The sequence below is a fragment of the Leguminivora glycinivorella genome, chromosome 12, assembly GCF_023078275.1.
Source record: "Leguminivora glycinivorella isolate SPB_JAAS2020 chromosome 12, LegGlyc_1.1, whole genome shotgun sequence".
Classification (NCBI taxonomy): Eukaryota; Metazoa; Arthropoda; class Insecta; order Lepidoptera; family Tortricidae; genus Leguminivora; species Leguminivora glycinivorella.
Window position 1 is genome coordinate 17,086,072 of NC_062982.1, and position 229,416 is coordinate 17,315,487.

Below are 229,416 nucleotides of genomic sequence, written 5' to 3' on the forward strand. Positions count from 1 at the left end.
AATAATCTATGTCGGACCGTTTAGCTTTTTTGGTTAATTGTTACCAATCTTGATTATCACACCTTTTTTTGCGCCACAATGAAAAAGGCCGTTTTTGTAAATTTTTGATTGGCTCTAGAGTTTTTAAAAAGCAGAATATCAAAAAATCAAAACGGTCCGACACAGATAAAAATAATAACAATCTGTGTTGAAAAAATCATTGCTCTATCTTCAAAAACCAGGAGGAAATAGTCGAGAGTTATGTAGGTACCCTCCATTCAACTTCAAATTCCATATAAAATGGAGGGTTAACGTTGGTGCAAGTGGCCCTAGAGTCCAAAAAAGCGATTCGAATATAATTATATACTTAAACAAATACAATATAATTTATACTTAAACAAATACACCGGGACTTAAGAGGTTAAAAAACAAGTTTGAATGGAATTTAGTGACACGGTCTTCTTGACTTATTTTTTAAATGCATAACAAGATAAAACTGTACGAAAACCTGACGGACAGAATTATAGGTAAGTACTGCTGGAAACTTGTTTTTTGACCGAGTCAATTTATCTGAACTAAAAATGACGTTACGCATTTATACGGTTTAAGTAATAAGAATATTGAGGTGCGTTGAAAAACAAGTTCCATACCAATTGAATATAAAATTAAATGAAACTTATAATTATAATTACACAGAAAGCAGCTTACGCTGAGATATGCTTTTTTTAAAAGCAGTAAAATAAACCAGTGAAAACCACTTAGTTCATTTAAACAATCATTAGTATCGGTTTGATTGTTCAAATTTTAAACAAAATTACCAACTGATTATGTGAAACTCTCCTAACTTGGTGGATACCATGCGTATGCCCACAATAATTTCCATGTAACAAACATATTTGCAGAAAACTACAATGATCGCAATATTGAAAATGCGATAATAACTGAAGGGAAAATAGAAAAAAAAAGAGGCAGAGAGAAAAAAAAACTGAGGTGAGAGTTTTAAGACCTACGGGCCGATTTTTGAGTCTCACGCGTTCAAATTCAGAAAATTGTCACTGCAAAAAATAATAAGCAAGTCAGCGTTTTCAACCGGTATTTTAGTGACAAAATCGCCCTCCGTAAGAGATAATGTTAAAGTAGTTCAGTATCAGGAATTCAGGAACACAAAAGCAGCTGAGAGAAGGGGATGGAGAACACTCCACGGAAAATTAAAATTTTGAAAAAACCCCCGACCGCGACATAGTGGACCGATTTTCATGAAACATGGCTAAGAACACTCCCGACTAACTCAGCTTTCAGACAAAAAAAACTAAATCTAAATCGGTTCATCCGTTCGGGAGCTACGATGCCACAGACAGACACACACACAGACAGACAGACAAACAGACAGACAGACACGTCAAACTTATAACACCCCTTCGTTTTTGCGTCGGGGGTTAAAAAGAGACAGGCTTATGGGAATGATGAACGGATAGCAGTCGGACATGAGAAAGCATTTGGCCTTTATTCGCTACGTGCACGACTCGTGCTGCCCTTATTATGTGGGCTTTTCCATGTTAAATTTTATGTCAAATTAGTGCCAACGGCTGCAAGCATAAATGTTGGACATGTCCATAAAATTACGTGTATTTGTGAAATTTAACGCCAGTCTGTCACAAACGATGCCAATTAGATAAAATTGACACTATTTCACAATACCTAACATTTTGGAACATATTTCGAGATTCATGCAATAGTCAATACAGTCATTCATTTTAATTACCTAAGAAAAAGAACTAAAGATAACGTAATTCAAGTAAAGACGTCAGAATTAGTATATACCACTACGCGTGTAAGTAGCAACCAAGACGTGCAAATTATAAAGTCTGTTTATAGGATATAAAAAGTTAGCAGGATACTTTTTGTTAACCTGTCTTTAGAACTTTGAAATTTGGCAAATAAAACCGTCTTAAAGTGCAAGTCTCACTATGACATAATTCTACAGTGGCCTAGGGTTCCAATTGGTTGACTGTACAGGACAAAATGTTAATACGCGAAGTTCCGTAAAAAAAATTACAGACCCCTCAGTGGGATACTTTCAGAAATCTCACTACTTTTATTCATTTTTTTCTATTTTTTACACGCCTTTTATAGATAAAACTCATGTGAATACAGTCTTTATTATATATTTCATCATCTTGAGCTGTACCTACTGTATTCCATCGGCTTCTAGAAAAGAATTTTATTATTGACCGATTTATTATCTTATAATCTTAGTCGATTATCACATTCTAGTTTAATAATGCTGATGTTCACTGATTATCTTATTATGATAAATAATGAGTATAAAAGCAACACAGATGTTACAGGTATTACGTTTTATCTTCAGACTCTTCATTCAGTGTCCAAAATGAAGCCTATTGTGTTACTTCTAGTCATCGGTGTGTATACCTTGTGATGTTATTATTTTCGTAAGAATATAAATAAATAACGGTAGTAATATGTACCATGAAATAATAAAGTATAGTGTTTATATTGTTGTAATTAAATAAATGAACATTTTGCACTCGATGGTTACAGTTACCCTCTACATCAGTCTTAAAATCCTTGCCTTCTCATAATGGGTAACGCGTTTATGACACCACAGAAAACAGAAAATGCAAGCGGTCGAGTCACTTGTACTCGACGTATTTCAAATTGAAATAAAAACAATTAATAATTAATACGACCTTGCGTAAACTAAGTCTTTTAATTTTGTATTTAAATTGTCCATAACAATTATGCTTAATAATTAATTATATTGACATCTTTGCAGCGCACTTCACATCCGGGATACTCTTTACAATTAAGCCTCAGAATGTAGAAAACCATTTGGACGTTGCCAGGAGCTCGGAGAATCTCTATTTTCTATTCACAAGGTCAGTTTATTATACACACATAAAAAGAACAATAATTATTGTATTATAGAATACTATCCTGAGAGAAGCGAATGATATACATATTACCTACTAGCGTGGGATCTTGAGCAATGAATTAAACTGCCTCTATTATTATAATAGTTGAAACGGGAACGAAAATTTCAAAATCTATAACATCTTCATTGACTTATTTTCAGACTGAACCCCACAACAGGCCAACAGCTTACCATGGACAAGGATTCCATCCTGGCCTCAAACTTCAATCCTAGCCAGCCAACGGTGGTCGTCTGCCACGGATACACCCAGAGTTTAAACAGCCAGATCAACCAGCTCATCCGAGACGGTATTGTGTTTTCCTTTCTTTATCTATAAGATCATACATCATACAATGATAGACGATTAAGCAGTCAGTTACATACGACGAAAATTTTTGTGTACCAACGAGATAAAGAGGAGACGGATATGTCATTAATAAATATTCCTTCATTTTATTTTACCAAGTTGTGTGATTCTTCTATCCAACGGAACTGGAAAGTAGCAAATTTGATAAGCGCTTTTTGATGAAAGTAACGCTTTCCTTAATGAATCAGCTTATCGTTCTCGAAAATGTATTTGTTATCCTTATATTATTGTTTATGCAATTCACGTTGTACAACCCACGTTGTTGTATAACCCACATATCTATTAAATGCTTCCATTAAAATTATATCACCATTTCAGCTTATCTCCAAATCGGTGACTTCAACGTCATCATCCTGGATTGGAGCCACTCAGCTCAAGGCATCTACACGAGCGCGATTGCCTCCGTCCCCTCAGTAGGCCAAGCCCTTGGTTCAATGCTTCTGTTCATCCATGCCGTGACTGGGACTCCTCTGGAGACCATACACGTGGTCGGCTTTAGCCTTGGAGCTCATGTTGCTGGCACCGCTGGACGAACTACGGGCAGCAGAGTTGGACGGGTTACAGGTTAGTTCTTGCCTTTCGCCTTCTTGAATTGTTTCTTCAGTATTAAACATACTGATATGTAAATTATGTACCTAACTTCTTCCTCCACCTTGCGTCGTAGTCCTAAATACTGACAATCATTTCCTTCTGTTTCTGACGGCGATGTAAAGAGCCATGTGATGTAAAGAATCATCGGATTTGTGATGTTGTCAATGAAAGCAGGCTAATCTAAAATTACCTCTATTTTCACAGGATTAGACCCCGTCAGCCCAATCTGGCTCATAAACAGGAATCGCATTGCCTCCACCGACGGCATCTACGTCGAATGCATCCACACTTACGGCAACAACGGGGGTGTGGCCTGGGGAGATGTTGACTTCTACGTCAACGGTGGCGGCTCCCAACCCGGCTGCGTTCTCTCCACCTGCAGTCACAACAGATCTTATCAGATCTTTGCCGCGACTGTCAAGTATGACCACTTGGTCGGAAAACAGTGCGGTAGCCAGGATGATGTTGTGGTCGGAGTTTGCTCCGGTCCTGAACTACCTTTGGGTAATGGTGCCGTCCAAAAGTCTGGGTAGGTGAAAGATCAATTTTTTTTAAATATTATTTTCTTTTTTTTTTGGTGTTAGCTTAGTAGATTTTATTAATAAAATTGACCTGACTTTACCTAGTAGTTCACAGCTGATTTTTAGGTCATTCTATTTACTGATAATATTTGGCATGATAACATCTTTCTAACATGTTTTTAATAGAATAAACAGGTTTACTAATTACTCGCATGGCCTGATAAATTGTTTTGAAATATGTTATTTAAATTCAAGATAATCTTATTTATTATTATCAATTCATATCAAACGACTTCCGAGTATATTTAATCGGTTATTAATAAATTTGTGTAATTTTTTTTTCAGATCTGGATTATATTACGTCAGCACTGGGCGAAGCTATCCATATTGATTAGACAAAAAATATGTGGCTTATCACGGAAAAGTTCCTAAGCTTCCAACAAAAAATAGATGAAATGGTCCTTATTACGTCATTTCTTCCCTGAAATGTATTTTGAATACGCTTACTTATACATTGTGAATTTTAAGTATTTAGTATTAGTTGCATTCCTTTGAAAATAAGAAAGAGATAATAAATTGATATTGAACTACGGCTTTGTTTACCTAATCTCTTCATTCTCTTCAATTAAACGCAAAAACAATCCACATGCCATAATATGAATGCGTGGAATTTTATAGTTCACTTAATATGATCTTTGTCTGACTGTCAGTTGTTTATTCTATGCGTTTGAATGAACTAAAGGCACTCATAATGTATGTATGTATATCCAATATCTTAGGTATCCGTAGGATACACTAGACGCGACTTATTTAATTTTTTTTTTTATGTGCGACGTAGCGTCGTTGGCAAACAAGCATACGGTCCGTTTGATGGAAAGCGGTCAACGTAACCTATGAACGCCTGCAACTCAAGGAGTATCACATGCGCGTTGCCAACCCATTAGAAGCTTGTACGCTCCCTTTTGCTGTATTAAGTACACAGCAGAAAAGAGTGTACAAGTTCCAAGGAGGGTTCGGGTTGCCGGAGACTCAAAGGACAATAGACGGAACAAATTAGTTCCGTAGATCCTTCCGTCACCAGCACTCCGCACCCTCGTTAAGCTCTGGCAGCCTTACACACACACAACACTATGAGTAGGGTCTAGTACTATTTGGCTGTGGTCTTCTGTAAGGCGGAGGTACTTCCCCAGTTGGGCTCTGCTCTAGATTCGAGCGAGATGATATCCGCTGTGCTGTGCCCTACCACACAAAGCGGAATATCATCGCTACCTCCTATTTTCTACTTCACCATATGTATGAATGATTCAAACAGTATATGGCCTCCTTGGAGCAGAAAATATCACTACAGTCCAACAAAAAGGGCCAGAGAAAACAACTAATTCTTCTTACCCTCCTCGGCCGGATATTACGAGTACGTTCTTCGAATTAAATTGAATTATTTCCGTCCAATAAACTTACATAGGTTAAACTTACTTAGCTATAATCAGATTGGTGTTCTACAAATGTAGTGAAAATTACAGTTATTACAGTGGACTAGATCGAAAAGTGGTATAATGCCGTCTGTTTATTTTTCGATGTTACTAGGACGCCCGCCTGATGTGTGAATTACTTAATACGAATGGTGGTTATTTTAGAAGCAATGGATTACCTGAAAGATGGTTGGTCAAATGTCGTGTCTTTGATACATTTAAATATTTTGATATAAAAACCTCCTCAGGTTTTTAGAAATGAAAAATATAGGACAATACCGACATAAGTTTTCTTTTCTAGATTTCGTAATTTGAATCGAGCTATCGCCAATCCGCCACTTAATAGACCACTGTAAGCCATTTAGTCAGTGGACCTGAAATCGATCAAGCCGTCCTCGTCAACGTCATGAATCATGATAAATAAATAAATATTATAGGACATTCTTACACAGATTGACTGAGTCCAACGGTAAGCTACCTATGTATAAAAAAACACACAACGCAAGCCCGATTTTCGACCTAAGTAGCGCTTCCCCAGCCTAGTGCCAGGGTCCGCTTTCGGACTCAATTTTCTCCGTTCCGCCGTCTCCGTCGTTTGTCTAGGGAGCCCATTACATTAAGTAAGTACATACACATCGGATTTGTCTTTTTTGACCAAACACTCCAAAGCTCTCAAGATAATCGCTACATCGGACGTCTAACCCACTCGTCTCATTCCTTGAAATAACAATCAATAATCTCGTCTTCCGATAGCCATATATTATCATGTCTGAATAGAATCGCATTATTATGCAGACTCTGGTTGGCATTAATGAACCGGCATACGTTTTCCGGCAACCGGTCCGTATATTGTCGTCATATTTGGGTCGATCGTAACAGACGATGGACGCAGACAGAACCCTGTGCATCCGTTTGTCGAAGGGATTGTTTCCATAGGATCATACGACACGATATTAAATTTATGTGAGGTAACATCATACATAATAACAAAATACATAAAATTTCAAGTAACGGTATGAAAGAAAGAATGCGTTAGACATTTTATTAATTACGTCATTACGTTTAGATTAAAATAATCAATGTTTCAATGACAGGGGCATTTCAAAAATGCACGCTTAGAGAAACTAATAGTTATACACAGAGTAAAAAAAAACGAAGAGCACCTATGGCACGTTAACAATTTTATATAAATTATCAACATGATAAATAACATATTAGTCATTCCATTCTGAGATTTCTGAGCAATGTTAACTGTAGTGTAGCCAGTGTAGATAAGCTACAAGAAATTTATTGTTTTTATCATTTAGTCTGTAAGTGTCCCACTGCTGGGCAAAGGCCCTCCCCTCTTTTCCTCCACTCGACCCTATCGATTGCACTTTCCCACCAATTCGGATAAAAAAATTCCAAGTCGCCATATCAATTATCCATTTTAATTGATTGATGAATGGAAACAGATCCCACTCCGAGTATTTAAGTAGTGGATCATTGCCATTCACCAGCGGATTGTATCTCGGACATTGCATAACAACAAAAATATTTCGCTTGTTTTGCTTCCGATCGCTCCGTTCGATTGCACCTTTCATCTTCGCAAAACCACCACGTCTTGGACTTTCATCACGCACAATTGAGCACAAACGTTACACATTTGACAGGTTTTGTTATATTGGCCGAGCTGTACTTACATCACACAAGCCTTTACAGGAAATGGTGATAAAAATGCTGATGGCATTTAGGTTATGCTAAAGTTAATTGTTTTTGTTTTTCGGCTGGTTCTTGTTAAATCTTAATTACTGAATCTTGGTTGATGACAACCAAAGCACGACCATTTATAACAGCTAAAATATATCTAATTCTTCATATATCTTTGAAATTCCAAACGTTGCTATCCATAGCGTTATTTTATAGAAAAATACACATAATAAACTATTTAAATCCCATTGAATTCATCAATAAATAAATATTATTGGAAAATTACATGACATTATCTTAAAGTCGGTGTCCAACTATTAAAAGTTACAAACATATTAATAGAAGGTTTAAACATAAATTAAGATTTAGATGGTGATATAATAAAATTTTAAGAAATTTTATAACGTTACCGACCTGTTTTCGGTGTTTATGCCCACAAGATAATTTTCTTTTTTTTCTGGAAAAAGTCCTTTCTTTGGAAAAATGTTTTATTCTAAGTACATTTAACGCACATTTCAAAAGAACAGACGGGCATACAAAACTACAAATTGTTCCATCTTTGCTGTTTAAAATTAAAAAGGAGATGAAAACCATAATACTTAATATGTATAATACTTTTATTATAAATATGTAGATTAGGTATGGTAAGAAGTGCAATAAGTAATAACTATGTACCTATAATAGAAAAAGTGAAGTAAAATCGTAAACAAATATTGTCATGAAACGAAAGCGTACGAAATTGCTTATGAATGGAAGAATAGGCAAGAAAGTCGATCAATGAGAAAATATAAACTTTATAACGATCACGAAATTGGATAAAGTATTCAAACGAGATTCTTACGTAGGTTGGTTTATTGTTGTTAATTTTGAACGGTACACGACAAAAAATATAATTGTCAACAGATTAGCTAACATAGCCGATAGTCTGATAGATTACTGCATGGTTACAGCTAAAATGCCGAACAGTAGACAAGTAGACAAGATAAGATATAATTTTGACCTGGCTGGAACGGGAAACTCCTAAAAGTAGGAAAGAAGCTTCAAAAATATGTGTGTATATTATGTTGACAAAATATCTAGAAATAGGAGCGCCGCGTAGCAGGGCTCCATCAACTCAAGGAATGACACAACCTTCAAATCTAGGGTGAACAGGCATCTTCTGGGCGAGCTCACTCCATCGTAAGCCACGCTTTGCCTTTAGCTAGTCTGTGGTCAAGAGTAAGCCCATTAATTTAAAAAAAAGTTTTTTTTTTAATACTACGTCGGTGGCTAACAAGCATACGGCCCGCCTGATGTAAAGCGGTCACCGTAACCTATGGACGCCTGCAACTCAAACAGTGTCACATGCGCGTTGCCACCCTATTAGAAACTTGTACATTCCCTTTTGCTGTGTTAAGTACGCAGCAAAAAGGAGTGCACATAAGGAGGGTTCGGGTTGCCGACGACTCAAAGGACAATAGACGGAACAAGTTAGTTCCGTAAATCCTCCCGTCATCAGCACACCGCACCCTCGTTGAGCTCTGGCAGCCTTTCTCACCGGCAGGAACACAACACTATGAGTAGGGTCTAGTGCTATTTGGCTGCGGTCTTCTGTAAGACGAAGGTACTACCCCAGCAGGCCTAGCACATGATGGCCGCGGGAGTATGTCGCCGCGAGATGGACTACCTGTCCTTATGTCATTAATACAATTAGACAAAGACGTGTCATCTATCTCGCGGCGACATACTCCCGCGGCCATCATGTGCTAGGCCTACAGTTGGACTCTGCTCTAGATTCGAGCGAGACGATATCCGCTGTGCTGTGCCCTACCACACAAAGCGGAATATCATTCGCTATGCCCTACCTCCTACAAAGATTTCCACGTTTTACGATGTAGATCTACCAACGACGGGTCTAGCCTAGTTGCTAGTGAAGGTTCACTGCCTGCTAATCCGAGGGTCTTGTAATCGAATCCCCGTAAGGGAACCCACAACATAAGCCTTCTTGAGCTTATCTACCTAATCTTACGATCGGCTACCGCCGCCGACACAATAACGCTTAATATGAAGGCTAACTAGTCAATCTGATTTTAAGTATGATAAGTATTTCAATCGATTTGATTATGACCCGAGCAACAACGATATTATATCATACTGATGTCTGCGACTTTAATATGCAGGTACAGTCATCCAATTGCCACTGTAGAACTATGTCATAGTGACGTTATACATCAGATTATAAGAAATTCTTACAGCTTGTCATTTTGACATGGTTGTAGAGTGGCCTAGGGTTGACTGTACTTGCAGAAGGCGCAAAAATATCTATGGGTAGAAAAAAATACATAAATGTCAATACCAAACTGTAGGAAAACATCCGCAACTTATAATGGTTGAAATGAAAGACGTCTACGGGGATCAGTGCCCTGCTAAAACCATGATTTACAAATGGCATGGCCTCTTCAAACATGGCCGAGAGTCAATTGAAGACGACCCTCGCCCAGGACGGCCAATTGAAGCCACATCGTCGGAAATCATTCAAAAAGTTGAAAAACTCATACTAGATCACGCTCGACTCAAAAAGAAACAATTAGCTGCATTAGTTGGTGTATCAGATACAACAATTTTGAGGATCCTGCATGCAGGGCCGGATTAAGGGTAGAGCGAGTGGAGCGGCCGCTCTAGGCGCCACATGGTAAGGGGGCGCCAAAATCGAGAATGTGGATAAATCCATACAAAAAAATTATACGTTGCGTGGGCGCGCACATATCACAAAATGGCGAGAGGAGTCGGGAATGGATCCACTATTGAAAATCTAGATTTGTAATTCAGATTAAGTGGAAAGTTGCACCACATTTTCAACATAAGGGCGTTTATAAGGGCGCTGTTTCTAGGGCGCCATAACAGGAGGATTCTAGCCCTTGACGAACCACATTGTTGTGCGGCGAACGACACAGTTACGTCGCTATCCAAATGCAAAAATATGATTCTACCCGATAGTCCAAAGCGGAGTTCCTCATTAAGCCAAAGGCGCAAAACGTTTCAGAGAGGCGCAATTTTGTGAGTGGTGGTGACACAGATGGTGAGCGAACTTCAAAGCACTAAGATCACTTGGTGGCAAAATAACGAAATGGGCATCTTGACGGTGACGATCGAGTCCGCAGTTAATCTCTTATTATATTAACTCTCAACTCAAATTCCCATATTAAATAACTCATAGAATACTCTCAACTCAAATTCCCATATTAAATAACTCATAGTATTATAAAAATAATAGTGATGGCGAAATATAAGGCCTAAAAGTCGGGAACATAGGCGCCCTGTGAAGTCAAAATACCCCAAAATATGTCAGACCGCAGCTCTGCAGAACATAAAAGCTTGAAAGTTCGCGGATTCCCCACTGGCGGGTTGAGTCTTAATAAATCGAGTAAGAAAAATCGCGCTCGCTTCGCTCGCGCCTACTATTTATATGTTCTCTTTTAGTTACTTACTTAGGAAAAAATCCGAATCTACTTTCCTGACTTAGCCACTATAGTGCTCTATTTTGTTTATTATTTTACGTATTTACATATATGACATCCACGTTCAGCCACTGCATACGTAACTATACTAGGGTGCGACTACGTACTTTCGTACTCTGTATCTGTATGATGAAATCCATAAATTCTGTATTGCGTTAATCTTCAAATTACGGCATTACTATGAAAAAAATTTCGCGCTCGCTACACTCGCGATTTGTTTTCCTACATATAGTGAAACCTTACCAAGGGGCGCCGAAACTCAAACCCGCTCTACCCTGATCGAGTGCACGGGCCGGCGCTGCCTGCATGACCATCTTGGCATGACAAAAGTGAGTGCTAGGTGGGTACCAAGAATGCTCAAACCGCAGCAGATGCAACAACGAGTTGTGAGGCATGTTGCGACTACTGCTCTTAACAGGTGTGGCTTCGAATCACTGGTCCACCCACCCTACAGCCCGGATCTGGCCCCCAGCGATTATTATTTGTTCCCAAGTTTAAAAAAAGAACTGCGAGGAATAAAATTTCGTGACGATGAAGAAGTGAAGGAGGCAATTTCAGCTCATTTTGAGGGCAAAGATAAAAAATTTTTTTTTGACGGTTTACATAAATTAATTAGTCGATCTGATAAATGTATTGAGCTCGAAGGTAATTATATAGAAAAGGAAAAATACTTATGTTGTTTTATTTAATTTGCAAGTACTCCATTCCGCGAACATTTGTACCTCCCCTCGTATTTGCATCCAGACATGCAATGCAATACTGCACTGCCCTTGCTGCGATTGAGCGACTAATTTAGCTAATTAGTTATGTGTTACCCTTTGACATTATGATACATGTGCTATGTTCGGAATATTAGGATGCCTACATACGAGTAAAGGTTATTATGGTCGCGCGATAAATGATAAAACATCAGGCCATTACAAATAGTGCGATCAGAACAACAAAACATCGCAATTCATTTGTTCCACGTATTATTACAAAACTTTCTCATTTGTCGTACGACAACACATTTATAGATGTTTCTATTCTAGGAAACTTCAAATTCACGATTTTATCGTGGCACATCACATACATGGTTTAGGTTAGGTTAGAACTGTGACCACATATAAAAACGACCAGCTTACAGAGTAGGTTTAGGTTAGGTTAGAACTGTGACCACACACAAAAACGACCAGCTTACAGAGTAGGTTTAGGTTAGGTTAGAACTGTGATCACTGATCACACAGAAACTAACGGCTTACCAAGTAGGTTTAGGTTAGGTTAGAACTGCGACCTACATGACAACGAATGGCTTTTAAATTAGGTTTAGGTTAGGTTAGAACTATGACCACACACAAAAACAAATAGATTACAGAGTAGGTTTAGGTTAGGTTCGACCTGGTTAGGTTAGAACTGCGACCCTACACATCAATGAACGGTCTATACATATAGTAATTTAGGTTAGGTTAGAACTGCGACCCTACACAACAACGAACCTTTTTTAAAGTAGGTTTAGGTTAGGTTAGAACTGTGGCCAAACAAACAGTTTACAAATTGTAATATTTTAGAAAAAATCATAATTGAAATAATATTATGCGTAATGAATTGTATTTAATGTTTAACAAAATGAAATGAAAAAACACGAAATGAAATATCACGATATAAAGTATACTCGGATTAACTTATCTACGAAATAAAAGTCTACGGTTTGATTTTACTTGTGTCGATTGTTCTACGATATGAACTGTCGATGAAATGAAATTATTTGAATCGTTGTCTTTGAAATAATATTCGAACAAGTGTATGTCGGCGATTCAAGGGTAAACAACGCATTCTGCGTAGAATTCGCCGTTCTTTTTTTTAAGAAATTAAGGAAGTTGAAAGTTTGTTTGTTTGACATTGCAGACAAAAAGGGACTAAAATAAGTTTCTAAACCTGTATCAAATTTTCACTATAACTTAAAGTCGCATTCAGACAGATTGCAACCCAACTAACTACAACAAATTTAGAAACTGCACACCGAATGTCGTAGACTATAAGAGTTTTATACATACCAAAAAAAAAAGTATTTATAAAAAGTATTTTTTATACTTTTGTTTATGGTTTTATGTTGACATTTTATGTAAATAATTTGTTTCCTATTCGTTTGATTTTGTTGTCATAAATATTTTCCAGAATCCTGCTGCTTGATTTTGCTCTCCCTTTGCTATCCTTGTTTTGTCCACATTCCCGGCCACCGAGTTTGCAGTGCCGTGCAGGTTCCCACACAGGTTGTAGTTTCAATCCGTCGGGCCCTAAAGAAGCCATTGTAATATTGCACCTCAAGACAATCGCTGACATTGGAACACAAGGCGCTAACGTGACTCCACGGTGATTTATGACAAATAAGAACAAGAAGCAGGATATAAGGCATGTTCTACACTGGATTATGTACTATAGACACGGTGTTTATTTGTTTTAGGAAATTGTTAAATTATAGAAGTTGACTTTCTCTAACTGATCTCAAGTTAAACCTCGAATACCTTTCGAACATTGGATTTCACAACGTTATTAAAAGCTCTACTCTAAAAAGCAACTACTCTTTAAAGCTCTACTCGCAATAGCTAATAGACGTACAAAAATAAATCCATCAATACCCGCATAAATTAACAGTCTTAGGCTTCATATTAAAATATTCACAGGTTCGAGGAGAGTGGGGTACAGTGGATCAGGAAAGCAAGCTATTGTAAACAATATTATATAGCACGTGATGCTGAAGTCATTTCATTCATTACAGTACACTCAGCCCTAATTTAGACAAATCGAACGCGCGGTCCAGTAATACAATAATAATGCACACAATAGATTTATTTAAACTCTTTCTAACCTCGTGTGTCCTTAGTCTGGGAGCAACTGTGACCCATGAACAAATTGCCGGTGTGATTACTCAGTTAACCACTCAGTACAGCGGCGGGGACGCGGCCAGTGCCATCCCGAACGAGATTAAAAAAAAACAACGCGTTCTATCTTTGAATATTTAAAAAGTTTGTGTTGTGTTTTGTTTTTGCTGGCGATGCCGTTTTCAGTGTTCCATATTTAAATCATAAGTTCGAAGAGATATTGTTTTTGTGGCGAAACATGTTTGTATTGCGTTGTGTGAAAGTTGAATGCTGCTTTTTATAAAAGGATTACAAAATATATTTATATTCGTAAGTATACGGTTTTTTTTCAACAAACGAGAGATGCAGTCGCGATCAGTTATTATTATTTACACACTCACTCAAACAATAATGTGTATGAGAAAACGACTCTATGACCTATTATCAGCACAAAATCGTCGTAGGCGTGTAAAATACCTATATATAGGAAAACGGTATATAGGAAAATTAACGTGACTGTATTGCTTTTCTTACGCATAAGATATTCGGGTAAAATTGTCAAATCCAGACACGTCAAAACCAAAGTGTCGACCGACATTGGAGGGCTTTAGTTATTGGAGCCAATTTAGCTCCTAAGCAAAACCAAGGATCCTTGGTCCATGACATTTCTGCAAGACCTATTTTGACCTCCGTCTTATTAAGAAAAGACAGAGACAAGACGGACCTCCTTACATTGGCCACTTTCCGTTGCCCACACGAAGTAACATTTCCGCCCGGTACCCTATGCGAATTATAAAGTTCCATTTTAAACCTTACTACTGAAGATTTAAGGAATATAAGGCGTTGATATTATTGTTTTGAATTTAAAGAAAGGAAGTAGATTTTTTTATGGAAATTTCGACAGATGTTCCGAATAACCGTTGGTGGTAAGTGGCTACTGGTGTCCTTTGTTGTGTCATGCTCATGCGGCAGTTTTTTTTTTTAATTATAAATGGGGCTTACACTTGGCCACAGACTAGCCAAAGGCAAAGACGTGGCCTACGATGGAGTGAGCTCGCCCAGAAGATGCCTGTTCACTCTTGATTTGAAGGTTGCCGAGTTATATGAGCTCGGAAATATAGCCGCCAGCCAGGAATCCCACTCCTTGGCAGTGCGCATAAGAGAAGTTCGCAGTTGTTTACTCGTATTTACACGTCGGAGGTGATTCGGGAATGATATCGCCATTATGGGACTATCATCCACCGATATTATTATAATATTGCTCATAATATTATTGTGATCTATATCAGTAACTGTATCATGTAACATAACGTAACATCTAATGTAAGGTACAGCGGGGCAAATCCCGACTGGGGGACAAATGTAACTGGTTCAATTTTTCCATGTTTTACAATGTTTTCATTATTCAATAGAGTGTCCACCGGTTACATATGGTAAGCGTGTTTAGTAGATACAGTCATGTAGAACTCAACATGATCAACATCATAGTGTAATAGTGGAAAAAATAGATCAGTTACAATTGCCCCCCAGTCAAGGTTTGCCCCGCTGTACCTTACATTATTCAGATGTTATGTTATGATACTTATGAGACAGTTACTGATATAATGTAATGTATAATGTAATAAATATAATGTAATGTAATGTAAATGTAAAAACCTACGAATTTCGTTTCTTGAGCCTTTACCCTTATAAATAGGTAGATTGTGTCATAATCATAAGGGAGCAAAATAACATATTTACGGCGAGGGCGTACTATCAGCTGCAAAAGTGGATGGCGAATTTATCAATGAATTCATTCATAATTTTCCATGCACTTTTGCAGCTGATAGTACATTGAATCCTAAACGAAGCAAAGGATTCTACAATTGAATGTCAGCTTTGCCGGGTATTCTAGAACTGAATTCTGAGCTTAGTGAGGGATCAAAATTTTAACGCCCAAGATGCAAACTATTTGAGAACTAAACTATCGGGATCGTTGATTATGATGCAAAACTACATGCGGAGAACATATTAAGTTAAATAGGATAGTTTTTAAAATGCTTTCAAAAACAAAAATAATCTGAGTCCATACCCAGGACATTCTTTGTACCCATGTACAAATTATGTTTGAAAGACATTTTAATTTTGAAATCCGCGTGTTCATCCCCAGATAAATGACCTTAACACAGGATGGGTCTGTGGCAAAGAAGAGGCATCCTAGTAAGCTGGCTAGTAGTTCACATTTTATGCGGGACAGCTGATGTTGAGAGCAGTCTGCCCGTAGACCTCACGCCAGATGAGAAAGGTAACATTGCAATCATTAAAGAAATCAAAGAATCATTAAAGAATAACGAAGAAGGTTAGATAAGTTCAAGTTCGAGAGAAAGATTAACAGCTTTTTATCAGCGCAATTCGAATTTTAAGACACGTCTATCAGAAACTTCAAATTTAACACTTGACATATCCGATTCTTATCGTATCTAGAGCTAATCATGACGTGGCTTGACACTGTCTTGTGTGACGTGTTGAACTCTGTTCGAATCACGCTGTATTGAGCCCGTAATTATAAACAGCAATTTTCAAACTTTAAATTCTAAGCTAATTTAAAAATTTCACCCATAACACATTTTATCCAACCAACAGTTCTACCACCAACAACGCTAGCATTAACTCCAACAGCCGTCAGCGCCTCCACATACAACATGTCCACCTCGACATACGCGACCATCATACCGCCCATACCGCCGAGCGACCGCGACCGTTTCCTGACGTTTGCCGAATCGGGACACCACAGGACCTTCATGTTTGCGGAGAATAACACCTTTATACAGCTGGACGGGGATATTATACAGAGGTTTCAGTTGAGGTAAGAAACGTATAATTGAACATAAGTAAATATAAAGTCGATAGGACTTGGAACTTGTTTGACTTAGGGCCAGTTGCATCAACCACATTTGACAGACACATCATCGTCATCCAGCAGACGTCAAGGGAACTTTCCATACAATAAAATTTAACGGGTGCTTTAACGGCGACAGACGGTTTGGCGCAACTGACCCTTACTCGAGTAACTCGTAGATACTTATTACGGGTCAAAATTGATATAAGTCTTTATGGAAGACGAAAGACTAATGGCATCAAGCTAATCTAATTTTGAATACCGATGAAAACCGTTGGCACAACAATAGCCCAGTGCGTACACATACAACATATCAACCTCCACAAATCCACCGGTTTGCGGAGAACAATACATTTATACAGCTGGATGGGGATATAATACAGAGGTTTCAGTAAAGGTAAGAAACATAAAAGGAATAACTAAATAACATTAAAAGAAAGACTAAATCTAGGAAACCTTGCGGGGTACTGACAAACGTTTACCTTTCCAGTTTCCATGTAAATAAAACTTCCTTTTTGACTTGATTGACCTCAAAACAAGTGTAAATTTTTATGGCAGACGAAAGACAATAATGACTACTGATGACGTCCAGCTAATCTGGCCATGAAATCTGAAATTGGAACTAGATTCAACCCATGGCATTTGAATTTTCTAAACTTGGTTTTGATGAGAATTTAAAGAAAAGTAACTATGAAAGCTTTTGACTAAAATTTTTGAAAATTATGAATAAGGTTTATGTTGTGTTCGATTTTTCAGATTGTGCAGAGAGATATCGTTCAAGTTTCGCACGAGGCTTCCTCATGGTCTCCTAGTTTACCACAATGTCAAGAATCCTGTGTTCAAAATGCAGCCATACGCATTGTATGTTATTGTGGAGAAAGGAGAACTTAAAGGTATGTTGTTGTGCACTTGTGCCTAAAATGATCCTGAATAAAATTTTGGCGGAGTGAGTATCAGCAAATAAAACAAAGGGTCAGTAAACTAAGGTGCAGGTGTCTCTGCCCAAAAAACATTAAGACAAGCTTTTAAATTCCTCCTGTCCACCGGTCCAGGCTCGGGAAGCATCAGCTCTGCTCTGTCTTCGAACGTTAACCTCCAAATCTGAGGACCCATTCCAGAAAAGAAGCCGGCTTGTGGTTCCGTGCAATCATGTCAATGGAAGGGGTCCTCAGTAATTTTATAAAATTAAAATCATGATTATGCGATTAATTCGCGATTTAAAAATTAGAATGTGGCGCATTGGCCCTGAAGAATTTGAAAACCACCCGTCTACATCCTTTCCAATATGCAAAGTGTCGGCTGACAGCTCGGCCCACAGATACGTGACGAGATGCATTCGCCTATAGACAACAACTTTAACTTCTGTCTTAAAGAGGGTAATAAAATATTTCCAAAAAGGAACGAAAACTAACAATACAATAATAAATTGAGTTTTATTTTTAATAAATGAAAATTCAAAAGGGATTTTGGAAGGAAATAAATTAACGACGATCGACACGCCATCTTTTGTCATTCTAGCTAACAGCAAACTGGGTTATCAATACAATCCTGCCGATAGATGGCTCTGCCTGTACGAAACCAATAGTTACTTGAGTATAATATCAGCTAAATAAAAATATACCTACGAGGTTTGAAAAAATATTGTTACAGTACTCCCCTCCCCAGAGAAATTTTGACGCAGGCAAAATTTTGAGCTGGTCCCCAGCTCCAAACTACAGGAAATATGGGTAATATAACAGCTACAACTCGAAATCTATAATCGATAACAAAAAAACCATCCAAATCGAACCCACGCACTAAACCAGATAAGAATAGCCCCTTTTTTTTTAGGCAAATTACTACATTACGTCGCATCGTCTATATTTCTTGGCGGCACAGCGAGCTATACCAGACAGCGGGCTGTACGTCCAAGCGATATAACGGAAGACGGCTTATAGCTAAATGAAATTTCCCTAACAAATATCGGTGACAGCTAAGAATACAAAGAACAGACAATAACACCAGAACAACGAAGCGTATATACCGGCTGCGTCTATGTACGACACAAGACGGAACGTTTCGACACAACATTAGACATAAGTACAAGGGTTGACTGTACAGACCGCGTCTCAGGCGACGCAAGTCTGTCGGTCCGACAACACAAAAGAACGCCAACGTTCACGCATATGATTTAAGTCATATCGCAAAGCATCAACAAGGGTACAACACTGCTATTAAGAATTCTCCGTTTAAATCCGCAAGAATCCGACCAGCCAGTGAAGCTGAAATGCTGGTTTAAAACGCCAGCACCCAGAAAACTACGTGAAGAGAACTTTTAAATCGTCCACTCACCACCAAACATCGAAAAGGTAATACTTGTGTACGGACGTATTAGTACCATCCGGACACAATGTACTTAACTCCCACTTCCAACACATAAAAAAAAACGCCTACTATACATCAAAACAAAAAAAACTACCTATCACCGATAACTGCTAATAAATGAATACCTACTCCTTAAACGTAACAACAATATGGAAAAACTCTTGTTAAATCTAACCCACCGGAAAGTAGGTAATAAAGATAACGCCTCGTAAACAACTTAGATCACGAACACTTTCACAACAAAATATTTATTCTAAAGTATTTTCAACCACAAAGGAAACCCACGAAAAATATTAAATGTGCACGCTGGACTAATTTAAATAATAAAAGGTCCAAACAATCACCCAATTATTTAAATATAAAAGTTAGGTTAAATTATTATTATTAATTTTTTTCTAATCACCCTGTATGCTCTTTACATGTTTAACTTTATGTAGTAAAACTCAATTAAAATACCTACATAAATATTTGTACTAAATTTACAACACCAACTTCAATATCGTTAAGGTAGGAAGAATAAAATAGGTAATTTAGAAAAACAAGACACCAATTATTACGACTGGCTGTAGGTACTTTAAATTACTTCAACTATTATCATTAGGTAAGAACTATGAACAATTAAAATTAACCACCTTCTAGAAAAATATGTAGTCTAGTTAAATACAATATAAAATAAAGTTAATTTGCTAGTCACACCTTTCACATCAAAATGTAAAAAAAAATCCTGATTTACGAATTACAAAATGCAGTAGGTACCAAGCGTTTGGTACTATTCAGAATTAAATACAAGCAAATTTTTCTTACTTTTCACTAATATAAAGAGACAAAATGGTTTTGTAGGTAGATATAGTACTGTTGGCAATGAATAAAAATAACCAGATTTGGTACCCACCAACTAACAAGAGGTAATAATTATCTATTTATATGGTACTATACATTTAACACACAAAGAAAGTAATACGGAAACCTTTCCTTTATTTTTAGTAAGGAATTGATTTTGCCAACAATCTTAGGTAGGTATGTAAATAATCACCAATACTATGTTTAAGAAAATTTATAAATAGGTACCTACGCAACCAACGGTCTTCCAGTCTGAACTCTCTAAAGCCACACGTAGGGCTGCCACTGTTACAATTTTGGGGATTACCTAAGGGTAAATAAAGTAAACTAGGTATTTATATAGAAAATAACTTTTTAATTAACTTACTTTTTGAAAATAATTTCGAAAGTAATAATACACTACTTAGTAACGCCTAACTGGTAGGCAATGAAACTACCCTTATTATAAATTATATCGCTAGCTCAGTCTATTTACTTAAAAAAAAAACAAATACCTAAAATTCCCAACTAACAAAAATTAGTCTTATAGTGGCTTATAATGCCAAAAATAGTACTCTTATAATAACCTTGTAAACCCTTTACAAGAGGGCATTTGGGCACACCTTATAAGGCCAAAAACCTTATATCCCCCTTGTAGTTGCTATATTATTAGCTTTCTTATCTTGTACGTGCTTTATTATGGCATGCAATAAGAAAGTTAACCTTATAATGGCAAGAAAAGTGCTTTTAAAAGGCTAATGTACTAATAAGAATCATATTTAAAGCTTTAATAAAGGCAATTATACTTGTAAGAATCATATTCAAAGTTTTAATAAGGGCAATAGCTCTTGTACACGTTTTGTGATCATCAGGTATAAGGGAGTAAAACTCATAACGGCGAAACAGGATGCTGTTTTAAAAGTTTATTGTGCTTTTCGTAGTGATTTATGTGTACATCATCATCAAGTCACCCATTTTGCAAGTTAGTAAACGGTAAGTTAACTTTTACATATTACAATTATTTGCTTATTTATTATGAAAACTGTGTGGGAATCCAATTTCATGGTGAAATGTGATATAAAATGTGTTGTATTATTAATGCGCCCTTGTATTTCAACGGTTTTGTACTAAAAATGCGGTTAATTAATTTTGACATGTCTTGAGCAAGGCTGTTATAAGAGTAAAAGCAGTAAGCACATCATTTACAAATACTCTATAAGAGGAAAAACTTTATAATAGCCACCGGTGTTACTTATGATTCGCCATTTTATATATCTTTAGGGTTCCTTCTCACAATTAGTGAAATCCCGAACCTTACCATCTAGTTAAATATTTGTAACGGATACCAGTTAAAAATTCATAACGTTATCGTTAGAGAGCAGATTTCAGGTAGCGATTTAAATATTAATATGAATATGACTCGCATACAATATTTATTATTTTTTCTACACACGAAAAAATGTATGGGAACATAAAAGTAAAACCCTTTTTGGATGCTTTTGTGAATATTGGGCAAAAATTATAATGATAATAAATATTGATATACAATATTTATTTATACTTATTTCTTTAATATTTCTTCTGCGCATTGCACAGTAAAAACTTCTATTATGGCTCAAAGAATATAAAAATGAAAATAATTCGCTTCTTATATATATTTAAATTGAAAGTCCATTATTTAGAATAAAATACTTTTTTTTAAATGTAGTTTGTTGAAAAAATAACATTAGTTTAATCTAATTATTCAGTGAAGTTTGTGGTGTGCGATGTAGGTTATATTAATAAATTATAAACCACATGACATGTATTTAAAAAATTGCAATAGTCATATCCATATTAATATTTAAATCGCTACTTGAAATCCGCTGTCTAGTTATCATGTACTTGGCGCAAACCTTTGAAATTGCATTTTTGTTCGAAAGACCGTTCTTTTTAAACCGGTATTTTGGGGAACGCTTTGATAAAGGTTTGGTTCGATTAACCGGCATAGAACAAAATAAAACCGTGGAGTCCGCAGCATGTCAGGTAATACTGATATTTTCAATATTTCATTAGGAAGTTATACCTAGAATTTTCAATTTAAAACAAACTTGTGCTTCGGAATATTTAATCTTCTGGTGCCTTATTTTATTACTTCCTATTGATTTATTGTAAATGCTGAGTCAAATACTCTATTTGATATTTATTATTATCGTTATTGTTACAGAATCTGTGGATGAGATACATAGTCAGCCGTTTTTAGTGACGTGAAGATGACAACTCTTCTCCTCCTCTTAGTAAGTAAGTGCTATTGAAAACCACAGACGATTTCAGTACCGCCATCACAATGGACTTTGTGTCGATAACTATAAACAGCCTAGCCTAAGACTTCAAATTTTTTTTTTTTATTACAGATGAACTACAAAACGGCACATATTCTGATGGAGAAAATCAGTCACAATCATTACTTACACCCAAAAATAAGCCCGGAGTGGTGGATCAAAAAACATGCAAAATGGAAGAGGACGCAGGAAATAGTTTAGGTTGTAAGAAAATCACACCAAACAAAGATGGCGCTGATAATTCAAAACAAGAAAACGATAATCAATATATCTTTTGTGAATTTGATGAAGACCTCGATAAAAGAAACTACTTATTATTTTGGAAATTTACTGATAGGTTAATTACAATTTCTACCACCGTGTAGGCGCTCTGAAGAATATATTAATATTTTGAAGTATGTAGACTCATTGAAACAGCAACATCGTGAGCAATAGAACTGAAAATATTAATCTTATAAAGTTACTTGTATCGGTTTGGTTTCGTTGCACATAAATAAATATCTTAAAAACAGTGAGTTTGTCTTTATTTGTCCTCAATTTTAATCTGTCTTAGTCCCAAAAGGACTACATATAAAATCGGTTTCTTCTTAAAATAGCCGAACATTGTATTCACTTATTCAGATCGTCCAACATTCACAATGATAATCCGCAATAAAAGATTTTTTTTTTATTTCAGACCAAAGTCCATAAAGTAAGGAATACACTTTTGGAACTTATTCTAATAAAGTTAATCTTAAAAATTAATATTAGTAGGTACTGATGGATAAAAAAACTGAGTGCCTTGGTAATAGTCTCTTATACGCTCAGTTATGTATAATTGGCCACCTCCGAGTACATGCTAGTCTGGTATAACCGGTGGACACTCTATTTAATAATGTAAACATTGTAAAACATGGAAACAATGGACCAGTTACATTTGCCCTCCAGTCGAGATCTGCCCCGCGGCCCCGCTGTATATAATATACCTTAACATTTTTCACCGCAGAGCTACAGACACCCTAAATAAGAACAAAAAATATAATTATTAAGCTAAATCCAAACTCAATTCATCATTTAACGATATACCTGTATTACTGTCACTGCTGCTTGCCTGCATATTCTTATAATTATTCCATAATGGCATCCTCTACGGAACCCCTAATCGATAAGTTGGGATCAGATTGTTCACATTCGCTGGATTTTCAAAATGACGAATCAAGTCTTATAAAAACTTTTAATACGACACTTTCAAGAATAATGCCTTTATAATTATTGTATAAGAGAAAATGTATTGCTTTAATTCTTTTAAACACTTTATAAAATGCTATAATTTGTTTGCTGGATAGACGTTTTATAATATGCTCCTATGAGGCATAAAGCATCATAGTTATCTTATGCATTACTTTTATAAGAATAATTGGCTATAACAAAAGCTTTTATAGTGCTTTGAATATTATACAGCGAAAAGGCATTTTAAATGGCTTCTATAAGAATACATATTTTTAAACCCTTATTGCAGTCATATAAATTGGACTTATTAACGTTTACATGGCCAAGTTATAAGAGTAAATGTACTATTGGCCAAATCCTCTTATAATGAGCTACTATAAGAGTAAATATTTTTAAACCCTTATTGCAGTCATATAAATTGGACTTATTAACGTGTACATGGCCAAGTTATAAGAGTAAATGTACTATTGGCCAAATCCTCTTATAATGAGCTACTATAAGAGTAAATATTTTTAAACCCTTATTGCAGTCATATAAATTTGACTTATTAACGTGTACATGGCCAAATTATAAGAGTAAATGTACTATTAGGCCAAATTCTCTTATAATGAGCCACTATAAGGAACTCTGGCATAATGAATGCTATTTTAAAACTACTATGAGTGTTTAGCCCTTATAGATTGATTTTATAAGGATATTTTGTTTGTTGGGTTTAGAGCATAGGGGTGAGTCAGTAGTTCTGGTACTGGAAGACCGGGTAAAAGGTAAATTATTAATTAAAAAATTAATTTATGTTGGGCGCCTTTTTTAAACACGCCATCTTTTGTCATTCTAGCTAACAGCAAACTGGGTTACAAGCTTTTAAATTCTGTGCTTTTCCAATCTTATCCCTGTTTTAAAGGAATATCTACTAAAGTGTTGTGTGCTAAAATCAAATCTTGTTTTGCTATTATAACTAGCCTACTGGGCCTGTAACCAAGAGCACAAAACGCTCCATAGCGTAGATATTTTTGTTATCTCTCTCTATCGTTCTTCCATATTTATTGAGCCAATTGCGTCCGTTCTGCACGGAGCATCAATATTTGTGCTCATAGCTACAGACCTTGAGACGAATTTAGAAAGAAATTGTATAGCTACTTAATTTTTCCAGTGGTCCACGTATTCGGCAAACACCTGACATCGGTGACTGTAGGTCGTGCCCTGAACAGAGACCAATGGCACAGCGTGCAAGTAACAATAGACGTGCACGGTGCACGACTCATCGCCAAAGTGGACCAGATGAAGGAAGAGGTGTACCTTAAGGTAAAGGACTTGCATTTAGACAGGATGATACAGCAGAGCGGTGAGCAAAGTAAAAATCCACCAATAGAACTGCATAAACAACCGCCCCTACCTCTCCGCTGCTAAAGCTCAGCTGCTCTGTGCTAGCACTAACCTAATAGTCGTATTGGTGATTTTTGTTTCTCATACGGGAGGACAGTCAGTTTACAGGACGGTGACGACCTGTCAGAGCAAAGAGAATAGAGCATTTTATTTTATCTTTGGTTAGAGTAAAAAAGGAAAGCGCCGAATGACGGACTCTTGATGTACTACAAGTTGCGGTGCTCCATGCTCCATCCTAGATTTGGACGACAGTGGCCTTTGATGGAGATGCTATAGTTTTTCAAACTCAACTGACCTAAAATTTATGTCTTTATACCCATTTATTTTTTATTTTTCAGGGTTTAAGTTTCGACACAAATTATGGAATAACTGATAACTTGACGTCTGTTATACTAATCGGAGGTAAGTTTTTTATCACAGTACTATTTCTATGTAATTAATTTGGATTAGATAGGACAATATTTTCCTCAACGCACCGTAATAGACTTACCTATTGCTCTAAGATATCGATCGACTTACGTGATTTTATCATTATATTATTTTTCTACGAATATCAGAATTGAAGACAAGAAATTAAAATGATAGTAAGGCGGCGGAATTGAAAAAAGTCGTCTAGTTTTGAAGTTGATGTGACTGGAGAGTATACTGCTGACAAGTGATATCGTTGTGATCGGTAGACTTTACTGAGTACGAAATAATGACTTGTCGCATTCTCAGACTGTGGGGGGGTTAACTATGACGTCACAAAGATCGCGGTCCCGGGTTTCAATTTTTTGACAATTTGTCTAGAACCCCTTATCCAATTTTGAAAAATGAGGTGTCGATTGAAAGCGTATAACATGCTGATTAAGATTTCTTATATGGTAAAAGTATAGTTTTGTTAGTTATTTTTTAATTAACTATAATGCAAAAAATACTTTTTTTTTACTCTCTTTTTTGATTTTTGTGACTCAAAAAGGCAATGAAAACGGCCACTTAGCTAAAAAATATGTTATATAAATCATTTAGCTACATTATCAAGCTATCTGTTGCTTTTGAAATTTCTACGATCGGATAATAAATAAGCAAACTACAAGAACATACCTGTAGGCGAGGAGTACCGCTTGACACGCGTTCCCATACATTCGGCGTCTACCAAATTACACCTCGCGCAAAATTCGTTTCAAGCAGATACACCTCTAATCTTATTCATCGTAACCTATCAATATTGGTATCATTTGAAAGTACCTAAAATTAAAGTCCTTTAAGAAACAATGTCAACCATTTTCTTAAAATCAATAATCGCCAGTCTACGGTGGTTACAAAGAAAAAAAGCGGGGATGCAATTTGACTGGTTCCCTAGGTTTGATACCCTAGACGAGTTTAAAAGGGGAGGTAAAGGTGACATATGGGTTGTTCTCTGGCCTGAAAGCTACACAGAGGGCCAGGGGAGGAAAAACTAGGGTTTAAGTTTAGTTTTAAGTTATTTTTTCTTTTATTTGTTGATTTTATTGTGTTTAATTTTTTTGTAATTTTATCAAGAATACACGCTGGTTTCTTTTTGTGAAAATGCCCTTTTTTATGAGAAATGCGATGAATTTCATGGCATTTTCCGATAGAAACTAAAATTAACTTTCAAATAAGGCCACATAGTCATACTTTTACTTATATAATATTAAGGGTAATTGCCCCGGCGGAGTAGTGCAAGCGGGACAGCAGTGTAGCAATCCATAGACCTGACTTCACTGGTTCCTCAGTGCCACACATAGTCTTACGAGGCAGCCTGCGCACCTTGCTCTCTAATATGTGGGTCAATACTGCTTCAACGCAAACGATTGAGATGTGTGATTTTTTTGACACTGAGTGTATTTGCAGGAGCTGCATGTACTTAACAAGTGTACCCCAACAACTATTTCATATTTATAACGCATTATTAATAATAAATATGTTCTTAATCTTATCTTGACTTCTGTTGAATAATTATCTTTGGAAAAGTGGCTAAAAGTGATGATTATAATTACTGAAAACATTATAGGTAACTTCATTTTAGTGATTTAATGTGTATAACGACCGAAGTCCAATCGTTTTGATTTTAAGATTACTTTTTAATACCTACTGGGTCAAAAAACCGCACCTCTAAGTCGTTTGAGTTCAAACGGTATTACTTGGTATTACCCTTAATATTATATAAGTAAAAGTATGACTATGTGGCCTTATTTGAAAGTTAATTTTAGTCTCTATCGGAAAATGCCATGAAATTCATCACATTTCTCATAAAAAAGGAATTTTCAGCAAAAGAAACCAACGTGTATCCTTGATAAAATTACAAAAAAATTAAACACAATAAAATCAACAAATAAAAGAAAAAATAACTTAAAACTAAACTTATACCCTAGTTTTTTCTCCCCTGACCCTCTGTGTAACTTTTAGGCCAGAGAACAACCCATATGTCACCTTTACCTCCCATTTTAAACTCGTCTAGTTTTGCATACCCACTTTTTTCCTTTGTTACCACCGCTCCCGAATTTTGCGCGAGGTGTAGACGCCGAATGTATGGGAACGCGTGTCAAGCGGTACTCCCCGCCTACAGGTATCTGCTTGTAAATTATCCGATCTGTTATATATCCGGGTGCCTCAGGAGGATGGCAATTACCCTACTGCATGTAATGTTTGACCTTCAAACCAACAGAAACTGAATTATCTAACAATTTAATCTTGTTGACTTCTAATATTTGTTTAACTTTTTCATTACTTTTTGAGGAATCATCTTATTTTGTTTTAAAAGTAAATCTTGAAATACTGGAGTTGGCCTCAAAAGTGATAAACGACTCCTGACTTCTCTCCCCAACATAAGTTTGGCTGGTGACACACCAGTGGATTTATGGGGTACTACGATAGTCCGACAAAAATATACTTATGGCGTAATGGAGTGATTTTCTATCCACTATTTTGGTAATATTGGACTTAAATGATTCGTCGCCGGATGATGAGGGGGCGTAAATGAATGCTTTATTCCCCTTTTATTACAAAAATCTTTAAATGAGTTCCATTATCAGTCACCAGATGACAACCAGAAGGCGGAATAGGCCAAGCTTTTAGGTTTGTTTTTGGTGGATTGTTTCGGTAAGATATGTCAGCCTATGACCCCAAAACACACAATTCCTATCAATACTAATCTCATTTCTTTTCATGACCTTCAACTCCCAATTAACCTCAGAACTGTCCATGTACCTCCCAGCGGCCATTTTTAAATTTCTCACCAGGGCCGCATTAATAAAGAAAATGATAAAATTTAGTTATTCCGATCGTCTAGGGTATCAAACCTAGGAAACCAGTCAAATTTACATACTTACTTTTTTATTGAAAGTACCTTCAGTAACCACCGCAGACTGGCGATTATTGATTTTAAGAAAATGGTTGACATTGTTTCTTAAAGTACTTTAATTGTTCTTTCAAATGATACCAATATTGATAGGTTACGCTGAATAAGATTAGATGTATATCTGCTTGAAACGAATTTTGCGCGAGGTGTAATTTGGTAGACGCCGAATGTATGGGAACGCGTATCTTATTTTCTAACTCTAGTCAAGCGGTACTCCCCAACCTGCCTACAGGTATAAACTGCTTGTAGTTTGCTTATTTATTATCCGATCGTGGAAATTTAAAAATACCGCGCAACAGATAGCTTAATAATGTAGTTAAATGATTAAATGATATAAACATATTTTTTAGCTAAGTGGCCGTTTTCATTGCCTTTTTGAGTCACAAAAATCAAAAAATAGAGTAAAAAAAAGTATTTTTTGCTTTATTGTTAATTAAAAAATAACTAACTTAACTATACTTTTCACATATAAGAAATCTTAATCAGCATGTTATACGCTTTAAATCGACACCTCATTTTTCAAAATTGGATAAGGGGTTCTAGACAAATTGGCAAAAAATTGAAACCCGGGACCGCGATCTTTGTGACGTCATAGTTAACCCCCCCACAGTCTGAGAATGCGACAAGTCATTATTTCGTACTCAGTAAAGTCTACCGATCACAACGATACCACTTGTCAGCAGTATACTCTCCAGTCACATCAACTTTTTCCGAGACCCTCTCGCCGCTCTACTATGACAAATTAACAACAAGCCTAAATCTAAAATACGCCCTATAGGCATTACATCAAGAAGAACATAACAAAATTATTTGCACGTGATTTCAGGTCTAAGCTCCGAAGAAAAGCTCCACGGCGTCAAATACATCATAGAATCCTTCGTTGGCTGCATCAGCGACATGGTCCTAAGTTCCGGCAAGGCAGCCTCAGACCTTCTTCCGATCGTCCCGCTGATCGCAACCAAACACGAAAACGTGAAAGAGGGCTGTATAGACAAATGCAGGACGCTGGAGAACCTGTGCTTCCAGGGGTCCAGGTGTATTAATGAGTATAACGGGTATAGGTGCGACTGCTTTGGGACGAGGTATGAAGAGGATTTGTGTGACTTTTACAGTGAGTAATTTACGTTCATCAAAGTATAATCGAAATAATTCCTCATTTCTAATCGTGTTTTGTTATAAATCTAAACTTTCCTACTTGACGACACTTTTTTTTAACCTGCGGTGGAAATATGATTAATAAGCCAGAAGTTGCCACTCTTCGCAACAAAAAGTTTAAAATATCTTCCAACAACATCTGAACCTTATTTCTTTGCCATAAAGAATACGACTCACTCAAAAGTGTACATACACGATGGTGCATCAAAAACAAATCAGGAACCAGTTTATCGAAATTGTTCAAATTTGGTGATGGTGATAACACGTAACAGTTTCCGGATTATCGTAAACTATTTATAATATGTACAAAAACCGATAATTGTCCACTTTCACCGTATAATTGGGAATGTATTACGTCATAGATTGCTGCATGCTAGATCTCACATCGTCATAATAAAGTGACAATATACGCTCACCACAAATACCTATCGCCATCGGTTCTAACATTTAGATCAAAGGCAAACAGGCGACTTCTGAACGAGCTAATATTGCTGCTGAGAAATTGGGTTCAAGACCAGTGAGACCGATTTGTGAATTTCGAACGCACGAATTCGCCGTTCGAAAGTCTGTGGAAAATGACAAAATGCTATTTAATTGAAAAGGACGGCTAGTCATTTTAAATCCAGCGGTCTCGTTTTCGATTCTGTTAGTAGAATTTAAATCGTTCATAGTGGAGATAATAGAACGAAATTCACGAAATAGAATAGTCGACATTCAAAAATCGGCTTCAGTGTTATTGTGACTTTTGGGACCGGTGACATGTATCTTGATATTCTGAGCATGTTGTCTGACCGCATTGTTATTGTTATGTTCTCCGTCTAGCGGTAGCTAAACAACCAGTGATGTGTTATTACGCTTATTACGTCAACAATGACATTTCAGCTGCCACGGTGTTGACACTTCGGGGATCGAGTTACGTCTCATACAGGGTGTATGATTGGAAGGACCGAGTGCATTCCACCAACACGAGGGTCAGCTTGCATTTTAAAGTAAGTGTTACTTCGTCTAAAGCCTGGCGTCCACTAGGCTCGTCGAGTCTCTTCAATTCGCCTTCTGCATATCTTAAGAAACTGCGTCCATTAGCGACGTATCGCATCGCATTTAAATGCCTCTTCTAAATGGACGCTAGACTTACGAGTAATACTAATAACGACTCTTAGCTTTACACTTTTATGGCATTTATTTTCCGCAAATTCACTTGTCAATTCAATACGTTACAAATATTTTCATTATTTTCGGCGTTTCGCATTACCAAAGCCAGGCTATAAAATCCTTCTTTTTAACCGCCGCCCCAGATCTAAAGGAAAAGATGATTCTCAATTCGTCTGTATGTATTTTTTTTATGTTTGTTCCACGATATCTCCGTCATTATTGGGCCGATTCAAAAAAAAATCAAATGTACATATATGTATATTTGTGCGTACATATATGCATTTTTATCAGAACCCAGTTCTAATTATGGGATCCTGGAGAAATCTGGGAACTCCTCAAATCTGAAAGGTATACATATGCTGATTTTTGGGTTTTTATAAGAACAGCATGCATATACGTACGGAACAGTGACATTTGGTGCAGAGGAACTGCTGATGATGGTCAGAACGGAACTCCTCAAATCTGAACGGCACACTTATAGTGACTTTCGTATTTTTATAAGAACAGCTTGCGTTTACTTTCAGAACAGTGACATTTATTCGTTAGGAGATTTGTTCTCTTATATGCTTACATATTGAGTTTTTAAGTCATTTTGTCAAGCTCGATTTCTTATAATCTGATATCGGATTCATGAGGAATTGAGGAAACTCCTCAAACCTTAACGGTATACGTATCATTTGTGTTTCCATCAAATAATCAAAGATTTACATTAAAAGCAGTTTTAAAAAATACCTACACATTTCTATACATAATCCAACATTCGCAAGTACAGAACCCCAAAAGCGGCGGTTTTTTTTCTTAAAAATTATATTGAATAATGTCACACCAAACATATATGTAAGAAAATTAGGGAAAACTGAACACGAGTTGAAAATAAATTAGTTACACAATGGATGTAACGGCTAGGTACATAGTGTGGCAATGGTATGACTATAATGACTTACGCGAGGTTTTAAAAAAAATCTCGATATTTCGGCAAATTGTTAAATTTATAAGTTATAAGCAGGTTTTTATTATATTATAACCAGTTAGCTGTCTCTGTGCCGGGTTGTAGAAAAGTACGCAATAAATTAAAAGCCCATTTTAACATTAAATATATTTTAAATCGGATGACATCATCATGTTGATTGAGCTTGCCAGAGCAAGCTGCATAAAAGTCACGTAATGAGCCGATAATTGTTCTGGCTCTGTAATTGGACATGATCGAGAGATTGCCGAACGATATTCAGTTACATTATGACATTCATTGGGGTTAATTATGAGATAACGTATCTCGTTACATGTCTTGTTGTTACACACTTTATGTCTTGATTTTTACCACTTGGACTCCTCAAGAACGCGGCCACGGCTATTCACTTGACCGTATTCGAACTTCGTGTATTCGAATTCAAGAAACCATTTCTATGAACATCTTATTAACTTTCCAGACACGTTTCGACGACTCAGCACTTTTCTACGCCAGCGGTCAAATCGACGACAAGCGTCATTACATAGCTCTCTCAGTCCATCAAAGGAAAGTTGCCTTCCAAATAGACCTCGGAGACGGTCCCATAGATGACTACATTGGCCACAATGTCAACGACAACCATTGGCATAATTTAACAGTCACTCTCCATGAACAAACACTGGTTGTTTACTTGGATGGTGTGATAGAAACTTATGAGACACCTGGGGAAGCCAAGTTTGTGTATATTGACCCAGAAATCTACTTAGGCGGTGGACCTGATTTATATAAGATGAAAGGATTAAAATCATTCAATAACTTCGCTGGTAATCTCAAATATGTATATTACAACGACGTGTCCATACTTTACGTGCTAAAACAGAACAATCCTAAAGTGCATTACATTGGAGCTCTTGATCCCGAGTTCGAAGAAATTGATATTGAAGTGATACCAATTACTTATCCGTTTGCAACGTCGCATATTTGGTGGCCTGTGCATAATAATACGCATAGTTTTAATTTAATATTTGAGTTCAAAACGAGCAAGAACATGGCGGTTTTGGCCTATAGCGAAACCACTACTGCTTCTGGTCAGGGCTATTGGGAGGTAAGATAATATTAACCTGACGATCTTATCTTTTTAGTCACAGCATAATTATTTAATGTAGGTATCTACATCGAAAACCCTTTTGGAAAACGTAGCACATGGATTTTTTGGGTTGCTTTGGACCCTGTTGGTTCAAAGTAGCCAAATCCAAAATGATGGAATAATTTCCTTAGCTTCCAGTTTATTGGCAACATGCTGAATTCGCTTTGTAACTGAATTAGTCTATAAAACGATATTTAATATGCATGCAATGCAAACGCCAAAGTCGCCTGAGGAAATTACCGATTAATCTGTTGCTAATATCTTTTCCTAGGAGTTAAAGTTAGGACTTAGGATTCTTTTTGTTAACACATAACATTTATGCACGCCCACCATCCCCGCCCGCCTCGTCCAGCTCCCCGTCCGCATCCTCATCGGGCGACGAGTTCGCCACGGCGCCCGACACCGACGGGTCCAGCGACGAGAGCGGGCCGCCGCCGCCGCCGCCGCCACCACCTGCGCGACGAGGGCGGCCACCGCTGCCGGCACGCTTGGGGCCTGCGGGACATCCTGCCCCGCCCACGGCTCCCGCTGCCGGTGGTGTAGTGCGTCGCATGACATGGACTCGAGAAATAAACGAGAATGTCATGCGCGCCTATTACGGGGCCACAGAGGGGGGAACCCGGCTATCCGCGTACCGTTCTAGAATGCTGCCTCTGTTCCAGGCACTCGAGCCATCCACCACCGTATCGGAGCAGCGTCTATCGGATCAGGTGCGCGTCATTCAGCGGTCAAAGCGGTTGGATGACGCCACACTTGATCGGCTTCGCCAGGAGGCTCTCGCTGCTCGCGCGGACCCCGCCTCGGGGCGGGATTTGCCCGCCATGTCGCAGGACCCGGTGCCCGAACCCGACCTGGCACCGGAGGCGCCGCGGGTTGATTCCGGTAACGACGGCGGGGACTTCGCGAGTCAGAGCGTGAGTGAGCCTGCTAATGAGCAACTGAGGAGGTCTTTGGAAGAGGCGATTACGCAGTATCGCTCCACAAACAATCCTAGGCCACGATTACCACGTCTGCCCATGAATAGACGCAATCTAGCGTTAATGGGAGCCTTAAACGCTTTACTAGAGCCATTTATACGGACTAGTAAAGATCTAGATGATACACACTCGATCATGTACTGCGGAGCCATCGCGGCGTGCCGTGTTGCTCGAGTCAAGTTTCCGGACGCTGACCGTGCAACTAGGACCGTCGGAGGTGTCCCTGCATGGCAAGTACGGATCGAGCGTCGTATCAACTCATTTAGGACTCTCATTGCAAAGCTGATCTGCTTCAGAGGGGGTAATAATCGCCCCCGAGTAATGCGCTTTGTGAACCAGGCGTTCGCGGGGACGGACATCAGACCCCGCGACTATTTGGCCAATGTCACAGAGCGCATCGACTTCCTGAAGCAGAAAGTCTATGCATGGGCAAACCGTATTCGCCGCTACAGAAAGCGTGTGGACCGATTCCAGCAGAATCGTCTTTTTCAAAGCGACCAAAGGAAAGTATACCGAAGGTGGGAGGAAACCGACCCTCGTGTGTCTGACGTGCGGCTGCCGGATGCTACTGCCATGTCTGATTTCTGGCGTAGCATCTGGTCGGTGCCCGTCGAACACACGGAGGGTGAGTGGATGACCGTTGTCGAACGCGGGTGCGAGAACATCGAACCTATGGGGGCTATCACCATCAGCCCCGACGACGTAAGTTGTGCTACCCGTACGGCCCAGAACTGGAAAAGTCCTGGACCGGACGGATTGCACAACTTCTGGCTAAAATGGTTTCGATGCTCGCACTCGCGTTTGGCAACGCAATTTCAACAAGCCCTCGATCTTGGTTCTCTTCCACCTTCCCTAACAACTGGTGTTACTTTCCTGCTCTATAAGTCCGGTAGTACCACGGAAGCAAAAAACTACAGACCCATTACATGCTTGCCTACACTCTACAAGCTCCTTACATCCATTTTGAGAGCAAAAATTAACGCGCATATTGTCGCTAACAACATTCTGGCTCCCGCTCAAAATGGATGTAAGGTTGGGTCCCGTGGTACTAAAGAGCTCCTCCTCATAGACATGACCATTTGCCAACAAGTTCGGCGGAACAAGGGGGCCATCTCGGCCGCTTGGATTGACTACAAGAAGGCCTATGATTCGGTGCCTCATTCATGGCTGGGAAGGGTATTGGAGCTGTATAAACTTGATGCAGCTTTAATATCCTTCCTGACTGCATGTATGAGGCAGTGGACCACAGTCCTTCGTCAACCAGGAGGCAGGGATGACCCCCCTGGCCCGCAGGACTTCATAAGGATTGAGCGAGGAATATTCCAGGGTGACAGTTTGAGTCCATTATGGTTCTGCCTAGCTCTGAATCCCCTCAGCACGCTGCTGAAGGATTCTGGGCTAGGTTGCCGGCTTCGGAGAGAGGGTGAAGTCATCTCTCACCTTCTGTACATGGACGATCTCAAACTATTTGCACCGAACACCCAAGACCTGATGGTGCTATTGAACACCACAGAAGTTTTCAGTACCGCCATCAGAATGGAGTTTGGTGTCGATAAGTGTGCGGTTATGCATGTACAGCGGGGGGAGGTTGTAAATTCAGAAAATTTACAACTTTCTGAGACGATGTCGTTCAGATCTATCTCTGAATCAGAAACCTATAAGTACCTTGGTATGTCACAGTCGTTGGGTATTGAGGATGTTGGCATTAGACGGTCGGTGAAGGAGCGCTTTTTCAGTCGGCTCACAAAAGTCCTTAACAGTCTTTTGTCAGGAGGCAACAAAGTGCGCGCCTTTAACGCCTGGGTAATGCCTCTACTCACATACTCCTTTGGCATACTAAGGTGGACCCAGACTGAGCTGGACGCCCTGGACCGGAGGGTCCGCTCACTGCTTACCACACACCGCATGTTACACCCGCGCTCGTCTGTTATGAGATTGTACATCCCACGGAAGTGCGGAGGTCGAGGCTTCCTAAACGCCAAAAATCTCCACAACCGTGAGGTGTACAATCTCAGGAATTACTTCCTTAACAACGAGTGCGGGATGCATCGTGATGTGGTGGCAGTGGACGGAAACCTCACGCCGCTCTCCTTGGCGAAAGAGAACTGGCGCAAACCTGTGGTACTAAGTACTGCGGACCGCAGGGCGGTATGGGAGAGCAAGCAGTTACACGGGCGGTTCTACAAGGCCCTCACGGGACCCGATGTAGACCTGCTCGCATCGGTGAACTGGTTACGATTCGGGGACCTCTTCGGAGAAACCGAGGGTTTTGCCTGTGCAATTGCCGACGAAGTTATGATGACGAACAACTACCGGAAATATATCCTGAAGGACGGCACGGTCGAATTATATATTTTTAATTTTATGTTTTAGGTACGAATGGTAAAAGAAGAAATACGATTTGAGCTAGTGTCCGATGTCGGAAAAAATGTGACTGTACTGAAGTCTGTGAAATTTAATGCCAGCAATGATTGGCACACTGTCGAATTAGAATATACTAAAGGACGATTCAAACTGACTGTGGACCATAATAATAAACCAGCTCAAATGTTTGGTAAGTATCTAATTTATAAAGGAATAGAAATCCTCATCATCATCATCATATTTATTAGTAGCCCTTTACCGCCCACGTTGTGCATAGCTAATCTCATCTAGTTATGGCCCAAAATTTTCCGGATGACGTCGGACGTCGGACCCAACGAGCGAACAGATGCCAAGCAAATACTAATTAGATCCTAATTAGACAAAACTGTTGAAAGTCACAATATGTGTTCAAAACGCGAGAACGTAAAGTATTATAAACAAAACTGGCAATAATCGATCTACGTCTATCAAAATTCTTCAGAAGCAATCGAAATCGTTTCAAAATGGTATCAAGAAATGGTATAACTTCGGTTGTTTGTGAACAGGCTATTATTGTTCTAGGTTTGGACTTCAGTCTTCAAGACAAGATTGTAATCGGTAGCGGCCTGAAGTCAGCCAACTTAGGCCTCATCGGATGCATGCGGAATGTAAAAATAAATGGACTCCTCATAGAACCCAGGTTTCTTTTCAATTTATTTATTGATTGATTGATTGGTTTCATATACTTAGTGTAAATGAATCATATACTGTGTGTTCTTTACTTTAAGGTATGTGTTTAGTTATGCTTTTATTAGTTTAACTAATAACGTAGCGTAATCAAATGCTAAAAGTTTTCAAGCGCCTGTGAACATTTGAAAACTTAAACTCAAGTATGAAACACTTAAAGAACATAATAAGAAACAAGAGTTTTATTTCAAGAAACAAGAGCTTCTTGAAAACCCAATACTGCATATTAAGATTTTCAAATACCTAAATCTCGATTTTTTAACGGTCAACTGACCATATCAACTTTGCAGATACGTAATAAACACGGAGCGAGTTGTAGGCGAGGTGGCCATTGATGACTGTAGATACGTAGACCCTTGCACGAGGCCCAACACCTGTGAGCACGGCGGGATCTGCTCCATTAGAGAAGACAGGGTCATCTGCGACTGCGAGAAAACTGGTATGTTGACGACACAAATAAACATTATATCTAAAGTGGGTGAGGAGTTCTTACTAAGGACGTACCTAGAGGACGATAGAATCGTGAATCTCTGCGCGAGCTCAAGGACATGTAAACAGGGGAAAAGTTGTTCCATCGGGAAAGATGGAGCCTTCTGCAGCGACTGTGACAGATCTGGCAACTTAGCATAGTTGGCTGTATTTGAGCGAAACAGTACTAATTCACAGGACTACAGAGGAAAATAAATCAATATTCAAAATCTGAGCTGTGTGCGCGACGTATTTGCAATTCAAATACTTCGTGTGTTTCTTCGTTTTCAGAATCAGAAATTCATACAGTTTTATTATCCTTTTGATTCCAGGTTACATCGGTGTAAACTGTCACTTCGCCACATTTCGCAAGACGTGCGAAGAGCTGGCCCTCCTCGGCTACACGAGGAATGACGTGTACCTCATAGATATCGATGGCAACGGCAAGTTCCCTCCGGCACACGTCAAGTGCGAGTTCCAAATCGACGCAGACTCTTCTACAACGGTTGTGGAACACAATCTTCCTAGCCAAGTGGTATGTATTATTTAAATTAAAGGCGTACCGAGCATGGACGTTGTGCGGACTATCTGTTTAAGTGTGGATGGAGAGACTCACCAGCATGCGACTGCGGGGCACCGGTGCAGACTAAACACCACATCATGTACGACTGTCCAAAAAGAAAATTTGTTGGGGAGGCCCTAGATCTTCACTCACCTGATGCTAACGCTGCCCAATGGGTTTAACACTTAGATATTGTATTGTAATCAATGATAGTATCATAAGCGACTCAGTGCATGCCATACGAATAAATAAATAAATTAAAGGCATCCGTTTGTCAAATCCGTTTGTTGTTAAGGATGGTTCTCACTCCAAAATATTTTTACTTCGTCGACGTATGATATCGATATACGCTAATTTGGAGAGCTACTATGTCTGCCAGCTACACAGAACTTACACCCGCATAGAAATGCTTAGGTACCTAAAACCAGTAAAAACCTTGGAAGTAAATGATAGGACTAAAATGGATAGGCCAGCTTTAAAAAGCTAGGTCCCTATAAAGTAAATATTTTGGTAAATGATAGTGTCCAATTTTTGCGATGAAGATTATTGTATATTTTTCCCCTTATTCATTTTCCGATACATCAGCATGCATAAAAGTATGTTTCCAGATAAGATTTTATTGCATGTCATGAATTTGGAGAATCAAACTTAAAGTGAACTTGAAATCATATATCAGAATCCCAATTTATTTGAATAAAGAAATAATCTTATGTTAGGATATGAAATAAGTTTGTTATTTGCATTTCAGGACGTCCGATCAGCGTCAGGTCAAGATTTCAGCTTCCGAATAAAGTACCGCGAATTTACGGCTGAAATGCTTCAGGAACTGATCTCCCATTCCCTGTTTTGTCGACAATATATCAAATACGACTGCAATATGGCACCATTGGAGCTACATAGTGCTACTTGGTTCATATCGTCTTCTAATGACACGGTTGATTATTTGGGAGATGTAAAGAGGTATTTTAAATTCACTTTTTTTTTCGAGTTGTACCTATCCCTATCATCCAGCTTCTGGATGTGGGTGGGTGAGTGACGATCTAAAATTTTCAGCCTCCCATGGGTCAAAACGTAGTATGGGCGACGGGCATTCTACCTGTCCTATTATATTAGAAATTCGTTTTCTTTCAACTCCTTAATTTCTAATAGTGGCACTAAAACTTGAGCAGTTTCATGCAAGAATACAAGCGTCAGTTTACTTATGTATGTATAATATAAAAATATTTTAACCGCCTTTGCAGAGGTTACTGCTCCTGTGGCATAAACTCAACTTGCATCTTCCCAAACCAAACATGCAACTGTGATGCCAACGAGAACAAATGGCACTCTGACGAGGGAACGTTCGTGGTGCCGAACAGCTTGGGCATTACGGAGATGTTCTTCCTGCAGCAGAAGGATCTAACAGAGGAAGCCCAGGGTAGGATCACCTTGGGACCTTTGGAATGTGTAGAGACGAGTAAGGATATTCATTTATTTTCTCTCATAGTAGTTTTTCGATTACATCCTTTAGCTATTTGAGCCCTTTTCAAGTACCTAAATATACTTACATGATAGCCAGATTTATTTTCTGCTAAATGTTTCCAAGCTGCTCGCAAAAGTCTCAAACCTCTAGGACCGAGGTGATAGAAACTTTGATCAACGATCTAACGGTCCTTCCAAGTACATAAGCGGTCTCTTGTGTGATGGCCTGATGGTCCATACTAATAGTATAATTAGTTGCTTAATTTAAGGAGATCGAACCGATCTCAGATCCACGGAAGTACCTACCATCAAGGCAACTAAGGATTCTCATTTTTAATATAGGTTTTTTACTAAACTTAAACAACGTTAACATTTATTTTTACATTGCCAGATACCCAAAGATACGTAGTGACATTTACGACATCTCAGTCATACATCGAAGTACCTGGTTGGAGGAAAGGCGACATTGCCTTCAGCTTCCGCACAACTGGCACCAGCGCCATTTTGCTTTTCCAACCGCCTATCAGACCCAACTACCCATCCTTCATGGTGGCTTTAACTAGTGGTAAGTACTTTTTAAATACAAATTTAATAACATTTAGACATCCAGAATATATTTACCAAATTATTAAAAGGATCGAAGATAAATTTCTCATTGAATTACAGAACACGAGCTAACATTCAACTTCACTCTAAACACGGGTACAAATAGAAAACTGGTAATCAACTCCAAGAGGAAACTGAATGGGGGCGAATGGCACAAGATCTGGATCGACTACAACTTTTACCATGTACGGTTCATGCTGAACACCGAGTACCAGATGCTGAATTTGCTGCAGGAGGAGGAGTTTGGCCCATTTGAGGGTTCCATGTTCATTGGTGGAGCTACTGCGTAAGCCCTACATAATTACTCTTTTATATCTAAAATAGGTATTGGGAGTAACTTTATTTACCTGTGCTGGTTCAGTTGGGTCACCTAACCTTTCATCTCCATCCAATGTAAGGGACCATATTGCGCCAGGACATAACTCTGAAAAGGTATAAATCAGGTCATTTTAACTCGGTAGCTCAATATACATTCAAGTTTTACTTTCATTTATAAATGTAACAAAGTCCAGTGGTCCTACGTTTTCTCCCCCGTCAAGTTATGCCACAATGACAGCCTCCAAGTAGCGGGAATGGTAAAACAGGCCATTAATAAAGCGTATATTTTTTTACAGAGAACATTTCAAGAAATCTGCTGCCGCTGTAAGTCAAGGTCTCATAGGATGTTTCAGAGGCCTCGTTGTGAACGGTGAAATTCTAGACATTTACAGCTACATGTCCGTGCACTTGTCTGAAATCATCAAAGACTGCAAGCCGTCTTGTGTTCCAAATCCATGCCAGAATAAAGCCACTTGTAAAGAACTTTGGTCCAGTTATGAATGTATTTGCAGAAATCCTTGGGCTCATTTAGGAGCGCATTGTGAAGAAAGTAAGTTAATTAATGCTAATAGCCTTCAATTGAATATGAGTATGACGAAGCGGATGCAGATTTTCCAATAAATATTTCTCTTTTACAGACATAAACATAAAAGCTTTAACATTCCAAACAAAGGAAGCTTACTTGAAGAAGAATTATTTAGTTGATAATGCAACAGATGATGAAAAACACAGACTGAAAAAGATGATGACAGAAAATGTACTCATGAACCTAAGAACGTATGATGATAATTCTTTAGTTCTCTACGCAAACGATAATCTTAACAACTTCATCCATCTGTTTATACATAATGGAAGTGAAATCATTTATCTGTTCAATCATGAGGACGAAATAATTCAAATGAAAGTAACATATGAGAATATCAATAGAGGAGAAAGTGTTCAGATTGCTATAATAAGAACCAATCATACTACGACGTTACACGTTAATGATAAAAATACTACAATAGAAAAAGTTGCAAAGCTTTTAAGCAATTATACAAACAAACCTTGGATTAATCCTGAATTGGGTAAGACTCCAAACTTCCATCGAAAACATTTTTTACAAAAATTGTGATTAAAATGAACATTTTCTTTTCAGAGGTAATCTTACCACAGCGTCCTCCAGCCCCTCCGACCGACTATTTCCAGATGAATCTTGGAGGCTACGACAACTATTCGCTTCATTTAGCACCCCGTGCTGCTATACTGCCTCAAGGGGGATATGTGGGTTGCGTGAGAGGCTTTAAAATAGCTGATCATGTTGTGGACTTGCCTCGCAAAGCTAAAGACAATGTGGATCAAGGTAATCATAAGACAAGAACGACAGTGTCGAATAATGATTACGATCATTAAAGTTGCCCACTGGTTCACGTATTGATTAGGGTCTGAAGTAATACTTTGATTCAATAACCACACTTATATTCAACTAGCTTTTGCTCGCGGCTTCGCTCGCGTTAGAAAGAGACAAAAAGTAGCCTATGTCACTCTCCATCCCTTCAACTATATTCTCTTAAAAAATCACGTAAATTCGTTGCCCCGTTTTGCCGTGAAAGACGGACAAACAAACAGACACACACACTTTCCCATTTATAATATTAGTATGGATAATAGGAAGTTTTTAAAGTGGTTCTAAAAAACACAATAGGTACATGATCGTATGAAATCTTGCTTCCAGAGACTGAAGGAGTTCTACCTAAATGTGATATGAAATGTGACTCGGAACCTTGCAAAAATGGCGGCATATGCACAGAAGATTTCACTAACCAAGAAAGCAGCTGCAATTGCGAACTGACGAGCTATTTCGGTGAATATTGTATGGAAGAGAAAGGAGCTAATTTTAACGGCGAAAGCATATTGCAGAGAGGATTCACCCTTAAAGGACCTGTATTAAAAGTAAGTAATTGGTACTTTTAAGCACCTTAAGCAGATATTAAACTAGTAACGTTTTTTTGGTTTTTGTAATATTTTTCAGGTCAAAATAAAATTAGCTTTCTCCAGCAACGACCTTCGACAGAAAAATACTGTCCTCCTCTTAGTTCAAACAGAAAACCAGTAAGTAATACCTTTTAAGAGAACTTAAATTTCTATGTCAATAAATAAAATGTAAGTAAATTTGTAAATTATCCTTTCAGACGCAGTTACTATTTGATAATAGCAATAACGCAAGATGGCTACCTTAAATTTGAAGAAGATCGTGAAGAGGCTGCATATGGAGTTGAGGTTAAAAACCGAAATTTCTTAAATGGTAAGAATTTTTCACTTCGCGATGTATAAAGTAAACGAGAAATCAATAATATCCTATTTGAATTTCAGGTGCCAGACATACAGTATACTACACTAGAGAAGGCGATGATGCTATACTTTTGATAGATAGGATAGAAATACCTTTAGAAAAACTACCAGTCCAAGGACCATGGGAAGTTCTGGATGTCGGGTCCAATGAGGTTCAAATCGGAGGACTTAATACAAGTGATCCAAGACTTAAGATTTACAAAGGATATAATGGATGTCTTTCTAGTAAGTAACCGTTAATGAGAATAAATGAGAAATATAAAAAAAATGCGAGGCAAACACCAATAAAAGATATAACAAGCCAAGTGCACACCGCTCAAGCTCAAATGCTAGTTAAGCGTATTTAACCTTAAGTCGATTAGAAAATGATTGAATGACTTGAACCCTGGTATTCCTGCAGATATCTTCGTGGAAGTGAACGAGTACATAATGAAGCCGCTGGAGGAGTACATGATGTTTACACGTGACTCTGAAAAGGTATCTATTGAAAACCTACTTCAAAATTGAAAAATACAGTACATGTGTGACGTATCTCAATTACAAAAAGAATTCAACCTGGAAATTTTGTAACTGAAACTATTTCTTTTTTTCCGTGAAAGGAACTGATAAGAATGAGAAGTTTCGTATCATATAGGAACAATGTAAGGCAATATTACAATACAATTTTGTATGTCAGGTGAACGTGGTGAACGCTCAGGGGGTACGCAGCGCGCAGTGTTCCGCCGAGTTCGACGAAGCTTGGCCCGACCATGATCAACTGGCCTCCGCTCACAATGGGAGTTTCCTCATAGTACGGATTTATATTTCATCAACATCTCTTTCCATCTCAAATTGTATCGTGTATTACGGTTGAATCATTGGGTACTATTTCAAAGCTTAGGGTCGATTGCACTATCTGTATTGTTTTTTAAAGCATTTTATTGTATGAGAAATTCCATAGACCTCTGCTTCGTGAAGTTTCTTAACTGACACCAGTGTGTTTGTTAACACCAGTTGCATCAATCACAGTTAAGAAGTGTTGCCTTCTTAACATTTCCTTATACATGATGTTCCATGATGACCACTCAACATTTATATGACTAACAGCTACATTATTTAATTTTGGTAAATATACGTACAGAGCGGCGATAAAACCTGGGTGGAAGACCCGCCGTCCCGGACTCCCTACGACCTGCTGTACCAACAGCCTGATGCTGAGGAAGAAAACACGGACAAGTTCTTCATAGCGCTGATCGTTATTTACATACTTGGGCTCTGCTACTGCGGGTATCATGTAAGTCTGTCAGTGATGTCCTGATGCCTTTCAGCCCTTGAAGTTTTAATAATTGTTTTTCGTGGTACAATTTTGAATGTACATAATTCATTTTGAAATGCTATTTGAAGAATCGTTTACTCGTACTTATTCAGATATGTCCCTTTCTAACAAATACAAATGTCAAAATGAGATGTAAAGACAAAATTATTATAAAGGGCCCAATAATGCCAAAAGTAAAGCAACCACACTCACACTCCAAGAACGAATACCTAAACCAAATATGTTTTATTACACAGATGTGGCGAACGCACAAGGCTCATAGACTTCGTCTGGAGAAGGAAACAGATGAAAATATTATGAAAAACAAAGAAATAGCGACCAAGTTACAGGAGCCTAGCTTCGCTTTCATGCAGGTAATAAAACAGATAATTATTACAAAACTAGCTCTTGCCCGCGGCTTCGCTCGCGTTAGAAAGAGACAAAAAGTAGCCTATGTCACTCTCCATCTCTTCAATTATCTCCACTTAAAAAATCACGTCAATTCGTCGCTCCGTTTTACCGTGAAAGACGGGCAAACGAACAGACACACACACTTTCCCATTTATGATATTAGTATGGATATACATTCGTAATTCAAACTCATTACCAAACAAGGGGTAAAAATAGAGGCTTTACTTTTTTACATATTTTATGAGTAGGTACTGCAAACTGTAGGTAATCTGTATCCATGCTGATATGTATACCTAATATCCCCAGATGAAAGATGGAGATGATACAAATAAAGAAGACAATGAGAAAAAGCCAAATGGAGTGACAATAGAAATGAACCCTACAGTCATCTTAGACGTACCGGAAGACAAGCCTGTTATAAGAAGAGGTTCATTAAGATTTAGAGGTAAATATTAACATTAATTTTAATTCAATGATATTATTGATAATCGACAAGATAGGGAATTTGATTTCAAGACTCCTTTTACTATTATAATAATGTTCGTATTGTTGTAATATTTAGTTCCTTTCGGTGTATCAATTTGTATGTTTTGTAATAATTCTATAGTGTTTTATTTCTCACTTGGTATAAAATAGTACGTTAACGATACAAGTGCGTAAAAAAGGACGTTCGAAACGAGTGGCGATAAATTAAAACACGACCGAAGGGAGTCTTTTAAATCGACACGAGTTACGAACTTCCTTTTTTGCACGTGTATCGTACGACGTTTTTCAGTACAGATGAACCTCCGAAGTTTCGACCTGACATATAACGAACCACTTCTCGCACTAGTGCGTAAAAAAACACCATCTGTACATAAGTATGTAGGTAATTCACGTAAATTGGTTAAACCTACAATTTACGATAAGTAATATATATTCCAATAGTTTTCTATCCTAAACTATCAGAAGAATTTAGAACATTAATGAGATGTACCTATATTTTTAGACTTGATAGAAAAAGATGTCGCTTTTGAGCCCCTAGAAGAAAAGGACGAAACAGAAGAAAATGAAGAAGATGATGATAGTGACTATGATGAAGATGAACACTCTAAAGAGGATGATCAACTGGATGAACATGGTGAACACAAGGATACTTATGAAAACGGGACCGGTGAAAATGGTCACGGACAAGACAGGGAGGCAGATTGTGGAGAAATGGAAGAAAATGGAGAGGATGATAATTATAAAAATCATCAGGTATTTTTTATTCACGTAAACGAAAAAAAAAACATATTTTTAAAAGTATTTCCTTGGCAAACGAGGCCTGGGTGATGATAAAATTGATAAAGTATGCACCGCTTTGGACACAGGCAAAATTACTTAATATGTATGTGTGTCTTACTGAATTTCTACTGTATAAATCACTGTTGTACACCTATATCTAGAATCCACAGTAAGGTAAGGGCACACTGTAAGAGTTTTCCCCGACCATAGACCATAAGTACTTATACTCCTATTTTTAATTAGCCGGAATTATTGTAAACAAAAGTGTGGCCGGTGCTATAAAAAATTTGCACCATTCGAGGTATTAAAATTGCCGATATTTTACAGGTTTAATAAAAATCTTTACATGTTCCACTACACAAATAATGACTCTTTTTTTTAAACGATAATAAATTGAAACACTAAACATTTTGGTATATTTATTGAAATTAAAAAGCCGTTTTTGTCGGGTAGTTTGTATATTGCACTGGTATTACTGTGGAAATGTACCTGGGCGACCAAGTAGCGAGCCGCTAAACATTATTTTTAGCAACTTTTGAGACTAGGTGGCAGTGATTTTTAATTACTAATTAAAACCGTCTTCTTCAAATGCGATGGTGGTATTATGGTGGTTATAAATTAAATTATTGATTTTGTGAGTATCTGATATGACAGGACATCGTCTATTTTGGACCGATTTCTATATTGACTTGCATTGGATCATAACATAATATAACAGTCATTGTGTTCGATCGCTTCACGATTTTTTAGTATGTATTAATAGAGTGATCGTTAATAACTAGTTGAAAGTAATTTGATTTTCTCTCGGCACTTACTTTGAGAACCCCTGACTTGAGCTGCACGTGTTACTTTGACAGTGACAGCAGTTTGTTTACGTTTATTCCGTTCAATTCGTAATGGGACTATACATATTAATTTCTGAAAACATTGATTACTTCGTCTTAATGCAAATTATCTATCAACAGGTTACTATTATGATTAAGAATAATGTTGTAAGGTGCATTAGGGTAATTCCGAAAGTCGTCTAATTACGAAAGTCGCATAAAAATCTCCATTATTTCCATCATATCAAGATTGCGCTTTCGGAATTTTCCGAGCATTTCTGTCATTCGGAATTACCCTAATTCACCTTATCATTGTTTATAGTAGCTTAATAACCGAACTGTTCTTTTTTTACAGGCCCCGCAACGAATTTCCAAAGCCACCGTCCAAGGTCCACCCACCTTCACCACCCAACTACCCTACAAGATAGACGAAGACGGTTCCAACGAGCTTTTGACCTCTAGTGCTTAGAATTTGAACATTATTTTAATGTAGATAATAAAGGTTTTTTTATTGTATTTGGCTATCTTCTTCCTCCTTTAGTAATAATTTCATAAGAGCCTGGGTTGTACTTTGGCAACTATAATCTCAGTATTAAGCGTAGAAACTAAAGTTTTTAGGAAAGCGACTGCCATCTCACCTTAAACTTAGAGATCAAACTAGGCCTTATTGCGATTCCGGTTTTGGCACGCTGATTTCCTTCACCGAAAACTGCCAAATATTGAATTACCGTTAGACCACTAATGCTATTTTTTTTAAATAAATTTGGTTGTGTGCCAGCAGCGGCTGATCCATACAAGCCGATTCCCACAGGCTTGCCTAAAATTGATTACTAGTAAAGTACCTGATGTAAAAGTAGGTTTCTTTTTGCTCAGTGTTGCCTAGCAAAAATTTTCACCAGCCGCCACTGGTACCTACATAATAATTTTATCAATCGAGCACATACCAGTAGGTAGGTAGGTAGAAGAGTAGTAAGTAGTAGAGGTAAGTACTCACTGAAGTATCCATCGCAGCGTCACAGATCGTACCTTGGCCTCTTTTGCTCACTATCCCGGTTCAGTATCGTTGCTCGCCAGCTCGAGCTCACGCAGATCCGCGACCACATCAACTAGTCTTGACTAAATGGCCATCTCTCCTTGATGGGGCACAGGCTCGGCACAGGTCGTCCACAATAGCAGTGAACTTCTATCAGGTTAGGTTTGAGCTTCGCGCTTTGGTTCGCTCTAAGCTTTCCCAATAGCAGTCGCGTCTGCAATAATAGTCCGTCGCTTGGTCTACTTTTGACGGCGTCGTTTTCTTATTCTTTAGGAATTCCAGTCTAGGGCTTGCTCCGGTATCATATTCATATTATTCATATTCATTTATTCATAAAATTAACAATTTTACATGTCAAAGTTAAAGTTAAATTATCATAATTAGGGTACAATACAATATTACATTTTAAAAATAGAAAATACTCTCAAATAAATTCAATAATTAATTTAAAAAAAAGAAATAGATGTTGAACAATAATTACAAAAAAATAATAATAATAGTATGTGATCGTATTGAACATTAAATTGCATTATTATTATAATATTCTGAGATGTCATAAAAAGCATTAATAGTCAGCCATTTCCTTAATTTACTATAGAATGTGGCTTCATTTTTAATATTTTTTATGTTGTCGGGTAGTTTATTATAGATACCTGGTCCCGCAATAAGAACCGTTTTATTCGATTTCGCGAGTCGACAACATGCTGAGTGTAAGATGTTTTGATGTTTTTGTGTGATACGTGAACTTTTAAATGTCTTTATTGGAAATAGTTCAATGTTACTTCTAATATATTTAATCATGTGATACAAGTATTGAGATGTCAGTGTCATTATATTGCTGTCAATGAACAGTTGCCTAGCCGGGGTCCCGTGTGGCACGTTGGATATAATTCGCACCGCACGTTTTTGCAAAATGAATACGCGCTGCCATTCAGCAGCCGTGCCCCAGAATTCCAAACCGAAGCACATCACCGAATGGAACAGCGAGAAGTAGCTTGACCTAAGTTGTTGGTGTGGCAGGATACGTGCCAACCTACTTAACGCATAACATGCGCCAGACAATTTACCACACAAGACATCGATGTGTACGTTCCATTTCAAGGCGGCGTCCAACGTCACTCCTAGAAATTTGGTACTAGTTACCTGCGGAAGCACGGCACCGTCTACGTTAACACTAAGGGGACGCGGGGGCCTGCCCCTAGGCTTATATGCATCACTTGTGTTTTGTGTAGATTTAAAACTAAACCATTAGCGGAAAACCAATTTTGTAGCTTGAATATTTCCGACACTATAATGTTTTCGAGTGCCGGAATTGTATCAGCGGTTATGATGTCGCAGGCATCATCAGCGAAGATGTACATTTCTCCATTCACGACCTTTGGTAAATCATTTACCTGGATCAGAAAGCACAAATTCGCTAACGAAGACCCCTGTGGCACGCCAATATCAATATCTCCGCTATCGGATTTCGTTCGGCCGTTATCAATAGCAACGCATTGGCGCCGCTGCCTCAGGAAGTCCAGCATTAACTTAAGGCTTGGCCCGCGGATACCTATATGATGGAATTTTTTTTCAAGGACATCATGATTGCAAAGATCAAAAGCCCGTGTCATATCACATAATAATATTGCAACGTGACGTTGATCTTCTTTAGCTGTCATTATGTTTTTTAGGGTTTGGCGAATAACATCTAAACATGATTTATGTTTCCTGTAAGCGTACTGCCTGTCACTTAGCAAGTTAAAACTCTCCATGAAGTCTCGTAATCGGTTGGCTAAACCGTATTCAAATATTTTAGCGAGTGCTGGTATAATGCTTATAGGTCTATAACTTTGAAGGTCGTCCTTATTCCCTTTGCCTTTATTATCTTGGGATACCTACTTAATAGAACATATCTCCTTCGGGCTTCTATATAAAATCAATTTCACTCGCCTCGCACCTTTCTCAATTGTACACTGAGCTCGGTATACTATCTATGGAATGTAGAAATTTCTATCTTTTTATCTCTGATCTCCATAGGTATGACAGAAATTTCCCTACATTGACACTAGACTTTTATCAAAGAGAATATAATCACTATGTTCCATGTTCCATCACTGTCCATAGAGCGACTTTATACCTACATTCGCACCATTAAGGTTAATTACGACCAAAAATCCTGCCGCGTAAACAACCTGTAGGGTGCTGCATGTGGGTCTCAAAGGCAAAGGGTTCTGAGCAAGGGTTGTTACAAAATTCCGAATTTTCAAGATAGAAAAAATCTGAAATGATCCTCATTTTTAGGGTTCCGTAGTCAATTAGGAACCCTTATAGTTTCGCCATGTCTGTCTGTCCGTCCGTCCGTCCGTCCGCGGATAATTTCAGTGACCGGTAGCACTAGAAAGCTGAAATTTGGTACCAATGTATATCAATCACGCCGACAAAGTGGCAGTGGCGGAGCGTCGATACAACTCGATTCCCAACGGGTTCCCTAAAATTCTCTAGTATCTGTAGAAGTCCATACAAAACAGATGCCAATAACCCCTCCGGCTTTACCAACGAAAATTTTCACGCCCCGCCACTGCAAAGTGGTAAAATAAAAAGTGTTTTATTTATTTATTAGGGTACCCCCCCTTCCCCCTACACGTAAAGTGGGCAGTGATATTTTTTCAACCATAATAGTGAGTTTTTAAATTATCCGATCCGATATCGGATGTAGAACCGATATCATATTACATTAAGGACGCCATAAATCTTCCGACATCTTTATAAAGTTCCACTTTTCAGATTTTTTCATATTTTTAGGGTTCCGTACCTCAAAAATAAAAACGGAACCCTTATAGGATCACTCGTGCGTCTGTCTGTCCGCTGTCACAGCCAATTTTCTCCGAAACTACTGAACCGATTAACTTGAAATTTGGCACGCATATGTAAACCTGTGACCCCAAGACGGACATGTAATTTAAATTAAGGAAATTTAATTATAGGGTCCACTTATGGGGGGTAAAAGTGAAAATTAAAAATCAAAGTTTCTAGAACTATATTGTGTTACATATCAAATGAAAGAGGTTTTTATATGTATTTTAAAAATATTTTTTTTTATAATTTTAAGTAGGGTAATTTTCAAGGTATTTAAGAAAATGGGCAAAAAATGACTATTACCCCCTTATCTCCGAAACTAATAAGCGTATAATTTTCAAAAAAATACACGAGATAGTTTTCAATCTATAGATTACAGGAAAACATATTAGAAATCTACAGTAAAGCGTAAGACGAAATTAAAAGAAAAAAACTCAAATTACGAATTTCACTTACTGCCGCCGCTGCAAGGAGTTACCAAATCTCTTGAAATTGCGTGAGCGCTTTTGAATATTACATATAAACTCATTTCTGATTCGTTTTGTTCAAAATATCGATTATTCGCAAAAATGACTTAAGTTCCTACTAAAAAGGAGGCGCTTAAGCCCTTCTTGTAGTGTACGGAACCCTTACAACGCGAGAACAACTTGCACTTGGCTGGTTTTTTAAACTTATGGTTCAAAAGTTAGAGGGGGGACATATTTTTTTTTTACTTTAGGAGCGATTATTTCCGAAAATATGAGCATTATCAAAACATGATATGTATAGGTATGAAACCCCAATTCATTTTTTAATACCTATCCAACAATATAATTTACCTATACATATTGACTGAGTCCCACGGTAAGCTCAAGAAGGCTTGTGTTGTGGGTAGTCAGACAACGATACCTATAGGTATTCGAGTAGGTACATAACATACAAATTCTTAATGTATTACATAGAAAACATGCATCAAGTACAAAATATCCGTGCTCATCACACAAATAGGATCCCCTTACCAGTATTCGAACCTAGGACCGCGGCTTAGCAATTAGGAAGCGCCAGGCAGGGTCACTGCGTCACTGGGTCACTACGCGTAAGTGCGTTTTCACATTATCTAATCCGATATCGGATGTCGGACCGATATCCCATACATTACAGGCGCCATCTAGGAAGTATTCCATTGAAATCCTTCCGACATCCGATATCGGATCGGTTAATGTGAAAACGGACTAAAGGCCCGTCGTTGTCGTCAACAAAACTTGCCTTGCCTTTCAAAGACGTGTTTTTATTTCTCGAAGTTCTCGCCACTCTTTTCGTTTTCGATACTTGTAGTATTTTATATATATTCTATTTTCTGTAAGAAAAAACAACAAAAAACACATATTTACAGAATTTACACTTTGAAAGTCTGTTAGCAAAAAATTAATCGAAAACAAAAATAATCCGCCCCCGGGTGGGCTCGAACCACCAACCTTTCGGTTAACAGCCGAACGCGCTAGCCAATTGCGCCACGGAGGCGTTGTGAAAGGTGGCGAAATTAGTGCTCGCCTTTTATATACGTATTTATAGATGTGTTTCTGCCTTATTTTATGATGTCTGAATTATTATCATTTTAAACAAATAAAACACTTACAAAATATTCATTCAAGATGAAAAATAAACTGACGGATATAAGAAATATAGAATAAGTTCGATTATTTATTTCGACTTGTGAGTCATCGCCTTTATGTGCTGATAAGAACTAGTAGATAACAAAGGCTGGCAACATTTTAAATTCGTGACAAGTCTGAATTCTGTAGTTTTTGGTCAGTTTTGATTTCAGAAGTAGGTCGTGAAATTGTCAGGATATGGACGAAATTGAAAAAGAAAGAATAGCGGCCTTGCCATCTCAATTGCTCGTTACTACAATATGCCACCCCATGGAATATGTGAAGGTCCTCATCCAATTAGGTTACGAACCTATGCCGCCTCGACGATCGACAACATTGTTCGGCCGCCCTGCTATGATATTACCTAACGGTTTCCAATACATCAAGTATATCAAAGCTTCGGATGGATTCTTCGGTTGTTACAGAGGCTTATCGGCAAGACTACTCGGCCTCATAGCCTCAAGTCAACTAACGTCAAAGGTAATACACGCAGTCGGAATTGACCTGCCAGAAATCAATGACCCACCGAATATCGTCACAGACGATGAGCCAAAACTTGATGACTACATCAGGCTCGGACGACGAGACATGATCATGCACACCGCGTCTGTAATAGTGTCATATCCATTCCACGTTGTTTCTGTGCGAATGATGGCTTCGTTTATTGGAAAAGAAGAACATTACAGTTCATTGTTAGGCGCTATCGTGGCTATCTACAAGGACGATGGCATCCTTGGCTTTTTCCATGGAATTATACCAAAATTACTCGGGGATTTGACCTGTGTAGCAGTCACGGGAGCATTAGCTTACTATGTAAACAAATACTTTGTGAAGACGAAGGACCTACGTTACTACACAGTGCCTTTGCTCACGTTTTTGACGAGCACACTGACATACCCACTGGTTGTGGTGTCCACTTGCATGGCAGTTGCGAGCTCCAGTCTGCAGGCCGGCAACCCTCCGGCCATGCCCAAGTACCCCTCATGGCATGCATGCTGGAGGGATCTGCTAGCCAACAAGCAACAGAAGCGAGGATCGTCCCTGATCTTTAGGTACTACATAGCTCCCATTGCAGCCATGCAGTAGGCACTCTTTAAATCTAAATATATTGCATTTATCTATCTATGTTTATTTGCTAAGTGTTATTCCACAATCACCAAAGTAGAATTCAAAGTCTTGTAGAAAGATTAATGTGTACAATGAATGTGTAAATAATTTAGTGAACGGTGTATTTTGTGGATATTCTCGTTTTGCTAGATTGTTGAGTAATGGTGTGGATATATTTAAATAAATATGTTGTTTCTCAACTGTATATTATTTTTACTCGCTTTTGGGTTATAAATTTAAATAAAATTCATAGACTGATTGGAGTTATTTTATTTTAGCTAAAGTTTGAGCTTTAATGAATTCATCTACTAATTCCTTTTTCAATGTTGCAACAGCTCTTCTGTAGATAGCTGGAGAGAATTGAGCACTGCCAAGAGTTGATTCAAAGCTGATGTAATCCATCCAAACATCAACATTATCTTGTCCATGGTGGTGAACTAAATATTCATAGTACTTTCTTATTACTTTAGCACTTGGATTATCTTGGGATTTCTCTATTTCAATCATAACATACTGGACATCTTTTTGAAGAGGTGGAGTTTTGATCAGCTCATCATATAACTCCCTGGCTGCCTTTAATCCATTATGATCATACATTTTTTGCAGCAATTTTGGCTTGATTGCTAAGAGGACTGCCATTTCACAATTCTGGAATTTCTTGTGTAAAGCCATAAGCTGAAATAAAAAAGTAAATCGGTTATAGAGGATATAGAAAATTAGGTCTCAGAGATAATAATAATGCAAGCCAGCATATTTCAATACTCTTACAGTTTCTTTCTTCTCAATAATGTCCAATGCAGTATTCCATAGACAAATGGCATCATCTTGTTCCAATACTTTAGTAGCATCCTTTAGAATAGACAACAGTTTGTTTTCATTCTGTTTGCTAAGAAGAATCTTTTCTTTCCAAACACTCTTCGATCGAGGATTCCTCATGGTTGCTGCATCCAATATCTGAAATGAATTATATTTCAAAATTGATGAGACTGTACTAGTTTCAATTCTCCAAAAGAGATTTTTTTAAATTTTAAAATCATAACAGAATCCAAACTTCCACTCAGTCATCAGTGTCATACACAATATAACAAAATAATGATGTTATGTATTACAATCACAAAGTTGCATTTTTTTTTATTAGAAATATAGGTACAATTCTAATATTGCTGAATCAGAGAACTACATCTCAGGTGTTATAAATTTATAAGGAGACAGAGTTCAAATCTATACTAAAATACCATTGAAACAAGGAAAAGGCATACCTGTCCCAACTCAGCACTATTCAGCGAATCTTCCAATTTCAACAACTCTATACCAAAAGCATACATATCATCAGAGAGGAGTCCATTCTCATGGCCAAACATCCAAGCGTCTTTGATAGCAGTAACCTTTTGATTTTCGGAACATACATTTTCATTTAGACCAAGAAGTTCATGGATAAATTTACTGCATAATTTTTCATCTGGAAACTGGAAATACAATCATAATCAGTAACTATGGCGTCATAATACTAAGCATTAGGTATATCATATTTAATGAACTTTTCAGCTTGGGGTGGTGGGGATGAAGCAAAACATTTCACCTGATACCCTCAACGGATTATATGATATCCTTGTCACAAGAAGCTACTACAAGTGTGTTTCAAACCCTTTCATTTAAGGCATAAGAAATGTGTATCAGGAATCACAAAGAATTGAAGCCTATCACTTTCAAATAAAGTTCAAAATCAGGAGGAAATATATTACCGTTACAAAGACACAAAACAATTATGAGCTAATATCAACCAACTTTGTGGCATTACAATTAATGTAAGACCTACCCTTTGTAGGGCTTCCTCATATACACTTATACACCTTAGAAGATTTATGGGGAATTTTGAGTTTTCATCTACAAATTCGTCTATCTCCTCCCAGTGGCAACCCTGCAACCAAAAAAATAAAACCAAATTTAAAAACTTAGATTCCTCACTTGTACCAAAAGTAAAAAAGACTGCAACCACACTTATGCTAATTGGCGATATTCATGCTGATGTCTCTTTTATTTACCTTGGAGAGTGAGATGGCATCACACATACATATTATAATGATGACCAAACAATTAGAAAAAAAAATTAGCAGTGCTCGTAAAATACTTACTTCTAACTCTTTAGATGCAATGTAAGGCCAGACTTCCTTCTTATCATTTTGGCTCCAAATCTCTCTTTTGATTTCTTCGGTTATACTCTCAGTGTCTTGGAATTTCAGAGACAAGTCACAGAGCTTGAACAGGTAACTGACATCCCCAATACTCTTGGCACCATTTCTCCATATAACATCTGCCCTTTTGATTTGTTTTTCCTGTAACATATTGAATGTAATGTTTGTAAATTGTGCTATTTAATAAACAGTGCATTAATAACATAGCATAACTTTTGATTATAAAAAAATCTCAGCATATCCAGATGCTTCTGGGTAGTAGAAAAGTTATATTCATGTTAAGTAAATGTTCTACCCCATTGAGTCATCTATATCAATGGTTCCCAAAGTAGACTGGGCCAAGGATTCATCTAAAAATAGTGATGGCTTTGGCTCCCAGTTTTTAGCCATCTTAAAAAAGGGGGCATAAAATATTATTGGTAGTGCTCAGATTAGAAAGTAGTTTCAAGATCTATTATACAATATTTGCTTGCAATTCATAGCTTGATAAATGCTGATTGATATTGTCATTGTCACCTGCAGGCCTATGATGCTTGCAATTTTATCACTTATTTACGTGGATAAGGCAGAAGATAAGGCATTCATCATATTCTGACAAGTATGTCAGTATGAGAGTGACAGGTGTCTTATCCACATTGATAAGTGATAAAATTGCAAGCATCATATACCTGCAGACATCTGCGAAATATTTTCGTAAATCAAGATTAACCCCCTTGTTCATAAACATCCAAGAAAGATATCAAGCCGATAAAGTTCGTTTGTCCCTTTCTATCGCACTGATACAACGGAAAAGGACAAATAAAATTTTATGGGTTTGATAACTTTAGTGTATGTTTATGAATATAAGGGTAAATCTTATACAATCCATTATACAAAGCCACAGTTAAGAAATATTACCTTCTCTTCCTCATTCTCAGCTTTCAAGGCCAGAGTAACCTCAATCTTGAAGAGATCCAAATAAAGCTCACAAGCCTGCGGGTGTCTGTGTATGCCCTTCAGAAGGAAGTTCTTGGCATTGTCCAGATTATTTTGCTCCTCACTTTCCCACAGTGCTGCCATCTGCCACATCTTGGGCTTGTCACCATGCATCTGTAAGTGATATAAGAAAATACTATAAATCAAAGTAAAAAAAGTATTAATAACTATGCAGATAATGAAAATAGATGTTTATGTATATAAATACATACAATACATACAATCACGCCTGTGTCCCATGAAGGGGTAGGCAGAGCACATGAAACTACTCAGGTTTCAGTGCCACTCTTGGCAAATAAGGGGTTGAAAGAAAACGAAACTGTGACATTGCAGTGACAGGTTGCCAGCCTCTCGCCTACGCCACAATTTAACCCATATAAATAGTTGACAAAGAAATGTTAACCAGTTTGAAGGGGAATGAATGAGGTAAGTAATTAATACCAGATGCCTGTTGAGGGACCTAGTCTTCAACAGAATGACATGATACCATAATCCTCAGCATTGAGGGAATGACTGAAGGAGAAGAATTTTTAACAAGTCCACTGTGGTAGGGATTTGAAAGATCTCTAAGAGCTGCAGCAAAGGTGTTGAATGAACCACTTCAAATCCCTGTTCAAAAGGGTATAAAGAGCCACTGCAAATACCAAAGTTTAGACATCTTCCTATGTTACCTAAATTAAGTCATCCATACTAATATTACAAATGGGAAAGTGTCTGTGTCTGTTTGTTTGTCCTTCTTCTAAGGCAAAATGGACCGACGGATTGACGATTTTTTAAGTGCAGATAGTAGAAGGGATGGAGAGTGACATAGGCTACTTTTTGTCTCTTTCTATCGCGAGCGAAGCCGCGGACAAAAGCTAGTTTGGAATAATAAAGAAAGGTGCACTTTGATAATCTTCAGTGTCCGCATTAGGCCCTCTGTTTTTAGAATAGCGGAATTACCTGCAGCATCTGTCCAATAATAGCCGACACAGCATAATCAAATCCCACACTCCTACAAAATTTAATATACTGAAAATATATTTCCAAATCATTCTGGAATCTGTAAATAAACTGCTTGAATACTTTATTCACGCGCTTCGCTATGGCGTATTCCAAGTCCTTCTTTTTCTCATTCAGTTTAGTCTTCTTCCTACGGATTGCGATGTCTTCAATCAAAGCGAGTTCGTAAGCTATGTAGTGCACGTAATCATCTTTCTCTTTAACTCTGCGTTGTATTCGATATTCAAATTCCTTGCGTTTACGCGATATTTCTCTGTAAAAATTATTAAGTGCATAAATAAGAGGGACATGATTAATTGTGTTACTTTAGGTACATAAAATACATCACAAACCTTATTTCGTCTTCGTCATATAAGCCTGTCCTTCGCATCTGCTCCAGCTCATTTATCATATCCTCAATACGTTGATTGACTTGCTCCGCCATTTTTTATAGTTTTATGGAAATACAGCTTCAGAAAACTAAGAAAAACAACTTTTAACTTACGTTGTTTTAAAAACCAAACACAAGACAGCGTGATATTTTTAGGTTAGATTAATCTGTCAAATTGACGTTATTTTGACAGCCAAGTACTGGCAACACTTTTCTTGGGCTTATTCAGCGTCTCATAGACGATCGGATCCAGTCCGTCAAATTCATCGAGTTCATCACATAGATTTAGAATTATTAAACTAGATTGTTTAGTTAGGTCAAAAAGTGTGTCCACATGAGAGGTAATTGTTTGGGCTGGTGTCCCTCTCGCACTTGCTGACAATGTCAACATTAGTCAGTGACGTCATCACTGTCATAAATTGGGGATACCAGTCAATTTTCAAAGTTACTACTAAATCTACTAATACCCAATTAAAGGTATTTTTTAATTATATAAATCTTTGATTTATGGGCATTAAAATAATTACATTATAATTATTTTCAAATTTTGTGAAATATATCGAAACCCTAGTTTGAATATAACATTAAAATAAAATAAGAAGTTATAAAGTCAGGTAATATACAGATAAAAATACTACTAATATGGGAACCTCATTAACACTGGCAACACGTGCGAGAGGGACACCAGCCCAAACAATGCCCTCTCATGTGGACCGTTTTCGCTAGTCTGATACGATCGACTTTCTGTTTCAGCAATAAGGTTCAATTTCGTATGGCAAAAAATGTGATTGAGCTGTCCCCTGTAAAGGTCTTTGGTTCATCACAATACCAATTATAATAATTTATCGAGCCCTTTGCGTCAGTAGACAAAAGCGGCAAAGTTAATAATTGCTTAATTATATGATTATAATAATTGCTTAATTAAGAGGTTCCTTAATTATTATGATTTTTGGATAAAAATTCATTAATGCCAACAAAGCTTCTTCTCTGCAGATCGAATGCAGTCGCTTTCCTAATAAAAACCGGTATTAGTTGACAAGCAAATCCCAGGCGAGTCACTTACGAAGATGATGGAAAAATAATTAACACTGATAAAATGAGATATTAGCAAATACCGGTAATCTCCGTCCGTAAAAAACCCAAGCCGACATTTTGCCAGTAATCTCCGGCCTGGGTAGTTTTTTTATACTACGTCGGTGGGAAAGGGTGGGAAACAAGCATACGGTCCGCCTGATGGAAAGCGGTCACCGTAACCTATGGACGCCTGCAACTCAAGGAGTGTCACGTGCGCGTTGCCAACCCATTAGAAATAACTGAAGATTGGGTGTTTTATTTTTTGACGGCGTGGTAAACGAAAGGTTAAGGGTATATTTACAACAACCGTTTATATTTTTATTTTATAATAAAAACAAATCACTGAATACTGCTTATTTACAAAGAGGATGAACAAAGTTTGTGCATGTGGTAGTTTCATTAATATTAAATGACAAAAATAAGACAATGGAAAGGTTTAGTCACTCAGGAACTTGGTGGATCTAAATTATCTAAAATATGTCCAACTTTAGTTTTCAAACCGTCAATAAGTTTTTTTGTATTATAGAACACTTCATATTCAATGTTTTCAAACTTCATACTGAAATGGTCACTGTGGTCACTGGGTTTACTGTTATTATAAATAATTAAACGATATTTATAAATACGTTTTACAGCTAAGAGTGACTTATACAAAATTATATTATTTAATTCATACATTAATTTTCAGGCACTGAAAATGATCTGATCACCAAGGCAGTCATGTAACCCGACATGAATATTGTCATTTGTTACCATAATGTCATGCTTTTATCATAATCATTATTGATTATAATACGCAGCACACAATATATTTACATACACTCAAAACAATCGGATTTTTGCTATCTGTATAAGTTAACTTGATCATTCAGTCCTGTATTGTTTAACAATAAACTGAAATAAATGTCATATACAAAGAAAAAATGACCAAGGCCTCAGTGTCCAATGCTGGATTCGAACCAGCGTACTCCGTTATAGCCACGGATGCCTGAAGCACTCGGCCAACCGGTCACGGCGGCAAGGGTCGAAATTTTCAAGTCTAAGACACAATTACCGAAAGCTTATGGCGCCTCCAAGCTGGGGGTTGTTTAACAATGTAAGGCATCAAAATCCCTGTAGTCTACCTGGCGGTAAATCTTATAACGCCGCCTTCACAATGTTCAATAACTCCTCTTCCTTTGAAACAACTCAGCCAAGTCTTTGAGAAGGATTTGAAGCTATCTCTTTCCGCATCAGTATTTGACACTGGTGTCACGTTTATCTCCGGTATGCACCTCCCGAAGTCGATGGCTGGTAGCCAAACTTGGAAGTCGGAGTCGGGTGAGTATTTGAATATGTCTTGGCACCCTTGAAGGTTGATTTGAGGTACGGGTGGCTGTCTCTGTAGTAATTTCTTTAGTGTGATGAATGTTAACAGGTTGCTCTTTAGGGAGACGGACTGCAAATTTTTCGCGCGGCCGAGACTTCTGCAGGAATAAAAAAAATATTTTAAATTTATTGTACTTTTCTAAAATGGACAAGAAATATACTGGAGTATACAGAAATTGATAAATTGTTGAGCAAACACAATGCCCCTAATGAAGACGCCACGGGAAGGTCAAGGCCCTCTCATAGTGTCATAGGACAAGCAGTGACACTGCATAGGCTTATTTAAATGTGTGCCTAAAATAAAATAATTCAGAAAGAAAAAAAAACAAGTGTAAAAAAAAAACCTTTACAAAATACGTACCTAAATACTCTCATAAACTGCCCATCAACCAGTTTGCAATTAGACAAACTGAATCTTCTAATCTTCAATTCCTTGGCGGAATCCATAAATGAAGCTATACAACCAACCGCCTGCCCTTGAACACCAACACTGTCCAAATCTAACTCCATTAGCATATTAGGATTCAGTGTTGATACTAAACAACTGACTGTTGGTAGTTTCACATCATTATTACTGATATCTATAGCTTCTAAAGCGTTCAAATTAGCGTTGCACTCATTTATAACTCCAGCTGCGTTCTCTGTTAATCCACAACTATTTAATTTTAACGATTTCAATCTGATATGTGTCGTTAACTTTAGGATATGCTTCAAACCTTCATCGGTTATAGGGTTTCCGCTGATATCTAAGTAGTCTAATAACTGGCAGACGGGTCGCGAAGCTTTATCAAACATTTGCGTTAATAGTCTAGCTCCTTCTGCGCTGATATTATTTCTGCTAATATCTAGATGTGTGAGTTGTTTCATAGTGCACATGCAGTCGGTGAGGTATTTAACTCCATCATCTCCTAAGTTGTTGTCTGAGAGCATGATGGCGGTGATGTGTGATTGGTGCGTGAGCGCGCGGAACAGTGGTCGGATTTGTGATGGGGGTAATGTCCTTGCGCCTAGTGCAAGTCGGTGGGTTGTGTGACTCCGGCCGATGGTTTGTTGGATTTCCTCACAGGGTGCTGAAATAAATACAAATTTAAATTTAGAGCTAATGATTAGTTGATTTCACTACCAGACAAAAAATGCCGCAGTACGTCAGAAACCAGTTGTAATCTGCTGGTTGCGAAAGTGTTAATAGAAATTTGCTTGAAATAATACTTCACTAATTAATAATAATGGCTGTCAATGTGTGAAAAATGTCTATAGTTCATATCTGTTTAAAAATATTTGATTAGCATCAAAGGGAGTGGATATAGAGGATTGTTGTAGTGAAGTAAAATTTGTATTTTCATTGATTGACTTCTTTCTATTGACACAGGGTTAAAACAATTATAACCAGTTTTAACAATAAGGAACTTGACTGTACTTGAAATAAAATATTTTATACCGTGTACGAAATAAAGCACCAGATAAATATAAGAAAAACATGGATAGCAGTTATTTTTAAATCCAATTTCTATTTAATAAGTCAAGTAGAAATATATAAAGTAACTGCAATCCGGATATTCGAATATCCGAATTATTCGAATATCCGCCAAAATTTTTATCCGAAAATATTCGAATAATCCAAGTGAAATTATCCGGATAAACGGATAATTTCTATAAACATTATTTTTTATTTATAAGTAATATATTTAATAGATAGACGTCACTGAAACCAATTTCGATCAATTCTTAATACGGACAATGTTATTGCTAACAAGTTAACACCTATTTATCTTCAAAATCAAACTAATATTTACAAAACAAAGAAAGCATTCGTGGACAAGAAGTAAGCAGAATGCCTCACCCCACGGTCGTACTCAGTTCTTATCAAATATTCGATTAATTGGATGATTTAAAAACGCAGAAAAACGTTCAAGTATTATTTTTTAATATGAAAACGTTACCCCAACCTACTTTCATTACTGCTAATAGCTAACGTGAAGTTATCTGTAAAACCGTACTTAATAAGGGAGATTTATAGCTAGATTTCCTGGTCCCTTGTTTTTTTGAAATTGAAATTTAGCGCCTCACTCCGAATTTAGCTGTTATCAGTTCCATGGCAATTTAGTACGCCAGAATTCCCTCCACTTCACTAAGAAATATAAGGCATTTTCCTTTTAAGTCCTTAGTTACATTCATACACAAAAATCGGTCTAATTACTACTTATACTTTGAAATCTTAGTCGATCTACTGATCAGCTTGGAAACTAAAACCCATCAAATTGCTGCCGAGCAATTTGAGGCGTTTTAGATTTGAATATTTAAATAAGTTCGCCTTTGTACCTCCTCCTTCTTCATTTTTTTAAATTTTATGTGTTGTATATTTTATGTCGGTGGTACAATACTTATTTATCGCCTCTCCCCTTCCATTGGTACTTTGGTACCAGCCACTGTGCAACTAAGGTCTAAAATGATCCACACCTGGATAGGAAGTGTCTTCGACTAATTGGTCTTCTCTTTTTTTGGTTATTCTGTTTTGAACGAGTACCGATGCTCAGTTGCTCATTCCTGTTCTAAGACCCTAACCAGGACGCTTTTGTTTAGAGCCTACGAAAAGAGTTTTCAACTTTTTATATTAAGTATCCGATCCGGTCCAAGATGGCATCTGGTACGGGCGTAGGCATTTATGCAAATGACTAGTGACTACAGTGGTAGTATCAGCATGGGCAATTATGCCACTGTCTTTTAAGCCGAGACATACGCAATAAATACCTGTGTACATAAGAATATAGTTAGACAAACCCAAGGAAAGAATATCTATATACTCAGCGACAGTCAGGCGGCACTCAAAGCCTTCACATCGCCCAGAGGTGACTCTTGACTGGTATTAAACGGCATCCAAGCTCTTAACAAGCTTGGAAGGCAAAACAAGATGCAACTGGTATGGATACCGGGGCACGAAGGCTTCATTGGCAATGAAAATGCTGATGAACTTGCCAAGGCCAGGTCTAAAGACAACGTCACAAGGAACCATTAAAACGGCTATGAAGGACCATACAAAGGCTAATCACCAAAAAGAGATGCCCTGGTAGGTCTGAAGCATTCAAAGCTCTTTATGCGGAGGGTAGAATCTGGATGGAGCAAAAAGCTAGGAAAGCTAGGCAAAAGACAACTCCAAATTATAACGGGGGTGTTCACAGGCCATTACGGGATCAAAGGAATGTTGGCCAAGATGGGACACGCTGACTACACAGATTGTCGCATGTGCGGCGAAGAGGAAGAGACCGTCAGACATCTAATGTGTGAATGTCACGCCCTCGCCAGACAAAGAATGAAGAACTTTGGAGCAGGCTACCTATTACCAAAGGACATCAGAGAGCTACCCATGAGCCTCATCATCCGATACGTGGAGATGGTCGAGAAGCTCCTGAATAGCTGAAGGATCTTAAGATCTTAGGGGGTAATTGCACAAAAGATCCCGATGGGTCGAAGTGTATCCGGAAGGGCCCCGCAGATTTAAGATAAGATGAGTATCCGATCCGATCGAGCGAAGGACCGACTCCTATACATTCTCGAAATTATTCAAGGCGCCATCTTTGATTTTTGCCTTTGACATCCTTCCTATATCCGATATCGGAACGGATAATATGACAACGCTGTATCGCCTATAACCATCATCATATCCAATGCTGTTGTCTCACGTTCCACTCTACACAAGCCATCCTCTCTACCATCCATTTCCAAGGTAAAGGTGTTGTCAGAAAAACTTCTCGTTATACCTAACACCTAACTAATCACTACTACTAACTGTCTTATATCGACAGCTCACTATCTGTTTGCAAGATTCTAGTCATAGAACTAAAGATAGAGAGCTAGGTGTGTTTTAATTTCTACAGTTTGCTGATTTACGCAAAAAATAAATAAAAATGTAGGTAAATTTTGCATTATGGCGTTCATATACCTCAGCCGTTATCAATTCCACGCTTATACGCACCTGTAACATTAATTTTGTTCCATTTAATAAATTATCCGAAATTATCCGAATTATTCGAATATTCGAATAATAAAAATTGTATTATCCGAATTATTCGAATATTAAAAATCCGTCGGATAATGCAAACTCTATTTGCAAGGGTGGCCACCCGATAAACTCTCGAGACGACAACATCGGTGAGTTTGGCTCCCCATCAATCTCCATAATTTTATTTTCCGTTTTGTTTTATTTTATTACAATAGTTCGTTAGGAACTTCGTATCCGCAGGTCCTTCAACATTTCTGGTCCTTCGAACCGGATTCTCTTCCCTGTTCCCCTATTTTCTCCTCATACATTCATTGCGAATCGTTCTCCTCCCGCACCGTCCGTATAAATATTACCTAAATTATTCTTACTTACTCGCTCCCGCAGTTTAGGTATTTATTTATACGTGTATAACTTTATTCGTCGCTCCGCCCTTATAAATTATTTACCTAAATATATATTATTAACCGCACCCGCAATTTAGGTATACGTTTATAAGAGTTTATCCTTCATAGGAACATAAATTGATTTACCGCATATTTAACCCTTCTCATGCAATATGGCAAAAGAAACAAAAGCCGAAAGCGTTGACAGCTGGTGTTATGAAGACGAGTTGTCAATGCTTGAAGCAAAACGCAACGTCTTCTTTGAACTCGTCCAGGGTATTTATAAAAAGTCGCTAGTTGCCGATACAGATGCAGTGAGTCGCGAAAGTTTTCTTGACGCTGCTGACACTATTGACGAACTTCGGACGGAGTTCAAAGAAGTGGTAAATGAGTACAACCGCACGCTACTGAGGACTAAGACGGCTGCTGTCCCTAACTATCAGCCGCTCATAGCCTTTGAAGATTTGTACTGCCGCATCAGGAGAGTGGTCAAGCGACTGCAACCAGCCGCACCGCCGGCCTCTTCGCCGCCTTTATCGGTGGAGAGAGCTAGACCTTCTTTGCCAACGATGGAACTGGTAGCGTTTGATGGAGACATACGTAACTGGCCGCTGTTCTACGCTAGTTTTAAATCGAGAGTGCACGACAATCTGTCACTTACCGACGAGGAGAAGCTGTTTTATTTAATTGGGAAATTGTCACCAAAAGCTCAAGCCGTCTTTGCAGGTATAACTCCGAGCGCTGACAATTATCAGCTTATTCTAGATAGTCTACTTGACAGATTTCAAGATAAGCGCACTCTTGCCTCGACTTACATGGATCAAATGCTCAATTTGAAGATTAATGGTCCCGCTTCCTCGTCTAACTTCCAGACATTCATTGATAAGTTTGTGACAGCTGCGAATGCGCTTAAATCGCTTAAGCTGGATGATTTAAGCGATTTTATGCTTATGCATATAGCTTTAAAGAAGTTAGACCAGGAAACTCTTCGAGCATTTGAGATGCTGCATCGAAATACGAAGTTGCCTACATTTCGCGATCTGTCAGATTTCATGAAAGGTCAGTTTAGGATTTATCAAAACTCGCAACCATGTACCGCCGTCTCCGCCGCCGTAAATCCATCGCGCGAAAAAGGTGTTAAGTCGATTCAACCGCGTAGTGCCGCACCTAAACTACAAAGCTACGTTGCTTGCGCGAGCACTACTAAATGTATTTGTGACAATATTGTCCATGAACATTTATTCAAATGTCCTTCTTTCAACGACTTAACGTCTTCTGATCGCTTCAAACGCGCTAAAGAGCTTAAAGCATGTATTAACTGCTTAAGCATTAAACACCGCACCCGCGAGTGCAATTCCGAGGTGAAGTGTCGAGTTTGTCATCAAAAGCATCATACTCTGTTGCATTTTGACAAGAACAAGGATGAAAAAGCTACGACCTCTGATGAGTCAAATGCATCTACGAGCAACGCAGCTATTAAAACATCCTCGCCGCCGGAAGGCACGTCCTGTAACACGTCTATCGTGACGCAAGCACTTGCTGCCTCTAACAATAAAATGTCAAATCAACACTCAGCATCTTCGTGTGACACGGTTTTGCTGTCCACCGCAAAGGTCATCGTTCGCGACAGTAAGGGTGAAACGCAGGTTATCAAATGTCTGCTTGACACCGCGTCACAAAGTAACTTCATTACTGAAGAATGTTGTAGGCGCTTAGGTTTAACTTTTGATAGGAAACCAAGCTCTGTATTTGGCATTGGAAAAACCAAGAAAATTGTTAAGGGGAACGCAAACGTAAAAGTATTTTCGCGATTCGACGATAATATCAACTTCGACGTTTCGAGTTTGGTGGTCGATCGCATCACCGACGACCTGCCGTCAGTGCCCGTGGACATGTCAGCACTGACACATGTTCATGGTCTCCCTCTAGCTGACGACACGTTGGATACGCCCGTCGCCATTGATGTACTGGTGGGTGCAACTATATTTCCACATTTGCTGCTGCCGCACATCGTCAAAAGCGAAGTGGACTATATGCCACCAGCTATACAGACGGTACTGGAGTATATTTTAATGGGTTCGGTGCCTGCTTTACAGCCACCGCGTAAATATACTTCAGCTTGTTGTACTTCCGTGGATTCCATGGACCACCTCCTCAAAAAGTTCTGGGAACTTGAGGAAGTATCCGCTCCGCCCGCTCAAAGCCAGGATGACTTTGAATGCGAGGAATATTTCCGCGCCACCACTACGCGCGACGCTAGTGGTAGATATACTGTGGCATTGCCTTTCCGAGATGACGTGTTCAAGCTCGGAGAGTCGCATTCGGCTGCTAAGAGGCGCTTTCTTTGTCTTGAAAGAAAGCTAGAGTCATCGAGTGTGTTACGTGCCGCCTATGACGATATAATTCGTGAATACGTCAGTAAGGGTTATATATCGGACGTGACTAACTCTCTCAACGCGAACACCTCTTCAGCCCTCGCATACATAATTCCTCATCATGCTGTCGTGCGTGAGGATAAGACCACTACCAAAGTTCGTATGGTCCTGGACTCGAGTAGCAAGACAACTACAGGTCTGTCGCTGAATGATGTCTTGCACTCAGGGCCCAATCTTCAAGGGGATTTATTTTCAATCCTCTTGAACTTTCGCTTATTCAAAATAGCGCTTTCAGCCGATTGTCGCCAAATGTTTTTACAGATTGGTGTTCGCGAATCGGACCGCCAGTTTCAACGAATCTTATATAGATTCCGCCCGGCAGATCCCATTTCGACATACGAATTTAACCGTGTGTGTTTTGGTATGAAGTCGAGCCCATATCACGCGCTCCGCGTCGTTCGCCAGCTGATTGCAGACGACGGACATAAGTTTCCAATAGCAGCAGCGATCGTCCTGCACATACATGGATGACGTATGCTTCTGCATTATGTCAGATGATTCGCAACAGCGGGATGAATCTGTTGCTATCGCTGCGGCTAAGGAGCTTATTGACCTATTCAAATGCGGTCAATTTGATCTTGTCAAATGGACCTGCAACTCAGAGACCGTGCTACGTGAGATACCTGCTTCTCATAGGGCTTCCGTAGACTTGGAAATAGACCCAGGAGTCTCGCAAAAGGTCCTTGGCTTGTGTTGGAATAAATCTGGCGATTATTTCCATTTCAAGGTGACAGAGCCAGATCCAACGTGCACTAAAAGGACAATCTTGTCTGCAGTGGCTCGCCTATGGGATAACGTCGGCTTAGTAGCTCCAGTTGTCCTTTACGCAAAACTCCTCATACAGGAGCTTTGGTTGATCAAATGCGACTGGGATGAGACTCCCCCGACCCATATTGTAAATTTATGGGAACGATTTTGTTCTGAGTTGCCAAAATTGAATGAAATTAATATACCGCGTCATCTCGGGGTAGTACAAGGTTGTACTATAAACCTCTTAGGCTTCGGTGATGCTTCCGAGCGGGCATATGGAGGTGTAGTTTATCTTCAGGTCATAAACGGGAATGAAGTGACAGTTCGATTGGTGTGTTCCAAGTCGAAGGTCTCTCCCTTGAAGACAGTCTCTGTAGCGAGATTAGAGCTGTGTGCTGCTGTCCTCCTGGCAAAGCTCATGCGGAAGGTGCAAGATAATTTCGAGCCCCGTTACAACATTAACGAGATCTACGCCTTTACTGACTCGAAAGTTGCGCTCTGCTGGATTCAGTCATCACCACACCGCTGGCAAACATTCGTTGCCAATCGCGTTGTTAAGATAATTGAAGCTGTACCGGCCAGCTGCTTCCATCATGTGGCGGGCTTAGAAAATCCCGCGGATTGCTTGTCGCGTGGCCTGACGCCTGCTAAGCTTGTGGATCATCCTTTGTGGTTTACAGGACCGGCTTGGGCATCCAAGCATCCATCAGAATGGCCTTTAAGGGAGCTCGATCGAGAGTCCATCGGAGAAGTGCCGGAGCTTAAGCCTCTTGCACACGCTACTACTACGGATGTGTCAGAGTGTGATAAACAATGTAATAAGTTTCTATATGTGTTTGTCTATGCATGTGAGATAGGTATTCTTGCTATCTCACTCTCTCACTCTGTGTGTCATGGCGATACGATGCGCCACGTATTGTGTGTCCTAATAAGACAATAAATTTATTTTTACACTTTTACCTATATTTTTACTTAACCTTTATCTGGTTATGGGCCCAGGCACCTAACTAAATAAAGAAAAGAAAATATAGGTTAAAAGGGGGAAAACTGTAGCGCCAAAACATTTTCAAAAATACCGGTTTGCGGGGCGGCGACCATCTTGAATTTTCGCACCGGGAAGGGAATACTTGGTCGAAGTATTCGACCAAGGAAGGAGGGCCTACAGGATGGAAGAAGAGAAGATCTCTTCACAGAGTGCAGGAGCAGTAGGTACTGCAATTAAACTGGAAGGTTCCAAAAATTGGAATGTGTGGAAATTCCAAACTTCGGTGTCACTGAAAGGGCAGGGTCTGTTTAAAGTAGTAGACGGGACGACCGTGAAGCCAGAAGATGAAAAGCTACGAGCACGTTGGGAGTCGCAAGATGCGAAAGCTCAGGCGCTCATGGTGACAAGAATGACGGAAGAAGTCATGTTACACATATTGGCTTGTGAAACGTCAGCAGAAATGTGGAAAAAACTGCAGAGTGTGTATGAACAGAAGTCTGAAACTTCTATACACATAATTCAACAGCGCTTCTTCCAGTACAAATTTGAAGAGGGTGTGCAAATGGCCGTCTTTTTATCAAAAATACAGGAGATGAAGAACCAGCTGAAACAGCTTGGCGAAACCATATCTGATAAATTCGTAATAACTAAGATACTCATGTCGTTGCCTGAAGCCTATAATCATTTTGTTTCGGCATGGGAGTCTGCTCCTGAGGAGAAGCAGACGTATGATAACTTAGCGGCCAGACTTCAGATTGAAGAAGAGAGAATAAAAGAAAAAGATAAGAATTTGCCGTCGACGTCAGCTTTTGTGGCAAAGAAAGTGGAAAATAAGTCAATTAAGTGCTTTTCTTGCAACCGCGTCGGACATTACCAAAGTGAATGCAGGTACAATAAGAATGAGAATATGCATCACAAGGATAGTCGACAAGTTTTGAAATGTTATTTTTGTAATAAACCGGGACACTTAAAAAACCAGTGTCGTTTTAGAAAAAGCAAAGAAAGAAATGCTTTTGTGGTCGATAGTATGGACAGTGAAGATTACCAAACCACCAAATTCCTCGTCGACCAAGGTGCGAGCGAGCATATGTGTCGTGACATTGTACTGTTTTCGTCGTATACGCCCGTAAACGATAAATTCGTAGTTGTAGGAAACAATGCGAAAGTTAGTGTGCACGGTATAGGACAGATGGCAGTGCAAGTGTGGAACGGAACGGACTGGATCGAGACTGCCATAGAGAACGTACTTCACGTTCCGGAATTGAAAACCAACCTGTTTTCTGTTTTCTGTGCTACGTCAAAAGGTTATGTTGTTGTTACCGGCGAAAATGAAAGCAAGTTTTATAAAGATAATAAATTGATGGCTATTGCCGAAAGAAGTGGACGCATGTATTATTTTAATTTTCGGTTTTTACATACATGTACAGCCAATGTAGCTGGTTCTAAATACGCTGATTTACACGAGTGGCACGAAAAGTTAGCTCACCAAAATATGACGTATGTGAAAGATGTGCTCAAGAAATACAATATCGAAGTAAATAAAACCCAAATCGATACTTGTGAGGGCTGCTTAAAGGGCAAAATTCACCGCTTGCCCTACCCAGCAAGCGAAAATGTGAGCACAAGAACATGCGAGATCATTCACGCGGACACTTGTGGGCCAATGGAAGAACCGTCAATTGGAGGATCCAGATATTACGTAGTATTTAAAGATGACTACTCCAAGTACAGGAAAGTGTATTTCATAAAAGGCAAGGATGAGATAAAGGCGTGCGTCAAAAACTTCATTAATCAAGCAGAAACTGAAACTGGTAACAGGGTGAAGATTTTCAGAAGTGACTGTGGAACAGAATTTCTAAATAGAGATGTGAAAGAGTTCCTTTCTGCAAAGGGAATAATACACCAGACTTCGATACCATATACAGCGGAACAGAATGGCAAAATTGAAATTGAAAATCGCATTCTAGTGGAAGCTGGCAGGACAATGTTGCTATCGAAAGACTTACCAAATAGTCTGTGGGCGGAAGCTGTTAACACAGCTGCCTACGTGCTAAATAGAACCGGGAAAAGCTCAGTTCAAGGAAAGTCTCCATACGAGCTATGGACAGGCAAAAGTTTTGACATAAATCTCCTTAAGGTGTTTGGAACACCAGTGTACGCCCATATTCCGAAGGTCAAGAGACATAAGTGGGATGCTAAGGGAGAAAAAGGCTTTTTAGTTGGATATGGAGAAACCACTAAAGGGTATAGGATTTATTTTCCCGAGAAGAATGATGTTGAAACAAAAAGAGATATTGTTTTTGTGACTGAAGGCAATGTAAAGAAAAGTTTGCTTATCCCAAATAGTTCAATGATACCATGTGAAGTGCTTAGCCAAGATGATGAAGAGACTCAACTGCAGGGTCAAGATGGGACAAATGACTCCAGCTGTCAGGTACAAAATGCTGATGATACTCAAGATAGCTCAAAAAACCATTCAGACTCTATCTATGATGAGGCTGAGGACAGTTCTGTCCAGGTTGACAACTGTGATGACCACATCCAGACAAGAGAAGTTGAGGAACCTTTAGGTCGGGGAAAGCGAGTTAAGAAGCCTTCTGTCTTGTGTAATTGTAATAATGTGATGAGTGATAGTGATGAACCTAAAACTTATAGTGAGGCAATTAATAGTGCAAATGTGTCAGAGTGGAAAAGTGCAATGCAAAGGGAGCTGCAAACCCTGAAAGACAATAACACTTGGACAGTCTGTGATCAAAAGGTTAGAGACAAAGTGATTAGTAGTAAGTGGGTTTTTAAAATAAAAACAAATAATGGATCATGTCAATATAAAGCTAGATTAGTAGCTCGCGGCTTCGAACAGAATGATGATATCGATTTGAATGACATTTATGCACCAGTTGCCAAGCTCGCAACTTTCAGACTGTTCGTGGCAGCAGCCACTAAACTAGGTCTGCCGGTCCATCAAATGGATGTGACAGGGGCATTTTTGTATGGGGAAATTGAGGAAGATGTTTATATTAGATTGCCAGAGGGTGCATTTGAAGATAATAAAAATATTGTGAAATTAAACAAGTCATTGTATGGCTTAAAGAAATCACCCAAATATTGGAATAACAAATTCAATTCTGTCATGATTAAGGAAGGGTTTAAGAGATCTCAGGCTGATTGCTGTCTTTATTCCAAATGTGAAGGTCAGAAACAAATGTATTTACTGATATATGTTGATGATATTTTGATTTTTGGTACTGATGAGGAACAGGTCATGGGGTTAAAAACAGTTTTGAAAAAGGAGTTTGAAATGAAAGATTTGGACTTAGTGTCAGATTTTTTGGGAATAAATGTCAACCAAAATTTAGAGACTGGAGTTACTGAACTATGTCAAAAGAAATATCTTGAAAAAGTTTTAAAAAGGTTTAATATGTATGATTGCAAACCTGTTAGTACCCCCATGGACTATAATTTCAACACTCAAGTGCTTGAAGGTGAAAAATGTAACAGTAGTACTGTAAATATTTGCAGACAAATCATTGGGTGCTTGATGTATGCGGCTTTAGGTACTAGGCCTGATATTTGTGCTGCTATGTCTATACTAAGCAGGTACCAAGACTCGGCTAGTGAAATGTTGCTAACAGCTTTAAAAAGAGTATTGCGATACATCAAACACACATTGGGTTATAAATTGGTGTTTAAATGCAATGATGAAATGCTTGTAGGGTTTTGCGATTCAGATTGGGGAGGAGATCTTCGAGATAGAAAGTCGACAACTGGGTTTTGCTTTAGCTTTTGTAATTGTTTAATATCTTGGTGCTCGAAAAAGCAAAGCACAGTAAGCATTTCATCTACGGAGAGTGAGTATGTATCACTGACGATGGCTGGTACTGAAGCCTGCTGGCTGATTAATATCTGTCATGATCTAAATTTCAGAAATGTGTCTCCAGTTGTGATTTATTGTGACAACCAGTCTTCGATTAAAGTGGCTCATACAAACAGTGTAAAAAGATTGAAACACATTGATATTAAACACCATTTTATTAGGGAAATAATAGAAAATAATAAGGTTGTTGTTAAATATGTAAAAACGGAGGATCAGGTTGCAGACATGTTCACGAAGTGCCTGAAAAATAACATGTTGTCAAAATTTGTGAAGATGTGTGGCCTGAATACCTAATTTTGTTTTTTTTGTGCTCTTTATTTTGAGAATGTGTCAAGTTGTTAATTGCTTTTAAGTTAAAGGTATAATGGTATTGTTTTTTGTTAGTGAGTAAACATTATTACATTGAAAGGGGGTGTGATAAACAATGTAATAAGTTTCTATATGTGTTTGTCTATGCATGTGAGATAGGTATTCTTGCTATCTCACTCTCTCACTCTGTGTGTCATGGCGATACGATGCGCCACGTATTGTGTGTCCTAATAAGACAATAAATTTATTTTTACACTTTTACCTATATTTTTACTTAAGAGGGCATTCAACGAAAACGTCGTAATAATGTAAAATTGATAGTTTTAGTCGGCAAAATGCTACACTTTCCGTCATCTAAAAGACTTATTAAGTTCAGGATTCGATTAGGACATCTTCTTAACTTACATGTTGTGAGACTGGATTTTTAAAAACTAACTCACTTAATTAATTATGATTTTTTTTCTGGTGCATGTTTAGGAAAACCCGCGAAAAGTGCTGACTTAGTCCGTCTAATTTGTAAAATTTGGATAGTTTTGAATGCTTCAAGTGGTAAATTTGTATTATGTATATCCTGTACTACAATCTTTTGAGACTACTTCTTTGTTATAAGGCTTTAGAATAGAGTAAATGAGGATATGATGAATCCAATTTGTTTCAGAAATCACCTCAGATTAAGTGTCAATTTCTTCGAAAACTTACGTGTTTTTGAAGTAGTTTTAATATAAAAATAATCTGCAACGCTTACTTAAACAGATTTTATGCAAAAGTTTTCTATTAATTGCAATTTAATATTTTTGACGATTTTTTAAAAATGCCTCCTTATTACCGGTTACGCGCGCTTGCGATGTCAGTACCGCGGCAGAGCTTGTAGAGGCAGGACGTATGTTAGTCCGCTCCGCACGCGGCTCGACGATCGCGAAGTTATTTTGTCATTGTGTGCGGCACCCGCCGTGTCCAAAACCGCACTTGTGTGCGTGTTTGGATGTACTGTTGCATGTATACTGCGACCGAAAACTTTGATCCTTGGGTTGACGACTTTGGTAACTAACTAATTAACTTGACTAATATTTTTAGTAAGTATTATTTATTATTGAATATCATTTTAGGTTACTGACTCGTCTCAACAAAATCTTTGACAATAGATGGTACTCAGGATCTGATGATGAAGTCAGATGGTAGTCATGAGCTCTCATCAACCAGGTCTTGAAACCATTTCGTGTTTGGGCTCGTTTGATTTGCCTCAACAAGATCTTTGACAAGAGGTGATGGTACCCAGGATCTGATGATGAAGCCGGAAGGTAGTCATGAGTTCTCATCAACCAGGTCTTGAAACCATTTCGTGTTTGGGCTCGTTTGATTTGCCTCAACAAGATCTTTGACAAGAGGTGATGGTACCCAGGATCTGATGATGAAGCCGGAAGGTAGTCAACAGAATTCATCAACCAGGTCTTGAAACCATTCCGTGTTTGGGCTCGTTTGGTTCGTCTCAACAAGATCTTTGACAAGAGATGGTACCCAGGATCTGATGATGAAGCTGGAAGGTAGTCAAGAGAATTCATCAACCAGGTCTTGAAACCACTCCGTGTTTGGGCTCGTTTGGTTCGTCTCAACAAGATCTTTGACAAGAGATGATACCCAGGATCTGATGGTGAAGCCGGAAGGTAGTCAAGAGTATTCAACAACCAAGTCTTGAAACTCTTCTGTGTTTGGGCTTGTTTGATTCGTCTCAACAAGATCTTTGACAAGAGATGGTACCCAGGATCTGATGATGAAGCTGGAAGGTAGTCAAGAGTATTCCACGACCAGGTCTTGAAACCACTTCTTGTTTGGGTTCGTTTGATTCGTCTCAACAAGATCTTTGACAAGAGATGGTAATCACTCTTTTATACTCTGGCGCATCCACTGTCTCAGTGCGTCAACAGTCAACTAAAGCAAGTAGGCGTAGCGTAGAGTTGTATTTCCTTACAAAAAACTAATACATAGATGTGGACCTTCCTGTGCTCCATGCAATTAAAACAACATAATATTTAAAAACCGGCCGAGAGCGTGTCGGGCCACGCTCAGTGCCTGCACTGAGCGTGGCCCGACACGCTCTCAGCCGGTAGATAGCCGCTCGGGTCTTCCGTAGTTTTCCATATTTTTAAAAAAACTACAGAACCTATCAAGTTCAAAACAGTTTTCCTAGAAAGTTTATAAAGTTCTACTTTTGTGATTTTTAAATATTTTTTAAATATATTGTTAAAAAGTTAGAGGGGGAAGGGGGACACTTTTTTTCCTTTAGGAGCGATTATTCCCGAAAATATTAATATTATCAAAAAACGATTTCAGTAATTCATTTTTAAATACCTATCCAGCAATAAATCACACGTTAGGGTTGAAATGAAAAAAAAATCACGCCCTACTTTACGTGTAGGGGGTGGGTACCCTAATAAAACATTGTTTCCACTTTTTATTTTTGCACTTTGTCGGCGTGACTGATATACATATTGGTACCAAATTTCAGCTCTCTAGTTCTAACGGTCACTGAGATTATCCGCGGACGGACGGACGGACGGAGGGACAGACAGACAGACATGGCGAAACTATAAGGGTTCCTAGTTGACTACGAAACCCTAAAAACACATTTTAAATATAAAAAAAACTACTTAAAATTAAAGAAAACCGATCTTAGTTCCATTATATATACATATATATAATGATATACATATATATACATATATATATGATATATAATGATGTTTTCTAGGTACATACCTAGAAAACATCATCATCTTCCTTGTGTTATCCCGGCATTTGCCACGGCTCATGGGAGCCTGCGGTCCGCTTTGACAACTAATCCCAAGATTTGGCGTAGGCACTAGTTTATACGAAAGCGACTGCCATCAGACCTTTCAACCCAAAGGGTAAACTAGACCTTATTGGAATTAGTCCGGTTTCCTCACGATGTTTTCCTTCACCGAAAAGAACCTAGAAAACATATATCATATGCAAAATGAAATAAAACTAAGAAAACGGATTATATTCATTATACGCGAAATAATCTGATTCCATAAATTTATTTCATGAGTAACTATCGCGGTGACAGAAGACAATATTATATACACAATTTATTATATTATAAAAGGTTTTTTAAATTATTTCTTCCAAGGCTACACACGTTTTAATAGAAAAAACTGTGATAACTTTAATAATTAAACTAAAAGGTCAAGTATTTATGCACGAAATCATGTATGCAAATATGTAATTTATATGGCGGTGTTTTTACGCAAGTATCAATAATGGTTAGTCCGCAACGCTACTGACGGCGTGGCGGTACCGACCATGAATGCTATCCCTTTCGCTCTAGCCGCACGTAAGGTTGGTTCGAAGAGGATCGCACGCTATGTCTGTACCGCAGGCTACAATCGTTATGCTTCTGGTTATAGTGTGCGTCTGCACACAGGCGCACGCCAGCGCCGCCGGCGTCGAAATTCGAGCAAGCAGATTTTTTGAAAGCGCTCTTAACCTTTATCTCAGAGTCACCACTTTATTCCCTCGCGCAGCGGATATCGTCGTGGTCTCGATTACTGCGCATCGTCGTATACGTGTACCGCATCCTTAATCCGAAACCGCTCCCCACGGCCCTTACCCGATCCGACTTAGAGTTTGCTGAAGGCAAAATTCTCTCATCGTTGCAAAACGAACATTTTTGTGACGATATTGAGAAAATTAAGAGCAAGAAATATTGCTCACCTGCTTTACAAAAGCTCAAACCGTTCTTAGGCAAAGACGGTCTAATTCGTGTTGGAGGCAGGTTGACAAATACAGACTTGCAGTATTCTCAGAAGCACCCAATTGTGCTCCCGCGACGTAATCATGTAGTCAATATGATCGTTGACTACGTTCACAGAAAGCATTTGCATGCTGGTCCCGAGTCAATGATGACTATACTTAGGCTTCAGTATTGGATTCTGTCGGCTCGTCGTGTCATTCGCGACCGCATTGCCAAATGCAACACTTGTTTCAGAGCGAATCCACAATCGTCTTTTCCGCTCATGGCAGACTTACCGGGCTGTCGCGTGAATCAAGTGGATAAACCGTTTACGCATACAGGGTGTGATTATGCAGGCCCTCTGCAATATACGCCTACTCGTGGCAGAGGAGTGAAGAGTCGCAAGGCTTGGTTATGTATTTTCACTTGCCTCACTACGCGCTGTCTTCACATTGAGATAGCGACGGAATTGAGTACCGCCAACTTCATGGCTGCATTAAAGCGCTTTTTGGCACGCCGTGGTCCCGTCCAATGCATGTATTCGGACAATGGAACCAATTTCGTTGGCGCCAATTCTTATATGCGTGACCTCTACAAGTTCTTGGATGCTCATCGTCCACTTATAGAGATGGAACTAGCGGAGAACCGCATTGATTGGAAGTTCATCCCTCCTGCTTCTGCTCATTTTGGAGGCGCATGGGAGTCTATGGTGAAAATAGTAAAAAATCACCTTTTCAAGGTGATCGGTACGCAAATACTGACGTACGAAGAACTTCTAACGACGCTTGCTCAGATAGAAGCGCTCGTTAATTCCCGGCCTCTAACAGCCTTGAGCAGTGACCCCGCTGAGCCATCAGCTCTTACTCCTGCTCATTTTCTCCATACTGCTCCACTGTTGTCGTTACCTACTCCATTGGTCGAGTCAGGTAACTTACGTGAACGACATGCCCTCCTAGATAGGATAGTGCAGTCTTTCTGGCAACGATGGCGAGCAGAGTATCTGCATCAGTTGCAATCTCGAGCTAAATGGACAACGCCATCAGTTCCCATCGCAATTGGCACAGTAGTCGTCATTAAAGTAGATAATGCGCCGCCATTCTCATGGCCATTGGGTGTTGTAGACGCAGTGCATCCTTCAAAGGATGGCTCAACCCGCGTTGTTACTGTCAGGACAAGTAAAGGAAGTTTCGTCCGTCCTGTCGTGCGGTTGTGTCCTTTGCCTGACCAGTAATGGAATGGGTAGGTATTATGTTAGAATAATATTATTTTTTTCGCTATTATTTTACTCGAAGAAAAGGGTCATTATTTATTTATTTTATTTAGTACTTATTTCCTTTAAAGGAACCCTTTAAAGCCGGGGAGAAATGTTCGCGCCCTTTTCATTCATTATCATTCATATCGTCCATCCCGCTCGCTCTTCCTTATGATAGGTTCAACCTCATTTTTAATTGTCATGTCACCCGCCTCTTTGCCAAACTTCTTAAAAAATATAAAATACGTCAAGTGTCAATCCGCAAAAAGACATTCGTTGTCAATGGTGAATAAAAATATCCGCAACGAATTAAGTTATTAATTAATTATATTATAATAGAACGATTCGCGAGTGTGCAGTGCAAGGAAAGAGAGAACCAAGCTTTGCAAGGGTGGCCACCCGATAAACTCTCGAGACGACAACATCGGTGAGTTTGGCTCCCCATCAATCTCCATAATTTTATTTTCCGTTTTGTTTTATTTTATTACAATAGTTCGTTAGGAACTTCGTATCCGCAGGTCCTTCAACATCACTCAATTCGATTTCATACTAATTTCATATAGCAAGACGTTGAAATTCGTTTTGACAGTTCTTAAAAAGAAGCTGATTTGACTAGGAGGCAAGTAGCATTTGACCCATCATAGCGACATCTAACAGACCATTAACCCAAGGTATGGTATCTAAACGAGCATATTTTTTTCTCTATGATTCCGACGTATGTCTTTTTCTTTCTCTACATCCTCATGTTCATCATATTTATTTGCCTTTATAGTACTTACATATGCCTAAAGCTTCGCAGCACTCCAGATACCTCTCCTCAGCGGGTGAGGCCTTCCAGTTGGTGATGCAGGTCTTCAGCTCAGGTGAGGACAGCACCAGGCTTAGCGGGTCGTCTTCAGATAGAATAGCACCGTCTGAGGTCATGAGGCTGAACACTGGACGGACGCCGGTCAATCTAAAATGGAGATTATTAAATAGAAAAAATAAAATTTTGAAAAAACCTCCGACCGCGATAAGTGGATCGATTTACTCACTTGACTAACTCAGCTTTCAAACAAAAAAACTAAATCGAAACCGGTTCATCCGTTCGGGAGCTACGATGCCACAGACGGACAGGACAAACAAACAGACAGAGTAGACAGACACGTCAAACTTATAACACCCCGTCGTTTTTGCGCGGGGTGTTAATAAAAACAAATTTAAACAAAATTTGATACCGAGCATTTCATGAGACGTTTTTTAGAAGAAAAAAAATCGTATCGCCAGAACCGTGGCTCCTAGTCCTAGGACCTAGGTTTCAAGGACGAAATGGAAGGACACCACAAACCCCCAAAAAATGTTGTCGGTTCATGTGCAAACACCCTGTATATTCCGTTGAATTCTATACAAAATGTTTGTATCATGACTGATGACAGTGTCGTTTCAAGTAAAATCTCATTATGTGACACTTTTTTGATAGGGTCAATCCAAGCTAAGTTTGCAGCGATTTCGACAGTCTCGCCTCTGCAAGTGTTATCATCAAACTTTTGTGAAATGATGACGGTTTTGCAGGTATCTATCCTATCAACAACGTTGCAAACTTGTTACAGCTACATTGGTTTTATTTCATACATAGGTTTATTTATTTGACGTTCATCAGCGTATTGTAATATGCCTACTTGAAAAATAATACGAATTAAAGATTTTTAACCCCCAACGCAAAAACGATGTGGTGTTATAAGTTTGACGTGTCTGTCTGTCTGTCTGTGTGTGTGTCTGTCTGTGGCATCGTAGCTCCCGAACGGATGAACCGATTGATGTTTTTTTGAAAGCTGAGTTAGTTGGGAGTGTTCTTAGCCATGTTTCATGAAAATCGGTCTACTATGTCGCAGTCGGGGGTTTCTTCAATTTTTTTTGCAGTTAGGTTATTTTCTACTTACTTGTAATACCTAGTCTTCACTTCATCAACCAGCCAGCTGATTGTCTGTTTGTTAATCATGTCCAACTTCAGCGATATCAACAGCACCTTATCCTCCACTTGAACCTTTACGGCCGCCGGCGGCAGTATTTGCGTCTGCATAGTTCTTCCATTTTTATTAGACTGAACTATGTTTATAGGTTGTATAACGTTCAAAGGTTGCATCACACTAGGGTTCATATTCATCATGTTGAAACAGTCTTTTCTTGGACTGTAGTTGCTGAATTCAGCTGGTGATTGCCTTGAAAATGGACCAGATATATCGTTTTTACGCGGACTGTAGGTATTAAAGTTTTCTCCTGAGGATTTCCTACTGAACGTCCCTGTGGGCGTCAGTCTTTTGTTTCTAGAATTAAATTCACTATCGCTTCCACTATTACTTGATTGATCATCTTGTCTATTTCTTTGGAAACCAGCTCGAAGTAAAGTGCTCTGTTGCTTCCAGCGTTTTCTCATATGATCTCTAGTATCCCTAGTTTTAGACTCATTAAGTTCCCTATCTATAGCTGGCCAACTATTTCTAAACTCGGGGCATATATTTTCGTTGGAGTCTGAACTATTTTCGTTGATAGCGATTATATCGCTCATTCGCTTCTTTTGTTTTTCAGCTGATTTCCTATTGTTGATGTCTATAAGTGGTTCGATCCTGTTAATATTTTCAATACTGTCTTTGATAGAATCATAGGTGGGTTTCTTAGCAATAGTTACTGATGATAATGGGTCACTGAATTTTCTCTTCTTACTTTTATTTGTGCCCATATCGTCATCAAGCCATTCGTCGTCTACTTCATCAGGGTCTAACAAAGCTGATTTTGGAGCTTTCTTCAAATCTACCTCTGGCAAGTCTTCAGAAGTCCTTCTATGCCTTAAAGCGGATATGACTGTCCTATATTCTTTAACTCCTGATATATCCTTCTTCTTAACAGTCTGTTCATCAGACGATCCACTAGACTCATCTGAAGGAAAAGCTGGTTGATTTCTTCTGGGTGATAGATCTATATCATCATCGGAGTCATCTTGGATAACATTTCTCTTTTTGAACACAGGTGATTTTGCTACGGAGGTACTCGCTGGAGATTTGTCTATTTTTCTTCTACTTAAGTTGGTGGTTGGGGATATTTCAGCGGGGGCAGTTCTGATTTGGTTCTGGAGGCGGGTGCATATATTTTTGTATAGTTCTTCTTTTTCTTTGTTGAGGACGGTGTTGGAGCGCCACTGACGGAGCGAGTCGAGCGCTGTGTGACCGAGGTCGTTCTTGATGGAAGGAATGGCTCCTTTGTCGAGGAGGAGTAGCATCACCTCCATGTAGCCGTTGCAGGCAGCGTCGTGGAGAGGTGTTTGACCTGAAAAGTATGTATAGAATGTCTCATACACACATATAGGAGAGAACGACGTATTACTTTTTAGTTACGCACTTTATTGGGAGTTTCTGTTCGATTAAACACTGTGGGACTTAATATGTAGATCTTTGCAAGAATGTCTTATGGTATTTATTTTATTCAATATGTCTATTTAACTAAGTATTATTAGCCATTCCACACGCGTACATAGCTTTAAAAACCCCGCGACGTAAAGTAACAATAGAAAGTGCGAACGTGCATTCCGTGAGAACGCGCGCCACCCCTGAGTAGGCCGCGAACTCGCGGCCGCCAGGATGTACTTGTAGCGCGGCGATAGAATCGCGGAGTTAGCCGCCCCTGCATGAACTGAACTTATTTACACCATTGCTTAATTCTCAGTCCGCTACCTTTCCCATTAGAGCCCGCAAAGAATGTGCTCGAATAATTTGCAAGAAGATAGCATATGCGAATTACCTACAGACACACCACAGAGTATCAAAAAAAACTTTATTAAATCTTACCTTTACTCTCATTAGTCCTCTATCATTGATCACTGCTCCATGGTCGATCAGGATCTGTGCAATCTCGTAATGACCGTTAATTGCTGCTTCGTGTAATGGAGTCCATCCGGCGAAGTCTCGTACATTGACTGGGTGTTTTTGTGCTATTAGACGTTGGAGCATGAATTTGTTGCCAGCAATGCATGCCTGTGGAATATGTCATATGATGTAATTAGCATTTTTACACTAAGATACGAACAAATAGGCGGCGGATCCACTAATGCAGAACGAAACAAGATATAATTTTTACAGAAGATAATTGTAGAAGATATGTGGATAGAAAAAAATACTTTAGAAACTTATTTTTACATTTAAAACAAACACAGAATCCAAACTAATAAAGTCACCTTACTTATTTTCCATTTAAATCTAAAACGCTTTGTGTGCAACTTCGCCCGTTTATTACAGCGATAATTGCGTTTTACGAGAGGCTACCATCTTGAGAAAACGTGGAGGATGAAACAATAGATATATATTTCGTCCCCTTTTTTACAAATACTATATCATATAAAAAATATATGCTTCTAATATTTACCCGCTGCAAGAGTGACTCTCCTTTCTCGTTCACTTTGTTGACATATGCTACGCCAGTTTTCCTGGGCCGTGTTTTAGTTCCACCTGCTATCTCTTCGTTGAAGTTCTCGTCATCATCTGTAATAAAACATTGGCCATTGCGTTACATATTAAAAATACCGTCTGCCCTAAAACTAAATATCCTTCTATGAAATAAGAAAATAAGTACACCGTGCGACTTTTTTTATTTTACTGCACTCTTAATTAGAGATGTGTCAACCCGGTTTGCCAACCCGGTTCAAACCGAGTTAGGCTCAACTCGGCCCGACTCGGTTTGACAGTTCACCAAACCGGTTCCAACGAGCAGACGGAACGCAGCCGAACGAACGTACCGATCGGTCCCACATGACTCGACTCGAAAATGTTGATAACGAAACCGGCAATATCGGCATCGGAACTGCAAGCCAGCGAGTGCAAGCAGGATAGCTGTACTTTCGCGCGGAAGTGGCGCCACGGCCGCGCTCGCTTTGGTTTGAAATCAATTATAACAGATGGTGCTTTTTTTCCTAATAATAAATGGGGAAATATAACAATTTACAACTGCAATTAAATGCTCCCGCTATTCTGCCGTTGCCGCCCTTGCCGATATTCTGTGAATTCTGTCTCCATTACGAATATTTTGATGAAATGAAATGAAATATATTTATTTGCATTAATTTAGTTTTAGTTTAGCTTGTTCAAACACTACTTTAATTAAAAAAAAAAAAAAAAAAAAAAACACATTTATATAATGTGTTTCGGGCATAACTTGACTCGACTCAACCCGACCGACTTGATTCGTGTTTAATTTTGACGAATCGCTTCACACGGGCCAAACCTAACCGCTACATTAATACGCTAAGGACCGTCGTAGCAACTCGGTTTGGTCAAACCGGGTTGAAACCGGTTTACGTAGAAAATCAAACCGTTCAGCCCGGTTTGCGATATTTTCGGTTTGGCACATCTCTACTCTAAATACAACAATGAGGCGAATGTCATAAGGCGAGTCCACACTAACGGCCCAGCCACGACATTGGTCTAAGCGCGGCAGCGGCGAGCGGCAGGCATACGTGCGAATGAAAAGTCCCATCGCTGTGTCTCGCTTCAATGTATGGCCGCCGCTCGCCGCTGTCGCGCTTAGACCAATGTCGTGGCTGAGCCGTAAGGCTGGTTTTAGTGTCACGCGGGCCGACCGCGCGGAGCGATCTCCACTGGACTAATATGTGTTAGCTTCAGGGAGCGTTTTAGAGTGGCGCGGACGAGTCCGCGTCACACTAAAACTGGCCTAAGTGAGCCGAGCAGGGTCCTGCCGCGGCAAACAACCGATGTAGACATCCCTAGGCTCGGACGAGACAGCGCGCGAGTCCTCGGCCAATCGATCTGCCTCTACCGAGGCACGTACAAATACAAAGCATTTATTCATGATAAACAGTCATAAAAATAAATAAATAAATATTGGGGACATCTTACACAGATCAACTTAGCCCCAAACTAAGCAAAGCTTACAGCTTAAGCGGCTTAAGCGACGATATACATACTTAAATAGATAAATACATACTTATATATATTTACTGTTTTTTTTTTATTTAAGTTTCATGACGCATTGGATTTATCTGTAATGTCATTGAAATATGTTTTAAAATAAATAAATAAAATAAATAAATAAATAAATATATATAGAAAACGTCCATGACTCAGGAACAAATATTTGTGCTCATCACACAAATAAATGCCCTTACCGGGATTCGAACCCAGGACCGCCGCTCAGCAGGCAGGGTCACTACCGACTGAGCCAGACCGGTCGTCAAACAAATAGTAAAAAAAAAACAGTATATTGCTAACCATAAAGCCATCGCTGGTCTTCCGGCACGTATACATTAGCCGTTTGCCGCGACGTACGTATTAGCTCTATGCGCCCCTATACAGCAGGTATTGACACCAATATATGTTCACAGTAAGATTATCTATTAAAAAACCGGCCAAGAGCGTGTCGGGCCACGCTCAGTGTAGGGTTCCGTAGTTTTCCGTATTTTTCTCACAAACTACTAAACCTATCAAGTTCAAAATAATTTTCCTAGAAAGTTTTTATAAAGATCTACTATTGTGATTTTTTTCATATTTTTTGAACATAGGGTTCAAAAGTTACGCACTTTTTTTTCCTTTAGAAGCGATTATTTCTGAAAATATTAATATTATCAAAAAACGATCTTAGTAAACCCTTCTTCATTTTTAAATACCTATCCAAAAATATATCACACGTTGGGGTTGGAATGAAAAAAAATATCCGCCCCCACTTTACATGTAGGGGGGGTACCCTAATAAAACATTTTTTTCCATTTTTTATTTTTGCACTTTGTTGGCGTGATTGATATACATATTGGTACCAAATTTCAGCTTTCTAGTGCTTACGGTTACTGAGATTATCCGCGGACGGACGGACGGACGGACGGACGGACGGACGGACGGACGGACGGACAGACAGACATGGCGAAACTATAAGGGTTCCTAGTTGACTACGGAACCCTAAAAAAAGGTGACCTTATATTATTGAAACACGATTTTTAATTCTTACCAGTAATATCCTCACAGCGTATATCATGCCCAATGGTCGTCGTCATGTCATCACCGCCAGCCGAACTCTCATCCTCAGAGTTTTCCAGATTGTTAAAGTCTTCATACCCAAGGTATCTGAGTTCATCTTGCGTTTCCTCCATTTTGTCCAACTCGAAATATTCTTCTTGGTATTTAAGGAGGGATTTGAGAGCTCGGATTTCGTATTTGCGCTTATTCCATTCTTTAGCCTGAAAGAAATAATAGATTGTCATAAGGGAGTTGAATCTTGTCAAAGAGATATATTGTTAAGCATGCATGGGCACACGTCGGGCAAACAAAATAACGTCTGTGACAAAGACCACATTGCAGGCCAGCATGCACCGGGCCCAGGATAGAGTGGCGTGGAGACAACTGGTGAAGAGTGTCCACATTCGTCACGTCCCTCAGCCATTAGGATACGACAAAGAAGAAGCAGAGATCGAAAATCCTCACCAGAGCTAATTTCCTGGGCAAGATGGCAGCACATCTGTCCAGATTTCCGGATTTTAATCCTTATCCCAGGCAATCTTATGTATATTTGCATGCTAAAGAACTGGTAGTAAAAACTAAATAGCCATATAACCCTTGCACATAAATCTCAATTAATAACCTAACCACAAAATTAAAATTTTGAAAAACCCCCGACCGCCACATAGTGGACCGATTTTTATGAAACATGGCTAAGAACACTCCCGACTAACACAGCTTTCAACCAAAAAAACTAAATCGAAATCGGTTCATCCGTTCGGGGGCTACGATGCCACAGACACACACACACAGACAGACAGACACGTCAAACTTATAACACCCCAGGGGTTAAAAAGAGAACTTACAGCATTCCTAGCATTCATGCAAGCCTTCTCAATCTGGTCATAAGGTTTCTTCGCCAAGTAGCTGGTCTCAGCGATGTTGTAGAGTGTGGTGAAGGCTTCTTTAGGCTCGTCCTTTATTAGCTCGTATTCCTTCTCCAGGAACATTAGGGCGTCGTTGTACGAGCCCATGTCTTTGTATGTTTGATACAAACTGAAAATTGAAAATGTTTGTATGTATTAGTACACTTAAAGAAGTAGAAACCGGGTATCGGTATAACCTATGATCTTTGTAAGGTCAATGTGGCCAATTCCGGTATTTATTTCGTAGACAATTGATAGTTTCATTGACAAAGTAGCTTTATTTTCCTATGCTTCAAATGAAAAAATACGTGTAATAACTAATGGAGGGAGGGCATCAACTTCATTGGTCTTCAGATATGTAGATGGAATCCTAAAAGTTTCAAGTTTTTGGTTCTCAGAAATAGAGATTTGGAAAATTTCGATCCTCATACAAAAATGTTCCAAATTTTAGAATTTTACTATCACAGCAAAATTTTCAAAAAATGCATGTTAGCTTACGCCGTGTCTTGCGTGGGCGACGGTCGCGCGACCGTCGCCGTCGCGTCTCATACTTCCATATCGATAAGGTTTGATTTCGTATGCGTCGCAAGCCACAGCGTTACAAATCCTTACCTGACGTAGATAGGTATAAGCTGTCTCCCGCTTTCTCCAGCTAACTCAGCTTGTTCCAGCATCTTCAGATAGTTAGAGACGGCGTCGTCATAGCTCTGCAGGTAACAGGCCCCGTCTCCCAAGCTTTCGTAGATTTTCTTTAACTCTGCATGGTTGGTTGGGTCTATGCCGACTCTTCGGTCGTCTGCGTAGCACATTGCTGCGACTGTGGGAAGACAGTAGAAATTATACAGGGTGTATTTTGATAGCGGGTCAGTAAGGGCAGCTATGAGATTCCGTGGTCCTACGCGAAAATGGTCTTAGACCTTCCCTCGATTTCACATTGATAAGAAATGGCATTTACAGATTTTGGAAAAGGCATACAGGTTGCGAGAAAAAGGGAGGACAATTTTACATTACCGCAAGTTGAGCCCAACTATGGTAATGTCTGAAAGCTGAGTTAGTCGGGAGTGTTCTTAGCCATGTTTCATGAAAATCGGTCTACTATGTCGCGGTCGGACTTTTTTCAAATTTTTAATTTTGTGGTTAGTTTTTCAAGTCTGAGATGTGGTCATGGTCATATAAATATGCATTAAAATATGAGTTACTTACCAACTTTCAGTTTAGACTCAATATTTTCCCTCTCTTCTTCATCAGGCGTCTTCATTTTCCAGGCCTTCACAAGGACTTGTTTTGCACTCTGGTAGTCAGCTGTTTTGCACAAAACATCGGCCTTTGTTGCCAGAGTCTCACACAGCTTTTGACCCTAGAAAACAAGCAGTTATAATAATTATTATCAATGCTATCATTCGGTATGGCCCTGACGGAAGATCAGCGTTGGCCACCCAGGCTAATACCATGCTGAGTCAGGACCATCTTCATGGCAATTATGTGCACTTCATGGCAATTATGTCTACTTACCTTTTGTGATGTTATGTGTGTAAATAATTCTCTGTTGTTGATCTGTATTTGTGTGTCTTTTTTTTGTATTATTTTGCCATGAATTAAAAATATTTCTATTTCTATTATGATAAGTAAAACATATTTGCGATAATGTGGTAACGGATTGAGAATTTCACCACCCCTTCTCCTCCCATGGGTGTTGTACAAGTTAGCTATGGGATATGGGATATGATTGTGGTGTAAGTGATAGGATAAAATTTGGATTTGGGGAAATATTAGATTACAATAATCTTAAAATCCCTTGGTGGATCAGATAGATAGAGGTTACCCAAGACCAGTGTAAATGGGATGGGAAAATATGTGTCGAGCCCTACACCTCAGCAGAGGGTAACCGGATGCAAAGAAGAAGATGATACTGGCCAGTATAGTTTGAGCAGGTATAGCTGAGTTAAATTACTATTATTTTAATTTATTTATCCAAAAGCATTACATATACTAATTTTAACATCAAAACAGCGAGTGAAAACCGCTAACGGTTTATCTGCCGCCTTGTTGTTTGAATGAGTAATTAAAACTTACTGAACTTTATCTAAAAGGGGCACATAGGTACTAACCTTGTCTTGCAACCTCTTAGCAATCTCCTCAGCTTTACTAAGGCAACTCAACGAGTTTGTATAATCATTCAACTTGTTGCTATAAAGCAATGCCAAAGTAGTGTAACACTGATGCAGCACATCATATATGTCCTGGTTCACACATATGTTTATAGCCTTCTTGAGACAATCAACTGCCTTGTCATGATTTCCTAAATATTCTTGGCACACTCCGATATTCAGAAGCAGTCGCGATCTCATGTCCATTAGCTCATAGATGTTTATTTTTCCGCTTAAACTGGAACAGATAAAGAATAAGAAAGAAAGAAAAAAAATATTTTATTTGCACATTGTAATGTATGTAAAAAAATACTGTGTATTATAGTACTTATAGTGTTGCCAGATTTGTGACAGATGCTGCTGATACAGTTGAGCAATTTTGTAAACAAGTTCATTCTTGTTTGACAGTGGGTGGATCATTAGGAGTAATACATTCAGTGCCATTGACCCCACAGTCAGGTTCTTAATGTAAACAATGACAAACAGAGAACCTGACTGTGGAGTAAACAATGACAAACAGAGAACCTGACTGTGGGGTCAATGGCATTACATTAAAGCCATTATAGGATTTTGTATGTTTATTGGCTACCCTCATAGTAAGTAGCATATGCTGGTACTAAATGTTTTAACTTTTCAAATATCAGACAAATTTTTGAGTAATTACAATTTTGATTTTATTCTAATTAATCAAATTTCAAATTTGATTGACATAATCGGTTGGGAGTTGGCCGGCTGACACACCAAAGGATAATAATATTATATGGATAGTAAAAAGTTAAATACTAACATAATTATTTACATTCTTTATATTCTTAGATTAGCTTATATAGACTCATGTAATAGGCACATGGAAAGCTACTACACTACCCCTAATGGCTTTGATCTTCTTTGTGACTTTAAGTACTAAGTAGTCGGACTCGCGCACATGTAAACCTTAAAATTATTAGAATCACTTATGTATTAAAAAAATTTATGGTTCAAAATTTTTCCTTTATCTATGTATTTGCTTCGTAAGATTTAAGCATTCTGAGTAGGGACATGTAGGTTTTGACAGAAAAAAATTTGACTTAAACGTGTATCTTTTGATACTATGTAGTGATGATAAAATTTCAGCTTCACATGCGTTCCTGAGAAAAAGCTACAGACGGACACGGACCCACAAAGTAATAAGGCTTCCGATTTTCTTTGTGACTAAGAAAAAAATATACCAAAAGAAAGAGAGTTTTACAAATCTATTTACCTTTCACACAGTGCCAGGCCTTTAAGGAATGCCCTCTCAGCCGCTTTCAAAGATTCTTCCGCTTCTTTACCAGAAGTGCTCTGACCTTGCAACAGGTATATCCTGCCAAGAGTTGCCAAGGCTCTTTGCTCCTCTACTGTATTGTTGAGCTCTTTGGCTACAGCTGTGGACCACATTTTTAGTTTACTAATTACTATAAAACATCATTGGTATATTTTATATTAATTATTTTTATACAAGATTAAAGGCAATTCCAATTGCAGTCAGGATATTGGTAAACATAAAAGAAACCACTTGAGCTTAACAAGATACATAATAATACAATGATAATATGCCATAAAGTAAACATTTTGTTGCTCTCGTAATCTTACCTAAATGTCGCTTCTCATATTTCAGAGCTTTGTCAAACTCTGCAAGGAGCATGTACATTTCACCGATCATCCTGTTGCATGTGCCCCACTCCATTCGAAGGCCCAATTCCTTGCAGACCGAGGCCTCTGTTCTGTATTCATCCAACGCGTCTGCATACCTATTTTTCTTGTAGTAATACGTTGCCAAATCATTACAAGCCTCGGCATAAGCTCTTTTATTGCTGCCATTTAAAGCCTTCTTCTTCTTACGTATCAGTTCTGAAACATTTATTTACATTTTGAAAGTTCACACACAAAAGTAACCTCAGCTGTTTGGAAGTGGAAAGTGAAAACGTTTGAATGGATGCTTACTTTCTTCTGACATTATTAGTTTTTTTGCTAAGCATACTACATCAAAATATTATATTTGTCATCAATAAATTGAATATACACAATTCTTCAGCAATAAACACTAGACAAAGTTTACAAATCTGTCACAAAATTGTCAACCAGGAAAATGGCGGGCGGAATCTTAGTACGGGGTTGCCATGTACACAATAATAATAAAAAAATGTACAACCATCGACAAAAGACAAGATGTTCGTCACGTTCACTTCTCTGTTATCAAATACTATGTAAACTCTACGAGTTAATACGTGCAGCTCGGTGCCAAAGTTGGCAACAGGCACACTAGCGCTCCTAGCGGCATGAGTTGATCAAAATAGTTTAGTTTCATACAGCATAAAATTAAAAAAAATTACAAATTCTTATTTTTTTGTTTTATTCCGTCTAAAAATGTTAAAGTAGATCAAGTAATAGCATTTTCTATTTTAATTTACTCAAATAAAAGTCTGAACAACTACTTTGATCAACTCGAACCGCTAGATGGCGCTAGTAAAATTGTTGCCGCTCAATTGTATGGGAAACGTCAGAAGCTGCACGTATTAAGCTAGGAACATACTACGCGGACGTCCGTCGTAAAACGACCGCGACCGCGACCTATCAGTGTGCACGGAACAAAACATCCAGAGAGCCAGATTTCGATCGGACGTCCGTGCGCTCAAGGCCACGTCCGCGTCCGTCGACCGATAGTTTGCACGGTTATGTGTATTTCCATTGTCCAGATTCCCGTCCGCGGTCGATTTACGACGGACGTCCGCGTAGTGTGTTCCTAGCTTTAAGCTAGGAACATACTACGCGGACGTCCGTCGTAAAACGACCGCGACCGCGACCGATCAGTGTGCACGGAACAAAACATCCGGCGAGCCAGATTTCGATCGGACGTCCACCAGATTCCCGTCCGCGGTCGATTCAACGTTATACAAGTGTAAGCACGGCTTAATTGTCTATGACAAATAAAAAAAACACAATTTCGTTGTTTTTGGTCAATTCGCATTTTGTTTATGATCGTTATGTTGAGATTTGGTGTTGTTTGACTCCCATTGATTCGTATTGTTTTCATTAAAAATTGCCTTTATATTGAATTAAAGTGACTACGATTGTATAACTTGAAGACGTAAAAACCTTTAATAGACAGTATAAACCAATAAATAGCAGTGTTACATCGACGTTCGTTTGAAATCAAGATAAAAACCATCCTGCCGGCTCTGTTTTTGCGCGTAAGTAGGTACTTTGATATTTTGATAATTCAAATTGAATAAACATTTGTGACCACGTATTTCCTGGATTCCATTACCCTAGTAAGTTAAACTATTCCTTCTCATCATTTTATACTTATCAATTGAACCGACTAATCTACGAGTCGCTTGAAATTTCTTTGTTTACAGTACTTTTCAGTTCTATGAGTTAATTATTTTGTGATTCTAATAAAACAATTATTACAATTTCGGTTGAATGTATAAGTTGCCTTAAATTCATTAAAAGATGTTTGCATATTCATATAATTTATTCCGATCAGGATCTCGTGCGATGCTTCAATATGTTATAATTTTATCACTGATTCCTACCATTCCTACCATGTATGTATTCACAATAAAATTGTATCTTCTATATTTAAAATGTTTATATCCTTCATGCTCAGTTTCATTTTAAAGCAGTAAGCTACGAAAATCACTCTTGGTATAATACTTACTGCCATGGGTGCATGGGAAGATTGGGTGGGTAAGTACTTATTCATATTTAACTCTAAAATATAGGAAAATAAAAATTACTTCTGTAAGACTTAAAATCATGCTTTGATTAAATTGTCTATTTTGCGCCTATCCTTCCATACACGTAGCAGTACGTAACAGTGGCGTGGCATACGTATTGTTTGAGAATTTTGAGAAGTTTTTATTTTATTTAAATTATTCTAAGTATCAAATTTGACTACTGAGATACTAAGGTCACAAATTAGTATTTTTGCGTTCGCAGTAATATTCGTCATAATTGGCGGCCGAATTAGCAGAGTCAAATAAATTGGCGTTCGCATCCATACCATCTGATTTGATCAGGCAATTTAATCAGATTCGCGATAAATTGTTTGTTTCGCCTTTATTTTTAGAAAATTCAAAGTTTCAACTTGAAATCGCTAGGATTTATTAGGTACCTATTTATTACTATTTCCTTTACGTATATACCAACACTAAAAAAACTGTCTGGCCCCGGGTCCCCTAAAGGGCTAAATATAGCTGTACGTCCATGTCTGTCCGCATAAACTCATGTCACAATCACAACTATAAATGAAATATTAAAAATTTGAAAAAAAAAAACCGACATAGTGGACCGATTTTCATTAAACATGGCTATTTGGCTAAGAACGTCATCCTCCTTGCGGACCTTGCGTTATCCCGGCATTCGCCGCGGCTCATAGGAGCCTGGGGTCCGCTTTGGCAACTAATCCCAAGATTTGGCATAGACGCTAGTTTTACGAAAGCGACTGCCATCTTACCTGCCAACCCGACGACGGGTAACTAGGCCTTATTGGAATTAGTCCGGTTTCCTCACGATGTTTTCCTTCACCGAAAAGCGACTGGCAAATATCAAATGACATTTCACACAAAAAAAAACTAAATCTAACTCGGTTCATCCGTTTGGGAGCTACGCTGCCACAGACAGACACACACACAAACAGGCAGACACACGTGTAACTAATAACACCCCATCGTTTTTGCGTCGGGGTTTAATTAAAAATAAGATATTGAAGTTCGGTTTCCTACTATAACAATATATTGTAATAAGATATGAATTAAATTAGTTAGATACATAGTAAATTCTTCTGGTAGCTGTTCGAAATGCAGGATATACAATGACATACATTCTTATGCGTGAACTGGTAGGCCAGTAAGGCGACGACGCGGCGCCTTGGAAGGCGCCACCCTTACAATCATCCCCTTATAGGCGTGGTTAATTATACGTACATTTTGATACGTATCCTCGTCACAACAATATAACATAATCATTCGAATGTTGTAACTATTTACCAGTTTAATATTGTCACTGTAGATTTCTAGGACATTACGTCCTATGAGCCTATGACTTAAATGTTGGGACTAAAACTAGTTGATTCAGAAGCAAAATATATGACTTCCACGCGTGGTCAATTTTCTTTTTGACTAGTAGTCTAGTATACTAGGACACTGATCTTTAAACGGGGGCATGTTTCCTTGTACTTGTACGTTCGTTACGTAGTTTATGTCTACAGTCTCACTTCGTATTCTACAATAAACTCAATAACTTCCACTTTATGCAAGTAAGTTCCTACTCGCAGATGTTTCAATCTCTTTAGTCTTGAATTATTTATCTTTAGTTTTTAATTATTTTCACCGCTATTCCATTCCACTTTGCTGCAACGTGAACCAAATATGTATTTCAATTCTATTATCTAATCTCGCAACCGAAATAAACACGGAAGCGTTTGAAAATTCAACCGAACGCGATACCTGCCCGAATCGCATTTCAGAAATATAATATCGGCTTCTCTAAAAATATATCCGTTAGGAAGCGACGGCTTAAAGGCAACTTCACATGTGATTTGTCGATTCGCATTCCCCGGACGAAATTGGCCGGCGAACCGGCAAAACTGGGGCAAGAAAGCATCGAGCATTTTACCCCAGATATTCCTCAGTTCAATTACACAAAACTGCTGATTCGTCAATTAAAATAGCAGAGTCACTTTGTCGCTGTAAGTCGTGAAATTCCTCGGCGTGATGATTGTATCAATTCGAAATATGACAAGGTGATAAGTGCCCAGTATACATCATACATTGTAACTGGTGAGATGCGCGTGTTGCTCGGCCGTTAGCTTTGGTTAGTTTGGTTGCGAAATGATGCTTAAGAATTCCAGGAAACGACTATAAAACTATTCTAGTGCTTGGAGACAATCAATTAGACAGATCCGAGATTTTTAAACCGAATATACGGAATATTCTCATGCTAGGATGTCCTAACTATCAAATTATGTATTTATTGTGTCCTAGGTTCTCGGTCCCCTATTCTGTACTCAACACATATGGCAACATTGGCAACAGATCTGGTCTGGTGGCTGCAGTTTCTAACTTTTTTGATTTTATATCCTGTGTAGACGATATTTGCCAAAACCTGGTTTAAAATCCAGGGTTCGAGGATATATATCAATGGATATATATCAAGCGGTGTTCGACGATATATATCAATGGATATAAATATCCGATATTTATCATTTGTTTATAAATATTACAATACAAAAATGGTTTTAAAAAATGTGACATTGTTAAAAATATAGTTTTTTTTGGGTTTTGTTACTGTTTTTCTACTAAATTTTATGTTTTTTTAGTAGAATTTTCCTTATGTAAAGTTGTATTCATAAATAATGCAACAAAATAATACTATGCCTTCCATAAAAATGGATATATATCAAAGTTGATATATATTATAAATATCCGATGTTTTGATATTTATTATACATATCGGATATTTTCGAACCCTGTTAAAATCTAAGTCTGAACCGTTAAACAACATAATTACTTGTTTCCATGTTTTGAAATTAATAAGTTGCATCTTTTCACGTTATTCTATTAGTTGAATCCTGGCATTGCTCCGGATTTCAAAGGCAATTTACTAACCACTAATAACAATCCACGCAAAATACCGGTGCCATTGACCTGGCGTTGATGACATTCAAAGGCCTATTCTGAATTTCTGACAGTGATTTGATGATTTCTGTTTGAATTAGATATCATAACATCCATCTCCAGCCAAAATATTCGAGACAATTTAACAGGGCTGAATTTCTGCCTAGTCCCTAAAGGCCCTGGCAAAGAGGGGCCAAGTAATCGAACAATGTCTCTCCAAACCCGGCCCTGCTAACGCTGCGATTCTTTATCCGTCATTTATCCCTGCAGTATCTGTACCCAAGCGATTTCATCTGTGTCTCGGACGCCATAAAGGTGTGCACGCGCATCGTCTAAATGTTGCGTTCGGAGAACACTCGTTTCGTCCCGACTCTGAACGGTACTCCGATTCCGGTTCTAATTAAAGCTTAATGACTCACCGATCCCGTTTATTCATTTGCTTAATATTCGCATTATATCTAACTGGCCGGTGCGACGGTAGGCTTATTTGCAGAAGATTTATGTACATTTTAAACGTATTTTGAGCTAAAAAAAACTTACTTTTAAACACACACACACGCACACACATCATTTGTCACATTTAAATACGAGAAAACCATGCGGACTCTTTAAAAAAAAGTTATTCCAAGTTTTTTGACCTTCTAAAATCGCAATCAAAAGTTAAATTGAATAACGGATACTTATAACGAAATTTCATAGCAACTTTACGAATATCGATGGCATGAAATAGATTATTGAAGCAAGCAAGTTAAATAATGAAAGTTCAGTAAGTATTTCAATTTCCTATACTTCAGACCCAGTTTCAGGTTATAATGGCAAGATAAATGTCAATTTATCAGCAATCTTTGATATTAAACTAAAATAAGTCATAAATACAGAACACGTTCGCTTTATTCTCCGATGACGAGGAACGTAACATTTTTAACGGCGACTTTATGGGCGTGTTATAGGGGTAATCTTACACAACCCCGTATTACGGCGACCTAGTTTAGCCAATACTGTAATCTGAAATCAGTGCATTAATGTTTGATAATAAATTGCTGTGAACGCACGCCGGTGCTGTGTTTGTTCAATATTGTCCCGATTTAAACGGGCGCTTCGGGTTGAGTAACGATGTACCTGATTTACACACTGCTGTAGTCTGTTTATATTATTATTTAATCTGGAGACCCGTAAAAGTCGTGTTTATCAGAAAATTCGTTAAAATAAATGTTATTTAGGCTTATGTACTGTTTACATACGTATAATATACTTATTAGGTAATTACACTAATCTAGATTTTAGCAAACATTATTTAATGATTAGCCAATTTGACGTTCGTTAATTGTCACCTGACACCGACTGTGTCGCTGTTAATATCTTGGACAACAAATAACATGGCTATTGGCTACCTTACTTGACTTGTCGACCCAGAACCCAGAAGTACTGAATGTACTGATGAATTGTCATTGTCAATGTTAAGTAAGTGGCAAGTTGACAAAATATGAGCCCGATGTCAGAAAGTGACATATGAAGGCAACCCTCGCTAACATTTCGTAGTTTCGTAATATAACACATGAATTCCGCTTCCAATGTTGACAACATGTGAAATTGAAGTGAGATTTGTATGCGCCATTTCAGGCAATTTCGGAAATAAGTGATGATGAATAAGGGAACCCAGGGGTAAATGTATCTTTGGTAATTGGCGAATACGCAACGTAAGCGCCAACCACATATAGAAGTACCAAATTATACTTAATCTAGATATCATTGTGATTATTCACTACCTACTTTATTTTACTTTTACCCTACAAAATAACTTCACGCTTATTACGAATGACTTGTACATACGTGGCGTAGCTACATTACGAAAATTCAAAAGTAAATTATTCAAATGTGCGCGCTCCAATCTCAAATTCATCTTGATACCCTTCGTGGCTCTCGTTAAACATTCATCCCGTTATAGGTCGTAGGCCCAAACGAGGTGTTCGTCGCGTTTCCAGATTTAGCCCAACCCATAACGAACTATATGTGGAAGTGACGATATAGTTTGTTGAACTATGAAAGTTTGAACGATGGTAATGCTCTTAAAAGATAACGACTAAAAAGCTAATCGTTACGAACATTTTATAGATCAAAGTGGCTACCAAAAGCTGTTAACTGGTACATGATAATTAATGCGATAACGTGATTGAATAACAGTATTTGTTGACGTTACCAAAAAAGACTTTTTATTTTTAACTTTGCCACGAATAGGATCACTGAATATTTCACCTAGTCGAAACAGGGCAGAGTTTCGACCCGTTCCATTCACGAGTTTAGGCTCCTAAAATAATGGCACAGATTGGCCTCTGGAGCTGAATGGTTCTATTATAGAACTTCGTCTATTATGCAATTGGCAGACTGCAATTGGCCAGCGGTAGATGAAAATCATTATCTCTTGAAACTGATGGAGCAGAGGACGAAACTTGAATAGCGACGTCTACAGGATAATCCGTAATAAACCCATTTTAATTTAACTTGACTAACAATGAGTTGTGACACTTAATTGGAATCTTATTTCGTGTTCTTTATCTTAGATATATGAGGATCTCACTTGTAATTTAGTGACTTCACGGGAATCGCGAGCCCCATAACGCATCACTTGTCGAATCAATGGTGCGCGTGCAAAATGACGGGACGCAATAAAGTTTGTGTTAATCTCGATAAAAGAAAGCAAACATCTACTCGGAGACATATAGTCGCGTGGGCGCGACAAGTTATTGACCAACACTATCTATGTTAATCGCATATTTTCGTTTCGAAACTCGCAAATCGGGTCTTACTCGATTCGTATGTTATGCATGTAATGTACTGTTACAATCGAAATATTCCGAATCGATCGTGCACCGCTTTTTATTAACTTTACCTTTTATAGACCATATTTTTTTCTTGTTATGAGTTCGTCCTACGTATATATGGTACTGGTCCACCTACTTGGAACTCGTATTTTATTTGGCACAGTGAACTTTCTTCTGGAATATTAAATTTAGTTTCTTATCCTCGCTCCTAGTCCTCATACGCGTCACTTTGCAATTATTCATGTTAAAGTTAGTTCGCAAAGTAGTTGCCCTCGACTGCTGTCAACTGTAACTCGCGTTGCGGCCTCTGCAAACTTTCGACCTCCCTCGTATATTAATTGCGGTTGTTATTCCTTCGTTGAAGTTTCTTCAAATTGAAATATAAATTCAAATACGGGATATATTTAAGCTTTTTGATGTTTATGCGTTATTTAGTAGGGATGATTGATGTAAGAGGCCATTGGTTTGTGAACTAGGGTCGAATGTAATAATGCTAATGTATTGGCTGCTTTGATAGTTCCTGCCGCTTCATCATGTTTATTACACCATTCAATACAAATGGACTAATCTCCCCGTTTCACGGATGATGTTCACGATCAAAGGATATTGCTAAAACATTTTGTACCCGAATTCAAGAATATTTGGAAATTGAATAAGTTGTTTTGAAGTATATAACCAGCGATGCAAAACGTAAAAAGCCACAAAAACGCCGAGAACGGTCTATGACGCAAGCAATTTTAGTTGAAGATCAAAGATTAGAGTGCAATGTTCTGTAGATCCTAATACGGATGTTACCTTGTTTGGAGTCTAATAATGCCGTTAGCTCTTAAAGCGATATAAACAACTATTTTTGGAGTGTCTGTCTAGAAATATAAAACTTCTCTTGTAAACTGTATTTTTCAATGTCTTTAAAACTTTTAAAAGGCATAATTGTATCCGGTGCAAAGATACGAACTTCAATAGCGATTGTAATATAGGCAAGTAGAAGAGGTTTTTGGACGACAAGCTACTGGGTATTATATTAGTGATCCTGCAAAGCTGATGGTCCTGGGCACGTAACGTTACCCGATTATGGCTTTTAATAGGATAGGATAAGTACAGAAATCAGTTCAAGTCATCGGTGTGCGTTTCATATACGTTATACCATTCGTATATTATACATATACATCATCCACACCGAACCTTCATGAGCGTCCTCGTTTTGTCAATTAATGGAAAAAGTTACTTACAGTTTTTTTTAACGACGGGGTGTTATAAGTGTGACGTTTCTGTCTGTCTGTTTGTCTGTGTGTTTGTATGTCTGTGGCATTGCAGTCCTCCCGAACTGATGAACCGATTTAGATTTAGTTTTTTGTTTGAAAGCTGAATTAACCGGGAGTGTTCTTTATCTTAGCCTTGCTTCTTGAAAATCGGACCACTATGTCGGGGGTTTTTCAAAATTTTAATTTTGTGGTGGTTTTGTATTTGCCGTGTGTCTCAGTACTCCCAGTTTCCTTATCCTAGAATTGCGGAAGCTATTCGAGCGTCGGAATTATTAAGAGATGGCTGGAGCTTATTCCGAACAATGGTAGTATGAATGGAGAGAGGAAATCGGGCCGAACGGTCATAACGCGGAGTTTCCTTACTGCTTTACATGTAAAAAGAGCTGAATTAATTATAGAAACTGTTACACTTTTTTCTGAAGAATCAAACAACTGAGCTTTGTCCATTGCTAGTAGTCAGAATATTTGAACGTCGATATATCTTCGTACTGATATGCCTGTTATTTGCGTTGTTTATTTTCCTTATTTGTAATTGTTTCCTCTTGGTAAAAGGTACATAGTGAAGTTAATCAATATTATGTTGTCATGCGCGTTTGTTTACATTAGGTTGGCAAGTTTTCACAAAAAATTTAATCCGAAAGTCGGGGTTACGGGAACGTACATTTTTTGACCATTCAAAAAGAAGATAGATATTCATGTGCATGCTCAAAAGCTAACAGGTCTCAAAGCTAGAAATTAGACTTCCAGTAATGGTAACCAACCATCGGCGGTCTATCAGAAAACGAACACTTCATACAATCATTCTACTCAAGTGGCGTTATAGGACACGCGCTATCGCTACTTATCCAGGGAAATGCCTGGAAGCAAGAATTCGTCACTGTGCCGTACTGCCGAACTCGTATATTCAGGCAAATTTATTCCCATCACATATCGCGCGCAGGCCAGAACGCTCAACAAGACCAGTGAATGGAACGTTGACGTCTAGAAGAACTATGTGACATCAAACAGCGCATGTTATACTGGTTACCCTGAGCGTAAAGACTTGTCAGAGCCATCTAGCATCCAGAACGGAACTCCAGGTCCGATAGCGAGTGCAGATAGGATAATCCATTACAGTCTCGCCGTTAACATCGTTACGTTTCGGTTCTGCATTTGCATACAGACGACCGATGAAAATGTATTCCCATTTATGCTTAAATTAAATGCAAATTTCGTTTTCTCGTGCCGATTTTCCTATAATGCTCGTACCTACCTCATATGCACTGCTTTAGCCCTGTTCCGGTAATTCCTGAATTGAAAGGGTTAATATACTGCTGCTTTCCTGCTTCTGTTTCAAATACCTACATTTCAATATCTGTTTCAAATACAGGAAAAATAGTAAAATACGGTTGAACATTATTTATTTTAACATTTTGCTTTAATAGAATCGATAGGTAACCCAATCCAGAATTCATTCTAGGGTTTAGTTTTTGCAAAAACGACTTTCTAATAATTCCAATCCAACTTAGTTTTTTTTTTAAATAATGCAGTGTTTTGAAACTGAAAAACATTTTGACTGCGGTTTTGACAACGCTCAATATATAAACGACATTTATAGTATTTTATGCAACTGGTGGTTAAAAGAGGTCAAAAAAGGTGAGTGGCGTGGGTAACAATTTGAGGCGAAGCCGAAAATTGTTAATAAAGACGCCACGAGCATTTTTTGACTCAGTTAAACACCGTTGCATACAATACTTTTTCTACGACCAAGCACTTATTTTGAAAGAAAATTATAAATTCAACAAATACCTACTTTCAGTCATCTTAGTTATCTAGGTGGACCGCCTACCATTTTGAATATGCAGTTTGAGTGCAAACATGAAAATAAAACTGTCTATGGTATGGTTCTTTGAAGCCTGGCCACTAAGACGAATCGAGCCGAGTTGAATCGAGTTCTATACATTTGAATGCGATTCGACGCGTCGCCAATGAACGCAGCAGAAAACGAAGGAGTCTCGACTCTGCGAATTGGTTTGTTAAGTTGGTAGCAATGTATTTACTGAACTGTAAAACAGCTATATCGTGCGACTGCTACTAAATGTTTTCAGGGTATAGACTAGATAGACTTGTCCTGACATCTTTTATGTAGGGTTTTAAAGTTCTATGCACGACCTTGTAACTCACGAATAATAGAAAGAAAATTAGAAAAAAAATAGAAAGAAAAAAAATTTTAAAATCTGTGGAACAGTCCAAAAGCGTGGAAAACCAATATTAAAAAATATTACCATCTCTTCTTCATTTGCAGGTAAAAGTGAAATCAACTCATTTCACCACAAACACGTGAGCAATCGACTAATTCGCACTTTATTTTTACACAATTTCATCGTAACACGGTTCTTAAATTAAGAGTTACTTATAAAGCATAGTTCGGAAACCAGAGCGGCCCATGACTCAGAAAACTACAAAAGATAGTCTTTCGAAATCTGGGACAATACTCTGCGGAACCACAATGCAACGTCATCCTTGGCACTCCTTTTTGGGACGCCCGCTGTAATATTTCGAGTACGGTACTACCTATTTACCATTGATATGTTGCAAAACTTTGCTTACGATTAATTGAAAATAGCGGGTGGGCTGCAATTAAGCACTAAAGATGTTAATAAATTAAATACGTTTCATAAACTCTTGGAGTGTTTGTTTATAGCTTTTTAGCACATTGCGTAGGTGAAGGGACGTAGGCCGCGGTCATTAAACGGATGGGTGACCGCTTCCATGCTTTGAATATAACTTTTCATTGACCCGGTTTGTTGTCTACAACAACTAACAACGCTGGCTTTCGGGCAGTTTGAAAACTTTAAGTAGCTCAATCCAAAAAGCCTAGTTTTTCCTTCAAAGTGTAAAAGAGCAATTCTGACGTAAAATTGTTATAGCAGACGAGTGAACTTAGAACATCTTAAAGATACAACCAGGTAAATGCTAATATATTAGGATGATGTTTCATTTGCATTAACGCTAATCATAAATAATGCTCAGGCATGCAGACTAACTAACGGTAGAATATTTAACGAATTCCTCAGTTTATGACGATCGCAAACACTTTCTGTACATACAGTAGTAACATTTCCTCTCTTTATTGCATTAGGCAGCTTAGACGCCCCAAATTCTAATCATTCTTAGATTCCGTTATTTCCTGGTTAACATACACTAACATTATATACTGCTACGTTTTAATTTAATTGGAGTCATTGTCTCGCTACAGATGTTGGTTTGTATTTGGTAGCACTCGGGAAAATGGATAGAAAAACTAAATTTATTGTTAGCACGGCTACAATCCACCTGAGCACTAAATTTGGATAGAAACATGGGCGCTATCGGTACTGTCTAGACGAAATGGACATTTCTGAAATTATCTGATCCTTTATTTCTTCATAGTTGAAATATGTCATAATAAAATATTACTCAATGCCTTGATGGTTACTATGTACCTAACTCAGAGCCTAAATTATGCGATTAAGATTTGACTTAACCCCAACTTATTAGACGGCGTCTTATAGACGCACGAAGACTTTCTATGCATGTGACTTTTGTTGCATCGAATTAGCTCATTGTACGAGACCATGAGTTCGCACTCCGTTTTTTACTATACTGATGTAGTGTGCAACAAATATAAATGTGCATTAGGTAATCAACAATTATATTCCACAAAAAATGTATCTAAGCAATAGAGACCACCTATTTTACTATCTTTAGAATCCTTCGTCTGACGAGGGTGCCTGCACTGATGTATTCAAAATTTAAATTTCACCACCGGCATTTCATTTATTCCTTCTCCTCTTCACGTTGAAAGGATTAAAATTGTGGATAACTTTATTACCTATCATCTCATTGCACGTTCGCTAAGTTATTTTATCTTTTGCGGTCTAGCAATGTTTTGTTTACTGAAAATGCTTTCTTGCATTAAGCACTGTTCGCGTTGGAGGGTCTTCTATTTTGTGGCCTAAATCGCAAGTACGTACGTATAAACTTTTATGCTTTGCACCAATAAACAAGAGCCGAACAAGTCAATTCCTTTCCTACAATAAATACAAAACAAATTCGAATTTATCAATCCTCCTCGACCTCGATGGAAACATTAAGAATCAAGATACTATACAGTTCTAAAGACGTTCAGTGCAATCAGTATATCTTAACCAGGTGTTTATTATTCCAGCACCATTTGTGATGTTTCATTTATAACAATAAGAGTTTTCGCTCGATATTACGCTACGTTAAACATTTTGGCTTCCTTTCTCCGTTTACGGTATCCGCGATGGGAGATTAGAAAGTATCGAATCATCGCTCGTATGCGTCCCGTATCGTCAGCACATTCGATGCTTCTCGGGTGTCATCACTAGGGTTTGCAAAAACCGGTTAACTTAAAAAACCGGTTAATAACCGAGACTTTTCCTTCAAAACCGGTTAACCGGTTATTAACCGGTTTTGAGGATTTTTAGTAAATGGCCGTACTATGCAATAATTACCATTACCTTTAAGAATTCTGATGTTGATGATATCGTAGCAGGTATTACTTGCACGATGAAGATCATTTTTATCCAGTTTATGGAAATTTTGTAAAATGAGGAAATTGCAAAAAAAGGCTTGTGTAGTTTGAATGTGACGTCAGTTTTGTGTTTTCTAGGCATGTAGCGAAGGTCTACAGCTCCCAGAGCCCCTAGTAATACAAGCAATTGATGTAAGAAAACCAAGATCTCCATTTACCTTTCTTTTAAAAAATATAGTTTGAAATATACGGTAGACTTCGGTTACAACGACGCTCAAGGGACAGCTGATATTACGTCGTACTAACCGGATGTCGTACAAAACGAATTTCATTTCTTTTAATTAAAAATAATATCTACATCTCTATTACTAAAACATTTCAATCAATAGGTTTATTTACAGGGTATTATTATCATAGTAATACTATGATAAAAATACCTTATTTTATTGTGACTAGTTTAGTTAGAAAAAGTCATTTTTAGTACGTGTGCTTGCTCATCATTTGTAAGTAAAGCTAGTTTATACGCAATCGAAAAATACATATTGGGTTCTATTTAGCTTATAAGATTAGACCCGAGGCGAACAAATTGTTAAAATTTTAAAAGCAATACTTCAAAAAGTTACATGGCCACAATGTAATCTTGCTACTTGTTGTAGGCAAGACAGGGGGCCGTGCTCGGGTGGAAGTAGCTTTGTTTCCTCAATTTACTAGTAAAACTAAAAACGTTGTCGCTCGTCGTTGCAACCGGACTTGACGGACGGATTCTGTGTAAAATGTGTCGTAAAAAGCGGCTGGTCGTTAAAATCGGAGTCGTAATAAACGGAACGGATGTACTTTCATACTATCACATACGAAAATCAAATAAATACCTGTGCTTATGTCGTTGTAAGAGGTTAGGTCTATGCGGAGTCGTAATAAACTAACCGGACTCTACTGTATTGTATAAAATGTATAATTGAGTAGACTCGGGACTAATTTTTAAAATAAAATCATTACAGATAATAATGTTGTCAATGAAAAGTAATTAATAAATCTTTATTAATACAAAACATTAAATAATTACGTATTTTTGAACCTTTTTATGGCTAATTTTCCAAATTTTGAGAAATAAATACAGTTTCGGTTATTAACCGGTTAGAGACTATAAAAACCGGTTTTTAACAGAGGCCAAAAAGTATCGGTTAACCGGTTTTTCGGTTAACCGGTTAACCGGTTTGCACACCCTAGTCATCACTAAACACAGTATAGGGACAACGATAGTAAACTTATCTCAACAGTTAGAAAGTCAACGACTAAATGAATACACACACAACAACAACAACAACAACAACACATCAGCAACAACAACTCATCAGGCAGAAGCAAGGAGTGGGCGTACGGTGGACAGTTCTTTCGGTAGCCCCGCCCTATGAAAAAAAAGCTTGAAAAAAACCTGCAAAATTATCGCGATGGCGACAAATGTGATGCAGCGCGTACCAAAATTATTTACAATATTGTTTTTTTTTTTCATGGAAACATAAAATAAATGATAAGATCATTACATTACCAATACTGAATAGTGTATGATCAAAATTTTGTCGATTTCTCCAAATAAGCTTTTATCGAAACAGTCACTTCGGACGACTGCTAAAGTCCTTATTTAATCCAGGTCAATCCATTGTTCCTTTGTGGAGTTTGTCACTTGTTTCTTGCGCGCGGCTCTCGAATGCTTGCCTGAAGATGGACTACTATATATGCATTATAAATAAATGTACTCTGCCTTTAAACTTCACTCGATGAGGTCCGTACTCAGTACTGGGTCAACAGGTTCAACGCAGTCAAGATGTTCGCACGGGTCGCCGAATACCAATAACCTTATAGCTGCCTATTTATATGTAATGTTGCGGGTCTCGAACTTAACGACGGCTAGACTTCGCCATAATTCACGTTAAACGTTAACGTGCAGCGATAGCATTATCGCAATTTTCATGCTGTGTTTATCCAACGAACGACAGTATTGTTCACAAAATTAAACGTCAAATACAGGATTGGGATCCTGCGGATTTTACCAAGCTTTATCATTACTTTACACTCGAATAACAAGGATTAAAGTCTCCTTAATAATCAAATGAACTGATTTCAAAGTCATACTAAAAGTCATATCATATTAACGGGCCATCACTCCGAACGACGAATTGGGTGGCGTCGACACTAAGCTGAAAACTTACAATAGCTCGTAGGTATGTTATACAGTAAGTGAGCACAGTTTCAATTTCAAACTTAGTTCATTTCTTTAATCGAGTTCTAGAGTGAAAATTCTCGTTTAAGATTATCGAGTTTTATATTCAAGAGACTGTTCAAACTTAGGCATATTGATATTCTCAAAGTTTTCATATGACAAACAGAGGTTCCGTTTGAGTTGGCGCAGCCGAAGTACCAGGCTAGCATAGGTACGGCAGGTGCGGAGATTTAGCCGCGAGCGCTGCGCAGTAGGTCAACAGGTTCGCTCGAGCACCAGCGCAGAGACGCGAAGTCTCTCAACCACTTACTTAGAGCTTTCATATACTCCATGCAGCCTGACGTCACGAAAGATTGGAGGCAAGATTGATGTGGCAGGAATTAGGGCAATCCCTTCTCCCCGGGCGCAAGGCAGAGTTATATTGGGCACGAAACAAAGTGAAGATTTTCCACTCCTTTCAATTGTTTGTTTTTGTTCTCCCTAATAATAGTTATTTGGGCGCAAGGCAGAGTTATATTCGGTTCGAAACAAAGTGAAGATTTTCCACTCGTTTCCATTGTTTGTTTTTGTTCAAAAACATCAACATTTGAAACTAATAAAAGTCTATTCTGGATTTCGCTGTCTTTAACTCGGGACGAGAAAGTAAACAGTTGTTTGAGAGTTTCGGAAGTGTTAAAATAATCTCTGCAAAATTGTTATTTAATGTTTTAATTACATAAAGATTTCAGGTAAAATTTTCGTCGGAATTTATCTATTAAATGTTGGATTGGACATTTATTATTATACTTTTGGTACCATTATAAAAGGCCTTTTCTATTTATATCGTAAACAAACTCGGTAACAAGTTAACAACAATGTACAATAGCCAGCGTACAATTTGCGAAATGGGAATCCATTAAATTTCAAATCGTGCTGCTGTGCCTAAGTAGTTATTAGGCTGTCGCCGTCCAATAACGGATGTCCGATGATCTATTGTTTGTCCGTCCGTACGTCTGTGAGCTGTCTGAGAATGCCGCGTGGCTACTGTTTGTACAATGCATAGCTCGCTGCGTTATTACCATGTTTATCCTATTCAGGCTTAACCTGCAAATTCAGCATTTCCTATAAACTATCTCAGGCATATATGTCACATAAAGCGGCCAGTGTCGTCGTACTACGTGAACTTCAGCTCATTAGTATTGCGGGTACCGCGGCTTCTGTAAGTTCTGAATTCCTGATGGCGTCCTGTAAGCGAGGACTTCTACTAAAGGGGTTCTAATGATATGATTCGTTAGCGGGCGAAGAGTAACATGCAGAATTTTACTTCAATCAGAACATTCAGAACAGAATTACCGCTGTGATGTGTCGTAGAAGTAATATTTTAGTGAAAACTTATTTTTAACCGACTTCAAAGAAAAGAAGTTCTCAATTCGATCTTTGTTTGTGCTACTTATGTATGCACGTTGATTGAAATGGTAGAAGAATATACCTGCTGTAGTTTTAGGGTAAAAGCTTATTACAAACACCGTTTCTAAGTGATACTCTAGGAATCTAGAAGTAATAAACAAAGCGTTATTTATTTTTAGACTTAGTCCTCTATCTACCTTTAGCTGTGTTATTTGATGTGGCATTTATTGTGGCGTTCCAAACTACCCTAAAAGAATAAACGTGTTTCGAACATGACACTCCGAATATGGAGCATGCTAAAACGGTGACTATAGTTAATTTTGTTCAAGTCGGGTCTGCGTTCCCCGCTCGGCGTATTGATTTTTGTTATTTGCATCCCGTCTGCTCTCCTGCAGCTATTGTTGGATGGGAGTCGATTGTGGTTACTTTAAATGCTTCGCAATTTTGGACGGCATTTGGCACCAAGTACTTGCCCATGGAGTGTTTGCGCCGAGCTGCTGCAACGGGAGACATTTGTTGTGTCTAGACTCCAGACTTGCTAATTGTTAGCGTTTTTATCTTCTAGAGTACTTAATTAGAAGCTTTTATGTAATGGTTAATTTGTCTTTATGGCTCCATTTACGACCCCATTTTAGGAATAAAGTTAGTATTTGCATCGAGCATACGGTAAGTAAACTGACTAACGTATTCGACAATCCACACGCCAATGCAGTTTTAAAAGACATTTATACCGCACCGTTTTCTGCAGTGCCATGGGAAAACCTTTTACTTTCCAGTCTTTCCACTGGTGCTGGCGGCACGCGATATATTTACGTATCTATAAATCTTTCACCGGCGTCTAAATTGGTGTACAATTTTAGTAAAAATGTCAAGAGGCTGCGAATGTAAACAGAGTTGTTTATGTCGGTCGCTATTTCGAAAGCTACCTGACATGCCACTCCCAGTATTGTCTGAAAATAGTCTTTCACGTGTGTTCAGGAATTGGGTCGCTCGCTCGGGCCATAATTGTTTATCTTTGACTCGTCGCTTTGCCGCCCGTAATGTCCACAGTAAAATGGCATGCTGCTGAACTGCATTGCACAATGAAAATTTAACGTGTCGCTCTAGTTAAACAAATCGCGCGCGGTCAGAAGCACTAATTTAGAAATGGTTTATTTTGGTGTTTAAATTAACCTTATACAACTTAGTCTATAAGTAACACAATTCCAAATTTAAAAGGAATCTTAACGGCCCAGCCACGACATTGGTCTAAGCGCGGCAGCGGCGAGCGGCAGCCATACGTGCGAATGAAAAGTCCCATCGCTGTGTCTCGCTTCAATGTATGGCCGCCGCTCGCCGCTGTCGCGCTTAGACCAATGTCGTGGCTGAGCCGTTAGACGTAGTTTTTTGATTTGGGCTCCGAAGTCCTTAATATATCAGCTGAAGTAAGGACAAGATTTGAATTGATATTGAATAGAATAGATCAAAAATTAGATTTAACTTCCACATTCCAACAACACATCATAAACAAAGTATTTATACAATGAAACGTGATTCATTCTCATTAAGCCCAAACACTTCCGATTCACACCCCTTCCATAATTCGTTCAAAGCACCAACATCCATCATGACGCGTTCACTTAATCTGAATGACATAATCGTCACTACATCTGAGAGCTTTCGTCGAGTCGTCCCACGTGCTCCTTAATAGTCTAATGGTCTAATCGGCACTTTGATGGTATCTCCCGCCTTGGCAAAGTAAATTTTGTAATTACCGCTCAAGATTACCTGGTAATTTGAGGCGCGGAAGGTATCGATCATTCCACTCAGGAAACACCCTGATAGATTTATTAATCACGTAATCTACTTACTCTGGTATAGAGTGAAAGAGTTACATTGCGTTCTTTAAATATTCTACAAAATTACCCAAAAACTAAATAGTGTTCTCCAAATCAAGTCGGTAGACCGTCAAATTATGTTCGACATAAAATGATGCTCCGCAGAAAAATGTTAGACTATTATTAATGTTACTATGCAGAAATTGCTGACTTGGCTGTACCCAAAAAATAATAAATAACAATAATTTATCAAAACCAATTTTTAAATCTGTCACTCTTAAAAGGCGTGCGTTATCTGAAATTAGAATGATTTTGTTGAGTGAATTATGCTAATGAAAAATGTATAACAGACACCTATTGAAATCGTCCTTGTCAGGCGAAGTACATAGTTCAACGGTCCGTCTGCCCTTTTGCGAGTATAGGCCGTTGTCTGACTCTGTTAACTTATTTTCATCGCGAATTATTAACCTAGTGCAGTGTTGCTAGGTAAAATTTCGAAGAATTGAATCTTACTTTTAAAATTTAAGGACAGCATTTGCAAGAAACAATATTATTCTTCTACAGATATTTCTTTATTCGATTCAAGTTGTAAAATCGAATCCAACAATTCATCACATCATCATCATTTCAGCCATTAAGACGATACGATACAGGTCAATTCTCCATACAAACGCTCTCGACTATTTCCTCCCTGGTTTTTGAAGATAGAGCAATGATTTTTTTCAACACAGATTATTATTATTTTTATCTGTGTCGGACCGTTTTGATTTTTTTGCTATTTTAATTTTAAATGACGCTAGAGCCAATCAAAAATTTCTAAAAACGGCCTTTTTCAATATGGTTTATTAAAAAAAAGGAGTGATACTCAAGATCGGTAACAATTAGCCAAAAAATCTAAACGGTTCGACACAGATTATTTCATTGTTATTCAGATTCTCAAATTTCGTTCCGTTTAAATAAGTTTTGAAGGAGGAAACAGTCGAGAGCGGAACCTCGATTTCAAAGATTTTTTCGAAATATCTTTTAACTGAGTTTTCACTCCCGTAGCGTCTGAATCGGCCACTGCTGAGCATAGACCTCCCTTCGTATACGCCACTTATCCCTGTGCTAGCGTGCGCAGTTTTTCAAATGTCCAACAATTATTTTTTTTTACTCTACAAATGTATACTACAAATACCTTTTTGGTAATATTGTTAAGGGTACTAATGAATAATGATATAATCCTTATCTCCATATTTGGAACAAGAATCAATTCCATAAGTAGGTACCTACATTACATTTGTCATGTATTCTATCTTAAATTTAAACTAAAAACCATCATCTGAAACTTTTGCAGATATTTTCCTCCGCTTTTCTATACTCACACTCAACTCATTGTTAGCTGTAGAAAATCTGTAAATTACAGATTTTTCTGTGTCTGGCAACACAGATGTCGGCGACCTAGTCCTCTAAGTTAATTACTGTGTAACTCAACATGTTTGATTTCGTTATTGAAGTATTACTCGAACAACGGCCTCTTTAATGTGACATCTAATGAATGTCAAGAGAGAAGTAGAAACCTGAATCGTGAGAATTTAAAAGGAAAATTGCTGGCATCTGAGAGATTTATCTTCTCTGGAACAGTAAAAGACAACGCCTACGTTAATAACGTGGATAAGCAACGTTCCATGTCCGCAAAAAGAGGAGTTATGGAAACGACGCGTCCAGACAATGAAAATTACTTTAATTAGAAAGAAGTACACCTGGCTTAATTAGTGCCATTACTTATAAACTTCTACAGTCCAACATGGTATGGTTATGGAATAAACTGAGCATTCCCTCTAGCTAAGAGAGCAGTGCTTCGTAGCGTATCATAGTTATCATTCTTCCATATTGGTGCGACACAGACAGTCGCGTATCTTCCGCCACGGAGCGACAACGATTATAGTGTTGGCTGGTGAGTCAGGTGCAGTTTAAAACATACAGTAGGCCTAGCTCATGATGGCCGCGGGAGTATGTCGCCGCGAGATAGACTACCCGTCCTTATGTCATTAATACAGTTAGAGGAAGACGTGTCATCTATCTCGCGGCCATCATGTGCTAGGCCTACAGGTCCTAATTATTATGTCTCCCAATTTAGTATATTTTATTTTTGTATAGTTATTATTAAGTTTTATATTGTAAATATATAATTAAGTTTTTTATTGTATTTTTTTTTACCACGTCGGTGGCAAAGAGGTATACGGTTGTTATCCGAAATGAAAATTACTTTATTGCAAAAAAAAATAGTATAAATATTCCGATTACCTTCTCCACTTGCAATACTCTCAATAATGAAGACATTATACTATTTTCAGATAACGCACTGCACAATACACACAATATAGAGATTAACTGTTATTTCACGTCGTTTATTTTCAGTAATAAAATAGTTTTAACCGGTTTCATTATATTTCATCCCCTGTTTACTTTGTCTCTGAAAATTCTGAATATCATCAGACATATTTCACTGAATGTGTTATCTCAAATGCGCGAATTGTTGGTTAATTATGCTCTACTGGGCTAGGCTTTTTGGGTGGCGTGAAATGGATTAAATTGCAAATTCCATCTACTATATAAGTTACTATTTAAGGTAATCCAGCCATTTAATATAAATGGTATGACTCAGCCTGAAGAATTTCTGTTATGTCGCATTTAGTCGTCAACAGTAAAATATTCCGACTTAACCCATGAACTAAAGGTAATGTTGATGTTGCCATTCATTCAGTTTATAGTCCTTTGTATTCGGCGCTTTACTTTCCCTTCAGAACAATGTTATGCCTTAACCGAGCTTTTGCTCGTAGATATAATGTGTTAAAACGATCAATAAAATAAAGTGAGGTACTTGCATTCAACAAAATTTCCAATGTCACAACATTGATGTTGATTTTGGTAAAATTAAACGGAAATGAATAGGTCTGGTCTATTCAATCTCTTAGCCGTCCTAGATAGACACAGGCAAAGTTTTAGAAGAAAAACCTCGTATCCCCATACATATAAAAACTTGAGATCAGAGTCGCGCTGACACAAATACTGTCTAGTGTAGATATGAAAGTCGAGTTCTTTGTGCGGCATGCCAATAATGTGTATAAAAAAGTATTAACAATTTCAAATGTTAACACTCTGGCCTTTATTAAATCTTCTGTGTCATGGCATAACTTGAATTTGGAACTTATATGACTCTAGTGTTAGTTCGTTGAATAACATAATTATACTTATATTGACCGGGATATAGACCGTGATTACCTTTTTGATTACACGGAAAACCGTGATCATAATGCATGCAACTGCGTCGAAATATCGGGAGCTCGACAAAAATCAAAAAGGTAATCACGGTCCCGGCCAATATAAGTCTAATGAAAAATAAGCGCGTTACAAAACACGGAGAAACTAAAAAGCCAAAAATAATAAACCTTTGAATTCAGATTTCTTATCGTATTGCAATAATCTAAACATCCAAATTATAAACAAATGAATTATTTTTGAAGTCGGTACCAGACCTGTTTGCCCCTCCCAACCATACGCAGGCTGGCCCCGCCTTCAAAAATAATTGATTTGTTTATAATTTGGATGTTTAGATTATTGCAATACGATAAGAAATCTGAATTCAAAGGTTTATTATTTTTGGCTTTTTAGTTTCTCCGTGTTTTGTAACGCGCTTATTTTTGAAGGCGGTTTTATTTTTTGTTAAAAAGTTTATTTATTTGTTGATTTTTAGTGGTTCCTAGTGATATTATATGTATCAGTCTGAATATATCTACAGTAGTGAAAGAATTATCCTTTAACTCCTAACCATTGAGGAGTTGACCTTCCATCATCAGCTCAGCCACATAAAATTACTACCGTCAGGCGTAAATACTGGTGTACCTTTGAAAAATACACTAATAAAAACCTTACATGTGCCTATAACATTTGAAGAGTTCCCTCGATTTCTCCAAGATCCCATCATCAGACCCTGACTTGGTCCCAATGGGACCATCTCGGGGTTATACCGGTTCGATCAAAAAAAAAATTTTGATAATCGATCCACGATTCTCGGAGATATCGAGTAACATACATACAAAAAAAAAATAAACAAAAAAAAAACATTCAGTCGAATTGAGAACCTCCTCCTTTTTTGAAGTCGGTTAAAAATAACCGTGAATCATTCAAAACTCTTAACATAATTGAAACTACATTATATGATTTAATTCCTGAAGATTCATCTTCAGCATGCAAATGCTATAGTGGTCTTTAGAAGTATTTTTAGATTACATCGTCTAGCATATCTCCGCAAAATTTGCAAGCAAATCCAACATTTATGGGGAATCAAAAAATCTAAACTAATTGATGTTTAAAGCGGTTTTTTATTTTCATCTAAAATCAAGCTTTTGCATTCAAACAAGTGGAGACTTATGAGACCCAAAATCAAACACCTTATGAGTTTTTTTTTTCTAAGTAGGAGTTTACATTGTAAAACTAAGAGCGGTTACTAAAACAATTATATCTATGGCAGTAAATAATTATTGATGCCGTTTCAGTCTGTTTATTGTCGGCCGTTTTTTTTAACAAAGAATTATCATTCATTCACTCATTAGAGCAGTGTTTTTCAAACTTTTTGGTGCCACGGCCCATTATGACCTCTCAAATTTTTTCGCGACCCCCATACCTCGTTTCTAATAGTACCTATAACTTACTGCTGAAAGATGTAATAAATTTTATTACATCTTTCAGCACATCGAATCGAATCGAATTTACAAATTTTATAAATAAAAGTTGTAAATTCGATCAAATCTTCGCAAACTCGTCTATTGCGAATAGTACCTATGCGTAGATATGGGTGTACTTTATCACTTATCACTCAGGGGTGAGATGGCTTTCGAGAGGAAGGGTTTTGACACGCGTTTATAGAGCTTCAATCAGAATTATTAATGTTTTTACAATATTGTTGCTGATTATGTTACGATATTGAAAGTAGCATATCTTGCCGGTATCTTTGACCACTTAAATGTTATGATCGCAAGTCTGCAAAGAAAGGGACGAAAGCATAATTAGAGAAAAAGATAAAGTTAACGGATTTCTAGCAAAAATTGAGTTGTGGACTACATTTTTACACAGCATGCAGTTTGCGTATGCGTATGCAGTTTGATTATTTCCCTTGCATGGCTAAAATCATTCAAGAAATATCATCAGATATGGTGGAGAGCTTGCAATGTTTAAAAAACCAACTCCAAAGTTATTTCTCAACTGAAACATTCATTGGTGATGGAAAGTTGGATTTTGAATATTTTTTTTAATATTAAGTCCGTTGAGCTGGCCGATCTCAACGCCTCGGTGAAAGAAGCACCATTTCAATTGATGCGTTCTAGGTTAAAAGAATGGCTTTATTTAGTAAAAGAAGCCCTTAAAGTTTTGATCCCATTTGCTACTTCATATTTATGCGAGTTGACGTTTTCAACAAATAAACACAATTTATTTATTTATCATAAAATTAGTTTTTTAAGGTTAACCTTTTAATTTTCAAGAATTTGACTTTTTTAAGTTAAAAAAAACATATCTTAAAGCTGAACTTCGCGACCCCCTTGGATAGATGCCGCGACCCCCCTGGGGGTCGCGACCCACACTTTGAAAAACACTGCATTAGAGTTTCCTTTGTAAATTATACAAGTCCGCTAATTCGAATACCTATTTATTACGTAAAAGGCCCTGTATATTTACATTTTTACCATTTAGCTGCTTTTCCTTTAAAAGTTTCCTGCGAATTTATATGGGATTATAAATTGCTAGTCCAGAAAGTACATCAGTATAATTGGTCTCTAATTCCTTTTTCGTCTAAATGTGATAAGTTAATTAAAGAGCGATTTTACTTGACTTCTTTTAAAGGACTTGTAGAATTGATAATAATACGAAACGAACGCTTTAATAAAACCGTCACGGAGTGTTATAGCATTGTATTTTTCATTGAGTCGCTTTCTTGAATGGATGATGATGTCATGGGTGTCTATAAAAACTTTTGGCTCTGAGGTTAAGGTTAGTTAGACTTTTTGTTGTAAATGTTGAGAAATTCGGGAATTATTTCTGCCTTTTCAATCAATAGGGTACTTATTGGCGGTTATCAGTAAGGCACCATTTCCATAAAAGCTACAATGTGAAATCGATTTTATCGACAACCGACATCGACAATAGGTTTTTACCTTTTGATTGAAAACGTCAAATTTTATTATTTATAAAAAAAAAACAATGCAACACAACAAACAAACAAAACGTGTGGAATGTGGACACTTTTATTAAAAGATTAATTTATTGGCTTTTATTACAAGATTTCTCAATTGGGATTTATCCTTTGTATTGTATTGTTAAAACAGTACTAATATTTCAGTTACTTTTTAGCAGTCTTTAATTTACTCAATTGGGAAGTTATAATAATTGATGATGATGACTAATTAACGTACCTACTTAATAGGACATAATTTTGATGACAGTCAAGTTTGTTTAATAAACATCGTACTTCTTATTGTCTAGCCAAATTTACCAACATTCGGCTGTAGAATGAACCACTCATGCAAGGATATCGAGTTTAGTCATTGTCAAGGCATTCAGACCGTTATACAAGTTAGCCCACGCTTTCTGCATTTCCAATATTCCATACACTTTGACATTATCATTTTAAGCTTGCTTTTGCTGATAGTAAAACTACGCTTATATGTTTGTACTTACATATAATTCGTTTTTAGAGTCCTAAAATGTCATTAATGTTGTATCAAATAAATTGTTCCTTAACATTTTTGAAATTAAAAAAATGCTTAATATTAAAATTTTATTTCGAAAGAATTATTAGAAATTGTACATATTTTCTTTAACATGCCAATGCTAATTACATATCAAAGATTCTTCGGATTGTTTTGTTAAGGTTTCATCTTTAAGGATCTCCTAACACTTATATTATGTAAATGAAATTTAATGCTGAATGCAATGCCAAAAGTGTGTAGATATTGACCACGTAGATACTATATATGAACATGTAACTGAATGTTATATATGTATACGTATGCATATGATGTAAATATCTTGATTCACTAAACATTCCACTTGAAAGATGTTCAGGCCTAAAATCAAGTGTCTTTGTTATTGCTGTAAAGTTAATGATGTATTTATAGCTCTATGGCTCCCAAAGCAATTTCCTTTGATTAACCCCGTTCATGGTCTCCACACTAAGTGCACTATCTTGCTCTTATTATCTTAGCTCTAAGAGTGACCCAGATGCACAGATAGTACTAATATTGAATATAACCTCAAATAAATATGCTTAAACTCCATAATTTTACTCAATATGTTAATGTCAACAAACTTATGATTGACTACATGACATTTTATCATGATAACATAGTCTGTTATTTTCCCCATGAAATGCTTTTTCACCGTAATCCTGTTCAGTGTAATTTTATGTGGCATTATTATTATAAGTCACGCAGCTCTGCTGAACCAGGGAGGAGCGAGAAATTCTTCTAAGTAACGTTGTTTGCTGCTTTTGTCATGCTAAGAAATCTTATTACGGATGTCTGTCCAATTACGTCTGTTATTATCACACTGCTTCTTAGAATACATATTCCATAATTATGATAATATCGCGTCTGTTGCTGCCGCCCAGCTTTGATACCTCTATCAAATGTTCATCCAGCACCTGCCATTCACATTATAATGAAGACTCAAAATTATAATGGCGAATTCACAGCAAAAATCAATAAGCCTTCGTATGATGGACCGACGGGAAAAAAAGGAGCTGCCACACACGCCGCAGCGCAATAAATCTTCCTTACGTTTGCTTACCAAGTGTCGCCTGAAAATACAACAAGCAAATTTGTGCGAAGCCGATCGGCACGTTTGTGATCCACGGGCGTGGTCCTCGTATATTTTATTGCCTCCCTTCGGCCGTGTAAGGGATAAAACATATTACTTAACTATCGCCCAGCATGGTGCACCTTCACTATCCACTTCTCTGTAAAACATCATGTGTATTTGCTTGTCCAACTATTTAAATCGTCTAAGGGCTGCCGCCGCCTTAATAGTTTGCGTTTTTAAATATAACACAGGTTTTGGACAATAACGTTGGGGTAATAGTACATTACATCAGAGGCCGGGAAAATGAGGATTTCCGGCCAAGTGGGTATATACGGCCGAGCGAGCGTGCGAGCGAGGCCGGATAGGGATACGAGGCCGGGAATCCGTTTTCACGCCGAGGCATGTATAGTGCTTTTCTCAAACATACAATGAAATAAAAAAAAATGCTCTAAAGGACAATATTTTATAAAAAAAAGTTACTTTGCAGGCCTAGGCCTAAAAAATTATATGAAATCCCTTTACAGTCCTCTCGAGTTGTTGCGCCCAAAAAGCGATACTTCCCAGCCCATTTTAAGGAACGTAAAGACAATATTTCATTGCATGTTTGAGAAAAAGCTATCTTTAACCCGGATTACAGTAATTTATGTCTGTTCGGTTGCATCCATGTCGCGCCCTCCAACAGTTTAAAGGCAGCCGATGATACCGTTGAATGATTTATGTATGGTTGTTTATCTTCGTTCTCAGTAATTAAACTCGGGAGAGCTAATTAGATTGAGCTGATATCCTGTGCAAATGATAATTCTTCATCATTATTCGATTAATATAGATGACCCAACACTCATTTGCCAGACGATTTCCCGCTTTTGATTTTACGATGCGGTTTATGAATCAACGACAGTGCATTCATTAAAACGGGATGCATGTGTAACTGGACCGCTCGGACCGTTTCTCACATGACTAAGCTTCAAGACGATGAAACTGTGTTAAATGGTTCAAGTTTATGGTAAGTAAACCACGACGCATTATGAACGTGAGACAAGACGCAACAAATTATAAGATTTATAAGACAAGGCGAAAAGTCTCCAATAGCGTGAGACTCTGAAAGAACTTTTCTCATGAATTTTATGACACTAATAAAGTACTTACTTATTTCAAAAACAAAACTAAATAAAAATGCTGAGGTATAAAGTATACGTACTTCTTATTTTAATAGGCTTCTCTGATTTACGCAGAACATTACCGAAGCAATAAATGAGAACATTATTTAGATTCCAATTTACTTTCAACCAAGATAAAGAAATACTGAACATATACTCGTAAGTACCCAATGTTAAAGATGGCGAGATATACGCTAGCATTTCTCAACATTAAATACTTCAAGTGCTTTTGGAAAACTCGAAGTCGTAAACAGTCATAAGTACCCTTTAAGTACGCACGTATTCCGATTCACACAAATGGCTCCTAAGTGGCTCGAACCAATTTATTAGTTAACCGTATTTTATTCTTCGACAATTTCTTTCACGTATTTTACTATGGGAACCTCTTGATTAGTTTAACGTTCAGTCTACATAAGCCATCGTCTGTCGTCAACATCTCTGCGGTGTGGACTATTTTCGGAGTCTTTCCTTTCTGTCGTTTCTATTTCAATATTTGAACCAAACTTGCTATAAACATTATGTAAGACCGGAACCAAAACTGACTTGACTTTCCTGACATTGTTATTTTAGAGTTATACAGAATAAATTGTCTAACACAGGTTTCTGATATAACAAACACATTGCTATATTACCACTCATTTACCAACTATTAAGGCAAGCCTTAACAAGTCAAACACAATCTTATAAAGTTCTTCTGTTATCATGTTGTCTACTTGTTTATCATTTTAAATATGTAATCTGATGGTGGGATTAAGATCTAGCGGAGCGGCTAAGGGTTATTATTTTCGATGCTTTGACCGGCAACCGGCAACACACCAAACGGTCCCTCTTTCTCGTTACGCTATTGAAAAGATTTATTATCCTTGTCTTTTCTTCGTCTTTGTTTATTTTTGTTAGACCTTTTGTCAATACACATCTGTTTCGGTTGCTCTTCGCTGTCGGCTACTTGTGACATGTTTCTATGCCTCTTCTCATCAAACAAGCTGGAGTCATGTTGAAATACCGAATAAAATAAATAAAATCCGGTGAAATCGCTTATCGAGCTACTTTCTTTGCATAAGCCGGGTTGTAACTTGTAAGAATAATGGTCTTCTAACTGGCGTCAGTAAATTCTGATATCGTCAGCTTTGTATACATTCGTTATCATATCAGCCGCAGCAACACAAGGCTAGTTCGACGCCCCTCAGCAAGCTCGACGCGCGCCTCCTGCTGCGCTCTCCCCTCTCCTCACACCCGCGCCCCCGCCGCCTGTTTGACTGACTGACTGATGCAGTTTCCTCTCGGTCGTCGTGGAGTCCACACGTCTAATCTACGTAAAAAGCTTCACGTATCCGAGCTTTATATGTTTTATGTGTGAGGTGTCATCAGAGTTACGGCGCCGCATTGTCTTCACTTAAATCATCTAGTGCTTGTGAACCTGTGTACGGCTCCGTTGACACATATCTTATAGTGATTGAAACTGTTTGTTGTTGCAATTATATTTGAAACTAAGTTTAAGCATACTTTTTAAACACGGGATGTTTTGAAACATTAGGATCTATATCTCAAAGGTAAGTGTACAAAACAGTTAGGTACACCTAACAGTGACTTATTATTTCCATAGGTACACACACAAATTATACTTACATAGTTATTTACATGCATGCTATTTTGATTTTAGCAGTTGCGCTTTGGTAGCTAGCTGGTTCTATTACGTAGTCCTTTTAGTATTCTAAGTTATCCTTGGCATTGTAATCCATAGTTAGCTAATAAGTACAGTACAACCCAAGCAATCCTTATTTCCCAGGACAATCCAGGAAACGTCGTATAATCAACGGTAATAGAAATAAACTTGATCGTTCTGTTGATGACATAAATATTTAATTATCCCACGACGCGACACGGCAAAGGGCGAGCCCTGTGGGAGAGAGTGGGACGCCAACACCCATACAATTTCAGAGGGGTTGCCGGCATGGGGGTTTGTGTTTAGGTACTCGGGCGTTCAATTTTTCGGCTGTTTAAGGACCGACCTTATTATACAGGCGACCATTACTTGCAGGAACCGTTGATAGCTATTATTTATACCATGCTGCTACCTACTGTCTACCATAATCAGAAAGATAACAAAACGATTACATCTGTTTTTGTTTCTCCTGAATTGGTAATCCGATAAACAAGATTATTAATTGCTATACTATTACTACTAGTACTCTTATCAGATATCTTAACTACTAGACTACGGCTAGATGTCAAATAAGATAAATTAGCATTTTACTCGTACAAGTCGTTTTGCTTCAGTCTTTGAGTAATAATAATTACTCAATGGCTTCAGTTAACCAACTTCTTTACTGAGAAGATTATCGATCCTTCTTGTAGATATCGGGTAATTAATAAAAGAGATAATAATTATGGTGACATTGGTGACAATACTGACAACTTGATACAAGATAAATAATTTAAACTAGATTAGTACTCTGGTCTTCTAATACAATAGCCCAAACTCACCTAAGCCCGTACCGTACTATGAGGTATTTGAAGTTTTAGAATATGTAACTCGATAGCGAAAAGATTACGAAAAATAACATTTATTGTGTAAAAAAAATAAGTTCAAAAACTAAAACCCGACTACTATAAAATGTGCTCTTAAAAGTATGAAACAAGATAGAATTGTTTTATGAAATTATCATGCATGAAATACACAGTGTGTATTCTTTTCAATACATAAACTCAATGTTATAATAAGTTTGTAAATTTTAGAAATACTTGCAGAGATTCCGAAGATAACCGTGGTCGTTTGCCACAATTATAAACTTTAAGGTAAGTGGCATACGACCACGGCCATCTTCTGAATCTCTAACTACCTAATGATTCTCCGACAATTTTTTAGCCGATTATTGATTCGCCGACAACGATTCGCCGAATGTTATTTAGCCGAATAATCAAACTGTCGCTGTCACTTTTGGTCGAATAACGTTACGTAGAATCTTGGTTCGCATACAGTTCAGTTCGCTTCTGTGCAAATTATCCGAATTATTATATGACATTTTTCATTTAGCAAAGTAATATCTTCGTTCAGGCCACGTTTAGTCGAATAACGTTTCACATTTTATACATTGTTAAAATATTTTCGAATGAATGAATTATCGCTGTTGTAACAAAATTACGCACTTAATAGACACTTTTTTTTCTTCATCAATTTTCGGTAATAATTTCCCTATTCGACAACGACAGTCGTTACGTATTCTCTGCACTTTATTTTCTATTTTATTTGACCCTTTTACCCCTGATTATCTTCGTTCCAAATTTAAATTTATTTCTCCGCGTCCCGGCACTGATCTCCGAACCACCCGTAGTCTTAAACTTATCGTCCCCCAGCATCGCACAGGCTTCATGTCTAATTTCTTCACCGTGCAGGCGATCCGGCTGTGGAATGATCTTCCGCTCTCCATCAGACAGGCCCAGAGCAAATTGTCTTTCAAGCGCATGTTACGCAAGCACCTGTTAGAAAAAGTTCAATAGTTGTCCTCATGATGTTTCACAATGGTTATTTTATTTTATATATGTATTTTATGTATATTTATTATATTTAGCATTATTTATGTATGTATATGTAGATATAACTAGTTAGGCAAATTTAGGTATATGTATATAATTCCTTGTTATTTCACTACTTAACTGTTTTATGACCCTGCACCAACACGATCTCTCGGTTTAGCCCATGGTTGACTGGTAGAGAATGCCTGCTAGCATTAAGTCCGCCATTTGTACTTTTTTAATTGTGCAATAAAGTTTAAATAAATAAATAAATAATTTCATATACTGGCAACATTATGTTCTTGAACAGAAAAGTGTTAATTTTTGAATGGGAGAAATAAAAATTTTAAAAGTAAAAATTTGGTGAGTTGAAAACAACATTTACTAAAATTAATCCTTAGAACATGATGATTAATAATAAATGTGAGTTACTCTATAAACGACCTAACAACTACATTTTTTAATCCGAAGAACAGTTTGTACGCAAGTTCCAGCCAACTCACCAAAAAAAAAACCAAATGATCGACCTATTCTGTTTCGACCAATTATTTGTCGGCCAATTTTTACAATTACTAAATGATTATTCGACGAAAAGTAAATCGGCGTATCAAATTTCTGCTTACCGACTCCGTTTACTATGCGATATTATGCGACATGAGAATCTTCCAATAGTTATTCGGCCAAAAAAGGCGTCGGCGAATCGTTGTCGGCGTACCAAAAATCGACGTATTTTATTTCGGAATATCAATCGGGCACCCCTTTTAGTATTCTAAGTTATCCTTGGCATTGTAATCCATAGTTAGCTAATAAGTACAGTACAACCCAAGCAATCCTTATTTCCCAGGACAATCCAGGAAACGTCGTATAATCAACGGTAATAGAAATAAACTTGATCGTTCTGTTGATGACATAAATATTTAATTATCCCACGACGCGACACGGCAAAGGGCGAGCCCTGTGGGAGAGAGTGGGACGCCAACACCCATACAATTTCAGAGGGGTTGCCGGCATGGGGGTTTGTGTTTAGGTACTCGGGCGTTCAATTTTTCGGCTGTTTAAGGACCGACCTTATTATACAGGCGACCATTACTTGCAGGAACCGTTGATAGCTATTATTTATACCATGCTGCTACCTACTGTCTACCATAATCAGAAAGATAACAAAACGATTACATCTGTTTTTGTTTCTCCTGAATTGGTAATCCGATAAACAAGATTATTAATTGCTATACTATTACTACTAGTACTCTTATCAGATATCTTAACTACTAGACTACGGCTAGATGTCAAATAAGATAAATTAGCATTTTACTCGTACAAGTCGTTTTGCTTCAGTCTTTGAGTAATAATAATTACTCAATGGCTTCAGTTAACCAACTTCTTTACTGAGAAGATTATCGATCCTTCTTGTAGATATCGGGTAATTAATAAAAGAGATAATAATTATGGTGACATTGGTGACAATACTGACAACTTGATACAAGATAAATAATTTAAACTAGATTAGTACTCTGGTCTTCTAATACAATAGCCCAAACTCACCTAAGCCCGTACCGTACTATGAGGTATTTGAAGTTTTAGAATATGTAACTCGATAGCGAAAAGATTACGAAAAATAACATTTATTGTGTAAAAAAAATAAGTTCAAAAACTAAAACCCGACTACTATAAAATGTGCTCTTAAAAGTATGAAACAAGATAGAATTGTTTTATGAAATTATCATGCATGAAATACACAGTGTGTATTCTTTTCAATACATAAACTCAATGTTATAATAAGTTTGTAAATTTTAGAAATACTTGCAGAGATTCCGAAGATAACCGTGGTCGTTTGCCACAATTATAAACTTTAAGGTAAGTGGCATACGACCACGGCCATCTTCTGAATCTCTGCAAGTATTTCTAAAATTTACAAACTTATTATAACATTGAGTTTATGTATTGAAAAGAATACACACTGTGTATTTCATGCATGATAATTTCATAAAACAATTCTATCTTGTTTCATACTTTTAAGAGCACATTTTATAGTAGTCGGGTTTTAGTTTTTGAACTTATTTTTTATTTAACTTACTTTGGGGTTACTATTTTATTTATTAAGTATGAGGGCGCTGAAGGCGCCCGGCTTAGGAAAGCCTGCGTCGGGCTTCGCCCGACACCTTAAAAGGAGCCGAGGACGCCGGGCTTATTACTACGTGCGTCCGGGCTTCGCCCGACACTTTAAGTTTGAGGCGCCTTCGGCGCCCGGCTTAGACAACGTGCGTCGGGCTTCGCCCAACACTTTAAGTTAGAGGGCGCCTTCGGCGCCCGGCTTAAGACCGCGTGCATCGGGCTTCGCCCGAAACTTTAAGTTAGAGGCGCCTTCGGCGCCCGGTTTAGGACGGCGTGCGTCGGGCTTCGCCCGACACTTTAATTTAGAGGGCGCCGAGGGCGCCCGACTTAATACCGCGTGCGCGGCTTAGACCACGTGCGCCGGGCTTCGCCCGACACTTTGAGTTTGAGGGCGCCTTCGGCGCTCGGCTTAAGACCGCGTGCGTCGGGCTTCGCCCGACACTTTAAGTTAGAGGGCGCCGAAGGCGCCCGGCTTAGAACCGCGTGCGTCGGGCTTCGCCCGACACTTTAAGTTAGAGGGCGCCGAAGGCGCCCGGTTTGGGATCGCGTGCGTCGGGCTTCGCCCGACACTTTGCTTAGAGTGCGCCTTCGGCGCCCGGCTTAAGACCGCGTGCGTCGGGCTTCGCCCGACACTTTAAGTTTGAGGCGCCTTCGGCGCCCGGCTTAGGACGGCGTGCGTCGGACTTTGCCCGACACTTAAAGTTAGAGGGCGCCTTCGGCGCCCGGCTTAGGACCGCGTGCGTCGGCCTTCGCCCGACACTTTAAGTTAGAGGGCGCCTTCGGCGCCCGGTTTAGACCACGTGCGCCGGGCTTCGCCCGACACTTTAAGTTAGAGGGCGCCTTCGGCGCCCGGCTTAAGACCGCGTGCGCCGGGCTTCGCCCGACACTTTAAGTTAGAGGGCGCCTTCGGCGCCCGGCTTAAGACCGCGTGCGTCGGGCTTCGCCCGACACTTTAAGTTAGAGGGCGCCTTGGGCGCCCGGCTTAGAACCGCGTGCGTCGGGCTTCGCCCGACACTTTGTTAGAGGGCGCCTTCGGCGCCCGGCTTGGGATCGCGTGCGTCGGCCTTCGCCCGACACTTTAAGTTAGAGGGTGCCTTGGGCGCCCGGCTTAGAACCGCGTGCGTCGGGCTTCGCCCGACACTTTAAGTTAGAGGCGCCTTCGGCGCCCGGCTTGGGATCGCGTGCGTCGGGCTTCGCCCGACACTTTGTTAGAGGGCGCCTTCGGCGCCCGGCTTAGACGGCGTGCGTCGGGCTTTGCCCGACACTTTAAGCGGGCGCCTTCGGCGCCCGGCGTAGAACCGCGTGCGTCGGGCTTCGCCCGACACTTTAAGTTAGAGGGCGCCTTCGGCGCCCGGCTTGGGATCGCGTGCGTCGGGCTTCGCCCGACACTTTAAGTTAGAGGGCGCCTTCGGCGCCCGGCTTAGGACGGCGTGCGTCGGGCTTCGCCCGACACTTTAAGTTTGAGGGCGCCTTCGGCGCCCGGCTTAGGACAGCGTGCGTCGGGCTTCGCCCGACACTTTAAGTTATAGGGCGCCTTCGGCGCCCGGCTTGGGATCGCGTGCGTCGGGCTTCGCCCGACACTTCAAGTTATAGGGCGCCTTCGGCGCCCGGCTTGGGATCGCGTGCGTCGGGCTTTGCTCGACACTTTAAGTTTGAGGCGCCTTCGGCGCCCGGCTTAGGACAGCGTGCGCCGGGCTTCGCCCGACACTTTAAGTTATAGGGCGCCTTCGGCGCCCGGCTTGGGATCGCGTGCGTCGGGCTTCGCTCGACACTTTAAGTTTAGACGCCGCTTAGGACCGCGTGGGTCTTTAAGTAGGTTTAGGACCGCGTCTACGGTATGTATATACACTCTCATGAAGCATACCATATACTGAAAGAGACAGGAATAGCTGACAATCAGTATCGTGATACCGCATTTCTCTCTCTTTATGAAAATTATATTAATTTTAAATGATTAACTGGCTTTCAATAATATATTGTAGTAGTGGAAACTCATTATGCCATGCCATGATGACGTAACATCTACTACATCTAGGGTGTCCTACAATCTATGATACACGTCAGAATGTCAAAACAGTGTCAAACTACTTCTAGTTGTTATTACGACAATTTGCTGTATGAAATTGAACTTTAGGTCGAAAAAATATTGCAAGTCTTTAATAAAATAATTATATAAAGCAGCCAAATTAGTTCCTTTGGCAAAAGCCTTCGTGTGTAACCGAAGTCGGATAATGCATGGAACTATGGCATTGCGCTTGCGGATTTGCAAATAGTCAATTTTTCCGAGAAATTACTGAATTATCCGGTGTAATCAGGTAATTCTGGAAATAAAAGCTTACAATATGTACATATTTGAAATGTGCTAATTAAGCCCTTTCAAATGATATACAACATGTCATCCTAACTTCATTTTATTTTTTTGCTTCGTTACTTTATGACCTCTAGAGGGCGCCATGTTTCGTTTGCGGTGACGTTATATAGCCTATAACCAGCGGACGATTAAGACGATTCGAATGACATATCGTTTGTCAAATTCTAACGAGTACTTTAGAAGTTATGAGGGAACAGATGAACATACATACATACATACATACATAGCCACATACATACCGGTCAAAATCATAACCCTCCTTTTGCGTTGCCGTAGTCGGGTAAAAAGAACAGCGCCCTAAACGATTAATTGTAGAACCAAAAATGACATTCATTTTTCATGACGTTTACGCTAACGTATTCTAAAATTAATGTCAAAAACTTGTCTTAGATGCTTTAACCTTGCCGAGTTTTAACTTTATACCTGTAAAATGTAATGAAAAGGACTTTTGTAGACCCTCATCACTCTCATCAGGCAAGTTTCGACACCACTACACTAGTTCGGACGTGTTCAAGTTTGTTTTATGTTGGCTCACCGATATTAGGTTATTAAGTTATCAATAACATACATGTGTGAAATAAACTACTTGTGCCATACGTTATTCAACTTAACTACGCAGTTATCTAGTTGAAATACAATTTTTCACGTAGGTTATTTAATTGCTACATCCTCGTACATATTTCTTCATTCAAATTATAAAGGTTTCCCTACCATTTTTGAAAGGAAATACATATGGAGGGACAATAGATAAACCACATTAAAATCTGGTATCATCATGTGGTAAATCATTTAAATTGATGTGCATTTGCAAGCAGCATAGTTCCTAATAATTTGCGTGTACTCTGCATATCATTATCATTCTAGCTTGGTCCTGGCTTCTTGTCAGCCTAGGGTCCGCTTGGCCACTAATTTCAAGAATTTGCATATTAGGCAGTAGTTTTGGCGAAAGCATCTAAGGTTACGTTACGGCAGAGGGGAGAAAGCAAACGGCAATATCATTGCGACAGAAATAGAGTGAAGATTATCAGCCCTGTGTAAAAGTTAAAAATTTGATGGAATATAGTCGTATATCTTCAGCAACAGCTAGCGATAGGAGTGTAGGCTTGTGCCGTTTCGTTCGTTGATCGGAGCGCTCCGATCTCGTTCAATCGCTCCCACGAACTAGTTCGCTCTTTTAGGTCTTTTGCTCATTTAGTTCAGCCAGACCAGCGACCACTGCGGTCGGAATGATCAGAAAGAATGGGACAGAATAGTGTCAAAATAATACGAATAGTCCACAGACAGTAACATTCCAGGCCGAAAGGTTGTAAGTAACCGAAGTTTAATATGAAAACTTGACGTTTTTTTGTTGCTCTGCTAATTAGCTCTCGCTCTCGGTCGGCGCAATCACACGCTCGTTCTCGATCCAAACCGCTCGCGCTCGCCGATCCTATACTGAACTAAATGAGCAAAGACCGATTCTCAGAGCACGGAAAGATTCAGTTCATTTCGGTCATTGATGGGATTTTATTCCTAACAGTTCATAGTTCGTGAACGACACAAGCCTATAGGAGTGTGATATGCCGGCTAATAATAATACCTAATTTCTGGTGAATATGAAATTTATGGTGAATTTTGGGGAAAAGGGTATTTGTGATACTGCAGGCACTTCCAGACCATGGCATTTGAATATCAGAATTTCGTTTGAAATTAAGGTGCAATGAAACTAGACCGGATAAACGAATAGCTAGATTTTATCGTGTACAGCCTAACTAATCATTTTTAGGCAATTAGTACAAGATAATAAGATCGATGTTGATCATTAAAACGACAAGACCTTTATCTGGGGAATAACAAGCATTTTACATTAGTAAATATTAAATCAGATTATCTTGTCAGATATGCCTAAAGCAGCAAGTTTTAATGGACTCCGCACTACTTCCAAGAAGCTATTTGCAAGATTCATTGTGCGAATAACGATTACACTTTCAAATTTATGTCTTCCGAACAAGGCTGGGACATTACAAAGCTTAACGCCCTCACTGACAATGATGTGGGGCGAGAGAAATTTAATTTTTATCCGACACCATTTCGCGAGAACTAGATCGTTGATTCACAGCACTATCTCCATACATTTTTCTTTCCGCACAATTGTTCCCATCGCTTGTCTGTTACGAGATCACTTAAGATCCAATGTACAGGACATTGACCCATTTATCTGATTCGATTTGAGTCACTTAGCACTAACATCAATTTTCATCATCGTAAATTGCTTATTTTCAAACAACGTGTATTATAGAATGTCATATTTATGTAACAAAGAACTCTTCTTCAAACTACTTATTGTTAATTTTTATAATAGGATGAGATTACATTTGAATTTCAAATGATTTGAAATATGTTACTGTTGAGTCACACTTTCATTCTCACAAGTGAATGTTGAGACCAATTATATGATATGAACATTAATTTATGGGACTCGTTATTTGTTATGTAGTATATAGTATATCTAATGTTACTAACCTCTTTAGTTTCATTATAAAAAATGCATAGTTTTTTTTTCTCTTTATCTTACGTTGATTGGTTTATCCTGTATGATATTCTTTACTTTTTGGCCTATCAATTGCGTTAGTGGTGTACTATGTATAGTAAATAGTTTATATAAAATACATTTATATGTTGTAGCACTAATGCAGGGTCCGGTAAATAGTTGCTAATCTACGAGGGACGTTCAAAAAGTAATGAGAATGGATATGTTCCTGTATCTTGATTTAATTTTTCTTAACTTGGCCATGTAGCAGTACTCATTAAAGTGAAATTGCATAATTCAAATTTTTACTACTTTCATTTGTTTTTCTTTGATATGTAAATAATTGACACAAGGTGGGGGATGAACATTTTCAGTAAAATAAGAGCATGTTTTCATGAATATTTGACATGTCGTGAGTTCATTTCTGACCTAAATATCAAAAATAATCATACTTTAAATTAAAGCTGGGTTTATCTTTTGTTAGTAACATCAATAAAAAAAGTTCGTATAGATACATTTTCAAACGGTATGGTATCCAAAAAAACTCTAGGTGCTGTTTTGGGTCATGTTCACGATTTTTACAGATTATCACGAAAATTGAGAATATAGATTGGAAACAAAATTACGTTAGTATTAAAGAAGAACATACAATCATTTTAATATAAAAAAAATGATTAGTTACGATAATAGTCATACTTGTTATGGAGAATTTTTGGCCAAAAGCTGCACTTTTGGATGGAAGCAAGCCGCTTTGCATGGTGATAGTAGACATCATAGTAAACGATTTTTTCCGAGGATATCGAAATTTCATCCCTTAGGAAGCCGAGCGTAGCGAGGTGTTTTATGAAAATTAAAAAAATTCTATCTTATTATTGTATCGTCCGATTTTGACAAAACGTATCTCAAATGAAAGGTATTGATTTGTGTAATTAAAAAAAAATACAAAGAAAAAAATTTGAAAGAAAAGTAAGAAAAAAATAAATTTACGTCTCGCACTGAATAACTTCAAAGAATGACAGACAAAATGTACAATGTCGATATACGAGTTTTTTTTAATCGAGAACAGATAAATTTTTAGTTGAAAACTGAAGACCGCATCGAAATCAGATTAGCATTTTTTAAGATACAAGTTGCCAAAGTTGGGAAAGATCGCTTTATATGGCCACTTTGAAATTCCTTTGCCAGAAAGTCAGAAATAATATGTTTTTCTGACACAAAAAAATACATAGTAACAGTACACATCAAAATAAAATTAAAAATTCCGAGGATATTATAATTTCATCCCTTAGAACGACGAGCGTAGCGAGGTCGGTTACGAAAACCGAAAAAAAAATCTCATTTTTTTGTACGTCGTCCGATTTTGACAAAACATGTTTCATTTGAAAGGTATTGCTTTATGTAACTTAAAAAAAAATATTGAAAAAAATTGGAAAAAAAATGTAAGATTTTTTTATAAAAAAACCTTAATTTTCGTATCACTCTGAATAACCGCAAAAAACGGTAGACACGGTGTATAATTTCGATATATGATTTTTTAAAATTAAAGACAAATAAATGCATGATTATAAACTAAAAACCGAATCGAAATCGAATCAGTAGTTTTTAAGATGCAAGTTGTCAAAATTGGCTTAGTTTGTTTATATGGTCGCTTATAAATTCCTTAGCCAGAAAGTCAGAAACATTATATTTTTCTTACAGTTAAAAGTATGCATAGGTAATAGACATCATTATAAACATTTTTTTACAAGGATATAAAAATTTCATTCCTTAGAAACCCTTAGAAAGACGATCCAATAAAAAAAAACTGCCTTTTTTTTGTTTTTCGTAACAGACATCGCTACGCTCGGCTTTCCAAGGGATGAATTTTTTATATCCCCGTAAAAAATTGTTTATTATGATGTCTATTACCTATGCATACTTTTAACTGTAAGAAAAATATAATGTTTCTGACTTTCTGCCTAAGGAATTTATAAGCGACCATATAAACAAACTAAGCCAACTTTGACAACTTGCATCTTAAAAACTACTGATTCGATTTCGATTCGGTTTTTAGTTTATAATCATGCATTTATTTGTCTTTAATTTTAAAAAATCATATATCGTAATTATACACCGTGTCTACCGTTTTTTGCGGTTATTCAGAGTGATACGAAAATTAAGGTTTTTTTTAAAAAAAATCTTACATTTCTTTTCCAATTTTTTTCAATATTTTTTATTAAGTTACATAAAGCAATACCTTTCAAATGAAACATGTTTTGTCAAAATCGGACGACGTACAAAAAAATGAGATTTTTTTTTTGGGTTTCGTAACCGACCTCGCTACGCTCGTCGTTCTAAGGGATGAAATTATAATATCCTCGGAATTTTTAATTTTATTTTGATGTGTACTGTTACTATGTATTTTTCTGTGTCAGAAAAACATGTTATTTCTGACTTTCTGGCAAAGGAATTTCAAAGTGGCCATATAAAGCGATCTTTCCCAACTTTGGCAACTTGTATCTTAAAAAATGCTAATCCGATTTCAATGCGGTCTTCAGTTTTCAACTACAAATTTATCTGTCTTCGATTAAAAAAAACTCGTATATCGACATTGTACATTTTGTCTGTCATTCTTTGAAGTTATTCAGTGCGAGACGTAAATTTACTTTTTTTAATTTTTTTCTTACTTTTCTTTCAAAATTTTTTTCTTTGTATTTTTTTTAATTACACAAATTAATACCTTTCATTTGAGATACGCTTTGTCAAAATCGGACTACACAATAAAAAGATAGAATTTTTTTAATTTTCATAAAACACCTCGCTACGCTCGGCTTCCTAAGGGATGAAATTTCGATATCCTCGGAAAAAATCGTTTACTATGATGTCTACTATCACCATGCAAAGCGGCTTGCTTCCATCCAAAAGTGCAGCTTTTTTTTCATAACTAGTATGACTATAAGAACATTTTAAACAAACAAATAATAATGTTTTTGGCCTTCAAAATTACAGTCGACAGGGCCGAACCCTCAAATTGCCGAGGGTGCTGCTCAAGTTAGTGTATTTAAAGCTACAAGTGACATACCTAATATTGAAGGTAATATAAGGATTATTAATATTTTATACCCGACCTTTAAATAAAATTGTAAAATAATCGCTACTCTGAAGTATAATGAAGTGAAGTGCTTACTGACATGGTATTTAGACTATCGTTAAGATTTTAATTTTTAAAGGGGGCAAAAAAATAATAATTGAAAAAATTAAATATGTAAATAAATCACAAAAGAGTTACTTTGAATTATAAAAATATAAGGATATTCACATTCTTATGTTTTAATACTCATTATCATTACTTATTGAACGCCCCTCGTATGAAGAAATGTTGAACTGGTTTGTGTTGACGACAAATATTACGACGGCTACTTAATTTTCTAATTATTTAGTAATCAGTTAATGTTCCACTAAATTAATCGAGTTCAGCGTAACGGTTACACTTATTTCTTTTCTACATAATCGATAGAACTGAACTGACAGAAAATGTGAGAATTCCTTTTCTATCACATTCGCTCGATTATGTATTCAGGTCAACGATGTAACAAATCGCTACTTTATCCTTATGATTGATTACATCTGTTTGCTAACGTAGGTCATCTTCGTTTTTAAGAACCAATGCCTTCCTAGCATTAGCTCCAACAGATCATGTTTTATTCATAATACACATTCCTTCCTCGCTCAAATATATTAGCTATTCAAGGCATTCCTAATTACAAGTTGAAAATGAGCATCAGACAATCGGATCAAAGGCCGCTGACCTGTCTGCGTTTCCCATTGAATCGGTGTTTGTCATTAATATTTATGGGTCCTCACTCTTCTCTCCGGGAAAGACTTGAGGTTTGTTCATTTATACCTCCATCCGGTTCCTTACAGCTTGCTAATCAGGGTTAAAGTGTGGTTGGATTGGATTGCTGTTTTGGTGTCTAGATGGTTTATAAGCCGGCAATCAGTACACTGATGGTAATATAATAATTAATGTTTTAAATTTGTTTATAGCTTCTTTATCCATATTTTACTTATACAGTTAAAAAGTATTTTGTCTAAAAATGTGTGTATGGCATAGGCCTACAATTTTGTATATGTTTCTTTCTTAGCTTATTGCTTCTGGACAAACAAGTTATACAATGCTTAACATATCTATATTTTTTGTCACGTGTCCACGTGTGACTAACCTTTATTATCGATCAATATATGCATATTATCATCATTATGATAATTTTATAACCATTTGATACGGTCATCGTATCGTCGTTCAGTTCCTTGACTCTGACGGAATCTCGCTTCAAGATAGTGCAGTGTCGTGTATCGCAGTTACCGTTTCCTGCCTGTAGTGCACCAATTTCATATGGAAATGCACACTGCAACTAGATCCATTTTCACAAACTCGTACCTTAATCATCATTACCTTTACAACTGTATAACAGAAACCGTAAAGTTCAAAGTCAAACTTCGGTTCATGCTCGCCTCCATGGTTTAAAATTCCTTTGTGTTCGGTCGTAGATTCGACTCTTCCGATTTGAATCTAGCTTCCTGTTTATGGCACCCCGAAACGAAAGTCTCCTGGTTCAAGTAAATCATGTTTCGTGTCGGAATCGGTGCCGGTTTCGATATTTTACTATCTTAAAACACGGACTCCGTGCTGAAGATATTGCTCATAAAATACTAAAGCAAGGATACTGCAGTTGCAAGAAGCAAGAATCTAAAATGTTTTAGTATAATCTATAGGAATATTTTCATTTCAGTTGCCCTTGCTTATGTACAATGACATTTTAGTCGTGGATTGGATTATCTTAAAATTATATTAAAGGCCTAAAAGCAAACAAACTAAAAAATCATTGGGATTTGATTCCCAAGCCCTGCGTCGAGTTAAGAGGGCATTCAACGAAAACGTCGTAATAATGTAAAATTGTTAGTTTTAGTCGGCAAAATGCTACACTTTCCGTCATCTAAAAGACTTATTAAGTTCAGGATTCGATTAGGACATCTTCTTAACTTACATGTTGTGAGACTGGATTTTTAAAAACTAACTCACTTAATTAATTATGATTTTTTTTCTGGTGCATGTTTAGGAAAACCCGCGAAAAGTGCTGACTTAGTCCGTCTAATTTGTAAAATTTGGATAGTTTTGAATGCTTCAAGTGGTAAATTTGTATTATGTATATCCTGTACTACAATCTTCTGAGACTACTTCTTTGTTATAAGGCTTTAGAATAGAGTAAATGAGGATATGATGAATCCAATTTGTTTCAGAAATCACCTCAGAATAAGTGTCAATTTCTTCGAAAACTTACGTGTTTTTGAAGTAGTTTTAATATAAAAATAATCTGCAACGCTTACTCAAACAGATTTTATGCAAAAGTTTTCTATTAATTTCAATTTAATATTTTTGACGATTTTTTAAAAATGCCTCCTTATTACCGGTTACGCGCGCTTGCGATGTCAGTACCGCGGCAGAGCTTGTAGAGGCAGGACGTATGTTAGTCCGCTCCGCACGCGGCTCGACGATCGCGAAGTTATTTTGTCATTGTGTGCGGCACCCGCCGTGTCCAAAACCGCACTTGTGTGCGTGTTTGGCTGTACTGTTGCATGTATACTGCGACCGAAAACTTTGATCCTTGGGTTGACGACTTTGGTAACTAACTAATTAACTTGACTAATATTTTTAGTAAGTATTATTTATTATTGAATATCATTTTAGGTTACTGACTCGTCTCAACAAAATCTTTGACAATGGATGGTACTCAGGATCTGATGATGAAGTCAGATGGTAGTCATGAGTTCTCATCAACCAGGTCTTGAAACCATTTCGTGTTTGGGCTCGTTTGATTCGCCTCAACAAGATCTTTGACAAGAGGTGATGGTACCCAGGATCTGATGATGAAGCCGGAAGGTAGTCATGAGTTCTCATCAACCAGGTCTTGAAACCATTTCGTGTTTGGGCTCGTTTGATTTGCCTCAACAAGATCTTTGACAAGAGGTGATGGTACCCAGGATCTGATGATGAAGCCGGAAGGTAGTCATGAGTTCTCATCAACCAGGTCTTGAAACCATTTCGTGTTTGGGCTCGTTTGGTTCGTCTCAACAAGATCTTTGACAAGAGATGGTACCCAGGATCTGATGATGAAGCTGGAAGGTAGTCAAGAGAATTCATCAACCAGGTCTTGAAACCACTCCGTGTTTGGGCTCGTTTGGTTCGTCTCAACAAGATCTTTGATAAGAGATAGTACCCAGGATCTGATGATGAAGCTGGAAGGTAGTCAAGAGTATTCCACGACCAGGTCTTGAAACCACTTCGTGTTTGGGTTCGTTTGATTCGTCTCAACAAGATCTTTGACAAGAGATGGTAATCACTCTTTTATACTCTGGCGCATCCACTGTCTCAGTGTGTCAACAGTCAACTAAAGCAGGTAGGCGTAGCGTAGAGTTGTATTTCCTCACAAAAAACTAATACATAGATGTGGACCTTCCTGTGCTCCATGCAATTAAAACAACATAATATTTAAAAACCGGCCGAGAGCGTATCCCGGCCCGACACGCTCTCGGCCGGTAAATAGCCGCTCGGCTCTTCCATATTTTTCAAAAACTACAGAACCTATCAAGTTCAAAACAGTTTTCCTAGAAAGTTTATAAAGTTCTACTTTTGTGATTTTTAAATATTTTTTAAATAAATGGTTAAAAAGTTAGAGAGGGGACACACTTTTTTTTCCTTTAGGAGCGATTATTCCCGAAAATATTAATATTATCAAAAAACGATTTCAGTAATTCATTTTTAAATACCTATCCAACAATAAATCATACGTTAGGGTTGAAATGAAAAAAAAAATCACTCCCTACTTTACGTGTAGGGGGGGTACCCTAATAAAACATTTTTTCCACTTTTTATTTTTGCACTTTGTCGGCGTGACTGATATACATATTAAATTTTTATTTTTAACAAGCAGAAACGTCTGCTAACGATTCTAAACATTACAAGATGTAATAGTCTGTCGGTAGATGGCGCTAGACGTCACCCCAAGACGTGTGTACATAAGGAAAGGCATGGAAAGATTTGCGATGTCCGGCGCGGCTTCCGTAGCTCAATTGGTTAAGAGCCTTGCACGGATTGCAAATGATGCGGGTTCAAGTCCCGCCGGAAGCGTAAATTTTTCCATTTTTTCCTTTAATATAAAAATGTTTAGAATCGTTAGCAGACGTTTCTGCTTGTTAAAAATAAATTTAGTATGGGTTAGCACATTGTTACTGGTGAATTCTCAATATAACTTGAGACTCCAGTGCCGTTACAAGATGTAATAGTCTGTCGGTAGATGGCGCTAGACGTCACCCCAAGACGTGTGTACATAAGGAAAGGCATGGAAAGATTTGCGATGTCCGGCGCGGCTTCCGTAGCTCAATTGGTTAAGAGCCTTGCACGGATTGCAAATGATGCGGGTTCAAGTCCCGCCGGAAGCGTAAATTTTTCCATTTTTTCCTTTAATATAAAAATGATGTGTATATTGGTACCAAATTTCAGCTCTCTAGTTCTAACGGTCACTGAGATTATCCGCGGACGGACGGACGGACGGAGGGACAGACAGACAGACATGGCGAAACTATAAGGGTTCCTAGTTGACTACGAAACCCTAAAAACACATTTTAAATATATAAAAAAACTACTTAAAATTAAAGAAAACCGATCTTAGTTCCATTATATATATGTACCTAGAAAACATCATCATCTTCCTTGCGTTATCCCGGCATTTGCCACGGCTCATGGGAGCCTGCGGTCCACTTTGACAACTAATCCCAAGATTTGGCGTAGGCACTAGTTTTTACGAAAGCGACTGCCATCTGACCTTTCAACCCAAAGGGTAAACTAGACCTTATTGGAATAAGTCCGGTTTCCTCACGATGTTTTCCTTCACCGAACAGAACCTAGAAAACATATCATATACAAAATGAAATAAAACTAAGAAAACGGATTATATTCATTATACGCGATATAATCTGATTCCATAAATTTATTTCATGAGTAACTATCGCGGCGACAGAAGACAATATTATATACACAATTTATTATATTATAAAAGTTTTTTAATTTATTTCTTCCAAGGCTACACACGTTTTAATAAAAAAAACTGTGATAAGTTTAATAATTAAACTAAAAGGTCAAGTATTTATGCACGAAATCATGTATGCAAATATGTCATATATATGGTGGTGTTTTTACGCAAGTATCAATAATGGTTAGTCCGCAACGCTACTGACGGCGTGGCGGTACCGACCATGAATGCTATCCCTTTCGCTCTAGCCGCACGTAAGGTTGGTTCGAAGAGGATCGCACGCTATGTCTGTACCGCAGGCTACAATCGTTATGCTTCTGGTTATAGTGTGCGTCTGCACACAGGCGCACGCCAGCGCCGCCGGCGTCGAAATGCGAGCAAGCAGATTTTTTGAAAGCGCTCTTAACTTGCCACTAACGAACGGACGTGGGACGCGTCGCTCACTCGTTGCGAAACTTAGCTTCCACGAATACTCCTGACCCTCCGCACGCCGTTAGCATAAGTAATCTTGACACTAATACACCCAGAAACGTATACGTATGTTCCACGTAATTACCTACACGCTCTTATCCCCAGATCGAAGATACAGATGCAACAGTTCCAAACTGGTCGACGGCTTTTCGAAAGCTGTTTGTACATAGATAAGCATCTGTGGTCGTTTTTATTTCTTTTGCGACGTGCAATTGATTTATGATTGATCCAGCTGGACGGACCAATGTCACCACCTTGTCTCACCATCCCAAGGTTCGAGTTATCGGCTATTGATCTGCTGTCGTTTGGATCACATCGTTAATTCTACAATGCATTGCGCAACTTTTCTGTACCGTGATGAGGTCGACATGTGAACGTAAAAAGACGTGCGTGAGAATCCGATGTACGTTATTTGTCCTTGGTCGATTATTATTTAAGAAATCATTACGTTTATTTTATTGATAACTTGACTGACTCTAATCAGCACGTTGAAGTAAATTGAATAGGTACGAGCTATTAATGTAGACTCGGATAAAACTTTTTTTGGCTGTAATTAGAAACCTCTGCGAATCTAATGAACAAAAGTCATTAGCGACATCGCTTTAGGCACAATTTAGCAATCGTGCTAGATTCTAGTAGATCATTCTCAAGGCTATGCATCGTAAACAATTTGCTTAAGAATTCGCTAATTACAAAGACCATTCCCATATTAGCTGAATTTAATCGCCTTTGGATTCGTGTTGATGTGCATTTAATTTTAGGTCGTGATTGAGACAAACAGGAAAGGTTTTTTGTTTACGTTAACGGAAGCGCCTGTGATGAACACTGCACGAAGCAAGATTGCCTCTAAAACACTTGTTGATTGTGGCTTACTGATGACTGTCGGAACTCAAGCAATTATCCACCATGCATTTTTAGGTAAAATAAGGTGGCTTAGAGGTCATCGGAAACATTAAGTAAGTAGTAGGTAGCTATTAACCCCCTTATTCATAAACGTACTCTAAAGTTATCAAGCCGATAAAGTTCGTTTGTCCCTTTCCGACGTATTAGTGTGATAGAAAAGGACAAACGAACTTTATCGGCTTGATAACTTTAGAGTATGTTTATGAATAAGGGGGTTACTATGCAGGTTTAAAAACCTGCGTGTCAATTAGTTTTTTCACGCTACTAAAATGTTAAATAGCGGGCGCTAAAATATTTTGGGAGTTTTAATTCATCAAAACCGACCAAGGTATATTTTTTTCCCCTCACTAGCTCGTAGGCTTGTGCCGTTTCGTTCGTTGATCGGAGCGCTCCGATCTCGTTCAATCGCTCCCGTGAACTAGTTCGCTCTTTTAGGTCTTTTGCTCATTTACTCGTAGTTCAGCCAGACCAGCGATCACTGCGGTCGGAAAGATCAGAACGAATGGGACCGAATAGTGTCAAAATTATACGAATAGTCCACAGATAGTAACATTCCGGGCCGAAAGGTTGTAAGTAACCGAAGTTTAATATGAAAACTTGACTTTTTTTGTTGCTCTGCTAAGTAGCTCTCGCTCTCGGTCGGCGCAGTCACACATTCGTTCTCGATCCAAACCGCTCGCGCCCGCCGATCCTATACTGAACTAAATGAGCAAAGACCGATTCTCAGACCACGGAAAGATTCAGTTCATTTCGGTCATTGATGGGATTTTATTCCTAACAGTTCATAGTTCGTGAACGACACAAGCCTACTAGCTCGGAAACACGTGTTTTATCCTTTAATACCAGCTGGTAAAAACGCATTTTATCCACTCGTGGGTAAAGTAATTTGACCTTGAATATAGTCAAATTAACTGCTTTAAAATTGATAAAAGTAGGTAAATCTAGTAATTAAGATGATTTACCACCTGTGATGACCTGTGGAACTACTGGAAGCAGTGATAAACGCATTTTTTGCGTTGTAGTTTCCTCGCTATAGTGAGGGGAAAAGTTTTGTGTTACACACGGGTGCAATAGTACATTACTACAGAGGCCGGGACAAAGGGGATTGCCGGCCGAAGACATATAGACGGCCGAGAGAAGCGAGACCGGATAGGTCTGAGGCGGGCAACCCCATTTCCCGCCGAGGTATGTATAGTGCTTTTCTCAAACATGGTATGAAATAAATAAAGTCTACTGAAAATAGTAACTTTGGATGGCTGTATCTCCTAAACGGTGCGTCGTAGCGCAAAAATAATCGAATTTTCGTTCCCCTTTGATACCCCGTATACGCTTATAAAAAAATTTGTATGAAAACGCACCCAAAATCAAATATTGTCTAGGGCCCGTACCAGTTGCAGTCGGCACGTCTATAAAGCCCCTTATAGTTTTTTTTTTTTAATTGGCTAAATACCTGGATGTTATGTCACAATTATCTGTGTTTGGAATTTAAAAAAGAGGACTTTGCCGGCGTTGGCCTGCAAGGTTTGTATGAAATTCCATTATCTATCAATCGTCCTAGCCGCACCTGCAACGTCATACTTCGCTGCCAATTATAAGGCACATAACATCAATATTTCATACCATGTTTGAGAAAATGTATTTTACTTCTCGTGTATTGAAAAACTCGCTAAGTTCAGGATTCTATTCTCGAACCACTCGCTTCGCTCGTGGTTCAACTATAGAATCCTTTCACTTGCTCGTTTTTCAATTCCACACTCGGCGTTAAAATACAACTTTGCCCCCTTATATAACAAATAACTATTCATGGCGCTAGACGTCACCCCAAGACGTGTGTACAAAAGGAAAGGCATGGAAAGATTTGCGGAGTCCGGCGTGGCTTCCGTAGCTCAATTGGTTAAGAGCATTGCACGGATTGCAAAAAGGATGCGGGTTCAAGTCCCGCCGGAAGCGTAAAATTTTTCCATTTTTTCCTTTAATATAAAAATAACTATTAATATATTATAATTTTTTACGTCTCTGGTAAATTAAGCGTCGCGTCAGTCGCGTGGTTCCCTATAATTTGGCATGACAGTTTTTGTCCACACCGTTTTATTCGGTTACTTACGATAATGGCGCCTTAAACATACCATTTTTGTCACAAAAAACGGTAAACTGCATATACGTCAGTGATAAAAATAAGGTATTAGTGTTATTATGCTTCTGAAATCTTCAAGGTTGCCGAAAAGGCTTATTTCGCAATAACCAAGTGATATTAGATGTAAACAAGTTTTTAAAGTAACCGTGTCACGATCAAGACCCGTGGCATTTGCAGGGAGCATTTTTGCGACATTTAAAGGTTAATCGATATCAGGTCATTATTTTTTTTCGTTAAGTGTCTTGTCACTTGATACTTTTAAAAAATACTGTATATGTCACATGAATCGAATGTGTCGCCGGGCGAAAAACTGTGAAGAGGAATAAAACGTATTTCCCTCCTGAAAGTAGGCCAAACTTCTCCACGTGTCTTAGTTCTTCGAACGCTTCGTGTACATAAAATACGTATAAATAGAAATGTACCAAGTTTTGTTACACTTTGAAAGTAAGTATACTCTACCTAAATTGAATAATTGATTTAGGTACCGCCACGATTATCAATTTCAGTCGACTATTACAATCGCGAATAGTTCGAGACTTCATGTGTCCGAATACTCTGAATCTGAACACACCTTTCAGACGCAGGATAAGTACCTACATACTTATTGTACTGCTATTGAATGTAAGTATATGTAGTACTAATAAGTAATCTTTGAAAATGTACATGCCGCTAACCGCCAACGCATATAAGCGTTCATTTTCATATCCATTGTACTCACTCTCTTTCTGAATTAGCTATTAGTCCTACCATATCTGATGTTTCCTAGGACAGTTGAAACAGCTTAACGTTCAACTAGGCGTAAAGTTTTTGCTTACTATTGTCACAGTATAAGGATATATCAGTAGTTAATCTCCGGCAGCGGCGGCGCGGTCGTTACTACTGCGCAAGGTCACGCAGGGTTGTACATGTACAACGTTACTATAATCGACTTCGTACAATGTAAGTTGTTGTAAATCTAATAGGTACTATTAACTGTAAGTAGGTTTTAGTATAACAATACCACGTCATGACACCACATTAGTCAGTATTGAAGACACAAAAAATCATTATAAATATATTACTCTCATACGCGCAATAGTAGATTGTGTAACAATAATTGCAAAAGCGTTAATTTAAGTGTTCATTTTATATGTTTTCTCTAGAATACACCCAATCCATCACAATAAAAAAAAGATTCGTTTGAACTAGAAACGTAGGTACCTACTGTCCTACTCGTATTAGTAACTGTGTATGGCGCTATGCTAGTACCAACGCTCTTTCTACCTTTTTATCTAATAAAGATTCAAGTACGTATTTGTTTCTTAAATACTGACGAAATCATATTTACATAAAATGTTTGAATAGATGTTTGCACAATATTTAAGTAGGTACCAAACTTTCGAGCTAGATAGATCGCAGCATCTACCTAAATGTCGTTACAGATAAATCCTTATTGATTTTAATGTGTCATTCTAGCTTTAAATCTCACTTTTACGCCATTTACGTAAGCAATAATGTACCTAACACTGCAAATATATAACAACCACTTACTTTTCTGGGTGTCTAGGAATTCTAAAGAATGACATTTCCGCATTTTGAGAACTTTCCATACACCCATAAACACTACAGTAACGAAAATATGTCTTCGGTGCTGACGTCATTTTCTCCCGAACTCAACACGTCAACACAGCGCGCAAACGCGGCCCCGACTGTCCAGCCCAATAATCACCAGTTTCGCATGTTTTCGCCGCATGCGAGGGGAGGGAGGGGGACACACCGCGCGGCGTGAAGTTTGTAAGAAGAGTTATTACTGGTTTTATACTGTGCTATTGTCGTCTGCGTAACCGTTTACAAATGAGCATGATATGTTACTGTCACCGCTTCAACGGCTTCTAACTGCAAACCGACATAGTTCTAATATGCGCCCGTTCGATTTACACTACATACACAGCCTACACAGGAAGCTTCCTGCTTCAAGCTTTTGTAAAGAATACTTTTAATTTTAAAGTATCTAAAACTTGTAAATTTAACAATCGTCAAAAAATGTCGCTGTTCTTACCTTAATATTAAAATACTTTTAATATACTTACAATAATTAGGTACTTCTATTGACACAGGATGACGGACGTTATGGGAAGAACTGGTTTGAAACCTAAACATAACATGGAAACAGGATCAATACTAAAATAAAAGTACTCAGACTTTTAACAAATACAATAACCTAACCACAAAATTAAAATTTTGAAAAACCCCCGACCGCGACATAGTGGACCGATTTTCATGAAACATGGCTAAGAACACTCCCGACTAACTCAGCTTTCAGACAAAAAAACTAAATCAAAATCGGTTCATCCGTTCGGGAGCTACGATGCCACAGACAGACACACACACAGACAGACAAACAGACAGACAGACAGACAGACAGACAGACAGACAGACGGACAGACAGACAGACACGTCAAACTTATAACACCCCTTCGTTTTTGCGTCGGGGGTTAAAAATGATTTCAGTTCAGTACGCGAGTGTAAAGATTTCTCTATTAATCAAAACTTACTATTAGGAATCTATGACAGCCTAAATCAAGCTCACTCAAATCAGTTAGTCTTGTCTGCACAGTGATTATAGGGCACGTCCCACATATTAGGTAGGTAAAGGATATTGAGTGTAAAGGGCGTGTGCTCTAGGCGAAGTCAATTAACGCGCTGACTACACCATTAGTTAATCTGTTCTAGCGAGTCATAATCATAAACCTAGTGTATTACAGCAGATACTTCGAAAATGCGGGCTGTGGAGCTCATAAAATTGTTGTTACTACTTATAAGAGCCGTTTGAATTTGAACCCTTTTGACGAGTAAAAATAGACCTCAATTAAATTACCAATATAAACATTGTGTAATTTGTGTAGTTAATGTAGGTAGTTATCCCTTTACGAGAGTCGAGAGTACACTTTCACAAACACTGGTATTATTTGAATCAGTATGCTGCAGCAGATTAATTATGCTACTTGTATTGGTGCCATTGGTGGCTACGGCTATCTTTAGTGCCTCTTCGTCAAATTTTTAAATGTTACCTTTAACCTCTCGAATTACAAGTCTAAATTTATTACCGATTTATTCCTAACCTCCTTTCCTGCCGTCGACTTGTAAATGGCTTAGTTATGAATTCGAACAATTAGTGGTTCACCAGTGCGTGCCTTCGCCGGGGCTAAAAGCATTGACCCATCTCTATACACTCATAACTCAATATATTGCGTTCGTTCCGCTTTGCTGCGTCTACAATTTCCATATGTAATTTCAGGTTTTTTTTCATCCAATTTGCAGGATGGGTGGTTTGAATAAAGCATTATGATTGTGATAACTCTAAAAGCAGACGCCGCAGTTCAATAATTTGGCCTCTATTTTTATCAGAGGTCACAAGTTCGAACACGATATATCATGGTATGAATGGGTTCCCACAGCATCTTTGAGTAAATTGTGCTTCAATCATGAGATAAAAATCGCGTAACTTAAACTACTTATACATATATAGCACTAATTAATAACTTGTTCCTGTTACATGATAATTTTTGAATGTGTAATTATGGTTCGCCAATCTACCTATTAATTCGTGTTAGTAACGGAATTTTCTCTAGTCCAGCACACAAAAACTAAATCGGAATGGACGGATAAATGGATAGGAAATAGGAATTTATACCTAGGTATGGTCATATGGTGCCTGTTTCTGGATGAGGTATGAGGATACACCAAAAATATAGAATCGTAGCTGAAAGTGTTGAAAGTTGTATAGTTTTATCCTCTGGGTGAATTACCCGGCAAATACGTATAAAATATCTGTATCCTTATTCACCACCAAGATCGGCTTTACCACTACGCATGTGTCAATTCACGCCATCACTTCATTCTCAAATCCCTTAATCACGTCAGTTTGGAAAACGTCTATAACAGACGGAGGGCGGCGAAAGTGATCGTATGATATGAGGGTTCGATCTATTTTCAGACACATGTATGTCCGTATAACTTTAAACGTATGCATATAGAACGAGTCCTAGCTTAGTTGACGGTGATTTTGCTGCCACATATTGGGCAAGGGCTAATGTATGATTCGTCGTTAAATAAATGAAATCAAATTGTATGCCCTAATAAGTTGTCCCTCAGCACAGTATAAAACCAGTAATAACTCTTCTTACAAACTTCACGCCGCGCGGTGTGTCCCCCTCCCTCCCCTCGCATGCGGCGAAAACATGCGAAACTGGTGATTATTGGGCTGGACAGTCGGGGCCGCGTTTGCGCGCTGTGTTGACGTGTTGAGTTCGGGAGAAAATGACGTCAGCACCGAAGACATATTTTCGTTACTGTAGTGTTTATGGGTGTATGGAAAGTTCTCAAAATGCGGAAATGTCATTCTTTAGAATTCCTAGACACCCAGAAAAGTAAGTGGTTGTTATATATTTGCAGTGTTAGGTACATTATTGCTTACGTAAATGGCGTAAAAGTGAGATTTAAAGCTAGAATGACACATTAAAATCAATAAGGATTTATCTGTAACGACATTTAGGTAGATGCTGCGATCTATCTAGCTCGAAAGTTTGGTACCTACTTAAATATTGTGCAAACATCTATTCAAACATTTTATGTAAATATGATTTCGTCAGTATTTAAGAAACAAATACGTACTTGAATCTTTATTAGATAAAAAGGTAGAAAGAGCGTTGGTACTAGCATAGCGCCATACACAGTTACTAATACGAGTAGGACAGTAGGTACCTACGTTTCTAGTTCAAACGAATCTTTTTTTTATTGTGATGGATTGGGTGTATTCTAGAGAAAACATATAAAATGAACACTTAAATTAACGCTTTTGCAATTATTGTTACACAATCTACTATTGCGCGTATGAGAGTAATATATTTATAATGATTTTTTGTGTCTTCAATACTGACTAATGTGGTGTCATGACGTGGTATTGTTATACTAAAACCTACTTACAGTTAATAGTACCTATTAGATTTACAACAACTTACATTGTACGAAGTCGATTATAGTAACGTTGTACATGTACAACCCTGCGTGACCTTGCGCAGTAGTAACGACCGCGCCGCCGCTGCCGGAGATTAACTACTGATATATCCTTATACTGTGCCCTCAGCTTGGTTTGACGCTAGCTTGGCGTTGTCAACAAAACACGCTATTTCGTTTCAACCACTCGAGATAAAATTATAAAATTCAGTTGTTCGGAACTACATTCTAACGTATAACATATTATGTGCACGAACCGCGAGAACTTAATGTGTTAAACATTCCATATATTCTTGTGAATAAATGAAATCTATCTATCTATCTATTCTAACGTGTATCGTACATATATTTTTCCAAATTTCATCACAATATTTTCTCGCATCTCTTTATCGCGTCAAATTTAAAACTATAATAGCAGATAGTGGGCGGTAAAAGTCGTAGGAGGGTCCCTTATCTTTTTACAAACATAGGTATGGTTATATTTTTATTTAAACAGTAGTTGATGTAGTTTTTTAACCCCCGACGTAAAAACGAAGGGGTGTTATAAGTTTGACGTGTCTGTCTGTCTGTCTGTCTGTCTGTTTGTCTGTGTGTGTGTCTGTCTGTGGCATCGTAGCTCCCGAACGGATGAACCGATTTCGATTTAGTTTTTTTTATTTGAAAGCTGTGTTAGTCGGGAGTGTTCTTAGCTATATTTCATGAAAATCGGTCCACTAGGTCGCGGTCGGGGGTTTTTTCAAAATTTTAATTTTGTGGTTAGGTTATAACCGTTGAAGCAGCAGGGCTAGCACATAATTGGTCCGAGATAGATCCTTATGTATTAATACAATAGGCTATAGTTTCCTACTAGTCAAATCAGCTTCTTTTTAAGAACTGTCTAAATGATTTGCTAATATGGAATTTCTATTAAATACTGAGGAGTGACATCACGGTCAATTTTATTACTCTATTATATCTTTCTTTTTGACTTATTAAATAGAAATGATGTTTAAACATAACTACTGTCCATATTTTTCTTCTAAGTACCTGGTGCTTTGAACTATGTCATAGTGACGTTATAAATCAGATTGTAAGAAATCTCTTACTGCTTGCCATTTTGACATGGTTGTAGAGTGGCCTAGGGTTCCAATGGATGACTGTACGTAAACTCCAAACATGTGCTAGCCCTGCAGAAGTACGTTTTAAAAACACCCGATTTCAGTAACATGAACCCGTGGATGAGTCTTATTCTAGACAAATGACTCGCGTATTATGTAAATTTTCCTAAACGACACATTTACTTTCTGAATTCCCATAATCGCAACGGTCGCGCGATGGTCGCGCGACGGCGATGCGACGCATACGAAATCAAACCTTATCGATATGGAAGTAGACGATGCGATGAGACGCGACGGCGACGGTCGCGCGACCGTCGCCCACGCAAGACACGGCGCGGCGTTACAAAATTTCAGTAACAGACAGAACGAGGGTGCCATTTCTTTCCATGCAATGTTTAAACATTTTTTCATTTGAGTGCGTAAGTATCTTATACTTTTAAACGAGCAATTCTTGTATATTTATTTATTTATTTATTTATTTACACTGACGATCTCGGAAACCGCTCTAACGATTTCGCAGAAATTTGTTATGTGGGGGTTTTTGGGGGTGAAAAATCGGTCTAACTTATCCTTAGGTCCCGGAAAACGCGAATTTTCGAGTTTTCATGCGTTTTTCTTTGCGCGCCATCTCGTGTGCAGTAGTTGTACTGTTAAGACAGAATTCTTTCGGTCGATGTAAGTACTATTTATTGCAAACACTAGATGGCGACACAGGTCAAGGCTAAAACGAATAGAAAAATACACTATTTGAGTTTTTGTGGCGAAATGCGCGCCATCTCGTGTGGAGTAGTTGTGTTGTTAAGGCTGAGAATTCTTTCGCTCGATGTAGGTACTATTCATTTTTGAACTAGATGGCGACACATGTCAAGGATACGAAACAGAACCGAGCGAAGCTCGGTCGCCCAGATATTGTAAAATTTAAATGAAGTTTGATGTTCTTCTCTCTTGAGAAGTTAAAACAAGATGACTTCAAATTTATCACCGGATCTCAGTAACGTGAAACTGTTGATTTTACCGCCATATTGTAACTGAGCTGAAAATATCCATATTAGTTTAAACCTTTGAGTAATTATGTTAACTAGAGAGGGCACCTCAACTTGATTTTGTGTAACAACACTTAGAGCTGATCAGCACAAACGCGCTTAGTCTGTGCCGAACGGCTGTGGTAGATTGACGTATCGCAATGAAAAATATTTCGTCTAAATAATGCCGTCATGTGTAGTGAGGTACTGTACAAACTCAGGAAAATGTAACAAAAGCCAAGGAGTGACTTTTCATACGTAGGTTTACTGCATTTTTGTTTAAACACGCTTACTTTTTAAAAAATGTATCAATATAAACTCATGCCGAAGCGCCATGTTGCGGCGGCCATGTTTCGTTGAAACCAAAGAGTAAAAAATGCAACAAAAGCAGACGTGACAATATCGCAAGTTAGTTCAAGTTTCCTATCATACATTAAATTATATACATTTATCGACGCAAAAAAGGTTATTTAATTATTATTGTCAGAATTGCAGTTTTCCGACATGTCGGTCTATAACAGATTCTCAATACGCGTGTCGAATTTCATGTATGTAAATGTAAGTGCAGTACCTAACATGCCTGAATGAATTTGGGTAGGTAGACGGTCAAGCAAATTATGAGAGTATAAAAACGCGCGAAATTCAAATTTTCTATGGGACGATAAACCCGCGCCCATACATACATGGATGTAGATAAAGTTATGTGTGCGACTATACATAATTAGGCATTAAAACACTCATGTTATCTTATTAACACAACAAAAACAACACTCATGTTTTAATGCCTACCATTATGCAAATGTCACATAAATAACTAATATCCAGTTGCGGCTACGTGTACACATGTACGCTCAGTCCGTATGCAGCTTTAAAAAATGTGGGCATTTAAAAAAAATTGGGACTCACAGAGTTGTTAAAAAAAAGTTAAATCGCTGTCAGTTTTGCAACGATAATTAAGCATGGAATTTCAATAAAAACATCGTGAATTATACTAAGCTATAATCTAAATTTAGAACGTGAAAAAAGTTTTAAATACAGATTTCAAGCTTGATTATCATTACAAAATTAACAGCGATTTATGTTTTTTGTTAACAACTCACGCTAATTGAGAGTCATAAATTTAAAAAATGCCCATGTAAACCCATGTCACTTCTATACTACGACTTCTAATCTATGCACTCTATGCAGGGCTCATCATCGCGACCGAAAGGTCGTAAGCGCCGAGTAAAATCGTAGCGCTTGCGACGTTACGGAAGCAGGCCATTGGTTCACACCCCGCCCCCTCGCCCCGCCTTCAGCTTACAGGCTGTGACACGTTCGTTGTTTGCTATAGCTCCTCTATACGAAGTAATAATTACTCAATGGTTTAAACGGATTCAGTGTTCGAAATAGCTGCCATATATCATTTTCGTAAGTAGAACATCAAAGCATTTAGTTGCATCGGTATGCGACTAAGTGACTTTGTATAATTAACGTACTTACTGTGCTACTAGAGACAAACAAATAGTAGGGACTGGTGATCTTCATACGAGTTCATATTCCTATTTTTTTTTATTATGTCACATTAAAATCATACTCGATACCTAAATTTCGAGCGTCCATGCATTTGATGCATTGCGAGGTTTTGATAACAAAAAATTTACGGAGACCAACGTGCTGTATAAATTGTTAGAGTCTGATCCATCGTTCGCCATTCGCCACCACCACCATAATTATACCTTAGATATTTTTCTGGCACGAACGAAGTGATACTAGTGACTTCCTTCCGATATTTAGTTCATCGATAACTTACATTATAATACCTTGTACTTTTGGCTCTTGAAAATTATTAATAAATTTTATTTACCAAAAAACCAAAAGCCAAAACAATTCAAAATCAGCAAATACATGCAAGCACTTAAAAACTAGATCTAACCTAATTACACACACACAAAAACATACACAGATACATAATTAAACCTAACCTAGCAAGCCCCCCCGTGAGCCTCCCGATGCAAAGGTACCCATAACGCTTGCCGCATTACCGCGTTGAACCGCGATGGATAACCTTTGCATCAGGACATTATAATTATGTCATTAATTATTGTCGTGGCAATGAATCTTGAGTAGTTTCATGTGCTCTGCCTACTCCGTTTAGGGAATATAGCTTGAATTTATGTGTTAGTAACATTAATGTTTTATACAAATGTCACATGCTTGGAAATAAATGGACAATAATAATAAAACGAACCATGTTTTAATAGTTTACATAATTTCTTGCATTACTATTCAAGATTTTAGAGATTATTATTAGGGGTAATTAATAATCTTATGTAAGGTTATATATCGATAAAAGGATTGTCGATGTTTTTATTTTGTCAAGCACTTACAACTCGACGTTCGTGCCAGAAAAATATCTAGGTATAACCATAATAAAAGAAATTATGATAGCCGCCAATCCAATAATGAATGTTGTGTCCTTCAAGTTTGGAGATTGCCGGTATTTATTATTGAGTGGTCTATGGTCGCTACGTTAATTGAAATACGAAACTCGTCGGTTTGAAAGTTACAAATATTCAATTAGTTTCTAAATAAAGAAAACCCAACTTCGAGGCGGGAATTTGATCCGATGACAGCTTTATTTTCACTGTATCGAACTTAATGACGGTTTCATAATTCCTTTGAAATGTATTCGCTCGTAATGTCTTGCGCTATTAAGAGAAAGGCAAAAAATATGAGACTATTGTCTATTCTTCACTAATTTCGTGTTATTTTTATCTTCAATATTTCTTGCTGCAAGTTACGTTCATTATAATAACGAATAACCGTTAATTCATCATTAATTTACAGTTAATTAAATTATGTAATTTATTATGCATTTAAATTTAATCGAAACCGAAAGTATGCGATATTGTTTCGCCAAGAGATTAAGTAGGCAATTACTTTCACTCGTAAACAAATCTTTAGGCATGAGTCAGTAGGATAAATGAACCATGCTGTACGAGTAAATAAACACGGACATGTATTTATGTAAGTAGATCACTCAAGCGTTTGCAATCAGGCTCTATTATAAATTATATAAAATAAAGTTTTATTCTATTCTAATGCAGAACTCATTCTATAGAGATATAACTACATTTATTATTTAGTCCTATCCTGTAGCCTGGCCCCGTAACCGAATGGCATTTCTGCGACGCCAAACTCCGCAGAAATGCAGTCTGGCTCTGTCGCGCGAGAGCGATAGAGATAGATAGCTACGAAAGAGATAATATTGTGAGCGTTTGTGAGACACTGAGATCCCCTTGGTAACTTATCTTATAGTAAAAAATTGCCATCTGATCTTTCAACTGTCAATCCCAGATTTTTTATAATAATGCCTGACTATAGTCGATTTTTATGTGATGTCACACACTAACGGAGTGGATGAATCATACCTAATCAGGAGAATCGATTACGCTCATGTTTTTATATTATTAAATTAAAACGGGACTTAATCGCGTAAAACTTACGTTTATATTTAACCCGACGTTTCATGTTTTTCCCAAATTCCATCCTACACGTGCTTTGGCCTTTCGATTTTCATTGTGTGTACTATAGGCAAAATTTTCCTTGTTGTCACAATGGTTTAGTAAGCTGCTGCGTGAAGTTAACATATTATAGTATATCACTGCGACATCATATAAAGTAGAATTGAAATGGGTTCGCTTGCAGATATACCTGACACCGCTATCCATTTCCGATGTCGGGGCTGCCTGTACATACGATATCTATTCTACATATAAGTCTGTATGAATAAGCTTAGTGTGAACTTTCGTAATACCAGCAACGGAAATAGTGACAGCTATAAAACAAGTGACAGACAACGGTACCTTGATAAAACACCATAAAAGACGTAAATGTTCATCGTTGTTTAAAGTAGTTACTAACAACCCTCTGCTGACCTTCGGTAGAACTTACTTCTTTGCAATAGGGCTTATGTTGTCAAAAGCTTCGATGGTACGGTGACCTCAGCGAAGTGGCCGTTAACCGAACCGAAGTGAACGATCTACTTTATCTATGTATTCAAAACTTTTCATATTCAGTCAATAAACTCGTCATTTATTTTTAGTCGGTCATAATTTAACACGTTGTGTGGTAATAGCTATCCAAAGTGTTTTACTGTGTTTGGGCTCTTAAGGTTTTCGATCCTTAACGTCTTCATAACTGATTCTATTTTAATACTTTTAACAGTAGTAGGAGAACCAACCCTTTAAATTGTTTGTAGTTAAGCTTCGAGTATTAGATGAAAGTTTGTAGAAAAAACAAATTTTACCCAAGTCAGAATCTTCATGCGAAAAACAGTCAAATATTTCATACCGTATGGCATGTCGCGAAAGTAAAGTTTTTGTGAGGATAGTAAATTATGTATAAATTAAAAAATTGGACTTATTTTAAACCGTAGAACATCAAAATCTACATGGAACACCAAAATTAACCGATAAAACTAATACAGTTTAAAATATGGTACCTACAACTTATTAGGAGATTTATTTTAACAAACAAATCGTGAAAAAGTAGTGATACTTTGAAAAAATCTCGTATCTCACGCTGCTTCTCAAAGTTAAAACGCAGTAAGTCTATATGCATTCCATACATACTACAATTTTCTTTTCATTGACAGACGAAGATACAATTTTTTTTTTTTTAAAGTAGTGAAGAATGTAAATAAGTAGAACTACGATTATAGTTGATTGTTAGAATAATACTAGACAACTTTAATATAATAGCAGGCCAAACTACGTCGAGAACCACTCACATTGATTCCATCGAGGCAATCTTTATGAGCTCTATGACTCATAAAATTACCCACTATACTGTGTTTATGTCTTAATGAAACCCCACTTTTGTGTATTTGCTTCTGTATTCTGTATTATTAGTACTAATAACTTGTTTTATGATTACAGGTACGAATGTAAACCTGACATTTCTCGGTAAGAATGTATTTGCAATTATTTTTAAATGACTGCGATATTTGATAAGTATTAAGTATGTAGATCGTATTACACTTTTTCCGAAACATCAAAGCATCCGCGGTTTATATTACATATTACAGAGCAATATGAATAGCACCATTTACGAAAAAGTGACCCAACCCAATCTAACTGTATTGCGAGTTTGCCAGCACAAATTGTGTTATTTATTTTAAACGTTATAATTTTACAGACATTTGATGTGTATGAAGCACTTCCACGCTTTAAGATATGTATCAGACTTAGCTTGAACCGACTCAACTCTATTGTACAGTCAACCAATTAGAACCCTAGGCCACTCTACAACCATGTCAAAATGACTAGTAAGAGATTTCTTACAATCTGATTTATAACGTCACTATGACATAGTTCTACAGTGGCCTACAGTACCTACCTATTGATTGAAACGAAACAAGAGCTTTCCAGTATGACCAAAATATACACCTTTTTATTGCTAGCAAATAACTACCTACATTGAAATTACGTACGTGGTGGTCGAGAAATATGATAAGGCAATGTTTGATGTAAGTAATGAGAATCACCAACTTCCGCGAACATGAACTCTAGCTGTGGTTCTCAAAACAAGCGCAGTCGGTGGCAGGATCTACGCAAAGCGAATTATTCAATAGGTATTATTCAATAGCAATCTCCACGTTGGAGACTGACAGCCTTATTTTTTTTTTTTATACAACGTCGGTGGCAAACAAGTATACGGTCCGCCTGATGTAAAGCAGTCACCGTAACCTATGGACGCCTGCAACTCAAACAGTGTCACATGCGCGTTGCCACCCCATTAGAAACTTGTACACTCCCTTTTGCTGTGTTAAGTACAATGCCTTATTCCTTAGCCTCGGCTTTTCCTTCCACATTCATTCGTAATACCTTTCACGTCACATGACTTGCATCCCTCCGCATAACATGCTCGTGCCACGCTAGCGATTCGCGATAGTTCTAGATGTAGATACGATTATTTAAGTGCAATTTTTGTGGTATCATCACTACATAGTATAAAACAAAGTCGCTTTCTCTGTCCCTATTTCCCTATGTCCCTATGTATGCTTAAATCTTTAAAACTACGCAACGGATTCTGATGCGGTTTTTTTTAATAGATAGAGTGATTGTAGAGGAAGGTTTACATGTAGGTATAGTACCCGTGCGAAGCCGGGGCGGGTCGCTAGTAGTAATATTCCTATTCTAAAAATTATTCCTATTCTAGAAATTCGGCTAGTTACTCAAAGATCTGACCGACCTGAGTGCACGTCCGTATTATTTTAATTAGGCTTTGTAGTTTTGTCATATTTATACCCGAGTTAAGTAATAATCGTGTCAATATGAATGATAGCCGTACCAGAAGCAGTGTCCCACTAATGAACAAACTGTCACCTATAATTACACTCCTATGACTGACACAGTTCGTCGTACCGATTTCTTGCCGTCAGCCGCAGGTCGACGATCCACGGTCAATAAGTGCGTCACGCAAGGGTTCCCGTGTCTAAATGTTAAGTCAGCTTTCATGTGATTACAATAAACTAGCCCTGCCCGCAAAAAGTGCCGCATTATAGGTCTTTGACTTTGCTGCAGACGTTGCTACGAGGTGTAATAAAACTAATAAATTAGCTGTATAGTGAAAAGGTCATGCTCAGACATCGGATTCCGTGGGTCGAAACTTCTTGACAGCTAGGGACTTCCTATATCGATAAACTCATTTATCGATACTAGTTCTAAATACTAATAGTGACAAAGGTTTGCTTATAAAATATTTTTTTATTAAAAGAGTATGCGCATGTGACACTGTTTGAGTTGCAGGCGTCCATAGGTTATGGTAACCGCTTTCCACCGCCCCGGACCGTATGCTTGGTTGCCACCGACGTAGTATAAAAAAAAACATTATATAATAAAATAAGAACTCAATTTTCTTCTTCTTTTTTGAAAACGTTTTTAAAAGTTTACTCGTCACAATTTATTTCAACGCTATTTATTTTAGACGCTAAGTATGAATTTCATACTGGTCTTCAGAACAATAGTTTCAAAAAACACACACAATGTTGGGGGCGGTCACTAGTATATAGAACTAGTATCGATAAATGAGTTTATCGATATAGGAAGTCCCTAGCTGTCAAGAAGTTTCGCCCCACGGAATCCGATGTCTGGTCATGCTAGTGCCTATATCGTTAACACTGGCTTTATTACATATAGTAACACAAACTACGAGTTTAACAGCTGACATGGACGAGACTAAATCGCAGCTGCAATTTTTATTGTGTCTGATTGAACATTGAAGTTGGTGCCGTGATAACTGTGGGTCGGGGCTTGCATCTCCTACTGATATAATTAATTCGGGTTAAAATTTTCAAGGGACTAAAAAAAACTCAACAGTAAATCATTGTTTGGATGTACCGGCTGCAACCATTTGCTACTGAAGCAGGTAGGCTCCTGTGAATAGCTAATTGTTGTATTGAATCACTATTAGCATACATTCATCCATTATTGCACGGCTCATCAGTAATTTATTGTTGTTTATTAGCGTGAACTGTTGCAGCATTTTCTTAGTAAAGGCAATTTCTTTCAGTTTTTAAGAACAAAAGCGATCTTGTTTTCATACATGAACGTTGAATAGCCCAGGTCTAATAATGTAACAACAATAACGCCTATCAGAAACGTCTCTATAGAAACAGTTTGAAGGACGGTGGCAGAACAACGTGAGTTGAGTGCCCATGTAATATTAGCCACAATACATCTTTATTACTCGTGCCATACAAGGGCCAGGATTCGATTGTTGTTGACCAAAGAATTGCTGCTTTTGTATGGAGTTGCGAGGGTTCGCTATTACATAGGTATTAATTCGCGTTTGACCGACGAGTTGTTTGTGTAATGTGTATGTATAAATCAAAAGGGTCCTTTTGCTTACATATGGATATTTGTTTTGAAGTAGTGGAAACCCTTTTTACTTAATTTAGTCATAAATTGGTTGTACATACTTACGGATGACATAAATTGCAAGAAGATAAACTTGATCTTACTTGCTTGAATTCACTTGCTTCCCGGGATAGCCAGAAACAAAAATTTATTGATAATAAAATTAATGAAAACATGCATGTATTTTCTGCAACATAATGAAATGAAATGAAATGAAATGAAATATTTATTTTTCAAGTAGGCATATTACAATGCGCATATGAACGTCAAATAAAGCTACGCCGGCTCTAACCCTACGCCTCAGCCTCGAGAAGATTTCAGTCCCCCCTCAGCATATATTGCCGCATATATTTTAAATTACACACAAAATAAATTTTGAAGTACATACCTAAATATATATTATTCGTTTTTAGTTTCTATTAAACACAATTTTATTATTGTATTTCATTGCTTCATAACATCACAATGTGTCGCCCCAGCAAACTTGACAAGTTGACAGCTCCCTACAGCGGTTCCGATTTAATTGCAGTTATTATGCAACCGTCTAGGTCGACTCTGTCGAGAGCTAGGGCCCGCGAACCGCCCTTCGCACTGATTCTCACGTTCATCTTTGCCTAGCGAAACCAGACTCCGACTGTGATTGCTAGCAAAACACAATTGGCCAATTTCGCTACCCACAGGCGATTTTTAAAATGTAAACGCTCCTGAATACCTCTCTTTAAGTTCAGAGTGTTCAGACTTTATGGCAAAAGTTTAGATTTACGGGTGTTATAAAATTTTGCGGTCTAATACCCAAGCGATATATATCTTCTTAATTAAAACCCCCGTTCTATCTGTGATTAATAAGCCTCTTTTTGGGTATATCCATATAATCTTTTCCACAAAAGCCGTTCTAAGAGCGCCATTGTGTTTCGCCATTTGCGGTCTCTGATGACGATAAGCGCTTGAAAGTTGTCTAAACACAACCTTCATAAAGTAAATTGCATTTGCGTTGAAAGTGCCCGGCAATTCTTCCTCTATCTCTACAGTCACAGAGAACATCCTAGGGGTTGGTCTGTGTCTACAGTAAAACATTGTCTAGACTATTCATACGTGTCTTTGCAAAATCGGATATTGCAAAGAATTTTATTTTGATTCCTGTTGTGGTTTCATATTTTTAGCGGCGCGAAACATATTTTTATTTTGGATTAATTTTAATTCGTACGAAGTTCGACGGTCACAATGATGAGAAACACGCCGACGGCCATATATTTTATGAAATACTTCTATAAAATTGCTTTTAGATTAACTCGACCAGCGAATTCGCAAGTGCAGCCTAATTTATCGAAATTCTGACGCATCAGTTATTTTCCCGGCGGGCCGGCGCTTGATCCGGATACTGTTGCGAGAGCCATTCCGCCCTCGTGAAAGCCCAATGGGACTCATTTGACGGAAATCGAGATGCGAGGTACACACGACTGACCCAGATTACGGCACTACCCTGAACACCGCTTGTGTACTAAAATAAATAACGCTTTTTTCATCCTTCTCAATAAAAAATACGTTGACAGCTTTCAGACTGTCACTTCCAATAGTTATTCTATCGATGCAAAGAAACGGCGGTTTATTTTCACAAACGTTTCTATATCGGTTTTCTATTTCTTACCTTGCCATTTTATTTCTCTCCATTGTCTTTAAATTTAACCAGTTAGGTTGCCAGTGCTAGTTCAATTGAAGCAACACCTGCCGCTTGTTTTCAAGCGGAGACCGTTCGGATATGAAGAATGCCACTTTAATTGAGTTACCTTTTGTTGGCAATCTTTAAACTGGCTCTTACTAGTTTTCGAGATTCCTCCGTTAATTAGCGATAAATTTCTTTGGCTCGTTTTCGCGTTAAATTGATTGTTATTAACTACGTTTGAACCTGTTACAGTCCTTTTATTTATGAAGACATTCTTGGAGTGATTCTCGTCGTCGAGAAATCGTATTTATGATATTCGTATGCAATTAAAATAATTTCTCGGATCATTAAACTGTCGTCATTAATTCTAATTCTTTTCCGGCAGGCACATCCCACTTTCTTGTTTATAAACATACTATTTTTGAAAATAATTGAGCGACGGAAATCCATCTTCTACTATGTCTACACATTTCCAAACAATTAGAAGCCGTAGTATGTGTCGCAATACAGATTTCAAGTTCGTGTCTCCGATTCCGTCCGACAAGGGACAATAGCATCATTACATGTGGGATAAAGTTAGAACGTTACAAACCTTTAGGGCAACATCTGGCGGCAAATAGCTCTGTAAATTCGAAGCTTCTTTGTTTCACTGTGTCTTTTATATCGTTGGAGTTGGAGTTGGACACAATTTAACAATCGATACGTTTACAGGATGAGTAATGAATCTGATAATGCTTACATTTTCTTTGATAATAATAATGACAAATGAGAACATGCCAATTTGGAACACATTATAATATTCCTGTTACATTTGTTCATTACCCTGTTTGTAAATAGTCATACAGACAGAGTATAAATATTTACGAAGACAGCTAAAAGATGTGATTGTATAAAATAGCTTTCATTGATATCATATGTAAATATTTACGTGAAATTAAACTGTTATTATTTTGGCTCTTAATACCTATGATTGATTATATACCAGTAACCAGTAATCGATTACCTAACGTTTACATGCATTGGCACTCTCAGCAATAGATAGAAATTCTATAGGTAATGTGTTATTTATATTTATTTACCGTGTCCTAATATTTCGCAATGTTCCTTCCTCGATGATTACAAATAAGTTTCCTCGTCGGGCGACCCAACGAACCGTTTCTATCGTGATATTGTTTTATATGAACGGGTTGGCTAAAAATACGTCTGCAATACAGTCACAAGTTCATGGACCTGGCGATTTATCGAGTGCCGCTCCGTCTAGCGCCGCAAGTGCTTTCGTCTGCGGCAACTTTTAAGAACTCAATCTTCCTATTAGTTCAACCTAATAAAACATCAAAAACGGTAATCAAGCACAGACTAATTAGTTGAACAGTATCTTTGTTTTATATCCCTAACTCCAGAGGCTCCAGAGCAGCTGCTATCATACTAGTAATGTATATTGTGGAACTTAACAAATCTCGCGTGTAATAGCGAAATCCTTTCTCCAGCCCGATGGAGTTCGGTGCTCGGAAGGCTATAAACGTCTCTCAGCCTCAGGCACATTCCCGCTCCCCTGTCAAGCAAAAAGGTAACGTTGCGTAAAGGGGAAGTGGCGAATACGTGAAATTAATAAATACCGACTCGTGAACAAAACCAACGCGACACTGTGAGCCTTTGACGACGCAAAATGCTTCCCTCCGCCCGCTCGCGAGGCGTTTCCTCTCTCCGTTTCCCGGCCGCAGCCCTGCATTTTTAAAATTCATTTGCCGGAAAACAAAGTATTATTTTAACGGCACTTCAAGCTAATTGTAAAGAGTTTAGCAATTCTCGCAATTCCTTTTTTTAATTTTAAATGCAATAACAATCCTCTTTGCCTTGAAACTTTTTACAGTTTAACGCTAAAAAATCAGCAGCTGCAAAGCGTCGCAATGGTTATTTGATTTGGTAGAAATATCGGATATCGGACGGCGGCTGCACTGACTTCTCATATTAAACATTCCTTGAAAGTGAGCGCAAGAATCTCAAAGATTGTAAACGAGTAGTTATTTGCAGTGATTCCAGATGTTCCTTTTGCGCGGAGGAAAGGAAATGTTCTGAATATTGTATCCACATTTTACTCTCCGATTATTTCGGCTCAGATTAGAAGACTTGGGACATAACATAATTCTGCAATGCAGACAGCTTAAAAGCTCTTACAGAGAAAGCAACTACAATAATTTTGGTGCACAAACATTCCGTATATTAGACTAAAAATCTTTGTTTTCGTAGTCTACTCTAGAATAATCGATGTTCGTTTTGCTCAGGCAGCTGTTGCCTAATTAGATTCGGCTCACCTGTTTGATTAATTCTCTCAAAGGTTCCCGTAGGGTCTAGGATCGAAACGACTGAAGAACTTAACGCTGAGAGGCTATCGTTGGCAACTGGCTCCCGTTGCGTCGTCTGTGTAATTGAGCGTATGATACGTGCAGCGTTGCCCGGCTGCACCCAGTGTCCAGCTGTTATTCTCATTTGCCGATTGACCGCAAGCACGTACCAACTAGCTTAAGCCAGAACTCCGATTACGGATACTGGTTTAGGATCCCTAGATCAATTGAACTGGTTCACATGAATCACATGATAAGCTATGTGAAGAGAGATGTCCAGTCTATGGCAACGGTCTTATAGGGCTGCTGCCATATGCACGATAATTGATTTTAAACATGAAAAACCTGTCGCAAAACCAATTTGGATTACCTTTCAATGGAACTGATGATTGCTTTTACAGTTTTTACAGAGGCGCTGATGCACTTCACCACGGAATGCGTTGCTAGTGCAGCTTTTATATGATACACAATGTTTGCAGCTGCAGATTTAAGATTAGCAACAGCAAAACAGGAATGTCATACGAAAAACCATAAAAAGCCTATTCCAATGGAACACGTTAGTAATTAATATTCGAACACCTGTCAGTGATAGCCCTATGTTGGCTCGCATTGTCCGACAAGACCTTATATAACCACATATCATACTGCGGTGACCACAGCTGCGCATTGTCGCTAGATAAAACATACACGCACATGTACATGTGAATTATCTGCATGTTTAGTAATAGCCACCTAGCCACACGTGCAAGGCAATCACGTTTTGATACTAACCTCGCAGATTACTGGTTAGGCAACCAGAGGAAGCAATCGCCCACAAAAGTGATGAATTAACCAATAACAGGAACTGAAAATATTATGGCTTGTGCGAACCCATTATTACATAGTTTACACCGTGAAGCGCGGAAGTGGCAATATGGTTGAAAGCGTGGCTATGCTTGTTGTATGTCACACATCGATCAGCGTCCAGGAAACATGATGGATCGTACATATCATACGCATTGATTCGTGATACATGTTATGTAAATCAAATTTTATACTAAGGTACTCATTGCCTTTCACCGTGCAGTTACGCTTGTCTTACAATGCTTACAGCTACTCCCCCTTGTAACGAACCGGAACATTTCATAGCCCGTTTGTATTATTGCTGGGGAGAAATTGAGAGAATTATCTTTTGGACAAAAATTCTACTGCGTTGTCGGATTTAAGGATTTTGGGTTTATTCCTCTTTTAGTGTGGGGCTTCTGTCTCTGGTGAAGCTGATAAAAGTGTTGCCTTAACTACGTGCCGCCGCCGTTATTTCACACTTCAAAAATTCGAGACTCGGCCCTCCTTTGAACCCCGGCATGGTATAATGTTTGTGTTTATTTTCGAACTTTGCGACGCCTCTTTCAATTACATTGCTTTAATTAGAAGTAAAGATTTAAATAGTTTCATGATCCTTTACTTTCCATTAGGTCTCTTTCAAAATAACCATCTGAAAGAAAGTGGTTACCCGATTAAACATGCAAAACGGCTGAGAGAAGTTTCAATACACTCCACTGAATTTATTTTATGTACCTACAATGATTGGCTAGACTGTATCATTCAAGTGTACATTAGCACTGGTTTCTTCTTGAATGAGTTTAGTAATCCCTTTGCGTTCAGAACGTCGACGTTACCGAATGAGGATTACTCATCAATGATTTACGTCGTGATTGCGATTCCGCGGAGCATGTTTAACTTTACGTATATTAAGGATCGTGCGTGCTCCGTCCCTGGCCCTTCGTTCGTATGATGTATGTATTACTCATTGCAATCAACGTGTTTTGATCACGGATATGTTTGCTTGCAACCGATTTTTACAAACTACTACCTTCTAATGTATCCTCCTGGATTAGCGATACTAGTGATTATCATCTACATAATCTTGATGTCTATTGTATGTTAATTTCAAACGAATTTATAAACAAAATTTGTCTCCAAAGATTTATTGTAGGCAATGTATCTTTGCAAATTTCCAACCCGTTCTTTAAACGGTGTCAACAGCAACATACTGCAACCCATTTAAATTATGGCAGTAATTTATGAACTGGACCGTAAAGTCTTGGTTACGTAACTTGCAATGCAGCATGTGAATTTATAGATTCCCACGGCTGACATGAACGGATATCAATAACTAAGCCATATCTTGACCGGCATTTTATAAAATATAACAGTTCTAACGCGCAACTCACATTTCCAATTTACGCATCCAAGGTGTTCCGTATATAAAACCAAAATAGGGCATAAAACGTTTGCTACTACCCTCACGAGCGCAACAATAGGGTGTTTTATGCTCGGAACTACGCACAAATTATGGAGCGGCGCGTTCAGGAGTGTACTCCAAATACCTTCTGTAAAACTTATTTACATATAGTAAAGTTCGTAGAGGGGAGTGGGCATTCGGAAATGGTATACCGTTAAGTCCTCGGGGATGGGTTTAATGCGTAGAGGGTAAACGAAATCGGATACAGAACGTCGGTTTGCTACTTTGAGTAATTATGTTAACTAGAGAGGGCACCTCAACTTGATTTTGTGTAACAACACTTAGAGCCGATCGGCACAAACGCGCTTAGTCTGTGCCGAACGGCTGAGGTAGTTTGACGTATCGCAATGAAAAATATTTCGTCTAAATAATGCCGTCATGTGTAGTGAGGTACTGTACAAACTGCTCAGGAAAATCTAACAAAAGCCAAGGATTGACTTTTCATACGTAGGTTTACTGCATTTTTGTTTAAACACGCTTGCTTTTCAAAAAATGTATCAATATAATCTCATGCCGAAGCGCCATGTTGCGGCGGCCATGTTTCGTTGAAACCAAAGAGTAAAAAATGCAACAAAAGCAGACGTGACAATATCGCAAGTTAGTTCAAGTTTCCTATCATACATGAAATTATATATATTTATCGACGCAAAAAAGGTTATTTAATTATTATTGTCAGAGTTTTCCGACATGTCGGTCTATAACAGATTCTCAATACGCGTGTCGAATTTCATGTGAGTATGTAAATGTAAGTGCAGTACCTAACCTGCCTGACTCACAGAATTGTTAAAAAAAAGTTAAATCGCTGTCAGTTTTGCAACGATAATTAAGCATGGAATTTCAATAAAAATATCGTTTTTGTTTTAATTATGTAAATTATACTAAGCTATAATCTAAATTCAGAAGTGAAAAAAGTTTAGTTTTAAGTAAATACAGATTTCAAGCTTGATTGTCGTTACAAAACTAACAGCGATTTATGTTATTTATTTGTTAACAACTCACGCTAATTGAGAGTCAAATTAAAAAAATGCCCATGTAAACCCATGTAACTTCTATACTACGACTTCTAATCTATGCACTCTATGCAGGGCTCATCATCGCGACCGAAAGGTCGTAAGCGCCGAGTAAAATCGTAGCGCTTGCGACGTTACGGAAGCAGGCCATTGGTTCACACCCCGCCCCCACGCCCCGCCTTCAGCTTACAGGCTGTGACACGTTCGTTGTTTGCTATAGCTCCTCTATACGAAGTAATAATTACTCAATGATTTGCTATGGGTTCAAAAAGCCTACTTATAAGTAGGTAGCACCTGATTTTTACATTTATGCAAATTTGATGTAAGTTACGAAAATGTGGGTCAAGATGAGCTTTACGAAGCTTGGCCAACTGTGTTTAGGACCTACGATTATCGTTGATCTATGAATAGGTACTTAACCATTATGCGAGTCGATTTAACAACTGTTGAGAAAGGAGCTAGACTAGACTGTAAAGTTGCGCAATCTCATCCTTAGGCGTAACATTACAGAATTATTACACTGCAATATAACGGTTTAAATGGTGTTAAGCTAAATTGAGAAGACATTTTCGACTACGTTTACCTTCTCAATTTATCGCCGGGACGTGTTGTTAATTCTGCAAACTGCGAAGTTCCGAATAAATAACAATTACCCACGCCGTGTCTCCTAGCCGGTACAAGACCAGATTTATTTTGTAGATACTTCCAGGTAGTTTGCCGAGTTTGCTTAAATTTAATAGTGACTTGGTGATTAGAAAAGCAACATCATCATAACAGCAATATGTGACGGACCGAAGTTATAAGTTGATTGATTTGATTTTTGTTATGAGTGTCGTTTTTAAAGACGAGTGTACTACTTGAATATAGACCCGAATCCATCATGGGAAACACTTAGCTGTATAAGCTCAAGCTGTTCTGTAATAAAGGGTCGGTCTCTAAAAGCAAGATGATTGACATTGTCAACACACTGCCATACTTGAGATGTGCCTATTTCTACATGGCGTGGCGGTTGTGTAACAAAACAGTATATTTATTAGTTATTACAAAACCACCGTTTAGGACCATTACATACAGTCGTGGGAGATAAAAGAAATGAATATCGTTATCTTGCTGGCTGAGACAGACGTCCCTCTATTCCTCTCATGTTTATGTAATTTGTTTAACCCACCTCAGGCTTCGCGAAATATTTTTTCGCGGGAGAAATTTTGTATATTACTTGCGTAAAGAGTCCTTAAGTTACTGAGAAGATTATTTTAAGCTTTTTAAAGAAAATTATATACTCCCACTGCTGCTTTAAGTCAATTTTCTGAGAAAAAAATGCATGTTAATTTGTCTCAGGGTGTATAACATGCATCCATGTCCACATGTCCATTGATTAAATTGTGTTTGAAAAAGTCATAATAAAACACCTGTGCCCGCAGGTGTAGTGTAACGTACGCATCCGGCCAAAACCAGATCTTGGTCGGAAACCATAGTCCATAACTTCGTACGGCGTTTTAAAAACTGTAATTTTGATAATGGGCGGCGTTTATTGAGATAATGGACTCTCTGTAGATCACCGCTGTTTCAACAAGGTGCTTAATTATTGGCTATTTGTATTGTGATAATTACTGTAGTGATATAGGAGCCCTTTTTATTTCCAAGTTAAGAGGGTAAACAACCTTCAAATCAAGGATGAACATTGTGAACAGCACCTTCTGGGCCCATTAGTCCCATTATCCATTCTTGATTCTTTCTTTTTCTGATGTTTTACCTGTCAGATCTTCATCGAGTAGAACAGTAAACATTGACAAACATTAACCGTAACGTGCCTATTAATAGCACTTGCACGCCTCATTGAGTAATTATTACTTCGTATAGAGGAGCTGTAGCAAACAACGAACGTGTCACAGCCTGTAAGCTGAAGGCGGGGCGAGGGGGCGGGGTGTGAACCAATGGCCTGCTTCCGTAACGTCGCAAGCGCTACGATTTTACTCGGCGCTTACGACGTTTCGGTCGCGATGATGAGCCCTGCGTAGAGTGCATAGATTAGAAGTCGTAGTATAGAAGTGACATGGGTTTACATGGGCATTTTTTTAATTTATGACTCTTAATTAGCGTGAGTTGTTAACAAAAAACATAAATCGCTGTTAGTTTTGTAACGACAATCAAGCTTGAAATCTGTATTTAAAACTAAACTTTTTTCACGTTCTGAATTTAGATTATAGCTTAGTATAATTTACATAATTAAAACAAAAACGATGTTTTTATTGAAATTCCATGCTTAATTATCGTTGCAAAACTCACAGCGATTTAACTTTTTCTTAACAACTCAATCCCAATTTTTTTAAATGCCCACATAGAAAGCTGCATACGGACTGAGCATACATGTGTTCACATAGCCGCAACTGGATATTAGTTATTTATGTGACTGTTGCATAATGGTAGGCATTAAAACATGAGTGTTGTTTTTGTTGTGTTAATAAGATAACATGAATGTTTTAATGCCTAATTATGTATAGTCGCATACATAACTTTATCTACAGCGACGACGGGCATCCATGTATGTATGGGCGCGGGTTTATCGTCCCATACAAAATTTGAATTTCGCGCGTTTTTATACTCTCATAATTTTGCTTTACCGTCTACCTACCCAAATTCATTCAGATAGGTTAGGTACTGCACTTACATTTACATATTCACATGAAATTCGACACGCGTATTGAGAATCTGTTATAGACCGACATGTCGGAAAACTGTGCAATTCTGACAATAATAATTAAATAACCTTTTTTGCGTCGATAAATATACATAATTTAATGCATGATAGGAAACTTGAACTAACTTGGGATATTGTCACGTCTGCTTTTGTTGCATTTTTTACTCTTTGGTTTCAACGAAACATGGCCGCCGCAACATGGCGCTTCGGCATGAGTTTATATTGATACATTTTTTAAAAAGTAAGCGTGTTTAAACAAAAATGCAGTAAACCTACGTATGAAAAGTCACTCCTTGGCTTTAGTTAGATTTTCCTGAGCAATTTGTACAGTACCTCACTACACATGACGGCATTATTTAGACGAAACATTTTTCATTGCGATACGTCAATCTACTACAGCCGTTCGGCATCGCGTTTGTGCGATCGGCTCTAAGTGTTGTTAGACAAAATCAAGTTGAGGTGCCCTCTCTAGTTAACATAATTACTCAAAGGCACGCCTAGCCTTTATCCAGTCGACCTAGCCAAAGTGACAATCGGTGACGCTATGTGGCGATTGAAACCCAGTGCGGTTCTGTCGCACCACTAAAGAAGAGCGATAGGGGGAGCTAGCTGTGAAACGCTTACAAACGTAAGCGATTATGACGTTAGCTAGGTACCCTGCTATCTGCCTCATTATCGTCACCGCGAGGCACTCAAATAAATATCAGTCGTTTACACCGAAATGCCTAATTAGTGTTGTAGGTACTGATTAGACATTTCTCTGGAAACGCTTGTACATTTCGTAGGTGTATTCGTGGCTAGAGCACACCGTATTCCTGATCACATTTTAAGACTAAATTGTTAAATAAACTTTTCCGGTTATCGTCTTGTTTCAGAGTTATAACCATAAAAACAAAATATAAAACTCAATTATTATTTCTTAATACAAACTACATTTTTGATGGCGATGATCCTTATTGACAGATGTCGAGAAGGAGATGTGACAAGTAACAAATTGCAAAAAGTAAGCAAAAACAAACAAACTCACATATTTTTCATCACTAACTCGCACACTAAATGTGCTATTACACGCAGGCGGAGCGGGAGTTATAGAAAAATCGTTCTCCCAAGGGAGTTACGAAATTTCTAGTACCGTATCTAACTCTTTTTATCTGTATATTTTTTATATCTTTACATATTTTTATATGTATTGCGAGAGTGATGAAAAACATTGTGTAACTCGGGGAGTATGAATATTGCAAACTCGAGTCTTTAAATCCCTCCGGCAAGCCGTTGCGATCTAACTTACTCTCGTTAGTGGGCCATTTTTTTTTTCAAAGTTGTCCACCCCACTTTTTTTGTAACATGGGTAATTTTTACGCGATTCATACTCAGAATCGAGAGCTCTTTCGATCCTGATTTAGAAGAAAAAAAATGTCCCAGGATTTCCATACATTTTTTCGATCCTTCCATTCCGTTACCGCCATACAAAATGTATGAAAAAATGGTAACGGAATGGGAAAAAACCTTGGGACACTTTTTTTCTCCTATTAGGATTGAAAGAGCTCGCGATTCTGAGTGAAAAGCACATAAAAATTTCCAAATCCAAAAAAAAAGTGGGGTGGACAACTTTAAAAAAAATGGCCCTAGTCATATTTAACTTCCTCTTCTTGTTGCAGAATGTACTATTCCTTCTTTTAACCTCAAGAAAAGCGTGGTTAAAATCTTTCGTATTCCTCAGGTTCCTCATGTACCTCTTGATTACCTTATGTTTCGTGATATATATCTGTTTCCGACGTAAATACCTAAATCACACCTCGGACAGTGGCGATCAAATATATGAAAGAGGCGCGTTCCTAGCACACAGTCTAAGCTCGTGTAGGTGAACGTGTACTATGCTTGTATGAGTGAAATATGACAGGTCGACTGTTCGCGTTTTTGACAGGCTGTAACTGTGAGGTAACCGAGAGGGGGTGGGCGGCACTTTCAGCGGGGAGCGGGAGTGGCCATACTGTACGATAGTACTCTTTATTATACTGTGCCTAAATACAAAGATATAGATGTAGACTAGAACGTTATGGGTATAGATTTTAGAAATTAGATCACAGTCTAGCTCTATTTACTTTCGACAATTAAGAAAAGAAATGCTAAGAAATATAATATTTCATTAAAGCGGTATGTGAAGTAATTAAAGCGTTATTCTGCGTTTATGCATGTAGATGATTTAATATCACTTTTATAACATTTTGTTCTAAAATACAATAGAACAACCATTTATTACATTTAAATTGATTGTAGTTCTGTAAACGTACCACACACAATTTCTACCTTGTTTTTATTATGAAGCTTCCAAGTTTTTCTATAGACTGATAAATATGCAAATAAGCAAATGTTAAATGTAGGCAAAATCAATACCCTTTTTTAGTTTCGCCATGTCTATTGCCGATTGCTTCCGCCCCGTCATAATCTCAGTAACCGTTAGCACTAGAAAGTTGAAATTTGGTATTGACATTAAGGCACAAGTAGCGTCCTTGAATTGAAAACACACCATTAATTGTGGCCCTCATAATTTGGCATGTTTTGTTACGTCTTAGTGCGTTTTCACATTATCCGATCCGATATCGGATGTCGGCTCAATATCTCATACATTACAGGCGCCATCTTGCATTTATTCTATTGAAATCCTTCCGACATCCGATATCGGATCGGATAATGTGAAAACGGCCTTACTCTGTAGAAGTTATGAAAGTATTGAGACTGAGCTCAACATTATAGATCGGCACTCATAATGTTACGGTCCGTCTCTAACGCAGTATAAATATTTAAGTTACTACTCCAACGAGTCCCAGTGGCATACTTTACTGAACTTGGGAGCCCAAAAGCCTTACTTCACTTTTATTTTTAAAATCCTCAGAGATTCATTGTCCTTATATACCAAATAAGTGCAAGCTTGGAACAAATTACCCTCTGAAGTTGTGAACTCTACCAGTGTTAATCAATTTAAAAATAGACTAGACAAACTATCTAAGTAGTGAAATCGTGCAAAGTGAACTATGATTTAGACGTACCAGCATCAGCTGCCTGTCTAAAACAAAATAATAATAATAAATAACGCACTTTAATCTTAAATGGTTTAGTACCTAGTTATTATACGTACAATAATGTTAGAGTAACCAAAATGTATTCCCTAGGGCAAGAATCTGCATTATATTTAAATAATTACTATTTGTACGATCAAACATCAATGTTTATTTACTGTGTTATGCGGAGTGAATTAATCGATATTGTTTCATTGTTATTGGAATTTATACCAGTAGCCATTCAAAATTGCAAATTATATCATGGAATGAAATCTCGGATAATCAAAGTGTCAGCTAGTTAATTTAACGTGTTTGTTGGGTAGCCAGTTTTCAATAACTAGTAAATACACTTTATTAAATAATATATAGGATTTGTCAAATTGTGGAAATTACGGCTACATAATTTTGATGCATAGAATGACATACTCGTAGATACTCTGTGAAAACAGTAAATACATAAAATAAAAAATAAAAAAAACAGTAAATAAAACTATCTTAACATTGCCGGATTACTAGTAGGAGATCTATGTATTGTATATACTGATAAAATAACAAAACTGCTTGAACGACAAGCTCCAACTTCATATAATCCAGATTGTTTCCCGAAACTTCTTTTCCAATTTTGCCTCGCAGCAATCTCGTAGATGGAGAGTTTCTTCGTATGCTTACAAATAGGTAATAAACAGTACACCGGGCACTTTGTTGGTTTGTCGGGTTTCCGATTTTGTTTGAACAGATATCACGAAAAAAAAAAAAAAGATTTATACTGTCTTACATGCGCCATGCACACGAACTGAGTAGATTTTACACAAAAATTATAAGTAATAACGCAGTACGCAACGTGTTTTACGATTAACAGGGTGTCCACTTTCTGGAAAGTCAGGGAAAGTCAGGGAAATTATTTGGAGGTCAGGGAAAAATTTGGCACAAAGAAAAAAATTAAAAAGTATTGAAATAATAATATGATTTCTTGGGTTGGCCACATCCATGACAGCAAAGATGGACTTTTTATGACAAGTATAGTACCTGGCCTCCATCCCAGTGATTGCTAATGAGGGATATCTTCATGCTCTAGCTGACCTTAATTTATCCGGCCCAAAATCGTAATTGCGGAAAATCCAGGTTTTTCTATTTACATTGCATGCCCCACCCACATATTCCAAAATGGCGAGGGGGTCGGGAATAAATTCAGTTATTGTGATTCAGATTAACTGGAAAGTTGCACCACAATGTCACCATGTAGGTACAACATTCATAAGGTATTATGTGCTTTTGCCAGGGCGACTTGAAAACGATAAAGACAAAGTTACGTCGCTGTCCAAATTCTAAGTATCTATCCGACAATCCAAAGCGGAGTTCCTCATAAAGCCAATGGCGCAAAACGTCACATAGAGGCGCAATTTTATTGATAAAATGAGTCAAAGGAATAAAGAGGATAATAAGCGTGACGATGAGAGAACTTCAAAGTACTTGGAAACTTAAAGGCATGTAGTGGAAAAACACCTAAATGGGCATCCCGACACTGACAACAGAGAAAAAATTTCGCGCTCGCTTCGCTCGCGTTTACTATTTCTACATAATAGTTAGTATATTTTAGTTACTTAGTCAATACTTCGCGCTCACTACGCTCGAAATCTTGTTTTCATTTCAAGCCTGCTTTCCTGTCTCTGCTCTGATAGACTATTAGGTACTCCATTTTGTTTGTACATAATAACTACTATCAGTCCCAGGGACGTATAAAAGGGGAAAAATTTTCGCGCTCGCTGCGCTCGCGATATTTTTTTCTAGCGTAGTACATCCACCCAGGACGCCGAAACTCAAACTCGCTCTACCCTGATGTCCCTGATAGAGTGCACAGACCGACACTGGTACAGCCAAAAGTAAATGGCGATAACTACCAACTATAGATTTCGTTAATGTTAGTTTTATAAAACCAGAAATTAAAGTTTAATAGCTAACATAAAGGTAAAAAACCGTAGGTACAAAAGTATGATCTGCCTTGCAAATTTTAATATTTCGTACTTTATAAAACAAACATATTCTAGAAAAAAATTGCTGTGACAGATGGACAGACAGACGCTACGAGTGATCCTTATAAGGGTTTCGTTTTTCCTTTTTGAGGTACGAAACCCTAAAAAAAAACTGCTTTTTTTCAAGTTTTTTTTTTAAGACAAAAAAAAAAAACGTTTTTCTGCGACCCTGAGCAAAATTTGTAAAAATGTCGTCAAATAATGAAAATTTGGTCAGGAAAATTTTCTTTAATGGTCATGGAAAGTCAGGGAAAAGTCAGGGAATTTTTTTTGGGTTTAGTAGTGGACACCCTGATTAATTAGACGGGAATGTTTGTGAGTGTAAAAATGTTAATAAAACATTATTAAGAAGACAATTACTGAAACTAAAGCAATCAACCACACCTCACTAAAACGCGTATGCTTTGCGAATAGAATGCAGAGTACAGTTGCCAACTTCGGTGTGGTTGGTTCTTTATTTTTGAGTTTGCTAGAAAGTTGCTGCAGATTTCGAAAGACAACTAAAAGCAAATTTGCGGTAACTAAACACGTAAAACTTCGTAGTCGCCCAAACTCCCAAACAAGAATATTCAACCATATGTATTCCACACCCTGTCCCGAAGTCGTTTAGTAGTAAAAAGCCCTGAAAGTTCCTGGCGTCTGACGCAGGCTGTTTGTCTAGTCTAGTTGGAATGAGGCAATAAATTGCAGAGGACGCTACCTCGCGTACCTGCTAACACTTCGCTCCTCTGCTTACCGTCTCAGACATAGATTAACTAAACTTGCTCCGCGCTAAGTGACTATCGATTAAGCGTTTTGCAATTGCAGAGACATCGCGTGAAGTTGGTTCACGATTAAACTTATTTAAGCTTAAAGTCCACAAGTTTATTTAGTATAAGTAATAAGAAATATCATCATACTTTCCAACGCAGCAAACTTTTTTCTCCTATGTGTTATTTTATTTATCATTCTCCTCATCAGATTCCAATAAAGTTTCTATTTTTACGGGGAACTTCTATTTGTGTTCAATATCAGGAGAGGAAAAAGTTATTTCGATCAAAAAACAAATACACCAACCCATACCGGAGGCGGTGACATTCCCTCATGCGGTTCGTTATAAACCCTCGAACTGCCGCATGGAGGAGGAATAAAACTGGCAGGGTATTATCATAGGTCTCGCGATCGTAGGCTCCTCATATTCTCTACTTACCAGTATATTACGACCTCGAGATCTGATACGTACGATTATCCATAATCGGCCAGCTTTTAACACTAGACAGTTAAATTCTTTGACTCGCTTGTGCTTGGAAATGCGATGAACGATGCTCCTGGCTCACAGACGGTCTAATTCATTCGGTCACGTACGTGCGTGGCGCTACGGAAACCGAGATAAATACAATAGAGAAGCACACTTGATGTATATCTGCCCACATAACCCGTCTTCACGCCGCGTTCCTGTAACAAGCCAAACAATTAATGCATTTGCTCAAATTACGGACAACGTTACGTCCGCGTGTAATTACATTTTGCAACACCTTATATAAAATCTTTCGACACTCATATTATCCGGGATCTTTCAAGTGACTAAGCCTGATGATATTTAGTTCTAGACAGTTAAAAAGAAAAAACTCATTCTTTGACTCGCTTGTGCTTGGAAATACGATGAACGATAAGCATTATATCTGCCCAGTTACATTTTGCGTTATAGGGATCTTTCAAGTGACTAAGCCTGATATTTAGTTCTAACACACTGATAAGCATTTAGTCGTTATAGTACTACCTGGTGTAACACGAAATCATACCTTAATTGTTTCTGCCAAGAATTAGAGTAATGGCTTTGTAGGGAGCGAGAAGTGTTTCGGAGTGGGCTACGCAGTGGCAGTTGGCAATGGCAGTAGGGAAGCCCTGTGGTATTGATCGCTCGCGCCCCACGCGTTATGACCATCGGCGACAGAAGGGCGCTCCCGGCTTCACGTAAACATTCCGATGCCCAACATGTGCGTCGGGAAAGGTATTTCAAAGTTGTGCCAAGGATAAGAAGCTTACACGTGATAACTTTAAATCTTTAATGTCAAGTCCCACGCAGTTACCGCTAAATATAGATTTAGGTATATTGTCTCACCCCAAAATTTTCGGGATTTATGCTTACTCCAGTTACTTTCATTAATATGCCGCAATTTATTACACTAGCTACTACAGTTATAGAAGCGAATCAAATTAAATATGACAGATCCCAGGCAATCTTAAAATTGTGTAAGCATTCATTATGAATCAATTCATAACGTAGACAAGATTACCGATTAAGTCGAGTCTCTTGATAACCGATTTATAGCTACGGACAACTTCAACCGTCGTAGGTGAAGTGAAATTGTTAAAGTTGGCGTCGAAATTGCTCCAGTTGAATCTGGGACCGCTTTAGAATCGAACTTGATTGCGAAGCGCTGGCGAGGTAATAACCTCCAACCTGCAATCTAGGGTCTTTGCACTGAGGACCTGCGTCTAATCGATGGCCCTAAACACAGAAACTGTTTATCTTAAGAAATATTAAGGTTAATTTTGCATACCAAATTGTTGTTCTTGCTCCGTAACGTAATGTAATGCCACAAATGAACCATGACTTATTTTGCTACAGCTACTTCCTGTCGATATCGGTATTATGCTTGTGAGATTGTTTTTGTTACTCAAAGAAAATTTTAGAGTAAGTTCAATGTTCGACGTATTTATTCTAAGAAAGATCTACCCCGTTAGTAATTATACGCATCAATGATTCTTATGATATTGACCTCAGTCGTCGGATCATTGTTTTTAAGTGGAATTATTAGTTAAATACTCGTAAATATATAAAACGACGTCACATCCTTACGTTTCAAGTCATCCTAAAGCACCTAATGACAACTTCCTTCCATTAGCTCACAGCTTTCAGTGAATCCGACTTGCGAGATTTGTCCCAGTTTACAGTAAACTGTTTCGAATGCAAACATTGCATCATAAGCTCCGACATAAACATCCCGTGCGTCCGTCGTCAGGAAGTAGGTTAAACTAATATTTCTTGAGTTTAATCAGTGAACGATAAAGTTACATTGAAACTTGATAACTTAACGAAATTGTCGTTCGTATTGTTTAACAAAGGATAAGCGGAACTATTTCGTGTGAGCGCCGGAACGAAACTGCGTTCTGTTTATCGAACAAACTGCCCCTATGCGGGTGCATTGTTGTCTCATCCTGTACACAAGGTCCTTTGTGTTACCCTGCTGAGCCCCGTTGACGCTTCGCGAAAGAGATAAACAAGATTAAGTGCTTATTCAGCACCTACCTTGCGTGTATCTGCGAGGTATCTTGCAAAGTGCGGTGAGTCCGAGCGGTAAACGGAAATTGCGGAAACCGAGAGGGTTACGGAGGGGAATGTCCGTAATATTTTTGTTAAAGCAAGATTTAGGGCGTGAGATAGAAGGGACCGAGTTTATCTTTGCTATTCGCGTTGATATATTGGATGAACTGTCCAAAGGTTACGCTGAGTGAGTCAGAATACGATTAAGAACAAGCTCGTTAATATTTAAGTATGCTCTCAAACACGGTGACCGTAATGTTCTACTCCGAAGTGTTTTGAAACAAATTGTTTCGGTGCGCCACTGAGCTGATATATAAATTGAATGAACAAAACTCTATTCTCTATGGTAATGTGTTCGTCACTTTTGATGCCTGTTAATCTTTTACGTGATGTGCGTTTTTCTTAGATACTCTTCTAATAAAAATATGATACATGTTATTTGATCTTTAGTATATACGAGACAATTGCGAGTACGAGTAACATAATTATGTAGATGTAGGTACCACTCTTGTATATAAACTTTTAGATCTTAGATTTTTTGGAGCCGTTGGATGTTGTCGACTAGACCGTAATCTGCACCATTGTTTACCACCATTGTACTGTTGCTGTTACAGCTCTAACGCGTAGCCATATTGTGTTCTTGCGTAAACAGTCGTTACAGGCGAATTGCATGTGCATTGGTATGTGGCATAATTAATTCGTAATCCAATAGCTTATGTTTATTCATACGATTTCATGTGGTAAATGCCTAGATTAAGATATTTACAGAGGCAGGTGTTTACTGCTAATGCTTGAACTTTGAATTTTGGATTAATATAACTTTTGGCTATAGTTTTTTTTGTAAAAGTAAGGTTTACAATAACCATCAAAGTCCAGCAGAGGGTGCTGTACCTATCTCTGTAGGAAGATATCGTAACCTCTTTTAAAAAATCTCGTATCTCACGCTGTTCCTCAAAGTTAAAACGCAGTAAGTTTATATGCATTCCATACATACTTACTACAATTTTCTTTTCATTGACAGACGAAGATACAAGTTTTTTTAAAAGTAGTGACGATATGAGAGTATTAATATTGTGATGTTATATAATATAATCTGTTATTCCACAGCACAGTCGATAATTTAAACAAGTACCTATCCTATCGTTATTGTACTATGGCAAGGTTTCCGGTGGATAATGTCTCAATAATGCTATTCTCGGTATCAGTTGAGCGCGAATCGTGTTTCGAATAAACCTTATTATTAAAACACAGCACAACGCGAATAAAATCAGAATTTACACGAAGCTAAGACTTGACTTTCACGGTACAGAGCGTTCTAACGTGCAAGACTCAGATGTGAAAAGATTTTACGAAGAGAAACTATTATCGAAAGTAAGCGTTGCCGATGATATTCAGAGATGTCTGGAATTTTGACAAGTTCTGTTTGTATTTGGTCTGGGTGCCGCTTAGCCAATCTGAGTGTGGTTTATTAAGGTCTTAACCCCTAGACGGTGCTAAGGTCAACAGGCATTGTAAGATTAAATTTCAATTTTCAGTCAGAAGCTTCCCGACTAACTCAATTTGGTTAATCGTTGGAAGTTACCGCTGCATTTACACGCTCCGACGGTTTAATTGAACCGTCTTTCATTGCATGCATTAACTCTATCGTTGTTCAAGTGGAATTATGCAGAAGCAATTTTTTGTTTCGCCTTGCCAGATTTTGCTGCTGACATTTTATTTCGGTGCTTAAAGCTAGGAACACACTACGCGGACGTCCGTCGTAAATCGACCGCGGACGGAAATCTGGACAATGGAAATACACATAACCGTGCAAACTATCGGTCGACGGACGCGGACGTGGCCTTGAGCGCATGGACGTCCGATCGAAATCTGGCTCGCTGGATCTTTTGTTCCGTGCACACTGATAGGTCGCGGTCGCGGTCGTTTTACGACGGACGTCCGCGTAGTGTTCCGAGCTTAAGCATCAAGCTTCCAGGGTGTCCCAAGGGTCAGACTTAATTTCGTGCTGGTTGCGTTTATCTCTCGTGTTTTTTTTACTTGTTTACGTATCTAATTATATGCACATTTGATTTACATTAAAATTATCTAGATTACAACCGACGTATTGTTGTAACGACTAATTAAGCAGTGTCAAATCAAGGAACCATCATATTCAGTGTTCGTCGTATTCATGTACTCGAGCATCACTAAACTAACGCGATAATGTGTCGAACAATTAGGGTGTTGGCGGCTCAGGATTAACTATATTCTGAGCAGCCATTGTCTCCGCAGCTGTGCTTGACACGCCACATCCGCCAGACATATTATCATTGTCAAGTTCAACTGAAATACGTGTTGCGACTATACAATTGTCCAAAATTGAAGTGTGTTCGAATTTTTAAATTAACGAATCTACTGAACTCACTTTATCTTTGTAAAGTTTATATCTACATCATTTGCACGTTCATGTACGTCATAAATTCAGTACATGAATTGAGTGTCTACTCATTTGTAATTCAAAAATGTTTTCTTAAGTTAAGTTACTGATTTGCTAAAAGTATTAAAACAAAAGTCACCTTCATAGCAAACCACGTGTCTGGCAAAATTGGTATTTGAAAAGTAAGTAATATGTGACGCTTATAAAAATAACCGGATTTTTCACGGTGCGAATTACTTTTTACATGTTTTACTGATAACAGGTTATGACTATGACTTTACCAAACTATTTTGAAAAATCATTGTAGGTATAAAATTGTACACGTTTTTAAAACCGAATTTGCTAAATAAACAATCCAATAACAGTTCAACATTTTATTTGTTACTTTGGCTTTCGTGTTAAATATTAATAACGCACAAGGATTCAAGCATTTTAAGTGACAGGACCTAATAAATTTAATGAAATATTTCTAACTTCTCCAACAACCATCATTGAAATTGTACAGATGTAATGAAATGTAAGCTTGCGCTACAATGACTACGATATCCAATCCTCAACATAAACCAATATATTTTGCATAATCTTAACACGTCAGCGATACAAAAAGCCGTCGAAATTCAGAAAGCCATTCTCACCTCACTCGAATATAAAGTAAAGTAACGAAGTCATAAAACGTTACGAAAAAATACTTTCAGCGAATGCGGATGTTTCTTAAATCAGGCCATCAAAAGAAATTCAATCAATACATTATCACGTATTTTCCAATACAGTGATTTCGTATTTTCTTTCACAACGATACGTTTCTCCAGACAATTCGCCGAATTCAACATTTTTCTTGTAAATTGGAGAGGGGTGGGAGAGGTTTCCGCGATTGTTCACTGGTTCAAGTTCAAGAGTCGCCCGAGTTTATTGACCGGCTTTGAAACCTGCGCGATGCTCGAATTAGCTTCCCCCAAAATTTGCCTATTCTCTCAACATTGTATTGAAACGCGGTTAAAAACGGAGAAGCGCTTATTACAGCAGATTTCTTTTCTGATGTTGAGAGCTAAATTTTGTGTTCCCTTTAGAGTTGGCTATATTGTTTATTTGTTTACTGCTACGCATGGCCGCCATTACGAAAACTACCGCCACCTAGCTCATAGCTGAACCCTAAACGTTGTAGTCTACTGTCATCTACTCTATCATAGTCATAGCCTACTCAATCCCAATTACTGTTCAGCTCGTATTTCAGTAATTAACTGATCAGAGTGATCAGCGATCGGAAATTTGTGGTTTCGTTTCCACATAGGCATACCTTGCGGTCGCGTTTACCGAATCATTTCCAGTCTTTTACCGTCGCGGGTTTTCACAACATTTGCGTATTGATTATCCTCTTATCTAAAGCGTTTGTGTTTGAACAAGGCTTCCGCTAAGCCGTTTTATTGCTCTCGGGCTTAGCTATCAGGGAACATTGATTTAGTTGCACTGTGGACAATGGTCATTCTGAGATTCTATTTATGTGGCTGCCGTACCTTCCTGGTTCAAGTTAATCTTTTTTTGTATGATGTTAGTTATTATGTTAGTCTTAGTAGCTTATCTCACTGTATAGTGTATAGTAATTTTGAATTTAAAATTATAACAATAGTATCATAATTATATCAATAACGCACATTTGGTTATTAATCATTATCGAATAGTTTATTCTGGCGACCTCTCAATTTTTGCTTGAACAGTAAAGTTTATGATCATTCTGAATTCTTCTACATAGCCTGCCAATATAAACAGGCGGAATTGGCGTATTGGCAAATGTCCAAAAAAAATTAACGACTCGATATTACTATAAGAACCTCTATCTTATGATAATTTATTTTGACGAATCAATAAGTTTATAAATTCTTCAAATTTAATACTGGGGTAAGGATCTTTACGACTGAAATGGAATGCAACTGCAAAGTTCTGACATAATAGCGTTATAACAATCGCTGTATTTGACGTTGCGTTAAGTTTTAAAGCCACTGACTGATTTATTTATTCGGCAATGGAGCGGACTCGTCGAGTGAGGTTTGGGGGAACAATGGTGCTGGGTTCTTATTGATTGGAGGCAACAGGTAGCTGGGGCGTTCCCCGCAATGGGTTTTCGTTCCAACCGCTTCCCAACAACATTATAAACCATGTCTTCTTCGAAATTTTATGTTTCTGTATTTCCATCACTGTCACTCTTGCTGTAAGAGCGATAAAGATGGAGATAAACCATTTTCAAGTTCCGTCAATAACAGACTTCAGAGTAATTTAAACATACGCTCGAGAATCGACTCGCCCTTAGCGCTCCTCGTGACTTTGTGCATTATTGTTTCATTTCTAATTTGACTTCATTCATAAAAGCGGAAAGCAGGAAAGCAACCCAAGGTAGATAAATAAGCTTGACATTAATGAATTACTCGGTAATGTGATGTATAAAAGTAATATATTATATTTCTGTATGTATGTTGTACCTATGCTTTGGCGCGTCCTGTGCCACACACGGCTTGACTAATTTTACCTCTGGTGTGGGGGTCACACAAGACTGTGCTAGAATAGACTGTTCCCTTCCCTATTTTAAAATTCGGTACTTACCTATTTTTTTATAAATAGAATACAAACTTAAAAAACAAGCTTAATTGAAACCAGGAACAAATATTTTCCTGTTTAAAAATAAAGAGATAATTTATCATTTTTCTTAATAACAAAATATTGATACTCAAAAACGAATTTGTTATTAATCAAGCACAAAATTTGACACAAATATAAAACCCTCGACCTACACAAATTCCACAATATATCTAAAATGCCGTAAGTAATATTGAGACTCATAACAAAACGTACCCTTTCTGTTCAGGTTGCAAAACTGTTGCTTAATTAAAATGTCCGCTGTGGATATACAGACAACCTCCTACAGACTACGAACTCTTCGGCTTGACCATATTGTTATTAATCATAACTCATCATGAGGAGTGCACGAAGATTTGCTCTTCATTATAGAGTTTACGAAAAGTGACCGCTCACTAAATTCACATGCGCATGTTTTTATAACGCCGTGTCTTGCGTGCCGTCGCGTCTCATCGCATCGTCTACTTCCATATCGATAAGCTTTGATTTCGTATGCGTCGCATCACCGTCGCGCGACCATCGCGCGACCGTCGCCCACGCAAGCCACGCCGTAACAGTTAGTTTAGGCAAGCAAGACGCGACTTAATGTTGCACTGGCGCAATTAGATTTTCTTATCAACTTGACGCTAATTTAAACTAGTAGTGACTCACGGTAGCGTGGTGACAACGAGTCATTTTATATGCTCCATCGGTGAGCCAAATGGTCTATATCATCGTTGAAATTGCTCACAGGGCTGCTTATCTTTGCCTGACGCCGATTAATTCCCTATTGTTTTCATTTCGTGGGTTTCTATTAGTCGTATCTCGAGTGGGCGTAGCAATACTCGTAGATGGATGAAAGCGATGAAATATTGTATCCTTCCCGTCGAGAGTACTCAGTACTATCAATCTTTTTTATATGATTTGCATTTCTAACTGTTTCTAAGTGATATAAATGATAATGCGGCACTTATTAAAACTAATTTAACAAAAAGAGCCATGAAACCTAGGTGGTACTTACATTCCGTGCGCCTTACCACTCGCATGTTTTCAAACAATTCAAGTTAAAAGACATAACTTTGATTTAATGTGCATTCTGTTCTGCGCTCTCTTTCAGTATATAATTAATCTTATCACGAGCTCTCTCAACACTCACGTGGTTTTCAACTCCGTGTAAAATTGCAAACTGATTTGCTATGTAACATTTTACCGGTTCGCTTGTATGCCCCACTACCCTCCCTTGAGTGCGGTGTGGGCGACGCTGAAAAATGGACTGTTTACCCTTCTATGTCTTACGGGCGGGCCATAAAACCGAGGGCGTCATTCCTTCTTGAATACGCTTAGTTTACTAATACACTTGAGGCGAACTAGTGTAAGCTGGATGAGGTGGTCTTAAACAGAATTCGAGAAAGGGTGCCTTTTGAAAGTAGAAGAGGAAATATTTTGCGACACCTGTCAGAATACGATGAATTCATCAAGCGTCAAGACCATCCTAGAAAAGAAAATAGAAGGGAGGTGAAAGAGAGGAAAGCCAAGAAGGGCATACTTGAACCAAATGAAGGATTAAGTGAAACGTAAAATAACATTAATTAGCTTAGTAAGAAAGACATGCCTGGAGATAGTGGAGATTGCTACTGCTACACCGACAAGATCCAGCTCTTTTATTTATTTCTTATTTATTTATTTCTGATGACTATAGGTTAAAGAATCTCTTTTTAAACTGGTTTTGAGACTTTGACTCGCTTGTGTTTGCGATGGAAAACATGACTAGGCCAAGATACAGTTGACAAATTGGATCGCAATGAAACGGGTGGTTTCGGGTTGTTCTTTTGTTTAAATAAAGTAAACGAGTTTATTGTGGGAGTAGCTAGTCTTTCTTTTGTAACATCATTATTTTTGAAGATTACTATTTATGTACAACATGCAAACATATGTATAAGTACATCCACCAAGTGGACAAATAACGCCAAAATAATTTTCTTACACTACCGTCAAAAAGTTTAAGACCAAACACAATGTTCAGTGTCATTGTTATAAACCCTTCTAAAAATCATCAAACTAAATTTGTAATCAATAGAAAACAACGTAATCTTATTATATTGATCGGCAACCCATTTATTTTGCAAGACGACAACGATCTCAAACACTCAGCAAAGATCTGTAGAAGCTACACAGTCAATAAAGAACGCCAAGGTGTGTTAAAAAATATGATTTGGCCACCGCAATCCCCAGACCTTAACCCGATCGAACTTTTATGGGATGAACTTGACCGTTGAGTCCGAAGACAATGTCCGACATCTGCAACAGCTCTATGGGAGATACTGCAATACGAGTGGAAATCCATTAGCCAAGAAACGCTACACAAACTTATAGCATGAATGCCAAGAATCTGCTCGGAAGTGAAAAAGCGTCGAGGAGGATTTTTCGATGAGAAAAACGAACGTATGATCCCTAAGGCTTTGTCATGTTGTGCGTGTCAAAGCGAATCGAAAAATATCATACGCTCAGCAGTACGTGTAAAAGTAATTACTCTTATCGACAATCGCATGAAATTACAATTTCCCACTCCTCACCTCGCGACTAGTCCTTTATATTTAGACTCAAATAGAAATGTTATTTTTTAAGTGTAACCTACATGAGGTTGATATCATTTATGTCGTCATTTTCCTTGAAATGTTTTTCAGTGTTCGTTTCTCGAAGACCACTGAATCTTTTATGTTCTTGAAATCTTTTTCTTCTTCATGTTTCATGTGTCATCGACATCTTGGAAGTCCGTAATGTCACTACTGCCCGAAGTCATGCGATTTAGTTTTTACATGCTGCTAGCTTCCAGACCACATTCCAGACAGTCTTTTACATTTCTCATCTATTACCTACTTTTTATCCAGCTTTGCAATATGGTTTATAATCTTTTTAACCCCCGACGCAAAAACGACGGGGTGTTATAAGTTTGACGTGTCTGTCTGTCTGTCTGTGTGTGTGTCTGTTTGTGGCATCGTAGCTCCCGAACAGATGAACCAATATCGATTTAGTTTTGTTCTGAGGGAGTGTTCTTACTGTTCGGTCCACTATGTCGGGGGTGTTTTCAAAATTTTAATTTTAATACTATTAATTCATAAATCCTTGCGAAACGCGTATTCTCTGGCTCCGCGAAGAGGCGTCAGTATTGTTTGCCGGTGTTAGATTACTGCGGTACCTCACCTCTTCTGCTTACCGAGGCTACAGATTCAATGCCATTGTTTACTAATACGCCATTACAGGGGAAGTCATTCCTACTGCTGATTATTGAGAATTAGAAGTAAAAGAGTCATTCTGATTATAATTTATGGTAGTAATATTATGGATTTGATTTGCTGGGACAGAAAAGGCACTAGTGGCACAGTATACGAAACTGGTGATTATTGGGCTGGACAGTCGGGGCCGCGTTTGCGCGCTGTGTTGACGTGTTGAGTTCGGGAGAAAATGACGTCAGCACCGAAGACATATTTTCGTTACTGTAGTGTTTATGGGTGTATGGAAAGTTCTCAAAATGCGGAAATGTCATTCTTTAGAATTCCTAGACACCCAGAAAAGTAAGTGGTTGTTATATATTTGCAGTGTTAGGTACATTATTGCTTACGTAAATGGCGTAAAAGTGAGATTTAAAGCTAGAATGACACATTAAAATCAATAAGGATTTATCTGTAACGACATTTAGGTAGATGCTGCGATCTATCTAGCTCGAAAGTTTGGTACCTACTTAAATATTGTGCAAACATCTATTCAAACATTTTATGTAAATATGATTTCGTCAGTATTTAAGAAACAAATACGTACTTGAATCTTTATTAGATAAAAAGGTAGAAAGAGCGTTGGTACTAGCATAGCGCCATACACAGTTACTAATACGAGTAGGACAGTAGGTACCTACGTTTCTAGTTCAAACGAATCTTTTTTTTATTGTGATGGATTGGGTGTATTCTAGAGAAAACATATAAAATGAACACTTAAATTAACGCTTTTGCAATTATTGTTACACAATCTACTATTGCGCGTATGAGAGTAATATATTTATAATGATTTTTTGTGTCTTCAATACTGACTAATGTGGTGTCATGACGTGGTATTGTTATACTAAAACCTACTTACAGTTAATAGTACCTATTAGATTTACAACAACTTACATTGTACGAAGTCGATTATAGTAACGTTGTACATGTACAACCCTGCGTGACCTTGCGCAGTAGTAACGACCGCGCCGCCGCTGCCGGAGATTAACTACTGATATATCCTTATACTGTGCTAGTGGCACTACTGACAGGTGACAAATCCATTTTAGAACGTTAAATCGGAACCGGGCTTTAGGTGTACTGTACACGCATCTACTTAGAATCTAGTTCAATTAATTATTTGACAAGACAAGAGCCTTTCAAAATGCCAGTTATTTGTACCTATATTAATAGAATTGCAACTTTTATAGGCGCAAATATGTTTTGTAGACTTTACGTAGCATAACTTTATCAACTGCACCATAATATCATCAAATCAACAGGATAGTTCTGTCAGATAATTTTCAGTAGTCAATTAAATTGCTACCTGTGGCAAAGTCTGATAAAGTAATATTACAAATAAATCACTGTCACGAAATATTACATCAACGTACAGCTCATTTATTAATTTATGCGCCAAATCATAATTTTACTCTTCGATGAAATAACAAGCAATATCAGTCCGTTCAAACATCAAATATTTTGACAAACTACAAATCGAACTGCATGTTTCTGGAACCCGAGCTGTGTTTAAAATACCGATACACCGGACGTCGTTGTGTATTCTCCTCACGTGAGAAATTGTTGACAAAATGTCATTATGCCTTGTTACCATCGACCCGTACTGTTTCGTAAGTATCATTCTTATCAAGTTCAGTAACACCAAACATACCTTCGCTGTTAAAATCTCGACCATCTTTATTACTTTTGACAAGAAAAACTAAATACTAAATGATTTTAGCTGCGCTTAGAGCTTTGGGCAGCCACGTAAGTTTTCAGACAAGTCTAGCTGTCACTAGCGAGTAGGTAGATATTTTAATCGCCAATATTGATATCAACGATGTCTAAATTCTGGAATTTTAGATTGCTTGTTACCAAATGCCACAATTTTAATATCCCGCCAACCGTACATTTTAACTCCATTTACTTCATATAAATTTATTTTTGCATGTTCCTTCATAATAGTAGGTATGTAATTATGTATAGTCATAGACTAATTTCAATTATAAATAAAAAAGGTTGCATAATAGGTATGTATTTCACTAATTTGCCTGTCAGACATAATTACAATGATTATTAATTAACTTAAATCTCAATTACTATTGTATATTATTTACAACGTTTGTATTTGCAGTATTTGCCATTGAATAATTTATCAATTCTGGGCATAGATCGACGGTTAAAAGTGAGAGAAATAGCCGACATCGTAGGCATCTCCTATGAAAAAACTCAAAACATTATAGTTAACGAATTAGGGTTTTCCAAGGTGTCGGCGAGATGGGTTCCAACGCTCCTTTCAGTGGAACAAAAAATCACTCGTCTAACAATTTCACGCGACTGTCTAGACCTGTATGAAGCTGACCCTCAAGACTTTTTGGACAGATATGTTACTATGGATGAGACATGGGTCTACCACTATACGCCCGAGACTAAACAGCAATCAAAACAGTGGGTTCGTGCTGGATCTCCGCCACCCAAAAAGGCAAAGGCCATTTTGTCGGCAAATAAAGTTATGGCATCAGTGTTCTGGGACGCAAAGGGTGTAATAATGGTTGACTATCTCCAAAAAGGTACGACTATAAACTCGGACTATTATTGCGAACTTTTACGTCGATTACGTCGACTTTTACGTCGACTTTGAAAGTAAAAAGACCTGGAGTGCTGACAAAGAAACTTAATGCTACTTATAAATGTTTGGTGTTCATTAACTAAATGTACAGTCATCAGCTGCAGAGAAAAGTACAAATTTGCATGCAGGGGGTCTACTTTTCTCTGCAGTTGACTGTACCTACGTAGGATCCCTCAGGGAAAAGAACTGCTAAAAAAGTGAACTGTTTAGATGCTATCGACTTTTGAACTGTCAAATCAATGTTATCGCCAAACGTATGCGCGTGGGAACGTGTCTATATCAGTCATAATACTGATAAGAGCGAACACGCTGATAAGAGGCCGATACAAATTCCTGCACCTTATTACATACAGGTGTAATCGTAATCACCTCGCACGTTTATATATGCGTAACAAATTATCAGGGAAATTACAATGACGCATGTGCTTATTGTATGTATAATTTCCATAATCGGTATATAAGTATTTATGCTCAAAAATTATTTGCACCTACAAAAAGTCCCTGAAAAAACCTCAAATTTTTAAGTTTTATGTTTCTTAATTTAAAGATTTCTTTTTAATTATTTAGTAAACCTTGACTTCTTTGTTTATTTAAGTATATTTCTCTAAATTTTGTCTAGGATTATGTATCGAATACAGGCGTTGTTTGTGGTCAGTTAACGTCAATATATCTGATATCGGATTGCTTCCTAGTATTTATAACCGCTAATACTTACATACTAAACGTTTGCTACTGAACTACTGATACCTAATGTAAATACTTCTGTTTCGTTTCGATAGTCTTCCTACTTTATTGGATCAAAGACCTGCTAGTCATTTTTGGTCATAGTCGCATTAACTTCTTGTACTTGAAAATCTCTATCCATTGTCCTTTCATTCATTAAGAATACTGTTTTTATCTCGGATCGTCATTCATTCAGTCCTAAGAAAATATGGATATAAAGGATTAAGGAAATAGGGGATTTGTTTCCAATTTGTGGCATTTATATTTATTTGAGACTAATACTACTCTAGATTGGTGTATGTAGTACCATCCCGGTGTCGTTTCATTTTCAAATTCAGGTCAGGCGTTCACAACTCGGGTAAAGGTTAGGTCAAATAAAAAGGTTACGACAGCGTAAAGGTTAAAATGTCTTAGTTTTAAGTATGGCTGAATATAGTTATTTGTTATACAAGGTTACGACAGCGTAAAACCACGGTTAAAATGTCTTAGTTTTTTACTTTTGCACTGTAACTCCCCTCACTAGAGTAAGCTACAACAAAAAATGCGTTTATAAGTAGTTTCAAAAATCATCTTTAACTAGATTCACCTACTTTTATCAATTTTAAAGCAGTTAATTTGACTTTATTCAAGGTCAAATTACTTTACCCACTAGTGGATAAAATGCTGCTAATTAAATAAAAACACGTGTTTCCGAGCTAGTGAGGGGAAAAATAAATTACTTCGTTGCGCCCTTATCTCGGCCTTAAGATAACATTTACATATTTGACTAACCCAATTTTCTGTTGTTATTCCTAGGCTCAAGTGGTTATGATAAGTTTATAATAATTCGTAGGAATAAAATCCAAAGTCCAGAGTAATTTGCTTTGAGATTCAATTGACTGGATAGAATAGGAAGTAATAGGTATCGAATGCACAACAACGCGTTAAGTATAAAATAATTTTCCCCTCACTATAGCGAGGAAGCTACAACGCAAAAAATGCGTTTATCACTGCTTCCAGTAGTTCCACAGGTGGTAAATCATCTTTATTACTAGATTCACCTACTTTTATCAATTTTAACCCATTCAGGGCCAGCAACTCAGCTTATGAGTCATGGTGGAACAGTTCCGCAGGGCCGATGACTCGCATGTGAGTCCTGAATAAATTGTGATTTAAAAATAAACAAAACGTAATATAACGTAATAATGTAAGTATAGTTTGAGCTAACAACCATTTTCATAAGGTAATAATGAAAAAAAAATTCTAAACATGTTTTTTTTTAGTGAAATGGGGTCGAGAATATTCAAGTTTGGTTTATTATAAGTGTAATATAGTAAATATTCTGAAATTCGAGATACATACGTGTTCCAAGCAAATGGATGAATCCACATTTCAAAAATATAAATAATACATATATGCCTGAAGTTATAGACCCGACTCAAGGTATGGGTCACCGTGGCCTGGCGCTACTTGTAAAATCTACACATATTTTCATAGCACGCAAAAATAATTCATTGCAAATTGTACCATTTTGCAACGGATTACTGTGTGGATGGCAGCAAGCAACATTTCTAAGCACCAAACATATTACCATGCTATATTTTTTTCTTTCATTACAAAAACAGGGCAGCTTAAACAGTCACAAACTAAATAGTAATTATTGTATTATCATAAAAGTGTGTGACAAATAATTACAAGACAAATTTTTTTCTGAACATTTGCGTGGTGTTTATAACAGTTTTTAAGTGCTCTATTGTTTCTATTATAAGGACGTTTACCAAAACAAAGATCATGACAGGCCACATGTAAGATTATCGGTGACACTTGGCCAATAAACAATGAATGCACCTGAGCGGCGGCGGATTAAGCGGTCGTCTCATCTTTCACGTGGTATTTTTGACAAAAACTCAAGAAATTATTTTTCCCATCCCCTTTATTAGGATGTATTTTAGAATAATATGGGAAATTCTATTTAGTCACGATTTATTCGTTGGCGACTTTATACTCGTCCCAGTGCTCTTCAGTGATTTCGTATTTCGTGATTTTTGTGACCTTGGCTATTGATGACTAGAAATATACATAATCACGCGCTAAGTTGCGGAATTTCATTATAAATAGGGATGTACCGACTACTGATTTGGCCGACTAGGCCGACTACCGACTAGTCGGCGCTGGAGTGGCCGATTAGTCGGCTAGTCGGCCAAAACAGTTTTTTCTACTATATTCACATTTTGAATGTCATTTTTGGTCTTTCGTTCGCGCTTTTCATGTTTTTTTTTTGTCTTTTACAGTTTCCAAGGTATATGAGAATATTTATATACATTTTTCATTTTTAACAACCGGTTTGGCTTAGTAGGTAGTGAATTAGTGATCCTGCCTATGAAATTGATAGTCCTAAGAAGGACATTTATTTCTGTGATGATCACAGATATTTGTTGTTTTGACTAAGTAAGCCACAACAAGTTCGTACATAATACAACCACATCACCTGTTGATTTATTTTTCTACTGTTTTTATATCACTTATGAAGTGCCGACTAATCGCTGACTGCAAAAGTGGCCGGATAGTCGGCTTTCCCGACTAGTCGGCGACTAGTCGGTACATCCCTAATTATAAATATTTTTTAAATACTTTTCTAAACCGTATAATTAATTAATTACATGAGAATAACAGCATCCTCTCGACAATCATACATTTCTGGTCAGACTCAAAAATGTTCATTCTTACAAATAGCAACAAATTAGTAAATACATTTATTTTGAATATGAACAGAAAACAGTTGGTTAGTAAAAATGTTGCATAAGATTGTTCAACTGGCCGGATTCATAAGCGGCAATTTATTTTGCGTTCGCGCCAGGCCAGAGACCCATGAGCTGAGTCACGCGTTTTAGCTAAAAACGGTTTGTATGGTGGCCCGGCGTGATGTGTACGCTCGACAGTCCTTGGCCATGAATTAATTTGACTTTTAATAAAGTCAAATTACTTTACCCACTAGTGGATAAAATGCGTTTTTACTCGCTGGTATTAAAAGACAAAACACGTGTTTCCGAGCTAGTGAGGGGAAAAATAATTTACAAAACGCGACAAACACGTTCTCATTGTAACAGAGATTGTAATTTGAGAAAGACGCGAAGAAATAAATGAACACTCAAGGAATCTTCCTACAATAAGTATCATAATTTAATTAGTTTGTATAGTCAAACAAACTGAACTGTCTCCATCATTATTATCTGTTCAAGTGCACTGTTTATTATTAAAGATAAAATATTTGATTAATAATTTATTAACAACTCCTATTTCTTCATGACTAAAGATTTCCACTTCATACTTAAATATAAAGCTTTTCCCCGAAAAACCTTAAGCCAAGACTTAACAAGTAAGATAAGCCGCGTTTGAGCTTAGCTCGCGAGTCTTATCTTTTATACCGATGTTGGTTTTATCATTCTCAATTTTAGGCATCTGAATTTTTCTCGCACCGTAATAAGACTTTAGCATTAGCAAATAGACCTTAATTATGTTCCAATATTTGCCTACAGGAATTTACTGGCGCCTACACACAGCTTCTGTCAAATCTATATTATACAGTTGAAGCAGTTCGATCCCATTACAATTCTTGGTCTGTTTTGTGAGCGTTACTTCTCGGCTAGTTACGCGTCGTTAGCCTTTATCTTGCCTAAAAGTTTTCCCATCAACGGACGTTTTTCAGATACTTTCAGCCATTACGGCCAAAATGTTCTGAACTGTGAGAGTATGTCATCACGCGTATCCTTATATTTGTAATCGTTATATACGAACTTTTCCGAATTGTCATGATCATGATACTCATTCATCATACTCATCATAATTTGGCATAATATGAATCATGATATTGTTATCGCTAAAAATGCTAAAATAATCATAGGGGAATATTTGCATTAAACTAGAAAGTATTACGTTTGTATGATATCCGCAATTGGGTGGTTGTTACGAATTTCAAGGCCATTCTTATACAGGTCCTATTGAAATTTTGGAACGATGTGAAATTAAGCAACATTCCTCTACAGTAATACAGAATGTAGTGTATCAGTCCAAACTAATGAGCTTTCCATGTCAAACAGATACTGCTCCGAACATAATGTATGTAGGTGTGATTTCGCGTAACCATAAGTATGCAAATTATTTACCTTTCAAAGGTGAATGAGGATTTTCATAATGTACAATCATTTTCATTGCTGTATTTGAGCGGTTTGTTTAAATAGATACATACAGTCATTAAAATTTTGATTATGGGGCATTAATGACGACCGGTTTGACGACCGGTCTGGCGCAGTCGGTAGGACCCTGCCTGCTGTGCCGCGGTCCCGGGTTCGAATCCCGGTAAGGGCATTTATTTGTGTGATGAGCACAGATATTTGTTCCTGAGTCATGGATGTTTTCTATGTATATAAGTATTTATATTATATATATATCGTTGTCTGAGTACCCACAACACAAGCCTTCTTGAGCTTACCGTGGGACTCAGTCAATCTGTGTAAGAATGTTCTATAATATTTATTATTTATTTATTTAATCAGAAGGAAGGAAGGAAATAAGAATATTAATTTAGCATGAGTATTGTTTGCTGCTGACATAACAATAACAGTATAGGCAATTGTCAAAAACGATTGGGAATCTGGATCTTTCTTTCTAAATTACGTCCTCTAGGGATTGGCATCACGAACTTAATCTAAAAAAAGTTTCTTTTTGTTTCTTCAATGCACGTCAGCACCATCTCTAAAATATGTATTTTTGTATAACACGTTTCATCCAATATAAAAGTTGTTCGCGAACCTTCGGCCATCTTTTTGTGCTGTGCAAACCAATTTACGCATTCAGCAAACGGATTCATATTCTATCGAATTACTTTCATTGTCACAAGTTTTTAATTGCATTGGTTGTTATTTTTTAACTCGAAACTTCTTGTTTTTGTTTTCGAGTTGTTATGCAAGGCGTTGTTGTTAACAACGTTTCGATGTCTGTATTAGATGTTTAATTGGCGATTATTAATTGATTGTGTATTTATTATGGCGACAAATAATAAATTGCTGAGTTATAGCTCGTTTTCTTATTGTGTACTTATCATGTGAAAGTATTGCATTACGTAGCGAAGTACAGGTTTTGATAAAATAGGTAAAATTTCTTAAGTTTGAAGGTACTGTTATGTCAACCTGTTTTTCTACGAAAGTCATAAGGACAAAAACCGAGAAAGTATTGAAACACAATAGTGTTGTGCGCATCGACGCCTACTCAGGTGTATCAATTCACTTGAATGGTTGACCGCTCGCGTTGTGTGTATTTGCAGATTTATTTATTCGATGTCGCTGAAAGCTGCAGAGATATTACTTAGTCAGTTCTAAAGTTCTGTCACAAAGGTTTTAAGTGATAAAAACTTTATTGACAGATATTTCTTACTATGCATATACATGGTTTGAAAGCTCGTTTCATACTGAATAAATTGCAATATTACTTAAAGTACTTTGCTGTCGCAGTTTCGCGTGGTTCCTTCTAACATCTGAAAATTTGGTAAAAAAAAAAGTCAAGAAACACGCGACCTCTTCCGGACATTTTTATTTTTTATTTATTTTTGGTTGGCTTAATATGTTTTAATGATACTTATTATAAACGCTGGGTCTTTTATCTTGAAGTTTGTATATGATTTTTGTGAATTAAATGGACAATATTGCTACTGTACAACGTTTTGTTGCACATTCCCGTTGATGATTGTGAAATCTAAGCGTTTTACTGAAAAGTACCCAAGTTCTAAAGGTTACTAGCAGACTTAAAGATTTCTAGGAAAATGAAATACCAATAAGTAATTTAATATGCCCAAATTCAGAGAACTCATACTAAAAAAATAATTATTTTATTTGGCTAATGTAACAATGTTTTTTTCTTCCTTTTGCGAAGTCTATTTTTCCGCGTGCTGACGTCTATCGACAAACTCAAAGTAATCAAGGATTCTTAAAAATCACGATCTACATTTTCGTAAGTATAAAACAGGTTTTGATATCATGTATTTTTTATTGAATAAAAACCTTTATATACAATTTTATCAGTTAAAGCATTTGTGACAGAACTTTAGGACCGACTAAGTATTTCCATTACTGTCATGTGGGCGAGAGGGTCGCTTGGATGTTACTCATGTAGATAGTAGGTGTAAATACAGTTCAGGCAACGGTACACTGGTTTACTGAAGACGACTTTCCCAGATCGTGCGTAATAATAAGGAAGATACACGGTCAGAAAAACACGCGGAAGCTTTTCCAAATTCGACACGCCTCCCTGGGAGGGTTTTCAGTACTCCCAGTACACTAAACCCCTACTTTACGAGACGTAACAAGTATTAATAACAGTTTGTATTGTTGCAGAAGCAGCTTGGCGCGGCGTAGCGGGCGGGCCGCGCCATGGGTAACAAATGCTGCAGCCGCCGCCATGACCCGGAACGACCTCTAGGTAAGCGAACTTATACCACTCTAACTCGAAGCATAAAACATTAGGTATATCTTATTTAGGTACCACAATCCACACATGCGCTGTCATGACAATCCTTCGCTTTCCTTCTTAGGAAGGATTCTTAAAGGAGCTCACGTTAGACCGGGACTTCTAGGGTTTCGTTTTCTATGGAAAGCATCTAGTAATCAGTAATCACCGTCACCTGCTCTGGAGACTCCAGCCGTATGAAAACCAATAAAAAAAATTAAACTGGGTCGTGTGCGGTTATTATTATTTTCATATATGTTTATTGTTTATATAAATATATATTATTATTTATGTATTTAGGTATAAGTATTGCATTCATTTTTAGAGTAGGGATGTATAATTATCATGTGTATATATATATATATATATATATATATATATACCGATGCACTTTAGTTGTTTGTCTACCATCTATTTTCCTCTCTCAGTTATTCTAAGGTTAGCTGGAAGAGATCCCTTAAAGGGATAAGCTCGCCTTTGTACATAACCGTTATAATTATTCTCTGTACATGTAATTTGTTCTGTACAATAAAGTGTTTACTACTACTACTACTACAGAATCTGTAATACCAGGTAAAGTTGCGAAAATAAAGTAATATTACGGACACATTTTATTACTTATATTACGTTCTTCTAGTGGAAACCGCCAGCAAAACTATGAGCAAACTTGCGGCAGTTTTAAAGTTTCCGAAGCTGCCTCGAGGGGGATTAAACCCTTTAAAGAGTAGTATGACATTATTACTGTTTCCGTGTTCGACTAATCGGATCAATTTTGATGTCATTTTGTGGAGTGTCCCGTTTGAAAGTTCTGTGTCGTCCAGGCAACGATGTCAAGTACGGACTTAATAGCGCTTAGTGGTTTATAAGGTATTTTGATAAAAGGGAATAAGAACTTAGTTCGGAAGTGTTGCAGTGCCTTCGAGCAAAATGCACTTAGTCTTGCAATACCGTGTGTATTTGTGAATGGAGCACTCTAGTGCCCAGTAACCACTAACTCGACTCTAGTCCAGCATTTCTATGGCATACTGAAAACTATTCAGAGGGAGTTCAGGAATGTACAAATGTGTCCCAAGATTCGTAATGTGTAGTGTAGAGAACTAAATAAAATTGCCGAATCGTTTTGATAGACGAATTATATTTAGTTCGTGAGAAATTACAACCGGTACCTACTTGGTAACTATAAGCTTTAGTATTCGCACAATTCGGTAACTGTCCTTTTTATCCAACTACAAAATAAAAACAAATATACGAATAATCTACGAATACTTCAGGACATAAACTAGTCGACATATTAATATACATAATACATACACTTACATAATTGTAAGGTACAGCGGGGTAAATCTCGACTGAGGGGCAATTGTAACTGATCCCTTTTTTTTTTTTTTTTCATTATTACACTATGATGTTGAGGTCTACAATGTATCCACTGAACACCATACCTGGCCTACCATATATAACCGGTGGACACTCTATTTAATAATGAATACATTGTAAAACATGGAGAAAATGGATCAGTTACATTTGTCCCCCAGTCAGGATTTGCCCCTTTCAGCAATGATCCGTCATGACAACACTAATTAGGCAAAGTATGTGTTGCAGTAGAACTGTTTATCATAAGACATATATGATTATTCAAATATTTCAAATAGCTTCGTACACTTGGAACCTAAATGCCTGGGGGCTGTGCGGTTATAGACAAACCCGCACTCGTTTCGCTATCGTCAATTAAATTATGGACTTAATTTATAAAGGTTGCTAGATTCCTTTCGATATTATTGGTTATTTATCAAGTTTTATCGCAAACCCGACTTTTAGATAACTTTTAAAAATTTTAAGTTACTCCCTAGAGAATTAGCAAATAAATTTAACTATAATTATATTAATTATGATCGTTAAAAAATTTCTCCTCGATCGCCTTTGTGCTAGATAATTAATACAAAACCTTTATTGTTCTTATCCACGAAAGTTTCGAACGTAATTAATCATTTTTGCAAAATTGCCTGGGAATCTTATAACGACTCATTCATTAGTCCTGGTTTCACGGAGTACAAAAATTCCTCTAAAACCGTCGACCGTAACTTCCTTAGAATCGAAACAATGACCAAGAATTTTCGCACGAACTAAAGGCTGCACTTAGCTTCAATTTACATGTGTTGCTGGTCCGCGCATCAGTGTTTTAAGGCCGTAACCATTGTCTGTAGTCGTTGTATTCGGATGGTATTAATTACTCGGTAATTATCGATTCGATGCGCCTAAAACCAATAATTCTCAGAATCTAAAGGAAGGCCAAAGACCTATGTTGCTGCGGTCAAGTGTAATCAATTCTTATTGATATGAAGTCGTCGGAGATAAAATATAGCATTTCAATGAGGTTTCTCAACGCCACTGGCTTGACTATGATTACACGAGTACAATACGCATAGAAATCATTATCGGATGGAACCATGACCTTGCGTGTTGCATTCATAGGATTTGAATGGAGTTAAATTTGAATTCGGTTCGAAGGACTTAATTTCGTGGTCTTTTTTCGTTGTGGGAGTAATGAACAAGCATTGAGGGCGTTGAAAATTAAGAGAATCAAGGTATTTCGTAGCAATTCATTCCATCTGTTTCTCTTATAATGTTTTTTATTCTACCTTATTCTCTTTCTGCCTTTGTTCACGAATAAAAAAATATTCTATTCTGTTCTATTATAGTCATTGCTCTTTACATATTACATTAATATGTAGGTACATGCACTAAGAAAAATCTAAAGTCTCTTAGTTCTTCTCCTGAACTTGTATTTAAGCTGAGGCTAAATTGAGCTAACTTAACGCTGATTGTTTTCTGAGGTTCCATAAAATATATTTTACGACTCGTAAATAGAATGTTCTAAGACAAAGTAGTGACGATAGTAGTTAATTTTGTTTAGGATCCATATTTCGTTATTTTATGCGCGTTTCGAACCGCATGGGATATGAAATCATGCTCGTATTACTTTCTAAGAAATAGCGATCGTTTGATACAAAGTATGTCCAAGCTTAGCCCTCGTTTGGCATGTTAGGTTCCTGTACACGTACCAGTACAACTAAATTGCATCTTACTGACATGGATAAGAAACAGCTCAAGAAGCAATTGGATTATTGACTGCCGTTTTGTAAGCTTTAAGTAAAAGGTATGCTCCGTCATGTGATACCATATTTTTTGTTTATGAATGAATGATTATTTTATTTGCATAAAACAAGCGTATATACATAGGTGTTCAAAAAAAAAAATATCCACAGCACGATTCTTGTTTTGCCCCGACAGGCGTACAAATATTGTTTACTTATGAACTAACAAAACTTAACTAACTATATACAAGATGTATACTAGTCTTACGCACTATATTCATTCATGCAGTTCTGTACATAAAGCATTTCCCAAAACAGCATAGCTCGCAACAGTGACAGTAAATTAATTATATATAAACATTTAATTTGAATTTACAATAAATAATTAGTATTAAATAATTGATTATAATTTACAATTTATTACATATTCATCAATGGAGTAATAACAATTTTCAATTAAATGATTAAACAATGTCTTTTTGAAAACCAATGGATTATTTATTTGGATTCTTACTCGGCACTCACTTTTTTAACAGGAACTTTACTCCGGTCACTGACCTGAAGTAAGTAAAAAAATGATTCATTATCCAATAAGTTCAAGGCCACACTCTACGTACATGTCATGTCACCTTACCTTACGCTACTAATACTTGCGATTTCAAATTCTTAGGGGAATGTTATTAAAGCTAATATTTATTTTTCCAGTGTACCCAGCGTACAAGAAGAACGAACCTGGGTTCACCGCCTGCCCGTCGCTAGAGACGCGATACACCGGCGAGCCCAACAACCGAGCGCCGCGCCGAACTGCCGACATAGTGCGGACACGGAACCCGGGGACATGTGAGTAGCTCTGACGTACACTCAGCGTACAAGAACGAAGGGTTCACCGCCTCCCCATAGCTAGAGACGGTACACCAGCGAACCCAACCACCGAGCGCTGTGCCGCACCGCACCGCCGCCGACATCGTGTGGACACAGAACCCGGGGACTTGTGAATAGGTAACTCGTCCATCATAGAGACGATTGGATCATCTATGTCATCGTGATGTAATCTCTATCTAATCGTCTAGGCTTCAATGATTTCCTCAGTATGCTCCGCTCCATGTTATGTTCTGAATTGCTACTGAACATGCCACCGCTTTTATTCATCATCTCAGTATGAGCGAGATTAATTTCGTGTGAATTTTACGCAGTCGCTGGCAAATATGGTCGATTCGATGGTTAATCGAGTCATAATACGGACAGGTCATCGGACAGATATTAGACGGCGGCGGCGCTTACAAAAAACATATAAACTAAAACATACCCATGTCCAATTCGCAGGTATAACCAACGGCGGGCGGCGCGTAGTCAAAGCGCTATGCGCATACACGGCGCGCGCCGACTCCGACATCTCATTCCGCAAAGGCGACCGCATGGAGGTCCTCAACGACGCGGAGACGGACTGGTGGCGCGTGCTGCACCTCACCACGCGGCGGGAGGGGCTCGTGCCTGTCAACTTCGTGGCAGAAGAAAGCTCTGTCGAGTGCGAAGAGTGAGTATAGTCTAACACACAATGTATCGCCGGGAATACTCGTGTTTAATCGTTTACGACAAACATTGCGACAAGAAACTTATTTTGATTTGTTGTTAGTGCATATAGTTTCTCTAAATGTACGTACTTGTCCCTGTCCATATCATCTTGCATCATATTCATGGGACTGCGAAATGCTGATTATCTACCTGGATTTTAATGCTCTCATGTCATCAATCATTCATAAACATTAAACATATCGTTGTCAATTGCATATTATACTCATTTGGAATAAACATGTTTACGCTTATTAAAGTTAGATGATATAAAATATTGCGACAACTTCAACGTATATTATTTACCTAACCATAACAGTCTACAAACAAGCAAAAACAGCTTTCTGTAAAAAGGCTTGCAAACCAGCTGTGGCTTCTGGGAACCAACGGTGACGGCCCGATCCCACCACACATTCTAACCAGACCTTTCTGCTAAAGGCAATCTCAACATTCCAGTTGGTTCTTCCCCACCGTTTCGAGAAAGGAAGCGGACAAGCTCCTACTAGCTGAGAGCAATCCCCGGGGTACCTTCCTCGTGAGGCCCGCGGAACACAACCCCCACGGGTTCAGTCTCAGCGTGAAAGACTGGGAGGAGGGCCGTGGATACCATGTGAAGCACTACAAGATCAAGCCCCTGGACAATGGCGGGTTCTATATCGCCACCAATCAGACCTTCCCGAGTCTACCGGCGCTTGTCATGTCGTATACAAGTGAGTGACTTCGTTTATTTCCTTGGATTAAGCTAACATGTTAGATTTTGAATGAAACGAAAATAATCGCATGCATAGGATTCCAATAGCACCCTATTAACAACCGATGAAGTTTGAAGTTGTACCTACTGGCGGCTACAGTTAGAAAGTAGAAACAGAAGCAGCTAAGCGAACGTAAATGGCAATAACTTAAATTTAGAATAAGTTGATTGAGATCATTTTGATCATCTTGCTCACTTAGCTACATCTAAGAACGATAGGGAAAAGTAAACGACAATTATAAAATGTATAAAACTGAAACTTTTACATTCCGCGACCGTGCATAATGACTTTTATTTCAAAACGTCCCGTAGTATTTATTATTCTGAAAAGATAAAATATCTAAAAGGAACAGTTTTCAATTTGCATTCACTTCATTCTGTGGTCTTTAGCATACTATTACGGGCTAGGTACTTCAGCGAGTCTAGCAATAGCTACTAGAATGGCAAATTAAATAGTATTGGACAATTTAATCATTATTATACACAAATTGACTAAACTTCCAGTGCTCAACAAAAACAGACGGACATAGACGCACTATAAGGGTTCCTTTTTTTTAGTACGGAACCCTAAAAAGACCCTTAGCGGGGTTCTAACAACTAGACCGTTAAAACCGTTAAAACCAACAAAATATATATTAGGTAACTAAAATATCAAATAAACTTCACACAAAAAATGTTCTTTTCGGACATGTTCATTTACTAGCTTTTGCCCGCATCTTCGCTCGCGTTAGAAAGAGACAAAAAGTAGCCTATGACACTCTCCATCCCTTCAACTATATGCACTTTTAAAAAATCACGTCAATTCGTCGCTCCGTTTTGCCGTGAAAGACGGACAAACAAACAGACACACACACTTTCCCATTTATAATATTAGTATGGATATACCCAGGCTAAATCCTCGAACTCCATTAAAAATAGGTACCTATTCAAAACGCCATCACTTGATATTTCCAATTGCCATGTTTATGATAAGACCACTTACGATATAGCTTCTTCAATAGTTCTTCAAGCCCAGGTGTCTCAATAGCATTCAAATGACTAACGCGATGACAATCGCTTTCTATATGCACTTCCGTCTATCGCCATGTAGGCTTTTTTTATGAAATCGTGCTTATCGACCCGGCTTGAGTCACGACCACGACTAGAAGGAAACACCGATGAATAATAAAGACTGCTAATCTTCGCATCAAATCATTACTTATGGCTTCTCCCGTCTTATGACTACGAACGCAGTAAGCGGCTCGCGGGAACAGTGTGTGCGTTAAGTTGCGTTTGTTAATAATTATTGTTGGTACCGCCAATTTTAGCCAGTTCAAGATTAGATCACCCGCGATGCGTGCAGTCGTTGACCTTGTTACTGTTACAGCATTCATAAAAGTTCACTAAAGCGCCGTTTTAGGTTTTTTTAATGTTCTAATACTTTACCTTACCTTACGAATTATCATAAGAATTTTTTTGTTCGTGTTAAGGGAGAAAAGAAACGTTATTATGTGACAAAAGGCTAGTTTCCTATACTTAAAATAAAATATTTTATGTAGTGCACGAAATAAAGCACCACATAATTAGAAGAAAAATATACACAGTAGTTATGTTCATGCATAATTTCGATTTAATAATAAGTCAAAGAGAAAGATATAAAGTAAATGAATTGACCGTGACGTCACTCCTCAGTCAAATTCCATATTAGCAAATCGTTTCGACAATTCTTAAAAAGAAGCTGATTTGACTAGTAGGAAACTAGCCTATTCTTGGTTTTGAAAATTCATTTTTCTACAGATTAATTAAATAATATATCGTAAAATTAATTAAAGAATAACCGCCTTATTCATAAACGTTCACTAAAGTATTTTATAACCGAAAACTTATTGTTGTTGACTAACAGAACCCAATGACTTTAAAGATAACTTGGCAAACTAATTAGGAGTTTTTATTACTCCCTTGTCTCTGGTGATCTAATCCACCGCGCCACCCTAATTCCAAATGTCCACCGATTTACATACAGTTGGCTCGCATGTGGGTTAGGTTACACCGAATATAAAGCAACTATGGCCCTTTTGTTTGTATTTTTGGGCCAAATGGCTTTTGTTCGGGGACTTTGTTTTGTGTAAGCTCGTAATGATTTTACGGACAGTTTAATTAGCTAGGAGTTGGCGGATTGAGAATGATATGGGTTTTAAATTTGGTTGTTTATTTTGTTTTGTATTTTATAATACAACAATAATTCAGAACGGAAAGCTTCTGGAGTTTCTGATCCCTTTGGTGTACGAAACATAAGATTTAGTTAAGAACTTTTGGCGACTTAGGGCCAGTTGTAAAAACTATGAGTAGGTAGATACTATCAATAAAGTACCTACCGATCATAAATTATCCATTTATTATCTCCAATTTAATAGCTGACAACATCATAGGAATAGTGCCTACCTCGCTTTTAGGATCGATTATGGATTCCCATTGGTGCACGAGTTTTTATTGTTGAGATTTCTTAGTTGAAAATTGCTCAGCGATATCTATTTAACTATCTTAATTTTAATATCTGATAGCAACTTTACGTAGGAACGTAGCCATAGGATAGTACCTGATCTAAAGTCGCCGTCAATAGAATTTGTGAACAATGTAAACAAACCTTGTAGTCAAAATGTCTTTAATTTCCATTGTAACTCATCAGATACTGACTAAATCCATGTGTTATTTAATCAATTCATATCACATTATGATCCCCAACCTTTAAAATAATAAAATTGTGCTAAAATATTGATATAAATATAATGGTTTGTTTACATTGTTGACAATTTCTATTGACAGCGATTTTACTAATATTCATCACTCATTTCAACCTTAATACTACCATGGGCCCTTTCCTGACTTATGAGCAGAAATATGCTTTATTTCACCGATTTCTTACTGACAAATCAGGAGGGTCTTAAACGTGTAACAACCATGCATGTATTTCGCCAAACCCCATAACCCTTCATACAACATTATCTAAGTAAAGATGCTCACGTATTGCAGAGAACGCGCTAGGCCTCTGCCACGTGCTGGCGCGGCCCTGCCCCAAGCCCGAGCCGCAGATGTGGGACCTCGGGCCAGAGTTACGGGACAAGTGGGAGATACCCCGGAGTGAGATTCAACTGATACGGAAGCTTGGACAAGGGAACTTCGGAGAGGTGTATTATGGAAAATGGCGGAATAATATTGAGGTGAGTCGATGATTTATTAAAAAATAATTACTGTCACTCGTCCGTCACTTTCGGGCCCCAGATTTGGGGTATCGGACTTGAATTGAGAGATAAATGAAGTTATGCAGGAGTGAGTACGAATTATAAGGAAGCTTGGACAAGGGAATTTCGGAGAGGTGTATTATGGAAAATGGCGGAATAATATTGAGGTGAGTCGATGATTTATTAAAAAATTATTACTGTCACTCGTCCGTCACTTTCGGGCCCCAGATTTGGGGTCTCGGACTTGAATTGAGAGATAAATGAAGTTATGCAGGAGTGAGTACGAATGATAAGGAAGCTTGGACAAGGGAACTTCGGAGAGGTGTATTATGGAAAATGGCGGAATAATATTGAGGTGAGTCGATGATTTATTTAAAAATAATTACTGTCACTCGTCCGTCACTTTCCCCCCAGATTTGGGTGTCGTACTTGAATTGGCGATAAATGTTTTGCAGGAGTGAGTACGAATGATAAGGAAGCTTGGACAAGGGAACTTCGGAGAGGTGTATTATGGAAAATGGCGGAATAATATTGAGGTGAGTCATGACCTGTTTAAAAATAATTACTGTCAATGTCCGTCACTTTCGGGCCCCCGATTTGGGGTATCGGACTTGAATTGAGAGATAAATGAAGTTATGCAAGAGTGAGTACGAATGATAAGGAAGCTTGGACAAAGGAACTTCGGAGAGGTGTATTATGGAAAATGGCGGAATAATATTGAAGGTGAGTCGATGATTTATTTAAAAATAATTACTGTCACTGTCCGTCACTTTCGCCTACTCGGACTTCATTGAGAGATAAATGAAGTTATGCAGGCGTGACAAGATTGGACAAGCGAACTATGTATGTATGGAAAATGGCGGAATAATATTGAGGTGAGTTGATGATTTATTCCAAGATTGTTTCTGTCAGTCGTCTGACGGTTCACGTGCATCAGATGTGGGGCCTCGGACCTGAGTTGAGAGATAAATGAAGATATGCAAGACCATTTTACAGCTGATAAGAAAACTTGGACAAGGGCACTTCGGGGAGGTGTATTATGGAAAACGGCGGAATAATATTGAGGTGAGTTGATAACTTGTTCAAAGATGGTTTCTGTCACTCGTCCGTTGGTTCCCGGTTCCCGGGCTCCAGATGTGGCCTGAACTAATCAGTAAGCTGGGAGCTGGGACGGCAACTTTCGAGATGTGTATGATGAGCATCAAGTCAACCCAGGTACGACATCCCACTTTGACAACAATGAGGTTTTTGACACTTCGTGTGGGAATTTCGGAGCTGAGTTAAGCTAGTCGTGGCGTATGGAACATCTAGACAACTGTATGGGATCTGCTGAATAAATGTACCATACAGTTGTGAGAGATGAATTCCCAGGTAAAGACAAAGCAAGTTAGAGAGCAAGTTGACAGCTTGAGTTGTTGATAAATGTAATAAATGCTATTTATATTGACTTGACTACCCCACTATGTAAGCCAGACTAATCAATGTTGATCAAAGTTATGTATTATTTATTAAATTCGTCTCACCTATAAACAATTGAGTAAGGTTAACCGAACAAGTCTAGGCCAAACTAATTAGGACGTTGTGTTCATTCCCTGAATTCACTCATCGACGTCAATTTAATGTACATAATATATTACTCGATCAATAGATAACCGATTGTATTTATGTAACGGAGCCGAATACTCAAACCTGTTTTACACTATCATAAAATAACTTTCTAAAAACCCGTTTTCTTACGCAAATGCAAAATAATCTAATTCTACTTCAACGCTTTTTCAGGTCGCCGTGAAGACGCTGCGAGAGGGCACCATGTCCACGCAAGCGTTCCTGCAGGAGGCAGCTATCATGAAGAAGTTCAGGCACAAGCGACTAGTGGCTCTCTACGCGGTGTGTTCGACGCAGGAACCCGTCTACATAGTCCAAGAGTACATGAGCAAAGGCAGTCTCCTAGAATTCCTCAGAAACGGGGAGGGCAAGTTCCTACACTTCGAAGACCTAGTCTACATCGCCGCGCAAGTCGCCTCCGGCATGGAATACCTCGAATCCAAACTCCTCATACACAGGGACTTGGCCGCCCGAAACGTTCTAATAGGCGAGAACAACATAGCGAAAATATGCGACTTCGGTCTCGCGAGAGTCATAGAAGACAACGAATACTGCCCCAAACAAGGATCGCGGTTCCCGGTCAAATGGACCGCGCCCGAGGCGATCATCTACGGAAGATTCTCGATCAAAAGCGACGTCTGGTCGTACGGCATACTTCTCATGGAGTTATTCACGTACGGACAGATCCCGTACCCCGGTCTGCACGGGAAGGAGGTGATCGAGCAGGTGGAGCGCGGGTACCGGATGCCGAAGCCGGTGGGCCACTGTCTCCCGGACGACATCTACCGGCTCATGCTGCAGTGCTGGGACGCCATCCCGGAGAAGCGGCCCACCTTCGAGTTCCTCAACCACTACTTCGAGTCCTTCACGGTCACCAGTGAGATACCGTACAGAGAAGTGCAGGACTAGTGCTTAGGTGCTGTGATATAGTAGTTAAATAGTGCGAGACTGTGTAAGGTCCTTAGCGAATCGTGGAACCGTGGCACGGACGCTCCCGGTGCCTGCGGACGCTGCGGTTTCATCCTTTTAGTATTTTTATACTCGAAAGCGTTATAACAATACAGGAATGAGTGAGCTTGTCGTTTTTATTCGCCGGCTTCCGTTTCCGAGCCGCGTGCGACGGTCGATTACGAAATTACGCATAAGTCCACTAAAATATTTTAAGAGTATAGCTGTGCAAATTTTAACTTTTATTTTCTTATTTATTAGCGACGGTAGCTTTACGGGCGCACGTAGTATTGTTTTGCATTTTGTACAAATGAGAATGTTCACTAAAACGTAAGCAATAAGATTAAAAACGATATAAAATGTTAACACGATATTTTTCATATTCTAAAATGGTATGTGATACATTATCACTTAAGGCACGACACTACAGTAATTAAATTATGAAAAAAAAACTAATAAAGATCTCAAAACACGCCTCATTCATATTTCAAATGTTCTCATCATGCCGACTTCTGTTGTCCATCTTTTTTGCACATTAATTTTAATGTACACACATTGTAAACCTGTATTGCGTACAAATTAAAAATACTGCCAAGTCTTTATAATAAATCAAATATATACTCGCTCCTTTGCCATTGTAAGCGATTTACAGTTCAAGTCACATGTGCAATAATGATCAGTTTTGTCCGCAAAGGAGTGCTCTAATGTAAAAAGACAAATTAATGACCCTAGCTTTAGGACCATATACCAAAGAGATTGTACATTGTGAGCGAATGGTAGACGTAGAGGGGAGGTATTTAATTTCTAGCATAGTTAGAACTTGTGACCTGTGTAACTTTAATATAATTTGACCAATTATCTATTGACATGTAACAATTGTAAAATATTAACTAATTTCAATTTAAATGACTGATCATTGATCTTAATGTTGGTTACCTAATGTAACTAATTTCGTTGTTCTACACTTACGCCTGGCCACTCGCTGTGGTTTTTTTAGTCAGCTCTGCTGTACGATTTGCAGTCAATTTTGTCACGTGTAAGACTGCCTTTATACTTGGCATGTATAGCAAAGTAGGTAAAATCGCGGCGGTGTGCGAGTGCCCTAACGAGTATTGAACCCTTGCTTTAGTCACTTAATCATCTCATCATCTTAGGAAGTGTATAAAGCCAATGAAAAATAGTGTCTTAAATAACATTCCAAATATTCAAACACGTTAAATTTCGACACTTTTGTATGAAAATTGACTAGATTTTTAAGATTTTGTACATACAATGAAATAAATGTCATTGATATAAAATATGTATTTTATTCCGATTTTACATTTACAGATTTGCACATAAATAATAAAATAATAAAACAGTACAAAAGTACTCAAATAGAAATAGTAAGGAGAGTTCAGAATATTAATATTTGCGACATTGGTAATCTTCATTTTGTGACATATTTACCGTAATACTTCAAAATTCTTAATCTAATGTCTTTTATTGTGTCATGTATTTTTCACACAATTATGAAAATAATTTCTGCTAATGATCATAAATTAATATTTTCAGTACAGATGGTATTTTTTTCACGCACTAGTGGTTCATTATATGTCAGGTCGAAACTTCGGAGGGCCATCTGTACTGAAAAACGTCGTTCGATACACGTGCGAAAAGGAAATTCGTAACTCGTGTCGATTTAAAACACTCCCTTCGGTCGTGTTTTAATTTATCGCCACTCGTTTCGAACTTCCTTTTTTTCGCACTTGTATCAAAATGTACTATTTAATAATTCTCACATATAAACGATTTATTTTAGAATATTTAGATAAAGTACCTCTTAAGATAAACTATGGTACTTTCGAAAAATTTGATAGGAACTGTACAAAGTCAAAAAAAGATGAAATATTTTGCTGTAAAAAACCCAACAAGTTCAACTTAGAAATATGCCGGCTATGCCGTTCATTTCTCTACCTAATGACCGTGAATGCTACATATATATAAGTATAGTACAGATACAAATGCTGTTTTATCACCATACTCACACAAGTTTAGTTAATTAGGCGTCTATAATATTTGAGACATTGGTAACAATTTGAGCTCTATCTTGAGAAGACTCATCGTTTCTGTAGCAAGTATCAAAATGCGTCTCCACGTTCAATCCAAGCATCTTCGAATATCGACCATTATAGATATCTACTCTTAAATGGAATCTTAAAATTGAACTTGGAATGTTTACTATGAAACGTACAGTCGTTTAATGTTGAGTCGGCGATTATGTAATGCCGAACGCACAGTTGCAGTCAGTCATTAGCGGTCAAGGGGTTAGGTCCCCCACATCTCGCGAGCATAGCGTCGGGTCAACTGTATGAAAAAAGACGGCGTCGTCAGGCTTTGCCATACAGTTGGCCCGACGCTACGCTCGGGAGACGCTTAATGAGGGGGGCCCTTACTGTTAAACGCAGTGTCTTTAAAAGCAACTACAAAATCTTACGTACCTTGTGACTTATGACCTTATTTGTATATTACTGACTCTGTTTTGTTTCCTTTATGTACAATAAAGCTTATACATACATACTTATCGAGTGTGTAGCAATCAGCGGCCTTACCTATAACTAGCTACATTATCCTACTATACAGTGTCTGCATAGATTTTGGACTTCATTCTTAAATACCTATACTCTGATTGGTAGAACGCGCGCGTGGAATGTATGCAAGCCTGTACAATACCGGGGACGTAGCCTGGGTTTTTCTTGCTGTAGTGATTCAAGTATATTGCTAGAGCAACCAACATACCGGACCACACGTATCTGAAAAAGAAGTAGAAAAGTAAGTTAAGAATTTATGAGTTTTCAAAAGATAACTGAAGTGCGCCAAAAAGGCACCTATGGTACATCGTAAATCTTAAACAAGATAACTGTAGATTTATTCAAATCAGTAGCCTTTAAGAGCTGACCCCTCTATAAAGAGCCTCGCCTAATGGTCATAACTCATAATTGTGTACAGCAAAAAGAGTAGAAATGAAACTTAACACATTCGCTACCAGCCAGACTAAAAATGGCGCACTACGTCAGAAACGGGTCGTAATTTATAACCGCCCGCTTGTATGGTGAGAACCCGCCCAGCGAGTTCTCCGGTATCTGAGTAAAGTTCACGAGTGCCCACCAGGCGGGTTCTTGGTAGCCAAAGTGAATTTGGGAGTTTTGAGGCAGAACTGATGTCATCAGGAATGAAAGGTTGAAAGGACGCTAAAAAGGCACCCTGTCAACAGTTTTAGTCAACATCACTGTGGATTCATTTAAATGAATGTTAGAGCATTATAACCTTTAAGAGCTCACCCCTATGCAGTACCGGCCTGAGCACTTAATCAGGATAGAGCGAGATATCATTTTGGCACTCCTGTTTAAGACGTTTTCAGAAAAAAAAATAACATTTTTTTTTGGCGCCCCTCCTACAATTTGGCGCCTAGAGCGGCCGCTCTACTCGCTCTACGCTAGATCCGACCCTGCCCTTATGTCAAAATCTTCGCCTAATGGTCATAATTGTATAGTAGGAATGTAAGCATTTTTACTTACTGGAAAACGAACGGCTTGCTAAACAACACGAACGATATGACAATCGACAGTGCCTTTCTCATAGTGGTGACTGTCACTGCCACAGTCGCCCCGCTTATCCGGACTAGCGTTAGCACCGCCTGCAGGCCGAGGTACCCGCTCAAGCTCAGCAGGAATATGTTGATGTACATGGTTAGTGGGCTGGTGACCTGAAAACGGAAATATTAACACATTCACTGCCAGACAGAAAATGGCGCACTACGTCAGAACTCAGAAACCGGACGTTATGTGTGACGATAACCCTCCCAGCGGGTTGACACGGTATGTGAGGAAAGTTAACGAGCTCCTACCAGGCGGGTTCTTCGTTGCGAAAGTGTTAAAAAATAATACAAATATTGTAGCAGCCAACATCGCTAAAATAGCTGGCGCGGTGAGTACGTGAGTATGTTCTACTGTAACTGTAGGATATGATTTTTTGCGCCAATTGCATTTTTCATTGAGCAACTCCTGAACTGGATTCTCATAGAAAATACAGGAAACTCTGGCTCATCTTTTATAAAGTTGAAGGTTAAACATCCATAATATTTTGAGTAATATTGAACTAATAGGTTTAACATACATACAGTCTGACGTGTTATAAGTTTCAAACTTGTGACTACAATGTTTTGTATGATAAGTAAGCGGCAAATTTAATAAATTGATAATATTTATCGAATTGAATTGATTGAAATGTACGGCCGAAGGTTTCTCGTCCCATAGAAAAATTTGAATTTCGAACCTTTTTTAATGACAAGTTTTGCTTAACCGTCTATAAGGTGCATTAGGGTAATTCAGAATCACAGAAATGGGTAATTTCGAAAGGGGAATCTTGATATGATGGAAATAATGGTGGTTTTATACGACTTTCGAACTTCATATTACTAAAACTAAACTCACCTGTGAGCAGTAAACATATCCATTAGCTAATATCCCCGTACTCCCCGTAATGACCACCAAATAAACGCAGCCAATCGCATAAGAGTAGAAAACCACTTCATTATTGGACGCCTGGAATTGCTTCATGGCCTTCTCTTGCACGTTGCCGATGATGGCGTCACAGAGGAGGGCTAGGGATATCACGATCACTCCTACTACGTCGAAGTTTGGAGACGTCATAGAATCCGCTGAAATGGGAAAATTAATTCATTAGCCAAATCCATACAGAGTGAGGCACTGGTCCCACCGCGAGCTAGTAAACTATGAGCTATCGGCTATAATAAATAACAAAAGATAATTAATCCTGTGTAAATAAAAGAGACACGGCGATGTTTATAGTTACTCGCCCAGCGGTGAACTATCAATATCGCCGTGTCTCTTTTATTTGCACGGGAGTGCTTATCTTTTGTTCATTTTTAATAGCCGATAGCTCATAGCTTATTAGCTCGCGGTGGGACCAGTGCCTGAGGCACGTCGCGACTTCGCGAGGCATATGCCTCGCGCGGCAAGCGTGCTATGTAGACGTCCCTTAGCCGAGGCAGTGCGCGCGTAAATTGCCTCGGCTGGCGCTCATCTGCATTGGACATTTGCCGCGACGCGACAACGCACTGCTTCGCAATGTGCCTCGCTCTGTGTGGACCCGGCTATTCAATCATTAGACTGACTATATACGTTTCTACAATAGTTTAAAGGTCCTACATTCAAATTCAGTCTTAGACATTTTTATACCTATGTAAGCCAGAGGAGGAATGCTCATTATCACATAAGTACCTAGTGATTAAATTCAATGGCCTCTCTACATACAGATAAGAAGTTAATCTTGGTAAGACAGAATAGATTAAATTACTAAGTTAATAATCTGAAGAGGACTAACATTCCACTTTTTTTTCTTTTCTCTACTTTTTTCTTCAATGAAAAATGCTATTTTTGTGAGACTAAATGTACAAAGATGTACATTTTTTGCAACTATGCATATGCACTCTGACCCAAAACAACATCTTAATGCAACTGATGCATCTGGACTTTGTCCAAAAGTAGACCGTCATTTTGCATACGCATGAAAATCTCCCACACAACCTAGTTGTAATTAACCATAAGAATTTGTGTATTCGCATTACATTTTTTACCGTGACAGTAAACACAACTATTCAGATTTTATGCATTTTGCTGATACCCTGTCGCCCGCACCTTGACATTCTCTTACACTAAACTTATTGTAAGTAACATTTTAATTGGGATTGAAAATGAGTATTACCTAAAGTAAACATTGTGAGGCCTATACACATGACGACAGCCGCCACATAGTCCAGGAAGCCATATCTCTTCCCCAGTATAATGATGCTGCCGATCATCACCGGTATGAGCTTGCAGCTCTTGAAGATCAGCTGCGTCGGGTAGTTCAGGTAACTTAGTGCTAGGTTTGAGAGTGACATGGTTCCAAGAGTCAATGCTGCTAATAGGGCATATATTTTTAATGGTACTCTGTAACAGTAAAATTGTTATTTTATATCATGGTACACCTATGTAATAACAGTATTACAGTAATCATTTTTAGTAGGCAAAAACATTTAGAACTAAGTAAATTATCATGTATCAACCCTGTTTAAATAGTCAGAGCAAGCTAATGGTACAAAATTTTTTTGAAGAAGGTATAAAAATATGATATTTATGGTAAAAACTTGAATTTTTATGAAACAAAAGTCCTTTTGATATTACAAAAATTAACAGCTAACACATGGTTTTTATATGATTTTAATGACGAAGTTTATACACAAAAATAAACTAATTAGCAAATCACAATACTCACTTTCTCTTAATTGGATTCCTTATCAATGATTCGACATAACTGAGCGCCATAGTAATAATAAATTGTACTAAAGTTACATACAAACTCACTGGTTTCACCTCCGGCTCAGAAAATATGAGTTCTAGGTATAATCCATAGGCTAAATAGCAAATAAATACAAATATACAACAACAAAGAAACTGTGTGAGCTGGCTGTATGGCGTTAGATTGAGGCAGAGTATATTAATCTCTGTTTTTTGACTCTCTCTGCCATTTCTTGAGTCATCAATCTTAATAATAGTGTCTTTGGAAGACATTGTGTTGTCAAAAAGACTCTGGCCGTTTTAAATCTTCATTATGATTCTTGTTATCATCTGAAACGGAAATTGCTGGTTATAACCACATAGTTCCAAGTGTTTTGTAAACACAGAACTGTGTGGAAGAAAACCTCAATACTTATTTTATTTGTTATCTTTGAATGGAAAGGGAAATAAATATTAGGAACATTGGTAAAATACCTTGTGTCACCCGTTTCTAATTGTAAGATAAATTATTAAATGCACTTATTATTGTTAGACACGTATCCTGTATATTTAAAGCTAGACTCTGCTCAGATTTGACAGTTCAATGACAGTTGACAACACACAGCTGTTTAATTTGACATTAGCTGAAAACAATGTGGAAACATTAAAAAGTAACTATGTATTTATTTACTTATTAAAACTAAATATTAAATGTTCAGCAAAATATGTGTGCTCCGACTGAAGAGATAATAAATAATAATATAAATTATTACTTTGATATGGTTGAATGACCCATTTTCCAAGTACTTATTATTTAAAAAAAAGGAAACTTCAATGTTGCCAGGTTATTGATCAATATTTTCCTACTATTTAGTAGATATATTTCCCTTTTCCTAGCTTCTGTTATTTAGATAGATTCATTCGTTGTTGTTGTCTAAATACAGGATTCAGCCCTATATAGTATATACTATGTATATAAAGGGCATCATCATCTTCCTTGCGTTATCCCGGCATTTGTCACGGCTCATGGAAGCCTGGGGTCCGTTTTGATAACGAAGGCAAGGGCATACCGTAAAGTAAAATTTCTTAACTATTTTTTTATATCATAAACTCCTTATTGTACTATGGTAAAAAGTTGTTAAAGCCTGAACAGACATATATATGACTATTGTCAAGAGGGCGCTGTTATTCTGATGTATGGGGTGAGAGTTCAGTATAGTATGAAGAAAATAGTTTTAATGAAACATATTATATTTCAGGCCAGCCTTTATTATACTATAATATTATTTCTTTGTACTATTTCCCCATGTTAAGTTCCTATATCGTCATCATGAATTTTCGAAAGTACCTATGGTAGGTGTTTAGGGCTGGTGTAAAGTTGGAGCAAATACCAAATACTATATACTATAATACGTGCAGCTTCTGACGTTTCCCATACAATTGAGCGGCAACAATTTTACTAGCGCCATCTAGCGGTTCGAGTTGATCAAAGTAGTTGTTCAGACTTTTATTTGAGTAAATTAAAATAGAAAATGCTATTACTTGATCTACTTTAACATTTTTAGACGGAATAAAACAAAAAAATAAGAATGTGTGACTTTTTTTAATTTTATACTGTATGAACTAAACTATTTTTATCAACTCATGCCGCTAGGGGCGCTAGTATCGCATGTTGCCAACTTTGGCACCAAGCTGCACGTATTAACGTAGAGTTTACATAGTATTTGCAAATACTATGTAAACTCTACTAAAAATGTTAAAGTAGATCAACTAATCGCATTTTCTATTTTAATTTACTAAAATAAAATTCTGACAAACTACTTTGAACAACTCGTACCGCTAGATGGCGCTAGTAAAATTGTTGCCGCTCCATTGTATGGGAAACGTCAGAAGCTGCACGTATTAACTCTAGAGTTTATATAGTATTTGTTTGGAGGTTATTCGAAGTGTAAAAAGTCAAATTTCCTGAAAAGTAAAATTTTACTGACGTCTTGAATAAACTGTCGTCCAAAACAAATTAGTACGCACTTCAGCTTCACGTGAAATCACTTGATAGTGAGACCTGATTCAATTTTTACTAATGATTGAAACAAGCAGAATATTTTTTCCAATACAGATGGTGTTTTTTTTTTACGCACTAGTGCTAGAAGTGGTTCATTATATGCCAGGTCGAAACTTCGGAGGGTCATCTGTACTGAAAAACGTCGTACGATACACGTTCGAAAAGGAATTTCGTAACTCCTGTCGATTTAAAACACTCTCTTCGGTCGTGTTTTAATTTATCGCCACTCGTTTTGAACTTCCTTTTTTTCGCACTAGTATCGTAATGTACTATTTTTCTAATTAGTATATTCCTACCAATTCCATAAAATTAAGTTTGTTTTTGGTAGAATTTTATAAAAATGACATTAGTTCCTGGCTACCCTATTTCATGTGTGGCTTAACAAACAAAGAGGAATTTGCCAATTTTTTAATTAAATAATCCCGTTTATTTCATGATTATTAATTTTATTTTGGAGGTACGCAGTGTTTTTAATTAGTGTTTATTGTGCTAAATTTGTAAGCCACGTAGAAGTTTACATTATGCGATTTGCGCGAATAATTTTGGTGTCATGTCAACTTTCGCAGGTCTTGTAACCGAGTAGCCAAACTGGATTGAGGATAATGATGGACTCAGACGCGTCCGGAGCGGACTTCTGCCGATTCTGTCGCTCCGAGGCGACGTCGGACCGGCCATTGTTCCACCCGTGCATCTGCACCGGGTCTATAAAATGGATACATCAGGAATGTCTCGTACAATGGATGCGATACTCGCGAAACGAGATCTGCGAGTTGTGCGGACACCGGTTTTCGTTTATGCCGATTTACTCACCCGACATGCCTGGGCGGCTGCCGATCCGGGACGTGGTCGGCGGGCTCGTGACGTCGGTCGCGTCAGCTGTGAAGGACTGGCTCCACTATACTTTAGTAGCGCTTGCCTGGCTCGGCATAGTGCCACTGACGGCCTGCAGAACTTATCGCAGCTTGTTCCTAGGCTCCCTAGATCCTGTAATCTCTTTACCATTTGACATAGTTTCAGCTGAGAACCTGGCTAAGGATGTATTCTCAGGCTGTTTTGTTGTGACATGTACCTTATTCTCATTTATCGGCCTGGTATGGCTACGGGAACAGATAATGCATGGAGGTGGCCCAGATTGGATGGAACGGGAGAATATTCCACCAGCTGCTGCTGAAGATGCCCCATTACCTGATAATAACAATGACACGGTGAATGATGGAGCTGGGGATGACGGGGGAGCCAGGGAAGAGGCCCCAGAAGCGGCAGAAGGAGATTTAATAGTTGGGGACGAAGCAAACTGGAACCCTATGGAATGGGATAGAGCCGCAGCAGAAGAGTTGACATGGGCGCGTCTACTGGGTTTAGATGGCTCTATGGTTTTCTTGGAGCATGTGTTCTGGGTGGTGTCACTGAATACTTTGTTTATAGTGGTGTTTGCATTCTGCCCATATCACATAGGGAGATTGGGGGCAGCGATGGCTGGTTTTAACACGGATGGGCCATTCTCGGGGCCACTGACAGCACTAGCAGGCTATGTGCTGGTGGGGGCTATTCTGGCGGTGCTGCATGGGGCTGCATCTCTGCTCCGGCTCCGCAGTGCTAAGAAGGCGCTGGGATTCTGCTACGTGGTTGTGAAAGTGGCTTTGTTGTCAGTTGTGGAGGTAAGTGATTTATACTCTGTCAAACAAGTCTGTCAGTAAATAAGAACAAAGAAAACTATATGCATCCTTTTCTTTAGGGTGCTAGAGAAAAGGATAGCTATAGTTTTCTTTGTTCTTATTTACTGACAAACTTGTTTGACAGAGTATATTAATGTAATTACTATCTACTGCAGATATCATTATTCTAACTCATTTCTAAATTGTGAAAGTCCAATTATAGTTACTAATTACATTAATTACAGTAATTTATAACATTATGAAAAAATCATTCCTAATACTTATTCTGTAATTATTAACTGCTATATTATACAAAATTTGTTTATGTGCATAAAGAGACCATACCTATGATACACCTATTTAATATGACAACTCTTATAGCATTAATAATCAACTATTAGGAGTAAATACTATTGTCTTAAATTTGCTACCCAAGTTGAAGCCTTTAATTTGTTAACTTAGCAATTAAAGATGTTATCGAACTGTACAAACTTGAAAAGTACAGTCACTGGCATAAATAAGTGATTATTTCTGTACCTTGTCACTTGTCATATTATTCATATTAACGTCTTGTTTGAAATCTCATACAAAGTTGTCAAGCGATTAAAAGCAACAAGGTACAGAAATCACCACTTCTTTATGCCGGTGACTGTACTAAATTACAGTTGAAAATGCCTGTGACATAACTAGGACAAGGTGTTTGAGAGGTTAACACTGTTAACGGTTAAATTGAGGATTGAAATGTGAGACTAAACATTACACTCACAGAGAACCTCCTATAGAGTAGCATTCTTGTATATTTTGTTCGCGATACGAGTCACCAGTGCCAGGGGTGTGAGGAGCGGGCGGGGAATGTGTTAAGCGCGCTGTGATTGGCCGTTTCAAGGACGGCGGGCAGTCGCGCCAGATGAAAGGGACTGTCCCTCTACTGACGCGTAAGTGGCCAATGTAAGTTGACCTATGCCGGTTCTGAATAAATTATAAATATGACTTTTATGTGGAATGTAATGACGTCTGTTTTTAAATTTGAGCTTCTTGTTACCTTTCCACACCATTTCACACTACAGGTCATCAGGACATCTTTAAGACATCAAAATACCCTTTTTCAATTTTTTTACTGCGAAAAACACGCGCTGCTTTCGGGTCTGTTACTTGGTCGCTACTGATCGGGCACGGCGAGCGCCCGCGCTTATATCAGTGCAAATACTAGGAAGGCTGGCGACCGCGAGTCGTCTTGTAATGGATGTCTATAGGGGTTGGTCTGTGATTACACTGCATTGTTCATACACATCATTTTAGACCTTTAGACTATTTACAGTCATTTCAGTTCTTTTATTGCACATACACAGGTTGTTAACCTGATATCAAGGCTGTTATCAGTTGTTTTTAGTTTTCCTTAAGTCTAATTGGGACCACAATAATTGATTAGCATCAAATAATGATGTCATTAAAGAAATAAGTTTAGTCATGTTTACATTGTAGAGAAATTCACAAAAGGACTATTACAAACCCCTCAGAGTTTTAAAAGTTTATTCTATGACTTTAATTTCTTCCCGTGGGTGTCGTAAAAGTCGACTGTGGGATATGGGTTAAATTGTGGCGTAGGCAAGAGGCTGGCAACCTGTCACTGCAATGTCACAATTTAGTTTTCATTCAACCCGTTATTTGCCAAGAGTGGCACTGAAACTTGAATAGTTACATGTGCTCTGCCTGCCCCTTTATAGCATATATTATTGCTAGCACTGAGCCACAATAACATGATAAATACAATTCATGTCTTGAAAAAAAAATGTAGCTGTCATAAATCTGCCTAAGCTTTCAGTAGTATCTGATCAAATTATTATTATTTATTATTTAATTCTTCTAATACTTCTGAAGACGCTAAGAAAGCGAAGTTGTGTCTCACAACCTTTCATGACTTGGTTAACCAATTGGCAGTATTTTCTCGAGCTTTACGGATTTGATTGATATAGCTGCCATACAAGGCAAAAGCATTCGTTTGTCCCTTTTTATCACAACAATACGTCGGAATGGGACAAACAAACTTTATCGGCTTTATAAACTTTAGTGAATGTTTATGTATAAGGGGGACATTCTATACATTTACACAACAAGATATGCATGTGTTGGACCCTAATCAGCTTATCTCAACCTTATTTTCTGCTCCACAGATCGGAGTAATCCCGCTAGTATGCGGCTGGTGGCTGGACCTCTGTTCCCTCTCCATGTTCGACGCCACCCTCAAAGACCGAGAAGCCAGCCTCCAGGCTGCCCCCTGGACTCTAATGTTCATCCACTGGCTTGTAGGAATGGTCTATGTGTACTACTTTGCTTCCTTCATATTGCTACTGAGAGAGGTACTGAGGCCTGGAGTGCTTTGGTTCTTGAAGAATTTGAATGATCCTGATTTCAGTCCAGTGCAGGTTGGTGAATTATTGTCCTGTTAACGTTTTTTGAGTTGTATTTATTTTGACCTCTTGAGTTCTGTGTAAGAGGTATTGCGTCCAAATTCTCAATGTTTCAAATACAATATTAAATTAAAAAATTTCTATGTTGACACAACCACTCTAAAGGTTACGAGTTGAATAAAAGTATGCGTAAGGTACAGCAGGGCAAATCTCGACTGGGGGACAAAATAATGTAACTGGTCCATTTTTTCCATGTTTTACAATGTTTGCATTATTAAATAGAGTGTCCACTGGTTATAATTATATGGTAGGCGTGTTCAGTGGATACATCTAGAACTCAACATCATAGTGTTATAATGGAAAAAATGGATTAGTTACAATGGCCCCCCAGTCGAGGTTTGCCCTGCTGTACAGTCAAGTTCATAAATATGTGTACTTTTCGTCACCTTAACTCGTTGCAATAAGGTGAAAAAGTGTACACATATTTATGAGCTCGACTGTACGTTATTTTGTTTGTTAGTGACGTTGCCTATTTTTGACGTATTTTCCAACATTTATTATCAGGTCGTTCTATCTCCCTGGCATCAAATCCGGAAATAACATCAGACGCGTGTGGTTAAACCAAATTTTTCTGTTCGTCAGGAAATGATCCATCTATCAGTATGGAGCCACATCCACAGGCTGGTGGCATCGGCCATGATCTTCGGGACAGCGGTGCTGTTTATGCTGTGGCTGCCCATCCGTGTCATCAAGCATGCGTTACCTGGTTTCTTACCCTACGCCGTGGCAGTTCACTCAGAGGCGCCCGTTAACGAGCTCAGTCTAGAGCTGCTATTGTTACAAGTGAGATACTACCTACCTATGTTTGCAAGTTTAACATATTCACTAGTTCTACCAGACAAAAAATGGCGAACTACGTCAGATTTACAACTAAGGAACAAATCAAATTATTTTATTGAATATTTTTTGATTTGTTCTTTTTTCAAGTAGTCACACTACTATATATAAATTATAAATTGAAATAGATACCATACACGAAAGAAAAAACGACAAGGCCCACTGGTGGCCGAGCCGGCAATCGAACCCTGGCCCCAGCCCAGCGGGCGGGTGGTCTAGTGGTAAAGACGTTAGCCGCGTAAGCTGAAGAGAAATGGGCCCCTGGCGTGCGCAGCCGAATACACAAGCGCTCACGAAACGAAGCGCTCGTAGAAAACTATCTCTATCGCTCTTACGTATTGGCGCGATAGAGCCAGACTACCTTTCGTGGCATTTCGTTTTCGTTTCGCGTCGTAGAAATGCCATTTGGCTACGGGGCCTGGCAGGTTCTTCGTTGCCAAAGTGATGTGATTGAATGAAGTAAGCCGAATGTGTGTGTTGCCGAACTGTATTTGTTGGAATTGGAACTCGGCAGTTCATAATAATATCAAAGAGGATCAAGTATTATACAGAGTTACTGTCAGAGTAAAATATGTATTCACAGTGCATAGACTGCCATCAACACAAGCTTAAAACTTTTAAACCTCAGTTTTGACAATTTGGCTGATATTCTTAGCTTGATATGTGTTAAAATGTCAAATATTAATATTATCACCATCTATTAGCTGACCGTCTCCCAAAGGTGTAACGCCATCTAGGTCACCATACCTATTTCTATATGGTTCTCAAGTACGTTTTTTTCTTAGACTGTAGCTGTCTATACGGAGTTACATATATCTTTGATAATATATAGACATTTTTTGGTGTCATTGGTGTTGCATTGGCTGAGCTAATCTTAATTCGAAAAGTTGGAGTTGGAGAAGGTTTTAACAACTGTATTTTGTCACAGGTGATCCTTCCTGCTCTATTAGAGCAGTCTCACACGCGCACTTGGCTGAAATACCTCGTGCGTGCGTGGTGCGGACTGGCAGCGGGCGCGCTCGGCCTGCGCTCGTACCTGCTGGGCGAGGCGCGCGGCGACCCCGACCCCGCCGCGCCCGCGCCGCACCCCCCGCACCAGCTCGGCGCCGCGCACCAGGTCTGTATGATGTAACTGTACAGACTGGTTCACATGGCAGGGTCGCCATGTACCCTAGTAATAACAAATTTTTGAAAATTCAAAATCTCGTTTGTTATTTTTCATGCGTGTTACCACACAAAACTACACTACACTACAGCGAAATCTTGCCAATACGACTTAGTGATGGGTCAAATCGAATACATTTCGAATTTCATAAGTTTCGATTTCAACCCAAAACGGATCGCAAACTTATGTGGCCAAGTCGGTTCAACTTCTACTGTTTTCAAGTGTGTCTTTACCAGGGTAAATCCAATCTGCTGTACGAGTAAGGTTGATTACAAGTATACATAGTTAAAAAGTCTACGCCCCGTGCTCTTTATTTTTGTTATGAGTGGGACTGAGGATGCAGTATAAAAGCAAACGGGAAAGAGCGCCAGATCTCTACTCAGTTGTTTCTGTAAGTTAGATATCGCCGCCAGATCGGTCATTTCGCAAGAAGACGCGGTCATAGCAAACCATGTTTTCTGCCAAATCGTTCTCTTTAGGCTCGTGCGGAATAGAACCTTGTAGTTCAGTAGGTAATCGTTTACATTTTATAGTCAGTGTTAATGGTGTAATTGTACTGTAGATTTAACTATAATATCACTTTATTAAATAACAAGCATTAAGAGCATTTCTCGATTATACACACTCTACAGTTTTATCGTTGAATTTTGAAACTAGAACATGAGATGTTTTTTTCTTGGGAACACATTATAATCATTTTAACTAGCAATCCAGGTAAAGTCGATCATCAATCGATTCAGGCATAGCCTTGTGCAGGTGTTACAGGCAACATTTATATTTTAAATATTTAGCAGTGTTTAACTATAAGTAATATTGTAACATATCATAAACTATTTTGATTTTTTTTTCAATCAATATCTGTGGTACAATTTAGTTGTTATTTTTGCTTTTCGTGGCGCTAGGGGCGCTAAAGCACTAATAAAATAAATCCGCCAAATCATTGAACAATTAGCCAAAGGAGTTAAATTGTCCGACATAGATTATTTGATTATAAATCATATTAAGAAATATGATATGGAATCACACATTACTTTGCGGAAATCCATGATAATCAAAATCAAGAAGATTACTTCGCGGAATAGGAACACTTAATTTACGGATTAGAAAAGTAATTTTCTTGATTTTGATACTTCAGATTTCCCAATTTCGTTACTAATGTTAATATAGGGAATATTACTGCAAAGTTTTGCGCTAGAGTTCAACGCACACGCACAGTAAACCATAGAATAGCCAGTGTAGCTACGTTATACGTTAGTTCGTATGCATTAACCAATCTTTTGGAAAGTTATTATATAGATGCATCAAGGCGATTTGTTTACAGGTCTGTGGCCTATTGCAACTACGTTTGACGTGTTGCTTTCTTGTCACACCTACGTGCGAATTCACAAGTGAGACAAATGTGTCAAAAAAGGTTCGCGGCAGGCCTTCCTCAATGAATGCTTTTCATACAAATATTGTAAAGACACCAAACAGAGAATGTGTCAAATTGAAAAACGAGACCAAGGTATACAGACAAGTTTTAATGGTATACATCCAAAACTGAAACAAAAACAAAAATTTGATTTCGGTTCGTGTAAAACACGCCTCGTGCTTAGTAGGTGTAGGTACTAGTTGGTCGAACGTTAGGTACAGTCTACTACAAAGATATGTATCCATTTTTTCACCTTATTACAATGCAATAAGGTGAATAAGAGTATATCATCTCTTTGTAGTCGACCGTACATACTTTATAGCAAATACTTCCACCCTTATTCAAAAATGTCCTACAGTATTACTTATATTGATTTAAACTAACACAATAATTCACATATTATTAAATTAAAACGGGACTTATTCTCGTAAGACGCGTTTATATTCAACCCGACGTTTTTTACGTAACAGTTCCTACAGTATTGCATTTTTTACAGGCTCTAATGCGTCGCGACGGCCCAGCCGGTTACGAGCCATATGTCCGCGTGGCGTGGTTCCCGCTACGGCTGGCAGCCCTTCTTGTCTTGGTGTCTCTGTCACTAGTACTCGCTAGTGCTCTCACATTGGTAAGTACCCTAAAAAACCTATTTTTCAAGTTAGCGTATCACTAACACTACAATAAATTGGGAAACAAGAATAAAAACAAAACAATCCCTACTAATTGAGACCCTTTTTTTATAATCTTGAATTCTGTGAAAGTATTTTTGTTTGTTTTGTAGGTGATACCAGTGGCGATAGGAAGGAAAGTTATGGCGCTATGGCTGCCTAAAGCGTCAGAAGGCGTTCACGAACTTTATACAGCTGCATGCGGTAAGACTTATTGTATTTCAGATGTATAGTACAGTAGGTACATTTGTTTGTGTAAAAAAAATGAGATTTGGTTTTAACTAAATTGAATATTAAAAAGTGTCACGAAAAGATTTTATGGTAGATACACAGGTATCTACCATAAAATCTTTTCGTTACAGAACTGTATCTCTATAATAATCCATCGCTGCAAATTATAGTTAATAAATAGCGTAGCCATTTCGTGAACTAAGAATATTTATTTTAGATGTTTATTTCGGCAGCAAATGGGAATTTTATATAATTTGTCCCATTTTTAACCTCCGACGCAAAAACGACGGGGTATTACAAATTTGACCTGTCTGTCTGTTTGTGTGTGTGTCTGTCTGTGGCTGCTCCCGAACGGATGAATCGAATTAGATTTAATTAGTGTTATTTATGTTTGAAAATTGACTTAGTCGGTAGTGTTCTTAGCTCTAAATTGCTCCACTATGTCGGGGGTTTTTTAATTTTTTTATGTACAGGTATGTACGTATGCTGGGCGCTGGGCCGCGGCGGCACTTTACTGGCGGGCTGGGCGCGCTACGGGCGGCGCGCGCTCTTGGCTCGCGCCGCACAGTGGGCGCGCATCGCGTTGCGAGCTGCTTGTGCCGCGCTTGCGTTACTCGGCCTTGTGCCGCTACTGTTTGGATTGTTACTAGAGCTGGTAAGTGTGTAGTGTACTATGATGTAGGTCTTACGGCCCAGCCACGACATTGGTCTAAGCGCGACAGCGGTGAGCGGCAGTTACGTGCGAATGAAAGTCCCATCGCTGTGTCTCGCTCTAATGTATGGTGCCGCTCACTGCTTCGCGCTTTTAACCAATGTCTGGTGAGTCTTATGGATCGCGGCGCACGTTATTAGCCGGATACGGCGGCGTTACTAGCGCGAACGGCACAATGGGCGCGCATCATTACTGAAACGAGTGAGTGTCCAGTAATTCCCAAATTTATGGTTTGCAACCAATTGTACTAATGGGTCGCGAATGAATATTTATTGCGTCCTGAAAGTACCACACTAAACGCTTTAGCTTCTTAGAAGGACCACGAAATGGGTTCGGAATCGCTGATCGATATTCTGTATAGGAAGGATTTCAGTAAGTCTTACTTGAGACATGAGGGAGATGAAAAAATCTTTGAAATACTCAATATTTTATTGTATATATTCTATTACAAATTACATATCTTGTTACATTTCGAATATGTTGTTCAGGTCCTAGTAATCCCTCTCCGAGTACCGCTCGAACAATCCCCAGTGCTATTCGTGTGGCAAGACTGGGCGCTCGGCGTACTGTACACGAAGATAGTCTGCGCCTTGACTATGATGGGGCCAGACTGGGCCATGCGACGCGCCATCGAGAAGGCGTATAGAGACGGCATACGGGAGATGGATCTCAAGTGAGTACTAACGTACTAACAGAACCCTGGTGGCTGGTGGACACCATGCGGTAACATTACGGAACTCTACAAAATGTAGGTTGAAAAGTTTCTTACTAAATAAGTAAATAACTCCTATTGTGTAAAGTGTTTCACTATTTTAAATAATAAAAGTATACAGTCAACATTGTCAAATGCCATTCCACACCACACCGTAGTCCTTGCAATTCAGCACTCTGACTTTGAGGTGACAAATTGTAGAAAGTTATACAAAAAGAATTTAACATTAGTAAAAATAATTATACATAACTCACTATCAAACTCCATAGCAGTGTTTGCAGAGATAACTTGATGCGACTTCAATTTAGCGATGAAAACTTTTCCTTCGCTCATCATTCCTATGTTCAGTCGTACTTTTAACAATATTTTCAGTACAGATGGTGTTTTTTACGCACTAGTACGAGAAGTGGTTCATTATATGTCAGGTCGATACTTCGGAGGCTCATCTGTACTGAAAAACGTCGTACGATACACGTGCGAAAAGGAAATTCGTAACTCGTGTCGATTTAAAACACTCCCTTCGGTCGTGTTTTAATTTATCGCCGCTAGTTTCGAACTTCCTTTTTTCGCACTAGTATCGTAATATACTATTTCGTCTCCAGGTTCATCCTAACAGAGGTGGCGGCCCCGATAGTGTGCTGGCTCGGTCTGGCGCTGGCCGTCCCGTACGCGGTGGCTCACAGCGTGGCGCCGCTGCTGACCATGTCGCCCGCGCAGCGCAACCTGCTCGCGCGCCGCGTGTACCCCGCGCTGCTGCTGCTGCTGCTGCTGTCCGCGCTGGCGCAGCTGCAGGTATGTGCTGCTAACTGTACGGTCACACCTCGGGCTGGCGCTAGCCGTCAGTACGCGGTGGCTCACAGCGTGGCGCCGCTGCTGACCATGTCGCCCGCGCAGCGCAACCTGCTCGCGCGCCGCGTGTACCCCGCGCTGCTGCTGCTGCTGCTGCTGTCCGCGCTGGCGCAGCTGCAGGTATGTGCTGCTAACTGTACGGTCACACCTCGGGCTGGCGCCAGCCGTCAGCCGTCAGTACGCGGTGGCTCACAGCGTGGCGCCGCTGCTGACCATGTCGCCCGCGCAGCGCAACCTGCTCGCGCGCCGCGTGTACCCCGCGCTGCTGCTGCTGCTGCTGCTGTCCGCGCTGGCGCAGCTGCAGGTATGTGCTGCTAACTGTACGGTCACACCTCGGGCTGGCGCTAGCCGTCAGTACGCGGTGGCTCACAGCGTGGCGCCGCTGCTGACCATGTCGCCCGCGCAGCGCAACCTGCTCGCGCGCCGCGTGTACCCCGCGCTGCTGCTGCTGCTGCTGCTGTCCGCGCTGGCGCAGCTGCAGGTATGTGCTGCTAACTGTACGGTCACACCTCGGGCTGGCGCTAGCCGTCAGTACGCGGTGGCTCACAGCGTGGCGCCGCTGCTGACCATGTCGCCCGCGCAGCGCAACCTGCTCGCGCGCCGCGTGTACCCCGCGCTGCTGCTGCTGCTGCTGCTGTCCGCGCTGGCGCAGCTGCAGGTATGTGCTGCTAACTGTACGGTCACACCTCGGGCTGGCGCTAGCCGTCAGTACGCGGTGGCTCACAGCGTGGCGCCGCTGCTGACCATGTCGCCCGCGCAGCGCAACCTGCTCGCGCGCCGCGTGTACCCCGCGCTGCTGCTGCTGCTGCTGCTGTCCGCGCTGGCGCAGCTGCAGGTATGTGCTGCTAACTGTACGGTCACACCTCGGGCTGGCGCTAGCCGTCAGTACGCGGTGGCTCACAGCGTGGCGCCGCTGCTGACCATGTCGCCCGCGCAGCGCAACCTGCTCGCGCGCCGCGTGTACCCCGCGCTGCTGCTGCTGCTGCTGCTGTCCGCGCTGGCGCAGCTGCAGGTATGTGCTGCTAACTGTACGGTCACACCTCGGGCTGGCGCTAGCCGTCAGTACGCGGTGGCTCACAGCGTGGCGCCGCTGCTGACCATGTCGCCCGCGCAGCGCAACCTGCTCGCGCGCCGCGTGTACCCCGCGCTGCTGCTGCTGCTGCTGCTGTCCGCGCTGGCGCAGCTGCAGGTATGTGCTGCTAACTGTACGGTCACACCTCGGGCTGGCGCTAGCCGTCAGTACGCGGTGGCTCACAGCGTGGCGCCGCTGCTGACCATGTCGCCCGCGCAGCGCAACCTGCTCGCGCGCCGCGTGTACCCCGCGCTGCTGCTGCTGCTGCTGCTGTCCGCGCTGGCGCAGCTTCAGGTAAGTGCTGCTAACCGTGTATGACGGTCTAATAAATGGCCTCGTCTCACAAATCGAGGGTTTACTACTGAAACCCAATAAGTTGAGCAAGCTGGTTTTTGAAATTCGAAGTATGTGCAATTTCCAAAATGTTGTTACTTCAAGGACAAATTATATCGATTTATCGAGTTTCACCAGTAAACCCTCGAAATAAACAATCTTGGTACTTTTAGGCATTTAAAAGAGCGTAAACAAATAATTTGGAAATTTTCGGGTAGTTGCAACATTTATAATATTAAACAACTAAATACAAAAACCAAACCGATCTGCCACTGAGCGACCTGTCTTTGACTTTCTTATTTGGTCGTTATCTTTTCATTTACCCTAAGCTGGCATTAGAAGACTTTTGAATGTAGATTTTGTTTAGATTTATTTAACTGCCGAAAGATACCTACTATAGTGCGAGTAAAAAGGTTGTAATAGACGCAAGATTCAATTGCACCTTCTTGATCTTAAGACTCTTCATGAACCAATATGTTTACCAGCTTTACGAGCTGGAGTGTTTTGTGATAAATCGTTTTACCGATAGACGTGCGTACTGTAGGGTCTTCTTGTTTTACAAACTCCTGTACCTATTGTGTCTGAAAAATAAACTGATACATCCAAAAAATATTCTTCCAGATACGACAGTTCCGCAAGCTATACGAGCACATAAAGAACGACAAATATCTCGTCGGCCAACGGCTCGTCAACTACGACCACCGGCGGCATAAACCCCAGACCGTAGCTGCTAACTGAGCGAGACGAGAGATTCAGAAACTAGCGAGGGAGAGAGAGATAGAGCGAGTGACTGGCCGTTTTAGATTAGAGGGTTTGTTTGTAATATTTTTGAAGGTTATAAAGTTTTCATAGTACGATCACCGGCGACAACTGAGCGAGACAACTAGCGAGGAAGAGAGATAGAGAGAGTGACTGGCCGTTTTCGATTAGAGGGTTTGTTTGTATCAATATTTTTGAAGATTATTTTTTCAAGAGCTTGTACGAGACAAACAGCGAGGCAGAGAGAGAGGGAGATATAGCACTTAGCGACCGGCCATTTTCCATGGACATTTTAGACTAGACAGTTTGTTTTATATTTTTGGAGGTAAATACATTTTTCATAAAGCCATTGTCACATACGACCACTTCCGATATAAATTGCAGAGCGTTGCCGGCAACTAAGGACTAGATACTCAGTAAGAGAGAACCCCTCAAAATATCAAAAGATTAATTTTATAAACGTGGCCCACGTTATAATGGACTCTAAGGTAACTATGCACTGTTTCTTAAATTATATTTCCTTTGTGATCTTTGTCGATAAACTTAATATATTTTGAGTAAAATTTTAGAATTCGCGGGATGCGAACTAATTATTATTGAGCTATGTAATGAGCAGAAATATTGGATTTTTTTTTTAAATTAAAAGACATTAGTGAGTGTGTTTTTCGGGAATTGGACATTTGTGTATTACGAGAGTGGAATAGAGTGAAAACAAAAAACTAACGACATGAGTAATTTTTGACGTTCTTTGGTAAAATGTACCTACTTTGTCGCTTACCGAACCTTACCGAACGGACTCTGTGTTTTGCCCAGTGGTCGACTGGTAGAGAATGCCTTAAGGCGTTAAGTCCGCCACTTCTACAATTTTTTTGTTAACTTGTGCAATAAAATTTAAATACATAAAAAAGGACGAAATTTGCTTGTGTCTGTATATGAAAGTTAGAGCGTCCTTTTTTTTTTATACTACGTCGGTGGCAAACAAGCATATGGCCCGCCTGATGTAAAGCGGTCACCGTAACCTATGAACGCCTGCAACTCAAACAGTGTCACATGCGCGTTGCCACCCTATTAGAAACTTGTACATTCCCTTTTGCTGCGTTAAGTACGCAGCAAAAAGGAGTGCACAAGTTCTAAGGAGGGTTCGGGTTGCCGACGACTCAAAGGACAATAGACGGAACAAAGTCCTCCCGTCATCAGCACACCGCACCCTCGTTGAGCTCTGGCAGCCTTACTCACCGGCAGGAACACAACACCATGAGTAGGGTCTAGTACTATTTGGCTGCGGTCTTCTGTAAGGCGGAGGTACTACCCCAGTTGGACTCTGCTCTAGATTCGAGCAAGACGATATCCGCTGTGCTGTGCCCTACCACACAAAGCGGAATATCATTCGCTATGCCCTACCTCCTATAAATCCTTATGGTTAAGCGACAACGTTGTACCTTTTTCTTGAGAACAACACATGCGTATATGTTATAAATATGGATAAAAGTGCTCGAACGGCGAGGCAAATAGCAATAAATTAACCCTCTACACCGCCCTGTAGTGGGCGAAGTCAATGTTAACCATGTTATTTGCACAGAGGTTGATATTGACCTGCAGTCGCGGTCAAAGGGTTCATATTTATTAGCCGGGTCCACACAGAGCGATGCATGTCGCGAGGCAATTTCCTTGCGCGGCAAACGTGCTATGTAGACGTGACTCGGCCGAGGCAGCGCGTGCGTTTTACTCGCCCAAGTATGAATTTTCTGAGATGATTTTTTGGCTTTTGCCGTAATCTGTTAAACAAAAGCCTTTGTTTCTATTATTCACGGCGGCTAGCAAAACCCGCCTGTTTAAAAAGCAACTATCATGATAGTAATAAGGTTCAAATCCATAAAAAGCCATTTCGGAGATAACACGTTTTGTCATCTTCGAAAAAAGTTACCTGCATACTGCGAACTGTTTCATAAATTTGAACCTTATTGCTATCATGATAGTTGCTTTTTAACTACACTGAGACTTTAGCGCGTGCCGTTTAAACGGGAGCTAGCCGCCGTGAATAATAGAAACAAAGGCTTTTGTTTAACAGATTACGACAAAAACCAAAAACCAGCTCAGAAAATTCATACTATAACCTGCTTCGGCTAGGGCACGTCTGCATTGGCCGTTTGCCGCGTGAACTCATTGCCTCGCGACCTGCCTTGCTCTGTGTGGACTGGCTATTTGATTATTTACTATTTATAGCATCATCAATCGCTGTGACAACATTTAAACGAGACTTGGCGAGTTTTTATAAATATAAAAACAAATATAGACTGATCAAAAATACAAATAAATGAACTAATTTCAAATTAATTTGGAATAGATTTATAGATAAATACAGTATGTACAATGCTTTATTTTTGTGCATCTTGGTTTGCTATTATTATTTTACATTATAAAATGTACCGAATGAATAATATAAGAATTTCGGTCTACTTTCATTGTTGAGCCCTATATGATTATTCGCTTTTTTTTTTTGTAGTGTATTTTTGATGAGGCTATAATTGTATATATTTTAAGTACAACTCGAAGTTGGGAGATGTATTTAACAAAAATGTATTTTTTCATGTCTATGTATTTATTAGTATTTAAGTGCACCTCCCAACCGCATTATCTTGGCTGTTTTATTTATGAAATATAAACAATAATAAAATTAACGATTATTACTGTCCTTATAAGTAATTTTTCAAATGCTATTTTTATTTCATATCATGTATGATATGCATGTCATCATTTCACGTGTTTCATACATTTAAGCCTCCGCCACACATAAAGCGTTTTGATAGCGTAGCGTTAGCGGAGCGCATTGATATCGGTGCGCCAGATGAACGCTCCGTTCGATCGTTCCGCTCGCAATCCGCGCTCGCAACGCCAGCGTTCGTCCGGCGCACCGCTATCATTGCGCTCCGCTAACACTCCGCCTACTCTCTCAAAATGCGCATGTATGGCCGAGCTTTTAAGGTTTTAAACCATGAATTGTTAATCATTTATGCCGTATTACAGTGTGTAACTGTAAATCATTCCATAAAAAATATCTACCACGAAAATATAGTTCTAAGGAAAAGCAGATCCAGATTATGAGGTTAAATATTTCCCAAGAACTAATCTAAATCGTAAATATATTCATACGTCATAGTAAAATGGTGAGAATACGTAACTATATTCCTATAGGTATTCTATCCGTCATTAAAACTTTATATCTGAGAAACAGCCAAGGAAAATGCATCTATCTACCCTATTGTTTCGTAGTCTATGACTTAACGGTATTTTGGCTATTAGTCATTCGAAAACAATGAGAAAAAGAAGAGTTTGAATGACAATAGTGAGAATATCTTAGTTCGTAAAATATCTAGTAATACCACTCTAGGGTAACAGTTATTTTTACTTCAATAATAGTTTACGACCCTTATGCATTTTTTACAATGGTAACACAGCACGTTTATAAATATATGCCGCAGATATAACGCAAAACATAAGTATAGTCGGTCAAACAAGTTTGTCACTAGAAAAAGGTGCGAAATTCATATTCTCTATGGGAGGATAAACATTCGCGCCTAAGTATATTTTTTTAAATGTATGTTGCTACTTTTTTCTAGTGTGAGAAACGGCTTGACAGATAATATATTGCCATGCATAGCAAAAAAAATAGAACATTAATGTTTGAAGTAAATGGCTAAGGAAGAAGTAGAACAGTCTTACGATGTGTCTTTGTCACTTTTACTGTTACATTCTTCTGTGCACGAGAATAAGTATCGAGAATACATAAAAAAGCGTGTGTCAGCTACGCACGACTAGGTAGAATAGAGTTTACGAAAGATTAAAAAATAACTTTAAATAAATCTTTAAATTGACAGTTCTTATTTTTTAAATGTAATAAAAAAAGTGTTTCCAAACAGACGTTGCTCTTGCTATACGCAAGATAAGTTACTCTCGAAATGTAACTTTTGATTTTAGTACTCATAAATGTTCATTTCATACACAATGCATATATGTAAAAATCGATTCATAGTACACTCCAAAAATGACTTTAAAGGTTAATATCTGCGGTTTATATGTCGCTTGCCAAACATGTAACTTTTGGAAGACTTGAGGTTTTTACGTGTTAAGTCTTCGTGTTGTTAATCAATTTTTAAGTATTCTACTCTTATTATGTTGTTTGTAGTCATCGTTGACTTTGGTCCGAGAATGCAAGAATTTAAAATAATATTTACATAACGCCTTACCAGAAATATCCTAACGTTTTTATATAAAGGTCGATACATCGATGTTTCTGCTATGGCATTACTTGTATTTAATTCCCTAGTATTGTTAAGTAGTTTTTATTCTTTATTTATTTTACACTTACTGCTCAATCTTGTATCCGATTTCTTTCTTGTTATTTTTTTAAGGTGCTAGAGTAGTATGTTTATCAGGGATAGAAGGTTATTTATCTCTTTCATGCTTATGTAGTGTAAAAGAGAGAAATAGCAGTTTAGCGATAAACTATTATATGCTAGTAACTTAGGTTTTTAGATTTGTTTTGTTTCTTTGCCCACGCTACTATGTGTTGTAATTTTAATGTAAATTTTAAATAGTTACGGTCGAATGATAATATTTGATAGTTAACGGTGATATTGTACCGTTAGACGGCTTTAGATGCAGGAATCAGCAATTTGTAAACAAATTAAATGAATTATTGAAAACCATTGTGTTTTCATGTACACCACACAACACATAATCCCTCTCTGAATTGTACACCTTACTTATCCCTCTCTGAATTGTACGGCTTCGTAATAACACTAGCCGTGCCGTGACTACCTACTGATGTGCCGACGCAAAGTTTCCAAAATTCTGAAATTTTCACATAGGAAAACATCGGAAACTTTCCGTACTTTGTATGGACAATTGGACAGTGTTATGGAATAAGTGATCAAGCGACAGTTAGTTTAAATCGAGAAAATGAGCTAGAAAGATTTGAAATTTGAATCAGTTGTTGTAAGTTCATTTATGAAGCAAAAAAGTTAATTTTGACATTGAACCTATAAAAGTGTTCATAATTTAAATTGATAAAAAAAATAACACCATACCTATTTAAGTTTCGAAGTTATTAACGTTTTTCCGCTTGATTCTTTATTGAACTAATACTGCGATGACGTTAATTTATTTCGCCGTAGCGTACTATGAGACATATTTTGTCGTTTGATTCTTTAATGCAAATTGTTAGAGGTAAAGTGAATACTGGAATAAAATAAAATTCCATATATTTGAGTAAATAGTGCTATTGTAAATAAATTAACAACAATGTTTTCCTTCACAATGATTAGGACTAATCCGTCTAACAATTTAGTTTTGTTCTGCAATCAACTTTTTTTAATAAATATCATAAAAATCAGCATATATATGGCAAAATTGGCATTGTAACTAATAATAATTCATTAGTGCTAGCCAGGATTACACACATAAGATATTATGATATAACAAAACCTCTTGGTACTTAGTTCTCATTAAGCGAAATATTCTGCAATTTCAAATATGTAACAACGAATTAAACGACACCAATAGGGCGGTTAAATCGATATTGCGTTTATAAATCATCAAAACTTTAAACCAAAACGAATTAATAACATCTTTATGGCGTTTAACTCGATTTTGCGATTTAGAATATACGCTTATTATAATTTGTAAAAGTAAATTTGGCGTTCAATTCGTTTTTACGTAACTAATTAGTACACAGGGCCATACAAATCTTAACGTGTCGCTTGATTCTACCCCTTAAAATAAGGCTGTAAGCATGATTTTTCAACAAAGAAATAATCAATACTATAGATTATCACATTTATATCCGAACTGCATTCATAACTTTTTTTTCGGATTTTGGCGCTTAGTTCGCTATTCCATAACACCGTCCAATTGTATGGATGGAAAGTTTCCATTTCATAAATTTAAATTCCCTTTATTTTTCGTGAAAGTTTCGTGAATTTTTCAAGAAAATTAAGATTCTTTTGGAAAGTTTCCGCAACTTGCACATCACTAGCCGTGATCCATATGGGAGCGCACTAAACAGTGAATGTGTCAACTCCGTGTTCGGTGTTTCGTTATGGACTCCGGGTGCCTTGCCTAGTCAACACGCCAATCTATCCATAGC

The 229,416-nt window shown here is 38.2% G+C and overlaps 8 protein-coding genes and 1 non-coding gene across 13 annotated transcripts; 5 read left to right on the forward strand and 4 right to left on the reverse strand.

Moving 5' to 3' along the window:
• The first annotated feature begins 2,319 nt into the window (after positions 1 to 2,319).
• On the forward strand, positions 2,320 to 4,980 carry LOC125231830 (pancreatic lipase-related protein 2-like). Its single transcript, XM_048137409.1, has 6 exons — positions 2,320 to 2,399; positions 2,774 to 2,876; positions 3,074 to 3,219; positions 3,597 to 3,842; positions 4,074 to 4,398; positions 4,736 to 4,980. Exons 1-6 carry the CDS (start codon positions 2,369 to 2,371, stop codon positions 4,779 to 4,781), a joined length of 897 nt encoding a protein of 298 aa, XP_047993366.1. The 5' UTR covers positions 2,320 to 2,368; the 3' UTR covers positions 4,782 to 4,980.
• A 9,039-nt stretch (positions 4,981 to 14,019) lies between these two features.
• LOC125231836 (contactin-associated protein-like 5) lies at positions 14,020 to 46,729 on the forward strand. Its single transcript, XM_048137415.1, has 31 exons — positions 14,020 to 14,212; positions 16,032 to 16,166; positions 16,505 to 16,727; positions 17,517 to 17,653; positions 24,624 to 24,775; positions 25,195 to 25,258; positions 29,044 to 29,328; positions 30,255 to 30,361; positions 31,952 to 32,575; positions 35,968 to 36,148; positions 36,520 to 36,637; positions 36,975 to 37,123; positions 37,485 to 37,687; positions 38,463 to 38,674; positions 38,956 to 39,170; positions 39,567 to 39,740; positions 39,842 to 40,067; positions 40,396 to 40,649; positions 40,738 to 41,166; positions 41,238 to 41,441; positions 41,814 to 42,031; positions 42,111 to 42,190; positions 42,271 to 42,383; positions 42,452 to 42,655; positions 42,831 to 42,907; positions 43,107 to 43,220; positions 43,551 to 43,703; positions 43,982 to 44,098; positions 44,442 to 44,580; positions 45,124 to 45,374; positions 46,581 to 46,729. Exons 2-31 carry the CDS (start codon positions 16,052 to 16,054, stop codon positions 46,692 to 46,694), a joined length of 5,652 nt encoding a protein of 1,883 aa, XP_047993372.1. The 5' UTR covers positions 14,020 to 14,212; positions 16,032 to 16,051; the 3' UTR covers positions 46,695 to 46,729.
• Positions 46,730 to 51,522: 4,793 nt separating this feature from the next.
• On the reverse strand, positions 51,523 to 51,596 carry Trnan-guu. The gene has a single exon. It is a non-coding gene; the product is annotated as a tRNA-Asn (tRNA).
• Positions 51,597 to 51,863: 267 nt separating this feature from the next.
• On the forward strand, positions 51,864 to 53,093 carry LOC125232093 (mitochondrial carrier homolog 2-like). Its single transcript, XM_048137707.1, has one exon. It carries the CDS (start codon positions 51,926 to 51,928, stop codon positions 52,811 to 52,813), a length of 888 nt encoding a protein of 295 aa, XP_047993664.1. The 5' UTR covers positions 51,864 to 51,925; the 3' UTR covers positions 52,814 to 53,093.
• On the reverse strand, positions 53,089 to 57,520 carry LOC125232091 (U3 small nucleolar RNA-associated protein 6 homolog). The gene is made up of 8 exons (XM_048137706.1): positions 57,336 to 57,520; positions 56,944 to 57,256; positions 55,924 to 56,115; positions 54,967 to 55,167; positions 54,651 to 54,752; positions 54,094 to 54,300; positions 53,603 to 53,788; positions 53,089 to 53,509 (listed from the first exon to the last, which is right to left on the reverse strand). The coding sequence occupies exons 1-8, from the start codon at positions 57,425 to 57,427 to the stop codon at positions 53,099 to 53,101; spliced, it is 1,704 nt and encodes a 567-aa protein (XP_047993663.1). The 5' UTR covers positions 57,428 to 57,520; the 3' UTR covers positions 53,089 to 53,098.
• Positions 57,521 to 58,747: 1,227 nt separating this feature from the next.
• Positions 58,748 to 89,683, reverse strand: LOC125231669 (tonsoku-like protein). Its single transcript, XM_048137176.1, has 14 exons — positions 89,555 to 89,683; positions 89,204 to 89,461; positions 88,833 to 88,995; positions 87,554 to 87,830; positions 86,649 to 86,802; positions 86,058 to 86,262; positions 85,386 to 85,575; positions 84,533 to 84,761; positions 81,944 to 82,059; positions 81,378 to 81,555; positions 79,471 to 80,860; positions 78,331 to 78,506; positions 60,177 to 60,885; positions 58,748 to 59,913 (listed from the first exon to the last, which is right to left on the reverse strand). The coding sequence occupies exons 1-14, from the start codon at positions 89,565 to 89,567 to the stop codon at positions 59,568 to 59,570; spliced, it is 4,404 nt and encodes a 1,467-aa protein (XP_047993133.1). The 5' UTR covers positions 89,568 to 89,683; the 3' UTR covers positions 58,748 to 59,567.
• A 946-nt stretch (positions 89,684 to 90,629) lies between these two features.
• Positions 90,630 to 203,318, forward strand: LOC125231661 (tyrosine-protein kinase Src64B). 4 transcript variants are annotated; one of them, XM_048137158.1, is made up of 8 exons: positions 90,630 to 90,801; positions 151,366 to 151,392; positions 190,723 to 190,807; positions 194,635 to 194,769; positions 195,253 to 195,463; positions 195,937 to 196,208; positions 199,259 to 199,446; positions 201,247 to 203,318. In XM_048137158.1, the coding sequence occupies exons 3-8, from the start codon at positions 190,759 to 190,761 to the stop codon at positions 201,979 to 201,981; spliced, it is 1,590 nt and encodes a 529-aa protein (XP_047993115.1). In that variant the 5' UTR covers positions 90,630 to 90,801; positions 151,366 to 151,392; positions 190,723 to 190,758; the 3' UTR covers positions 201,982 to 203,318. The 4 variants fall into 4 exon arrangements, with proteins under 4 accessions (XP_047993115.1, XP_047993114.1, XP_047993116.1 ...); XM_048137157.1 differs by lacking the exons at positions 90,630 to 90,801; positions 151,366 to 151,392 and adding an exon at positions 118,512 to 118,797; XM_048137159.1 differs by lacking the exons at positions 90,630 to 90,801; positions 151,366 to 151,392 and adding an exon at positions 118,512 to 118,797 and having other exon boundaries at positions 199,271 to 199,446.
• A 331-nt stretch (positions 203,319 to 203,649) lies between these two features.
• On the reverse strand, positions 203,650 to 208,918 carry LOC125231662 (adenosine 3'-phospho 5'-phosphosulfate transporter 2). The gene is made up of 6 exons (XM_048137162.1): positions 208,836 to 208,918; positions 208,339 to 208,691; positions 207,787 to 208,013; positions 206,493 to 206,719; positions 205,578 to 205,765; positions 203,650 to 204,812 (listed from the first exon to the last, which is right to left on the reverse strand). Exons 2-6 carry the CDS (start codon positions 208,632 to 208,634, stop codon positions 204,635 to 204,637), a joined length of 1,116 nt encoding a protein of 371 aa, XP_047993119.1. The 5' UTR covers positions 208,635 to 208,691; positions 208,836 to 208,918; the 3' UTR covers positions 203,650 to 204,634.
• A 1,414-nt stretch (positions 208,919 to 210,332) lies between these two features.
• LOC125231921 (E3 ubiquitin-protein ligase MARCHF6) lies at positions 210,333 to 224,333 on the forward strand. 2 transcript variants are annotated; one of them, XM_048137523.1, is made up of 12 exons: positions 210,333 to 210,395; positions 210,969 to 212,060; positions 214,229 to 214,480; positions 215,108 to 215,308; positions 216,291 to 216,479; positions 218,435 to 218,563; positions 218,717 to 218,807; positions 219,308 to 219,489; positions 220,035 to 220,219; positions 220,861 to 220,962; positions 221,324 to 222,296; positions 223,134 to 224,333. In XM_048137523.1, the coding sequence occupies exons 2-12, from the start codon at positions 211,005 to 211,007 to the stop codon at positions 223,248 to 223,250; spliced, it is 3,477 nt and encodes a 1,158-aa protein (XP_047993480.1). In that variant the 5' UTR covers positions 210,333 to 210,395; positions 210,969 to 211,004; the 3' UTR covers positions 223,251 to 224,333. The 2 variants fall into 2 exon arrangements, with proteins under 2 accessions (XP_047993480.1, XP_047993481.1); XM_048137524.1 differs by lacking the exon at positions 210,333 to 210,395 and adding an exon at positions 210,762 to 210,859.
• The last annotated feature ends 5,083 nt before the right edge of the window (positions 224,334 to 229,416 follow it).

Coding starts and splice junctions, on each gene's coding strand:
- LOC125231830 (XM_048137409.1), top strand. CDS start 2,369: ATGAAGCCTATTGTGTTACTTCTAGTCATCG. Junction 2,400..2,773: donor TGTGTTACTTCTAGTCATCG/GTGTGTATACCT, acceptor ACATCTTTGCAG/CGCACTTCACATCCGGGATA. Junction 3,843..4,073: donor CAGAGTTGGACGGGTTACAG/GTTAGTTCTTGC, acceptor CTATTTTCACAG/GATTAGACCCCGTCAGCCCA.
- LOC125231836 (XM_048137415.1), top strand. CDS start 16,052: ATGGGTCTGTGGCAAAGAAGAGGCATCCTAGTAAGCTGGCTAGTAGTT. Junction 38,675..38,955: donor TATTTGGGAGATGTAAAGAG/GTATTTTAAATT, acceptor CCGCCTTTGCAG/AGGTTACTGCTCCTGTGGCA. Junction 42,908..43,106: donor TTACACGTGACTCTGAAAAG/GTATCTATTGAA, acceptor TTTGTATGTCAG/GTGAACGTGGTGAACGCTCA.
- LOC125232093 (XM_048137707.1), top strand. CDS start 51,926: ATGGACGAAATTGAAAAAGAAAGAATAGCGGCCTTGCCATCTCAATTG.
- LOC125232091 (XM_048137706.1), bottom strand. CDS start 57,427: ATGGCGGAGCAAGTCAATCAACGTATTGAGGATATGATAAATGAGCTG. Junction 56,116..56,943: donor TTATTGGACAGATGCTGCAG/GTAATTCCGCTA, acceptor TATCACTTACAG/ATGCATGGTGACAAGCCCAA. Junction 54,301..54,650: donor ATGAGGAAGCCCTACAAAGG/GTAGGTCTTACA, acceptor TTGTATTTCCAG/TTTCCAGATGAAAAATTATG.
- LOC125231669 (XM_048137176.1), bottom strand. Junction 81,556..81,943: donor GAGAGTCACTCTTGCAGCGG/GTAAATATTAGA, acceptor CATATTCCACAG/GCATGCATTGCTGGCAACAA. Junction 78,507..79,470: donor GTGAAGACTAGGTATTACAA/GTAAGTAGAAAA, acceptor TCTCCATTTTAG/ATTGACCGGCGTCCGTCCAG.
- LOC125231661 (XM_048137158.1), top strand. CDS start 190,759: ATGGGTAACAAATGCTGCAGCCGCCGCCATGACCCGGAACGACCTCTA. Junction 194,770..195,252: donor GACACGGAACCCGGGGACAT/GTGAGTAGCTCT, acceptor TCCAATTCGCAG/GTATAACCAACGGCGGGCGG. Junction 196,209..199,258: donor GCTTGTCATGTCGTATACAA/GTGAGTGACTTC, acceptor CACGTATTGCAG/AGAACGCGCTAGGCCTCTGC.
- LOC125231662 (XM_048137162.1), bottom strand. CDS start 208,634: ATGTCTTCCAAAGACACTATTATTAAGATTGATGACTCAAGAAATGGC. Junction 208,014..208,338: donor AGGAATCCAATTAAGAGAAA/GTGAGTATTGTG, acceptor TTACTGTTACAG/AGTACCATTAAAAATATATG. Junction 204,813..205,577: donor AGCAAGCCGTTCGTTTTCCA/GTAAGTAAAAAT, acceptor CTTCTTTTTCAG/ATACGTGTGGTCCGGTATGT.
- LOC125231921 (XM_048137523.1), top strand. CDS start 211,005: ATGATGGACTCAGACGCGTCCGGAGCGGACTTCTGCCGATTCTGTCGC. Junction 215,309..216,290: donor TAGAGCTGCTATTGTTACAA/GTGAGATACTAC, acceptor ATTTTGTCACAG/GTGATCCTTCCTGCTCTATT. Junction 220,220..220,860: donor ATACGGGAGATGGATCTCAA/GTGAGTACTAAC, acceptor TTTCGTCTCCAG/GTTCATCCTAACAGAGGTGG.